The following is a 276,371-nucleotide window of genomic DNA, read 5'->3' on the forward strand; positions in this document are numbered from 1 at the left end:
TGGCCTTACTGGCCCTCTTGCACACCTCATGTCCAAATGCCATCCCAGCTCCAGGGGATCCAGCCGCCATCTTTGTTTTGGACCACTGCCTGTTATCACCACTCATTGGAATTCCAGGTGGAAGACTAGGGGTAGGCCAATGCTCTTTATCTACAGGAGCCTGAAAAATTACAGGATGAAGGGAGCTTCCTTCTCCCAAGACCCTGTTTTTTCAGCCTCTACAGCATATTTACTTTGTGCAAGGCAAGGGAAATCTCGGGGGGGAATTCCGATGAAGAATAGACAACGTTAAAGTTCTAGTCACCTTCAAATGTAAATTGGTGCAGCCACTATGGAGAACAGTATGAAAATACTTCAAAAAACAAAAAATAGAGTTGCCATATGATTCAACAATCCCACTCTTGGGCATATATCCAGACAAAACCATAATTCAAAAAGATACATGCACCCCTATGTTCATAGCAACACTATTCACAATAGCCAAGATATGGAAACAACCTACATGTCCATCAACAGATGAATGAGTAAAGCAGATGTGGCACATATAATTTATTTCACACATTTAAATAGTGAATGGAATATTACTCAGCCATAAGAAAGAATGAAATAATGCCGTTTGCAGCAACATAAATGCAACTAGAGATTATCATACTAAGTGAAGTAAGTCAGAAAGAGGAAGACCAATGCCATATGAAATCACTTATATGTGGAATCTAAAATATGACACAAATGAACTTATCTTCGAAAGAGAAACAGACTCACAGACATAGAGAATGGACTTGTGCTTGCCAAGAGGAAGGGGGGACAGGGGAGGGATGGTGTGGGAGTTTGGGGTTAGCAGATGCAAACTGTTCTATATTATATATAGAATAGATAAACGACAAGGTCCTACTGTATAGTACAGGGAATTATATTCAATATCCTTAATAAACCATCTTGGAAAAGAAAAAAACAGTTCTAGCCACCTTCAACAACCCCAAGGGTCTCTAACAGTAAGTCTGAAGAGCTTGAGGCCTGCGGGGGTTGGCGGGGGAGAGGGGGGCCCAGGTCACCACTCTCCCGTTCATGTCTGTGCACTGCCAAATCCATCCCTTTCTAGTCTCTGAGTCCAAATCCTGCTCACTCTTCCACCTGCAGTAAAACCCCACCCAGCACAAAGGAGGAGACCACACGCTCAGGACCCTTTTTGATTCTAGAGGGTAGAGGGTGATCCTTTTCATACTGGAGGTTTGTGTTTTACTGGCTGCTCTTTCTGTCTCTCCCCCAGCCCCTGACCCAGCTGGGGCTGTGCTCAATGAAGGTTGCTCTTATTTTAATTCAGAGTCTTTTAGAAATAAGGCTGTTTGGGGAAGGGTTGTCATTACCTCTGCCACACAGCCTAACACATTTATAATAATATGAACAAATTGCCCCCAAATAGTGATTAGTGCATTTTAGCTGAAATATTTTTAGTATATGAGAGCAAAATATATATATATATATATATTCACCTGCACTTTCATAATTTAAAGTTCTAAATTCCTAAAATTTGCCATCTTCAGAAACATTCTGTTTTCGAAAGATTGTACTATTGTAATGATTGCACTATTTTCCTTTTAGCTGGCACTATTTAAGTGTGTGAAATAAATTTTAGGTAAGAAAAGCAGATATCTTGGGGAACTATTTTCTGACAGGCTTTTCAGTTGGATGTCAAGAATTCAGGTCATTTGGGTAACTGAATTTCCTATTACTTGGCAGGAATTAAAAAAATATTTTTTCCTAAGAAAATGTAGTCGCTATTTTTGGAAAGTGCCTACTTTCTTTTGAAAACCCTGTCTTGGGAACATACATAAATTCACTGTTACCCTTCCTCCTTTTCTTGCTCCTGTGCCATTTCTCTTTTTCTTCTCACAGCAGGAGCTTAAAGATTTCATGATTTGGTGGGTCCTCTTTATCAAAAGGAATACAGAAAGATCTTACTTTTGCAAATTTTATAAACACATACGACCATGTAAACACCTTCGTAGGTCCTTGAAAGGGGACTGTATAAGCCAGGGGCCTTGAAACTTCCACTTAATAGCTTCAAGGTACTTTTACTTCTGCTTTATTTCTGAACTCTGCATCAGTGGACTTTAATACTTTATTTCTTCCATGTGAGAGCGTGATCGCATGTAGAACACTTACCCAGCTCCACAAAGTTACTGAGAGATAAACAAAAGGATTCCAATGTAAGGAACTTGCTTCCTGGGGTCCAGGCTGTAGATTTGACTCTCTCCATCTGCTTTTCCCTCCTAGCACAATCCACATCTAGGCAGTGATCCACTTAGTTTGCTGGAAACAAACTGGGTGGGGAGTTTCTTTATCTTTGAATATGATAAAGATATCAATATCTTTGAATATTCCAAGATATCAATATCTTTGAATATTCCAAAATATCTTTATCTTGGAATATGCTTTCAAGTCTCAGGTGGTTCAGTGCTAGATTCGACCCTAATATGCATTTGGCAAATATAAATGAAAACAGAATCATCTTTGAACCCAGGAACCCTTGGCACAAAATTAGTAGAGAAAGAAAACACTTTTATTCTTGCATAAGCAGTAATCCAGAATGTGGCATATATCACAGGCAATCTGCTAAGAGACTACAAAAACAAAAAAACTCATCCCCTGATATAGCCAGGTAGATATAATCCATTACATACATGTTTTTCAGATTCTAAATAAAGAATACCTAGTCCTTAATTAAGAGAACTTGACAGTCACACATAGTTCATCCTAACTTTACCATGGTAATTGGCATCACCATTGATGTTAGCTGATTGGCTTTATCCAGAGGAGAAACAAATGCCTAATATCTTTATGACAGGCGGTAATTTTGAACTTGGAGCAAGGTAACTGCTGACGTTGGGTTTCTAGCTTCCCATGGAAACTGGGAGACAGGGGTGCTAGCTCCCTTGAAGTTACATTTCAAAGTGAAGGCTCCCAGGTGCTTGGGAGAGACAGTCCTGGTCATAAAGCTGACAAAAAGTCTATCTTGTTTTCAAAATGATATGAACACACATTGGAAAGAGAGGAGAAAGTACTTAAAATTACAAATTTCCTAAGGTAAATGCTTTACGAAAAAGGAGCGGAGGGAAATCTTTTCCCTTACTTTCAACAGGCAGAATTAAATCTCTTATTTTTAATTTGTGTTTTCCCCTATAATGTCATAGATGAAAACCTCAGGTCACTGAGGGGACTTTATCATGATTGTCTTATGAATCGTCTTTGTGTGAGGACTTCTCCTATTTTTTTTTTTTTAAACTACCTGCCAGGTAAATTTAAAAAAATTTTCCCTTTCTTCCTTCCTTCCTTCCTTCCTTCCTTCCTTCCTTCCTTCCTTCCTTCCTTCCTTCCTTCCTTCTCTTTCTTTCTTTTTCTTTCTCTTTCTTTCTCTCTCTCTCTCTCTTTCTTTCTTTCTTTCTTTCTTTCTTTCTTCCTTTCTTTCTTCCTTCCTTCCACTGCATTGGGTCTTCGTTGCTGCCGGTGGGCTTTCTCTAGTTGCAGCGAGTGGGGGCTACTCTTCCTTGTGGTGCGTAGGCTCTAGGTGTGCGGGCTTCAGTAGTTGTGGTGTGTGGGGTCAGTAGTTGTGGCACATGGGCTTAGTTGCTCTGTGGCATGTGGCATCTTCCCAGACCAGGGCTCGAGCTCGTGTCGCCTGCGTTGGCAGGCAGATTCTTAACCACTGCACCACCAGGGAAAGGAGTTGTCCTATTGAACTTTGTCTTGTCTGGATAAAATGTTGTTTATCTCAGACCTTTTTTTTAAATATAAACTCTTTCCAGGTACTCTTTTGATGTTGAAAACCAAATTAATTAATTTACTTTTTTTGTTATTTGTGATGATCTTTCTTGATTGATCCCATCTTGTGTCTGTAGCTCTCTAGCTATGAAAAAGAGGACCCAGGAAACCAAGTGTCACTCTCAGGCTGACAAGGTCTGTAGTTCCTACCCCTGCTATGACTTTTCCCAGCTGTGCCAGGCTGTGCAAGACGTGTTTCTGCACAGAGAACCCCATCCACTTCAGAAATGCATAAAACCCATTGAATTTTAAAACTGTTGTCACTTGGCACCCACCTTCAGTAATACAATGGTTACTTGACTAAAAGTGCATTGCCTATTTCTTAAACTCTATATTTTTAACCTCTCTATAATAGTTGATATCATTGATCATCATTTCCTCTTTGAAACTCTGCTGTTAGAATGGAAAGGAACCTTGGGAATGGTTAGTCCATGCCTTTGTGTTACAGATGAGAAACAGTAGCCACGAAAGTGGAAAGACTCATACTTAGGAGGTAACTAGACACAACTCGTCTGGTTCTCGTCTCACTTCTCTGTCTCCTCCAGAAGCTTCTCTGTACTTAGCAAGAAGTATGCATTAGTCAAGTTTCCTTTGTTTTACTTTTGCTTTTCTATGTTCTCTTTCTTCTACCTGATGGCTTATATAATCAACCCTATGTGAGAAGGAAGACCATGGATTTAAGAGTAAAACAGCCTGGATTTGAATCTTTGCTCTTTTACCCCGTATCAACTTATAAACATGTCAAACTAATCTTAGACAAGTTAAGGACCATTTAAAGGATTTGTAAACACAAATGCTATTAGAGATGAAAGACGTAATATAAATGAGTAAAGCTTGTGGTATAAGACAATATTGGACGTTGAAAATCAAAGATCTAAGCCTCCATCTCAAGAAACTAGAAGTGGAATAGCAAATCAAACCGAAGTATTGATAACATACAAGAAAGGAGGAAATATGTATAAAAGCAAAAAACAGATAAATTAAATAGAAAATAAATATAGGTGAGAAAATTAACTAAACTTCCAAAATTGGTTCTTGGAAAAGATTAGTATATATTTAGCAAAACTCATCAAGAAAAAAGAGAAAAAAAGGTAAAATATTAACATCAGTAATTTAAAAAAATGGTATCACTACAGATCTTATGAACATTAAATTTTTTTCCAGTTTTATTGACATATAATTGACATATAACATTGTATTAGTTTAAGGTGTACAACATAAATATTTGAGATATATATATATATATACATATATAGTGAGATATATATATGTGTGTGCATATATATATAGTGAAATGATTACTACAATGAGTTTTGTTAACATACGTCACCTCACATAGTTACACATTTTTTCTTATGATGTAATTTTTAAGATCTATCCTAGTACATTTCAAATACACAATACAGTATTGTTAACTACAGTCACCATGTTGTATGCTACATCGCAGGACTTATTTACTTTATGACTAGAAGTTTGTACCTTTTGACTACTTTAACCCATTCTCCCACCCTCCACTTCCCCACCTCTGACAACCTCCAATCTCTTGTCTGTTTCTATGAATTCAGGATTTTTTTTCGATTCTACATATAAATAAGATCATATTTATCTTTTTCTATCTGGCTTATTTCACTTAGCATAATACCTTCAAGTTTCATCCATGTTGTTGCAAATGGCAGGATTTCCTTCCTATTTATGGCTATATAATACTCAATGTGATATGTATATATAGTATAATATATGTCACATTATCTTATCCATTTATCTACTGATGGATGCTTAGGTTTCCATGTCTTTGGTATTGTAAATAATGCTGCTTTGAACATGAAGGTACAGATATCTCTTAGGCATAGTGATTTTATTTCCTTCAGATATAAAACCAGAAGTGGAATTGCTGGATCATATGATAGTTCTATTTTTAATTTTCTGAGGAACCTCCATATTGTTTTTCATAGTGGCTGCACCAGTTAGATCTTATGAACTTTAAAACGATAGCAAAAGAATAGCAAGAGCAACTTTGTACCAAGAAAGTTGTCAATTTAGGCTAAATACACACATTTCTTGAAAACACACTTACCAAAACTTCCTCAACAAGAATTAGAAAAACTAAGTTTAGTTTACCTAAAAAATTGATTCTATTATTAAAATCATTGCTCTCTTCTCCTCTCAACCTTCCAGGCCCAGATAGTTTTTGTAAGAATTAATGCCTGTCTTGTATAAACTTTTCAAAAGAACAGAGAAAAGAAAATAGCTTCCATTTTATTTTTAAGACGGTAGCACAGTCTTTTTATCAAAAGTTTATACTGGCATTACAAGAAAGAAGAAGTACAAAAGAAAGCAAAAATGCTAAATAAAATATTAGCACATAGGCACTAAAGAAATATATAAAGAATAATATGCATCATGGCATTACGCCAAGAATGCAAGGAAAGTTAAGCATTCAAAAAACAATTCATGTATCTTACCATGTAATCGGGAGAGAAAGAGAGAGAGAGAGAGACAGAGACTGAGGCAGAGAGAAACAGAGCGACAGAGACAGAGAGACACAGAGAGAGAGACAGACAGACAGACAGACAGAGAGAAATCCCATAATCATCTGCTCAGATCCAGGAGGAAAAGAAATAAACTATGTCACAAAAAACTCACTGAACTGGGAAGAGAGAGGTACTTCCTTAATCTAAGTAAAGAGCTTCTATTAAAGAAAAAAAAAATCCTACAGCAGATACCATAGTTAATTGTATAATATTGAAAGCTTTCCCCCTGAGTTTGGGGTTGAGAAATTGTTGCCCAGTATCATCACTGCTTTTCAACGGGGTACTGGAGGTCCATCCTAGTACAGTAATGCTAGAAAAGAAATAAAAGGTATAAGGCTAAGAATGAAAAAAATATGGTCAAATGTATGGAAAATCCAAATGAATCTACAAATTACTAAAATTCACAAGTGAATTTAACAACATTGAAGCTACAGTTGCTGGATATGAGGTCATTATACAAAAACCAATTACATTTCTATGTATCAAGAGCAAACAAATAGAAAATGAAAGTAAAAACACAATGCAATTTACAGTAGTGTCAAATAACATCAAATTTTTAGAAATACATTCTAATAAAATTGTGCAAGACACCTACGGTTAAGATAACAGAACATCCCTGGGAAAAACTAAGATTATCTAAATAAATGGAGATATATACCATATTCATGGTTTAGAAAACAAATAATGTGTATAGCACAGGGAACTCCACTTCACTGTACAGTAGAAACTAACACAACAGCGTAGAACAACTATACCCCAATAAAAAAATTTTTTTTAAAAAGAAAACAAATAATGTAAAGATATAAATTATCTCAAAATCGATCTATCGAATGTAATCTCAACCCAAATCTCAGAAGATATTTTCAGAATATTGCCACACTCTTTTTAAGATTTATGTGGAAATGCAAAGTACCAAGACTAGTCAAGGCAATCTTGTAGAACAAAGCTGAAGGGCTCACATTTTTTATATCACTTTTTGGTAAAAGTATGGTAATTAAGACAGTATAAACTGTCTTAATTAGACATTATTATAAGATTATATTAAATTATTATAAGAATAAACTGCCCAGAGAGCTCAGTAGAGTCCAGAAAAACTCCCAAACATTAATTTTGTAACAATTTATGACAAAGGTGCCACTGTAGTTTCCTACAGAAAGGGATTTTTTTTTTTTTTCAATAAACGGTGCTGGGTCAGTTGGATACCTGTGTAGAAAAAAAATATTACAACCCATACCTCAACACCATGGACAAAGAACTATTTCAGATGGATTATAGAGCCGAATGTCAAAAGGTAATAATAAATATTCAAGAAGAAAACAGCAGAATATATTCATGAACTTCAGATGGGCAGCAATTGTGTAAACAGGACACAAAAATTCATAGAAGGAAACATACAAAATAAATGACATGAATGAATGAATGAATGAATAAATGAATAAAAAATGAATGAAATGAAAATTGAAAAAATGACCAATTGGATTACATTAAAAAGGAAAATTTTTGTTCACTAAAAAACACTGTTAAGGGATAAAAAGTTAAACCACTTAGTGGAAGAAAAGGATTTGTAATACATATGTCTCACAAAGTCTTATATCTACAATATGTAAAGAATTTCTACAAATTAACTAGGAAGGGAAGGACAACTAAAAAAAATGCGTAAAAGACTGACATGCACTTTGCAAAAGAGAATAGTAAATAGTCAACAGACTTATGAAAAGTACTCAATTTCATTCATCATGAGGGAAATGCAGATTAAAAGCATGACGTGATACTATTATACCCCCATTGGAATAAGTAAAATAGGAAGGAAAAGAAGGAAGAGGGAAGGTGAGAACTCGGTATAGTTAGAATACTCTTCTGATGGGGTTGTAAATTGGTACAGTCACTCTGGAAATATTTTTGACATTATCTAACTAAGCTGAATATATACATACCATATAACCCAGCAATTCTACTCCTCAGCTAATTCTCATAAGAAAATGCATGTACGTTCACCAAAAGATATACCCCAGAATATTACAGCAGCATTATTTGAAATAGCCAAAAACTAGAAAAAAACTGATGTCTATCAACAGTTGAATAGGTAAACAAAATTGATATATTTGTGAGTGGAATTCTGTACCACAACCAGAATGAACTGGCTACAAATAGTACAATGTGAATGAATCTCAAAAATACAATGACGGGTGATTGATAGAAGCCACACACACAAAATAAAGTGTATATTATTTATGTAAAATTCAGAAACAAGCAAAAATAATCTACATGCTCGAGTCAAGATAGCAATGACCTTGCGGGGGGGTGGGGGACATTACTGGGTTAGGGCACGGGGGCTTTGGAAGTGTTGCTAATGATCTGTTTCTTCATGTGGATGCTTCTTTGTGCAAATTAATTTCCTATTAACTTTGTGAAAATTCATCAAGCTGAACTTGAATTGTTTGCCTTTTTCTAAAAAATACATAAGTGGGCAGTTGATGGCTTGTTTAGAGCTGGCATCCATTGTGCAGCTTTATCATGTTACTGTTTTGTAAAAATGTAGGCCCTGGTGTAGCACACAATCTCCTAGTTTTTCAAGAGAAATTAAAAATGTGAACTTGTAAGTAAATCCTTCTTATTTTTAAATGGTAGCAACGAATGCAGATTAAAACAACCACAAAAGCAATATGGGACAAAAAAAAAAGTCACAATTTTTTAAGCTGGCTTTGAAATCCACGTCCCAGCTGTGTAACAGAGATACCTCACTACTCAATATTGGTTTCAACACTTAAATGAAGAAATGTACACAGAAGTTTTCAAAAAAAATGCCTGGTATACAGCAAGTGATTAATAAATGATGGCTATTGATCTGTTGCTATTGTTTTTATTATTGCTGTTTGGAATCATAACCTGTCTCTTAAAATTTATTTTATTCTTTATGTTGATGGCTATTTCTACTGAATCTCACACCATTACTATAATAGCATCACATCTAAACTAATATAAGGTGGATGTTCAATACGAATTTGTGGCTTAAATATATTTGATTAATTTGGTGGGTTAATAATGACCTATATTTACGTACTTAAAAATTTCAGAGTAGTTGACATTATTCAATGGCATGGCCTATATCATGGAATATTGTATTAATGTTAGGATTCTGGAAAGCATGGAAAATGTAGGGCTTAATTATAGATGATTTAGGCTAGTTATAGAGGATTTGTAGGCAACTGGAGTCAAATAAGTGAACCATTAAAATACATGTAAAATGTGTTTCCTAGGCAGATGCTAAGAATAGGTTCACAGTATCCCTTCTGCCGTTTGTGAACTCTGTCTGGTCTTCTTCACATTCCTTCCCAATAGTCCTGAACGTCCTCTATAGGTCAGGAGAGGGTAGTCTCACATGTTCTGCCACTGGCTCATCCTCTTGTGCCACCCCTCAGCATCTTTAGTCTTTATTCTTTTCAGCTCCGGTGACATCTCTCCTTCTCTAGTCCTGGCTGAAAGGTGCTACTGGTCCCTGCTGCAGCTGAAATCCATAGACACACCCACAAAGACGCTGACGTGCACTGATGAAGATGTTAATGTCTGTGTCAAGGGCATCTTACCACAGCAGAAACAATCACCATTGTATCCTGCTGCTGGAGGAGAAGCGATGCCCTGACACCTTGTACCAAGGCACTTTCAGATTTCAGTTGCACATTTACTTGTAACCCTTTGACCATTTACAGGAATCCCAAGGATTTGCACTGGAGCTAGGTCTAAGCACCAACACATGATACTATGCAGGGAATAGGGAAATGGCTGGAGAGAGATACGGAGGGAAAAACACAGGAGCCCCAGAGACAAAGAAAGAGGGGTTGACAAACCTCATTAGTTGCAGGGAGAAAAAGTGGCTTCAAAAGGGAATTAATGTCATTAATGTGCTGATTTCAACCAGGCTACATACTGCATCTGATGCAAACAAGCACAGACAAGAGATCATTGAGTTAGGGGCTCAGAACTCTTGTTTTGACCCAGATATGAGAGATCTGACAGCATCAGAGAAAACTGATGTAACCACCGGGGCCATTGCAGCTCTAGAACCTGGTTGTGCTGACACTGTACTTCTGTTTCATGTTCCTCCCTCCAGGGGAGATTGGTTCTTCCATGGAGACGATGTTTTCCCGATTTTAACTTCAGCACATTAGATCCTTAGAGACGCCCCCAGTCCAAATCATTTGTTTTCCCAGTTACAAAACTGACAGTCAGATCAGTTAAATAATTTGTAGAAATCACTCAGCTAATGAAGAGCAGAAATAAGTCTAGATTCTAGATCTTTGATGTTTAGTTGAAGGCTCCATCCACTATATCACTATTAAGGAATTTTTCTGATCCTTACTTGAGAATGGGTTTGCTCAGAAGGATGAACGAAATAAACCAGAAAGAAAAGCACTAGTAATTGTGTCATTTCACTATTTTTTTTTTTTCTGCACGAGCTACCCTGAGTACATTGGCATGAACAGTATTGAGCATGTTCTAATCCACTAAGGAAGAGGGTAAGAAAGTTAGCTCTGTTCTGTCCAAGCAACAGCTCTTGTCTTGTGCTGCTTGTTGCATGTTGCAAGTTTTTAAAATATTTAAATGAACCACTTTGTAAGTGGGGTCCAAGTCTAGCCATGGAGAACATCTAACAAATATGGCAGAAGATGTTAAAAATTAAGGATAAATGTCATCATTGTAATAAACATGATGAGGAAAAGTATACACTCTACAACAGTGTGACTTTGAGTTTATTCCACTTCATAATTATGTACACCAATATGAAAACGACACATGTGAGATTCATTTATAAGATATACCATGAGGTGAGAAATATACAGACCTGCTTTGATGCTGATTCTTTAAATGAGTAGAAAGAGACTCATTGAAAATGTAACAGTCAGTTTGACTTATTTCTCTCATGGTTTAGCCTGCCTAGGTCTATGAATAATTCTTTCCTTAGGTACAGAGGAAAATACAGTGTTGGAGAATGTTATTTATTTAGCATTTCAAATTCTTTGAAATAGAAACCACATACTCAAATGCTATCCTAAGTGGAAAAGAAAAAGAAATATGAGTGTAAGTACAACATAAAAATAGCTCCATGCCTTTGCATTTTTCTTGAGAAAGTCAACTTCATACCTGTGTACTGTGTACATAGACTATGTTTCTGGTTAACAAGTTCATGTATTTCTTAAATAGGACAGGATTAAAGTCAATGTGTTTATCTGCTTTTTTATACTTTTGTGTTTTAAGATGATAGAACACTCATTGTAAAAAACCAAGCAAGACTAACACATACAAAGAAGAGAATATCACCTGACCATCCAACACTCAGAGATAACCCCTATTTGTCTTCTGCCAAATAGTCATCTCTATGTATACATTTGTATACACACACACACACACACACAGACTTTTATGTCAATGGAATCTTACAAAATGTGCTCTACAGAACCTCCCTTTATATCTGTCAATAAACACACACATTTTATTGGAAGATGGATAAGTTTGTCCATGAATGTGTATGTGTGTTACATATATTCTTTTTCAAAATCTGTATTATGAAAATTTAAACAAAAATAAAGATAACTGTACAGTGATCACCCACATATCACGCCTAGACTCATCAATTTTTAGCATTTTGCTGCATTTTCTTTGTCTGTCTGCTTATCTATCCATCTCTCAATTTAATCTCTTTGATGTTTTTTTCCGGAGCATTATAAAAACATGACACTTTGCTCCTAAAGACTTCAACCAGAGTGTACAAAAATTATGAACATTCTCCTACATTCACATTTGTATCATCATAATGCCATTACCACATCCCTAATAAAATTACCATACAATCCTGAATAGCATTTCATATTGACAATTGACTTTTTCTAAAAGCCAACTTTGAAAAGCTAGAAAAAAATTTCCTTTTAATTACAGTTGGACACACAACTGTGTACAGTTTTGCACACAATCTCCTTTGCACGTGATTTGTTGTGGACATCTAGTATCTACAGTGTGTTGACATTTGCGAGCTTCAAACCAAAACAGCTGTTTCTACCATTGGCACGGAAACACTGCCAGTTTGTGGCATTCACCCTTTTATCCAGAAACCCAAAGTGCATTTACATCCTTAGGCAGATCATCGCTGTTTTCAAACACAGTACAACATGGACCTGGTTCTTGTCTTTCAAAGAAACAAAAATTAAAGTAAACAGCAAAAAAAAAAAAGAAACGAAAAAGCTGGCTTGCAGGGATCTTATTCCTCTGGATCTGTTGGGATCAGGAGGTTAAATCCTGTAGAATGAGTTGAGTTCCTTCATCAGTCTTTAATCAGGTGACTAAGATCAGAATATACATTTTCCTTCACCATATACTTGAGACTGTAAGTCATTTTGTCACTGTCATGGTCCTGTTCGATGTCCACTCCCCCCCCCCCCCTTTTCTTTGCAATCGTCACTTTTCCATTGAATGGACACTCAGTGCCATGGTAACAGAGGGGGCTCTCTTCTCACTCGTTTATTTCTAGGCGTAGTAGGCATTTCAACCCACTCTAGATGTCCTCAGATCATGCCTTCTTATTTAAATGAGGAAGGATCCTGTCCAGAGGTAGGATGTCTATGTCAGCTGGGGGCAGGGATGGGTGTGAGCCCTGGATGTGTGGCAGGGAAGCTGCAGTCCCCACCGTGCATGAAACACACACGTGAGGTAGATCTATTGCCACGTGAAGGGCTGAGCGTTTCTGCTTCCCGCCTCTGCCACGGCCTCAGGGTCTCTACCTGGCGCCGAACTCAGCTGCCCGGCTGTGATCCCGGTGCTGGGCCTCACCTGGGAAGCAGCCCGTGCTTCCTGCCCCAGCTCCGCCTCCACCGACGCTGGAAAGCAGCCCACAGGTGGGCAGGACAGGTCCAGCATCCAACCGGCTCCCGGTCCCACTCAGGCTTCACAGGGCAGCTAGAGAGGCCTGGCTGCGAGCCCGCAGGTATTGTGAACAAGGGGACCGTTGACTTCCTGTGAGTATCTCACCCCTGATCTCAGCAGAGGGGAGGCTGCCCGTTCATCGCAGAGGAAGTGCCCTCAGCGCCCTGGAGGTGCTCCTCCAAGGAGCTCTGACCGGTGGGTGGGGAAGGCATCCTGCAGGGAGACAAAGGGCCACATTCCCCCTGGTCAGGTCCCCCGGGGCCTCTGCTTCTCTCCGTTCCTAACTTAGCGCCAAAGTCATGGCTCTGTGGCTCCCAAGGTTCACAGCACACACTTTGCAGCTGCACCGCCCGGGGTGGGGAAGCGGCGGAGCATCGCAGGCTGGGCTCACTTCCGCGCCCACATCAGAAGCAGCGAGGTTTGTGGGGAGCTACACTTGAGCCCTCCATTAGCTGTTTTACATCTTCTAAACCGAGATGCAACTTCCTACACCATGTGCTGGCGGGGGCCACGTGTACACGATGTGGAGGGACCGCGCCCTGAAAGTGCTGAGGTTTCGAGACGTCTTCCTTACTCACCCTGGCTTCCCAGGGACCTTGTGCAGCTGAAAGGAACGCTGCTCCGCAATCCCTCCCGGAATCTTATGTCCCTAGACGCGTTCTGAGTGCTTGGAGGAAGAAACAAAAAAACAAAAACAAAAACACACGCGCACAAAGAAAGACAAAGAAAGGAAGAGAGAAAGGGAGAGAGAGAGAGCACATATCAACCAAAGGTTTATTAGGAAGGTCGTGGCATAAAGAAGATAAAATTTTTTTAAAAAGGGAAGTTACCAAATTGTACATTCTTGAGGGAAAATGGAAATGAGATGGTAGCAGAGAGGAAGAAAAAAGGAAGCATTTATAAGATACAAAACAGGAGCAGTTGGAATTAAGAACAGGTAGATCTTTACTTTTATCACCTTTTACGTTTGAATAGTCTGAGAGTTTTTCATTTCTCCCGCTCCTGTGGACAGTCTCAAATGTATTGATGAGGCACCTTTAGCAGCTTTGGCTTCTGGTTTCTACCCTCAGCCTCCTGGCCTTTCCTCAGCCCAGGCTCTCATCATGGTGTCATGAGGAGTGTCCCTTTACCTAAGCTATTGGCAGATCGATTTACCTCTTCCGCCCCTGCTTAGAATGCTTTGATGATCCTTCACTGCTCACAGGCTGAAATCCAAACCACTGGTGTCACATCCAAGGCCTTTCCTGACCTGAGAAGGGCCCATCTCTCCAAATTCCTCCTCTGCGCATGGCGATTCTGTGACTTGGAAATGCGTGCAGCTCTTCAAACAAAGAGCTTTGCTGAGAACCTGGCTGCAGAGCGTTTGTACCTGCCGCCCCTCCCCCACCCAGCTTGCTATCTCCTTGGGGTACCTTCTGCTGTCAACTCAGCCATGGTGGATCACTTCCTCCTTCAGGCCACAGTCTTGTCCCACTGTTATCACACTGCATCTGAATTACTTGTTTATACGTCTGTTTTCACTACTAGATGGTGAGCCGCTGGTGGCAGTGGACTTTGTGCCTACTTGTCTCTCTGTTCTTACGTCCCATCACTGATGCCTGGAATAGCCCCGATATCATTCCAAAAGTATTAGGTAAAGAGTAAAGAAATGAATATTCCACTGCAAGAAAGGCTTTTTCCATGTGGTGACTCAGGGCACTTTCTGTTGCAACTTTCACAAAATTGGACTTCATCTAATTTAAGCAAAGAGGTAATTTGGGGGCTAAGGTAAGATCAAACATTTAGGAATATTACTAAATTAGCTATAACTCAATGGAGCATACCAAAATGTCATGTGTTTCCACATCTCTTACTTCCTATCCCCACGGTTGCATTTAAGCTCTTTTTCTTTTTTTTAAAATTTTTACCGGAGTATGGTTGATGTACAATGTTGTGTTAGTTTCAGGTGTACAGCAAAGTGAATCAGTTATACGTATACATATATCCCCTCTTTTTTGGATTCTTTTCCCATATAGGTCATTACAGAGTATTGAGCAGAGTTCCCTGTGCTATATAGTAGGTTCTTATTAGTTATCTATTTTATGTATAGTAGTGTGTATATGTCAATCCCAGTCTCCCAATTTACCCCTCCCCCCCCAGTAACCATAAGTTTGTTTTCTACATCTGTGACTCTATTTCTGTTTTGTAAATAAGTTCATTTGTACCATTTTTTTAGATTCCACATATAAGTGATATTGTTATGATATTTGTCTTTCTCTGTTTGACTTACTTCACTTAGTGTGACAATCTCTAGGTCCATCCATGTTGCTGTAAATGGCATTATTTCATTCTTTTTTATGGCTGAGTAATATTCCATTGTATACATGTACCACATCTTCTTTATCTATTCCTCTGTCTTTAGACTTGTAGGTTGCTTCCATGTCCTGGCTACTGTAAATAGTGCTGCAGTGAACATTGGGGGTGCATGTATCTTTTCGAATGATGGTTTTCACCAGATATATGCTGAGGAACTTTAGGTTTAGAATGGGTATGCTAACAAAAGAGGGTCCAAACTCCAGCCTCTTTTATTTTTATAATTTTCAGTCTAGAAGAAAAAAAAGAGTGAGAGTTCTTTCTCAGAAATACCAAAGTCTCTTGAACCAAATTGTCTCTGACTGGTATATGTGGCAGTTGTGGAACCAATTTCTCTGGCCAGGAGAATGCTCTACTCAGATGGCCTCAGGCATGAGTTTTGTGCTATATCTGTCTGTCAGCTTCCCCAGAGCCCCGGGGGCTGAGAGTGGAGAGGTGGATACACTCAAAGGGTTACCAGAAGGGGAAAGAATTAAAGCTGGGTGACAAAAACAACAGGTCTGTGAAGATAGGGTAATAAAGGAAACACTTTGCTCTCTTAAACCTAGATTTGGGAAGTTGAGAACTTCATCTGTTGCCTCACTGCTAATGGCAAAATCAGAAAACTCACCTTCTATTGGATTTTCACGTAACACATACCTTTCAATGTGATTTTTAAATGGAAACTCTGCTCATTTTATTAATGGAGTTTTGTCTACGGCACCAAGAAAATTACTTATTTTGATCAGTACAGTCAAAATTGTTGACTCATGTGGCCCAAGGGAAAAGGGCATTTGTAAGGGATAAGACCAGTGAGATGGTCACCAAGTTTTCAAAAACATTAAATGTAGCTTTTCATTGTCGTCTTTGTTATAAGGGCTATCCCAGTTAGATTATCTACCGCTGCTTAACAAACTATGGCCAAAATTAGGGCTTAAAGCAAATTATTATTATCATATCTCATGCTCTGGGAACCAAGAACTTGGATGGGGCACAGGGCAGATGACTCATCTTGCCCTGATATCTGGGGTCTCAGCTGGGAAAGCAAATGTCTGAGGGCTGGAGCAATCGAGGGCTCATGAACATCTTTTTCTCTCTCTGTCAAATGCAGTCTGCAGCCTGTTGTACAGCCTGTGAGCTAAGAAAGGTTTTAAAATTTATTAATGTTTTAAAAAAAAATCTGAAGAAGAATAAAGCTCCATGAAGTCTGAAAGTTATATGAGATTCAAATTTGTATCCATACATAAAGCTTTATTGGCACACGGTCACACACAATTGTTTAAATGTTGTCTACTTTCTGTCTACTCTCTTTAAATGTTGTCTGTATCCTGCAAAACACTTACTATCTGACCCTTTACAGAAAATTTGCTGCCCTCTACTGTAAATGACCTCCACATGTGGCTATCATAGTAGGCTCAAGGCTTCAAGGGTGAGTATTCAAGAGACAGGACGTGGAAGCCGCCATTTTCTTAAGGCCTCGCCTATTGTTCAAATCTTGTCAAAGAGAGTGTGACCATCTTTCATCTCTCTCACTTGACCTACAGCCTTTTTCCAAAAGTGGAGATTTTTGGAGGGCAGAGGGCCTTTGTTGAATTATTTTTCCCTAAGTCAGTGAACATGTTCATGATTACAGTTCAGTTATTAAAGTGATAACATCTCTTTGCCTCGATGTCTAACTTGAGGAGAAAAAAAGCTAGTTCCATCTTACTTTCATCTTTAGTTTGGAAATGAGGATCCAATGGAGAACTGGAGATTTTAGAATTCTAATTGCTCTCCGTGTTCTGACCTCCTTCTAATAAACTTGAAAACTTTGGTAAGTTTTCTATGGTAAGTTTCTGATCTTACCATAGGGCGTATTCATAATTCATCCAGATGTTTCCAAATGAGGGTAACTGATTCCTTTTTAATGAAGTTACTGATTATTAAATAGGTCTCCTTGACTTTCTACTTCATGCCAAATCACGATGAGATGGGGTTTCATTAGCTGGTCAACCCTTCATGTGTTCAGAGTGGAGGATGGAGTCTCAGTGTGATTCTAGAAAGTGGGAGTGTAGCTTCTTTTGACAGTCTTCCCAAAACACAGTGCTTCTCCCAAAAGAAACAAAGGTCAAACCCCCTAACAGTCCATCTGAGCCAACTGATTACATATGAAAGTGAACTCCATTGACACAAACACAGGTGCTGCCCGTAGGTCTGGGGCAGATTCCTTCAGGTTTGTGATTCTCAAACATTTGTACGCAGTTATTAAATAGTTAACTAAGAGGTTGGAAAAGATGGGCTTGCAGAGTTTTGAAAGCCATGTTTAAAAGTGGTTACAAGTTACAGATTGACATATTTTGGAAATTGGACTAGAATATCATTTGGAAAAAGTTAGCATTTTAATTTTTGCTCCTCTTGCCACTATTAAGGTTCATTAAGAAACTACCTTAAACTTTTCCCAGATGAAACAATGATGGATTTAAACCCCCAAATTAGGACTTAAAGCAATTTATTATTATCCTATAACATTAGCTAAAGAAGCTAATATGTGAGAGAGAATTTTATACGTAGAAAAAGGTGGAGTATTTCCCTTAAGTAAAGAAATAAGAAAAAGACTGGCTAAGGGGTCAGAAAGCAAGTAAGTGGGAAACCCAAGAATAGAAATAAGTCCTTCTGGCTCCTGGATCAATGTCTAGATCACAGGCTGTGTTCTCTAAGGAACTAACATTTCATGTATAAGACATGGTGCTAGATGCTTGACATTCATTTCATTTAGTTCAGGTTCAAATTCAGTAAAGTAGTAGCTACCATTTTATATTGAGAAACTGTGCTAAGAAAAAGTGCCACTACATGTAGATAGCACAGTAACTTTTTATAAGATCTCAAAACTTAGTGGTAGCAGTTAAATTTTCAGGAAGGAAAGCTGACTCAAAAGAGTAAGCTGTCTATATATTATGCTGTATCTCTATCTAGCAAATTTATTTATGTTAAAGGTTCCTCACATGGGAAAAAGAAATGCACTTCTTTCACTTATTCATTTATGCATCTTCTTGTTCTTGTATACCATCACTCTCTCCTTCACTAACAGACATGTACTGGGCACCTTCCAGAAGACAGAAGCTGTTCCTGGCACCCATGATTCAGTGATGGACAAAGCAAGCAGATCCCCTGCCCTTATGGAGCTTACATCCAAGTGGGGAAGATGGATGAAAGGTTAGTAAATAAATGGACAAATAAAAATATCATAATTATTGGAAGATGTTACAAAGGGAAAGAGTAAGGGGTTGAAATAAAGGAGCGAATCAGAGTTGGGGATCTTTTTTAGGAAGGATGGTCAGGGAAGGCCTTTCTGATAGTCAAGCCATGATGTGAAAAAGAGAAGGATTTGGTGATGGGAAGTAGGAGGGAAGGAGCATAGTAAACAGCACACGTCATGGCCAATGTTGGGGGAGGACAAACGTGGGAGAAGCATGGAGTGAAAAGTCCACAGGATCAAGTGTGAGATCCAGGCTGGAACTTACAGGGCTCTATGGGGTTTGGATTTTATTTGAATTGCAAACATTTTGTCTCTTACAGTATAAATGAACTAGGGGAAGTTTCTTTACTAATCTGGGCCTGAAAACATGATGACATAATACTACCCAGCCTCATACTGGTGCTCTGATCCCATGAGAAAATTCAAACTAATGTTGAGAACAGTGCTTGATGAATATATTACAACCGCTACTACTACTATTACTACTCTTATCAGTGTTTGAGGAGATAACTAATTAAAGCCAAATCTTTCCTCTTGGTACTTTAAACATAATCTCATTCTATAGAAGTGTTCAGGTACATGATATTTTTCCATTTTCATACCAGATCCACTATTGTGGTGCCTTTGTGATCTTGCTTAGTTTACAAAGATTTTTTTTTTTTACCATGAAAATTTACTACCTTACATATTAAATATACCCTCAATTCACAGAAAACTAAAGTGTCAAGGTTATTTGACAGGTAATAAGGGGTCTCAAATGCCATGCTTCTCCTGTAAAACAAGTTACATTTGCAGGGTAATATTCCTTTGGCACCCAGAAAACCCAGTGCTTGACAATCATCTGAAGAAAATGAAGATAATTCTTCAGATCTAAGCATATCCTAAAGGTTTGAAAATTCTTATATTCATCAAAAAATTGAACACATACATACGCCTATGTACATATCTTATGTTATAGTTTGTGCATTTGTCCTTTTCCTCCCTGGCCTGAACTCCTAGAGGGTGTGGATAATATCCTACTCGTTTTCATTTGCACTGTACTCTGCACATAGCAGTTTTTAACACTCTCTTTTTTCTATGTCCAAGTTCTCCTGGTTTTTTCTTATCCAAACCCAGGGTATTTTGGGCAAAAATGTCTAGCTGTCCTCCCAAACTTATACTTATTCTCCTTTTCCATAGTATAGAGTTGCTGCAGGCACGTAGATGCCCACCTGGAGACATTGTCCCAGTCTACGTTTTCCCATTACCCCTCCCCCATTGTATCTGGATCTATGTCACAAGTCATTGTCATTAGAATGGGTGGCGAAGTGATATGTGTCACTTCCAGGCCAAGTCCTTAAGGATTGTGTGGGCCTTATCCATGCTTTCTTTGCCCTTCTCCCACTAAGTGCAGACAACGCCGAGGCCAGGGAATTGTGAAGCCTCAAGATAGAAAGGACCTGGTGCCTGAATCACCGTGTGGAGATCAGCTTCCAACCCTGGAACACCACCTTGGACTGTCTTTTGAGGCAGAAATAAGCTTTCACTGCATTTGAGCCTTTATACATTTGAGAGTCTCTTTGATCCAGCAGGAAGAATTAACCCTAACTAACGGAGTGCTTATTAGGAGGAAAGGGCCTTCCATCAAAACAGAGCTACATCTTTGGAAGATGGTTTTGGTGTTACATGCTCCTTTGTTTCTTCCTGCATACGGTGCAGAAAATGAACTTGTCTTTGAAAACAGGAAGAATAAGAGTGCCCTACTCAGCAAGTACAGATCTTCCTTCACTTACGATGGGCTTATGTCCCGATAAACTCATCTTAAGTTGAAAACATCATAAGTTAAAATGCATTTAATACATCAAACCTCCTGAATATCATCGCTTAGCCTAGCCTGCCTTTACTGTGCTCAGAACACTTACATTCTAGCCTACAGTTGGACAAGATCATTTAACACAAAGCCCAGTTTATAACGATGTGTTGAATATCTCATGTAATTGATTGAATGCTGTACTGAAAGTGAAAAACAGAATGGTTGTGAGTGTATTGGTTGTTTACCCTCGTGATCTCATGGCTGGAGCTCTGGCTACCCACGCCCAGCATCAGGAGAGAGTGTCGTATAGCATATCACTAGCCAGGGAAAAGATCAAAATTCAAAATTCGAAGTATGATTTCTAATGAATGCATATCATTGTTGCACCATCGTAAAGTCAAAAAAATCATTAAGTCAAACCACTGTAAGTTGGGGACTGTCTGTCTATATAGCAGATATGATTCTGTGACCTTAATTCAGGTGTCCCCAAATTGTCACACTTCTTTATTTTCTGTAACTCAAACTAAATCTAACCTTCTACCCATTTTATACCAGGAAGGGTGGAAAATTTAATCCTCATCTCCGGGTTGCAAAAAAGTCCTGAGAGTCTTAGGAAGCCCGGGGGCATCCGGAAGGATGCTGTGGTCATTCATTCATTTAACAACTAATGAGAGTACACCTCTGCCTGCGGGCTGAGGTAGCAGACCTCATGGGACATATGGTTTGGTGGTAGAGAAAGAAATTAATCAAATAATCACCCAAACAATGTGACTGGTGCCATGAAGAAGATGAAATAAATACTGGGAGAGCAATGGTAGGTTATTTGGTCTAATCAGAGAAGCAAAGGAATACTTCCCAAGACAGGGATGATTGGTCCTACCTGTAGGATTAAAAGAATGTTGCCAGATGGGGGAGAGTTTTTAAAGCAGAGAGGACACTATATGTAAAATCTTTTACCTGGATAAAGCTACGGTAAACAGGAAGGTCTGAGCCAATGTCTGTATGACTAGGGTGAAGGGGATGGTGAAAAATTGGGTTTGTAGAGGAGCAGAAATCTGGGCCATGCAAAGCCATTGAGGTTCTCTTAAGCATCTTTCTTTTAATCCTAAATTCTGTGGAAAAATATTGACAGGATCGGGGGCGGGTGCCCAAGATACAATTTCATTTAGAAAAGACCTCTTGAATACAGAGTGGAGAATGAATTGGCAAGTGAGAAATACTGTTAGAGCAGATATAGGCAGAGCTGTTAGGAGGTCATTTTTAAAAAATTAATTAATTAACTAATTAATTAATTTTTGGCTGCTTTGGGTCGTCCTGCTGTGAGCAGGCCCTCTATAGTTGCGGCGAGCGGGGGCCACTCGTCGCCGCGGTGTGCGGGCCTCTCATTGCGGTGGCCTGTCCTGTTGCAGAGCACGGGCTCTGGGTGCAGAAGCTTCAGCAGTTGCAGCATGCAGGCTCAGTAGTTGTGGCTCACAGGCTCAGTAGTTGTGGCTCGCGGGCTCCAGAGCGCAGGCCCAGCAACCGTGGCTCATGGGCCTAGCCACTCCGTGGCATGTGGGATCCTCCAGGACCAGGGATCAAACCCGTGTCCCCCACACTGGCAGGCAAATTCCCAACCACTGCGCCCCCAGGGAAGTCCCGGTATTTTAAATGTTTATTCAAGAGGTGGTAGTCACTTGGCTGGTGGCGTAAATGGAGAAAAATTGAGAAATTTAAGATCTACTTAGGAAGTCATATGGAGAGAAGTTAATGATGGATTGGAGGAAGTGAGTTTCGAGAATGACACCAAGGTTTCTATTTTCACAACAGAATGGCTGGTGGTGCCACAAACTGAGGTAGGAAACGCTAGAACAAAATTGTATTTGGGCGAGAAAGATTATGAGTTGAACTTGCATCTTCTGTTTCCCACAGGTTATTGTGGATGTGTCCACTGGGTCCATTTTCTAGGCCTGTCAGGTCCCTTGAATTCTAGCTATACTCCCAGAGTTCTAATTTTGCTAGGCTCCCTCAATGACATCTTGTGACACAGCCTATTATAACGACATGGGAGCGAGAAAAGGATACAAAGGTCAGGGTAAGAGATAAACCAAAGCCAGCCTGTAGGGAAAGCTGAGTGTGGGTCTCTTACACATGTGGCTCATAAAGTCACAGACCCCGTACCTCTCCTTACTCCTCTGAGAAAGCTGGCTTCTCAGAAATCACGTTTGCACTAGGAAGTACTTTGCACAACTCAGTGGCCCAAACGGCAGATCTTCTCACCCTTCTTATTCTCGGAAGCAGCATCTCTGATGCTTCAAGGTAGGAAGTCTTGCAGCTACCATAGCTTTCTGTTCATCAGTTGGCAAGAGACATGTGGAACTTGGATATCCATGGTATCGACCTAGTTCCTCCTGGGCAATGTACCCCAGAGGACGTTTGGCGTGAAGCACTCCATGGACACAGGTGTTCCATGACTGTCCTACTCCAACAGGGGCTACAGGGGGAGGGGCTGGAAGACAAGATTCCTTGGAGGAGGTGGCCTCAGGTGTCTCCACCAGTGGGCCTTATTCAAGCAGACAAAATGCTTTATGAAAAGCATTTATGTTTACCAAAATTTTAAAAATCATACAGGAGTCCACTGCCCTCAAAATAGCATGTTGGGTCTTCCCTGGCCATCCAGTGGTTAAGACTCTACACATCCACTGCAGAGGACACGGGTTCGATCCCTGGTCAGGGAACTAAGATCCCCTATGCCATGCGGCCAAAAAAAGAAAAAAAATAGCATGTTATATCTCACATTATCAACCTAAAGACGTCTTCAAGATCATGTCCAAGTGAAACCAGCATAATCAGAGCTCACATGTTAAATTTAACCCAGTCAGAGTAGAGAATGAGTCTTTTTTAATGAATTGTTTTTAATTGAACTGTAGTTGATTTATACTGTTGTGTTAGTTTCAGGTGTACAGTAAAGTGATTCAGTTATACACATGTATATCTATTCTTTTTCAGATTCTTTTCCATTATAGGTATTACAAGATATTAAACACAGTTTCCTGTACTCTACAGTAGGACCTTGTTGTCATCTTTTTTAATGTGTTTTACTAACTGGCCAAAGTGATATGCAATGACTTTAAGATGCCAAGAGTCTGGCTGTTGAGATTTGCAACAGATTGAATTTCTAGGAGGACATTACATCAGATCTACACATTTTCTCACATGCTTGGCCCTTGTTTTATTTAATTTAGTTTTGTGGGGTTCAGTCCATATCTCCTCTGACACTATTTCCTTTGTGACTCCGTGTGACAAACTTGAAATATCTGCATGTCCATATTCTTTGACATTTTGAAATCGGCTGTGAGCTTTTTGAAAAAACTTTTTTTTTTTTTGTTTATCATCCATTATTTATTTGGATTAATTTCAAGCTGGATTCAGAAATTTTAACTTCAACTCAGGTGAACAGCAAAGTGATTCAGTTATACCCATACAGGTATCCATTCTTTTTCAAATTCTTTTCCCATTTAGGTTATTACTGAATATTGAGCTGAGTTTCTTGTGCTATATAGTAGGTCCTTGTTGGTTCTCTATTTTAAATATAGTACAGACTTTTAGAAATTTTTTTATGGAAAAATAAGTAAAACGCAGACTACTATTTAACAGTATTTTCAAATAAGAGCTAGCAAGAAAGAAACCATTGCTTTTATACTAAGTTGATGTTGAAGAGTTTGAGCCTTGTGTGACATGGGATGGGAAACAGCACACAAAGGTAAACACGTGCATGCAGGTGGGCAGGATACCAGCTGCGTGGACGTGATATGAAGGAAGCAACAGTGACAGCTCAGATAGAGCCCAATGTGCAGCATCTTCTGTTTTTTATTTTCTCTCTTGTTGAAAAAGTCATAACACTTAGTGTTGTGAAAACTAAATGAATCAATTGAGCGAGCACCCAGTGCATGGCTTGGAGTGAACGTGTTAGGTTATAGTGAAGGCATATACAATGGACCATACGTAGAGTCCCTATTTTACACTATCATAGTTTCCAACATTATATCTCATCATAGCATTTGGAGGCTAATTCATCTCCTGTGCTCTACTTGCTATGTGTTATATTATGCATCCAGGTAGGTGATTGGAATAGCCCACAAAGGGAAGTCATCCATTGCCAGGAGCCAGTGCAGTAAGAGAGGGAGAGAGACAGAGAGAGAGAGAGAGAGAAAGAGAGAGAAAAGGATCCTGCAGGCTTCAAAGGAACCAACCAATGTTAAACGTGGCTTGTCCTCAGTCATGTTACTGAAGTAAAGCACACACACCTCGGTTCAGACCTTATGGAACAAGAACAAAGTGGAATCCACAGACGACCTGGCCAGAGTGGAATATTCTCTTAGTTTGTGAAAAGCTACAAGACTTTCTTATTGAGGCAGATTTGGAAATGGGTATCAGAACTCACTGCCCGTCTTGTAGTTTTTTACAAACATGACTGGTTTATTAAACGGTCTGAGCTCATTAAAATAATTGTATATTTCTCCTGCCACAGGTCAGCTATTTCAATGTATTTCATCGATTCTGAGACACATATTTTATAAAACATTTCGACATTGCTGAAATCAGAATGAGTCTTGCCATCCACAGTGTCTTTAAGCCAATTCAAGAAAACAGCATATTGAATTTGCCTTTTCCATCTCTTAACAGTATACAGGGAAGGTCCCCCAACTTCCTAATTACACTGGGGTAAAAAAAGAGGTTCATTCAGCTGAGTTGAGCACGGTCAGTGTAACCCTTTCACCTCCTCTCCTCCTGCGTCCACAGGACATCGCCTGGATGGGGTGCAGAATGTTCTGGTGAGGTCAGGTTCTCGGGGTGCTCCCCCCTCTCTCCTTTGGGTCTCTCCTCCTCTGTTTTTTGGGACTGGAAGAAGGGGCAGGACGTATGTTCTACTGTGTATGCTTCTAATTGTAACCTAGTGTATTTACACCATTAACTGAAAGCTTGTTTAATTAATTTACTTCTCACAGCAACACTAAGGTAGTATTACTAGCTCCACCTTAGGGAGATTCAGTCATTGCTAGAATTAGGATTTAACCCTGTATCTTGGCCACTAGGCAGAATCTTTTTTTTCCTTTTGCACATCAGTATTGAATTCTTTTTTTTTTAAATATATGTTTACCTACTTTTTTTTAAAAAATTAATTAATTAATTAATTTTTGGCTGTGTTGGGCCTTCGTTTCTGTGCGAGGGCTTTCTCTAGTTGCGGCGAGCGGGGGCCACTCTTCATCGCTGTGCGCGGGCCTCTCACTGTCGGGGCCTATCTTGTTGCGGAGCACAGGCTCCAGACGCGCAGGCTCAGTAGTTGTGGCTCACGGGCCCAGTTGCTCCGCGGCATGTGGGATCTTCCCAGACCAGGGCTCGAACCCGTGTCCCCTGCATCGGCAGGCAGATTCTCAACCACTGCGCCACCAGGGAAGCCCAGTATTGAATTTTTTGCATCAGTTGACAGTGATGTGTGGGGATCCATGGACGAGGGTTACAGAGAATCACCAGGAGAATTAAGGTTCCGATGCTCAGGAAGAGTGAAGCGGGGCCAGACCTGAACCTGTCATGTGTCACAGAACTTAGAAGTCAGGTAGAAGAAGGGCCCACATGGCAGCCGCTGAGGATAAGCCAGTGAGGGTCAGGGAAAATCAGTAGGTAATGGTGTTTTGGAAGTTGACCAAAGGCAAGGGTTGGAGGAGAGGCTGACAGTACTTAGTGCTGCTGTGTCACATGAGATGAACACAGAGAAGTGAGTGAAGGTATCAGATCTGGCGATGCGGGTGTCATTGGCAAGGAGACTTGGGAACAATGCTTCACATGCCTCAATACCTCCTGTATCTCTCAGGATAAAGGATAAAGAGATAAGTGTCCTAGAAACTACAAGGCCTGGCAGAGTTTGACTATCACCTCCCTCTGAGGCCAGATCTTTTTTTTTGTTTTTCATGTCTGACTTTTTTTTTTATTCAGATAGAACTGATATATAGCATTGTATAAGTTGAAGGCGTACCATGTGATGACTGTATACATTCATGTATTGTGACATAATATACATAATATATGTAAATATAAGGCTCTGCTTCTCTCTGTGGCAGGCTCACATGCCTCTTTCTGTTCCTTGAACACACCTCTTCCTTTAAATATAAAGTTCTTTCTGCCTGGAATACTCTTTCTTTCTCCCCATGTTCATTTAACTTCTATTATTTTTTTCAGGTCTAGCTTCATTGCTTTTGATTTCACGCAAACTTCCTTGACCTCACGACCAGACCAAATACCTTATTATGTACTTCAATCATAACATCAAGTATTTCCTGTGTGCTAATTAATTATTGTCTCTTCCACTAAAGTATATTCCATCAGGGCAGGGAGCACGTCTTTTTTTACTCACCATTTTTTCTTCATCATGGTAAAAATGACTGCCTTATATTGAGAGATGACTATATATTTGTGGATGAATAAATGGATACTATCTGCTTCTGCAGTTCATCTCATGTAATCAGTTTTCTATCTTTTTTTTTTTTTAACATCTTTATTGGAGTATAATTGCTTTACATCAGTTTCTATCTTGATGTAACTTTTACTTTATGTAACAAAAAATCTGGGAAATGATGATTAATTTAAAGAAAATATTTAAAATGTAAAAATATTATATCTTTAAAAAAATCTAGTATATGTCCATCAGCTATGACTATTTTGGCATTTATTGATCAAACTTTGAGATTGTTTTGGAGTGTTTCAACCACTCAGGAAGGACCCAGCTATTTACTCTTCTATGTATAAATTCTGACGTCACTTCCTGGTCCTTTCCCAGCGTCAGTGGTTCTTAAAAATGCCATTCATCAGCCTTATGCCCAGTCCCTGTTTCTCAGAATCAGTGGATCACACCAGTGTCACAAATGCTCCTTCTGTTTCTCTGAGAGTCTGTGGCTGTTGCTGCTTGTCTAGGGCCATGCTGGGCCTGCATGTGATAAAGCAGAGATTACCTCGGGTGCCCTGTGGAGCGGCCAGCTGCTTACCAGGCCCCCACCTCTCTGTCCAGTTGTCCACCACCAAAGGGAGCTGTGCTCTGTCCCCCAACGAGCTGCGAGGGCCTTCCTTCTTGCCTTCAGCCCCTGGGTGCCTTTGCCTCCATTCTGAGAGCACTTGAATTGTGTACCTATTCACCCAGTGCTGTCTCTACATCAGGCCCTATTTCTTTGTACATTTGGAGTATCCCATAAACATTCTGCTACCTCAAAGTCTAATATTTCTGGTTGACACTAAACTCAATTTTAACACCTTAAAACGCACAATCCAACTCATTTGTTGTTAGTTAATCTCAGTATTCCTTGGGTGGAATCTCTCTACCCGCCTGCCTGAAAAGAAGTTGAATCTCCTGATTTCTTATTATTTCTTCAAAGCTGTGATATGCAAGCCCTTTTGAAATGTTTCTTTGAGGCGTCTAACCCCCTCTCCTTAGCTTGTTCAAAAGTATATTTTCTTAACTTCCTTTTAAAAGATGGTGTGTCACGCAGTTTTTTCCTGGCCTCCAGTTTTACCAAATACCCTGCCATAGTAGCAAGCTAACAGAACACAAGTATTCACTTAAACATACTCAAAGCTAATCCCCAAATAGATTTCCATGCAAATGTATTTTAAGAAATAGGCTGAGGGGCTTCCCTGGTGGCACAGTGGTTGAGAATCTGACTGCCAATGCAGGGGACACGGGTTCGAGCCCTGGTCTGGGAAGATCCCACATGCCATGGAGCAACTAGGCCCGTGAGCCACAACTACTGAACCTGCGCGTCTGGAGCCTGTGCTCCGCAACAAGAGAGGCCGCGACAGTGAGAGGCCCACGCACCGCGATGAAGAGTGGTCCCCGCTCGCCGCAACTAGAGAAAGCCGTCGCACAGAAACGAAGACCCAACACAGCCAAAAATAAAAATTAATTAATTAATTAATTAATTAATTTTTTAAAAAAAGAAATAGGCTGAGGAGCCAAGAACTAAAATTCGTGGGGCTAAATTTTCTTAGACCTACCTCCTAAACAGTAGTGCAGACATGCCCAGCTCTTTTATTTAAAAACACATTTGCAAAAAGAGAACAATATCATTTTTATGACATCAAGTTCTATCTTTCTGAGATTAAGAATTATAAAAGTACAAAGTAAAAACGATTGGAGAAAGAGGTGAGAAAAATGAAAGAAGATAGTAAGGTAAATAAGGAAAGCAAGATGAAACTTGGGGATGGTTTCAAAACATAGCTTGTTAACTTCCCGGCTGTGAGACCTTGGACAAATCACCTAACCTCTCTGAACTTCATAGATAACATGAGGAATTATCTGTCTCGTTATCTATCTCAAGGGTTGGTGTACAAATTGGATTAGGCAATTAAAGGGTTAAGCATATTCATGGGCATGGTAAGAGCCCAGTAAGTTAGCTACTATAATAATAATCATATAAAATCAGAATCCTAATAAGAATCTCATTATAGTGTTACTATTCAGAAATTAAGATGTGGGATTATTTTCATTTGCACCAAGGGCGGTTGCAAATGTGGCTCTGTAGTTCCTAGCAGCTGAAGTAAGTATAAAACAAGTAAGGTTGTAAACATCAGAAGATGTATATACTTAAACGCAAAAGTTCTGCAACGCCGCTTCCTAACCAGCTTTCTGCAAGGGCTCTGTCTCTCTCGAAGTCCCCTCAACATTATCTGTAGTTCAAATTATAATGCCTGGTATGTCTGCGCATGAGGATTTTTAAATGCATTCAGAGACTGTGACCATGATACCAATTCACTTAACTGTATTGTTGAATTCACAGAGGCTTTCTGCCAGCATGAGTTTTCCTAATTAATGGACTTACTAAGAACACCATCAGAATCAAGAAGAACACTGTGTATTTGCTGTCTTTTAATCAGAAAGGTTGAGAGAGTATTACTGAGGGAGAAAAAATGGTTAACTTTTGTAAAAGACAGCTCTTGATTTAATGGTTCATCTTTCCCTCATCAGCAGCCCCAAGAATATCTCAAGTCACAGAAGTATTACTTTTTTGAAGCAGAATTTGCTGCAGTAGAAGTGGGTGTCCAATTCCATGGCTGGCTCCACAAGGATATCTATGAAAGATTTGGGGCAAACCTGTGAAGCTCCCTGAGAGTGCTTTGCATAGGAAATGGCTAGACGCTAACACTGTCATATTGCTGGGTTTTGAATGCCCTGATGGTAAATGATACCGGTTGTCGAAAATGACCAGATAGGTAGTAGTTTTCTCATTCATTTGGTCCTCTTAAAACCCATACAGGTATTTTTTACTAATTCAATTAGTGTATCATCTTGCCAACCCCTATTTTACTGTAACCATGCTGACTATCTTTCATCATCTTTTAGGTAAAAATGTTACGGATTTTTCAGGGGGGGTTATATTCGTTTTTGGTTGTAATGCATACTGTATGGGAGTGCTATTTGGATACTAAAAACACATCTTCCTTGTAGGGAACATCTTTTGAAAGGCCTGCTAACTCAGTCTAATCACTTGAGTTAAGGAAGTAAGATGCCTTTGTAGTGACTTGGAACAACTTTCTTGACTTCCTGCAAAGAGGACGCTTTACAGCATTTTTGGAGAAGTTAGTAAAACCGAATCTGACATCACTACCTAGCAGCAAGTGGTTTGTTCTTAGCGAAGGAGGAAATTGCTCCCTGTCCGATAAGACACCAGTGAAGAGTATGCATTCATTTCTTTTCTTTTTGATTCAGTTTTACAGAGAAACGTTTTTGCGGAGATAACCATTATTTTGCCTTTCAGAAGGACGCATGCTATTTCACAGGAATACGGCTGATTTCCAGATATGACCATGTATTTGTGGCTTAAACTCTTGGCATTTGGCTTTGCCTTTCTGGACACTGTAGTGTTGGTTACAGGTAAGTACGAGGAAATTCATATTTCCTTAGTTATTTTGTGTGTGTGTGTGTGTGTGTGTGTGTGTGTGTGTGGAAGGTCATTGGTTTGAAATAGACATAAAAATTAATTAAGCATTGGTGACTGGAGGTGAGGAAACCTGCTGTAAAACAGTCAAGGTTATTGTCTCTCAGAGAGACGTGGCTCGCTATGTGACAGAATACATTGTTTCTGTTTAAAAAAGGCATACATGTTTGGCCAAAAAAAAATATCACGATTTAAAAGGCAAACATTGTCTCTCTGTATCTTGGTTTACAAACTGTTCAAAGATATTACAAAAGCTATTACTTAACCCTCAGAATATACAAACACAAGTTTATGAAAGTCTAAGGAAATTTTAATGGCAAAAGAAGTAAATTTTTGTCTTTTCAACAAAAAATGAATTTTTAAAAATCATAATATGGCTTTGCTTGCATGCAAACCACTCCCTCTTTTCGGACCAGTAAGTTTGCTTCCTCAAATTTTGATTATGACTGAAATATTTTCTTGAATACTTAGTTGTATGGTAGTTTAAAATAATACAATTGGGTATTTAATTAAATATTAACTTTTTGCAAATTCTTATCACAGAATGTATTTTAAATCAAGGTTTTGGTCCCTTATAGTCGTTTTAATGATCATTTGCTTTGAAAATTCTTATGGGGCCGCCGCCCTTCCTGGGTGATGGGTAAATAGTAGAGCCTTGATGAGATAAAAATACTTAAACTCTTAAGAATCATGCAAATGCTGTATTCTGTAGGAAAATATAACTAATCGGACCTCTGGTACCTATTCATGTTTGAGATCTTTGTACACTTATGGTCCATTTAATGGGCATTTCTTGAACGGTTTCAGTTTGGGTCATGAGTACATTTTTGGTTGATATGTAATATTACTCCTTATGGTGTAGAATCTAAAAGGACTTTTTTATTATTGAAAAGATATTTAAATGGTATTTTTGTAGATTTCCAAATAAGTAAAAAAAAAAAAAAAAAAAAAAAGAAAAAAGAAAACAGGAAAAATATTTTTTAAAATCTTGCTGATTGTAATTCACTTTGAAATCTCTTTTTGACTTTCTACTGCTCTCCTTTTCTCCAAAGGGCAGGGAAGTAGCTACCTTCTGAGCATGCTACATTGTTAATTTACATTTTGTGTAACCAAGGACAGTAGAAAGCAGCGTGGATAGTGGGTTTTTTTGTCTGTTTTCTTTAACTGCAAAAACGGATTAAACATTTTTTTATATAGGTACAGCATTTTGTCTTAGTACAGAAAATGTTTACAAAGTTACCAGTCCTATAAAGTTGGTTATAATAATAAAAACCAAATTATAAAGAATAATAATTTTAATAAGGTAATAATATGTGTATTATCATAAGTCAGAGTAAATTTCCATTAAAAATTCCCACTCAGGAACTGTTGGAAAGCATTTCTAAATGAGCATCAAGAAATTCTGAAATATTTTGTAGGCCACAGAGCAAACCACCATAAAAATTTCAACACAGTCTATTAAGGATTTTTACCATAAGAAACATCTTTGAATTTATCATCAAAATGAGTATAAAATGATCTAGAAACCTTTAAACCGATTTTGCTGAATAGTTTATACTATAAATAAATAATGTATCGATATACATAGATTTATTTTGAAAACCAAGTTTCACTTCAACTGCTCACATAAATATGGAGAGCAGACATACTCATTTTTAGAAAAAATATATAGATATAATTATCTAGGTGTGCAAATCTTGTTTATCATACTTCGAAGTCCCCAGAGAGATTTTGGGATTCACTGTATAATTTTGGAAATTATTAATTCTTTAAATGATATATTTTTCTATATTAGCAACCTATGAGTTGCATTATATGTTTTACTTTAATGTGTTCAATTGAGTTTAGTGTTTATAGGAAATATTAGACATCAAATTTATATTGTGAACTCTAAAGGCATAAAGAAATAGAGCCAAATGGAGAGTGACTTCAGTGGATAAATTGTTGCACAACTCTGATGTGTTATTTAATCTCTAAAATACAAATATGGGCAAAGTTACACTTTGCCAGAGCAGAGTAACAATGCTGGTTGAGTTTTGTATAAATGTCTGATCTCTTTACTCTGTGCCTCTATGCCATGTTAACCGGAAACCAACACTTTGTTTAAAATTTCTAAATAATTCTGGGGGACAGTGATGGTTTCGAGCATGCAGGTAGGGATGAGTGATCTCTGTCTCTAACAAAGTAGTGCCAGAATCTAGCGCTTCACACCATAACAGCCATGAATACATGAGTTATGTGAGTTATGAGTCATAACGGTTAAGAGTCATTTCCTGGACATAATTTTTCATTTTTCCATCTACATAAAAAAGAAATAGCTCTAAGTTCCAAACATGTACCTTGCCTTGCACATTGCAGGTATTCAATAGTAATTATGAATTGAATTTGATCAGCAATCCTATTAAGTTCTAAATACAATGTAGAGTTTGGGGGTGGTGAGTATGATTATATATTGATTTTTTGGAAAACATTTTCCTAACACAAATCTGCCTGGGATTGTTACCATCGCTAGACTTTGAAATGCCTTTGGTTAGAGGGAAGGTGAGGTGAGGTTAGGGGTCTGGCTTCCTTTTCCTCCCTTCCTCTATGTGCCTGAGCACAAGGTCAGAGCCCTCAGCTTTGAGCTGGGTCTTTGCTCTGTTCTGGGCTACTTGGTGTCCTTCTACCAGTGACAATTAAGTACCGTAAGAACATAGATATCTCTACACTGTTTGTATGCATATACATACACACACACATAAATAGATGAGTTATATATGTGGGAGTTATAGAATATACACACAAACATTATATATTTATGTATATATATTGGTCTGTCTGTCTATCATCTCTCTACTGGTTCTCCACATTTGTCTACTTTTAAATATTGGAGTTCTGTGGGCCTCAGTCTTCGGCCTGTTTTATTCTTATTTCCTAAACTCAGAGTTCCTTATCATCACCTACTATGTACTGCTGGTGCTGATTCTCCATGTTCAGACTCACCCCTCAGAGGGTGGAACCTACCTCCTTTCCTTTTTTTTTTTTTGTTAGATTTTTGTGTTTAATATTTATTTAACGCAACATTTTCCAACTAAATCATGAAACACAGATATATTGTTTCATTCCTAACTCTCTCAGTCAAACAGACGGTGATGTAGAGCTATTCTAGAACTCTAACAGGATTGAGGCAAAGTCTCTAAGCAAAATTATTTTAGCCTGTGTGCTGAGGGCTTATGTCTTTTTTCTTTCATTTTACTTTATTTATTTATTTTTATACAGCACGTTCTTAGTAGTTATCTATTTTATATATATTAGTGTATATATGTCGATCCCAATCTCCCAATTCATCCCACCACCACCACCGCCCTACCACCTCCTTTCCTAAATTTAATCTTGTTTTACTGTGTTGTGTTTTTGCAAAAAAGAAAAAAAAAAGAGAGAGGGAGGGAGAAAGAAAATCTGAAATGTATATTTAAATGCTCCCCAAGTCCTATCATTTTACTTTGTAATGATCTCTAAAATCTTCGCCCCCCCCCACCTCTATTGACATCCCTTTAATTCACACCTTTATCCCTTTTCACCTGCAGTGTTGTAGTAGTATCCTAATCTGTCCATTTCTTTTCACACCCTACAGCTTAAAAATATAAAATGAAAGAGGAAAAAACCCTCCGACATCTTTTCGTTGCCTTGATTTCTATTCTAAACTTTTGCCAGAACAACTGAGTCTGCCGATGAGCTAGGAGCATGGCAGGAGCTGGGCAGGGATCTTTTTTTCTTTTTCTTTTATGATTGACTAAAATAGAACAAGCAGCAGGTAGTTTCAACACCCTGCTGCTCTACACTTCCTCAAGACCTCCAAGGCACTGCGCCAATCCTATTTCCCCTCTAAAATTCTCTTTCGTCACTCTTGCCACAAAACATCTCCACTGAAATTGGGTACTTTTTATCACCTTTCCTTGTCATTTTTCACATACTATTTCAGTTTGCTGTTGTTGACATTATTCTTTACCAATCAGAGCATTATGGCCATTGCAACCTACATGATAGCAGAAACCGTCTTATGCCTTTTTTGTATCATCTGTGCTTGATTTCTTCCCAGACACTGAAAAAGCAATGGGCGTTTTTTGATGAAACTGCAGATTATAATAATAGAGGAGAAGGAGGAGGGTAAGAACATTTTCAGAAAGAAAGGACAGAGAGGGGAAAAACATGAAATGAAACAACTAGTCAGAGGCGAAGTGGAAGGTGGAGGCCATTGGACAATTTTATCAAGATTAAGTAGAATCATTTTAGATCTAGATCTTTACAGGCTTTGCCCTTTCCCATCCCCCCCCCCCATTTCCTTCTTTCATCTCCTTATTTTACCTTTTCTTTGGAAAGAGCCTCCTGATTTTTAAAAAATCCATAGTTCATGCATGTTGTTTCTAAATTTTCCTGACCTACTCTTTGGACATTCTCGCTAGTGGCGTTTCATCTGATGGGTCTGGTTTGTTCTTCAGATCCAGACGTCCACGGGAAGAAAAGTAAGGAATAGGGAGGGAGGGACTCATGTAGCAGGGGAACGAGACACTGGAGTCAGGTCCAGCCCTTGCACATACTGGCGTGGGTAGCACTTGACCTATTGCCCTGGGACTGTTTCCAAAGGCAGATGGCAAACGGCTCACCCTGCCAGTTGCATTTTGTGTGCACAGAAAGCCTGTAGGAGTCTGAGCATCATTTCTTAATAGATAATGTGATAAATAATTTCAATCTGAGCAGGTAAAGAGCAGAGATCTGTAGTCAGGTTGATTAACTTTGTTGATGAAAGTGCATGCAGCATTAATGTTACAGGGTTTTGTGTTCAGACCATGTGTATATAAGAGTTACTGGTGCAGAGAAAGAAATTTGTCATCACTGCAGATCTTTGATCTTTTTCAGTCATCTTATAAGTCTATGGGAATTGTTAGACAGGAGAAAAGAATGGAAATTTAACTTAACCTCAGTTTAAACTTAATTTCAATCTTGTCTAAATAGTTTTGTCAGTACGAGATACCCAACCACTTACTAGTTGCTGATCACCAAAGAGTTAGTGCTGTGACTTTTGCATGCATAAAAATAGTAGTCTTATAAACAACAAGGTCCTACTGTATAGCACAGGGAACTACATTCAATATCTTGTAATAACTTACAATGGAAAAGAATCTGAAAAAAATATATATATATATACAACTGAGTCACTTTGCTGTACACCTGAAACTAACACAATAATGAAATCAACTATACTTCAATTAAAAAAAAGATAGTAGTCTTATGGAAGGATAAAGAAAAAAATACAATATTGCAGGCTATTCATTTAGCAATACCATGTGATATCTATTTCTACACAATTCTGAAATATACAGAAGTAAAAATTACAGTAATTAATAGATTTTGTGTACATGGCTCTAATCAATATTTAGATAAGAAAATATTTAATTATTGCCTAAAATCTTTAATGTGCATTCCTTTTATATGTCAATATGTTATTCCAATTTCAGTCTCTCAAGAGTCTAGGGAATGGCTATTGTAAGCAGAGTATTATGTGTTCAGGAAAACAACAGAAACAAGAAAAAATAAAGAAAGAAATGAAAACCTTCCTTCTCTTTTAGCTGGGGCAAGCATAAATATATATAAAGTCAGTGTTAGGGAAATAGTCAAGAATCTTTCACGTTTGTTCACTTTATCTTCAATTGATTCCCTTCTGAAAAGATAATCAGCAAGATTATCAATACTTTTTTAGGTTCTTTACTGAAGACCCAAACTCAAACAAACTTTAACATCTTTTATGGTACATACACAGTGTTGAAAGATTAAACATTCATTTCCTGTTAAAAATGAGACACAAGTATCTGAACTGAAAAAAGTGACTTTACTAAAATTTCTATTTCTCCTATAAATATATCGCAAGTGTGATAAAGTTGTAACTACATGTCATGATATTTAAATGAAAATGATTGCCATTCATATATTCAAAAATTTGCTTCCAACCAAAATGTGAGCAACTGGAGGAAATTCATCAACCATCTGAAAAAGTGATCTGCTGGAACAGAACTTGAGTCGAGGGCAACTCAGCATCACACTCAGACGTAGTGTTAGGACATGAATACCTGGTAAAGTGAACTGAACACAAATCACTGATAGATAAGAAGAAACTCTTTGCTTTGTAAATTAAAAAAAAAAAATTGTCCTGATAGTCATGAAAATAGATTAGAGACACCTATACAAATAATAATGCTGTATCGATAAAAGAGGTTATCAAAGGGACAAAATCAAGACAATAAAGTGTGGTCACCATATATTAAATATTTCCACTTAAAGAAAAAAACAATAATTTGTTTACTGATAAAAGAAATATTAAGCATCATAGGAAATGAGTCAGGAGCCATCCAAGTTGGAGAAGACCATGGCAGGTGGAACGAGAAATATTTTGGAAAGCAAATTCTATGAATAGTATGATCTGGATCCAAATCATTTTCCTTCTCTGATACACCATTTCCTTATCTACAAAGTGTTGTAAGCATTAAACATGATAATATTTGTGACACTGCTTTGAAAACGGTGAGGTACTCTGCAAAGTTGTAAATTTCATTTACGTAATCCCTCGAAATCACAGCACACAGCTCTTTCCCATTGAAACGTGATTCCAAATCACATCTCTTCCTTTGAGAGATTCTGAGAAGATAAGGTTTAAGGCTGTGGCGGAGGAATAAACTCTTATAGATCTTTGAATGTTTTTAACTTTGTATCCCCCATTTTAGGGATTTTCAGACTTCTCTGGATTCTACCTCTTAAATAGTTTATAGATCCATTCCGTTATCACAACTCTGCTACAGCGTCTTAACATTAATAGCCTGGAAACTTGTCTCCCTTCAGCTGTTACCAAGATAATCTTTGTAAAAGGCAAAACTCACCTTTGTACATTCCTCCTTCAATGGCTCCCAGTTGGGATAGAGAATATACTGATCCCATGATTGTGGTCTCAAGGTGTTTTGACTCAACATTTATGAACATAAACATTAATTAGAATATACCAACATTTATAAATTTTTCTTGAAAATACATTTCACAGAAAAATTCCCCTCCATTAAGCTAGTTTAATTCCTTGAGTATTTTTCATATAACCTGATTAAATCATTACCAATTTTTCCATTTTTATTTTACTGAACTAATGTTCAACAGCATCCATTTTCATTTAATTTTTACAATCGCTATTAAATTCATGAATTGATTTTTATCCACGGCACATTTTACTGATTATAGTTTATGCCTGTGGGAATTTTCCTTTATGGTTATTATTTTTCTAAGTGCAATTTTTCTTGTCAAACCACACAGATCTAAATTACCCAAAAAGGCTTCAATTTTTCTATTTAGCCAGAAATAACATTTCATGTGTGCAGTTTTAGCCACTGTTGGTTTCTTTCTTTCTTTTTTTTTTTTTTTTTGCATATCAATGTCACATAAAATATAAGTGATGTAATATAATTTTTCACTTTTGTCAAAGTTTAGATTGGGCAGTACTAGCCATACTCAAATCTATTTTGTGTTGATATTTCTATTAGTAACATCCATTTTGTGATTGAGAGCTCCTTCAGCAAGATTCCTTTTTGAGATTTTGAGAGTTTTGGGTTATTTCTCAGGTAGCCAATGGAAACATTAGTATCACTTATTAGACTGCTGTATAGTCTAGCATTGGTATGTTTTAATTCTCATTCATTTGTACCAACTTCTTACTAACTGGTGGAACAAAAAGCAAATAGAAGAATCAACACAATTTTAAAATGTTCTCAAGACACAATGGTGGGTGAGGTCAAAATAAGGTGTCAAATCACCCTCCTTTGGTCTCTGTGCACTTAGGAAAAATGAAAGCAAATAGCATGGCACACACCGTTCTAATTTAATCCCTCCAGATTTCTCCAGCTTTATCTGGGGCCACTTTGTGACATGTACTATGTACTCTTGTAACTTTCATTTTCCTAAAAATATAATGTTTTCCTGTCTCCAAACTGTTGCTCACCCCTCCATGTTTTCTTCCCTCCATAATTTTTTTAAACTGGGCAAATTATAATGCCCTTCAAAATTTAGTTCAAAGGTCACTTCCTCTGGGCAGCCCTTCTGCACATCCCCTGCTCTTTCACCCCTTTCACATCTGCACAGGTCCTCTTCTGACCTTCTGGGGATCTCTTTACCTGGCTCTTTCTCACAGTAGCTGGTGAGCTCATGTAGGTTTTCATTGGGTCTCTTCTTATTTACCAGTGAGATGAATGAATGGATGGTGTGTCAGTGCAGCCCAACCCTGTACGTAGAAAATACTTAACAACTCAGGCAAACAATTTTAATTGTCCTTTTGTTGTTGTTACTTAAGTGAACTATTCATGGCAAAATTTCTACATGATAGAAAATTTCAGGAAATAGAAGAAAGAAAAAAATTGCTTTAAAATCTTTGCCAACATTTTTTCTTTCTCTCTTTCCCAATCTTCCTCTCTTTCGATCACATGCTGTGTATAAAATTGCATATCCTATTTTTTTCCTAAGTAAACCATGATTATTCTAGGCAACTTGAGAAATACAGAAATGAATACATAGGAAAATAAAAATCAGATTACCAATACCATCACCTAAACACTTTATGAGTATTTCATTTTACCAGGCTAGCTAAACCTATTTATTTATTCATTTATTCATTTCATGAACAAATATTTTATAAGTGTTTTCATTGTTCCATGAATTGGGCATACCATATCCCATTCCTTTCCTTGTGAAGTCTATAATCTAAGTGAAGCAGTGGCTGCTTAGAGATGGGGTTTTAAATCTTCCAAATTCTTCATAAGCTTTCTCCTCGAAGTAATAGTATACCTCACAACAGATAATTATTTGTGTTCTCAATCTTCTATAAATTATTCTTTTAAAATCTGCATATAGTACACTATTTAAGTAAAAACTCTATTGTTGCCAAACTACATTTAGGCCTCCATTCCAACCAGATTCCTTTGGCAGGCTTTTGGTTATAGAAGTTTGGGAGCTGCAGAACTAGGCAATAGCCTCAATTTGTTTTTGGTTTGTTTTATGATTTAAACTGAAAATAAAAGATTTATTTGGAGAGAAATTTTAAACATACACTCATACACACCACACAAACAAATCCTCAACTGTTTTGGTGATCTTCCACAGTAATTTTCCAAGGTCACCAGTTCATAAGGAGTGGGAGTTGGGGGGAGAGGGTTGAGATTTCATGCTGAGTCTCGCTGATTCTAGGTCTATTTTTTTCAGCCTTCTGAAAGGTCAGCTTAATAACCAGGTAATTGAGGACATGATGATGGTGGGCAAATCACAGCAAGACTGAAGGGTAGTTGGAAGTTGCTTAGAGGTCATTTGTGTGAAACATGCATTAATCCCCATGCACCTGATTTAGCTGCATGAGTGAACCACTGTATACTGAGCCACTTCCATATCCCTAGCGAGATCTAAAACTATAAAAAGCAAAGAGGCATCTTTAATTAATTTGTCTTTACTGTGAATGCTGATGCCATGTTAATAATGCAGAAGTGATGTTGTCACCATTGTCTTGAAAGGTGGTTAACAAAGCATAGCACCCAGTCTGTCTCAAGGTGAGTGATAGGATGGAAATAATGGATTTTCCCCGTCCCTAATTTGTTTTTGATATTACATAAAATGAAAGCCATTGAATAATGTACCAAAGTATCTAGATTTTTTTTGTTGTTGTTTTTGAAGTGCAAGGGAAGTAACTTGACATTTGTTAAACACTTTGATCATGGAAAACACATGAGGTTTTCATATTATTCCAGGAAGTGTAGACACTAGATAATCTTTTCATACTCATCCAAGAGGCATATTAAATGAATCAGGTAGAGCTGTCTTACAGTTTGCTACTCCAGGAATAAGTTGACTATAACTTAAGGGAAAGTGAAGAAAAAAGTATGTGTATTATTTGGTTACTCTGATGAATGTGGGCTGCCAATCAGATAATTCAGGCCAAATATTGTACTTTGACTTCTTAAACTTGAGTTTCCAAATCCCCTTTTTGGTTTCTAATCTATGATTTTAACTTATGCCTAATAAACCCTGTCATTTTACTTTTCGGTCGTTTTATTTTCTTAATTTACTTACTGATACTTCAGGCATGATCAAGATATATAATATCTAAGAAAACATAAATGAAGTGGAAGACATCAGTTCAGAGCTTGACTGTAAGAGGAAGTGATGACATGAGGGAGGCAGATGAGGAAAAGAAGAGGGTCAGGGAGCTGATGGAAGTAATTTAAAGAGATAATTATAGAAATGTTGGATTCAGACATGCTCTACTTTTAAAGTGCTTAAGAAATTAGTGTTTGACATCTTGTCTGGAGTCCATTCCGAGCTTTCCAATTATGAAATGTGAGGAAAATTACCTTTTAAATTCTCAGCTTCATTATCTGTACAATGGGAATAATGGCAGTAGTTCTTAAGTGAGATGATTTACTCCTTGATTCAGTTGTTTTTAGAGCCCCTACTATGTGCCAAGAACTATTCTAAGTGCTGACACAGTGGCGCATACAACAGAAATAAAAATCGTAGTAAATAAAAATAGTGGTAAATAGTGGTAAATAAAGCTTTCATGAAGCTTATATCTTAGCAAGAGAGATAACAAAAAGCCAAAAAAATAATAGAGAAGTTTCAGATATTGATGAGTGTTGGGAAATGAAACAGTGTGATATGACAGAGACAGGCCAGACTTGGGGGTGAATGGCCCTTTAGACAGAGTGATCAAGGAAGGCTTCTTTGAGAAAATGTCGTGAAGCTACCTATTGGCTGATGAGAATGTAAAGATTCAGGTGAAGAGGAACTGGCAGGTGCGAGGCCCTTTGGAAAAAGCAAACAGTTGGTGGGTCCAAGCCACAGAAAGGAGGCCGGGTGCTTGCAGGATGGCAAGTAAAGGCTGAGTGGTGTGTGGTGAAGAGGGAGACAGAAACAGAAAGAGAGAATTTATATTCACCCTAAGTGTAATGAGAAGAAGCCATTTGGAATTTTTAAGCAGGGAATGGTCAAATCTCTTTTCCATATTAAGAAACCACCCTGGTTGCCATGTGGAGAGCAGGCTGGAGGTGAAACAAAGCCTGGGGATTAGTTAGAGCCCGCTGAGTTGGTGGAAGGGAGAAGGGTTGGGGATCTGGACCAAATGTTGACAGTAAAAGAAAAGGACAGATCCACATGGGATCTGGAGAAGTTGCTGTGCAGAAGGGGAGTAGGAAGTTGTTCAGAATGACTCTTTTTTTTTTTTTTTTTCTTTTTTTTTTTCCATGAGCAACTAAGATGGGAAAAATCCCAGTTGGGGGTAGACAATCCAGTGTCTGCTTTGTCCATGTGAATGCTTGAATTCTCATCAGGCATCCAACTACAGATGCCAAGAAGGCAGCTGAAGTTAAGAGTGAGGGGCTGGTCAGGTCTTGATTGGAGCCATAGCTTTGGGAGTCGTAGTGCAGATGGGATTTAGAGCTGAGGGACCCACTATGAGAGAGTCAGAAGAACATTCAGATGGAGAAGTACCGATGCCCCGACTCTGAGCCCTGGGACACTGCATGTTTGAAGGGGTTGGAAGGAGGGGTTAGGAGAGGAAAGTCAGAAGGGGCAGTCAGTGAGGAAAGGAGAAGAATGTTTTGCTTGGGATGTTGAAAGAAAGAAGTGATGATTGTGAAAGGCTTAACATGTTTGCTGGCATATAATGAGAATCCAGTAAATTCTACTGAAAATCCAAATTCATGTCTCCTCTTGAAAGGTTACTGAACAGTGATTGTGAACATACTAACTATTCTCAAATATCCCCTTTTAACTTTAATATTATCACAAAAGTAAGTATGAAGGAAGTTATAGCAATATTTGGAAGAATCAAATATCTTCAATGTATGTATTATATATGTCTCTATATATGTTTATATGTATCCTTTGTTAGCTTAGTTATTAAAAAAAGGTACAGCTTAAAATAATCTGTTTTAATAAAAACTATATAAAATGTATTGAGAGACTAATGAATTAGGAATATAACTGAGAATGTCTTGAAAAGACAATGCTCTGTTGAGTCCATTTTGGGGACCTTGTTTTGATGCATATTGATAAAAATATCTTTAAATATTATTTAAGCCAATATTTGGACAGGTTGGGGGTTTGTTGAGAGTTAATTTGTTACATAAAAGGCTTATTTCTTTTTTTATTGAAGTATAGTTGATTTACAATATTGTGTTAGTTTCAGATGTACAGCAAAGTGATTCAGTTTATCTATCTATCTATATTAGATTATTTTCCATTATAAGTTATTATAAGATATTGAATATTGTTTCCTGTGTTATATAGTAAACGCTTGTTGCTTCTCTATTTTATGTATAGTAATGTGTATCTGTTAATCCTATACTCCTAATTTATCCTTCCCCCCTCCCTTTCCCCTTTGGCAACCATAAGTTTGTTTCCTATGTCTGTGAGTCTGTTTCTGTTTTGTATATAGATTCATTTGTATTATTTTTTAGATTCCACATATAGGTACTATCATATAATATTCGTCTTTCTCTGTAAAAGGATTATTTCTAAATCAAATTTTAAATCTTTCATTTCTTTAAGAAAATTGAAAGCAATTGGTTACCACATAGGCTTATACTAGGTAGAACCTAATAGCCTTGATAATTGTACAGGATACAAATAAGGATTTGTCTTTATGAGATCATACATAAATAAGATTTTAATATCAGACTTGGCAGGTTTGCTTAGAGAAAATCTTTAGGGCAACTTATTTTTTGTAGTCACTGGTAGCTAGCTAGCAAGAAAAGTAGTGCTTACCAGGTACTGCTCTCAACGTTTTATAAATGTGATCTCGTTTAACTTAAGTACACAAACCATTATCAAATCTAGCTTATACTTGTCTTTGTTAATGTGTTTCCCAATATATATCATAAAATGTACTGATTTTCATGATCTAAGAGGAAATAGCTAAATTTCATTTTCCTTGTTCTAATTTTAAATACTAAGATTGATCAAGAAGGAAAGGGAAGCAGCCCAGGGCCCCTCCTCTGTGCCTGGCCCTCTGAACAATGCTTCGCCTGCACCATGCTGGTCTCACCTCTTTCTACATTTTCTGTATTCAGAATTCTTCAGAGTATCAAATAAATGTTCCAGCAATTCTTGTTCTCTAGTCTTAATAGCGGATAGCAGAATTAAGGTTAAACCAAAAGAGTAAGTAATCTAAATATTATTGACATTTATTTTTGTATGATGGTGTTTTGCTTACGTTGAAAAATGGGCACATTGAATGTTTTGGCAATTTACTGTGATCCCTATCATGAAATCGTATTGAAAAGGCTCAGCACAGGAGAAAGTTGTACAGCTTTCTCTTCCGGCCCTGCTGCATTTTCATACGGATGTAAAGCTTAGTTTAGGCACATCTGCTTCATCACACGTGCACAGAAGTCGGAAGAGAGGATGAGAGAAATAGGACCAATTTATTGCAGGCAGTATCTTAGTGCAGGGGAAATAGATAATCATGCATGTGACTGTAGCATCAGTGAATCAGAAAGCCTAGTTGCTGTAATGCAGAAAATCTACCTGTGTGTAAGTAGTAGGGAGATAAAAGCCTGGTAAACCTAAGTAATCCATTTTCAGATGTGTGAGCTCCATTATGGAGCAAATATGACTTTATTTGCCCATTGCTTCAAGGATAAAAGTTCGAATGAAGGAAATGACTTTCCATCTAAATAATAGAGGACTCAGCATCCTTTCAATGTGAACAGCTAAGATGCTGCCTTGCTCCCTGGTAACTTTAGAACAATGGAACCCGTGAGTCCATCTACAGGTTCAAGAAAGAGAGGTTCTTACGGGGGGAAGAACATTTGCAGGGTGACCTACAACAGAAACTCACCATAGCCTTTGAAACACAAGATTATCCCTGTTCTAAGAATAGAAGGTGGTGCTGTGTTGAGGGCAGCTAGAAGGCATGGATGAAAGAACCATTGGGATGACCAGTGAGAGACCAAAGGCAAGTAGAACCTCAAAAATCTGGACGTGGAACAAGTCAGATACAATATAAGGAGAACTTCAAAGATGGGGAAATAAGAATAATAAAAATACCTTTAGTTGTCAAATGTAAAATTTGTGCCAGTTTTGTCACTTTCTATTTTTCAGGAGCATTGTAAAACTAAAGATATTTTCTATTAACATCAATTTAGCTCTACGTGTTTTTCTCATCTAACTTCATTGGTCAATTTTTAAAACAACAAAAAAAGTATATTATGTTCAAAGAATCCAAAATGACTTTTTTGTTATCCTTAATAAAATGCCTTCTTTTAAACTAAATTTTAAAATTTACATTTCTAAGTAGGGGGTGGTTTCAGAAAATGGAGAAAGCACTTCATAAAGTATAATAAAATGAAAACATAAGGGATTCTTACTTTAAGCATTTGGAAAACTATGAAGGAGTACCAATTTCTGTTATTACTATTTTTATTTTTATAAATTTATTTACTTATCTATTTGGTGTTTTTTTTTGGCTGCGTTGGGTCTTCGTCACTGCACACGGGCTCTCTCTCTATTTGTGGCGAGCAGGGGCCACTCCCCGCTGTGGTGTGCGGGCCTCTCATTGCGGTGGCCTTGCAGAGCACGGGCTCCAGGCACATGGGTCTCAGTAGTTGTGGCACGCAGGCTCAGTAGTTGTGACTCGCAGGCTCTAGAATGCAGGCTCAGTAGTTGTGGCTCACGGGCCCAGCCGCTCCGCGGCATGTGGGAGCCTCCTGGACCAGGGCTTGAACCTGTGTCCCCTGCAGTGGCAGGTGGGCTCCCAACCACTGCACCACCAGGGAAGTCCCTGTTATTACTATTGTCACTAGCTTCTCTTTTGTTTTTTCACTCTAAGAATTGAAATAAAAGTTGAAATCTTTATTTAAAAAACAAGAAATGTTTGCATATTAATCTATAAATCAAAATACAGAAATATGGAATGTTCAGCCACTATCAATGTGGACTCCTATTTTGTAATTAAACTATTTTACAAACATCTGTATTTGCTTAAGAGCAATGGACTAAGAAAAGAAAAAAATCAATGCAACCCACAAAACCATGGTTCTGTGGAATCTTTGCTCTGGTATCTGTTTTGTCAATTTATGAAAGAAAATGCTTATCATGGTTCTATTTTTTGCTAAAAGAGTCATCTTTATATTTTAAATCAAATGTTAATCAAGTATTTACATAATGTCGTTTCTGAAAAAAATTCATGTGCCTTTTATTTTAATTCACTCTTTATTCCATTCCATATTGAATGTAGAAAATATTACTACAATTCTTTTAAAACAAAAGTAAAACATAATTCATTTAAAAATCTATTTTGGCTTGCCTTGACCATGAATCTTCTCAGAAGTAACACTTCTTAAGGATAACAGATACCATAACCTGCCTTTCTTTCTAGGCCTCCATTTTGTGGGCTGAACATCTGGATTTGATGGGCAGGAAAATATTTCCTTCTGCTGACTTTTCTAATAATCCTTTCTTATAGATACACATACTTCATGTTTGTTAATAAAATTGACATGATTTTCATATCTACTGTTTTTAACACACAGTGAATTATGGAATTTTCAGTGGCTTTTTAAAAATTAAATACTTTTAAAATTCCTTATAAAAACAATATTAAGAACCACTCTAAAAAGTATTAGGGCCACAGATGTTTTCCTTTCTAGTGTTAATTGATTTAAGATCCATCAAAATGTTGTTAAAACATCCAGAGGTTAATGTGCTATAATGATAGCACATGGGTCAGATTAAAATTCTTTTTATGGAAAAAAGAAAAAAGAAAAAGAAAAAAAGAAAAGAAATGATAGCTTATTTTCTTCTGATTAAAAAAAAATTAGCTAGTGGAATGAAACAGCAATCTGACATGTAAAATGTCTTTTGCTTTTTTTTATAACGAAAAGGGGTTTAAAATTAGGACTTAGGGATTACAGGGTACCCCCCCAAATTTATACATACAGGTTACAGGTACTAGTTTTGTTTTTAGTGAAGAGATGAGAACTATACATTTTTTCTTTTTTTTTTTTATCCCATGTCCTCTTTTACAATTTTAGCAACTAATCTACTGAACTTTTTAGTCTTCAAAATATAGCACATAACAAGTGACTTTGGTCCCTCTTTTGCACTAAATGTATGGGTATGCAAATTAAAATTTAAAGCACTGATTAATTTTTCTTGTCTACATCATTAAAATTACTGAGAACGAATTACAGATCCATGAAGACTTTGGGGAACTTTTTTCTCAGGAAATATATCAATGGATTATATTTGTCAAACAAATTCCATTAATTCAGTAACAACATCTTGCTGATTACATGGCTGCTTTTCTTTTCTTTTTATAAAAGTCTTTATGTGGCACGTATACAGTCAAAATAAGTTAATATGTACACAGGATATAAAAGGACCAGAAAAACTTGTCTTCCTATTAAAATCATAGACAATGTGGATACGTTTTATTCCTGAATTTTATTATACACTTCACTATTTACTGAGAGTCGAATATTGGTCAAGCACTGTTTTGTTTTGTTTAAATCAGCAGCAATATTTCCTGCTTCTTTCTGGGTTAGGATTCCTAGAGAAGTTTAAAAAGAAAGAGAAAAGGAATTTGGAGACTATTATAATGTAAGGTGTTATTATTTATACAATAATAGAATTTTAGAGGAATAAAATGACTTTAGAAATCATCTATTTTAACTCATCTATTTTTTAAAAATAATTTATTTATTTGTTTTTATTTTTGGCTGTGTTGGGTCTTAGTTGCTGCACGCGGGCTTTCTCTAGTTGCAGCAAGCCGGGGCTACTCTTTGTTGCGGTGCACGGGCTTCTCATTGCAGTAGCTTCCCTTGTTGCGGAGCACGGGCTCTAGGTGTGTGGGCTTCAGTAGTTGTGGCTCACGGGCTCTAGAGTGCAGCCTTAGTAGTTGTGGCACACGGGCTTAGCTGCTCCGCAACATGTGGGATCTTCCTGGACCAGGGCTCAAACCCGTGTCCCCTGCATTGGCAGGCGGGTTCTTAAGCACTGCGCCACCAGGAAAGCCCATTAACTCATCTATTTTACGAGACAAAAAGCTGAAAGTCAAGAGTGTTCAGTGGCTTGTCCTGTGTCACACCCAAAATGAGGGACCTTGGTCCAGAATTCTTCCTGTACATCACCAGGTACTTAGCCATTTGCCTGACAGAATGAAATGAGTATCAGATTAGATGTTTAGGGACAAGTTTTGAATCTTGACTCTGTCACCAATTCCTGTTGCCTAGACTCAGACTCTGATGTGTGGTGTTGGGTCAGTCACTTGATGTCCTCAGACCTCAGTTCCTTTTTTAGTGAAATGCACTTCTCCTGAGTGTGATTGACATTTCGGGCTGGATGACTGGGCTGTCTTGTGCATTGTACCATGTTTTGTAGCTTCCCTCGTCTTTACAAATCAGATGCAGTAGCACCCCCGACCCCCTTCTTCCCTTCCCCACCGTCATGACAACCAAAAATGTCTTTAGGCATTGCCAAATGTCCCTCAAGGGCAAAACCGCCAGCCCTCACCACTTTCCTTGGGAACTAGTGGTCTAGTTGAAATCATTTCTTTAGGACTCCCCCAGCGGTACCATTGTACAATTCTGGACTACAGAGTTAACCCTTGGATGCTTCCAGGAAGGACCCACGAGGCATCATTCACCAGGAAGTTTGTTGGGTACTGTTTACAGTGACCAAAAGGGACATAGATTTTTTAGAAACTTAAGAGATCAGAAATATTCACAGGTGAGAATTTTATCACACCCATGAGATAGTAAATATTAGAAAGGTTTAAGAAGGCTTAGCAAAACAATATAAAAATGTATTCACTGTAAGTGGCATCTTTTTTTTTAACATAAGAATCATCTCTGTATTTACCAGTTGTCCCAAAGGTACAACAACAATTCAGTCTTTATTTCATAGATTAATAGGGACCCACTGCAAATCATAGGTGTCCACAATGCATGTTCCTCTCTAAGACCATTTCAACTGTGTCGGACAGTTGTTTCTGATAAGATGTGCTAGAACAAACATTAAGTGTTTCATAGTGAAAAGGGTCACAGACATATTTGCATCCTTTGCACGCGGAAGAAATAGATACCCATTATCTTCAGGTTTTAAACTAAAAGATATTGTTTCTTTCCTTTCTCTCTCTCTCCTCCATCCTCAATTCTTTTTCCCACTGAATCCAGACACCTGCCAGTAGAATAGGAGAGCCTCATTCAGAGCAGAGCTACAGAAGGGCCTCGGAAACTTGTTTAGCAATTGATGCAGCTCTGCTGCATGCCACAGTTACTTTGTTTGTCATGCGTTGCTACCAGTTCCCTGAGGAAGTTTACTGACTTAAGGTTTTACAAGAAATGCACGTCATGGAGGTGGTGGAGGGCGGAGGTTGAGCTTGCAGGGAAAGTTTAGTTGCTATAAAGTGGGAGCTGAGAGCTCAAATACGTTGGTTATGCTCTAGCAGATGGAGATAAAAATGGAGGCAGGTGTGATGAATTGGGAGATTGGGATTGACATGTGTACACTGATGTGTATAAAATGGATGACTAATAAGAACCTGCTGTATAAAAAAATAAATAAAATAAAATTCAAAAATTCAAAAAAAAAATGGAGGCATGCATCCTGTGAATAAATTGTTAAAGTATGCAGACTTCTACCAGGGAGTAATAGCAGAGTACACTAGACAAGGGGATTCAATTAGAGAGGGAAAGCCAATTTTGTTTCAATTAGATCCATTTCTTGTGTTTATAGAACATTTAAAATGCAGCATAGGATGGAATTAAGATCATCTTACACCAATAGGTGTAAATAGTATACAATTGTATATACAGTAGTCTATATGTATATGAATATCTGGAATAAAGATTCTGATTTATCTTTTTCCAGTCAAGCAAAGTTTGGGCTGATATCCAAAACTTTTGGTTATTAGAGCAGAGAAAATTACCTGGGTCTTTTCCCTAATCATAGTGTTGATAACTCCTGGAGAAAAGAAGCTTTTCTGATACTGAATACTCTCACCAGATTACTGGTGCTCTAGCTTTTTTTTTTTTTTTCATTAAAGAAATTCAACTTTTATAAGTCATTCTGCTTTCTGTTTTTACTGGAGTCAAACAAGGAAGACTATTTCTCCCCAAACTAAGATAAAGGATGTCAAGAATAAACTACTTTTCATTTTAAATAAAAATAGATTTATTATAGATAGTCACATAGAATCCCAAACATACCTGAATGAGGTAGACTCAGTTTTATGGGTAAAAATCAATTGTCATTTAAAAAAGAATAAACAGTGTTTTCATTTTTAACTCTCTTGCTGCCTCTGGGTTCTGACTGAGTCCGGAAGCAGAAGTTGCAAAACATTGTGAGAAAAATTTTGCTCTATTTTTTTTTTCAATCTCCACCCAAATGGAAATACCAGAAGTCCATTTGGTACTTCTGGAGGAAAGTCCATTCTTACTAAATGCTCATTTCAGTGCTGCATCTTCACAGCAGGGCTTGGTCACCCCCCACCCATTCAAAATTGCTGCTTGTGTATCAACATCCCACTCTCATCCTGAATGAATTCTTGCAGGTTTCTTGTTGCCACTGGCTTCTTCCATGCCCCCTAAAAATACACATTGGTTAAAATCGCTTCCATAATTATAAGAAATGGTCTAATTATGTTTAGAGATACTCAATGAATCTGTTAAAGTAAACTGTAGCCAAGTAACCAGCTCTGTGGCATAGCCCAGTTTTTTTCACTTTTGTAAGGAAGAGGTTGGGTACATGTAGATTGCAGCCCTCTCACATCCCCACAGGGACATCCTTTTGATCCCTGTGTCATGGGAATGCCCTTCCTTATTTACTTTTAATTTCTCCCTACAATGCTATAAATCCCTCTCAGGAGGGACTTTTCCTTGTTTGCTTTGCATCCTCAGATGCAAATGCTTTTGCGTTAGAGAGCAGCCTTTCAACACGTCCTTGTTGAATTCACAGGAAACGAATGAATGAACCCTTAGAACTCTTCGAGGTACCTTGTTATCATAGGAATATTTTAGACTGTTTTGTATAGAGACACTGATACCGATGGCTGATATTCTGAGAGAAAAATGGCAAACCACTGAATTTGAGTCATATCTTATTGTGTTACTTCCTTGTATCAGGAGGTGATGAAACAAGGCAGCATGCATTGTGAATAACTGTACCCATGAAAGAAACGTGGTACATAAATGCTTTACGTCCTCGAGACAGAATGACAGGGAGAGCCTAGAATGTTCACCATGACTTACCAGTCTCTAGCATATGAGAAAAGTATTTATTCCATGTCAAGTGGTACGTGTTGTAGAGCCTTTTGCTTGGTCTTTTACAGACAAAGGTAATGAGTTTTCTGTGCCTCTTTCCCCCTTTCCTGTCCCTCTCACCCCCCCGAAAGGTGGTTAACACTTTGGTATTTATGACCTGGGACTCCTAAATGAAACACATCTGTCACACATACACACAAACACACACACGCACACACACACACACACACACACACAAGACAAGACGATGAAATGGCTCTTCTGTTCTGATGCTAGTTTCTGAAAAAAATCATGAGAATTCAGGTCCCCCACAACGACTTCAGAGAAAGTGGCACCGCTGTGTGGAAGCTTTTCATAATAATCAGAGAAGAAACCCAGTTCTTCCTTCCCTCTGGAGTAAACGCCTCCAGAAGAAAAGGCATTTTTGAATGAGGCTTGAGAATGTCAAGTTGAAAAAGTGGCATGGTCCTACCTTACAGGACCTCACAGGACCTTACAGGATGTGGCAAACATCTGCTCCAGCAAGCAACGTTCTGCCTTTGCAGTGGTAAATGAGAAACACCATTTCCCTCCCAGACAAGATTTTACAAAATGACATTTCTTAAAAGTCTTAATGGTGAACTTAAAATTAAAGACCAAGTTACTTCTGGTGAACTTAAAATTAAGGACCAAGTGATTTCAAGTAAAATAAACACTTTTAGAGAATTGAGATTATATTTCCTTAAGGTTGGAAACTTCAGATGGACCAGTGGAAGCACCTGGTCCTAAGGCGGTGTCCACACGAGTCCTGGGTCTCTGAGGAACAGGTACCAGCAACCTCACACTTTTTGATCTCTGCCTCGTTCTCTTGCCTGTGTTCACTAGACACATACTGTGTCATAGGAATCATTTGCTTATTTCCTACAAAGACTCAACAAAGGTACTTATCACTCAGCGCCAGGGGACAGAGGACACAGCAGTGGTGGGAGGTGGCCTCTCCCCACGTGGAACTTCCTGTGTGTCCCCCCTGGAGATACGGAAGTGACCAATGCTTACTCTGAGGCCACAACACGTGGGGGTCTGTCTCAGGAAAGGGACGGTGTGCGTTTAATGACCAAACCAATTTGGTCCTCAAGGATATTTGACTTACATTTTCTGTGGAAATAGTTTATTAGTTTGCAGTCAAAGAAGAACGTTTTGGCAGTTTTTCTTCAAAATGCATATCATTATGCAGAAACCCTTGTCCATAGATGTATGACCATTTCTTTAAGACAGAGTCCTTGACCTGGAATTTCTCTTTCAAAGACCAGGAATGGTTTAAGTCTCTCCATGTACATGAACACATGGCTTTTCAGAAAGATTTTCTTGTGGAGGCTCTTCCTGGCAACATATGTGAGTTTCCTCTCATATATATTTGCCAGGGTTTACTTGCATCATTTTCAAACGTGTTAATTGTATAGGTGCAACTGGTACTCCTTAGAATTTCTATTTTGCATTTAATTTGATTTTTACTGTGGTTTTTTTTTTCATTTGCTTATCATCATTTGCATTTCCTCTGTGAACTGCATTCTCCTGGTTTGCACACCTATCTTTGGTGCAGCTGTGTTTAAATTTTGATATCAAGTTGTATGGAAGAGGAGAGAACTATATATATATTCCCAGTTGATACAAATGTTAGAACCAGTACAGTGAGTCGAGATTACCAGGTTATCAGCTGTGACATACCCTAGAAGAGGAATCATATGTGCTTCGATCAATTTTCATCTTTGAAGGACTCTTGATGATTAGTTTCTGGAATGTTCCGGGGAGACTTGTGAGGCCATCAGGGAAACCAGCCTTCATCCTCCCAGGAAGAGGTCCCCTAGGAAATGTTGGTGACTTGGGCGGTGAGCCCAGAGGCTCATGACCCTCCTCTCAGAGAACCTATCAGGGGCACAGCAGTTCAAAGTGCACTGTTCCTTGCCCGGGGGGACTCTTCACTTTTTGCTTCACCCCAAACTTCTACCCATAACCACATGCCTATCTGCCCACTCTCCCAGCAGCTTCATGAGAACAATATCTCAGTAAACTCCCTTTCGTTTCCTTTTGCAAGGGAATTGCACAATCTGAGTTGAAAGAAATCTTAGAGGCCATTAATGTCAATGCCTGTATCTCTTTTACCACATACCCTCCATGTTTGAATAGTTTCTAAAGACTGTTATTGTAAAAGAAAAGCTTAGTTTAGTGGAGTTTAGTGGTGAACAGCTCAAATTATTTGAAATTGGTGGTTTCAAAGCCTCTGCATGATGACTGAAGCTCATGGACCTCAAACATTTTAGTCCCAGTATGCCTTCTTGAACGTTCTTTAAAATAAACTCCTTTCTTCAGCATCATTATGGACCCTGAAGAGTTTTTCTTTATGTGGGTCATATCTCTATTTACCATAGTGAAAATTAAAACTGAGACTTTAAATTTTTATTTATTATTAATTTACTAATAAGAATAAACCCAATATATGTTAATATAAATAGCATTTTTTCATGAAAAATAGCCACATATTACAAAACAAAGATTTAGTAAGAATAGTGCACTGTTTTACATTTTTACAAATCTCTTTAATGTCTGTCTTAGTAGAAATACTTGGATTCTCATATCTGCTTTTATGTTTTAACAGCTGCAGTATCATATGCTATGTAGCCTCTGGAAATATCTATTTTCTACTAATGATCGAGAAAAAAAAGGCAAAAAATAGCTTAGTATTATTGTGACAATAGTTCTGACCTTGAAGACACTTTGAAAGATTCTTGGTGACCCCTTGAGGTTCTAGAATACACTTGGAGAACCACTGACTAAACCAACTGGATAAAATTCTTTTTCTTATATCAGCATAAAATAGGGCTATACCTTCTTCCATATAATAGTATTTCAAGTATTTGAATGTGTTTCTTGTAGCCTCACCAACACTATTTAATCTTAGGAAAAAATATCCTACATTTTCTTAAGTTTTCTATATTTGGCATGCTATATTTCACCCCCCATCACCATACCATTGGGTTAATCTCTTCTGAATATTCCAGAATTTCAATTCCATTCTCAATGTGTGGTATCCTGGGCTGGACCCAGCTCTTCAGGGACCTAGTACCTTGACTCAGCAAATGTATGTCTTCCAAAGGATGGCTATTGAGAAGGGACCATGTCCAACTGATAGGCCAACTTTTCATATTAAACACCGGTAATCTCGGAGCCCACCTAACTGGGTTCAGGTGATACATTTCTTCCACGCTGAATTGGTTATTTGAATAATACTGTCAATAGGAATAATCCTTAAAATTACTGACAGTATTCAGCACTTGAAATGTGCTGGGTGCTATGTTTAATGCATATATTCATTCACTCCCCTAATTCTTAGGACAATCCTATGGTGTACATGCATTTCTTATCCTCATTTTATAGATAAAGAATGTGAGGCATAGAGAAATTGGGTAAGTTGTTTGAGGTTCCATGGCTAATAGGAAGCAGAGCCAAGATGTGATCCCAAACCATTTGATTCCAGGCTCATTTTGACTTGGAATTTTCTGGAAGCTGTGTGTTTCAATAAATGTATAAAAATGTAAACATAAGCCTGCATTTGTATAAGCGTACATATCAATATATATTTTAGACTGAAATGTCACAAGTAGGAGTGGCTTATTTGGTAGCAATGAGTGAAATGGAAAAGGATGGAGAGAGAGAGAGAAGAAAGGAAAAAATAATTATGAAGATTAAAGAATCTAAAGAATCGTCCTTTCCTTGTTCTGGAGACTTCTGCTTTAAATCCACTCAGTGACTTTCCACCACACTGACAAATGTCACTCTTTGCTTTTCTAGGACAGCCTTACCGAGGCTACAGATATTCAGCTACTTGCCAGTTACGTTTCTTTTAACGTGCCTGCCTGTGTTTTCACAGGAATTATGAACATTACTGTTTCTCCTTTAGCTCGGAGGACTTCATTGCAAGCCCTTGCTCTGGACTAAGCGTCCCCTTTATGCAGTTGCTGTAACAATGTCACGCGTCCCCTGCCCAGATGCGGGAGGGAGGGGCTGAACTGCCACGGTTCCCAGCCAGGGCGTGAACCACCTGCCACGGGAGAAAGGGAGCACCTGTGTCCTACTTGCCAGGTCTCCGCGCGGGGAAGGCCCCAGCCTCCTGAGTCTGTGATCACACTGCTGGGGAACAGAGACACTCTCCCAGCACAACTGCCCCACAGGCAGGCTGCCCCTGATCATGACTCCTTCCATGTAATTCTGCATTCCTCAGACCTGAGCCCTGCTGGGTACACCTGCTCCCCTCGACACCTTGCTGAATTTCATTCTTTTCAGTCCATTTACGGAGCCAAACCAAGCTGGTAGTGTTCACAATTTGAATAATAATGGTCTTGAACTTTTAATCTTTCTTTAAAAAACAGCATTCTGAAGAGTGCTTGAAGCTATATGGTTCCTTTATCTAATTAAATAAGCTGAAACCCCTTGTAAAGTGTAAAAGGGCCCAGGTGGGTTTGTAGAAGTAGAAGGAAAAAATCCTGAGTCTTAATAAGTGGAGACACTGGCGAGCTTCTGGAAGCAGTTAAAAGAGGCTTCAGTTAGAAGTTGGTCCAACGGACGATGCCCTGACCGGGCCACTGCAGACCTGCAGCCTCCCTCTGCATCCAGAGCTGACCTGGTGGCCTTGAAAAATACTATCAGTTACAAGGTAGCTTTGAGGTTGCTTAAGATTGCGGACTTGAATAACGTAGACTTCCTGGATTTAAATCGCCGCCCTTTCAGGTACTGAATTTTCTTTGGGAAAGTTGCTTAACGTCTCTGTGCCTCGGTTTCCTCGTCTGTAAATGGTGAGATTTTGAGCATCTACCTCCCAGGTACTAAAGAATAAATGATTGGCACAGAGAAATCATTGACAATATGTTAGTATTCATTATTATCATTGCTATGCTATTATTTGTATTATTATTCCTTTATGCCTGACATCACGTTACCTGCCTATGAGCAGAGTAGAACACAAACAAAAAAGCTTTTCTCTATTAATAATAGCAACAAACACTTTCAATGCTTCAGAACTATACATTTTTCTCCCACATGCCTTTAGGTCATCTAAGGAGTAGTACATCAAATAGCAAGAATATATGGGGGTGAATAGGAAGGGAAATAATATTATTTAAGGCAGTGTTACTCTAATTATTATCTATCCACATAAGCTTATGTGTTCTAAGAAAATTGGTCTGTGGATAATTGAGGTGAGAGTGGGTTTTCATTGTTTCCTTCAGTGTCTGTGTCTGCCTGTGAGAAATAAGGAACAGACCATCTTCCCACATCTGAAAGGGAACTGTACAAAAATGGGAAAATATTTGCTCAAAATGGCTTTTTGGTGTGAATTCTGCTGTAAGTGTGAAGGGCTTTAGTGACAAATTGAACTACTTGGTTGGCAAGAAGAAATTTAAAGATGCTTTGTGCATAGGAAAACCAAGTCCTGACCTATCTTTCTGAGAACAGGTTTCAAAGGACAGGATATTTTCCATACCCTTTCCATATCCTAGAAACTGTTCCCCTGTAGAAAACTAGAAAACAGAGGGGATTTTTTTGGTCAACTCATAATTTTTAATAGTCATGTTACTTGATGACAAGGTCAAGTAGAGGGGCCCTTAGTCATATTTAGTGAATGCTTTTTGGAAATTTGGAAAATTCCAATTTAGATATGCTAAGCGCTGCTCTGATGTTTATTTCCACTCATGTGTATGAAGCTGGCTGGAAAAGAAGACAAAATCTCCCTGAGGCTACTTAGGACCCCGGGAAGCACCAGGTTACAAGTTGAGGACTTGGGTTTCCACTGCCCTGGGCCGCCTCCTTTTAATCTCTATAGATTCTAACACCGGAAGAAGTGCTCGGACAGCTATTTTCTTTCGACTTTGTGATACTCAGTGTCGACAGTGGTCAAAGGTTAGAAGAGAAAGCAAAATGCTATTTTTATCCTTTGAAGGCTGATGTTCTGGGGGGTCTCTGAAGAAAAATTCAGGTCTTCCAATTTGGAGATTGTCTTGAATCTGAATGGGTTTGGAGCCAGTACAAGGGGAGCAATTTTGGAACCTTCCTGCTTTTATTATTTACTACAGTTTTGATGGGCGTGTTTTGACATCAAAATGGGCCCAAGAAATCAAGTTAGGCGCAAGCGCAGTGGAGCAAGCTGGAAGCAAAGCCAGTGAAGCAGCAGATGGGTCAGCCCCCAGGGCACGTGGTGCTTTCATCCTGCCCTCATCCTGCTCTCTCGAGACACACTTATGTGTTCCTCTTTCTTGGTTCCTTACCATCTAACTGGTGAACACAACAGAAACATTCAAGTGTGTTCCATATGGTGCACGACAAGAAATACCTCAGGGCAGACCAAGGAGCCTCTTTGGTAGAGTGTTGAAGTGTTGGCAAAAATATTCTGATTGGCGCATTCAGAATAAAAAGAGAATATGGAGAAATATGAGCGAATCTCTTCCTGGTCCTGGAAAGACAGCTCAGGGCATGCATGATTCATATTGTCATTAGTGTATCTTGACCTACAAAGGCAGCTCACTGTCTTTTAATTGGTTCAGATATTCACATTTACAGATATAGGGAGAATTGTTGACATCTACTCACAGAGTCTGAACGGTAGAAGTGGGCAAACGTGTGTCTGGAATAGTGTGTGTTTTTCACTCGTGGAAGAGGGAGAGATGGGAACAAGGGTGAGATTGCTTTGGTGATCATAGTGGCCCCTAAACAGATCCTTTGGATTTAATAGATTTTTTTTTTCCTGGGCCAAAAAGTTTTAGAAACTATTGGTGAGACTGATCTATCTTAGAAAGAAAAAGGAATAATTAAAGCATTTACTAACCATGACTAGATGTTGAAGTAAATGTAAAACTGAAAGTTCTGATAATCTATTAACTGAGTTGAAGAGATGGAATCAGAGCAGCCTTTAAAATGCAGAGGGCCGGAGCAGAGATGGTGTGAACAGCTTGTATCCAGCCTTGGTAAGACCAAGGCACAGAAGTCAAGGGCATAAAATACTCCACGAGAAAAGTGATCTTAACATAACACTATTTTCAAGGTAGACTATGAATACTTCCATCATAAATACACACTTTAAAAGAGTAGATTTATTTTCATTTGTCTTTAAAAATGAAATCTAATCTCGCTTGAATATGGATGACTGTAGGAAACCTCAGTAATGATCCTGCAGCTTACTGTATCGGTCAGCTTTGTATTCAGCTAGCAAACAAAATAAAATAATTCCTGGTGGTTCAAATATAGAAGAGCTATACAACTAGAGACCTAGAGTAATTTAATCCATGACCAGCACGGAGGCATCGGGATGGCTTAAGCAGCTAACCTCTTTTCTTGTGTCTAGTCTACCATTCTATTTTGTAGGCTTTTGTCCTCAAGCTTGCCATCTCACGTCTCCTGATGGCTGCTCTGCACCCACACTTTTCATCTGCATTCCAGGCAGTAAGAAAGGGAAGGACAAAGTGGCAGGAGGTTTTTGGTAGTGAGCTTTTGCCTTTTGTTTCAGAGATGGAAACCTTTCCCAGAGACTTTGTCTACACTTCTTGCCCAGAAAAACATCTCATGGCACCCACTGCAATATGGGATGGGGAGAGGGCACCAAGAAGTAAGATATTTTTGCTTTCCAGCCTCTATTGTAGCCTTACACAAGGAAGAACAGGGGCAGGAAGGGCTTCTGAGGACGTATTGTGTCTGCTCGTTGCCAGAGCTGGTACTCATTTCCTATGACTGAATCTATCAAATAAGGCCATTTTATCTGACGAGCTTCCCAAGGTGCAAAGATCAAAGAAAAATAGTGAGCTGGGCTTGGATGGGAATAATAATTCCCAGATGAGTCTGGGAAGCCAAGATTTTGGCTTAGTTGCTTTACTGATGGGCACCAAAGGGCGCTCATCCAGGTGTTGGGTCACTTGGGTCATTCTAGGTGTGGTATCGAGTCCTTATTATCGACAGAGCAGTGGACTCAACACTGGGCAGAGCACGGAAAAGAAAAAAGCAAAAGGCATGATCTTTGCCTCAAAAACATGTTTCCTCTATTTGTGGGACAGGACGCACACCAGCAGTTCACAAGGTGCCATAGAAATATGCAAAGTAGATATCACTACAAGCTAGGATGTCCGCAGAAAGATTCAAGTAGTTGATAGAATTTAAATCCTAAGATATGGACACGTAGTTTCTGTGTCACAGGCATTCTGGGCAGTACACAGCATGGGAAAATAAGGTCATAAAAATAAACACAGGCAGAGTGAGGGAGTGTTAGAAAATTACTCAGGGATTTAGCAGGTAGCTAACCCCGAATGCAGAAGCCAGAGTTAAAACGTGCGGTCATAACAGTGAAACAGTGACGGTAGGAGGGGTCAGTGTGGTCTCACAGAAAGAGACATAACACGGGGAGCAGAAATGGTGAGAATTAGCCATAGGTCTAGGTGGGGGAAGCACATTCCACATACTCAAATCAAAGGTGAGGATACGGTGTGATACGTTTTACATAAACAGAGGCACAGAGTGACATGGTAGCAACAAGTAATGTTAGCTAAGGTAGGGTTTTAAAGACCGGATAGGAGTCAGGGGAGGGCACGGTACACAAAGAAATAGGCACATTCAGACATCAGAAGTACGAACCTGCACACAAACGGAGGGCTTTAATTTTGCCAAGCACCTTCCATACTGCTACTAAGAATGGGCAGTGTTTAGGAGAAGGAAGCAAGACTCTTCCTTGTATTTGGCAAGTGAATGCCAAATGAGTATAGTCATTCCAATTGCGTGGTTTGGAGGAAAGACCGCTGATCGAGGTTAAGGTTAAGGTGAGAACGGGTGATAAGTCATTAGTAGGTTCTGTATCAGGAAAGATGATTTAAAAGAGAAGAGGGGAAATATGGCAGCAGCTAAAATGTATCCCAGGAAAAATCAAAGATCTTTTCAGATTAGGTGAGAAAGGCACATGAGAGCAAAGATAAAGGAGCAGAGAAGACTAAGAGTGTACATTCTAGAGATAAACATGGGGTCACAGAGATTTCAGACTCCGAAAGGTGTAAGGAGATGTTTTAGCCTTTCAGAATTGGGGAATCCACTTCTCCCTATGGAAGAATTAGAGCCCTTTGGTGAACAGATATATATATATAAGGGAGATTAAAAGAGTTTAATCTTTCAAAGACCTGCCATCCATCCCTATAGCAAGACCACTGAGGGCTATGATACTTTCAGCTAGAAGGTATTTTCATATGCACAGTAGGTGACATGGGACATATAGGCTGAAACGTGGAATTGAGGCTCTTTGGTTCCTGTTGGCCTACAGAAGAAACCATCTTATGTGATTCAGCCTCATGGCAATCTCTTCAAAGGAGTGACTTTTGTGCAAGTTAACATGGTTGAAATGGTACCCGCAGCTAACACACTGGGTCAGAATTACAAAGAAGTAGCTACATTGTTGCATAGTAACCACAAAAAATGAACACATTTTCAGAATTCAAATCGTGGTCGATGTGTGTTTGGAAATGACTCATTCTTAGCATTGTTTGCTCCTGCACACGCTTTTCCGGGACACGCAGCCCCCTACCCAGTCACCCAACATTCTCCTTGGATGCCCTCTGCCCTCCCTGCTCGCGCTGTGCAGGCCTCCCTCCTGCTTCAACCACAAAACAAGATCTATTTTTTTTTTTTTTTTTGCCAAACCACTCGGCTTGTGGGATCTTAGTTCCCTGACCAGGGATTGAACCCTGGCCCCTGGCAGTGAAAGCGCCGAGTCCTGACCACTGGACCGCCAGGGAATTCCCACAAGATTTTTTTTAAACCTTGAGAATCCCCATTCTTTACCTCCACTGGTCTTTAATATTACATTTAGCCACTTGTTAATGAATGGCTGTGTGTAGCAGATGAAGATTACGTTTGCTTGTGGGTTTGTGCGTGTTTATGGAGAAAAGGATAGCATATTTGTGTCTGACATTAACTAGAAGCTATTCTATGCTTAGAAAAATAATTAACTCATTTGTTTCACTAAGAAAGCATCTGATGGCTTAGAAAGTCTACCAATAAGCTTCATTTGTGCAGGGAGTTGAAAGATAATTGATTTATTTGATCAAGAGTTTTTCAAATTATAAAGCCTGAGATGTAAGTTGACTTGCTTCTTTGGAAAGAGATGATAGAATTAGATTTAAAAGTTAAGTATTTCTTTTAAAATATTTTCACTTATTTTTCAAGTTTTCACATTATTTCCATGCCATGTTTTAACCTTTGCTAAGCATCCCATTGCTGAATCCTTCAGATACGGATTACTTGGCTTATGTATTCTGTTAGAAGCAGAGCCAGGGTCTAATCCAGAACCTGTGCCACTCACACCAGCATCCCTCCCCTTCCCCCCCAAGCAAATGTAAAACCTGTTTCTCTTACAAAGAAACAACTGGGAAAGTTTTACAAATCAGGTTTCATTTTAACTGAATTAATAGCCTGGTCTTTGAGCTGTTAAATCTAGTGAATGACAGAGTCATCTTTTCCAAACTACACCCTCTTCTTCTCCACTTTTCTTCACACCCTCATCCTCCTGAAAGTTGCATTTGTAAAGGAATGGATTCGATGGGCTATTTCTTTGGCAACACTCAAAGGACCTAAGTAAAGAAAAACTAATATATGATCCCCTTTTATTTTTTCTATTGTGAGCATCTTAATTCAGAACTGTAAAGACACATGCTATTTTTTTTTCATGTTAAATGAAACCTAAAAGTATTATTAGCTTCTGCTTTGAATTCATTTTTATACTTATCTCAGGAGTTTTGTTAGTGATCTAGACATTTTGTAAATTAGGTCACAAGTGAAATACATCCCTGGCATAGCTTGGCGAGGGCCCGTATGACAGATTTAGCCTTAAATACTGAATATAAATGTTACTATTGTTGATTTGCCTTAGCATTTTTAAGGAAAGACACTGAAAGCCAAAATTCATGATAACTTTGTTATAATAACTGATTAATGTTATACAACCCTATTAAGTATAAAAATTGTATTCAACTTCCTAAATATGAAAACTGCTTAGTTTGGGGTTTAAAGACTGGTAATAAAAGGAAACACCATTGAAGAAATACACAGAAAAAAGAACACGAGATAGCTTTGGACACATTCACTACTTAAATTTATAAACAAAAGTTTAAAAGCTTAAAAAATTTCCTAATGGATTTAGTGCATAATATAATCCCAGAAATATTTATATTACATTTTTAAAATCTTTCTTTGATAGGCTCCAAAACAATTTGCAGCTGTGATCATCAAAACACAATTTTGGGAGAAGTACTGTAATTGTGATGTCAGTGCAATTAACAAAGAAATACCCTCTCTCCACTCTGCATCTCTAAGTCATTCTTCGGCTCTGTCTTCTCTTTCACAGACTTTGTAAAGATTTTTTCCAGCCTCACAGTTTACACCCTCACTTCGCATTCACCGACCCGCCTACGACTTTCTGGCTGCTTCTCCTCCTACGCCCCTGAAACTACTCGTACTCACACACCAGCATCACCGCCCATGTCCCAGTTTCTAAGAAATTAAATCCCATGGACCAAGCTTGAGCATTTATTTTACTCCACCTCTCCCAGACGTTTGACATTACTGACAACCTTCTTTTTGAAACTCTTTCCTCTCCTAGTTTCCATGGAACATGAAACCACCTTCTCTAGGCTTTCCTATCCATCTCAGTGCTCTGGCTTCTCTTTCTCTGCTGGCTCTTTTGATGCTGGTGTTGGTATCTTTCTGGGAGCGATCACTCACTCCCTTTGCTTAGTTTGTCTTCTGTAAGGTGGCGGGTTCTACGTCTGTATCTGCAGCTTTGCTCTCTCCTCTGCTTTAAAGACCCGCTTGTCCAACTCTGCACCAGATGCTTCCAACACATATCCCAGGTGTCTCAAACACAGCCTTACTGAAACTCAACTCAAAATCTTCTTCCATTAACCTACTCTGCTCTTGTATTCCCTAAACCAGTGAATTCTATCAGCTTTCACACAGTTCGTGTCCAAGGCAGAAACTTAGAACCTATTCTGAATTTCTCCATTTCCCTTACTCGGCATTCAGTTATAAAATATTCCTAAGTCTACAGTCTTTATATCTCTTGGAATATTCACTCCTGTCCACTTCCATTGCCACAGCTTTGATGCAGCCTACAGTAGAACCATCCAAGACTGTAATCCCCTACACCTCTGTGTTTTTCTTGCGAATGAGAGCTTCCTTTTTGACAAGAAATTAATTTTGTATTTATTTAATTATTCAGCTATTTATGCCTTTCCACGTGACTTAAAGTTCAGTTAGACCTTGCTGATTCCACGTGACCTAAACTTAGGGCCTGATTGGTCAGGGTGAATGATGGTGACCATTTTCCCTTTGACAGGGGTGCAATTTAGACCAATGAAACATAAAAAGGGTTTGGGGATACTTTGTTCTCAGTCTTAAAAAGAAACAAAGGGAAGACAAGGCCCCTTTCCTGTCTCTGGTTGATATTTTATGAGAAGGTGACACAGTCATTTTGAGACCTTGAGGGCAGTGAGGTCCAGACCCTGTGAGTGTCAGAGAAGAAATATGGAAGGAACCTGGGCTCTGATACCATTGCTAAACCACTGAATTAACCCTTTTCTGGAAACAAATAAATTCCTTAGTGTTTATTGTGTTTGAGGGTTTTTGTTGTTGTTGTTGTTAGTTGCAGCTGAAAGTATTTCCACAGCATTTTAAAGCATTTCGCAGGCTCCTAACCCATGTCCTCATTTTGCATCCCTAAACTCTACTCTGAATGCCACACAGGGATCACTCAGCAGCTGAAAGCTTGACAGTAGTTACTGTTGCCTGAAGAAAAGAGTATATAATAGGAGGTCCCTCCACCAGCAGAGCAGTTTCCCTTCCAGAAACATTTCTAGCCCTTTCTACCTTACCTCTTGCTTTCACTTTCTGAAATGTACTAGGTTCTCCACTCGGGGCCACACTGTTCTCTTTCTCTGAAAGACTTGTCTTCCCTTCCTGCCCATCTCCAACGTGTCCTTCTCAACTCAGACATTGCTTTTTCCTGGGCGTCTTCCATGATTACCCCAAGATTGGGTTAGGCACTCTCTGTTTCCATGGCCACCGTGCTTGGCTCCACTAAGGCACTTAGCACGTTGCCATGTGGTTATAGCTCAATGATTAAAAGAATTGACTTTGAGCCCTGACGTCTGCATCCAAATCCTGTCTCTGCCACTCACCAGCTGAACAGTCCTGGTCAAGTTATTTAATGTACCTTATTATGCTTTCTTTATCTCTAAAGTCAGGATAATAATTATACATACCCCATATGATTACAATGATCGAGGAAGCTAATATATATGGTACATTTTACACAGATATTGGAGATAGTCTATTATAGTGCTGGATACATGACAAGGGCTGTGCACATGTTAGTGTTATTAGGACTGTATTATTATGACTGCGTCTCTGTTAGGCTGGAAGTTGCCTGAGGTCAAGGGCTGTGTATACTGACCATGGCCTCTTATACACAATAGGGATTTGAAAATATTTATTGAGTGAATAAAGAGTGAATAAAAAGTGAAGTGTTTGTTTTTAATAAACAAAAAGACACCATTTGGGCTGTTTCCTTTACAGAGGCAAAGTCCCACTCTGTCACCCTCAGTTTGTTATTTTGAAAAATGAAAGAGTTAACTTTTATCACTCCTCCAGTGATATTAAGGAATACAATCTCTTGTGGAAAATTAACAAGGTATGATGGAAGACTACAGAAGAATATAAGAGTGAAATAGAATTTCTCCAGGAATAAGCCTTTTGTTTGTTGTATATTTGTATACATATATATACATATATATATGCACATATATATACGTATATATATGTTACTTTGCCGGTATTTTTTAAAAAGCAAAGCCAAATTTAAGAATTTTACAGTCAGGAGATGTTCATAATGTATTTTTCTCCAAACTTTGCTTTAATTAAATGATTAAAATCATTTAACTAAATTTCATACTATGGATGAATTATATAAACATATGGGGGCTAAAAACCCTAAAAAATAATCTTCTTTCATTGATTAGTAGACTTTCGTGTATTCATTTGGTATACCATAAAGTAGCAATCAAAAACTTTTATGAAAAAAATTATATTTACACATTTTCAACTAACTTCCGATTTATCTCCTTAAAACAAAGACATTTATTTCCCTGCATTTGCTTATTCCTTACATGCAGTAGAAATGACACTGCCTCTTTGGCCTAAAGACCATATCCTCTTTTTATTGGCCTCTGAAGCAGTAGCTCAAACTCAACATCACTTCCATTAGGTGATGGATACTGTGTCCACATCTACAAAAAGTTATGAGTATGTTTTCAGTAAAGACATTTAAGAATAAACTCACAAGTAGTGAGTAGGGGTTTTAGAAATCAGATTCATGTATTAAGTAGATGATTAGGTAAGCTTTATTGTATCTTTCAATCCTGAAATTTTATGATTCCTTAAACAGAGCACAGTGTCCAACGTGGTCTTTTTACTAGTGGCCGTTTACAGCATCTGTATTATAACTGCATGAAGACCGGGGCCATGATGGCAAACATTTACCAGGTGTGCTAGAAAAGTGCCTCCAATTTCAAAATAATTCTATTTAAGAGTGAAAAAAAGAGCTGCTTCATCTTTCTCAGAAGTATAAAAATAAAACTTAAAAAAAATAAACTTTAATTGGGGAATAGTTTTAGATTCACAGAAAAGTTGCAAAGAGAGTTCCCATTTACTTTTCACTCAGCTTCCTCTAATTTTAGCATGTTACATAAGCACGCTCCATTTGTCAAAACTGAGAAATAGTCATTCGGATTTCACCAATTTTTCCACCAATGTCCTTTTTCTGCTGCAGTGTCTAATCCAGAATACCACACTGATTATGCGTTATGCCTCTTTAATCTCCTTGGATCTGTGACAGTTCTTAAGTCTTTCCTTGTTTCTCATGATCTGGAAACTTTTGAAGAGTTACTGGTCAGATGTTTTGTAGATCGGCTTTGAATTGGGGTTTGTCTGTTGGACCAATTGAGCTGTGATGCTCTTTCTTGACCATAGATGCTAATCATAAGTAATTTTCAAGAGAATTTTATTATTAAGACTAACTTCATTTAGGACTAATTTACAATAGTGTCACTCAGAGTATGCGATTTCATTCTCACAGTGACGCTGAAGCCTGGGGTTCTGTGACTCCCAGTGACATATTTTCCCCTACGCAGCTAGACTGTTGACACAGGGATCTGTCCTCATCTACATGGCATTGACCTCCCCTCTGTGAAATTCATGCAGTACCTACATCACAGATCCCCTTGCACAAATATTAATGAATACAGATTTCCTTATAGAAACTTCCAACCTGTATTTGCTGTAGCCTTTCTGTAGCTGGTTGTTTCCTACCTCAAATTTGCATCCCTGGCAATGAAGACAGCTACCTATTATTTGGAATGTTTACTATGAATCTGAGGCTTTACATATCCCTAATCTTCACCACACCACTGCCAGATAAGTCTTACCCACCCAGTTTTTAGATAAGAGGGCAAAGCTCACTCCCAGGACCTAAATCAAAGGGTGCGAGGCAGAGCCTCTGAGTCCCCTGTCCTGTTTCCCTGGACCGCAGGAGCATGCATTTTGTCTGTGTGGCCGTCCGGTCTACGATAATTCTATTATGCCTCCTGCCTAGCCCCCCCACAGGACATATATTAAAGAAATAGTGATCTTGCAGAGATACTGCTTGGGAGAGATCTAGAGGAGCAGCGAGAGAGGGAAATGATCCACATCAGTCAGAGACTGAGTAGAGAGTGTCCGGATGTTACCTAAAGGGAGGAATAGGTAACTAAGCACCTCAGGGTCAGACTAGCAGGGGGAGGGCTTAACTGACATTAACTAATGTCATCGTCATCATCATTATTATTACTGCTGCCATTTCTACCATTGGAGGGAAGCTCCAAGTGATTTCAAGTATTTTCTCATTTTCCTAATTCTTCATTTCATATTCTTCATTTTTTTAAAGAAATGCACGTTCTTTTATTTATTTATTTATTTATTTATTTATTTATTTATTTATGGCTGTGTTGGGTCTTCGCCTCTGTGCGAGGGCTTTCTCTAGTTGCGGCAAGCGGGGGCCACTCTTCATCGCGGTGCGCGGGCCTCTCACCACCGCGGCCTCTCTTGTTGCGGAGCACAGGCTCCAGACGCGCAGGCTCAGCAATTGTGGCTCACGGGCCTAGTTGCTCCGCGGCATGTGGGATCCTCCCAGACCAGGGCTCGAACCCGTGTCCCCTGCATTGGCAGGCAGACTCTCAACCACTGCGCCACCAGGGAAGCCCCATATTCTTCATTTTTAAAAGACGTGGCTATGTGTTCTAAGATACTCAATGGGTCCACTGTTCTGATTTATTATAAATATATCAGCACATTATTTAAGCATCCACAAGTTTAGGGTATTGTACAATGTGATCCTTACCTTCTAAAACCATAGCTGCTGTGTTCCTGTTTATATTTTTTCAATCTTTGTCTCAAAACCAATTAGCAGAAAAGATAGAGATTAAATGTAGTTTTAAATAAATTTCTCTCAGACACACACGATTAATATTAATTTTCTAATTACAAATACAATAGATTCATGATAACAATATAGACACAGAAATGTGTGAGTTAGATGGATAATAGTGTACATAGTTGATAATACTTAATAGTTGACATAATGAGGCATACGCTTCTAGACTCCTTTCCCCATGCATACACCAAAGTGACTGTATTTAATTTACCCCAAATTTTAATTGTACCATATGCTGCAAAAACCACACTATCAGAATTCCCACTCCATTACTGGAGACTCTGCAGTACCCCATTAGTTTGCATAATTCTATAAAATAATGTATTAACAGTCATATAGCATGTGAATTTCACCTAACTGTTTCTCTAATCTGAACGCATGATTTCAGTTATAACAATTTTTTTCCAGTCATCCTTGGAAAACTTTAAATATTTCTCAATTCTACTCACTTTAAGAACAGTAGTTTTTTGACATGGAATTAATTTTTGTGAGAAACAGAAGTCTAAATTTTAAAGAAAATGTAGTTTTGTTGAGGTAGGCGAGAGGCTGTGAAAGAAGTATTTATTATAGGGGGAAAAAAAGCCCAGCACTTTCTCACTAAATGTGCCTCAAATTTACCTTTATCTCATTCACATTTAACTTTCATTCTTTAAAAAGGTCTATGACATTGATAATATCTCATTAACCATAAGAATCTACCTAATTTTGACTTCATCTTCCCCCTCACTAGGATCAACTGGAATAGATTCTCATAAAGAGACAAAATGATGTAAAAAAAAATGACAATAAATCTATGAGCTTCTCATGAGATTTCCCATAAGAATGGTCTCAGCCCAAGTATGCTTTTTGTTCCATGATATTAAATGACATACTGGGCCAAGATCTGGATTTCCTTTGTCATAGATCAGGCATAAAAATTATTTTTCTATCTCTGTAAATTAGGTATAAGCCATGAAAATATGTTAATGAATTGATAATTCAAAACTCACGTGGTCTGTTTTCCCTGGACGGTTTTATCACTACAAAAGGAAGGCAGGCATTCCTATCCTATTTTATTTTATTTTATATATATAAATATACATATACATATATGTATTTATACATGTATGTTTTTTGGCCGTGCAGCTTGCGGGATCTTACTTCCCTGACCAGGGATCGAACCCGTGCCCCCTGCAGTGGAAGTGTGGAGTGTTAACCACTGGACCGCCAGGGAAGTCCCCAAGCATCCCTACCCTTAATGCTCTCCCAGTGGCTACATTCCTGGTTCTAAAATGGGTGGGTTAATTTCTGTTGTCACTGCTGATTTCACTTAAAAGGGTCACTAAAGCGTATGAGAAGCATGATTCCAGAACTGTGCCACTGACGAGAATATCATTCCTGCCTCAAAATTGAGGACTACACCTCAAACTCGAGGTTATGGATGCTCTGTGAGATTAAAATTGCACCTCAGTGTGCAAAGTAAGTAAAAGACATGGTTACAACGAGAAATAGACCAGTAACAAGTCATTTTATTTAGGCCACTGCACATCCACCCTCCAATGTTGTAATCGTTGTGGTTGTGTTTTTTAACAACTTGATTCAGTCCAACCAGTTTCAGTTCAATACATGGAGAGTTGACGTGCTGTCTGGGCACCTAGGCTGGCACCGCACATGTCAAAGACTCAGGCCTAAGGAAGCCATGTCCTGAGGTTTTAAAAGGGTGACAATTTTATCATAGCTTGAACCTAAGCCTACGGTGTTCTTTTGACTTTGGGGAATGCCTCAGCCCGTCGGTAAGGAGAAACAGTGAGCTGAATGTGAGTCTGGAAAAAGGCCGTGCCTGTCCGTTCTTTTGTACAATTGTCAAACTTAAGATCTGTGTCAGTGCGTGAGGGGTTCTGGAGTCGTGTTCTGGGTGATGGCCAGGAAGCTGGGTCCCAGACAGCATGGCGCTGGTGTCTGAGCACCTTTGGGAAGGGGCACCTGGGATTCAGAACCCATGGGACCCAGCCGTTTCCACTGCTTGCCCCGAGATAGAAATCGCAGGTGATAGGTCATTGGGAAACCACGTGTTTTTGAGGTCTGGTATCTTCATGGTCACTCATAAGCCTTGCTTTGATAAAATTTTTTCAAAGCCCTCCAAGGGATGGGGGGCATGCAAAAGGAATATAGAAAACACAGCAATGGATATGAAAAGCACATCCAAGCTAAGGGAACACGGAATGCTATATCCTGGGTGTGTAACTCAGATTCTTTCCTTTCTTGCCCAGCGCAAGTTGCATTAACCATAGAAAAAGTCTGCAAACATTCATAATTCAAGACAGTAGGCACATATAGATTCTTACTCAACCCACAATGAAAAATAAAATGAGATTTTGTGTGCCAATTAAATAAACAGAAGGTTCAGCCCTGAGAGCCTCTTAAAATGGTAGTTTTAACTACCACTGGATTCCTGACTCTCCTCTGAAAATTATGACCACTGATGGCCACTAAGTGAAAAAGGCAGAGGGATAGATGGGTGTTACTGTAGTGAACATTTACTCAACATCACCTGTGTGCTTGCTGTCTATTTTGTGAGGCCCTTTGCAAGTATTACTCCATCTAACCCTCCTATGTACCTGTACATACACTAGGTGTGCTGATTCTGTCTCCACATACAAGGAGAACAAAGCTCACAAATATTATTTAGCCTGTACAAGGTCCTAACTGGCTGAGCTAGGATTCAAAACCAGGTCAGTGTGAATACAATGCAAAGCCCAGTTCGTTATGGGTATAGTTTTACATTCTGTTCTTCATTGCATGACATAAATAGAGATGTTATGTGAAAATTCGAAAGCACATGAAAATGACAAGGGGAACCATAATACCATTTCATCTTATGAAATGAGAAATTACACATACCATATCTTACAATGAGTTTCAAAATTATATTGCTCAAAGTTGTCTTACCAAGTACAAAATATACTAAGACTACAACCCAAGATATTTATTATTTACCTTCCATAAACTAGCCACTGTGTAAAATGCAAGGGATGAAGGTTCACCAGCCCCTTTAAGAAACACAAACAGAGTTAACAAGTCAAATGCCCAAAGGTGATAATCATGGTGATGATGATAAAAACAGTGATTAGTATCATTTTTTGAGTTCCTAAGTGAGGAAGGGCTCAATGATTACCTAAGGGTTCAGTGCACTTAAGGGCTTCACGGACATTGTCTTCCCTAATAGCCATGCAGCCCTATGAGCAGATATTATAGATTAACGGGAGAAGAACTGAGGTTCAGAGAGGGTATGTCACTTTTCCAAGGTCACACAGCTAGAGAGTGGCAATGGAGAGATTCAAGCCCTCCTGTGCTGGTTCCAAACATCTATGGTCTTAACTGGAACATTCCATGTAAAGAGATAACGAACTAGATAAGTCGATTTATGATATGCATCCCCAAGAGTGCTACACATTATTATTCTTCTAAATATTAGAAGACTTTGGTGGCCTGAGGGGACCAGGAAAATTGTCACGAAGTTGGATTTTGAATCAAGTCTTGGGGATGGCTATGAATCAGGGTCATTAAAAGAAGGAAAGATATCCCAGGCTAGGGTAAAATTAAACTGAAAGGGAGAGAGGCGGCGTGTGCTGAAACCCTACTGGGTGACAATAAATTGTATTTGAAGTGAATTTGAAATGAAATAAGTGATTTCATTTAAGAATATTGATAATGTTATTGAAAAGACAACTTGGAGATGGATTGGGAAGGACTTTCAATAATAATAGTAAAGATTCTGGAATCTTCTACTAAAATATTTTAGCAAGAACAAAGCATATCAGTACATTGTAAAAGTGGACTCGTGGCAGTATCTAAAATGCATGGGTGGGGGGAACTTCCCTGGTGGTCCAGAGGTTAAGACTCTATGCTCCCAGTGCAGGGGGCACAGTTTCGATCCTTGGTCCGGGAGCTAAGATCCCACATGCCACATGGCGTGGCCAAAAAAATAAAATGCATGGGGAAAGGGGGAATCACAGTTTAGAACTGAGTAGAAAGGTTGGTGAAATAGGATAGGATAAGTCGTCAGACTAGGGAAAAGGAAAGAAGCCCAGACCCCAGATACTAGATATTCACGGACTATGTACCAAAGTTGAGAATAAAGTCAAATAGATACTCTGTATCCTGCACTCCCAGGAGGTGGCCTTATGTGGTTAGTAAAAAAATGCAAGAGCTTTGGTGCCTGGTAGGCCTGGGCTTGAGTTTCTGCACTGTTACTTATCACTTTATGTATTCATTGAATTCAATTTATTCAAATTGTCAGCCTCCTCATTTCCTCGTTTCTAAAACAAGCGTAATAACACTTACCACACAGAGATATTCCGAGGAGAGTAGGTATTCCAAAAACATTCCTTTTTTTACTCGAGAGAGAGAAGTTTCCTGACATAAAAAGCCACGAGAAACCGACCCAATATGAATCTTTCTGAAAATGTTCACTAAAAATGATCTCATGACCTTTTCCAGGATAGATAATTTATGGATGTTTTCCAGGGTAGATAATTTATGGATGTTCATATATTATTTTAATATTTTCTATATCGTGAGCTAATTATCTTTAGCTAAGACCTAAGACCGTTGGTAGAAATACTCAGCATGGAAAATGATTACCAACCAGGGCTGAGGCGTGTCGGTTAACATGGCAAAGGTAGCAAAACTCACCTGTACGTTTCTGTGTTCTCAGGCGTGAACTTTCAGGAGACTTCAAGTGTGATATTAAGGAAGTCACTTAACTTATTTAGCTCAGAACATTTGCTTGCAAAGGGTGGTATGTGGTATGTCATAGTGGGAGAGTAACATTCGTACGTGATGATAAAGAGCTGTGTACTTTGTGAAATATCCTCACCTCCGCTCTGTTTGGTCATTTCCTAATCTTGAGGTTAAAGGAGTGTGGATTCTATTTACAAATAAGCACGTTTGTCTTACTTTTCTCTTTGGAACCTGTTTTCTCCAAGTTGCGTTATGTAATGAATGAATCCAATTTCATTGCGAGCCCAAGAGAGGGTGACTTTTTAACGTTACTGAAGAGACGATTGGATTTAACTTTTTTTTCTCATTAAAATATGATTTGCAAATGCCTTTCAAAACGCAGTGCTTCCAAGTGAAACAAATCATCCTCCTCATCTTCAGCCTTCTCTCTGAGACACCTTTTCATTGAAACAAAAACAAATCACCCTGAACTTCAGGTTTGCTGCAGGAGCTCATTGTCTTATCAGCCGGCTTCACCGTAAACTAGAGAAGTTGTGGTTTAACTCCGAGATGGGTCTGGTGCGGCCGCTGCCATGGCAACCCGCTGCACCATTTGCAAAGGCTTGTGCGCTTAACCGCACCAGCTACACCTCTTCCTTTCCTATAAAGACTCAGAAAGAGAAAAACAGAAGTACCCCGAGGAGGAGAAACCGCAAGAGCAGAAAAGCCACCAAGGCTGCTCGGAGCTGTGCAAACAGCCGTCTGGCGAGGAGAGCGTGTTGAAAACCTATTCTATTTGAAAGGGGAGCTTTTCCCATTAGGCCCGGTTCCTTTAATGATTTTGAAAGTCAGTCGAGTGTTTCTGTTCGGAGATTGCAGCAAGGGGAAATGAGAAGAAGTTAGTAGCGCGTGTATCGGACTCTGCTTTTATTTCCCTTCCCTTCTGGGTAGGCTCGGCCGACCTTGGGCTGCCGCTGGCGAGACGGAAGGCCAGTTGGTTAGGCGGATTCCCTACGGTCTAGCGTGGATCTTCTGTTTATCTCTTGTTATCTTGTATTTAGTTCACCAAAAAAGGAGGATGATTTAGATTTCACTCCTGATTCGTCTAAAAAAAAAATCTGTGGATGGTGCTGCCGGGCGCTGACCTTGACGCAGAACTGAGTCAACGCGCAGCCCCGCCCCCAGCTTTCAATTACCCGCCGGCAGGGAACCTGCCCACCGTCTCTCTCCCTCACCCCACTTGCTTTAGGAATTGTAGGTTTGATCAGCACAGTCTTTTCTGTTTGTTTGTTTGTTTAGTTTTAAAGCATGCCCGTAATAACAGTAAACCATTTTCAGGCGTGCTCTATTTTTCCTTCCTTGAGGATTTGGGTAAAAATACTGAAGGATAAGGTCCCAGCTCGGTTTTAGTTTGTCCGAGGTCTGTTCACATCCCCTGCCCGCCTTCCCAGCTCCTCCGCCCTCCAACTTTTCTCTAAATAAGAATCTACCTCTTTTAATTTGCACTTTTTAAAAACGCATCTCAATGTGGGACTTACTCTGAATCCCATTTTGATGGTCCACACGTGATATTTTACTCATTTTGGGTCTGTTTAGAGTAACTGCTGGATTTAGCGTTACATACGTTTCCCTCATGGCAGTGTGCAGCTGAACAAGTGTGGCGCTTTTTAAAGTCCGATCTGCATTTAAAACCAAACTCCTCTTGCAATGAGCTCTTTAGCCTTGCATAGATTTATTTATCGAGCCTTCCTCTGTAAAAAGAGGACAATGCCATCTACTTTGTGGGGTTTCTGATTAAATGAAGTAATACGTACATTTATTTATCATAGTGCCATTCACACAGGATTCAGTTATTAAATAGTAAAAACTATTAATAGTACTAAAGACACTTGTAAAACAATTTCATGACTTGTGCAAGCATCCTTCGATGACTCTTTGAATTTCTTTGACTACGATCTTACCCTATCCTAGAGAAAGCAAAGAGCTACAAAAGCATGCTTACTAAGAGATTCATACAATTAAAAAGTTTTTGCTATCTGGAGTATATTTGATATATGTGGTATTTATCCCTGGATTTCAATAAAGGAAAATAGACTTTTTCATAAGAAATAAAAAGACATTTAATACATAAATAAACCTACTCAGAGAAATGTTTTTACGGAGTCAATGCGTGAAGAAGTATTTTCACCAATCATTCTTAACCCTGGTTCCCCACCATCACCACCATCAGAGCTTTAAGAAAATACCAGCCCACAGATCCCTGCACACCTCAGATGTACTAAATCAGAATTTGCAGAGATGGAGCCCAGGACTTTTAATCTGATTTAATCTGTATTTTGGGTATATGTGTACAGTTGCACGTCACTGGTACAACCCAGCATCACTGGGGTTCCTGGCCCTCATATCCATCACATCGTCTACAGAATGTCCGTGGAAAAAAAATGCGTTTGTGTCAAATGCTTTTGAGAGATTCTGGGTTAAACAAAGCTGCATAAATCTTCTCTTTGCCTTTACTATATTAACACACTTTATATATCTCTCCAGGGGACATGTAGCATGAAATACTTCTGAAAAAAAATTGACTATGGGCCATTTTAAGACATTTCAAGTGTGAATCAAAGACTCCAGGTTGGCCTTCAATACCCAAGAAGTGATAATCTCGTTTTCTTTCCCCCCGTGACTTACAGACACATATTTTAAGATAGAAAGTAAGGCAAAATAACCAATCTTTTGTAGATGGTCATCTTGCATTTATTATTATTTTTTGTTATTTGTTAGTTAATTACAATGGCTAAAATTGATAGCATGTTTTAAGCCAAATATGAAGGACATATAAATGCACGCCTAGTTTTAGAGGTGGATGTGTGTATACTCACATGTGCTCACGTGTGAACAAGAATATTTGTGATGTGGCATATGACAGTTATTTGGGAGACAGCTAGATATGATTGGTTTATTTATTTATTTATTTTTAATTAATTTTTATTGGAGTAGAGTTGATGTACAATGTTGTGTTAGTTTCTGCTGTACAGCAAAGTGGATCAGTTATACATATACATATATCCACTCTTTTTAAGATTCTTTTCCCATATAGGTCATTACAGAGTGTTGAGCAGAGTTCCCTGTGCTCTACAGTAGGTCCTTATTAATTATCTATTTTATATATAGTAACGTGTATGTGTCAATTCCAATCTCCCAATTTATCCCTCCCCCACCCCCTTTCCCCCTTGGTAACCATAAGTTTGTTTTCTACATCTGTGACTCTATTTCTGTTTTGTAAATAAGTTCATTTGTACCACTTTTTAGGATTCCACATATAAGCGATATCATATGATATTTGTCTTTCTCTGTCTGACTTACTTCAGTATGACCTCTAGATAGCTAGATATGATTGCTGTATTGAAAAAATTAAGAATTTTAAAATTTTATTCCACTCCAAGGCCATGTGCATTTGCCCTATTTATCCTTAACTGAATTTTACAAATTGATACCTTTCTTTCTTATTTGTGTTTTTATTCAAGTGTGTGTGTGTGTGTGTGTGTGGAAAGTTTACACGGGACTGTAAGTTCTATAGTAAGGCAATCCTTTGCCCCCATCCTACTCCTCATCCCCCATCTTTCCAGAAGCAAACACAAACACAAAGATATGTCACCATTTCTAAATGGTATTGTCTGTTGTTCTGCAGTTTCTTTTTCTTTTTTCCAAAGATTTTAGCCGGTATCCATTGACTTCCTTTCTTCTTCTTGGAATGTTGCTTTTTAATACCCCTTGTTTTGCTCATGGATGCAATGTTGTCTCATTTCTGAGAAGATGAATTATAGTTGGTTTTAGTGGTTTGTGTTCTCCTTGAACTGTCTTGTTTCTCCCAGGTCTGTCTTCTGTTTATCTTGGTCTCTGTCCTTCTTCTTAGAGCCTTCAGTCTAAGTTTCTTGGAAGCCCATTGTATTTAAGAGTGAGGTTCCCCAATAGGTTTGTTGAAATTCTGTCGTAATTGATGGAGCTTATAAGTCATGGGTCTTACTAAATTGCGTGAAATCAGAAAGGCATTTAAACTCAATGAGCCTTAGTTTCCTTATCCATCAAAGGAGCTACATGTCAATAGATATTAAAATCCTATGTTTCTATACCAGTTGAAATGTCTAAAATTATTTTCTGGTGGTCAGCAGCAACTATTTTATCTACAGGACTCCCGGCACTTATAACAATATAAGCAATGTTTTAACACAAATCCTGCATGAAGCATAAGAAAACTAGTATTGGATAGACTCCTTCACACCTACCACTTCCTAGGTGTGTGACTGATCAAGCTCCTTGAATTATCAGTTTTGTTCCCTATAATATAGGAAAAATAATTTCTAACTCATTGACTTGCTGGGATGATTACGGGCAAAAACATGTAAAGAGGTTTGCATAGTATCTGATACATAACATTTCAGAAAACTCTTGCTATAATTATTATATTTACTGGTGGAGGGAAGGAAAGACTACTTCCTATGATTCTCTGAAATCCAGCTAATGCTTTGTTTGTCATTTGCACAAAGGGCTTACTCCACAGATACTTGGTAATTTGATGCATTTATTAGATTTGCTGTTTGTGGACCATATATCACATTTACAGAATAAGTAAAGGTAGAATCCTTTTATTTTTATTTATCTGCTTTATTATTATCCTGCCTTAGTAAGCAAGGAAAACCATACATATCTGTTTTAGTTGACCTGTGTTTTTTGTCTTGATTTGCTTTTTCCATTTTTGTATTGCCTTTATGTTTATGGAGGTCAGGTGTGCATTCTCAACCTTCAAAACATGAGACCATTCATTTTAGGCTGGATGCTGAAAATCAGCATTTATTTCATCTCTTCTGTTTCACCCTTCTGTCCTTGTACTTTTCTTAGATTTGCTGAACTAGACAGATTTAATTCCCTTTGGAAATGGTGTTCCATTCCTTTTGAGGAAGTGGGGGGTCGGGGTGGTGGTGGTGATGGGAACAGTTGGTATTCAAAGCCTAAGCATGTCTTTTGAAATGTCATTTTCACTCAATTGATTCCTAGTTTTTGCTGAAATCTCTGATGGGGGACTTAGGGGTGCAACTTCAAGGTAGCTTTGATTTACAATCACTTGAACATTTTGAGTTGTAAAAGAAACATATTGGGAAAGGTAAATTCAATAACAAGACACATGTTAGAATAACACAGCTCTGAAGATCAAGTGGTCTGTTAACTACATTTTCATTTGTTTAATGTACCTAGTCAATTCCACGGGTGATTCACAACAGCAGGATTATAACGCTGGGAAATGATTTGCAGATTTTTGGTGCTATGGTGCCACCTACTGGAAGGTTTCTAAATAGTCCTTTGTCTAAATAATGAAAACAGGCACTTAACGTATGTTTAAAAATGGTGTAGAAAATATTATCCCCAGAGGAGTAAAAGTCAAGGGATAATATATAGAAACACAAGATATATAACAGTGCTCTTTTTATTATATTTATTGGACGTGACGTGTGTGTAGAATCTAAGAGACCATTCAATGCAGTTCACACTTTGAGAAATCCTGACACCTTCTATTTACTGTCACACCCTAAGCCTGTGACCTCCTAATTCCTGCTGCTATTTCACGTATTTTTCATTACCTGTTTTCCACACCCTCCCAGTATTGTTCGCATATAATGTCTACACATATTGTAATGCTATTTATATTAATACAATCTCCTAATTTTAAATAGGTATTTATTGTACATTAGTTATTAAGTGCTTTAGGCAGATGTTTTGTTTGCTTTTCCAGGTCTATTTGACTCCACTATCGGTAGATGATTGCTTTCTAGTCATACATAAACTTGGGTATAAAGACAGCAGGGCTGCCCACCTACATCAGACAACAGAGGTAACCACATTAACTCCGCTGGCCGAGCAGATCCCTCTGTGACCAAACCCAGCAGCCAAATGGGTAGATCGTGACATAGTTAAATACCTCATACAACCCGTCTCATCAGGTCTTCCTGTTTGGTGATGAGAATTCAGCACAGTCCCTTCTGTCTATGATTTTGCTAACGTTCTGATAATGTCTGAAATGCAACGGACACTTGAAATCACTTGAAGAACTACAAAATGTGATGAGACATCGACAAATTATGCAGACATATGGTAATATTGTCTCCTCTAAATATTTAAGTAACTTCACCCATCCTCTACTTTACCATGTTTTTGTTTGTTTGTTTTTTGTTTTTGTTTATTTTTCACCGGACCTTGGGGCTTGTGGGATCTTAGTTCCCCGATCAGGGATTGAACCTGGGTCCTCGGCAGTGAGAGCGGGGAGTCCTAACCACTGGACCACCAGGGAATCCCCATCCGCTACTTTATCTTGTGTGGAGAGACAGTCTCTGCAGAAGTATTTGTCAGTGTACATTTTTTTTTTTTTTTAAACATCTTTATTGAAGTATAATTGCCTTACAATAGTGTGTTAGCTTCTGCTTTATAACAAAGTGAATCAGTTATACATATACAATATGTTCCCATTTCTCTTCCCTCTTGCATCTCCCTCCCTCCCACCCTCCCCATCCCACCCCTCTAGGTGGTCACAAAGCACCGAGCTGATCTCCCTGTGCTATGCGGCTGCTTCCCACTAGCTATCTATTTTACATTTGGTAGTGTATATATGTCCATGACACTCTCTTACCCTGTCACATCTCACCCCACCCCCTCCCCATATCCTCAAGTCCATTCTCTAGTAGGTCTGTGTCTTTATTCCCGTCTTGCCACTAGGTTCTTCATGGCCTTTTTTTTTTTTTTTCCTTAGATTCCGTATATATGTGTTAGCATACTGTATTTGTTTTTCTCTTTCTGACTTACTTCACTCTGTATGACAGACTCTAACTCCATCCACCTCATTACAAATACCTCCATTTCATTTCTTTTTACGGCTGAGTAATATTCCATTGTATATATGTGCCACATCTTCTTTATCCATTCGTCTGTCGATGGACATTTAGGTTGCTTCCATGTCCTGGCTATTGTAAATAGAGCTGCAATGAACATTGTGGTACATGACACTTTTTGACCTATGGTTTTCTCAGGGTATATGCCCAGTAGTGGGATTGCTGGGTCGTATGGTAGTTCTATTTGTAGTTTTTTAAGGAACCTCCATACTGTTCTCCATAGTGGCTGTATCAATTTACATTCCCACCAACAGTGCAAGAGTGTTCCCTTTCCTCCACACCCTCTCCAGCATTTATTGTTTCTAGATTTTTTGATGATGGCCATTCTGACCGGTGTGAGATGATATCTCATTGTAGTTTTGATTTGCATTTCTCTAATGATTAATGATGTTGAGCATTCTTTCATGTGTCTGTAGGCCATCTGTATATCTTCTTTGGAGAAATGTCTATTTAGGTCTTCTGCCCATTTTTGGATTGGGTTGTTCGCTTTTTTGTTATTGAGCTGCATGAGCTGCTTGTAAATCTTGGAGATTAATCCTTTGTCAGTTGCTTCATTTGCAAATATTTTCTCCCATTCTAAGGGTTGTCTTTTGGTCTTGTTTATGGTTTCCTTTGCTGTGCAAAAGCTTTGAAGTTTCATTAGGTCCCATTTGTTTATTTGTGTTCTTATTTCCATTTCTCTGGGAGCTGGGTCAAAAAGAATCTTGCTGTGATGTATGTCATAGAGTGTTCTGCCTATGTTTTCCTCTAAGAGTTTGATAGTGTCTGGCCTTACACTTAGGTCTTTAATCCATTTGGAGTTTATTTTTGTGCATGGTGTCAGGGAGTGTTCTAATTTCATACTTTTACATGTACCTGTCCAATTTTCCCAGCACCACTTATTGAAGAGGCTGTCTTTTCTCCACTGTATATGCTTGCCTCCTTTATCAAAGATAAGGTGACCATATGTGTGTGGGTTTGTCTCTGGGCTTTCTATCCTGTTCCATTGATCTATATTTCTGTTTTTGTGCCAGTACCAAACTGTCTTGATTACTGAAGCTTTGTAATATAGTCTGAAGTCAGGGAGCCTGATTCCCCCAGCTCCATTTTTCGTTCTCAAGATTGCTTTGGCTATTCGGGGTCTTTTGTGTTTCCATACAAATTGTGAACTTTTTTGTTCTAGTTCTGTGAAAAATGCCAGTGGTAGTTTGATAGGGATTGCATTGAATCTGTAGATTGCTTTGGGTAGTAGAGTCATTTTCACAATGTTGATTCTTCCAATCCAGGAACATGGTATATCTCTCCATCTATTTGTATCATCTTTAATTTCTTTCATCAGTGTCTTATAATTTTCTGCATACAGGTCTTTTGTCTCCTTAGGTAGGTTTATTCCTAGATATCTTATTCTTTTTGTTGCAATGGTAAACGGGAGTGTTTTCTTAATTTCACTTTCAGATTTTTCGTCATTAGTGTATAGAAATGCAAGCGATTTCTGTGCATTAATTTTGTATCCTGCTACTTTACCAAATTCATTGATTAGCTCTAGGAGTTTTCTGGTAGCCTCTTTAGGATTTTCTATGTATAGTATCATGTCATCTGCAAATAGTGACAGCTTTACTTCTTCTTTTCCGATTTGGATTCCTTTTATTTCTTTGTCTTCTCTGATTGCTGTGGCTAACACTTCCAAAACTATGTTGAATAATAGTGGTGAGAGTGGGCAACCTTGTCTTGTTCCTGATCTTAGTGGAAATGGTTTCAGTTTTTCACCATTGAGGACAATGTTGGCTGTGGGTTTGTCATATATGGCCTTTATTATGTTGAGGAAGTGTACATTAATATAAAAGTCAGCAGATTATTTGGGAGGTGGATATGTCCTTTAGATATTACTTAGATTTATAACTAGTCTATTTCATGTAGATTGTCTTTATATGTGTTCCTACTTTCCGAATTGTAGTTAATTTTCTGATGTTTTAAAAACTAATTGAAATATTGTTTTAAAATGTATGTAGTCTAGTGGATATAGCTTATGGAAATGAAAGTGTCATTTCCAGTTACATTGCTGTAGTGCCTGAATATTTTCTTTAAAATGTTGGCTTAAATTTGGGAATGGCTCACATTTGTAAAATTTTATTTTCAAGTGCTTCTATCCTATTTTTTGAGTGCCTAAATAATTTTCACGTGATTTATCATGTTGACTAAAAGTGTTACAGAGACTGCAAATCTGCTTACAGGGATTTTGTGACCATGAGAACAAGCGGTTTTAGTCTTACACTGAGTATAAACTGTGTTGCCGAGGGCTTGGAATTTTCTTTCAAAAAGATAGAAGGCTCTGTGTGTGTGTGTGTGTGTGTGTGTGTGTGTAATACTCTATAAAGAAAATGAAATAAAACATAAGCATCTGTGTTTTAATACACTAAAAATCACTCAGTGGATGAATTTAGAATCAGATTCTGAGATAAATGGATAGAAAAGAAAATGCATATTCAATCTGAGAAGCTTTTATGGGAAGTAAACAGGAACAGAGAAGAAAGGAAGTGTGACCAATGTTTAGATATTATGTTGTTTTCCATGGATGCTGAGTTTTGTTGCATTGAAGGTTAAAGGATTTGGGGAAATGTTGGATATGAGACCATGATTAGACCAGAAATATGTAGATATAGGTACAGATAACTTATAGATATATAGATATACAGATATGTTATTATTCTATTCCCAAGCTCCAGAAGCCTCGTCACAGCTAAACAAGAGATGTGTGAGTTGTAATTCTTTTGTTGGTGTTACTGTTGTTTGGTTGCCTTTCCTGTCAAACTAATATCCCGTAGTAAGCTAAATTGACACACCACTGAATTTTCTGATATTGGTCTGTACCATACAGAGAGCATTCACTCAGCAAACTGTAATTTAGTCTGAATGTCTATATTTAGGGTCAAGTTTATTTTAGCCTTTGTAACACTATGAGTCATTTACTCTGAGGTTCGATCCTGATTAAGATGCTTTTTTACTCAGCTTCTGAGCTTTTCATAAACACTGATCTCTATGGAACCTAAAACACTGGCTAAAAGAATTTCCTGGCTGAAAGGTCAAATGGAGAGAAAGGCTAGAGGGCCAAGTTGATGGGGAAAGCAGGATGCCGGAGGGTGGAGAGATGGCCTGCGGAGTCGGACGGGCTCAGGGTCAAGCCCTGGCTAGCCTGGACCAGCCCTGAGAGCTCGGTCAAGGCATTCATCTTCTCTGAGCTCCTGTGGGTTGCTGTGATGCTTCAGAAAGAAAATACAAGCAAAAGGCTTCGCGTACTGCCTGGTACCCAGTAAACACTCAATACACATTAGCAATTAGTAATAAAATATTATTTCTGAAATGTTCTTTAAAAAAGACAAATCTCTAGTAACTGTCTTCTTCATTTTGGTAACTTACCTTGCTCTCCTTTTCCAAACTTAGACTAAAATACTGGACATCGTCTATTTCCTTTAAAGAAATGCATTGCTTTCGAACGAGCTGGAATTAAATGAGTATCGCTGGGACCTTTGACACGAATGTGGCCTGATAAGTAGTCTACTGGTTGGAAACATTTCTAGCATATTTATTCTAGTATTCATAGTTCTTAGATGAAAAAGAAATAGCTTCCCCATTGTCCCATCATTTCTTTTCTCATATCCACAATAAATATGTGATAAATTATAATTCCTTATTATAAAATGCTCCATGTCATTTGTGTTACCTATTTTAGTGGCAAAATATTAATAGATCAGAACAATAGATTATAGTGGTCTGTGGAATTAGTGATGGAGCTAGTATGGGTACCATTAAGATTTCTCTTTTCTCTGATCATCAAATCTACTATTTGATTTTTCCTCTATATTAATTGATTCCGTCACTCAGGAAAAAATTCAGTCTCCTTACCTAGTCTCTAATGTTCACTCTTGGCTTTTGTCCCAAAGCTGTTGTTTTCAGGTCTGATTTCTCCCTTGCATTTACTCATGCTCAGAATCATTCAGTAATGACTTGTGGACCACATATTATATGCAAGACTCTTTGCTATGTAGCCAAAGCTTCTTCTCTTCCTTCCCATCCTCATCTTGTGTGATTCTTGCTGACCTCAGGTGGACGGGATTTTATTTATTAGTCATAATAAAGTACATCTATGACTTAAATGTCTTTGCAGACCCCTGAAGATTAAATCTCTATCTATATGTCTTATGGGTTATGAGCTTTTCCAGGGAAAAGGACCATGCCTTCATCATGTTCAAAAGTAGCCACTAATAGCATGCCAGCAAAACAATACATCTTTCTTGGACCTGACTGAATCAAATGAAATTGTCTGAAGTTCCAAGGATTTAAGTGTTTATACCGAGAAGGGGCACATCAAAATAGTTTTAGATAACTTAAAACCTTATATATTTCTCAGATAAAGAAGAGGGGTGTATTCTATGAAATGTGTTCATACACTTAAACTAACTTGAATATTTTGAATGTGGCAATATGCTAAATTCTTTATGAACAATTACCGCGAGGTCTATTTTTTCTTCATCTTAAAACACAAGATGTTAGTTACTGATATGCTGATATTTTATTTCTCTTATTACTTTTTTTACAAATCAACACAATTCTAAGAACTTTATTTAGAAGGAAATAAGAATAAATGAGACAAAAGGGAAGACTATTAACAGGAAGATAAAAACTTTAAAAAAGTCATTTTATATGGGATAGAAAGATAAAAAGCTGGCTAAAGAGGAGGGACAAAAACGCAGGTCATGAAGTCTCAGGCGTATCAGATGCTCCTCTCCCACCTGCTTTTCTTTCTTCTTTCACTCAGTGAAAGCGTCCACAGTCTACCTACTGCAGTTCACCAGGATGTTCAGTTACCAACCTGAACGTCTTTCCAATTACCCCTCCTCCTCCTCCTTCCTCGCATTCAAAGATTTACAAAACCTTGATGACTACTTCCTAAGCGTTTCATGAATCCCATTTTTTTTTGAGTTGTGGGTACAATTTTCCTCACGTAGGACATCATCCTTCCCATATGCTTTTCTTTAAGTCTCCTCATTTTCCTGTTCCCAGCTTTGCCTTCTGATAATCTGTCTTCCATTTCATAACAAGACTGGTCGAAAATTGAGATGTTTCTCCATTAGACCTCCCCTTAACACCTCTTGCCGGTGGCTAAAGCCTGCAAGATAAATCCCAACTTCTTCTTATTCTAGGACTAAGGTAGCTGTCCATAATCCTTTAAGTCACAGACTAAATGTACCCACGAAACCCTCTCTAACACCTCCTCCACCAGCCAGTCACCAGCCCGGGGAGTCTGAATTAGGTGATCCTCATATTTGTTTCTGTATCACATTTCCGCTCGTCTGTCATCACACTGTATGGCTTTCTTTCTTTTCCTTTCTTTCTTTCTTTCCTTCTTTCTCTTTCTTTCTTTTTCTCTTTCTTTCCTTCTTTCTTTCTTTCTTCCTTCCTTCCTTCCTTTCTTCTTTCTTTCTCTCTTTTCTTTTTTTTGTTCTATATCTCACATTGAACTAAGCTCACTGGGGGCAGAGAATTTCTATAACTCGATCATATTCTATCCTAGAATGTGGCATAATGTCTAGAATATAGTAAGTACTCAATCAATAATCATCATCTCAATAAAGGAATGCATTTGGGAAAATTTTTGCAGAAGTCTTTTCAAAGTCTTTTGCAGACTTGAAATTAATTCCAAAGCTCTCCTTTTTTTTTCTATTATTTTTATTTTACCTGAGAATTCAAAAACTAATAGCATAGTTTTGATATACTTGGGCTTTGTAAGCATGATATTAAGAGAAGGACTATGGTTTCACCGGGGTAAAATGTACTGAAAATTGTCACTTTGTGAATGTGAATTAACATAGGGATGCTGTTTGTATATACATATGTATATACACAGAAATCTAACTTATATTTACATATGTATGTATGAAGTTTGAAACTTTCTAAGAGATGTTTGTTTTCCTTTTTGCAGGAAAAGACACCATTTCTTCCACTCAAGGTATTTACATTTTACTTATTCTTGCCAAGTTTATATATTTAACATTGATAGAATTTTCTTTTTCTTTTTTTTTTTTTTAAATGTTAGCCACTATTGATTAGCTTTTTCCTCCTAACGACATTTATTCTTTTTAAATTAATTTTATTTTATGTATGGCTGTGTTGGGTCTTCGTTTCTGTGCGAGGGCTTTCTCTAGTTGTGGCAAGCGGGGGCCACTCTTCATCGTGGAGAATTTTCTATTATTTTCTAGTGAAATCGTTTTCTAAGGACAACTTTATAATCATGAGTAGTCCTTGACATTCTCTTGTTCTTAACATTCCTGCTTGTAAGATATAAAGTTTGATAACTACCTGAACATATTTTTATTTGTAGATGTATTATTGTGTATAAATTATAGCTTTTCTTACACCTGACAGTTAATCACATAGCAGGTTTCCAATCTCTTTTTAAATTTTACCACTATAATTAAATCAATTTATTTTAGTTAGATTGCAAAACTTCATAGTTACGGAACTATATGAGAAATTAGAATTCTAAATGTAACTTTATATATCTATAAATTCCTGCAAGAGAAAAGTTTTGACAATATTGAGATATTTTGTAATAATCATTTCCAAATTCGATTGTACAACTGAATTGTCTTAACAAGTGTCCTAATCCTGAGATAAATTTAAGCAATGAAGATGCTGACAATAAATTCATATATATCAAGTGTCAAAGAAGAGAGAAAAATCAGATCTGGTTAAAAATAAATTACACCACTGAAATGATATTGTTATTGAAAGTATATTATTGATGTCCTGATTAATCATATGGTTGACATTATGCATTAAGAAGATAAGTAAAGCCCTTAAGATAACCCTGATTTAACAATTATAATGCACAGTTCTAATGAGGCACATTCAAAATATTCTGAGAAGTGGATTATTAGAGAAACTCTACCATGGCAGAGAGGTTTTATAAATATATTGAAGTCATTGATGCATAGCAGATTGTGATTGGTTTATGCCACCTAATGACATGCAACTCAGCATCTCCACCTTTTACAGAAGAGTAAATTCATCTCAACCATAGAAACAGGTTACTTTTGCAGAAGGGGAATGGGAGGGAGTAGAAAGGGGACTGAAGGTTTGAAACAGTAGGTGACCCTCACCTTATAGAGAGAGTGTCCTGATCTCTGCCCAGACTCGATCACAATAAGCCCCCAAATGGTGAAACCAGGTAAGTTAAAATAGTGGCCCCCAATGCAAATCAGAACGTTCTCTCCCAAATACTGCTAAGGAGAATGTGATCAGTGGAAACCAGTATCTCTCCAAAGCGGGAGCACAGGGGCAATGTGGAATTGGCAACTGAAGCATGCTTTCTCATCCTAAATTCAGTTCTTATTCATGAAGTGAGGGAACGTGCATGGAGCTTTAGAATGTCTGCAAGGATGTTAAGGCTTCTAGGTGGAGGGTGGTTCTCCAAACACCCTTTCTTCATACACCATGAATTGAATTTGCTCTTGACTAGAAGTAATCCTTAGGAATGCTAGTCTTCAAAACAGTAAAGCACTGTTATATGAGATATTTGCAGTGATTTTCCCTCTTTGGAATTCAAGTCTAGCAAAAGCATGGAGGGGGTGATAAAGGGAGAAAGTTGCAACAGTTTCCTCAAAGCAAATGAGATCATTGGAACTTTGCCGACACCGAAATTAGTTTAACCTGAAAACAGTAAACGAATAATTGGTCGTCTATAATGTTGAATGTGAATGAATGTTATTGGACAGAATTTTAAGCTCCTTCCACCCTTCCGTCTTCTCTCTCTCCCATCCCTGTTTCCCTCCAGTCTCTCCCCCACCAACCCACCTCCCCTCCTTTTGCTCAGTATATACCGTAACGATGAGAGAACACTACAGTTAGATTTAGGATTTGACACTGAAGACAGGAAGACACCACTTGCTTGTTACTTAGTTGAACATGTTGGCATGTAATTATGGGTGAAAGTTTGTTAATAAAAACATTTATTTGTGAGTTATTAGGCTATGAAATTTCAGGGATTGGAATTTTTCTTTGGAAAAGAACACATGTAACAGCTGTCCTATCTCTTTGGATTTCTGTAATCACAGAATAGTTCTGTGATCTTTCGTGTACACTGACGTCGAGGCAATTCCATGCAGCTCAGACGGGTTTTACAGGTACTTAGTAAAAATGGATTTCACATCACCTTCAACATTAATGAATAAAGCTGGGACTTCCTTGTGTCGTTTCTGTTTCCATTTCTTAATTCTCTACTCAGTGATCTTCCATTTCCGTTCTTAGTTCTGCCCTTCTTAGCACTTCTGCTCCTTTTCTGGTTCGCCCCCCATTCTCTCCCTTTTCCCATATATTGAACTGAGTTAATTAAAATGCTTGTGATATAACTTATTGAACTGAGCTAATTAAAATGCTTGTGATATAACTCAATTTGAACTGAGTTAATTAAAATGCTTGTGATATAACTCAATTTTTTATTAATTAGATATTGCCGAACAAAATTTGCTATTCATAGAAGTAAACACATGTTAAACAGAAAATTCAGAAAAAAATGAACCTCTATAATCCTAATATTCAGAGAGCACAGCATGTTTTTTCTTTAAACTGGTGTGCTTCCCCATTCTTCGAGATAAAGAAATCCACTTTCTGAATAAGAGAGCACACAGATGTAAAGGTCTTTAGTACACGGTTCTCATTTGCTGTGCAGGCAGGTCTTTCCATGTGTGTGCTCACCTCAGCTGTGCACAGACCTACTTCACCACCCCCTTGCTACAGTTTTCTTTTCCCTTGCCACAGTTTTCTTTTTCCTGAAGTGAGCTGAAACTGGGGAAAAAGTTATATCAGTATCGCAAGTTGTGTTTCTTCGCTTATCATGAAAAAAACATTTTTGTAGACTTGCGTCATCTGTATATTTGTTTGTGCATTTTGTTTTCCAGTCTCTTGCTTGGTCTTTGCTTTGTTTGAATTTGATTGATAAAGAAAAAAAATCAGTGTGTGCGTCTAGAACTCTTGTCTTTCATTTTCTTCTCCTGGAATGCTAGCCTTCCTAATAATCCCCTTCCAACTTTATCTTTCTTTATTCTTTTCTTCGTTGATCAATCTTTCACAATTTCTTTTAATCATCTTTACGCCTGGTGTTTCATCCTTCTGAACCCAATTGCTTTGGACAGTTGAGAATCCACCAGTGAAGTGAGAAGAGGGCAGGGAATAGCTGCTTTCACCTCATATCCCCATTTTCACCTTTAGCCCCTGTTCTGCAGCTTGCTTTCTGACTAAGTCCATATAGTCCATCTATCCCTCTGGATGCATCTATATTTGTGTATATATGCATGTGCATACATGTGTACACATTGTCAAATACACACAAACCCCATATGCACACACACACCATAACTCATATCTGTATGGTGTGTGTGTATAGGCACACGTATAGGTAGGTATATTTATGTACGTGCAGTCATGGGCCGGGGAGCTAGCCGGCTCAGATGATACGATTCAGGGTATGACTCACATGTCTATTTTCTCCCCCCTCCATCTCCCATGAATGTGACAGGACTGAACACAGCAGAAGAGTCCTCTACTCTGCCTCCAGGTGATACCTTACCCGCTCACACCACTGCATTCTCACTCGCAAGCATCTCTGAACGAGGAAATGACTCCTCAGAGACCACGCCTCCTCCTGGTCCAGAAAGTAGCACCACCGAAGTATCCCTGAACTCTTGGGATAATGATAGTATTCCTGCTGTGACAGGTTGGCAGTGATCTTAACTGAGACGGGATTAGGGAAAAACTTGTCTCTCTTTGTTTTTTCTTTTTAAATTTTAAAGTTATCAGAACAGTTTAAATTATGTTCAGTTTCTACGTGTGAGATTTTACTAAAGTGTGTAAAACGTAGAGCATCTAGGTGTTAATGAAATATTGGCCGGCTAAAGTAATGAAAACTGTTGTTAGGGAGAGGGGGTGGGAGGGAAGTCCCCTTAAGTAAAATCAGGGTGTGTTGACGGGGGACAGCGGCGGTTCTCGGGGTCCTCTGATCCCCACGTGCTGCATCATTTTCCTGGTTCCCGCTCACCTAAGTTTTCTGTAGCCCCGGGGAGGTCAGAATGTCCTCTTTCAGGTCTTTGTTGGTCTCGCACTCCCCGGCTTTTACCCCAAAGTAGAATTTTTCTTGGTTCAATCCCAGATACTCAATATCAGAAAATTATTGGAGACAGACAATTTATTATTTTTTTAAAAAACCACACTGAGGATTAATAATTCAGCTTTGCTATTTGGATTTCTTCCAGGGATATTTGCACTGTTTTTTTAAAAAAAATATTTAATTAGGGTTGTGAGTCCCAACGGTAGAATTTAAGATGATGTGGTCCTGTTCGTAGCAAAATATCAGAGTGACATGGGAGGTATTTCTCCTGGGGAAAACCTCTGATGATCCTAGAATCCAGGGACACCATAGATCCACTCGTTTTCTGTTTAATGTTAGGTCCACAAGCGTATCTGGTACACAAACTGACCATCCTGAGATTTGTTCCCGCCTTTTCCTAAATAATGTGCTGTGTGCCACTTTCTGAGGCAAACTAGTTAATAGACATGTTCTGTTTAAAAAGACTGAGATATTTGTTCAATAAGGTCATCAATCTTAGCTTGAAATGCAAGCACGGGTAACACCATCACATTCCTGGGTGATGGGTACACGCAGTGTTTTGAGTACCATCCGGATGAACTTTATTGGCTGTGGTAAGTGGTTGAATAAATGTTCAGTGCCTTTTATATCAATGACAGTAATGTATATTTAATCTTTATCCCATTTTCCCTGCTACCATAGGGCAGCGGAGGTGGCTGGGACCTATCTAAACATTGCAAGTGTTTGAATTCCTTTTAACAAAAGGAATGTGTGTATGAGGGAACTGATGGCTAGGTAGAACTTTTCATGCTAAACTTTTTTATTGACTGAATAACATCACACAGAGTTTTCTATTTCAAAGCTTCCACATTTCACCTCACATGCATAAATACACCCATACAACATTCCTACCTTTTTATTTCCCCAATTTTTCCCCCTGAAAATGTTAAAGCCAGACATTTACATATGAAGCAAAGTGCAAGAAAAAAAGGTTTAAAATGAAATAGATTGGACATATGGATGAATTATTTAAAAATACTAACTTGCTCTGGCTCAATAATACTAGTGATAAAATTAGCTTGGAAAATTTCTTGTGCTTTCAAACAATACAACACATTTTCTTTTCTGGAAAATAATCTTGGTGATATTTCAATTCTCTACTGGGATAAAACCTATATGTGTTATTTATTTTATGTTTATGATTGATTTTTATTGTGGAATGGAATGTAATCAAATTTTTCTTGCTTACTAATATATGAAGGGGGAAAATATGCCTCAATCCATTTTTGTAACAGTATAATATACACCATTTCAAAAATTAAAAAAATTATTACAGTAAGCATTCACATACATAACACTAAATTTGATTTTGTAATATTATCTTTATAAAATTAATGTATGCGTGTTGCAAAACAGCATTATAGAAGCATTACACACACACACACACACACACAACGAAAATACACTCTCCCCAAACACTGCTCCTTAAAAAGTTGTCTATCTTCCAGACTCTCAGCATATAATTCTGTGTGTGTGTTTCCTCATATCACTTCTGACACTAGCTATTATCAATCTTTTAAAACTCTGCCAGTATGATAAACATTTTTCATTTTGATTTATGCTTTGATTTACGTTAAACTCTTTTTCATAATAATGAGCATCCTTGCATATACTATTTGGCCATTGTCTCTTACATCTCTCGCACATTTTTCTGGTCTTTTCCTTGTGATGTGTAAGAGATTCTTGTATATTGGGGGATTCTTTGCTTATTCTGCCTACAAAGGAATGTCCTCACTTTCAGTTGTGGAGTTGATGGAGAATTCCAAAAGCTCATAGTGACCCGGAAGTCACAAAAGCCATCTGGAAACATGAGCCACCTATGGCTGCATCAACCCAGATAGGCTCCGAGATGTGTAAACGAGCACGCAGGTGCTACCCTTCTGTCAGGTGAACTTAAAGACGAGCAGACTTGCACTTGAACAGACTGGGCCGTTTCACAGTTTGGTAAACTATAATAACAGTTTGCTCCTTATGACTTCCTGGCATTTAAAATTTTCGCCTGCAATGGGGAGATATTGATGAAATGATCTCGCTTTCCTACCTTAGAGGTTAATCAGCATAGAAGCCTCACCTGCCGGCTCCCGCAGACCTGCAGTTGCCTCTCTGCACTCACCCCTGCTCTGGGCAGGAATGTCAAGTCCAGTTTGTGGCTCCTTCAGACTTGTGCAAATACAAAGAGCGCATGAACACCGTCTAAGTACGGAGTGAGGGAATCCAACCACTGTTCCACGTGTAGCATTTGCTAGTGGATGGATTTGGAATTTCAAACTTTCATAGTTACCCCTATTCCAAGAGGGCACCTAACAAAGGTCCTTGTAATAGTGATGAATTGATAAAGAATGAGAATTATGAGAATACAGGAAAGACCTGTTCAGGGGGTTAGTGAGGGCTTTATATGTTTGCTTATATTTTAGGCAAGTATAATTCTGCAGTGAAAACTTCTTGCTAGTAATAAAGAGTATATGCACAGATTCTTTCCTTAAAGACCTCCTACCTAAACAAAACAGTGAAGAGTAGATGGTGTACATTATCAATAAAGGGCACTGAGAAGTTATAACCACAAATACATCGGTTTTAAAAGAATGAAAAAAAATAGATGCTCATATCCTCCATTCAAACATCAAGATTCTTTCAGTTCAGCATCTCTATTTATAAAAACTGCAAAATAACCCCTCCCTGGTCTTTCCAAAATCCGTGTCTAATCAGTTCACGGTGCCCCTTTTTATCCTAAAAAACAAGCACGTTTCTCAGGTTACAAATGCACACAGCCACAGGTATACACTTAATGACCTGAGTGTCTGAAAATTAAAGATATGAATGGGGAACCTGGCAGTGAAGTGACCTTGCTTTAAGTGTGGCTCCAACGAGGAAGCCAAGTGTATCAGATAGAATAATTATTATTTTGAAGTATTAAAACTGCTCCTTTGGCATAAAAATCATGACAGGCAATCCCGGAACCTTAAACAGCCTGGAAAAGAGCTGCCCGCTTCTCCCTGCCCCATTTCACTCTCTCTGGCTGCCATGGGAACAGCAGTAAAAAGATCTGGAGCTTTTAGCAAATCCACAGAAGTTGTGGATGGGAAGGATCTGGGGAAAAGCTAAGGAGGGTTGACCTGGGAGGCTGGTCGTCACACCAATTTAGTCTGCTTTGCCCCATCAAGGACTTCTTCCTCTCCCAGTGGCTAATTCCACTAATTAAAAATCTATTAGGATTAATTAACGTCGTTCAAATTGTAATTGCCACTCCTAAGCCATCGCTGAGATGACTAAACCAGGGAAAGTAGTTTTCCTATGAAGAGGGAAGGTCGGGGATGTGCAGAGGGTGAGGGTGGGAGACCTCAGAATGGCATGAGGACCAGGGACCTTGGGGAGGGGCAGAGGGAATGAGCTAGTGAAGCGAGGAGTAGAAAAAAGTGTGGGGAAAAAAAAAAGCAAATACCCCTAGGAGAGAGAAGACCGCTAAGAGCTCAAGGTCTTAGTAAAAAAGAAAAAAAAAGTGTGGAGAAAGGCTAAAGTCAAGCCTAGCTGATTTCAAAATTTGCAGAGGGCCAGTTGTGTGCCTACCATTTTTTTTTTTTAAAGGATTAAAAAAAATGCATCTTCTCTTCTGGTTCTGTGGGAGGCTTCTGCTGAGGAAGCTGAGGACGTTTAAGTTATTCATCCTGTTCTGCGGTTTAGTTAAATTTGGGGTTCAGTGGTTTTTGAAGACTGAGCTGAGAACCCAAACTCAAAATTTAGTGGATGCGTGCTCAGTCCTAGTGGCATGGATGTGTGTGATTGGAGGGCGCCTGAGGGCTCGCGGCAGAACCATTTGGGGACGCGCATGCGTGTGTCACTCGGCTGAAACACTGAGCATCTGACTGCAGATGCAGGACCCACCTCACACCGTTGAACCGGTGACCCCAGGGATCGTGACAGTGAAATAACCGCACAAAGCTCAACTAGGAGCTAGCCCTATTTCTTTTGCTTCTGCCAGGACCACCAGCATAGTGCTAGGCGTCTAGTTGGCACCCAGTGAATACACGTTGCTCCCTTGTGCTGTGATTCTGGGTGTGGTGTGTGTGCGTGGGGGGAAAGATGTGACACGCGGTGGGTGCTTTGAACCTTGACAATAAAAAAGTCCTAACCAAATACAGCGTGGGCTTTTATGGGCGACAACCCTTGATTCTATAACCCAGTAGCTCATCTGTAACTGGAAACAAAGGGGATGCTGTCAATATAATGGGAAGTTCCTGGGCTCTAAACCAGTTTGCTTTTTCCTGGCAAGGGGACCCTCCATAGTGAAGGTAGCATTGTGACCTTCAGCTGGAAGGAAGAAAATCCCCCAGTTCAGCAACTGCACAGGCGGGATCCTCTTCAGCTCTCTTTTCAGAAAATCGGAAGGAAGCACCTGCACCCAGGGGTCCCTCCCCAGAGAGGTGCACCTCACCCACGGCGCTTGGCAGGGGCGGGCGGCAGTTCCTCTAGTGGTAACCTCACCGCAGCAGCCTTTTGCCCTCAGAGCTCACGTCCATCTCTGTGGTCCCTGCGCCAGCCAGCGGCACCCACTCTGTGCATTTTCAGTGTTGCCTAAGGCAGCCCCCCGCCAGGAGGCTTGGCCTCCCTGGGCAGTCCAGGCTTTCTCCCGAGGTCCCAGATACTTGTAACATGTGTGCTCTGATGCCAACGCTGCATAGGTTCTGAGGTGGCTGCCTTTAAACTCATCTCTCCCATAAGCCATGTTATCTTCCATCCCGTTTTGTAGACGCACAGGTTGTGATGTAGCAGGAGTGCTTCAGTGTTTACTGCCCGGCCTTAGCTTCTAAAGTGATTTTTTTTTTTAATTTATTTTTGGCTGCCTTGGGTCTTCGTTGCTGCGCGTGGGCTTTCTCTAGTTGCCAGCGAGTGGGGGTCTACACTTCGTTGCGGTGCGCGGGCTTCTCATTGCCGTGGCTTCTCTTCTTACGGAGCTCGGGCTCTAGGCGCGCGGGCTTCAGTAGTTGTGGCACGTGGGCTCAGCAGTTGTGGCTCGCGGGCTCTAGAGCACAGGCTCAGAAGTTGTGGAGCACGGGCACAGTAGTTGTGGTGCGTGGGCTTCAGTAGTTGTGGCATGTGGGCTCAGTAGTTGTGGCTCGTGGGCTCTAGAGTGCAGGCTCAGTAACTGTGGCACGCAGGTTCAGTAGTTGTGGCGCATGGGCTTCGTTGCTCCGTGGCATGTGGGATCTTCCTGGACCAGCGTTCAAACCCGTGCCCGCTGTCTTGGCAGGCAGGTTCTTAACCACTGCGCCACTAGGGAAGCCCTGGCCTTAGTTTCTATTAATAAACATGCCTCTGTGGGCTGTGTGGCCCCTGCCCTTGTGGGGCAGGAATGCTGACGGCCTTTGTGATTGCAGGGGCTCCAAGAGAGAGGACTGCACCCAGCGCCTTGCCCGCAGACACAGTGTTCCCCCCAGTAACCACGCTCAGCCCCGTACACAGCAGTCGCGCTGCCTCACCTGCACGCATCTCCAACTCGACCACCCAAGACAATGCCTCAGGTTTGACCGTGATGCTCTAGGTGTTTTAGGTTCTGGATAATGAAATGGAAACTTGAAAACTGTCATGCAGCTCTTTTATTTCACACCAAATATGACTGTGGGTTTCCTGTTTTACAAATTTTCACACAGTGTTACTAAATTAGGAAAAAAAAAAAAAAAACCTTACCAGTAAGCTTTCTATGGGCATATTTTATTTTATTATTTGTATTATAAAAGTTCATGGCGAAGAAGAAAGATAACAAATTTTAGTGTCCTGTAGCCCTGAGATCAAATCCAGCCTCTTCAACTTTCTAAGTTGACTTTAGGACAAGTTACTTGGACTTTCTGTGTGTCAGTTTTTCTTTCTGTAAAAATGGGTATAATAATACTCATTTCATAGGATTGATAGGAAGATGGACTATGTAAAAAGCCTGGTATGAACTGAATAGTACAAAAGGGTAACGGGTATCCTTGTTAGTAATTAAAATAAGGATAGTTGTAACGGGATGAGAGGTAGTTTGGGGGAGACTGCACATGTCAGAATTATTCTAAGGAATGAATAGTTTCTTCTCAACGTATACAATGTCTAGTTCCAGTTGTTTGCACTCTTAGTCATCTTAAAGGGCCACGTGTAGATAAATCTTTGACTCACTTTCTTATTTTAGAAACAAGCAAGTGTCAATTCAAACGAGGAGGAAGTCTCTGGCAAAGATTCAGTTAAGAAATCATCTTTGCTAAAGAGTTTTCCCCTCGACCCTCGATATGACAAACTCATTAACTGTGACCCTCTGTTCATTTCCTTGCAGATGTGCTCAACGCGTCCACTACACCATCCTCTCTGACCACTGCAGAAAACATTATCTCTACAACTAATCTCACAACAATAGGTGACAACCTGACCCTCAGTCATGCAGTCACGCCACCACCACGTGCTTTGGACATGCTCATTGAAGGGTCTTCCGTTGGCTCCACCCTGGGCTCTTTCTTCGAGAAGTTCAATTGAGTGTTCTAATCCTGAGGGCTGTGGAAGGGCAGTTAGTCCAAAACACTGATCAGTTTTCGCAGTGCAACAGCCGATGAGATCAGGGCCGGTGTTACTGTGATAACCTCTTACATCATGGTCGTAGCATCCCCCAAGAGTTGTGTACTCTATGAAAACTCGTAGAAATGACCAGCTATACTAGGACTTCTAAGAGTGGGTTTTGGTGTTGGTATGAAAAAGAACAATTCTCTCAGTGGGACTCTCTGTTCCAAGAGGTCAGTGACAGAGGAGTGATCGCAGAGCCCCAGACACACACGTGGGATGTGGAGACAGAGGTGGGGGGCACCATGCAGGGAATGAATGTCCAGGAGGTGGTGGAGTCTGCAATGGGTCAGCCATTCAGAGCCTGCCAGGGCACTATTCTCCCTGCAAGTTCTCCATCTCAAAGACCAGATTAGCAGAGATCTCTTAGCTTCCACAAACCACATTTCCATCCAATTCTTCAGTTAAATACATATGCTCACACAAGATAGGTCTCAGTTGGTGGACAGAACAATTTGTTACCCTGGATGTATTATATGGGCAAAGAGCTTACAAAAGTTAAACCAGATAATGAAGCAGCCCTTGCCTATTTTCTGATTTTTTTTTTTTTTGTAAACAAAGGAGTAAACTGAACTTTCTAGGGGTTATAATTATATAAACCTATTTTGAGATTAATCAAGGGGAGGAAGACTTTTAAAATACTTCTGGCTGTGTAAATAGTCAACCACGTCACCATTCCATAATCAGATGTGCGCCCAAAAGTCTTAATATTGTATTATCACAGTTGTGTTTATTGGGTAAATTCATGAAAACGTTTTATAGAACTAGCTCATTGGTTTACAACGTTCGAAGTTTTGAGATCCAAATGTGGGAACAGGCACTGCAAACTCGGCATTATCTGTTAAAGCTAACTCGGTAGATTCTATAATTTATGAAGATGAAACATTGTAAACCACCCTTCCTCAGAATGACTAGAGCAGAGATATTCTAGAATGCAATTTTAATAATTTGCATTTTCTTTTTTTTCTATTACAGCTCCTCCTACTACACGTAAGCCTACATGTGGTAAGTCTGTCTACCTAGAGGCAACATATATCACTTTTTTATTTCCTTTTTTATTACAAGCTTTCAAGACCCCCCAGCAGGCTAAGCTCACTGGCTTTAATTTCTCACCAACGATTAGCTCCACCTCTTAAGAGCCAGGGTCCTTCAGGGCAAGAAGCTTTGATGTCACATTCAGACCTAGTTTTGAGGATCAGGATTGATAATTACTAGCTAAACAACTTTGGTGGAGCCACTTAACTTCAGTTTGGGTATTTGTAAAGTGGGATGATAGCAAGTTTGTTTAGGGGTTGGGAGAGGATTCTGTGTAATGATAAATATGAAATGTGAATAATACCTTCAAGGCTCATCAAGAAGAAAAAGTCTCTCTGTCTCTCCAGGGTTCGGCTCAAAGCAGATGCTTGAGAACAGTTTGTATCCATCCTTTTCCCATTTTCTTCCTCTGTTCTCAGTGGAAGCAGGGTCCTTCTTCGTGGCCAGGGCTCATCCTTCCACGTGTTTCTAAATCTCACCGCTGGAGTCCCGACCTTCAGTAGCTCTCCGTATATTTAGTGCAGACATCAGCCTTTGTATGTTTGATTAATTAATATGATCTTGATGATCAGGTTCCTCTTGCACTATTGCCTCCTTACACTTTTCACTTAAGTAACATGGAAGTGCTCTGTTTCTTAAAACATGTTTCCTCCTGCCCCTGTGTTCACCCCTGTTCTTCTTCCTCTACACTTGGAATGCACCCTCATCCGCCACCTCCCACCCCCATCAATTTTTCTATGTCCTGCTCATATTTTAAATGCAAACTGACTCACCTCTCTGGAGGGCCCCTCCTGGTCCTGCAATCTGAACAGACTTCTCTGCCTCTTTACCCCTGTATTATTTTCTGCATCATCTTATTTCGGTGTTTTCTGTAGTTCACGCCTGTGCCTGTCTGCACGTTAGATTCTATAGTTCCAAAAGCAGATCATTTGTATTCCTAGTGCTTGGGACAGTGTCTTAAGAAAAATGAAGGCTTCATAATTTTTTTGTACTAAAAATGAGAGAATAAGTGAATGTGTGTTGAAAGATATTTTTACGAGTCAATGGAGTCTTTAAATAAAGGGAAGAGTGTGAGATGACACTCAGAGAAAGTGCTTAGGAGGAGTTGCTATCAATAATTTTACACAAATAGAGGAATAAAGTGGCCTCTGCTCCCTAAGTAATTAATGTTCCCCGTATCGGGAGAAAGAGATAATCAAATACTACACTTTAGGAAGCAAGCGAAATGATAGAGCAAGAAGAAGAAATTTGTCAGATGCGTTGTTCATTTCTGCGTAATTCAACCATTTTTGAGCCGTTTCCGATGACAGGTTTTACACAAGGATCTGGATTTATGGCGATGGTCAAAATTGATGGGATTTTTCTCTCATGGAATTTACAGTCCAGTTAGGAAGACAGACATTAATCCGATTATCATCCAAATACAAACTCACAAGCTGAGGTCTTTGATGGGACAGTGATGAAAAGGGAATCACGAAAGAATAACATGGAGGCATTGATGTGTCCCTTCTCTTTTTTATGTTCCTGGGGTTATTTTGTTGGTGATTGGATATTTTTAAAAATATACATTAAGGAGTTTGTATTTAATATAGGTTTATTCGTTCTGAAAAATAAAAGATAAGCTTCACTATTTTATTTTCTTTCAGAAGACAAATATGCAAGTATCTCTGTGCACTTCATTTATAACAAGGAAAGTGACACATATAATGCAACATTTAGTGAAGTGAAATGTGAACCTCTTGGGTGTGAAAAGCAGCTCCATGGCCTACAGGAATGTGAAAAGAAGAAGATCAATATATCAGATCTTTCATGTCACCCTCCATTTGAATATTTATTAGAGGTACCACCAGGTAAATATCAGTTGATTTCTGTTCGCTCATTTACGGCAACACTGCAGTTTTGTGTGTGACATGTCCTACTGGTCACAGGAGTTAGTAGGCAGGGGGACAGGGCTGAGGGAAAGATGGCGGCAGGAGGTCAGTGTGTGGACTTCTGCCCTCCCGACCCAGTGAAAACGGTAACCTCAGAGAAGCCTTCTCTGTTTATCCCTTACCTGCCTCCTTACACCTCTTTTACAGAGTGCTTCATGTCGATTGGATCTAATTTATCCCACTGAGTGGTTATTCACAAGCTTTCTTTTCTCTCCGCTACTGAATTCAAGTCATTATATATGTGTGTGTGTGTGTATATATATATATATATATATATATATATATATATATATATATATATATATATTAATCCTTTGAAATACAAGTGTGTCTAGAATATCTTGGGGGAATAACACAAAGTCAAAGATTTGATGTTTGTGGAAAGAACAAAAGTACTTTCACCAAAAAAAAAAAAAAAAAAAAGGGGGAGCATTATAGTCATGTTAAGGCTATCAAGCTGGTTTTAGTACCTAAGCTACTGCTGGGAAAGAGGAAACTAAGGTACCAAGCTGACTTCAGAGAAGCTACCTTCACAAAGCGCATTTTCCAAAAGGGATTCAGGGACTGAATAAGCTTGTTGTATAAGTTTGTTGAATCTCTCACATCTTTTAATAATTCAAGATCATTGATTGACTTATTAACATTTAAATAGGTTAAATATCTGATGTTTTTGAAAAAATGTCATTTAACTTATTCATTTTTCTCTAAATGTTACTGGAACAAATGATCAATTAAAAACAGAAAATGACAATTTAAAGCAATGCATTCCCCAGAGTGAAGCCCCCATGCTCTGTGTAATGATCATGCAATGAAAAACAATCAAAGAGTAAATGAAAAATTGAAGATACAAATAAGAAAACAAAATGGAGTGAGTCTTTTAAAATGTGCAAAAAATGCAATTTTATCTAGACGCTTCCTTGGGTTCCATTTTTTTTTAAAGTAGCATAAATTCTAAGTGAAATGCTACCAATATGTGTGACGTTAAAAAAAGAATAAACTCAAGAATCAAGAAATGCAAAACACTGAGAGTTATTAGACTTTTTTCAACAGTAATCTAAATTCTTGCCAGATTCTGTATCATGAATGTAATTTCAATGACTGTAATTGACCATAAGGCACACATTATGAAATATTAATCATCTATTTTTGTATCTTTTTCTTGACAGATCCTAAACATTTTCAGCTGAATGAGTGTGTAGAACCTGAAAAGGCAAATACTTCTCTTTGTTTACATTGGGAAATCACTAAAAATTTTACTTGTGATAAAAAGAAAATAACATATAAATTTGAATGTGGTAAGAATTTAACATTGATCAGAGGAGTTTTTTTCCTATAGTGGGAAGTTTTTCTAGATATTATCTAATCCTTCCTTCCTTTCTTCTTCCTTCCTTCCTTCATACTTTCCTTCCTTCTTCCATTCTCTCTTTTTCACTCTCTCTCTTTCTCTCTCTCTCTCTCTCTCACACACACACACACATAGTCCATGATATGTTTGGAATCAAATCATTGTATTCTCTATACAACTCAAATTCACAAAATAGACAAATATTCCACCTGAAAAATAATTTTTGAAATAGCAATATCAGTTAATTCATAAGCATTTTCTTGGCAACCGCTATACACCAGGTATTGTTGAAAATATTATCAGAGGAGAGAGTTATAAAAAATTATGGTACACATACTCTTAGAATGAAAGGGAAAACAACCATAATTTCGCGTGATTCCAAGAGTTTACTTTGTCAGCCCTCCATCAACAACATTTATAAACAACTACAAGAAGACTTAGATAAAATGAAAGTAGAAAAAGAATAGTAAGTGCTTCTAGGAATATGAATTTGGGTTCATGGAAAGGGGAATAATTGAGATAGCATTTCTTTTTAATGATTTAATAACTTTTAATTTATTTTCATTTGAATTTATTGGGATGAAATCTCCCCCCCTTGGCATAAAGCTATCTGCTAGGCCATATTTGGCAAGACAGACAGACAAACAAAAACACACAGACTCTCACACAAAGGATGGAGTATGATACTGCTTATAATCATCTTGTTACGGGGAAGATGCACGGCTCGGACACGAGCAGGGTGAGGAAAGCAAGGACAAACGTATGACAGACTGATGATAAAACAATGATCTAAGATATCTGCGAGGTAAAGGCTATGTCAAGTGCAATCTCAATTTCTGAACAGAGAACAATGAACTAATGCCTCATTTCATCAGCTAAATTAGAGACACTCTCAAATTCAGTTCTACCTCTTAATGTTTTCTTTAAAATTGAGTGTAGCAAAATCATGCAGTATTATAGCTGATATCAGGTCCTTTTACTTATTGTTTTGACCATTTGCATAGGTTTTCAATCTAATAGATATTAATTATAGATATAAAACCGAAATGAAATTTAAGTGTGATATATTGTATTCATATACTCATATGCAATATTTATTTCTTTTAGGTGGCCTTAGTCCATATAATAAAAGTGGCAGATTTGAAAAGGGCCAACTTCAACCCCAAAGTAATTATACTTGTAGTTCACAAGTATCCTATAATCACAAGCTTCTTACTAGCCAAAATAAAACTATTCAAACAGATTTTAGAGGTGAGTATATCACTTACATTTATATGTTAAATTTGTTTCCTTTTTATAGTCTTATGAATCATTGAGAATCACAGAAAAAGATGTTATGGATTTGGAGAAAGGGTTTCAGAAAATGGCTTTGTGTCCATTTTAAAGTAAGAATTTAGAAATAAATGACAGCGAATCCAAACCTTCATCAAGGTTTTTGCAAACTGTAGGCTGTTGTGAGGTCGGGGTGGAAACAAAACTGTGAGGTAAGTGAAATGCTTGTTCACATGTTTCCCATTTTATTTCCTCTTTCTTGCTCTAGCAGAGTTCTTTTCTTGGTGTGTCCTGCATCTTTTGCCCTCTCTATCAAATCCTGACTCTGATAGGAGTAAAATGAGCACAGAAGCTCACTTTAAGAAGCTAATAAAACGCAATGGTAAAGCTAAGTGCTGACGGCAAAATAACAGTTATTATTACTAAAATGTCAGCAATATAAATAATAACAAGACTATCATAACTAATAACAAGTGGAAAATAAAATTCTGGAAAATAATAGCATTTGGAAGATGGAGGGGAGAAGGAAGTGAAAAGTGCTAAAATTTCAGTTGTATTTAATAGAACAGGGGTCCCCAACCCCCAGGGAACTGGTCCTCGGACTGTTAGGAACCAGGCTGCACAACAGGAGGTGAGCATCGGGTGAGCAAGTGAAGTTGCATCTGCTGCTCTCCATCTCTCGCATCACCGCCTGAACCATCCCCCCCACCCCCAGCCCCAGTCCGTGGAAAAATTGTCTCCCAGGAAACTTGTCTCTGGTTCCAAAAGTCTGGGGACCGCTGTAGTAGAAGTAAAGAGATTCCAGTTAAATTTAGAATCTGCTAGGAAAATATGTTAATCGTGCATAAGACAACTTATGAGGAACCACTAAAAACATGAAAGACAGATAAATAGATGGCATTGCCTATCAGCAGTAGAAGAAAGTTATGGAATAAAAAAAAAATTCTTCATGTTAAAGGAGGAAAAGGAGAAAGAAGGGAAAAGAGGGAGGAAGACGATGGAAAGAGAGTGTGAGAGAGAGAGGGAGAGAGGAAGAAGGAGGAGAAGGAGAAGAAGAAAGAGGGGGAGGGGGAAGGGAAGGAAGAAGAAAAACGTGGCAGGAAGAGAGGGAGAGAGAGACTACTAAGTAGGAAACAATAGGTAATATAGCAGAAACATGTCAAAGTATAACAAAAGTCACTATAAATATAGATGGCTTAAATTTACCTTTTGGAACAAAGATATTCAGACTTGAGTAAAGTAAAGACATATTTGGGGGGAGGAATTTGCAGCCTTAAGTAAGACCAAGTGACATTTTATGGGAACTTTTATCACTTTGCTCTCTGTTGAATGAAAATCATTGGAAAGTGCTTGGAAAAGAACCAGAAAGCAAAAGCAAAGAAAGCAGAAAATAACAAAGTTTAGAGTACAGATTATTGAAAGAAGGAACGAACAAAAATTGCAGGAATTTACTAACCAATTTAAAGGCTTGGTTTTGAAAAGAATAATAAAATAGTTAGATCTCTAGCAAAACAACCTTCCCCCATGCATTATAAAAAGGAAATTAAAAATACAGTAGAAATTTTACAGATTATAAAGAAACTTGCATCCAATATGAAAAGTTAGATAAAATGGATAATTTTCTAGAACATATGAAGTATGGACATTTGCCTAGGAAGAATTAGAAAATTGGAGTTATATATAAAATAATAGTCTAATACCTCTCCAATCTCTTCACACTCCCTGTCTGCTTACCTCACCTGCCCTTTAAAAAAGAAAAACCAGAAAGGTAAGTTTACAGTTAGTTCCTATCCTATCCAAACTGTTCCACAGTATAGAAATCATGGAAATCTATCAACTAATTTTGATTATTGTTAGGGTGGGGAATAGGCTAGGGTTACTGTTATGTGGATACCAAACTTGGGCAGAGCTGAGGCAACTATAGGCCAGTCTCTGCTATGAACATAGATACTAAATAGTAAATGAACTGTTAGCAAAGTGGATCCTTTAGTACATTATAAAATATATAATTACCAAAGAAGTTATATGGATGGCAAATAAGCATATGAGAAGATGCTCCACATCACATGTAATTGGGGAAATTAAAATAACAATGAGATATCACTGCACACCTTCAGAATGGGCAGAATCTAGAACACTGACAATAGCAAATGTCAGCAAGGATGGGGAGAAACAGGAATTTTCATTCATTGCTGGTAGGAACGCAAAATGGTACAGTCACTTTGGAAGACATTTTGAGGGTTTCTATAAAACTAAACATCATCTTACAATGCAATCCAGCCGTCACACTCCTTGGTATTTACTCAAAGGAGATGAAAACTCATGTCCACATAAAAAGCTGCACATGGATGTTTATAGCAGCTTTATTTATCATTGCCAAAACTTGGAAGCAACCAAGATGTACTTCAGTAGGTGAATGGTAAATAAACTGTGGTCCATCCAGACAGTGGAATACTATTTAGCACTAAAAAGAAATGAGCTATAAAGCCACGAAAAGACATAGAGGAACCTTAAATGCACATCACTAAGTGAACAAAGCCAGTCTGAAAAGGCTACATACCATATGGTTTCACTATATGATATTCTGGAAAAGGCAAAACTGTGGAGGCAATAAAGAGATCAGTGGTTGCCAGGAGTTGGAAGGGAAGGAGGGATGAATAGGCAGAACACAGAGAATTTTAGGTCAGTGAAAGTACTCTGTATGATACCGTAATAATGGATACATGTCATGTAATATATTAGTCCAAATCCATTGAATGTACAACATCGAGTGAACCCTAATGTAAACTATGGACTCAGGTGATAATGACGTGTCAGTGTAGGTTCATAAATTGTAACATAAGTACCACTCAAGTGGAGGATGTTGATAACAGGGGATGTTGTGCATATCTCTGTGCCTTCTCCTCAATTTTGCTGTGAATTCAAAAATGCTCTAAAAAAGTAAGGTCTTAAAAAAAACCCACCATTATTGAGTAAGATTTCTTCCAGTAATGCAGGAATCCTGCAGCCTTTGGAAATAGCGATTTAACCATTTTACATGTCATTTTATTCAGGCAACAGGGGAAATTTTTCAAGACCGTTGCAAAAGAAGCCACATTCTTAAAAAAAACAAACGCACAAACTTTTGTTAGTTCACCTACTGTATGATTCACCCATGTAAAGTATAGAAGTCAGTGGTTTTTAATATATTTAGAGTTGTAAATCATCACCTGAATCAACTCTAAAACATTTTCATCACACCAAAAAATAAATAAAAATAAAAAATAAAACCCACAAAAAAACAAGCAACAGCAAAAAAAACTGGTATCTTTTAGCAGTCACTCCCCATTTCCCTCCCACTCCCATATCTAGGCAATTACCAATTTACTTTCTGCTTTGATGGATTTGCCTAATATGGACATTTCATATAATATGTTGTCTTTTGTGTCTGGCTTCTTTCACTTAGTGTACTGTTTTCAGGGTACATCCATGTTGTAACATATCGATACTTCCGTTTTTTTATTGTGTAATAATATTCCATTGTATGAATGTACCTTGTTTTGTTTGTCCCTTTATCAGTTGAGTGACATTGAAGTTGTTTCCACTTTTTGACTATTATGGATAATGCTGCTATGAACATTTGTGTACAAGTTTTGTGTAGATATAGGTCTTCATTTCTCTTGTGTTTATACCTAGGATTGGAATTTGGGGGCTATATGGCAACTTTATGTTTTGCATTTTGAAGAACTGCCAATCAGTTTTCCAAAGTAGCTGCATCATTTTACATTCCCACCAGCAATGTATGTGTTCTCATTTCTTCACATATTCACCAACACTTATTGTCTTTTCTATTTTAGCCATTCCAATGGGTGTGAAGTGGTATCTCATTGTGATTTAAATTAATGACTAATGATCTTGAGCATAGCTTCAGCTGTTTATTTGCCATTTGTATATCTTTCATCACTATTTGCACATTTTTAGAAGTTGGGTTATTTTTCACTGAGTTGTAACAGTTCTGTATATATTCTAGACACAATTCAGATATATGACTTGCAAATATCTTCTAGAATTCTCTGGGTTGTCTTTTTACTTTGTTAATAGCTTTTGAAGCTTATAAGTTTTTAATTTTGATGAGGTCCAATTTATTAATTTTTACCTTTGTTACTCATGCTTTTGATGTCACAACTAAAAATTCATTGCCAAATCCAAGGTTATGCAGAGCTATCCCTATGTTTTCTTCTTTTTTAGTTTTAAGTCTTAAAATTAGCTCTATTAATCCATTGAGTTAATATTCGTTTATGATTTGAGGTAAGGGTCCAATTTCATTCTTTTGATGTCCTAGCACAATTTAGTGAAAAAACTACTCTTTTCCCATTGAATGTTCTTTTCATCCTTGTCAAAATTAATTAACAATAAGGATGGGCTTATTTCTAGACTCTTGCATTCCATTAATCTATACATCTAATGCCAGTACTACACTGTCCGTTACTGTTGCTTTGTGTAAGTTTTGAAATCAGAAAGTGTGAGTCCTTCAACTTTGTTCCACTTCAAGATTGTTTTGGATATTTGAGGTCCCTTGAAATTCCATATGAATTTTGAGATCAACTTGTCAATTTCTACAAAGAAGCCAGCCAGGATTCCGACAGAAGTTGAGTTAAATCTGTAGATCTATTTGAAGAGTGTTGCCATCCTAACAATGTTAGTTTTCTGGTCCATGAAAATGGGGTGTCTTTCCATTAATTTAGGTATTCTTTAATTTTCTTGGAGAATGTTTTGTAGTTCTCAGTGTGCAAGTCTTATAGTTCTTTTGTTAAATTCATTCCTAGGTTTAAATTTATTCCTGCTTATGATGGTGGTGTTTTCTTAATTCCATTTTCAGATTGTTCATTGCCCGTGTGTGGACATACAATGGACTTTTCTGTATTGATCCTGAAATCTGTCTCATTGCTGAAGTTGTTTATTAATTATAATATTACAGGACTTTTGACAGAACATACTAAAGTGATTCTGAGTTTCATATGGAAGGGATAGCCAGTTGAGAGTAAGGCAGCTTCCTAAATCCATGTCTCCAGTAGCCCCCAAAACAACTCAAAACCATGAGAAAAAAAATAAACCTGCAGAAATACTATGTCCTCATGTAACTAGGAAAAATTTAATGCTTTTTGGATATTAAATACTAAAATTAGTACAGTCTTTATAAATCACTGTGACAAAATAGAAATCCCAGGAAAAAAATATTTTATTGTTTATAAAAGTGCAAAGGCAATTCAGTGAGGGGAAGGATTTTTTTTTTTTTTTTGGTTATTTATTTATTTGGATATTTATTTCATTATTAGATTGTTTTTTAGTTATCCCCATAGAAAAAATAAATACATCAGCCTTTATCTCTCAACAAACACAAAGATTAACTCAAAATGGATTGCAGAGCTAAACACTAAAGCTAAAACTATAAAATGTCTAGACAAAGACGTTAGAAAAATCTTTGCTACCTTAGCTTAAGCAATGGTTCCTTAGATGGACACAAGAAGCAAGAATCAAAAGAAAAACATTTAGAAATCAAACTTCATAAACATTAAACATTCTTGCTCTTTGAATAAAGCCACTAAGGAAATAAAAATTTTTCACAATTCATACATTGTGAAAAAATATCCACAATTAATTTTTTCAACAGAGAGTTTTGCAAGAATATATAGAGAATTCTTCCAAATACAAAATAAGACATCAAGTAACCCAATTAAAAATGGGCAAGCATTTTGAGCATATGCTTCACAGAAAAAGATACACAAATGGTCAATAAGCACATAAAATTTTTCCCAATATCATTAGTCAACTGGGAAATGCAACTTAAAACAACAACCAGATGCTGATGACATCACACACCAACTAAAATGGCTAAAATGAAAAAGACTGACAATACTATTGGTGAGAATGCAAAGTAATAGCTCAGAACTTTCACTCCAGGTATTTACCAAAGAAGAAAGGACATGTCCTTTCCACAGAAAGACTTCTGCACAAATATCCATAGTAGATTCACTCACAGTAGCCAAAAGCCTGGAAACAACCCAGATGTCCATCAACAGTTGAATGAATAGGTGAAATGTGGTCTATCCTTACAATGGAATACTACTCACGAATAAAAAGGACTAACTACTGACACATACAGCAGTATGAATGAATCTCCAGAACATTATGTTAAGTGCAATATGCTGGATGTAAAAATGTACTCACCGTTTGATTTTATCTATATGAAATGAAAGAAAAGACTAATTTAATCTATAGTAATAGAAGGCAGTTCAGAGGGTGTTTGGGGGTGGGCAAGGGAGCTGGCTGGACTGGGAGGGGGCACAGAAGAACTTCCTTGGTTGGATAGAAATGTTTTATATCTGATTGCGATGGTGGTTATATCGATGCATATATTTGTCAAAACCCATCCAACTGTACCCCAAACGGGTGGGTTTTCATGTAAATTATACCTTGTAGTTTTGAGTTAAGCATTTATTACATTCTTCACCTCAAGTTCTGATGACTAGTTACTGGAAGTGATGACAAGTGCTACTCCAGTACTGACTGTTAACTTTATCAGCCCTACCAGTGACAGATTTCCAGCATAGGGAAATCTAGGCATCCCAAGATAGCTGGACAATAAAATAAATGAGAGGAAGAGGGGTTTTCAGATCTCTTCAAGTCAGTGGAACATTTAGGCTCCACAATGTCACCCTGGAGTGACACTCTGTTACATGACCTTATCAAACTTAATAAGACCAGATATCTGTCTTTTACTTTCATCATCAATTCATAATTAATCAAAATATGGCTATTAATAATGCATACTAATAATATGAAGAACGTTTTCTCCATGTCTTGTTTTTTATATTTTATATTCTTATTCTTTCAACAGATCCAGGAATCCCTCAGAATATGAGTTGTTCTAACTTCAGTGCACATACAGTATGGGTTACCTGGGGACCACCGCAAAATTTTTTTCATACGTTCTCTCTTTGTTATCAGAATACTTCAGGTAACTTTTATAGAATTTAATTCCATATCAGTAAAGATAAATCAAAAATTGGAAAGCACTCCACATATGGATGGAGCTAGTGAGCCACGGAGCTCTCTACACAGCAACCGCGACGGGCATCCCGTATGCCTTGGTTTTAGAACTACCTCCACTCACTACAGGCTCCCCAGCCTCTGAAATGACTAAATCTCAGAATATCCCCAATACTCATTTCTCGTTCTTGATCTTCTTAGTTCTAATCATTACACTCCAAACCTTAGAGAAGGAAAATCTCTGGAAGATAATACTCATATCTGTCTTCCAAAAATTATGTAAGGGAGCTGCACTAGTTTGAACTCATCATTCTGGACTGCAAACAACTTCCAAAGTGTGCCCCAGCTGATATACACAAAAAATTGGGTGAACAAAAGTGAACATATGCCCATTTAACCACAGAGTTTGATGGCAGGTGGAATCTTGGAACATAGTTCTAATTAGCATTAACTACCTTCTGCAGAACTTCTGCAGAAATAAAGACAGCCCAAAAAATGTGCTATGACTAGTTCAATCTTTGGCCTAGTCCCTCCAAACAAGACACTATTTAAGAGAACAGACATCTCCTGGACTACGTGAAGTATCTAAAATACTTGTAGAAAACAGTGGGGACCGTGGACCACCTCAGAAGAGACTCAGCACATGGAATAGCCCACTTGTCAATCCTTAACCTGTAGCTTAAAGTAGTATTGAGTTGGACATCTCACAGAATTCCATCTCTTTGTTTGGTGGGTAGGAACCAGACATAAATTTTCAAATTTCGAAAAGTAGAAAGCCACTTATCTCTAGTGTGTTATTTTATATTTTGATAACATATTGTTTTTGCTTGTTGTTTGAATCTTAATAATCAAACTACTAAAGCAAAGTTCAATACACATGTAGTTTTCAAATTAGCATAAGAGGACTCAAATTCTATGGAGAAGAAATACAGGCAATGTATTTGAGGTTATGGTAATTCGAAAAGTTTTGTCTATGAGAAAGGAAAAATGGAACTTACGGGAAGATGAAAAATGGAAATTACAGGAAGACAATCTGTAATCTGTCAGATTAAAGGAGTACAGTCTGCCTCACTGGACACCTCTCCTACAAACTTTCTTTGCTTGGTTTCTGTGTGAGCACATTGTTTGGTTTTCTCTTCTCTTTTCTGAAATTTCTTCTCACTATCCCTTTCTGTATTCCTTACTTTCTATATTCTCTCTCTACTATGGAGTATTTTGTATGCCAGAATATATGGTGGAAATTTATGGGGCAATATTTATTGCTTCTTTGTATTCTATACCATTTAAAAAACCTGTATTTGAATAATTAGGCTTAGAAGGACGTAATGTGTTAGTTATTGCAGTCAGACGAGTTTTTATTTGTTATTTTTGCAATGAGTACAGCTCCTTCTTATTCAGTGCTACCCAAATTTATGACTCTCCAAATAAAACACTTGAACAGAATGGGTGGGGAGGGAAGGGGCAGGTAGGCAACATCTGGCTCTGTGTGCCCTTTTCTCCAAAACTTGGTTGGTAACTAACTGAACCCAGTCTCCACTGTGGCTCATGCACTGACTCTGCTCAAAGGGCCCTTTGGAAACAGGTCATCCCCAGTCCTCTGTCTCTCGTTGCCATCATCCACCACTGCTGGGGAGGGGAGCGTGCTCTGTCTTGTCTTCTGGTTCATCGCGAGCACAAGTCCTGAGATCCTCTTCTGTATTATCTAAGTCAAAGAGAGATGATCAGAGTATAGCATGTTAGAACAATTCTTTTAACTACTCTCATTATTTCAAATAAAACCACTATTAAAAATCCACAGGAAGAAAGTCAGTGAACTCTTATGGCAATTTATATAACTTTTAATTAGGTATTAAATTCATTTTGTTATTTCCTCATTTAACCATCGCAGCGACTCTGAAAGCTGTAGACTAAAAGAGGTAGACAAATGTAACTGACGTTTATTTAGTTTCCTCTGCTTGTGGGGTGTTTTTATAGTATTTTAAGATTTTGTTAAACGTTTCAACAATGACTCTGAGAGAAGAGATGCATGGATATGTTCAGAGTTCATACGATGCCCTGAGGATCACAGAACTTAAAATCAATGCTCAAATTCAACAGCTTGGACTGTGCTTTTCTCGCTACTGTAAGTTCATTTTTGAGCATGAGACACCTTGTGCATCTCCAGTATTATGTATTAACTTAAAGTGCCAAGTGACAATGAAGTTTCCTCAGTAATAGGGAAGAGGCCCTGAGTCATTGTTGCATTCAGAGGACTATTTCTCAAAAGTTATTGAAACCAGTGTGCACCCTTCCACATCGCAGCGATGTTATTGGAAATGATTTTGTTTATTGCCTTTTTGCTTAAACAACATAAGAGAAAAAATATCTCTTATTTTGGGAGGTGGCAGTGCAAAACTCTCTGGGGATCAACGGGTTTATACTACTTGGCATGGTGTTCAGGAAGATACTTTAGAGCAGTTTCAACTGGGAAGTTGTTAATGGATTTCCTGAGGTATTTGCTAAAAAGCAAAGAGGTGACAAGTGATGAAGCCAGTATCTATCTAGCCATTTCCAGTGCAACAGGCATGACTTGAAACTAGACATGTCCCTGTTGCCCTAAGGAAAACCAAATTTCATCCCTAAGTCTAATAAAGTCTTTACCTGTGCCATTTGACTAGTGCTTCTGGCCTCAGGGTCCTGAGGAAAGGTATCCCACATGGAGGCAGAGAGGCTCGTGTAAAATATGTTGACCTTTCAACCAAAGCTTGAAACCCTTGGCAACTGGAAATGAACATTCCAAACCATCTTTCTAAGCACTGAACACTTTGATTCCCCAAACAGCAATGTCTTTTGGAAAAAAATGTGTTGTTCAAAATTAAATCAACAACTTGATTTTGTCAAGCTGACTAAGATGAAAGCATCACAGAACAACATAAATGAAACTTATTTTGATGCAGAATGGTTGTGAGATTACATCTACAATCATACAAAATTAGGTCACCGAATGGAAGCCAGATGGACCTGGAGAACGACATCTTGACATTTGGGTTGGAGCTGAGTTAGAAGATGATCCTTGTCCCGACATGCAGACACCATATAAGGAGTTATGGGTCAGGGGGTGCCACCTGCCCCTCTCTAGAACTCACACCTTTCCTGTCCTCAAAGACAGTTCTCACTAGGGACAGCGTGGCTGAGCTTGCAGGTATAAATCAACTAACTCAGCTTTGGGGATTTCTGAGAAAATAGACACTTAACCAGGCTAGAAGAGGCACTTTATCTCACTTACTGTTTAGCATCCCATGGTGAGGTAGAGATATTACTATAATCTCCATGTCGTGGATAAGTAACTGAGACAAGAAATTAGCACGTGCTAAATCTTCCCTTACACTGTTTCTGCAAGTCCATTGGCATGTCCACCTAGACCAGAGAATTAAAGTGTCCAAGAGGAGGAAAAAGCTTGGCCCCATTGCAGACCCTTGTCCCCTCTTCTACCCCAGACAATATGCATGACGGTGAAGGGTAAAGCATGGCCTCTGGGACCTCAGTGTCCGGGTTTCATCCTGACTCTGTTGTTCGTTTCCTGTGAGATCATGGAGAGATTGCTAATGTCTCTGTGGCTCAGTTTTCTCATCTGTAAAATCGGATGACATCAAGAGTGCCAACCTATAGGGTTGTGGTGATGGTGAATTAATTCACATAGAACACTTCAAGATGTGCTTGGAACACAGCATAGTCTGTTCATTGTTTTTATCACTACTGGTATTATTATTGTTATCACAGTAACATGCTTCCTCTCTAACCTTCTTTTAACCTTTCTTGGTGGCACTTGGCCACTCAAAAATAGTCAGCGGCTAGTGATTTTTCAACTTAACAAGTGCTAACTCATCTGCGTAAGCAAGGTCCCACCTCCCATGTTCCTACCCAGCCAGAGTCTGCTATCCTAGTCGAGCTAGTGCCTAAACAAAAAAATGCTCCTTCTTTCCTTTGTAAAATTTTCTTTCCTTCCTTACACCTACTCAGCCTCATTCATCTTTCAATGAACAGCTCAGATTCTACTGCCAGCATGAAGCTTTCCTTCACTGTTTCAGCTCCCATGAATTACTGTAGTGCTCAGACGAATAGGGCAGAAGATACCTAGTTACTGGTGATCAAATGGATTTTGTATCTGAAGTCTATAACAGTGGCTCATACCAAAGTTCAAAGTTTGGAGGTTAAGTATCAGAAAAAGGGTTGCCAAAGTATTGGAAAAAAGACTTTCATAATATCCACCATGAGCTGTGTTTTCTCAGAAAGAAAAGAGACCATAGGTAAACAATATGTCTGAACTTATTAAATATGTTTTGTACCAAATTAATTATATGAAACCATCATTTTTGAATATTTGAGTTTATAGTAATCACATTTGTTCAATGCATTTGCTGATAATTGTATGTATTTCTAAGCACCAAGGATGTTTTCATTTCTCAATCGCTCAGTTTGGAGTTGGCTTGGAATGATTTACTGTAGACACTAAATTAAATATGTGGTAATCCTAAGTTTTGATGACTTACTAAAAGTTTCCATTTTTTCCCCTAAGCAAAAAGATGCCACACTCTGAATAAAACTACAAACACAATCAATTTGGAATATTTGAAACCTTTTACAACGTATGAGATAACATTACATGCCTCTGTCCATGGAAGTGTGGAACGTAATGGAACTGATGTGAAATGTGCAGTTAAAACAGAAGCAACATGTAAGTTATAAGCTTTAATGCTTTTTTCTATGAACAGCAAAGTCTAAACCGTTAAAACAGCATGTCCACCTTTATGCTTCATTTGAGAAACACACTGACCTGGCACATTTGTTAACATCTAGGGTTTATAATAATTTAAAACACAACAATTTAAAAACTCTCATCCTGGGTTTTCTCTGTATCCTTCAGGTATAATCATAGAATTGTAAGAATGAAGCTTGAGGGCATATGAACAGGTACAATTTATAAGATTTCAGGCAATTAAGTATCTAACCAACTTAGATAAAAATCTAACCAACTTAGATTAAAAAAAATCTATTGTTTTTTTTATTCTCTAGAAATGTCGACTGCCATCAGAACGCCTCACTCACAAAGCGTTCACTGCTTGCATGACCTCATGAAACAATATTTTGTCAGCATTTTCTTCTCCGTTACAATGAACTACATACTATTTTATTTTATGTCACATTTTACATTCATTTGACTCTTGCTCTCCCATGGGATGGCTCTATAGATGCCAGGTCCAAAGCTAGGTCTGTCTCTGGGGTGAATGTAAACTCCATGAGGTCAGGGCAGAAGAAATACCCCCTGTGTAAGGCAACAGCTATGGCTCCAGAGACCCTACCTGGCACCAGGCTCACAAAGAAAAATTGTCCTCTTCAGGGCCGTACGTAAAATACTCTTAATGTCATTTAAGTTCTGGTTTCAAAAGTCCAGGTCCTCGAGCATCATGCTTTTGTTATTTTCCTGAATGTCTGTGCTATCACAGAAACAAAGATGATTCACTGCTGCTGAAGAATCCAGCCAGGTATCACCAGGGTCATGTAAACATTTCCAAAAGGAGGACCTGGACTGTTTGTAGGCCTTCGGAGATTCCCCTTCCTGCCCCTCCACTCCTTTCTTCTCTATTTTCTATTTCTACACACTTTCTTTGGGGGAATTGCAAAACATCTCATGGTTTCAAGTACAACTTACATGCTAATATTCATCAAATGAATGTATAATTTATTTTCAGATGTTTTGTTATAGCTTTTTATGTATGTTCTATCCTAACTTCCCCATCTGTTACACCCAAATAAGCACTTAAAACATTTTATACTGTACACATATATTGTCCAGTAATTTAAATACGCATTTACCAAATGATTAAAAACAACAAATATTTCTTCATTTTGATAGGTCCAAGCGAGGTCATGGACTTACATGTTTCAAGGAAGACAGATAATAGTATGGCTGTGAGCTGTAAGCCTCCTAAAGACTTTAATGGCCCCGAGACAGGGCAGTACCATTTGAAAGTCAGTATTGGAAATAACTCGGCTGAAAGAGAATTAAAACGACGAGACTGCACATTCTTGGTAGAAGGTCTTCAATATTCAACACAATATACATTTCAGGTAAGATTACAATTTCCATAATCATACATTACTGATATACATTATAGTGATTATTCTGCAGTATTTAAGTAATACTAACACCAGTGCTCACTCAAGCTTGAGAAGCTCTGATGTCTAATGGAATCACACTTTAAAAGTGTAAAAGTTTGACTCCAAACTTTTCATCTCTAGTACATAATACAGTTGTTTACAACACATATTCTGTTGGATCTTTTTTGACCTTTAACATGATTTACTTATAGCTAAATTATTGCTCCCGTGTCAAGAAGCACAACAGTTTATGCACAGTAGATTATTCCTTTGCCACATCTTTTATTCATCTGGGCTATTTACCTTTACTAATGTGACTTTTAAAAAATTTTTAATATTTTATTTTTATTTTTTATTTATTTTATTTTTGGCTGCATTGGGTCTTCTTTGCTGTGTGCGGGCTTTCTCTAGTTGTGGCGAGCGGGGGCTACTCTTTGCTGCGGTGCGCGGGCCTCTCATTGTGGTAGCTTCTCTTGCTGTGGAGAACGGGCTCTGGGCACGTGGGCTTCAGTAGTCGTGGCACACGGGCTCAGTAGTTGTGGATCTCAGGCTCTTGAGCACAGGCTCAGTAGTTGTGGCTCACAGGCCTAGTTGCTCCGCGGCATGTGGGATCTTCCCAGACCAGGGCTCGAACCCGTGTCCCCTGCACCGGCAGGCAGATTCTTAACCACTGCGCCACCAGGGAAGCCCACTAATGTGACTTTTTAAATTACAAACGTTTTTTACAGGTACATTGAGATTAGAAAATAGCAGAAATAAATGTAAGGAAGTAGCAGTGTACACAGAGAGTTAAAAAGCTCACCCATAAGCTCGCTGTCTACTGATCATATTTTGTGTGTATACTTCTAAAATGGGAAAACTCAGTCTTTTCCTCCTGCTGTAGGGAAAAACCTCAGTTCATTCCATCTCCTGTGTGTTTCTTCCCTATAAGAAACACAGGGAAGCATTTCCAAAGAAAACCGGACACCTGAAACACTTCACTTCTGACACTTCTGGTCACCAAATGTGTGAAGTTTTTTCCCCCACATCAAGCAAGTATCTGTGACACCAGCTGGGTGTCCATTCAATTTCGACACCATCTACCCAGAGGTAGCGTCAGATTCCACAGGTGAGGGGCTCAGTCCCACAAGATTGGTCCCACCCTACGTCAGAAGACAATGAGAAGTAGGAGGTCCCCACCACTTTGTAGCTCGATTTGGCTACAAATCAGGGGTTCCCATGACCCACTTCCTTGGGTTTGATTAATTTACTAAAGCAGCTCACAGGACTCAGGCAAACACTTACATCGTTTACCAGTTTATTAAAGGTTGTGAGAAAGGATATAGGCGAACAGCCAGATGAAGAGATACGTAGGGTGAGGTCTGGGAGGGTCCCAAGTGCAGGACCCTCTGTCCCCGTGGAGTTGGGAGTGTGTCACCCTCTTGGCGTGAGTGTGGTCTGCAGCCTGGAAGTTCTCTGACCCCAATACTTCTGGGATTTTATGGAGGCTTCATCACATAGGCATGATAAATCCTTCACTCCATTTTCAGCCCTTCTCCCTTCTCAGGAGAATGGGGGAGGGGAGGGCTGAAACTTCCGAGACTAATCATGGCTTGGTCTTTCCAGGGACCAGCCCTCGTGTGGGAGCCATCCAGGAACCCACCCAGAATCACCTCAGTAGAGTAAAAGACTGTCGCCCTGGAAGTTACAAGGTTTTCTGCAGCTCTGTGTCAGGAATCAGGGTCAAAGACCAAAGACAAAAATGTTCCTGGCGCTCTTATCGGTTAGGAGACACCAGGGTTTCGGGAGTTCTGTGCCAGGAACTAGAGCGAGAGACAGACGTAGATTTTCCATGATCTCACAAATTCCGTAATATGAGCACACCGTTTGATAAACTGCATGTTTCATAAGTCACTGTATCGCGAACGTTTTTCCATGTTAATAATCCGCTACTAGGTTTTCATGTTTGCAGAAGATTCTATCTTACGGCTTTATCACATTCTACTAACTATACCTGTTTTGACAACAGTCAGCAAACACTCTTCCAGGGAAATAACAACATCTTTGAATATGTCTTTTATCATTTCTGTCTGAATAAATTCCCGGAAATGAATGTATTGGGTCAAAAGCAATTTACATGTATTTTGAGATTTTTTATGATGCTTTTTCTTTTCCCTGTGGAAGTTACCAAATTGCCGTTCCCATGGCAGTGTGTGAAATAACTGCTCTGGAGAATCTCACCAACACTGCGCATCCCCTTTTCCTTTGATATTTACTGGGTGGAATACGGTATTGGCAACTCTTTTTGTTTTTATGGGTTTTCTTTACTTACTGTTGAGGAGAAATATCGTTTTTGTTATTCGTCTTGTAGTAACATCCTTCCTGCTCCTTTGTCTAGTTTTCTTTGGGAATGCTTCTCGGCTCTTAACAATATTAAACTCTTTGTCCTATGACTTGCAAATTTGTTTTCAGTGTATAGTTTGCCTTTTAATTTTCTTTATAGCACTTTAACTCATACACAATTTCGCCTTTTATTTTTATTCAGTCCAATCTCTCACTTTTATTTCTGGTTTAATGGGAATTTCCACAGTTGACTGTTTAACGCCATGTTGACAATCTGCTTCACATTCTTATCACTTAAAGTAGTGTTTAGGTATACATAAGCTTTCTTGTTTAGTTTTTGTTTTTAACCAGAAACGTAGGTTGGACTTTATCAAATGTTTTTTATGATACTATGTTGGGTCTGCCATGGTTGTGATGCTTTGGTGTGATTTGTGTATATGCTGAATTATAGTGATAGGTTTTCTAATGTTGAAGCAGTGTCACATTCCAAGAAAACAACCCTGCTCTCTCATTGTGTATTATTCCTTTAAAGTATTATTGAGCTCAACAGCTTAGTATTTTATTAAGCTTTTATGAATACACATTCATAAATGAGGTCATTTAATTAGTGGGTAAAGGCGACGCTGGCATAGGTGGGGACACACATCATTCTTTTCACATTTTTGTATGAAGGTTATGCTAACCTGATAAAACAGGTTGGAGGCATTTTCCTGTTCTTCTGTGTTTTATAACTTTAAATAATACAGGAATTATTCGTTCACCAAAAAATGTGTTTTAGTCCCTTTAACACAGAAGGATTCTTTGAGAATCATTTACCTTATCTTTCGATATTACTGTTCTTTTCAGGTATGTTACCCTTTTTGAGTGAGTGTGCCGCTTATATTTTCCCAAAGAAGAGTCGCAATAAAAGAAATACTTTGTTATTACCTATCATTGTACATTTCACTTCCCCTCCCTCAGTGCCCAGGAAGCTCCAGGCACACTGGTTTCCTTTTCTTTTCTCCAAACACTCAGGTTTTACTCTCTTTTAGGCACTTTACTCAACATTCCTCTCTTTCTAGAATTTTCTTCTCCCATTTGTCAATCATGATAAGCGATTCTGGAAAAATATAGGTAAACACCGTATTAAAATGCAATCTCCAAATTCAAATTAGGAGACAATTATTCAGTTATCCTTTCTCTTCCTCACTCTTCAAAAGGCTGCCTCTTGTTTTCTTCACTGCAGTTCCCATAACTTGTTTTTATGTTTATTTCAGAATCCACTGCTACATTTATACCTTCATGAGGGAGCAATCATTTTAGCTTTATTCATCATTGTGATCTCTGGTTAATAAATTAATACAGTTGTTTTCATAATTGTTAATGTATTACTTTCTTTTATTGTAGGTTTATTTTGATATTCTGCTAGTTTGGGCATTGAAAGTGATTTTTGACCATTTATTTCTTTCTCCTTTTCTTTTTTATTAACCAAAAAAAGAAAGTAAAGCTACGGATGGTTCTTTGGTAAAATTCTGACTCTATCCCATCTCTATATTACTTATTACTAATTTCTCAATGACTGACATAAAAGTTAATGAGTGGATTTTTAAAGTAGATTGTTCTTATTATTGATAATTTCTAAAGAGTATATAATTGTAATTTGGAAGAATTTTTCATTTATCTTTTTTTTTTTTAAAGAGACTTTTCTACATTTCTGGTTCCTGAATTTTTTTATTGCAATTAATTATTAGTTTAAAAGGGTAATTGGCCTTTACAATTTCTGCCCTTTGGAATCTACAGTATTTTTTACAGCTCAGTGTGTGATAAATATTTATGAATACTCTGTGAGTACTGAGGATATTATATACCCTCCATCGGGTAAAAGCTTAGATATATATTTTCCAGATTTATTATTAATCTCTTCTATTAGTACTATTCAGATCTGTTTTTGCTTCAGCTGTTTTTTTGCTGAAGATTCTTAATGCTTTCTTGCTCCATTCAGTTTCCCTTGTATATCTAAATTATTTTGCTTTATTGTGTTCAATATTTTGAACTACTTATGTCTATACTGTAGAGTTTACCCTGTATCATCAATCTTTATTGTTTTAACCCTTGTGAACTAAATATCACTTGAATATCAATACTGTGATTCTTACATTATATTGTTTCCACTTAGCCTTAAAAACCTTTTTGTACATTTTATGTATAACTCTTCTAAATAGTATACAGCAGAATTTCCGTTTTAAAGAAATGTGAAGATGTTAGTTAGCCTATTAATAGGGAATCAGCTTTAAATGATGAACATTTTGATGTGTTGGATTTTATTCCTTAATTTTCACTTATTCTTGCTGATTATAACTATTAGTATTATTATTATTGCTAAATGGGCTAAGATTTCTTTATATCTTTTTCACTGGTAAATATTTTCTTTAAAACATTTTGATAATAAAGTATTGACATAATCTTGAAGTTTCAACTTTAAATTAAAGTTAACCAGTATATTTTTTATGAAAATAAACAACAATGTATGACAAATATGTATGTGTTATATTGTGATTCATAAATTTACACTAGAAAACTATTTTCTCTTTTATTGCTGAAATTCAGGTCTATTATCACAATGGGAACTATTCTGGTCATCCAAAAATTGTTTCACAATCAACATCTTGTAAGTCATCTCTTAGCTATTTATTATATTTATATTAAATATATAGTAGCACTTAGCATTATTATTTTACATTCCTACTCATGTTTAATTATTAAATGTTTATATTATGTATTTTCCATAAACATTATATTTTAAGTTGGTGTGTGCAAACAGATGTACAGGTGAACACCAGATTAAAATAGAATATCTTAAATTCAAATTAAGAGATTAAATTATTAAAAGAGTTCATAAAATAATTCATAAAGGATTTATCTGCACAGACTAATATTATGATTATGCTTACGGCGTTTCTTCATGTTAGTAACAAGCATGTTTGTTTTGTGTATGTGTTAGAAATTGTCACCTTATTTTATTCTGTCCCTCAAGCATTTGCTTAGCAGAAGCAGGCGTTACATACAAATCTGTGCTGATTTACCCGACTGAGCTAGGATACACATTCCCTAATAACAGTATGGCTTTTTAATGTTTTGTCACTAATATTTTAAAATATTTTAATCAAAATAAAGGTCATTCTAGAAAAAAATCACTGAAATGAAGACAGCCGTGTGTCACCTTCCCCCACCCGTTGTTCTGCTCTCCAAAATGACCACTTTTCACCATTTTTGTTTTCAATTCTCCTTATAGTTTCCTCCATATATAAAAACGATATTGTCTGCTGCTCTTTCTAGAGTTTTAATATTGCTTATTGATCTGAGCCTGTGGAGGAGGAAGACTTAGCACACTGCTTTAAGTTTTCTCTACTTGTTAGCTTTGTAAACTCAATTCAATTCAATTCAAAGCTCCCGGTGCAGTGTTCCGAAGCACAGGCTGTTTCTGATGTCACCTTGCCACTTCTCCGTCTTTGTCAACTACCCGCACGTGCACAATCACTAATGCTTCATTTTCCCAAGTCTTTCCAAAGAGGGAAGATATAAAAACAGCTTATTTTCCAAACTGCTTTACTAAGTCCCATACAAAGTTTTAGTTCTTTCTGCTCAGATTTATAAAATAGAAGCTCCTAATGTGAAATGCCAAACAAATTCAGCCAAGTATCTTTGACTTTATTTCCATATACTTTTCTTTTATAAGCCCTTACCATAACAACAGCTTCATTGAGTTTTTCTGATTATGTAAATAATTTATAGTGGCAGCATTTATTCTTGGGGTCATAGACTCCACTGGACATTTCATACTCCTATCTTAATAAGCCAGGCCTGGCACCATTTCCCTCAGAGAAACACAGAGTGGGAAACACAGCCGGCAAAGGGGTCTGGCCAAGAACATCCTGGTAGCATTGCCCACTGTAGTCCGGGGACTATGAACTCTTTGACCCTCTAGAGGCAACTGAGCTATAAGACTGAGGCCATATGTGTGGGAGCGACCCCGGCTTAGAAGCCCCATGTTTCTCTTATAATAGTTCCACAGGCATAGCTACCAGATGTGCCAACAGGGATGCGCCCAGTAACCAGATGTGCCAGGGGTTAGTGCATTCAGGGAAATCAAGGCCAGGGCTTCCCACCAGGACACCATCATTCATACATAACCCTCTTGTCCAGATGCCCTTTGGAAATCAGGGATTGTGTTTACATTAGCAGTGTTGCCTGGTAACACAGCTACTATTCCATCTTTATCAGATTTCCACTTCAGTGGAGCTAGAGGGTTCTCCCATGCTCCTTTTTCCCCATAAAGCAGAAAAAGTATTAACTCTTTGCTAACAATAGCATTTTCATAAGAGATAAATAATGTCGTCACACTTTAATACTGACATCTACTCCAGGGGAGGTCTTGGGTTTCGAATTGCAAAAGCACAGCTGCTAGAAATGTATTACTGAGTTTCTCTGGTATCACATTCCATCATCTGCATTTTGACAACATTTCCACTTGAACTCCTGGGGTCGTTTTCTTCTGGAACTCTCTGAGGGTACCATCATAAAACTTTCCTTTATCAGTTTCCCATTTTAGAATTGCTGTATTTGAATCTCATGTATTTTTTTTAAAATTTTACTGGTTTATATCATCTAGTGTAAGAAGAAAATATTTTAATTTTTGCAGGCATGAAAATATCTGTATTCTATTCTAACACAATCAATATTTTGCTCTGGCATAGATTCTAAGTTTAAAACTCTAGAATTTAAAGTATTCCAGTTTTGTTCCCCTGCCTCCAGTATTACTTTCTCATGCCATCCTGCTTCTCACTCTTTTCATATGTTCCCTCATTTTATTTTCTCTCTAGAACTTTTAGGCTTTCCTCTTTATTCTTGGTCTTACATGGGTCTTTTCCACTTATTTTCCTGGATGCTATTGGCCTTCGTGACCTGGAGACTTGTATCTCTGGGAAGTTTTCTTTGTTCCACTTTCTTTCTGCAGTCTCTTTGGAGCTCGTCTTAGTCACATTTTGGAATCATTCGTTGATGTATTATTTTGGCATCTGCCTTTTGTGTTAAGGGTTTCCTTGAGAGTTCCGTTCTCATGGACAGCCTGGTCATAGTTACAGTGACACAGGGGAGAAGGTAATTAGAAGTTCTGTGGTCCTTAAGGGGCCGTATTGACTGAGGAGATTCTCTGTGCTGTTACCGATTTATTTTCTCCGGCATCATTCATAATCTCCAGAAATGAGTCCACAACTAGTCCTTGTCGTAGGGTGGAGGGTGTGGGATGGTCCCTCAGGGGAGGGCACGGGGCCAGTGTCCAGCCATTCCACGTGCAGACACTTGCTTTTCCCGCTTCACTTCTGTGCTGGGCCTCCTCCCTGCTCTACCCGGAGCCTGATTTTACCTCTAGACTCTTACCTCTTCCATTCAGTTTTTCCAAAGAGTAACCTTGTGTCTCCTCCCCGGTGTGTCTTTCAAGAGATCCCTGGTTTTTCTGTAAATAGACACTCGATTGTGCCATTTTGGTCTTTTGATTGGTTTCCATGTCCATGGCGCCTGGGAGCTTGAGGCCCAGGTGTTCTCGGGAAGGTGTGTGTCCCTTGTCACCACGTGCTTCTCTGGTTGTGACTTCCTTTCCTTTGTTTCCTACCTTCCAAAACTTGTCGAATCTCTCAACCTCTGGCTCCCTGTCTCCCATCCTGTCTGCCATCATGGATCTTCGCCTCGGTCAGTGTTACAGGGGCTCCTAGAGAGAAGTGAGAAGAGCAAGTCTTAGGCCACGAGACGTATCTGAAGCCTTGGTTGTTCTATTATTAATACGTTTATGGAGGCACATCTGATGCTACATCATGTTTCTATAGAACCAACAACCCTAATTAATTGCTGTGGATTGCAATGCTCACTCAACACCATTTGGTGCATTTTTTTGCAAAATGTCTAGTATGTGCTGCTGGCCTTCTCTTTCCCACTCGATAGATAGACGTACATATAGACATAAATATAGGTATAGATATAGACACACACATGGCACATATATAGGCATCCTCACAACACCTTTCTGAAGAAGATCAAATCATTCCCATTTTATAGATGAGAAAATTTAAACTCGGATAATTTAATCAGTTTGCCCCATGTTAAGAGTCAAAGAAATGCCAGAGCCAGGATGCAGACTCAGCTCTGACATCTGACAATCTCCATCTGAAATTAATTTTCTATGTTCCTGTTTTTATGAATTTCCAGTTAGAGACATCTGGAGCATGAGACACGCTGTTTGGGCAGCCGTTGGCCTGGCTGAGTCACTCCATCTTTCTGGTTGTAGGAGAAATGTCTCATGCTCAGGAAGTCTTCCATGGACCATATAGAAAATAGGTTCCCCTTACTTTCTTACCACTCTATTTTTTTCCTTTAAATATAAGGAAAATATATAATTATTTTATTTACCTGTCTAGCCTTTGTTTTCCCCCAAAGATAGGGAAAATTCCCTCAGAACTGGTACCTTTTTATGCCCTATTTTCTGTCATATCCCTAGAGACCGTCACAGTTTTAGGACACATAGCATTTGCTCAGTCAGTATGGGATGAAGACGGGTACCAATCGATTAAGGCAACGATGGATGCTATAACAGATAAACCAATCAATTAAGGCAACGATGGATGCTATAACAGATAAACCAATCAATTAAGGCAACGATGGGTGCTATAACAGATAAACCAATCAATTAAGGCAACGGTGGATGCTATAACAGATAAACCAATCAATTAAGGCAACAATAGATGCTATAACAGATAAACCCCTAAATCCCAGTGAAGTAACAGAACAGACATTTATTTCTTACTCCACACCAATTGGGGATGTTTGTGGGCAGGTAGAGGGTGGGATTCTGCTCCACACACTCATTGGAAACTCCAGGCTGACACAGGGGCTGACCTCTGCCACACGTGGCTTCTGAATTTGTGATGACACCCACCAGCCAGCCAGCAGTTTGGAGAAGAGAGGAGGTGAAGGGTCTCTCCAGAGGGGGTAAGCACCAGACCCAGAAGAGGCTTATATGCCTTCTACCCTTATCTCAGTTACCTGGACACACTTAACAGCAAGGAAAGCTGGTCCAGAAGGAAGAGAAAAGAGGTGTGCTTAAGAGGCAGCCAGTGTCAGCCATGGGCAGGAAGGAAGGAAGCCAGGGAGGGGAGGAGGTGGTTGCTTCAGCCACACTAAACTATACGGACTGTCTCCAGGCAAAATCACAGGGAGGTAATGCTTTGTATTAGTTTTCTCTTGCTGTCCAACAAATTACTGCACGCTCAGTGGCTTTACACCACACCCGTTCATTAGCTCACAATTCCGTAGGTCAGAATTCCGGCTCCATGTGACCAGGTCTTCCGCTCAAAGCTGAAATCTAGATGTTGGCCAGAATGAGTTTTTATCTGGAGAATATGCAGAAAAACGCTTCCGAGGTCATTCCAGGTTGACGGAGTCCTGTTTCTTGCTGTTGTGGGACCGATGACCCGATTTCCTTGGGGGCTGCAGGCCAGGGCTTGCACTCAGCTCCCAGAGGCCCCTCACGTTCTTTCCACCTGGCTTCCTCCATCTTCAGGCCAGAGCAGTGTGTGGGATCCTGGCGCTTCAGATCTCTGACTTCTGCTTTTAAAGAACTCATGATTAGTTTGGGCTCACCCAGAACAATTTCCATATCTTCCAGTCGCAACGGACTCGAAGCTTGAATTCTCTCTGCACAATTGCTTTGCAGCAGTACCTAGATTAGTATTTTCTGAGATAACGAGGACCTGGAAATCTTGGGCACCATATCTTGGAATTCTGCTCACCATATAGTTCCTTCAAAACACCCAGTCTTCTCAGCCTACCCGTGCCTAAAACGTACCATTTCTGTATTGCCTTAGAAACATGATTGAAGAGGGTTGAATTTGTTTCCTCATTGAAAATAGTAAGAGCACTAAGGCTCTCCCTATCTTCGTGAACCATAGCCATGGTAGTGAACCCCGATGGACTGCCCCTTGGGTCCTCCACTCACTCTGTGCACAATGTCAATTCATAATCCATCATTATGGATTAACTATGAATCCATAATCCATAACCACTCTCTTGCAATTACTCTTGAATCCCTTGATCCTGTCAACCAAAACCCCTGATGTAACAGTTTTCTTCTTTCTCTCCTGCGTCCTGATTTCCCCTCTGTGCTGGATGGGTCTCATCAAGATGCAGTTGTTAAAAACCAACAAAAAACAGCAACAATCACAATATTTCTTTTGACCCTATTTCCTCTTCGGCTGCCACCCTATTTCTCTACCCCCCGCGCCTCCCAACAGTAAAGCTCATTTCATCCTATTTCGCTGGTGAGTCCCTTTGCAGTTTCCATCTTTCTCCTCCAACCTTTGAATACTGGAGTGTCTCAGGACTCAGTCTTGGGATTTCTTTCCTCTCTATCCAATTTTAATTTCCTGGTGAATTAGTCAATCTCATAGCTTGAAGTAACAGCTCTGTGTTGAAGACTCTCAAATTAATGTCCAGTCCCAGCCGCTTTCTCGCGAGATTTATGGTAGGAGAGTCTCAGATCTGCATATCCAGTTTCCTACTTGGCGCCTCCACTTGGGCATCTAATTGTTCTTTCAGACTCTCAAATGCAAAACTGAGCTTCTGTTCCCCTCAGAAGGCTGCTCCGCCCACAGCCTTCCTGATCTCCGTTCACTGTAGCACTGGATGACTACTTCCCCTAACTCCAGAGCCATCAACCTCATCTGAACCACTGTCATATTTTGCCTGGGTTATGGCATTTTCAACAAGGGGTCGTAAGGATCTGTATAATGCACATGTCAGAGTTTATTACTCCTCTACTCAAAATCCTGCAAGTGCTACACATTTAGCTCCAAAACCCGTGTAACTAGGAATTCCCTGGTGGTCCAGTGGTGAAGACTCTGTGCTATCACTGCTGCGGGCCTGGGTTCGAACCCTGGTTGGGGAACTAAGATCCTACAAGATACGCAGTGAAGCAAAAAACCAAACCAAAACAAAACAAAAAACAACAACAAAAGACCAATGTAACCTTAAAATGATTTACAAGGCCCTCCAACCTGACCCTCGCCCTCCGCCGACTCCTGGCCATATTCTCAAATGGCATCTCCTGTTGCCCATCCCTCTCTCCCTCCACTTCAGCCTCTCCGGATTCTGGATTCTTGCTGCTCCTTGGACACGGAGCATGTTACTGTCTCCAGGCTCTCTCACCTGTGCCTAGAACAAGCATCCGCCAGTACCTCCTTAGCTAACTCCTTACCTTCCCAGTCTTTACCATCTTCCAACTTACTTTACCATTCACTTACTTATTGTGTATATTCTTAACTGTCTGTCTTACATCCCAGAACATCAGTCCCATGAGGACAGGGGTCTTTGTCTGTTTTGTTCTCTGAGACATCTTAAGTACCTAAATCAGTGTTTGACACACACTAAAGACTCAAAATACTTTGTGTGAATTGTGAATAATTAGTACTGACTATGCTCCAGGCTTGATGCTAAATGTTTACAGTGACTCAAACTTGTTTAGCCTCATTTTAGGAATTAGGGATGGAGACACAAAGATAATAAGGATTTGGGCCAATGTCCCAACTAGGAAGTGGTGGAGCTAAGTCTGGCTCCCTAATGCCTCTGTGGTACTTTACTGTACTTTCACTGTAGACGAACAGTATGACCTACTTATTCAGGGCAAAGGGTATTTCCAATACACTCTCTTTTCTCTGCCCTTCCTCCAAGAAAGGGTGTGATTTCACATTAAACCTTAGTGAAAATACATGTCAAGGTAAGTCTAATCCCAACTGTAGAATTAAATAATTTTGTCCCTTGGTTAACTGATTGTATACCTCAATGAGCAGGTTTATCTCTGTGGGGCAGAGACCTTTCGGATCCCCGTAAGAGGCTACCTACTTCTGCATGTAAAGTTAAACTATAGGAGGTTCTCTCTGAGAATTGTAACTAGATTACCTCTTCGATCCCTTCAAGATGGAGCGACTGAAAGAAAGAGAATTAAATCTAAATGATAGTATCTCATAAAAGGACATTATTTGATAGGAAGGAAGAGAATTGCTCCTCTATGCTCTATCGCTCTTAAAATATGAAATGTTTTATTGGTTCTGAACAATATAGGCAAAATTTACAAAATCAGGAATGTATTGTCTTCGATCTCATTCTAAAAATTGTATTTTTTGAAAACTTCAAAAGAAATGAAAATGTTAAAATGTAAGGTGATTTTTTCAAAGAATCCAGCAAAATATTTGACATAATCAGCTCTCTTTATGTGTTCTTTTTCATTTCTAGATAATTCTAATGCACTGATCATATTTCTGGTATTTCTGATTATTGTGACATCAATAGCCCTGCTTATTGTTCTCTATAAAATCTATGATCTGCAAAAGAAAAGATCCAGGTAAGAGTTGATTTTAAGATGAAAAAATAATAATAGTAGTAATAATGATGAAAACCCATCTATGAGGCCAGTTTGGAACCAATTAAGTGAAAAATGTGAATTCAGAGATGACAGCACGAAGTCCAGGATATCACTGACCTTTTGATGAAAGACTTTCACATGGTCTTATTGTTTTATATTAAATATTAATATTTTCTACATTCACTAATAATTGGACGCATTTCTTTTAATAATAACCAATGAAAAGAATGTGTCTTTTCTTTTAGTACAAAGTGGTCAGAGAGATCTAGAAATGACAAAGGAGAGAAGTATCTAGGGAAGGATATGCATTCCTCTGTCCAGGAACAACTACATTTTATGAAAACCAAGAGGTTCCAAATAAAATAATGTGGTCAGTTATCCGAGTTTGACTGACCACCCGTGATTGGTTTCTTCCTCCCCACTTTTTCTCCCCCCCATCATCCCCTCCCATCCCCTGCCCTTTTCCTTTTTGTCTTCCCCACCTCCACTCCCTCCTTCCTTCAAGACATTCATTAAACATAAATTTATTGCCAACTGAATTCTATGTTTCTTAAGAGTATGCAAACTTACATTTCTTATTTTCACAGCAATTTAGATGAACAGCAGGAACTTGTTGAAAGGGGTAAGTATGCACATTTTTTACTGGTGATTATCCCCTTCCCATTTGAATCTACTCATTTGAAATAAGAATTCAATATTTAAAAAAAATCTAACCTGGACTTCCTCTGTGGATACAATGATGAAACTTAAGTTATATATTTATTCAACCAGCAAGGATCTATGCATTTCCCAGAGTATGCCAAATATTGTGCCAGCACTGAAAATACATCAGTGACAGGCCACAGACTCTGCTTTTAAAGGTTTAGAATCAACAGAGGAAGAGAGACATGTGGACAAATATGACAGATTTGATAGATACCATCGTTGTGGACTGTGTGTGGTTCTATAGAAAGATGGAAGATGGAAAACTGCTTGTGGAGAAGGCAGGAATCTGGGTCTTCTAAGACTGTGGGGAAACATTAGACCAACAAATGAGGAAGGAGCAGGTGGAAAGCCACACAAATGAGGAGTGCAAGTGTATTCACGTCCCTGCAAGGGTGGGACACTGGCTGTCCCCACTAAAGGCACACTGATGGACGTGACAAAAGATTGCAATTTGACTTAGGAAATGAAAACATATTCCACTGTTTCTCTCTTTTTAAAAACTTTTACAATACTTCTTTCATTTCTCTTTAAAAATGTGATTTTTGATCCATTTAAAGGGCAGGAGATAAAGAAGTTGAAAACATATTTATAATATAGGAAATGGTTTGTTTTTTTCATACTCAAGACAGGAAACATTTCAGAACTCCTCTATGCGGTTTTAATTTGTCTCGGAAGGGTTTCCCTCTGCCAGGGCAGGTCCCAAATCCATAAGCAGAAGCTTTTGGGCAGGTTCCTTGGAGCTCCCCAATAGGCTTTATTTTCCATTGCAGAGTCTTCCTGCCACTGTATTTTATATTCCGCTTGTTTGTTAATCTTCCTCCCTTGTCTAGAATGTGGGCTCTGGGACGGCAGAGAGGCTTTACTTTCCCATTTAGTGCTTTATCCCCAGTACCTGGGTGGGCATGTGGATTCAATACGTGTCAATGAATAAATTAAAGTGGAAGATAAAGTGTCCCAAGGGTTAGTTTTTATAGGTGGGCTGAGGGATGGATGAAGATCACAAGAGTGACAGGCACCTAAGACAGGAGGCGGACCATTGCCAGGGGTCAAGGAGCATTTATCTCAAAGTTGACACTGATTGCTCCTTGGAGTGGTCAGAACTTACCCAAACTCCATAAAACCCCAAAGGTGGCCCTAGGTCAGAATGAATGCCGGAAATCTCCAACCACCCAAAGAAGCAACCGTACATGGACGGTTTGATTGTTATGTTTGGATAGAAAATTTCCACGGACAAAAAGATAAATGTACAACCCTAATGGACATCTTCTTTCTTCATCTAATAAATAGGGGAAATTAACATGAATACTGAAAAAATACTGTCAGATATACCTGGGATAGTAGGAGTTGTTTCAGTATTCATATACACTTACAGCTATTTACATTAGTATGTATTTTGTTCTTTAGTAAGTTATTTCACAAGCCTAGCATATAAAGAGTTTCTCTCTGGTGGCATAAAATATTAATGCAATCTGTTCACAGTCAACTGTAGAGATTATCACATTAAGATGAGTCCTGGGTATAGAGTATTCATCATATTCTCTTATTTATATGTTTACAGTATTTCACAAGTTAAAGTAGATACAATAAAAAGAAAAAATTACAATATAGATGAGTATTGTAATTGTCATAAAATGCTTTAAATCCAACAAAAAATGTAGATATCCTCACAGTGGCAATATTTGGTCTGGAATCTGTTCGTAGATAGAAAATGAGGAAGGACATTCTATCTAGAGAGAACAGTGTGTGCAGAAACATGAGGACAAGAAAGTGTGTGATGCACTTGGAGAACATTCACGCCTAAGATGTAAAGCAAGTGTAGGAAACAGTGTGGTTGAGATGGGTCAAGAGAGATGATAAAAAGGCATCATATATCACATTAGACATTGAAACTTTAGCCTTTAGGCTATGGGGCACAAACAATAGTGTGAGATTTTTTTTTCAACAAGCAGAGCTGCATGCTTGTATTTATATTTCAGGATGAATTTGTGGCAGTTTAAAAGATAAATCAGGGTGGGGACAGGCTGGAGTCAGGGAGAGGAGTCGGGAAGATGTCCTTACGTGGATGAGGAGGAGTCCTGAGCGTGACCACAGGCAGAAAGGATGGAAAGTATGCGGTGACCTGTTGGATACGGGGACAGAGGGAGAAATCGTGGGTCACCTGAAAGTTTCCATCTTGAATGACTTTGTGAATGGTGGTCCTGTTTGCCAAGATTTGAGATGCTAGAATAAAGGGAAAATTACTTTGAATATCTTGACTTTGAGGTCCCTATGGAATAACTGGATGGAAAATGTGAGAATAAGAGGGAAAGATTAATACAAAGTCCAGAAGGGGGCTGGAGCCCAAGATTTAGACGTCATAGGTTTACAGGTGAATCTTTATTATGTGTGAGTGAGAATTTCCAGGTGGAATGTGTGTGAGAAGGAAAGACGCTAAGGACTGAATCCAAGGTATATATTTAACGAAATTTGCATGAACAAGGGAAAGAGAGACATTAACACTAGTCGTGAATCTTTACTACGTTTAAAGATGATGAGAGGCAACTGATGAATGTGGAGCCCATCCATGCAGATGTTTTGTTGGAAACTTACAAGAGGAAGATCGCTGATGAAGGGAGGCTCTTCCTGGCTGAATTCCAGGTGTGTGCTCTTCTCGATACGTGATGAGAAAGTTTACTCTGTTATCAACGTAATTCACCTTAAATGTCTTGTATAACCATTTGCCTTGATAGTTTATCCCACGTAATAGTGCAACGGAGTCAAAGCAGCTATTTATTAGCAGATATTTGCAGACCAGAAGAGTGACTCATTGTCATAAAACTAGTCAACATTTCAAGATAATGCTGCCTCATTGTATGAATACTAGTTATGAAGCTGTATCTCGAAACGCGTTTGGCTGATTTTGTCCTTATGCTCTAGGTAATCATCCAAGTGTGTTTTTCAGTGAATTTTAAAGTGGCAGAGCAATAACTGCTAAGTTTGCTCTCCCTCATGGGATTTATTCTCCAAGTAGCCTATCATTCATTTTTCTTAAAGAGTGTTTTTTGCATAATTCCTAATAATGTTCATTTCAATTACCATATGCAACTTGTTCATTGGTGTAAAGGAAATACGTTCCAGGAGGTGTCATTTGCTCAAAAGGATAAGCGGCAAGGGGAAATGGTTTTTCTTGAATCTGCTGTGACCCAAAGGATCTTTGTGCCTTTCAGAGCATTCCGAGGGTATTCGGCAAGTTTTCTATCAAGGATGCTCGAAAACCCTTTAACCAGAATAAAAACCGCTACGTTGACATCCTTCCTTGTAAGTGCTCATCGAGAACTGGATTTCCATACATTTAGGCTACTTGATTATTCATGATTTCACTTATTTAATAGTTCTTTTCTTTGAACAGATGATTATAACCGTGTTGAACTCTCTGACATAAACGGAGATGCAGGGTCCAACTATATCAATGCCAGCTATATTGATGTGAGTAAAAAATGCATAACAGCCAGATGGTTTTATATCTTCATCATTTTGTCACTGACCATTTTCATTTTTCTGGTATCTATGCATTCTGTTCAACTCCTTCTTTGTCATGGCAAATTTTTATTTGTTTAAAATTTTATTGGAGTATAGTTGATTTACACTGTTGTGTTAGTTTCAGGTGTACAGCAAAGTGAATCAGTTACACACGTACATATATCCTCTCATGGAAAATTTTTAGAAATATTATTTGAAATGATTTGAAGGAAGCTCATAAATGCCATTGATATAAACAACAAAATCACTAATATTTGCAAGAATAGTTATTTATTATTTGTTATTGGTGCTAGGTAATATAGGATTTTTCTTTCCAAACAGAATGATAACTAAGAATTAAAATACTCTTGTACCTGTTATACGCTGGATATTATCTATGTGTGTATTTCTCATAAGAGCCCCGTCTTTGCCCCTCACCATAGAGATGAGGACTGGGAGGCCCTGGTTAATTTGTTACTTTTGCCCTTTTTCTTTTTTATTTATTTATTAATTTTTGTTTTTAGTAAATTTATTTATTTATTATTTTTGGCTGTGTTGGGTCTTCGTTGCTGCACACGGGCTTTCTCTAGTTGCGGCGAGCGGGGGCTACTCTTCGTTGTGTTGCTCGGGCTTCTCATTGCAGTGGCTTCTCCTGCTGCGGAGCACGGGCTCTAGGCTCGTGGGCTTCAGTAGTTGTGGCTCACGGGCTCAGTAGTTGTGGCTCATAGGTTCTAGAGCACAGGCTCAGTAGTTGTGGTGCACGGGCTTATTTGCTCTGCAGCATGTGGGATCTTCCCAGACCAGGGCTCGAACCCGTGCGCCCTGAACTGGCAGGCGGATTCTTAACCACTGCGCCACCAGGGAAGTCCCTGCCCTTTTTCAATTAGTAACAGTCTGAGGATATAGTGCATGGTTAATTTATCTAAAATGTTTTAAAATGTTATTTATTAAACAATTGTTCAGTAAGTAATGCATCACACGAATTAAAAAAAAAATTAAGCAGTATAAAAACACAGAGAGACTTAAAAAAAATTCCTCCCACCCAATCCACCATCTACCCAGTGCCTCCACCTACCTTAAAAGGTAACCTCTATGTTATTTCCTATCTATCCAGCGGGAGTTTTTTAATACACAAACAAGAAAACACCAACATTTGTTACCCCCTCCTTTATCCAAAAATGTTAATGTAATATTCACACTGTTCTGTATAATGCTTCATTTACTTAAAACATATATCTTGGATACATAAAATATCACTGTAAAAAGCAGGGACTGGCAAGCTTTCTCTGTAAGGGGCCAGATAACAAATATTTGGGGTTTTGCAGGACATACCATCTCTGCCACAGCTACTCAGCTTTGAAGCCCAGTGACTACACTTCTATAAACAATACATAATGCAGCTCTTCCGAAAAACAAACTGCATTTACAAAATCAGGCCATGCTGATTTGACCCACAGGCTGTAGGTTGCTGAACACAGAACATTTCTACATCTTTCTTTAATATTTTTAGAGTAATTCTTGGCATAGCTGCATTGTGATGTATCTAATCAGTTCCTATAGTAACAGGCGTTAAATATGGTTTCTAACCTACTATTGCAAACAATGGTTTAATGAATAATCTTGACTCATATTATTTCTCAATGAGTTTCAGCATATCTGTAGGATAAATTCCTCAAAGAAGAACTGCCGGCTCAAAGAGAATAAGCGTTTGTAATTTTAAAAGACATTTCCAAATTGTCCTCCACTGGGGTTGTACCCATATATGTTCCACCAGCAAAGTATGAGTGTTTATTTCCACACAGACTGCCAAAACAGTGACTATCGAAAATTGTTTTTGACAATCAAACAGTTGACAAAGTGTCTCATACTATCATCCATGCTGGTTTATAAGGTAATTTCAAATTTTTCTCAAAGAAAAAACAATTGAAATTGAGGTTTGGTTTGTTTGTTTTGATCTACATGATTATATAAGCTTTCACAAACTTTCAGTGAAGAAAGTAAAATGTTCCAATTCTATCTATCTATTCATTTACTTATTTAGACAGTGTATTAATTCCCCAGAGTGGACATAACAAAACATCACAAACTGAGTGACTTAAAACAACAAAGATGTGTTATCTCACAGTTCTGGAGGCTGGAGGTCTGAAATTAAGGTGTGAGCAGAGCCATGCTTCCTCTGAAGGGTCTGGGGAAAAATCCTTCCTTGCCTCTTCCAGCTTATAGTGGCTCCTGGCCATCCTTGGTGTTTCTTGGCTGGTAGCTGTATCACCCTGTTCTGTGCCTCTGTCATAACGTGGTCTTATTCCCTGTGCGTCTCTGTGTCACTGTGTCTCCTTTCTCTTATAAAAGACATGAGTCGTTGGATTTAGAGCCTATCTTCACCCAGTACGACCTCATCTTCCACAAAGACCCTATTTCCAAATAAGGTGACATTCTGAGATTCTGAGTGGACATGAGTTTTTTGGGGAACATTATTCAGTCCACTACACACAATTTATGTAAAATTATAGAATAATGAAAAAAATCTTTTTTACTTGGATCATTCATGAAACAATCAACTTCAACTTCTGTGTCCTTTTGTGAGATAGCTGATGATTTTCCAGAGCAAAATTCTTGACATTAATGATTATGATGACACAATGATAAGATATATATATGTATATATATATATAAAATGATACAATTTATTATACATTTGCTATTTATCAATCATGAATTTAAGTGCTTTACATATATTGATTCAATGAACTCTCACAACAACTCTGAAGCAAAGCTAGGATGTTTTTTCTCAAGCATTCTGTCTGGAGACAGCCCTGTAAACTGTACAATGTCCTACTTCCCATCAACTTTGTTTGATGCATAAGAGTTTTTGTAGGGAGATTGGGACTGACATATATACACTAATATGTATAAAATAGATAACTAATAAGAACCTGCTGTATTAAAAAATAAAAAGAACACACCCTCTCACCATACACAAAAATAAACTCAAAGTGCCTTAAAGACTTAAACATAAGACGTGACATCAAAAACTCCTTTAAGGGGCTTCCCTGGTGGCGCAGTGGTTAAGAATCCACCTGCCAATGCAGAGGACACGGGTTTGAGCCCTGGTCTGGGAAGATCCCACATGCCGCGGAGCAACTAAGCCCGTGAGCCACAACTACTGAGCCTGCGCGTCTGGAGCCTGTGCTCCGCAATGGGAGAGGCCGCGACAGTGAGAGGCCCGCGCACCGCGATGAAGAGTGGTCCCCACTCACCGCAGCTGGAGAAAGCCCTCGCACAGAAACGAAGACGCAACACAGCCAAAAAAACACAAATAAATTAAAAAAAAAAAAAACTCCTTTAAGGGAGCATAGGCAAAACATTCTCTGACAGAAATCATACCAATGTTTTCTTAGGTCAGTCTCCCAAGGCAGTAGTAGAAAAATAAAGATAAAAAGTAGAAATAAACAAAAAAACACCAAAAAAAGAGTTTTTATATCTTTGTTTCATGTTGTCCCTGTAAATCCTATCCCAAGCAACACATACCTCTTGCCCTGACATGTGCTCTTGGTATCCACAATGCAATTTCTTGTTCATATGATATTCAAAAGGCTTGTTTACAGTGGCAACTAACACTTTCAAATGTGAGGTCATAGTCCAAAAATAATTACTAGGACTGTGTCATAATTTTGGCCTCTATTTTAACTGATTCTGTAGGTGACCACTGCAGGCCTTCACAATTAGCGTTCAACAACTTTTTGTGTATAGTGTCTTTTCCAAACAATAACTTGTTCTTCAAAATAAAGTCATTGAGAGCAGATTTTATAAGGATTTAGATAGTCTCTAGGAAAAAAAAACCTTATATTTTCTGTTCAAATAAATATGGTAATTATAGTATCGAGTTACACTTACTTTTCTCCAGCAGACCTGGGAGCTCATGGAAAGAATATGTCTCCAGATTTTAAACACTATTTTATTTATTTTATTTATTTATGGCTGTGTTGGGTCTTCGTCTCTGTGCGAGGGCCCTCCCCAGTTGTGGCAAGTGGGGGCCACTCTTCATCGCGGTGCGCGGGGCCTCCCATTATCGCGGCCTCTCCCGTTGCGGAGCACAGGCTCCAGACGCGCAGGCTCAGCAATTGTGGCTCACGGGCCCAGCTGCTCCGTGGCACGTGGGATCCTCCCAGACCAGGGCTCGAACCCGTGTCCCCCGCATCGGCAGGCAGGCAGACTCCCAACCACTGCGCCACCAGGGAAGCCCCGTCTCCAGATTTCAGATAGGTACTTGACAGACTGTAGCCACTCAATGAATATTTGTTGAATAAATGAATGTATGAATAATACTATATCATGAGATAGAAGTTTCAAGAAGTTACTAAAATTAATCATGAATTATTGTGGCCCACGTGACTGAATTTCAACTAAGGGCAAAGGTTATCTCTCTGAAAGGCTTTTCTGATCACTGAGGTAAGTTTGAGGAGTAGGAGATAATTTGGAAGAAACTAGCACAGTGTCTCACCTGTCTCTATTCCTTCTTTGCCTTGGTAACTGGAGTGGAGAAAGCAGACATTGTAGGTAATAAAATGAAAGTTATTGTATCTCTTATCTAGAGTGGCAGAAAAGGATTCTAGGGAATCAGCGGTATATCCCAGCACTCGTTAAGAGGTAGAAGTATGGGGCTGACCTCAGGATGATTTATTGAAAGAAAGTGAGTAAAAATCCCCAAAGTATCTCTATGGCTGGTAAGGAGGTTCGAATTGTGGCAGATGGTGCTATAAAGGTTGGCAGGATCTAAAATATAGGAGTGCCTGTATTATGCTTATAAATTGCCGCACCTTCCCACGTGAAGATAAAGTCTATCTAGTTTTAAAAATTGTTTAGGGTATATAGCAAAAACCCATGAAGGTCATGAATATTGTTTTTAAATGTTGACTAACATATTTGACACGGTTAACTGCCATTGAGTTAATAAAACCCCACTTTTAATTTGAAACTGCCCAGGGAAATACACAATCAAGAAATGGCAGATCTAAGGCCTATCTCACACTTTTGCATGTAAATGGATAACTGAGCACTCAGTAAATGATATACCTCTGTGTGTGTTTTGAACAGGGTTTCAAAGAACCCAGGAAATACATTGCTGCACAAGGTAATTTCTCTGAGAGTCCAACATTCTTTTTGACAAATTGTTTTATAGCACTTTTAAGAAGATATTTCTTACCAGTTTTTATTTGTTTACCGCCTAGGTCCCAGGGATGAAACTGTTGATGATTTCTGGAGGATGATCTGGGAACAGAAAGCCACGGTTATTGTCATGGTCACTCGATGTGAAGAAGGGAACAAGGTAAGGACCCAGAAGGTTCAGAGGGTGAAGGTCCAGGACTCACAGGGTGGAGGCGGGATGTTAGGAAAAGACAGTGTTGAATTGCATTTTGAAAAGGCACATATGTATGTGCTTGATGACAAAACAGACCATTCTCTGTTTGAATCAGTATAACACTTGATTTAAAATTTCATGCTTGTAGAAAAATTAAATATGCACATATATAAATATTTGTATATAAGTATAAAATTTAAATGTTTCTGCTTCATTGCTGGACTCCTATGTGATTCCTAGTTTGTTGCAGTATTATTTTAAGTTCAGTACACTTCTGTGGGCTGATTTCACAAGTACTTGTGAACGCTTGAAACACACAGACCTTGGGCAGATAGATGAAAATTCATGTAATGTGACTTTAGGAAGCGTGAAAGCCTCCCCATCCCCCAGCCTGAAATGAACCACACGCAACCTCATCATTTCTGCTGACCACCAAGCACGTCCCCATTTAATATGCAGCTAAGCCTGGGAAGATCATCCTTCTTCCGCTGGGTTGTATGAAGGAAATACTTCAGGGCACTTAATGGGAAATGGAATACTTTCCAAGCATCGCAGTTTACAGGAGACTATAAAAATGTCTTGAGACTTTCAAAGAATACATTTTTGTTTCTTTTGTTTTACAATGAATGTTTAACAAATCCATTTACATGAAAAACTGGAATCATTAATGATTTTTTAAAATATAGAACAAGTGTGCATTATACTGGCCGTCGATGGAAGAGGGCAGCCGGGTTTTTGGAGATGTGATTGTAGAGATCAATGAGCACAAAAGATGCCCGGATTACATCATTCAGAAGTTGACCATTGCAAATGTGAGTTTGCTTTATGACATAATTTTAATTTTCATACTGTTTGTCTAAAAATGTAATTATGGAATATTAAATGTGAGACATTGAAATATATCTGGAAAATTATTTTTTAATGAAGTGCAGGAGGAAGAGTTGGGTTAGAACAATAATACAAGCCAACAGGGTCAAGTTAAGTCACTAGTGAAAATAGTGTTTGTCCACATCACATCAAAAGTGTTCATAATGCTGTGACCCTTGAGGTATAAAGAGCTCATCAATTGTGTTAAATGGATGACTGAATTATTGAATGAATGATAAAATAGTCCCTCGTCTCAATGGGTTTATTACCATTATGGAAAATATATACAAATGGCACAAAGACTACTGTAAGAAGTCTAAAGTTCTAACTCTGTAGGTGAGATAAAATGTTTAGTTCAGAAAAGAAAATTGTCAGTGTGACCTTAAATAATAGTTAAAATGGCGGTCTTCTCATATATTATATGATTCTGCTCATATGAAAAGTCTAGAATAGTCAAATTTATAGAGACAGAAAGTTCGTTAGTGATTGCTTGGGACTGAGGTGGGCAGAGTAGGAATAGAGGTGACTGCTAATCTGTATGGGTTTCTTTTTGGGGGTCATGAAAATGCCCTATAATTAGACAGTGGTGATGATTTCACAACTCTGTGAATATAAAGAAAACATTTACACTTTAAAGAAATGTGAAAATATCTTAATAAAGATGTTAAAAAATGGAAGTCTTTATAGATAAGGTTGAAATTTTCTCTGAATTCCATTTATTGGAGGTTTTCTCAGTAATCTAAATTGTATTTCCATATGATCCAGATACATTTTGTGAAAGAAAAAAAATACCAGTTGCCTATTTCTCCCAAGGCCTTCTAAGGCCCTGTGGCATCACTAACAACTATGCCCTTGGAAGGCTGTGGGACAATCCCACCAGTGGTTCATGGCCAAAGACATGATGCACTAAAGCCAGGAATGTAGAGGCCAGTACCATTCTGGTTATGTTGATTAGTCTGACATTACTATTCTTCATTAACTCAGTTATTTCCTATCTGAAAATTAAAACCAACCAAGTTTGTTTGTTTGTTTGTTTGTTTCTTCTATTATCTAAATGTAGGTAGTTCTTCTTCATACTTGGTCAGAGAATTATGAATTATGCATCTTCTAGTGCTTACCTTGAAACTGGGAGAGACATGAGCTCTAATCTGGAGCTGACTTCCCTCAGTTCTCTCTCTACAGTCGAGCTGACACTTCTAATATGAGAAATAGAGCATTAATCAAATAATTAATCAGACTTTCTTCATATGACAATAGTCCTGTTTGTCTTCCTACCAAGCAGAAGTATTTCAAACAGCTGTGAGAATGGCTTTTACTTTGTATCTTTTCACACCCACCCACCAATCCCCTTGTTTTGTGTGTTTTTATTTTGTTTATTTGTTTGTTTTTGGCTTGGCAGCATGAAAGTTCCTAGTGGTTTCAGCTACACTTAACTATATGTTACTTACCTTCCTGGTAAGTAATTGCTTACTGGTTGGTGCATGCCAGTCCTGTGTGATGTCTCAATTCCTAGTTATTCATTGGAAAGGAAAATGTAATCATGAATGAAAAAGAACTTGCACGAGGAGTTTTTTGTACTGTTCCTCCCTTCCATCTACTTATGTCCCATAGTTTGCTTTGAGAAAAAAATCATCTAAAAAAAAATATTATCCCCTGGCTAGAGAAAAGAAAAAGCAACTGGGAGAGCAGTGACCCACATTCAGTTCACCAGCTGGCCAGACCATGGGGTCCCCGAAGACCCTCATCTGCTCCTCAAGCTGCGCAGGAGAGTGAACGCTTTCAGCAACTTCTTCAGTGGCCCCGTCGTGGTGCACTGCAGGTAAATAAAGACCTCCACCAAAAGCACCAGGGCTGTTCAAAGTTTCACTCCTTGTGGTGTTAGGGCCACCCTCCTCTTTGGCAATTGCTACTTTGAGAAACAGTCTACGAGGAGAAAATGACATTGTTTTCTCTGCTTCACCCTTGCTGGCTTTTCCATTCATTTTCCTGCCATGATCGATCATACCTTCAACCTTTTCATTTGTTTTGTCAGTGCTGGTGTTGGACGCACAGGCACCTATATTGGAATTGACGCCATGTTAGAAGGCCTGGAGGCGGAGAGCAAGGTGGATGTCTATGGCTATGTCGTCAAGCTAAGGCGACAGAGGTGCCTGATGGTTCAGGTGGAGGTATGTTTCAGGCTGCAGTCACTATCCTCACTTTTGCCTTTTGGCTTAAATCTTTTTGTGGTGGGAGTAGTGATCTTAAAGGAAATCCAAATTCTTCTCAACCTCGAACAATGGGTGAAAATTGTTTTCTTTTAATTTCCTGAAAACTAAAGCACCAATTGCAGTTAGAAGCATTTTGCATTAGTGGCTGAGAGTACTGTGGAAGGAGGATGACTATAAAATGTATTTAAAAAAATAATGAAATAGCACTTACACATATCAGATTGGGGAAATTTTTTAAATGCCAAAACCAAGTTTGGCAGCATCTCATAAAATTAAAACTGGGGAGACAAGAATAGGACAGTACAGTGGTTAAGAGCCTGGTTTTGGGAACTAGATGTAGTAGTTTCAAATCGTGCTTGTTATTCTTAATACTGTGCACCATTTTACCAGTGTTTAATGTCCCTGTGCCTCAGTTAAGTCATATGTAAAATGGAGATAATGATAGTATTTACCTTACAAAGTTAAGACACAAAGGGTAACCCAAGTAAGCACTTAGAAAGTCCCTGGAAGATGCATGTAGTCAGTAATTGTAAGTGATGGTTATTATCAAAATTGTCTGCATTTGACCCAGCAATTCTACATGTATGTATATAACAGAGAGAAGCATTTGCAAATGTGTGCAACTAGAAACATGTTCAAGAATGTTCATTGTGTTCAGCACTGTTAGAATAACAAAAAAATGGAAAACCTTAAATATATATCAATATGGGAATGAGCAAACAGAATGTGGACATATGGACCCTTTGTAAACCCATGCTCTGCTGCGATTGACAGGAATAATCTAGGTCTGTAGCTCTCTGTGTAGGTAGATGCTCAGATGAAAACAATGAGTGAATATAGTCACCAGATGAAACGTATGCAATTCAATTTATGTCATTGTTAAGAAAGGACACAGAAATGTACAATGTTATAAATACATAGATATTAGTGTAGAAGTATTAAAAGAGATCATACACGAGAAAAAAAAAAGAAATTATTTCCTGTGGAAAAACACAATAGAGTGGAAGGATACTACAGCCGAACTCAGGGGACTAGAGGTGGTGTTAAAGAGGCTTGAATTTTATCAGAAATATGTCATTTATTTAAAAATGGTGGATTCAAATATGATAAAAGGTTAGGAGTTGTTAAATATGGATTTGGCCTATTGTGCTTTTTAGAATAATTTTCTCTATTAAAAGGTTCTAGGAAACTCTTTTAAAAAATGTGTTCTATGGAATATCAACCCGCTTTTTTCTTTCTCAGATATAGTGTGAAACTTATTATAGTTTTATATATTAGTAATTTAACTTACTGACTCAATACTAGTCACAGAAGGAAGTAACAGATAATGTTTTTTAACTGTTAGGAATGAGATATAAGTTATGCCCTACCTTGTGGATGCCTCATCTATTTACCAAGCTATTTTTTTTTTTTTCTGGAAAAAAAATCTGAGATGGAATTTGCTTATATCCCAGAGAACCATGAGAGCTAACTTCCAGATTGTTTAAATGTTACAGATATCAGTTTTCTTTTCCATACCTTGTCTCCATATGAGCAAAATTATGGGAATGTAGAATTTATTTAAATGTGATTTATAGGACTTTAAGTTATCAATTAATTATCTATATTCTTCCTTGAAACTGTAGGCACAGTACATCTTGATCCATCAGGCCTTGGTGGAATACAATCAGTTTGGAGAAACAGAAGTGAGCTTGTCTGAGTTACATCCATATCTGTCTAACATGAAGAAAAGAGATCCACCCAGTGAGCCTTCCCCACTGGAGGCTGAATTCCAGGTAACAATAGTGATGACAAGAGCACCATTACCGATAACTTGAACCTCTATCTCTTTTCCAGTGCTGTCCTATGCACTTGACATAGTTCTTGTATTTGGGCTTTGCCATGAAATGGAGCACAGATGAGAGAACTAAGACACGCAGAGTTTAAGAGAAATGCCTGAAAACACACAGCTATTCCACAGGAAACTTGTTGAAACCAAGAAATCTGATTCTATAGCCAACATTTCAACCGTTCTTCATTAAGCTGGTATAAAATAAAGTGTCAAAATAATAGTATATGGCCACAAAATTGGCCCGCCAAAGGCAATGTAGCATCTCACCTTCAAAAACTACATCTGGTTTTGGTTTGTAAAGGAAATAGTTAGAGGAGTTTATGACTACTTAGGAACATGAACTGGCTGGAGCTGGTAGACAGAAACTAAAGGATAAATATGTGTGTCCTAAGCTATTTATCAGGCAGTTACTCTGAACACTAACCTAGGATGTAGCTCACTGTGATTTCAGAGAGTTGGCATAGCTATCTCCAAATTGCTCAGTTGTCAAAAAAATGTTTTGTAACTTTTCTCTTTCACCTATGATTTTCAGTTTATTGAATCTTTCCGTAAACTACCAAACAGGTCAATTCAGAGAGTTTCACAACAAGACCACGAATGTGCTTTTAATCAGATGCAGAATCGTTTAACGTTTTGGATCAGAGTGGGACTGGGGTGGGAGTGGAGCTTGAGATAATCACCAAGTACCACGATCCACCAGAAGACTGTACTGTGGTGGAAGAGCTAGTAGGCTACTGGCATGGTCTTCAATAGAGGGGTGTTTTCTTATTCTTGCTCTTTCAGCTGATAAATTGACCGCCTTTAATACACTAACCCCACTATACTGCATATAGACAGACACTGTTTAAAACACTTATACATTTAATTTAAACATTCATATGTAAGGTCACTTAAAAAAAGGGTAAATTCTTTGGCTGAACAAATATGATTAAGTCTGTGCTCTGTACTGAGTACAATTCTAGGCACAAGAATCAAAGTGATTTGTATGTGGACATGGGGATTGAGTGTGATCCAGAGAGGTAGTGACCACAGCTCTCATAGAAACAGTGAAATTATTCCATCTAAGCAGAAAGGGAGACAGAAAATGAGGACAGAGATGGAGGTTGGTTGGTAGATTAGTGACGGGAAGTCGAGGCAGTTCTTGTCTAATTGCCTTATTTTTCTCAAGAGAATACGAAGTAAGATCATTGGTTGGGAGTCTGGGGGGACAGAAGTGAGTAGGGCAAAGAAGGCCTTGTGCTTGAGAAAGAGAAAAGCATGTGAAATAGTTCTATCAAAGTAAGAAAGCAATCTCCCAGGAAAAGGTGGTAGGGGTGCCAGAATTACTGTTGGATCTTTTGAAATTTATGGTCATGAAATTAAAGAGAGCCAGTCGGTTTTTTGTTTTGTTTTGTTTTTGTATCCTACAGTAACATTGGGGTTAGAGCTGTGTATAGTTGGGTTAAATCCATCTAGAATTTTTTAAAGTGAATAATTGAAAGTTGGGAGGCAAAGCCTCTAAGGGTGTTTGCAAGTGAATGATATAGTGTGGACGATAAAGAGCGTATTGGCCACAGAAAGACATGAGGGAAAAAGAGAAAGGAGTAAAAACAATATGACAAAGGTTTTCATAGGATTGCAAATTGCTGGATTGGAGGTACTAGAATAAATGACTAGGAAGAATAGAGGTAATTTTCCATAGGAAGGATGGTTGAAGTCATAATTTTTAAAGTGATGCAATCTTTGGAATGAAATCTACCTACAAAAGTGGAGTGGGGAATGTGGATGTCTGAAGAGAGGAGGAATATTATAGGAGGTGAAGAGGCTAAGAAATGAAGAGGCTGGAGTGCGATTTGAAACAAGGTTCCATATTTAGTTTGAAAGAAGTCACCATAGTTTTCGAAACATTTATATACAACACATATTCACACACATATATGTGTATAATGTGTGTGTATAATCTTCCTGAACTTTGTACGATGAGCTCTCTCAGTTTAGGTTATTCATCCACTTGAAAAATATTTATTTAAGTTATTTATTGGGAAGAGAAGACTGCAGGCAGGGAGATCTTCCAGTAGAGATTGACCAGTAAACAGATATCTAAAGGGTGAGTAGAGGTTAGCAGAGTGAGAAAAAGGGACAAGGATAGTCCAGGCAGAAAACACACCTGAGAATCTGCCAAGAGTTAAAGGACAGCTTAGTGCCTTCCAAGGCTGGGGGAGTAGGTTTGGCTGCAGTGTAGAGGGTCCCAGCAGGAGGTGAGGCTGCAGAGACAGTCAAGGGCATCTCCCGACAGGCTTTCCGTGGGATGCTGGATCCTTCCTAACAAAGATGGGGAGCTGCCAAGAACCTGAGGGGGGGACCTGCTCTGTTTTGTGTTTTAGAAGGATTAGAGAAAGTGAGATTGAAGATAAAGAGGCCAGTGAAAAAACTGCTGATGTTTTCAAGTGAGAAATGAAAGCAGATTGGACTAAGTAGGAAGAGAGAAAAGCAGAAGGATCTGAGAGCTCCACCCGGAGAAATGATAGGTCTTGTCGACTGATTAGCTACGGCGAGGGAGAGGGAGAGAGTCTGGAGGGCTTAAAGAAATGAGGTATTGATTATTTGAAGCGTGAGCCTAGTCTTCGGCAAATGCTTCATCTGGAGAATTTACTTTGGATCATTTAAAATAATTTACCATTGCTTTTGCAATATGGAGAATAATCAACGTCTATGCGGTGCTTTCAACTTATACAAGAATAAACCATACTATTTTGTTATCCAGCACCTCTTAACTGGGAAACACATTCTGTTACATAATTGTATATGTTCAAATTCGCCATGTCAAAGTACTTAATACCTGAGCAATTATAAAGAAAAATTCAGAGGCAAACTTAAAAATTGTGCCCTTAGGGAAGGTATGCAAATTTCACAAAACCTGGTGAAATTCTTTTCTTTAGGGAGCATCAATAATAAACTACAATAATAAACTAAGCCAATACATAAATTTTTAAAGGAGTTTTCCTTTCTGTTTTTTTTTTTTTCCCCCTCAGAGACTTCCTTCATATAGGAGCTGGAGGATACAGCACATTGGGAATCAAGAAGAAAATAAGAGTAAAAACAGGAATTCTAACATCATTCCATGTATGCAGCTTATTTTATTTTTTGTATCAGATAAAGTGAAGCTCTCTTTTGAATTTGTTTAATGTGAGACACACACACAAACCATTTGGAAGCAAGTTTTCAACATTTGCTTGACAGTAGAGAATAGTTATAGGCTATTTGAATTTTAGTTGTAGCAAATACATTGAACCCCAGACATTTACAATGGGCTTTGGAGGACAGACAATATTCTGTGTTTTCTTTGTACCAATTAGTTCAGAAATGGGTTTTCAGAAAGATGTAACCTCTGAATCTGGGGGGAAAAAAGCCAAGTCCTCTTTACCGGTTTTCTCTCATCTTCAGTTTATTGCAGTTATTTACTCCAGGGTAATTGTTAAATAGCAAAATTACATCCTTTTATTCCCTTTATGTTTTCTGTTTATCCCTTCCTTACACCAAGGAGGTTAAAAGTAGATGGGAAATATACTATAAATCATCAAATTTAACAGATCAAAATAAGCATCATTTTCAAGACTTGGATTTTGTTACTTAAGTATATTGATAGGACCACACCTGGTACAACTATAATTTTATTCAGTTGCCTACACTAAAACTAGCATGGAGAAAATATAACCCAAGGTAATAAGCTGGACAACCAAATAAATCGAATCAATGCATGGCTGACCTAGTTAATTACTGAAGAGGTCCTTATGAATATAAACTATGGAATTGATGGTGATGTAGCTAATCAGATCATTTGATCAGGTTATTATAAATGAAAGAAATGGAGAAACAGTGAGAAATTATGGACTAAATACTTTTCTTGTTGAAATAATTATCTGAGATACCCATTTAATTAAGATTGTTAATTGAATGTTAATATGATATAATTGAGAAATTAGGTTTTTACTTAAGCTATGTATTTTATTAACATATATGTATTTTTAAAATTTTTATCCATCAGAATGATGATATTCCATGGAAATCTAAAGTATATGTATCAAAGATTGCATAATCGTATGGAACATTATGACATAGAGTTATGGCCTATATTTTTTCCTGGAACTTTCTTGGGATCTTCTTTCTATTAGGCTTTTAAAAAATAATTTGTTAATCAATAAAAATGGAGCAGGATCTCATTCCTTGTAGATCAATACATGTACATCATGTAATCTGTCACTTCTAAGTGACTTTCTAATTTCCACGTGACGATCAAGCATGGATTAGGCCTTTAAAGGAAGACTGACTGCTACTTTGTTTTGCGTAGATGACTTTAACAGAGTAACACTTAAACATGAACTGGAGATGAGCAAGGAGAGTGAGCACGACTCAGATGAGTCCTCTGACGATGAGAGTGACTCGGAGGAGACGAGCAAATACATCAATGCCTCCTTTGTAATGGTAGGTCCTTATGCTTCCAAAACCCAAGGTCCGACTCTAAAAAATATATGTATGTTATTATGGCCATGCATTAAGTGATTCTATAAAAGAATGATGAGCTTGACCATAACTATGTATTGATTGACATGAGAGTTTCCACTTTTATGTTATATCTTAACTTATTGCAACACTCAGACGTTAAAACCTAATGAGTCGATACAAAACAAAACAATGCTATTAGTTACAGTTTATGGCAAATATGACTATAATATAATTTGAAAAATAATGAACTTTCAGCAAAAGCAAGTATTTGAAAATGTTTATACTTACTCATATACACAAATTGTAAGCAAACCCACATTTGCATATTTGTATAGTTAAAGACTTTTCATTCAGATTTTCTGAATATTTAAATGAGTCTGTGTCACATAACCTTTTTTTTGATACACTGAGAATTCAAACAAGGAACTTTTAGTAATTCAGTAAATACTTTTTGCATGTACACTAAGTTGAATTTATTTCTTTTCCCAGTTTTCTTAAAATATTGATATGTATTCATAGAATATTAATTATAAGATAGCAGAAGAATATATAAACAAATTAGAGACATGATGAAGATAACTTGAAATGCTTATGCTTTTTTTTCTTTTTACCATCACATTAAGCTTTCCAGTGGAAAAAATGATATTTTTGGAAGGAAAAATTGTTAGTTTTCTAAAATAATATCTTCTAAACTTGATTTCATACTATTAGCCAGGTATTATCATTAACTAAGTAAATATCTTATATATACATATCACATTGTTTTTTGGACCTAAGAATCTTTTTTTTTTTTCACTTTTAAAAAGTTAAAGTATAGTTGCTTTACCATGTCATGTTAATTTCTGCTGTACAGCAAAATGATTCAGATATATATATATAAAATCTTTTTTTATATGCTTTTCCACTATGGTTTATCACAGGATTGGACCTAAGCATCTTAATATTAGGTAACAGCATTGATATCAAATTAAGTGACTGTAATTTCAAACGGTTATTTTAAGCATCCACTGTTCTCTCTCCAGCACAAGTAACTAAGTCTCACCTTTATTTTTTTTTAAAGGGTTATTGGAAACCTGAAGTGATGATTGCAGCTCAGGGACCACTGAAAGAGACCATTGGTGACTTTTGGCAAATGATATTCCAAAGAAAAGTCAAGGTGATTGTTATGCTGACAGAGCTAAAGAATGGAGACCAGGTTTGTACTTTTAAGAAGCTTTTAAGTCTTTCTGTTCTAAAATCTGATTCTTCATTCTTGGATTACTTACTTGATTGTTATGCCTGAGTCCTTTTGATCCCTCTGTCACACAATTCCATTTGTTCGTTCTCCCCGTTTTCCATCCAAGCGCTGGCCTCCAAAGTTTTGCATCCGGGTTCCGACCCTCTCTCCTGTTTGCCCCTCACCAGCCCTGCCTAATGCTCACGGATCATATAATGCACAGCAATCTCAGTGCCACCCTCTGCTAAAAACAACAAACAGTCACATTTTCCTTTTTTTTTTCAGGATAGAAACCAAACTCCTCAGTCTGATATTTATGACCCTCAATAATCGGGCTCTATGTATCTTTCCATTTTCCTCATATTATTATGTTTTCCATACTTTCCATCCTGGACAAGTAGATTTACTGACTGAATCTTGACACATCATTTGCGTTCTCCTCACTGACTTGATTTTCTGACATTCCATGTATCTAAATGTGCCCTCTCTTCCCATTTTGATCCCGTTCTTCTAGAACGATAAAACTCCGGAAAATTTATCTCAATCCTGTCTTCTTTATATCCACGTAATATTTATTGTCATAAAATTCTATAGTTGGAGGCGAACCTGAGATCTAACTTGATCTTCTGCGTAATGCCTGTTACATGTATTTGAGCCTTTCCGAATACCTCAAGTTATCAAAATTTACCTGGCAGTACATCTTAGTTTTAGCACCTAACACATTATCTGACATATGTTCAAGCTTATTTAATAAATATTCTCATAAGTATGCATTATACTATATGCCTTCTTTTTCTCTCTCTCTTTTCCCTATGTACCCTTGTACATAGAAAATAGTATTTTTTTTTTAATCTTTCTGTTTTGTCTTTTTTAAAAAAGAAATCTATGTTCAGATTTTCAACGTGGAATTCTAGCAATCTTTTCCTTCATCTAAATTGGGAAAGTCAGGAAATGGAACGGGAGTGTGGGCAGGAATGCCTATCATGGTCAGCAACTGTGGGACTGTATTTGGTGGAAAACCATTTGAGGAAGGAGGAAATACCTTTGTGATCCACCTGTTCTTCAATTTGACCCTTTCCTTGTATATTCAATCAACTGATATAGACAAGATAGAGACAAAGCTCCAAGAGGTGTAACCTCCTTCCCCAAGGATCCCTGGAGGAACAGAGAGACTTAAGTTATTGCAGGGGTCATGACCAACATCAGGTCAATCCATCCATTTTGAAAAGGTGATGGTGAGGGTATGGAAGGAAGGGAAAAACGAATCTGAGATCTACACCAGGGATGGCAGAGCCGTACCTGTGGTGTCCTGGCCACCTCGGCTATTCCTAGGTTCCCTTGATTTGCACAAGGCAACACCATGTATTTGTTGAATGGATGTCCAACATACTTCAAATAGATTTTAGATCTTTATGATTAAGATTCAATTTTAGAGCACAAGTTGTAATTTCAAATGTAATAGAACAGAGGGAAGAAAAGAGAAAGAGGACAGGGATAGAGCAAAGACAGAGAGAGGTACTCTGAGTGCATTTAAAAACAAACAGAACCCTTGGGCAGATGATGTTGAATCATGTTCTTTCTTCTCTAGGAAGCCTGTTCTCAGTACTGGGAGGAAGGAAAGCAAACATATGGAGACGTAGAAGTTCATATGAAGGACACCAATAAATCTTCAGCCTATACCATCCGTGCATTTGAACTGAGACATTCCAAGGTATACAAACAATTTCAGGAGTATGTATCTTTGGGGTAATTGATCTGGTTGAAAAACTAATATAAACCATTCTATGAACACAAAGCAACTCTCTCTATAATGTTCTCAGAATAAAAATTTTAAATGATTTAAATGAAAGTAACTGTGAGGAAAACATGACTATCAACTTATCAGATGGGCTGAGCTTCACTCGAGTTCATGTTCCCTTCCCTTCTGGTTTTAGAGGAAAGATCCACGAACTGTGTACCAGTACCAATTTAATAATTGGAATGGGGAAGAACTGCCCGTGGAGCCCAAAGAATTAATCTCAATGATTCAGAATCTCAAACAGAAACTTCCCAAGAAGAATTCCACCGAAGGGAATAAGTTTCACAGGAATGTGCCTCTCCTCATTCACTGCAGGTGGGTGGGATTCGATGGGATGTGCGCTAAAAATCAGCATCCTTCTTGACCTCTTGGTTTGCACCTTCTGTTAAATTCTATTCCTCCTAACAGATAAAAATGTATGACCGCAGTGGAAGCCTCTTAGGGAGTCGGTCACTCTCTGCCATGTGGTCCCACAGCATAACTATTATAGAAATACAGTAGAAATAATTATATTTTAGTACAATGTTGTTAGGCTGTGAACCTGGAATGTCACATGTCCTGAATGAACGAATGAATGAGTGAAATGAAGGATGCAAGGACAGACGGATGGACGGATGTTGCATTTTATTTCTGCCTAGTGCATTGAGCCATGCTATTAGGCGTCAGTAAAATCCAGAAGACTGAATGCTTTGCCTCCAATAAACATATCTTAAGCTATTTATTAAACTGAAATCTCAATGTTTAGCAGCTTCGATTTGAAACCCATCACCTGACTCTCTAAACGGACCCCAAAGGCAAAGATTTTAATAATATACATAATAATACTTGATTTGATTAACTTCTGTTATGCAGACACTTACTTTCATCTGTGATAGACATCCACCTTAAATAAGAGATATTGAAAGAAGGGTGTGTGATATAAAATGTTTGCATAAAAAATGGTAAGGTAAATTAGAAATGAAAAATAGTAAAGTAAAATGAGAAATGTAAATCTAGCAAAGGGCTTTTAGAATTTTTGAGAAACCTTCATTATTATTATTAGAATTGTATACGCTATGATCAAGACCTTAGACAGATATTACTTTTTGGCATTTATTTGAGTTTTCAAAGGTAAAACTTACATGGAAAGAAAAATAAGGGAAGCTTAGGTTTTAAAACTGTATGAGTTTCTTAGGGAATGGCTGAATACCTACTATATGTTCCTTGTTATGTACAATAAATAAAGTTCTGCTATTAACATATTCTTTAAATTGAATTTTTATTATAATCTAACATACCTTTCACAGTTTGGTAAGTAATTTGGTTGCCCTCTTTTTAATTAGTAACTTCACTAGGTATCATTTTTCTATTGGTGCAGAAGTGTTAACATTTGCAAAAAGCACTGGAGAGGCAGAAGAGAGGAGAAAAAGCATGTGGTTTAGTAATTTACAAAATATCAGGTCCAGTGTTTCTGGTTTCATCAGTTTCTAACCATGCCTTTATCTTCCCTAAATCTCAGTATCCTCATCTATCTGGCGGATATTATCATATTTGTCTTAACAACTTCAGATGTAAATTAAAGTGCATTATAATTGGTAAAGTACTAATAGAAGAAAGTATATTTTTAAAGCTTACGACAAATATTTCTTAAACTAAAGGATTATTATATTCCCAAATTGAAAAAGTTTGCATAAAACATGCACTTAGCAGAAATGCTTTGCTCTTAAGAGACTGGAATAAAATTAATTACAGTAAACATAAAGTGAAGCATGTATTCTTGTCTCGCTCTTTCAATTTTTATTCCAATGTCACTTTCTCCATGTAATGTAGAATTTTTTTTAATCTATTCTTTCTTTTTTAGAGATGGATCTCAGCAAACAGGAATATTTTGTGCTTTGTTAAATCTCTTGGAAAGCGCAGAAACAGAAGAGGTGATAGATGTTTTTCAAGCAGTAAAATCTCTACGCAAAGCCAGGCCGGGAATGGTTCCCACATTTGTAAGTATACCTCATCATTGCTTTTAACATGTTTTGCATTTTTATTTTGATGATTTCTTCTCGCTCCTTCCCTCCCCTCCCCCACTTCTGATCCTCTCCTTTCCATTACTTCTTTTCTATTTACTTTTCTAGTCTTCTCTTTTAAATTCCATTTTACATGATAATTCACATTGAATTATTATTAGTATACATCAGAGACCTAATTGGAGTTTGCCAACACTTTGTGGTGGTGGCTCTTGAAGAACATTTTTTTAAAAGCTCATGGATTCCCTCAGTTCCCCCACCTTTAATCCTGTATCAATTTGTGTTGCTGTGTAGCAAGCCACCCCAAAATTTAGAGACTGAAAATAAATAACGTTTATTATAATTCAATGATATGTTTGATCAGCTGAATAGTTCTGCTGATCACATTAGGCTTAGCCAACCTGGACCAGGCTCACTGATATGTGTGCTGTCGCTGTTGTGTCCACTGGGATTTGGCTTGTCCAAAAGGACCTTGATTGCCACTAGGCTGGCAGTTGGCTGGCATTTAGCTGTGGCAATGGGGATGAGTGGATCCCACGTCTCTCCTCATCCAGAAGCCTAGCCCGACACATTCCCATAAAGGCAGCAGGGTTCGTAGGGGCAGAGTGAGACCCCTTGGAGCCAAGGCTTGGGACTGGAGCATGCCTTCCTCTGCATTTTATTATCTGAACAAGTCACAAGGCCAGCTCAGGTGTAGGGCATGGGGTCGTAGACTCAACCTTTGTCCAAAGGGCCTGCAAAGTCACCTTGCAAAGAGGTGTGGATACAGAGAGAATAACGAGTGAGCATTGTCGTAATCAATCCAAGCTGTGTCCCCTGTAAGTGGTAGTGACCACAGATGATGGTCTGGGAATTAGTAACAAAGTAAACTTAACTACTCACTCAAATATAGGCAGCTTTTACTTATGTATGACCTTGAGCTTGCATGTACTGATGTTAAAAGTATATTGAGTGCCTGCTATGTGTTTTGCCATTAAGAGACTCATTGTTTAGTGTGAGGAAAAGGCAGACATTTATTAAACAATGTAGTAAGTGAAATGACAGAGAAATTATTAGAAGAATATGAATGAGGGCGCTGAATTTAACCCAAGGGGATCAGATTGGCTTCCTGAAGCCGGTGACTCCTGATCTGATGCTAAATGATACGTAGGCATGAACCAAGACGGCGGGCACCAAAAATGGCTTCCTTCCCAAAAGCTTAGGAATGAGACACCCCACACGGCCTGCGAGGGGGCCGAGCACCAGTTTGGTGTGGCTACAAGGTAAATTCTGAAGATTGCCTTGCAATCAGTCCTTTAGAACTGTAAGGAGGGTGAACCATTTAAAATGTTCTTTTTATGAAAACACATGAGAATTGTTTTCTGATACCCAGGTCTTCCCCAAGTAAAGGATTAAGTCTTGCTAAATTTCATCTGATGTAAAAATAATGACATAAACCTCTTTTATTTAATTCCTTCCTTCTTCCCTTTATTAGGAGCAATACCAATTCCTGTATGACGTCATTGCTAGCACCTGCCCTGCCCAGAATGGGCAGGTGAAGACAAACAACCAACAAGAAGATAAAATTGAATTTGATAATGAAGTGGACAAAGCAAAGCAGGATACCAACTGTGTGAGCCCACCTGGTGCCCTGGATATGACCCCTGAAGGAAATAAAGAGGATGAAAGTTCCAAACCCGCAAGTGGCCCTGAGGGGCCAGAACATTCCGCCAATGGTCCAGCGAGCCCAGTTTTAACTCAAAGTGCATAGGAGAAGGCAAACATGGGGCAACTCAAAACCTCACATTAAACATGTTATTTCTATTTTTCTAGAACTAGAAAGGCAAAATAGATATACAATGGATTAATGAAGTGTTTCATAAAACATGTTATTTCTATTTTTCTAGAACTAGAAAGGCAAAATAGATATACAATGGATTAATGAAGTGCATGGACCAATATTTGTGGGAAGCTTCTATTTTACAACTGTAGAAAAATATTTAAGACAGTTTTGCTGAAGCATTTTGTACAGTCTTATACTTAGTTTAAATTTTATCCATCATTCAGCAAAAAACAACTTCTTTGTAGTCTTTGTGTGTGTGTGCATGTGTGTGTGTGTGTGAGGCAGACAGACAGACAGAAACAGAGGCAGAGAGAGAGAGAGAGAGAGAGAGAGAGGATGCTTTCAAGTAAATCTAAATGCTCTTGAGAAACTTTGCCTTTTGGGTTTTTTTTTTTTTTTAAGAAACATAACATTTTATACGGGAAATATTAACTGCTCAAAGGTTGTATTTTTTTAAATCATAAACTGTGTGTGGGCTCTGTGTAAGAATAACATGTACATTTCTAGAATGACCTCAAGATGGCCTCCTTGTTCTACTGAAATATATCTTATAGTTTACTATGTTACTTCTAGAAATAGACATAAAATAGTAGGTGTGTATAGTTACTATAAGAAAGTTAACTAAATTAACATTTGGAAATCTTATATTCCATATGTTAGCATTTAGTACAATCTTTCAAGCTTATTTAATCTAATTTAAAATTTCAAGAAAGCCTATCTTGTTATCTTCATATGGTGTTTATGATTTTGCAACATGGATTATTCTCTGTATAATATGTGAAATTCATTGCTTGATACTTTTCACCCAAAATTATATGTTTGTTAAAATTGAACTTAAATAAACATCTTTAAACAAATGCAATTTGTATTCAATCCTTAGGACAAAAATGGAGTCATGCAAATGTATTTGTTCTAAATATTTACATACAAAGCCTAACGTAGCTATTTTTATGGAATAAGACATTGATATGAGATATATAATATTGCATATGAATAATTTTCATGGTAAAATTTGTCCTTGCCTTTCACTGAAGTGCATTTACTTTGAATTTCTCAAATGTTTATACTGCTTTTACCAGGAATTGATAACAACAATGAAATTCAATCATTATCTTTTCTTGTACGTAAGTGTTCACATGTTCATGTATGAATTATGTAAGCAGATATTGAAATATAGGCTTATGAAATTAACATTTGTAGAACAACTCTATAGGTTTTATTTTTTTAAAGATCTATAGTCTAATAATTGTTTGGGATCTAGAAAAAATTCAAGAAAAGGTAATAAACAAAACTTTTATTGAATTTGCTTCAGTTTATTACATTAGTCACACACTGCCTCTAAGTTGGCTTGGTTCTCTAGATCTTCACTATCCTGATTGAGTTTAAATATCTCAACAATACATCATCAATTGTTTTCCATTCAACTCATATTCGTCTTGTGTTCATCCTTCTAATTCTTTTATTATACACACAAAATTAGCAATAAGTCTTTACATTATTGTATAGTACCTTGCCATTAACATATTAAAATAAGTGAATTTTAGAATGAAGCAATAGTTTCTAATTTACATTGTTTACTTATATCTCTTTACTTACTAATGATAAAAAGGGGGATTGGGAGTCATGAGCTACGAGCTCCAGAAAGAAAGAAAACTCGCTTTCATTTCTCTCATTACTCATTCAAACAATGTGCATCAGTTTCTCCAACGGAAACTTGATCAGTCGCCATTTACTAGACAATGTAGTTAAAATTTAGAGTTCTCAAATTCAGTAGACTAGCGTCATATGTGTCTATTTTTTCCTGTGAACTGCTTCAAAATGCAAAGAGCAAAAGTTCTAAAGTTTTAAAAAATTTTTATTTAAATATAGTGGATTTACAATGTTGTGTTAGTTTCAGGTGTGTACAGCAAATATATATATATATATATATATAATATATATATATATATCTTTTTCAGATTCTTTTCCCTTATAGGTTATTACAAGATATCGAGTATAGTTCCCTGTACTATACAGTAAGTCCTTGTTTATCTATTTTATATAGAGTAGTGTGTATATGTTAATCCCCAACTCCTAATTTATCTCTCTCCCCACCTTTAAAAGTTCTAAATTTTAAATAATCTACAAGTAAAGTTTTTATTTAGAGGTTTCAGCTGCAAATGACATCTTCAAATGTGGATGTTGTGTGATTTAAATGTGTATTTGCCACTGGAGTTTATCCTTTTGAGAAGACACAAAATAAATACTTAGACAATAGAGCAATGGTAATTTTATCTGTTTAACAGGAGCAAGCTAGAAACATTTTTTTCTTCTGCACGTGAGAAGTTGTAGTAAAGGAAGTGCTGGAGGAGAGGCCAGTCAGAAGGTCCATTACTCTGTGAGAATATGTATCACTCAGAAGTTGGGGCCCATTGCGTTAGAAAGTGGAATCATATGTCTATGATTTTTATCTTAAAAAATAAAATAATATGTGAATTATAGACCCATGTCTATGACTACAGTTTGCATTCCTAGGGAATCTGTCATGTTATATAAAAAATTCAATTTATAAAGCTTGGCACTGCCATTAGTAATGCCAAGACCTAGTCAGAAAAATTACGCAAAAAGTTCCAACTTAATAAAGCTTGGTCCATTTTAGGGATAAGGCTTGGATTCCATTATATATTTATTAGACTGAAAGAGACTATGTTATGTTTCTTTTAGAGTTTGTTTACTTTATTTCTGGTACCAGAATTTATTGGGAATAAAAGATATAAATACTTAGTATTCTCAAAATTCAGCTCCCAATACATTAATATTTTACTTACGACAAATGAATATTTGCAGAAAAAAATATACATTTGAATATCTCTCTGCAATGGTAAAACTGTATGAAGTGATTAGCAAAATGTCTTTGCAATGATAATTTTTAAAATGCAAGCTTTTAGCTTTTACTCAGAACTCTAATACTTATACAGTGATATTTCCATATCTATTTTTGCTCTTTTCCTGCTAAAACACTGAATATGAAGTTTATTATTTCTTATAACTAACTAGGACTGATCTTAATTTTTAATTTACACTGGAGATTTGTTATAAAATGTTCTCATAGCACTATATTAGGTCTAAGTAAGTGGGTGGTAATTGCCTTGGCTAATTGCAACATGTTTCTTGATATGAAGACCTTCAAAATGCACAACTTAAAAGAATATCTGTTCAAATGAGTAGAAAAGGCTGTGCTTTCGTTCTCTCATACAGATTTTACAATTGGAAGGATCTGAAGTTTCTTCAAAGAGACAAGTTCAAAATTGGGATTTTTTCATTTCCTATTTCGGGTGAAAAGATTTATTCTGCTAAAGGTCCATTTTCTGTAATCGTTCTTTTGTAAACCTCTTTACATTTCTCTTTACATTTTCTTGGATCGATACTAACCCAATCAAAGGGTATATATACAACCTGTATCATTTCTTTATTTTCTTTTTTTTTTTAAATAAATTTATTTATTTATTTTTGGCTGCATTGGGTCTTCGTTGCTGCGCGGGGGCTTTCTCTAGTTGCGGCGACCGGGGTCTACTCTTCATTGCAGTGCGCGGGCTTCTCACTGTGGTGGCTTCTCTTGTTGTGGAGCACGGGCTCTAGGCATGTGGGCTTCGGGAGTTGTGGCTCGCGGGCTCTAGAGCACAGGCTCAGTAGTTGTGGCGCACGGGCTAAGTTGCTCCGCGGCATGTGGGATCTTCCTGGACAGGGGCTCAAACCCATGTCAGCGGATTCTTAACCACTTGAGCCACCAGGGAAGTCCCTGTATCATTTCTTAATAAATAAAAATACTATTACTATAATAACTAACATTTATTGAGGCATAATTCATGCCAGGCATTTTATTTATTTTATCTGCATTTGTTTCTCAAGACAAATTTTTTACTCTTATATCTCTATTTTATAGATGAGGAAGTGAGTCTTGGAAAAGTTTGGTGCCTGGCATCTTCCAACACATCTGGTAAGTGACAGACTCAGGATTTGAACCAGCTCTTCCTGGCACCATAGGCTGTGTTTATAACCTTCTGCTTTTCTGCCTTCCTGAGTATAAATTTTGTTCATGTGTTTTGAAAAATTAGTGGAAAAAACAGTCTAAACTTATTTTCTGTCTTTTCTTTATCCCGTGATTAAAACAAAAGCAAAAACAAAAACAAAACCACTTGTAATATACACTCTCAACAACGCTGTATGATGCAGTAAGCTTAGCTGAACTCACAACACTGAAGTTATTATACAAAAATAAACACACTCTTAAACATCCCTGGGGAAGGATTGTTCCCATAATGCATATAAACAAAGATCACCTCATCACCAAAGTGAGTGCCAGGAAATAAAACCCAACAATAAATCACAAATGTCATTGTTCCATTGTCTCTCAGTTTGGTAATCAGAACATGTTCTTACTGTTTAGATCCCATTTCAGTATGTTTGTCCGAGTACCCATCAATCAGATTTTGAAACACGTTAACAGGGCACCATAAAATGCAAACCACATTTATGGAGAGCATGACTCATTCTCTCTCTCTAGTGAGTGAGTCCAAGGGAGCTCAGTTCTGATTTAGCTGTCCCCAAACTTAGGATGCCAGGGACCTGGAAGTGGACTTCCTATGTAAAAGAACACAGTTATTTCTCTCTAGAAAAGCCAGGGCTTTCTTGACTCATATGCACCTTTTTACCTTAGTAAAAGTGGGACCTCTGGGATATTATATTTAATTTTCCAGGAAAGGAGAACTTGTTGGACTCAATGGTAACTCTTAGGTATAACAGGCAAATCCCACCAGTAGAGGCTGATGACCTGTCAAAGAATAAAAAGATGCTCTTGAATTTTTATGTATTGTGTAATCTTACCATGCACACTCTGTGAGGTGGGGATGAAAGTTGTCAATATTTGGGATGAAAGATGGGATGGAGTTGAGTTACCCACAGAACTTGTCCGCCGTTGGTTAACACAGGCTCGATGAAGGGGTTTCCTCAAGATGTTAGATAACCGTGCACTGAGAATTTTTCCTGGTAATCCATAATTGAGATTTTTCCTTAGTTCAGACTAAATTATCCCTCATGAATTACATTGCATGACTTTTGTCATATGTTATGTTATAGAATACAAAGGGGAGAATTGAATTATTACATTTATAAGAAATTGACATGTAGTAAATCCCTTTATAAAGGGGTTTCCATTTATATTTAATAATTATTTTCTTTCATTGCATTGACAGCCTAAAGACAGGGATGGAAAACAAAGACTATGCAGAAGATTTAAAACTAAAAGTTTGGATAATTTCATCATAATTAACAGAAATAAAAGCTAAACTTGCTCATTGGCCATCTAGTATCTGCTTTGAGTTACTTTGAATTGACTTGGAATATAAATCTCCCATTGTTTCTCATACATTGCTGTGGGTCTTCATAGATAATAGCAAAGAACAGTTAGCTAGCTATTTAAGGTAACGCTCTGTGGAACATTTTAGCAATGGTTATTTTACATCATCTTTTAAAAACATGTGTTTTTCTCTCCCTTACACTATTCTTTTCCAGCGGACGCACTCTGATTAGGTTACAAGTCTTAATAATCCATCAGATCTTTGTCCTAGGACCTAGAATCTTCATCTTGACGTTTCTCCCACACTATCTTGCAATGTCTAATAATCCTAAAGAACTCTGCATCCATCTTGGAGGACACAAGTACACCATAAGGGAAAACAGTTAGTTCAAACTCCAAGGAGCACTTTTTTTCAATAGCTAGAGTCGTGAATTATGAGAGAAAATACATATCAGTGATATAAATGCAGTATACTTTAGTTTAGGATTTTTCAGTGTGTGTGCAAGTATGTGGGTTTCCCCTCAGACAAACTAATGTTTCTCATCTGAGCTCACAGTCAGTTTTACTTTTATAAAGTGACTTCTTAAACAAAGCAAGTTATTTTTGTAAATAAAACAGGCTTTGGCAGTTTTCTCTTTGTTTAAAATAGCATTAAATCATGGAAGTCAAATTTCTCTTTGATGAGAGTCAGTGGTAAATAAACTCTATTTGTTCTTGTAAGAGGTAGCAAAATATTTATTCACAATTTAAATGCAGGAAGTTAAAAAAAGTCAAAATCAGTCAAATCGATGACAAGTTTAGTCAAATTACTAAAATCCACTGTTTCTCCCTACAGATTTTATAGTATGGTTTCATTCAATGCCCTGCAGTCTTTCAGAGAACACGTGAATTTGAGAAATAAAATCAACACTACATTTATACAATGTTAAAGGAAGAGATTAATTTTATTTATCATTGCAAGATGATGCACTTTGGAGGCAATTCATTATTTAACGTGATTCTAAATTTACATATTTACATATGGAGATTTACATATAAGATATCTTTCTGGGAATATTATCTGAGACTTGTGTTTTATGTAGCAGCTGAAATTATTACAAGTGAAAGACATGCTTTGATATGAATTTTTACAAAAGGAAACAAAAAGAAAAGATAACTGAGTATGGTCTGGAATTTCTAGTTACCCCATGGAGAACTCTAGTTCTCCTTCCCGTCTTGATTCTTTTCTCCTTTTTGGGCACTCACTTCACATACTTGTCTGTAGCATCCCCAGTTCCTGTCACCACCTTGGCCACCAGCCCTCCTGACCTACCGACAATTAAGTCTGCATTGGTCAGATTCCTCTTATCTCTGTTCCCACTTCCACACCTGTAGCTTCTCTGCTTGGAACTAATATTATTTTTAAAAACTTACCACCAACAGCATAGGAGGGTTCCTTTTTCTCCACACCCTCTCCAGTATTTATTATCTGTAGACTTTGTGATTATGGCTATTCTGACTGGTGTGAGGTGGTGCCTCATTGTAGTTCTGATTTGCATTTCTCTAATAATTAGCGATGCAAATTGGTACAGCCACTATGGAGAGCAGTATGGATGTTTCTTAAAAGTTAAAAATAGAGTTACCGTATGATCCTGCAATCTCACTTCTGGGCATGTCCAGAGAAAACCATAATCCGAAAAGATACATACACCCCAATGTTCATTGCAGCACTATTTACAATAGCCAAGACATGGAAGCAACAACCTAAATGTCCATTGACATGGGAATGAATAAAGAAGATGTGGTACATATATACAATGGAATATTACTCAGCCATAAAAAAGCGTGAAATAATGCCATTTGCAGTAACATGGATGGATCTAGAGATTATCATACTAAGTGAAGTAAGCCAGACAGAGAAAGACAAATACATATGATATCACTTAAATATGGAACCTAAAAAATGATACAAATGAACTTACATACAAAACAGAAATAGACCCACAGACATAGAAAACAAACACGGTTACCAAAGAGGAAAGGGGGGGGGTGATAAATTAGGAGTTTGGGATTAACATATACACACTAATATATATCAAATAGATAACCAGCAAGGACCTACTGTATAGCACATGGAACTATACTCAATATTTTGTAATAGTCTATAATGGAAAAGAATCTGAAAAGGAATATATATATACCTATATCTCACCAAATCACTTTGCTGTGCACCTGAAACTAACACAACATTGTAAATCAACTATACTTCAATTTAAAAAAAAAAACAAAACTTACCTATTGGCATCATTAAATATGTGTGATTCCAAACTTGATTCAGGACCACAATATGGTGAGTGGATTATTTTCCTTTACCAGCCTCCTTGGTGCTCTTCCCAACTTGGACATCTCCATGGCTACTACTTCCATCAAATGCCATTGACTCATTTACTAAAAAAAGAAACAAAAATAGAAGCCACTCACCTAAATTTCTTCTTATGCATTTAAAAATTATTTCTATCCTTACCTTACTCACTCTCCCGCTCCTATCCTATCTCAGAAAGGGTTTTTCTACACTTTATTAAGCCAAACTCTTCCTCTGTGGTCTTATGCTTTTTTACAGTAAGTTTTGTTTTATAAAATTGACACATTCTTATTATAGAAAAGCAAGCAATACAGAAAAGCACCAATAAAAATTAAAATCACCCCAAATCCAATCGAAAATTGGTCAAAGGAGAATGACAGTTCACAGAACAAGAACTACGAAAGGCCTAAACACAGGAGATGCACAATCTCACTCATATGAGAAAGATGCAAATCAAGACAACATTGACATAACCGTTCTTAATGGGAGATACACAGGAGGTCTGGGGACTGAGGACCCTCACGATTTCACCAGCCCTACTGTGGGCAACGTGGCAACATCTACCAAATTTACAGATGCATTTCCATTTCTGCCTAGAAACCCCACATCTCCAGATTTCCTTTCAGAAATAGCTATACAGTTACAAGTTGTCACGTGTACAAATTATTGCATTTTCCTATGAAACTGGAAATTATTAGAAACAACCCAAGTGTCTATCTATAGGCTTCTGGAATAACCTAAGGTGCTCCCTTTCAATGGAATGTTATGTACTTACCTGTTGGGGCTGGTGGTGGATGGTAACACAGGTAGGATCTTGTATGTCTTAGCATAACTGTTTGAATTTTAAACTGTGGATCCGTTACCTAGTTGAAAAACAGTTAAATTTTTAAAAGTCTCCAAAAGTACTTTCAAAGTGAACATTATATTTTGGTGAATATTATGCTAGTCATTTCTCTCTATATATAGAAGTTACCAAGAGAAGGAAGGAGAAAGGGAAGGAGGGAAGGAGGCCAAAATAAATAAGGATTTTCTTTACATTAGAAAAAATGTGGAACAATTTAGAAAAACATAAAGATTTGAAAATACAAATCAAAATATAGATTTTTTATTTTTTAAACAAAGGATTATGTTTAATCCAGTTAAATTTACTGAAAAAATGGAATTTTAATGAGTTGAAAAAATTTTTAACCTATACCTAAATTATCTTTTTTTTATGGCATATATTAATTTAAATGACTTCATGTTAACTTAAGGCAAAGAAGGATCATAAAACCTTCAAAATGTTTTAACACCGCTTACTGTTCTTTGTCTTCCTGCTTTTCAAGATAATGAGTTCTCATATCCACACTTTCTTCAACTTTGTCTCTCCACTTCTCAGTGCTTTTCCTATTTGTATTGCTAATTTCACAATATCAAGCCAGCAAGAACTGCATTAGGCCTGCATCTAAATTGAGTAAGGGTCTAGAGTCCTTTTGAGGGCTTTCCCACTCCTGAATTTCTTACTTTGATTAATCTTTAACTGGCTTGATTTCATTGTCAGGTGGGTCTTATCAGATATTCTTTATGATGCTATTTCCCTCTGACCTGATCCTTGAGACTGTCCAAAGTTAGCTGTATACTAGAAAGACAGCAAGCAGGAGGTGGAAAATTTAGGAGTCACATTTTTGATCCCAAATAATTTTATAGACTCTGTTTCACTGAATTTTGCCATTGATTGTTGCTGTGGAATGTTGGAGCCAACCAAAACCTATTTTTTCTTTTTAGTATCCAATTGTATTTTCTTCCTGGATGATTTCACGATTCTTTCTTGAACTTTGAAATTCAAAAACTCATCCCACCTAATCATGGTGTTAATCTTTCTGTATGAAGTCTTCCTGGGACACAGTGTGTACCATTTTATTTTCTTTTTTTTTTAATTGAGAAATAAGTGTCATATAGCAATATGCTAGTCTCAGGTGTACAATATAATCTTTTTTCTTGTGATGAGAACTTTTAAGTTCTACTCTCTAAGCAACTTTCAAATACAATATAGTATTGTTAACTATAGTCACCATGCTGTACATTACATCCCAGGACTTATTTATCTTATATCTGGAAGTTTGTGCTTTTTGATCCCCTTCACCCACTTCACCCTTCTCACCCCCAACCACCTCTAGAAACTACCAATCTGTTCTCTGTATCTATGACTTAGGGTTTTGTTTTGTTTTGTTGTTGTTGTTGCTTGTTTGTTTCAGATTCCACATATGAGATCATATGGCATTTGTCTTTCTCCATTTGGCTTATTTCACTTAGCGTAATATCCTATAGATCAATCCATGTTGTCACAGTGGCAGAATTCCTTTTTTATGGCTGAATAATATCCCATTGTATCCATATACCATATTTTCTTTATCCATTCATCCATTGGAGGACACTTAGGTTGTTTCCATATCTTGGCTGTTGTAATTAATGCTGCAATAAACATGGGGGGTGCATATATCTTTTTGAGTTAGTTTTCATTTCCTTTGGATAAATATCCAGAGGTGGAATTGCTAGGTCATATTTTAGTTCTATTTTTAATTTTATGAGGAACCTGTATACTGTTTCCCATAGTGGCTACACCAGTTTGCTTTACCACCAGCAATGCATGAGGGTTCCCTTTTCTTCACATCCTCACCAACCCTTGGTATTTCTGGGTTTTTTTGGTAATAGCCATTATAATAGGTATGAGGTCATATCTCATTGTGGGTTTGATTTGCATTTCCCTGATGATTAGTGATGTTGAGCATCTTTTCATGTACCTGTTGGCCACCTGTATGTCTTCTTCGGAAAATGTCTATTCAGGTCCTCTGCCCATTCTTTAGTCTGACTGATATTTTGCTATTGAGTTTCATGAGTTCTTTATATATTTTGGATATTACCGTCTTATCATATATATGATCTGCAAATATTTTCCCTTTTTCAGTAGGTTGCCTTTTCATTTTGTTGAATGGTTTTCTTTGCTGTGCAGAAGCTTTTAGTTTGGTGTAGTCTCACTTGTTTATTTTTGCTTTTGTTGCCTTTGCTTTTTGTGTCAAATTAAAAAAATAATCATCGCTAAGACAGATCAGACATCAATTCAAGTCTCTAATCCATTTTGAGTTAATTTTTGTGTATGGCATACAACAGTCATCCAGTTTCACTCTTTTGCATGTGGCTGTCCAGTTCTCCCAACACCATTTATTGAAGGGACTGTTCTTTCCACATTGCATATTCTTGGTTCCTTTGTCATATATTAATTGACCATATATGTGTGGGCTTATTTCTGGGCTCTCTGCACTTTCAACTTTTATATTTAGATTTTACTTTTTCATGATTTTTTTCATTTATTGTGTCTTTGAATTTCTCTTCCATATATTTGGTTTCTTTTAGGGATGCTTGTTCAAACCTCTAAATCCATTAGATTCCTTCAGCTTTTTAAAGGCATTGCCCTTTTGTTTCCCAGCATTGGCTGTTGCTTCTGGGAAGTCTGATGCCACTTGGTTCCTGATAACCTGGTTTCAGAGGTTTCTTGTTTTCCTTCCTGAGATATTTTAGGATCAATTATTCACAATAAGGTGCCATGATGTGGGCAGGTTTTATTTTGTTTGTTTGCTTTTTAATGTCACTGTTTTAGTCACTTGAGAGGCCCATTCATATGGAAACTAATATTTTTCTGTCTGGGGACATTTCCCTAAATTATGTCTTTGTTGATTTCCTCCCTTCCGCCTTTTCATTCTCTCTTTAATTCTCAGTTTCTCTCTGTCTCTCTCTTCCCCATCCTCCCTCATCTTATTCTTCTTTGTTTGTGGAGGGGCGGGGGGAAGGCAGGGGTGACAATTACCTTCTTTTTGTATTGAATTTGCAAATTCTCTAATTTTCTTTTATTTACTTTGCTATTAAAAAAAAATCTCATTGTCTTTTTAGTCTCTTCTCTGAGAGTCTTCATTTTCTATCTTACATTGATTATTCCCCTAAAATATAATTTTATTCACAAGAATTCTTATGAATTAATTTATTCTCAGGATCTTCATTTCTAATCACCTCATGTTGATACTTTATGATGGGAAAAATTCTCCGAGCGTATTAATTACCATTTTGTCCTATTCCTAATATCGTCTGTTTTTATCTATGTTTCCTTTGCCCAACTCTAGCCTTTTGTCCTTTCTTGGTGACCTAATAAGTTCTTTTCACTGATTGGTGAACTTCTATGCTTTTAAGACACATCCCAAATATCACTAAATCTGTAAGTATCTTCTTATTACTTCAGCTAGAGTTTATCACCCCCTCATCTTACTCTCACTGCACAGTTTTTATGTGTCATTTCCCATCATAACTTTTATACAAGTGTCTCTTTCAGGAAACCTAACTCCTCAAAATGAAGAACTATGTCTGAATCTATTTATGTACCTTTTCTGTAGAAACTTGCAGTAGCGAGAACATTGGAGTGCTCACTAAGTGTTTTAAATGCTGTCAGTCATCTTTTACTTTTCTTATGTACAGATGTACTTTGTTTTATTGTGCTTTGCTTTATTACACTTTACAAATACCACATTGTTTACAAATGGAAGGTTTGTGGCAACAGTGGGTTGTCAGATGATAGCATTTTTTATCAGTGTATTTTTAAATTAAGAAATGTACATGTTTTCAGACATAACGCTGTTGCACCCTTAATAGACTACAGTATAGTGTAAACAAATTTTATATGCACTGGGAAACCAAAAACATTCATGTGACTCCCTTTATTGGCATATTTGCTTTATGGCAGTGGTTTGGAACTGAAGCCACAATATCTCAGAGGTCTGCCTGTATAAATTTATATCAACCTCAAGTAAAATATTGACTTGATGGTGAAATAGATAATCCTTAACTTCATTACCATGTTTTCTCCTCCAAGTCACCCACCTTGAAGAACAAAAGTTGTGCTATTCCCCCCAGCTTCGGGAACTCTCCTCCCCCATGGGTGATGTCGGCCATCCCCTCCACGGTGTCCTTTCACCCCTGTGCGTTGCTTTCATCAGGGCCCACCTTGACAGAGCTCATGCCCCAGTGAGCTTGTCTCTTGTATTTCAAGCACCTGACACATGGTAGTCTCTGGGGACATTTTAATGAAAGTGTTATGAACTGGAAGGAAGCAGATTTGTGGCGGGGGGTCTCTGTGGTCTGCCACAAACCCAGGCAGAGAGCAGAGCTAGCTGCTCATGCGGCACTGAGCCTGCAGCCTGGGGAGGTCTTCCCGCCATTGGGCAGGAAGGGGAGGGCTCAGTGAGGGGAATTCAGAGACGAACTCAGAGGAGGGACTGCAGGAATCTAAATATACTATATAGTATATACTATATACTATATCTAAATATACTCAGCATGGCCCTTTCTGGGGCCTCTCGGTTGGACACTGTTGTATTGGAGGGAAACATCCGGTTCTAGACCCTCTCTCCCTGATTTTCTTACTTCACCTAAAATGAATTTCACCCTGTACCTACCAAGTTTGAAGATAAGAAATGGGGATTGCTTTGAAGCAGCTAATGAAAAACAATGCCCCAGAAGTCATAATTGGAGGGTTCTGGGTTTTTTTTTTCATCAGACATGTGCAAAAATAAACATGTGATTAACTTTCATTGGGGTGCATGTTTAGCAATTCCACTTTAACAAAACAGCTATTGTCCTTGCAGTGAAATATATAGTACAGATAATGCAACGTGTCATACATTTTACAGGGTCTCGGTGAAGTGATTTTATTACTGAATAGGCGTTTAAAACATTGGTGAATTTTTTTCATGAGAATCTGTATTTTTAATAAATGAAGCATTTATACACATGAATGTGTATAAATTATACAAATGCAAATAACCTCCCAAATAACTAAGTTTTACCAATGGAAAGTATATATTTTTTGTAGTATTAAAAAAGCTTTTACATTTTTTTCCATTGTGTGTAGCTCTTCATCACTGGGCCTATTACAGAGAGCTAAGTAAATATTCCATTCCAGTTTCAGTAAAATAGTCATATTTCAATTATCAAAATAGTCATATTTCAATAATAATTCTTAACAGATCACTGACTCAAAAAGTAATACTAATTCCTTAATTTAGAAATAAACGTGGTATTTAACCCTTTAAAAATCATACCATCATTAAGGAAAATGTAAAGATCACCAGAGACATACGGCTATGGGTTCATAATAAATGGAATATGGAAATTCTTTGCTTTGTTTATATATTCGCTTGATAAAAACTTTCTTCAAAAACTATAAAAAAATCTTAATGAAGATTTAAAATTCTTAGACTTAAACAGTTCTGACCCCAATAACTTATAATCTAAAGTCTCAGAGGAAATAAGTCCCTAAATGCTCCCTGGAAAATAAATCTTCTTTGAGCTGGTAGCCCGATCTGTATCTCAGTCAAATCAGCCCTTCTAGCCCTTGCTTTATGCGAACTAGAAAATGTTTTGATAAAGCTTATTTAAAATAGATAACCAACAAGGACCTACTGTATAGCACAGGGAATTCTGCTCAATACAACCTAACTGGGAAAAGAGTTTGAAAAACAATAGATACATGAATATGTATAACTGAATCACTTTGCTGTACACCTGAAACTAACACAACATTGTTAACTATACTCCAATATAAAATGAAAATTTAAAAAAACCCAAATGTCAATATACAAAATTTTGCCAGATCAACATGTAAAAATAAAGACATCATGTAACGCGCCAAAAAAAAAACAACTTATACACATATACAATGTAAATGATGGGCTTTCTATGCTAGGGTGAGAAAACCAGGCCAATAAGTTATACAATTACTTTATCCTTTTTTTAATCACTCTAAGAGGAATGTTCATTTATTAGTGAAACACAATATCAATATTCAGTGTTTAAATTTGGACTTCCTAAGACATTCTCTCTATTAAAAAAATCATTAACTTATTTTTAAACTCCAACTTCTTATTTTTTTGATGAAGACCAAATTATTAACTTTAAAAATATTTTTTAAAATTAATTCTATGGAAATAACTCTCTGAGTAAAAGAAAAAAAAGTCTGTGAAGAATCCATTTTCAATTCAGGACACTTTTTCATCCAAAACCTATATTTCCTTTCTGAATGAGCACTGAATAAAAACAAATTTGAGAAATTGTATGTTTTATTTTACTGATGTAGACTCACATTTTATTATTAGGTAATGCCGAACAGTAAATTTCATGGGAATGATTTGTATTTTCTCTGGGATAATTTTTGTCACACTGAGGTGTTTTTACATGGATGTACTTGAATTATTTTCCTCATCTCATTTTACACGGTAGAATGACCACCAGGTTGTGCTAAAACCTTTGCAATGGTTTTATTCTGCTCGAGGCTGGGGTGGAGAGGGGTGGATGGCTTCTAAATGCTAAAATTTATATGCGTGTTATGTCAGTAAACTCGATGGTGCATTCAGACACGCCTGCTTTACAAGTTTCCATGTGCGTGCTGATATTTTACATCATTGAGTTCACCCACATTTACTTAAGAATGGCACTACTAGGTAAGTCAATCATATTATTTCTGTGGAGAATGATTTTTTTCTAGACTGTCTTCCATACAATCTCCCCAAAGTGGTCCAGCCTGTCATCTCCACTCACCGATTACAGAAATCCACTTCTATCTCACTGCTCTGACAGCAGGAACCCCTGGGAATGGAGTTCTCTTTGGGGGTCAGAGCTTCCAATGGTAGATCCCAAACCTTTAATCTTTCCAAGCATATCCTTTCATCTATCCCACATCAACACCAGCTCCTTCTAGGCAAAAAGCAGAAAAGGAGCTCCAGGTTGGTCATATTTTTCTTTGCCCCAAATCAGAACAATGTTGCAAAAGGCTTAGTATCTCACAAATACAGAAACATGTACACAGAAGCCCTTCTGTGCAATGCATTTTGGCTACTTGGAAGACTCAGTCAAGGGTCTTTTCTGCCTACTTTGGCTATGACTTTGTTAGACCTTTATCAGGTGGTAGGTTAAGTTCATGTAAGTTAGGTATTTCAACTTGAACATCCTCTTTGGACACCTTTTGAAACAAAAGAATTTGTCATTGAGGAGAACAAAATAACATGGTAAACGAGCAACATGTCCAATAAAGATAATTTAGAAAGTATAGTTTTTAGAAAATACGTATGCATAAATCTGTGTGTGTTTTAATCCTAAAAAATTTGAAACTGTATGGTAGCTCTTAGTAACAGTATTTCTTTCCCAGGAATTGTTTCTGTCTCCATGCTAGTTGCGGTCTTGATTTTGTACATTCCTTCCCTTGGGCCCAAGCTTATCGCGGCTGGGCTGATCATCTTAGGAGGTTATGCCTCTAAAAATGCTGGCCTCAAGATCTTCCCAGCACTCCTCAAGAGCTGGAGTTTGCAAACTCTAATACCTTCAGAGGTTAGGAAAATAACAAGAAGGAATGAAAAAGGTTGATAAAATATTAAGGGTGGCAGTTTCAAAAACATGGAAAATGCATACCCCTAAAAGCACTCAAATTTAATTATTTTTAAAACATGGCTCTGGCCTGAGAAAACACCCCAGCAGCCTGAGCTTTACACCATCTCTGTGCTACAGTTACCGGTCCTGCTTCTGTCCCAGGAAACTGTTGCTGCTGGTCTGCTAGGTTGCTCTTTGCTTCATCTGCCTCTGTTTCTTTACATTTATACACTGTAACTTCCACCGCTGAAGAGGATGAGGGGGAGGGGGAAGGAGAGGGGGAGGGGAGGAGGGGGAGGGGAGGGGGAGGGTGGGGAGGGGGAGGAGTGGGAGGAGGGGCAGGAGGAAGGTCTTTGTACTACTCAGGGAAACAATGACTTCTTTCCCTCTGTTATACTTTTCACTTGAAACATCACCTTACTCTGTGCTGGTCTCAGTCTCTATACAGTAGTTTCCAGGGCTCTTTCCTTAATTTTGACATGTGTTTAGATCCATTGCTTTCACTGTGTGGTCATCTGCCTCTGAGGGTAATTATCTCAGGAGATCTCAAACCATCCCCTAAGGTAAAGCTTCCCAACCAGGTGAGGTGGACACCTTGGCATGCCTTGACATTGACCCCCATTATCCTCACAGGGTCCTGAGGCCACAGAACCTTGAGGCTGGTGACCCGCAGGGATAGGAAGCCTGTGCAGACTACAACTTCTTCGGTTTACTATTCCTCACAGTTGCCTTTTAATACTTCGATTCACTCTGAGCTCATGAGATGAACACGCTGGGAAGCTCGACCTGACCAGAGATGGGGCTCCTTGGCCACGTGGTCGCTTGTCATGTGGGTCAAGCGTCGGTGGTCTGCAGAGCAGGATCCGTCCATCTGTCCTAATGACCTGTATTGACTTCAGACTCACTATTGCATATCTGTGGCCTCTGATTTATAGATCCCAACGATGCAGATCCTCTGTTTTAGAGCCTCTGGCTTCTCCACTCTGTGTGCTGAGGACTGTTTATTTCGCCCAGGACTGGCGAGAGGAGGTTGCCACCAGGAAAAACGTGCCCCAGAGAGGGAGACCGTTGTCTTGAACGGTCTCTTTCCTTCTTTCTTTTTTTCTTTCACAAGCATTCTCCCTTTTTCTGCAGCTTTGTGCCAAGAGGCAAAATGACCTTGCTTTTTATACAGATGCATTTTCTCTGTTTTAAACTTCTGCTGTCCCAGGAGAAGGGGATTCGTTTTATCAGCTGTAAGTACTGTAAGTTTCCTTGATGCATTATTCGTGACTGGCACTTGAGACCTACTGGTTTCACAGCTTGGATTTTGGACCTTTCACTGCTTCTGTGTTTGTAACTTTTCTGCCGCTTAATTTAGGGTTTTATTTGCCCTCCTGAATCTTTCCTGCTTTCCACTCAGATAACTGTCCACTGCTTTTGTCTTGAGTACATATACTAACATCTCACTCTTTAGATATCCAACCGTCTACTTCTTTTGTGTTTGCCTCTTTCTTTAAATGTTTACTGTTGCCTTGTCTTCTTGGGGCATCTCCTTTTGGTCTATCTGACCCTTCCTTACAGAATGATCTCTTACTACTTTCTGGTTTTCCAGAAAATCTCAACATCTGCCTTGAACTCGACCCAGGTTCTTCCAAAAATTATTCCAGGAGTATTTCAATAAACGTGTAGAGAGGAGGTCTGCTCTCTCTCTAGTGTGCACTGTATTCTGAGAAAAGAAATTTTGTATAAAGGTAAGGTGTCCAACCCCGCTCTCCTCTACTTCCCGGCCAACTCTCCCCTATCTAAGCTGTGAGGAACCAGGGCTGACCTGAGTCCCGCCCATCCTCTTATCTTTAAGGGGGCACTTTGCAGGGCGAGAAGTGTCAGCCTGCTTAGTGAGAGTCATTTATATTAACGCACCCTGTGGTGGGGCATCAGTCAAGTGGCATGAAATTCATTGTCATGTAAAACATAAGGGGATTCTACCTTATTATATGTATATATTTTAAAAGAGGGTAAAACAATTCAGTTTCCTTCTGAAAGTATTGTAGAGACACAATAGACTTTTTTAAAAAAAAAAAAAGATGGAGGCAAAGCATCTTACATGTTTCATTATGGTTTTTAACTGTATTGACTTTTTCCTCTTACATGCTCAAGTCTTCCTTTCTATCCATACTACTGCTGGGTATAGCCACTGATCATAGAGAAATTGTTGACTTTACCTCTCACCTTTGGCTAAAAGTATAAATAAAGAGTTGCTTAACTCTTCAGAGAGATTTTTCTTTTATCCTCAGTAATGTATTGACTCGCTTCTTTGCCCAAAAGAAACCCACAAAGAGAATCAGAAGTGGGAAGAAAAAAAGCCCACCGTTTTCCTCTGCTTTTAGATCCCAAACTAATTAATTAGATGAAATCAAGTCCTACATATTAATCTAACAAACAAAATATACCGCGTACAGAATGGGTTTAGACGTCTTCCCTCCACCAAGTTTATTTAAGGTTCTTGGCAGGAACTTCCACTGGAATAGGCAGCTTCTTGGATGCTTTCTACTTGCAACTAGACACCTAATGGTTTTTCTCTTGGCTGAGAAACTCCATAAACAGAAGTGAGTGAGAGACCATGTGGCTCCAGCAGTCCCTGGAAAGGAGGGGCAGGCAAGAGGCTGCTCTTGGCTGCTGTTTTAAGATGCATCCAACAAAGAAAACATCCTCTCTGGGAAGCATGAGGCCATGTTCTTAAGAACCGGGGCATCCTCTTGACCTCTGAGAGCTGGGTGAACTTTCCACTCCATCCTGGGTGACCAGGCTGCTTTCAAACAGCCCTTTTGGTGCCAAGGCAGATGCAGGGGTAGAAAATCCTTTAGGGCTGAAAGTCTGAGCCCAGTTCTACCAACACGGTGTACGATTTGGCGAGAGTTACTATGCCATTCTTAGCTTCAATTTTTTCATCTCTAAAATTGGGATAATATTTAAAAATTACCATTTATTCAAGGCAATAACCCAGGCACTACGCTAGCAGGTTAGGTTTTCTCATTTAATTCTAAGTGGCAAAGCAACCCAGCAGTAGAGTTTGAAGGTGGGTCCATTTTCTGACCTCTTCAAGCCCCAGTTTTCTCATCTGTAACCTGGAAATCACGAGAGTTCTTACCTCCCAAGGGTTGTTGGGAAGATTACCCAAATAACGTGCAAAAAATAGTTACAAGAGTGACTGACACATAATTGGAACTCAGTCGATGATGGCTATTAACAGTCCTCAACAGGTAGCTATTATCCCCTTTAAGGATGTGGAAATTGGTACCAATAAACTAGCAGACCTGGGATTCACGCTTGGGTCCATTGGCTTTTAAAACTTAGCTCAAACCACCAGGCTAATAAAAATCGCTGTTGCCAGAATCCTCCCTTTGCCTTTGCCTCACTCCCACCCACCCTGCCTTCGCTGGGCCCACTGATGTCTATGAATCATCCCAACACTCGGCTTTATTATTGTAGTTCCCAGACCAATCCCGACTTAAGGGAGGAAGTTCCAAACCAGACTCAGCCTCTCCATCCTTTGAGGCTGGAGACTGAGTCACTCTTCCTGTTACTGTGAATTCAGGACAAAGAGTTCCAGCACTAACCACAGGGTCCTGTCTGTTCACTAAGGAAACCCCCGCAGTGGTCTCACAAAGGAGAGGAAAACCTTGCGATGATGCCGACCACGGTCTCTGAATCCCACCCCCTCCCTCACTAGCTTCTCCACCTTCCACATCCAGTTCTTCCCCCTCTGCAGCCCCCAAAACCAGGCTCAGCTTGCTGTTGACGATAACAATGACACCATGATGGGCACTTTATACACTGCCCCTCTAATCGGCGTTATATTCCTCAAAGCAACTATTTGTCTCTCAAATTTAAATTGAGGAAACAAACTTCAAATGCTTACATAATGTACCCAAGGTCACACAATCATTAACATTTATAAAAATCACAATCTTTTGCGTTTATTCTTTACTGATTTATCTGAATCACCTAGAACAAGGTTTCTCTACCTCAATAGTAGTCTAGGTATATTCTCGTGGGAAGTGGAAAGGGAGAAAGGGTTTGCCATGGCCGTTTTTTTAAATTAATTTTTGTTGGAGTGTAGTTACTTTACTGCCATTGCCTTTCCATGGCATAACATAGAAGTAGCACACATTGTCTGCCTGCATTTTATTACCTCCCCTCTCATCCCATTGGCCAGAACTTAGCTATAGGGCCACAGCTAGCGGCAAGGAAGGCTGGGATGTGTGGCCTTTCTTTTGTATCTGCATAAAAATCAGGGATTGTGTTGGTTCATTTTATGTGTCAACTTGACTAGGCTAAGGGATACCAGATAGCCAATAAAACATTATTTCTGGGGGTGTCTGTGAGGGTGTTTCTGGAAGAGATTAGCGTTTGATTCAGTAGACTGAGTAAAGAGATCTTCCCTCACCAGTGTGGGTGGCTTTGCCCAGTATATGGAGGGCCCAGATGGAACAAAAGGTAAGGGAAGGGTGAATTCTTTCCCTCTCTCTTCTTGAGCTGGGAGGTCCATCTTTTCCTGCCCTCAGATATCAGAACTCCTGGTTCTCATGCCTTCGGACTTGGCCTGAATTACACCAGCAGCTCTCCTGGGTCTCCAGCCCACAGACAGCAGACCGTGGGGCGTCTTGGCCTCCATAACCTTGTGAAGCAATTCCTATAATAAATCTCTTCTTATATGTCTTTCTCTATATCCGATGGGTTCTGTTTCTCTGGAGGACCCTGACTAATTAACACAGGAATTCTACTGTTGTAGAAAAAAGAAAATAGATTTTGGGAACCACTAGCAATTTCCACCACATCACTTTACAGTATTGTCATGAGTCTCAAGGGCTTTGTAAATGTGAGAGTGCTTTGTGAGCCCTAAGGAAAAAACAAAAAACAAAAAACCAAAAACAACATTGAACTAACCCTAGCTGCAGACTTCTTCTAAAGAAACTCTTACACCACAAATCCTGAGATTTTTTTACCAACTCATAAAAGTAAGTAAGATGCAGCAACAATCACATAAAGTTTCCCCAAGATTAGGGTTAAGGTTAAGGATAGGGTTAGGGTTGGGGTAGCTTCGTTTCAGCTGGGAGTTGCAGCTGAGGCCTGGGTGAAGGGCTCAACGATGACACGGATTCTGAATGTACAGAGGTTTACCATTAGCTGGGCTACAAGTCATTTGATTTTCACGTATGTCATATTTTCTAGATCCGGGCTCGAAGAACCCCTCCCGTCCTCACGTGGCCGACCACACAAAGAAGGCTGCTGATGGCACAGTTTACGTCAAAGAGCCTTGGACTTGGGAACTGAGTCTGTCTCGAGTTGCACGGATCTGCTTTGATCATGACAAACTACAGGTCTCATCTTGACTTTTCTTACCTGCAAAATGAAGGGAAAGGACTCCAGGATCTCCAGATTCTATCGTGCAACATCATTCCCTAAATCTGGGTTTCCACAGCCACTACGTAAGACGGATGGGGGACAGGGGCCGTGCCAGGGGCTCCCTTTGGTGGCCTGAATAATCCAGTGTGGCCCCCACCACAGTCATTGCCTGGCTGGCTCTCTCGGTTCAGCCGAGGTCCAGGCATAACAGGCACGCCCTGCTGCCTCTGACCGAGGTATATTTAGGGAGATGCATGTGGCTGTTTACACAGGCCTGGGAGCTGGGGCCTGGCTCACCCTGGCCCGAGCCTCTCACTTTCTCTGAGAACTGGAATTCCCCAAATTTTCCCCCAAATTAAAAGAACTAACAAACTGTATTACAAAAACAAACAGAGTTTGTTTTTCTTTTAACAAATAAAAACTAATTTATGCTCAAGCTTTGTTGCCTCGAATCAACCCGACCGCACGATTTCACTGCCAACACTTCTCTGTATTAACTTCTCAAGTTCGTCAAGCTTACCCCTTGCTGGAAAAAGTATAGGGTTTGCAAGCCACTAATTGGCCTAAAATGCTCCTCTATTTTATATAAACACACAGCATAGTATCAAAAATAGAGTTGCATTCATTAGCTTAAAAATCCAGCTTCCCATGTGAAACCTTTTTTTATACCCCTTAAGATTTAGGTCTGCGTCTGGAGTTAAAGGAAAACTTGTTTTTTAAACATGTACTCTGTAATTTCACATAAAAAAAAAAAAAAAAAAAGATGGCTTTGATTTCTATCTTTGCCTATTAATGTATTTTATAAGCAGTGAGGCCGAAAATGAAAATCTTTCCCTCAGCTATCCAGTACTAATATTATTAGGAAAGTAAATCTGAAACTATGCAAAAACAAAGCAATAACAGGACAACGATAACGACAGGAAGAAAGGAGAAATAAGCAGGTTCTTGTGGGTTCAGCCCCAGGAGGGTGACTAAATCTCCGTCACATTTTGCAAACTATTGTTTGCCATCCTCTGTGATTCTCAGTGGTCAAGCCCACTCCTCCCCTCACTATTTCTGCAGATGACTCTTCTTTCTGCTTCACTGAGAGCAAGATAATTCCATGTGTCTCCTTGGCCAGCTTCTCCCGAACTCGGGGTCCATCTGTGTCTTCCTCCTTCAGGACTTCCTCCGCTGGGTCTCCTTCTCCCCGCCTCCTTTGTTACATGAGGCCCCCCCTGTGTTCTTGGTTCCACGACCTCACACCTCCTCCTCAACTTTACCAGCCTCTGCTTCAAATTCGTTTCGTCTGCTGATCATCTGACCTACAAACACGTTTCCCCCCCATTCTCAAAACGATGATCTATATTGCCATTCCCCCAGCTCGTCCCATCCTAGCTGCCTCTGTATCGACTTCAAACTCTCAAAAGAGTCATGTACATCAGATGCTACATTGCCTCATTCCATACTCACTTTTCAAACCTTTTGAAATCTTCACCTTTGAAATCTAACGTTTATCCCCAAAGAGACGCCTGACACTAGTCTTTCCATGTTTAATGATAAACTCTGGATTATCAAATTTAGTGATTCTTTTTAGTCCTCCTGTGAATTGACTTCTGTAATAGGTGACACTAGACACACTGATCCTCCCAATTTCCCGTTAACCCAGGACTAGAGACATGGGCAGCCCCCTACCCCTTCCTCGATGCCCTGCCCTGGCATCGAGCCTTGGATCTAGAAGGACACTAGTTTCCCCAAGGACAAAAGGCTCTGCAGGCTTGTTCCTAATTGTAGGATGATGACTCCAATTTTGACTGCATTCAATGATGCGGTAAATTTCTCCTTAGCTTCCTCTACAATATAGTTTTACTCTTAGCATCATACATATATTTCGATGAACAGAAGTTCTTACATGTGGAAACTTAGCTCCCCGACAACCAGGGATCAAACCCATGCCCCCTGCAGTGGAAGCACGGCGTCTTAACCACTGGACCAGTGGGGAAGTCCCAGAAGTTCTTACTTTTAATATAAAGAAATGTATGCATTTTTTCTTTTGTGGATGGTGCTATTTGTATCTTGTTTATATAGATAGCTTCCAGACCAAAAAGTATGGCATCAGCTCCTCCTTTGAGGGACCAGACACACATTTTCATTCACTTCTTGGAAACTCCCATCTAGTCCTGGTAAACGGAATTGATAACTGCCCAGTGTCCTGGGATCAAGGCTTCAGTGTTGTCTTTCATCCCTTCCAGGGCCCATGATCACAAAAACTGATTGATTCCATTTTTCAAAGGGTCTGGCAGGTGTCCATTATTTTGATACCTGCAGCCAAGGCCCTAGTATAAGCCCTTCCTACCTTTTGATTAGACTATTTTAATACAAGCTCAGGGTCTCCCGGACTGGACTCCGAATGCTCTCATCTTTGGTTTATCCAACACATTGCTGTCAGATAACTTTCTTATAATGCGTCTCTGATCATAACATTATCTCTCTGTGATTTTCCCATGGCTCACAAGGAAAGGTCACTCTCCCTTGCTGACCTGAGACCCACCCCCTCCACGATCTGCACCTTACCCTATGCACGAGCTGACCTGCTCTACTCACTGCATGCTCACTACCATCTACTCTTTATGTTCCTGGAACTTATTTTAGTGTGTTCCACCTACTTGGAAGGACTTGACCCCAGAGACAGCACTGTAAAAGGTCACTGTCACATTAAGTCTCAACTCAAATGCTATCTACTCTAAGAATCATTCCTGGACCCCTGTTTACATCCTCCTTTTGGATTTATTCCTCTTGGAAGTAATTTCTCCCTCAATTTAAATCCCACTCATGTTTTTATCTCCCATCCTCAGTTCTTTGAGAGGCAAGTTTCTTTGGGAGGCAGATGAGTTCTTCTTTATTTCAAGAATAAATTAATGGAACGAGAAGATGGGAATAAAGAGGACAGAGGCTGGGGAAAGAGGGAGGGGGAGAAATAAGGAGAAAGAACTTTGGGGAGGAAAGAGAAGGGAAAAGAAGATGTGGTGGGAGGGGGAGAAGAGGGAGACAGATGAGAGGCATGAGTTGAGGAGAAAAGGGAGAAGGACCACAGCAAGGGAGGTGGATACTCAGGAGACACCAAGACAACCTCTACCACCAGATATAAAAATACTCAATTTAACAGAGTGTGGCCACACCAGGAATAGACCAATAGAACAGACCTGTGAACATATAGGGAATGTAATTCAAGGTGGACCCGGCAATCAGAACAGGGGACAAACTACAGAGACATCTGATTAGCGATACGAAAAAGAATGAAATTGCATTCCCATCCCATATCTCCCACACATGCTAATTCCATTTAGTTTAGAGATTTAAAAACAAAAGGAAAAAAACTTAAACGTTTAAATAAACAAATACGAGAATAATTTGCATACAGAGGAAAGAGAAGGATTTTTTAACAAGATACAAACAGCACCATCCACATAGGATGGTGTAGGAAATGTAGGAAAAAATTCGTACATTTCATTACTTTCAAAGTAAGATCTTCTGTTCATTGAAATGTACCATGTTAAGAGTGAAAAGACAAGTCACAAGCTTGAAGTATATACATGTAACGTATATGAACAACGTAGAATGAATATGCGAATACACACTCATACAAACTTGTGTATTTATACATTCTATAAAAAATAAAAAATAATTAAAAAGTTGGGCAGGTTTTATTCAGTAGTGAACAGAAAATAGATGGCTTCTAAACATGGGAGATGATACTTAGCCTTTTTGTTAATAAGGAAAACAAAAAGGGTATGAATGAAATGCTGGTGGGCAGGGAGACCTCTGATTGGGGTACACCTTGCTACGCCCACTTTGACAAACACTTGGCTTTAAATATGTTACACGGGCATAAAGCCTTGAATTAGAGAACATTCTACTAAGAGCAGAGTCAATTTCCTGATGCCTTGACTCCTCTCTCACAACTTTCTTCCAAAAATTGATGGTTCAGGATTGGCTCTGTAGTTACATAAATATAAAGCAAGTCCCCACCCATCGTCCTTGGCCATTGCAGTGAAGTCACCATAAATCTGAATGCTGATGCTGCAGATTAAGATGCCAAGTATTCTGTCCAGTGATGTAAGTGGGTGTCTTCAGCCAGAACCATGCCCTTGAAGAGGGTGAGAAATGTTTTGCCTAAATGTGTATCTAGAGCTGGTAATTTTCCAAAAACAAAAGGAATCGGTTCCAGAAATTCTGAGAGCTTTCTCAGCCTCTCCAAACTAAAAGCTGCCAGCAACCTCCTAATGGCAGTTCCAGCAAAGAAAAAAGAGATTCTGTCTTTCCTAGGTACCAGCATCATGCCTGCTTCACAGATAGTTTGTATTCTGAACACATACCCTAAACCAGATGTTTTCCTTTATATCAAATAAATTGAAAAGAATGGTTGAAGCTTTAAAAAAAAAAATTGATGGTTCATTCAAATACTCAAAGAGGAAACTACACAGAATGTGCACATAAACATTACCCCCAAAAGAGAAAAAAGGCATGGCAAAAGAAAGTGGTCGTTGACGAACACAGATGTGAAAAGTATCTCCACTAAGAAATAGGTGGATTCTATGTTCCAAGATATTCCCCAATAACCCAAAAGGATATATGAAAAGTTTATTAGAACTACTGTTTAAAGTAAGTTAAAGTAGGGCTTAAAGAAGAAAATGACATTTAAAATGTTTAATTGGCAGATGTCAGAAAGTAAGTAAAGGAGGGAAATAAAGCCATGAAAAAGCAAAATAGAAAAGAAGTTGACAATCTAATTAGGAACAGAGAGGAAGATTGCAAGAAAGAAAAACAAAAGTTAAAAAATCTATACTTTAAAATAATTTAAGTAATAGGAAAAAATAATAGTTATAGAAAGTAGACAATGGGATCCAATAGACACAAGAACATGGTTAATAAAGAGGGTAATGGAGGAGAATGAATATTCAAGCACATTTTTCTGAAATACCGGGAGATAAATTTCTGGATTTCTAGGGTATGCTGTCTGCGGTAAATAGTTGGTGATGATGGGGCACTACCCACCCTCTGCACCGTGCACACGCCACTGCTCACACCGAGAGGTGGAGGGTATTTGCCCTTTGCTGACCTTGTGACTGGCTTCTACCAATACCTTGTGGTGGAGGTGAGGTTCAGGCACTTCTAAGCCCAGCTCTTAAGAGTCCTAAAGGCTTTCACTTCAGGTAAAATCATTCCACTTCAGGGAAGATTTCCTTTCCTGACCTCTCCAGGAAGAGTAAGGATTTTTCTGAATGCTTGGCATCTACAGGGAACTGTGAATATTTTTACCCTAATTTTCATCACATTGCAGCAATCCCCTGCCCAGATCTGAATAATCATGTTAAGATTTCTGTCCAACGAATAAATGGGTTGATTGATACATGAATGAACATCACAGAGGTAGTAGTGACCACCATCAGAGAGAATAACGCCACTAAAGATAAAGAAAAAAAAAAGTGATGAGAATGAATAATCTATATTTAGAGGGTCAAAAATAACCTGAAGAGTAAGATATTGTGGAGGTCCTTCCTGCTACAGTTAACCAGATCTTGGATAAGCCTGCATATGCATGAAAAGATTACTGGGCTCAGAAGTGAGTAATAGAGGACAATTGAAAAATGAACTAAATCTAAATAAAAATGGAAGGAAGCTGAATGAAGGAAATTGGCATTGTTTTGGTGGCATGTGATAATGCCCAAATGTGGCCCTAGGTTAGGGAGTGTAAGACAAGGTCCAAGGTCCCGCTGACAAGCTGGGAAGGTAAATACAGAACTCAGGGTGAAGCCAAGAGCCTCAGATAGGGCAAAGGAAACCCAGATTATCTACAGAAGAAAGGAACCTCATTGTTTACTCTCAAGATTTGCAGATTGAGCTTACTCAAATACGAGTTTACATATTAAAAAGAAAAAGATAACGAAACATTAAAACTTCAGCAACTTGCTAAACCCTGTGTTTTGCTCCCACTTTGGACCTATACATTTCAATTATTCCCACTTACCTCTCAACATTTAAATAATCAACTGATATCCTCTAGGGAAAATTATACATATAGGTACATATAAGTTATATCTATATATCTGTATCTATCTATACATCTGTATCTCTATGTGTATATTTAATTTCCAGGTTATATGTCTGTCTTTTCAGGAAATAACCAAACTTAATCATTATTTCTTGGTTCAGACATCACCACGTTATTGGCCATTCCCCAGCCTGAATCATCATACCACTTCTTTTGGTAATACCAAATTACTCATTCATTTATTCAATAAATAATTATTAAGTGCCTACTATATGCCAGATCCAGTGAAACAGCTGGGGATATAAAATAAACTATATAAGTATGAACTCTGCTGTACTACTAGGGTACAGGCTAAGCTTCTATAACAAAGAGACCCTGAAGTATAGAAAAACAAATAACAAAATGTTTATTTCTTTCCTGTACCAGTCTATCGACCGATCAGGCTATCCTTAACACTTACAGACCCAACATGTCTGTTCCAGTGTTTGCCATATTCCAGCCAATGTAAAGGAGAACTCATGGGGAAAGAACAGGAAAGTTCATGGACAATCGTATATGAGGAAAAGGCCTGAAAAGATCATACATCTATCTGCTCAAATGCCTTAGATGAGAGGGGAGACACATACCTCAACTGGTTGTAAGAGGAATGGGAAATATAGTCTTTAACCTGGCAGCTCTGGGTGAGCTAAAAGTCTGCCATGCATAAGTGGAGAAGAATGGATATTGGGCGACCAGAAGTCATCTGCTACATCTCTTGTCGGCCATCCTAGAATCTCCATGATGTTTCGGTGATAAGTGATGAATAGTGACTATGACTTTAACACAGACTTTGGGGGTCACGGAAGTTGACCTGGATGAAACTCATTTAAGCTGGGACTTTTAGGATGTTTAGGGATTAGGAAGATAAAAGGTAGAGTGAAGGAGTGCTCAGGCAGAAGGTGGAGTGTGCAAAGATAAATAAGGACAATTACGGCAACTCATGGAAAGTATCACTAAGTCCTAGATTGGTGTCTGGCACCTAATGGTCCCTGGTACATAACAGACACTCAATACATATGTACTGGGTGAATAAATGAATAATCCATTGAGTTCAAATACCAACACCTCTATTCTCAACAAGCAGTTTTCCAGTCTCCAAATTCTTCTCGTGATAGAGAATTTCTATCAAAAATATTGGATATTTATTTATTCAGCCACCCAGCCAGCCGGTCAGTCAACTAGCGTTTACTGAGTATCTGCTATTGTAAATCTTGGGACATAAAACAATGAACCAAAAGAGAGCCGCTATTCAAATGGCAGTCTATGAGGGAGGGCAGAAAATAAAAATTAGTCAATCATAAAATAAAAAATCAATACTACGACAAAAAATAGTAAAGGTTGCCATGAGAGCTTGACCCAGGATTTGATCTAGCTAAGGATGCCCAAGAAGGCTTTTCTGAAGATATGATTAAAGGACACTCTGAAGGATACAGAGGGATTAGCTACTTAAAAAGGGGAAGGAAAACTGTGTGTGGTAAGTCCCTTTGTAGAGTGGAATCCTGGGGTCATAAACGAGAGTCAGAGAAGCCCAGTTTGGCTGAATTGAGACTGGAGGAAATGGTAGAAAATAAATCAAATGCTGGGTGACAACCCACTAGTGAGTTTGTTAAAGACTGTTGGGTCTTGCCAAATTTTGATGTGTTCTTCTCCCCCTCACATACGAATGAGGGTCATGTGAACAATTCTTACCAATAGCCTGTGAGCAGAGCATCCCTGCCAACTTAATTAACAGCGGTTGTGTCTTCTCCATACTCTTCCTCTCTTTCACCCATGCACCTGGAGGCAAAGGGCTCTGGCTTTGTGGGTAGCACGCCTGACGTAGGGGCCCTAAACCCCTGCTTGTAGGAAGCACGGATTTCACTGCCACCCACAGGGATTAGAAGATCCTCCGGTCCCTTGTTGACTCGTCCTCCTCTTGCTCCATCCACGTCTCTCCCTTTGGGGACGTTGCCCCAACAGGGATTCCATTGCTTTGCAGTATCTTTGGCTCTGGTCCTTGCTCCTAGCATCTCCTCTACCCAGGGTACCAATGATGGCAAATGGTATTATAGACGATCCTATGAAAGTCCTCAGGACAGAGTGTGATGGTGCTTCCCAGGTTTCAAGCTTAGCCCTCATCACCAACCTCACTCGGTCACTTTCAGCCAGTAACTTACCTATCCAGGTCTCAGTCACACCATCTGTAAAATATCGATAATAAACATACTTAGTTTTATGTGTGATGTGAGGATTAAATGAGTTAATATATATATAAAGCCCCCGAGCACAGTATCTGGCACATCGTAAGCTTTCAATAAACATCAGCTATTAATCTTATTTTCCTTATTAGACATTGAAGAAGAACTAAAACAATAGTAACAAAACTGAAACAAACAAGAAAACAAACAAAAAAAAACACTTGCACTGGTGGCTAAAGAGACTGTTCATTTTCTGGTCCAGTCAAGAGTTTTCTTTTTCTTTGACATGCAAGATCCTAACCTTTTCTGGACCCATGTGAATCTGGATTGAAATGCCAGTTCCTTATTTTAGGAACCTTGTGGTTCTCTGCAGAGACTTGCCTGTTCAGTTTATTTACTCATTGTATGTAACTGAGTTACCTTCTTCCATTTAATCTTCTAAAGGCCTGCCCCTGGTTAATTATCAACCCTGGAATGGCCTTTCTATTTGCATGGCCCTGCCTCTCTGCTTTGTATCTTTTGCCCCCTCACATTCGTATGGCCCGCACTTTCATTGGAATGGGTTTTATACTGCCCTGGCTTTTTTGGGGAAGAACAGATGCCCATTTGAGTTAGAGACACAAAGATGTGGTGACACTAAATTTACAACACTATGAAGCCATGCTTTCTCCCACTGTAGCTCAAGGTGGTTATTTTCATGCTTGCAAATTGGAGTAACACCCAATAGGAACAGTGAGTTGGAAGCCCTTTTTCTGCCGTGGAGGGCATGGGAGAAGGAGCAGGGCTAACTTCAGGAAAGAAGCAACAACATTGGAGATATGCTTAGAATTTTCTCTGCAAGGGAGGGAAGTGCATTCTAGACCAAAGGTCGCTGGGGTGCCCTATGCCTCTCAGTAGCTGTGGCCTCCCTCTGGTTGCCTGGGTAATGTATTGAAGGCACACACAAGTCTGGCCCTGCACCATCTAAGGAAACCTGATTGACCTCATGATATCCACTGGCGACACGAAAGTAAGCCGTGTAATATTTCAAGCTGTCACAAAGGAAACCACTTTCACAAAAGTTTATAGGGGTTAAAGGCCCCTCCACATGGCAACAGCTGTCACTGCTCCCTCTCAGTTCAGCAGCCCCCTCCTCCTCTGAAGATAACCATAGCGGCCCTACCCCCAGCTGGCTGTGTGTTCTGTCTGCATAGTAGAGGGCAGGGTAAACCCCCAATCAGCCTCCCTCTTCTGGGCATTTCACCTCGTGATGTCCTGAGAGACAAAACATAATACAATAGTAGTAATTTTTGGTCTCTATTGAGTTCTTGTACCTCAGGCAGTTGTTATGTCTTTCATCTCTTACAACACACATCTGAATGTAATATTATTATCCCCTGTAGGGGAGAGGGCTTCAAGTGAAGTGATCTTCAAATACAACAAATATAATATAGTCAGATAGACACATTCAACATGTACGTGGAATAAACCACTCTGGACACCTGGCTTACGAGGAAAAGTTATGGAGAAACATTTCAAACATATTTCCCAAGTCCAGCCTGCGAGTCTCATCTCTGCCTGTTTTCCTGTCTGGATCCGTCCTTTTCAAATGTGCTCTCTGCAGAGCTCTCTGAGTTCCTTGAAGCCTCCCACTCCGACTCAAATCCTGACGGGGCCGAGGGAGACGGGTGGGAGAATGCCAGGGAAAAACCAGTGGTCCAGCAATTACAAAAGTGAGTAAGTCTGCAAAGACAGATGAATATTAAAAGGCCAAACGCTCTGCGTACCATGTAAAGGAATTATTTTAGATCCTTTAGCGCCCTGCTCACCACAAAGCCCTTATTCTATCACCTTTCAAACCATCTACCGTCCTAGCTACCAGGTAGGATAAGCACTTGTAGGAGAGCCAAAACATAAATAATACGATGAAAATGCATATCTCAAAGAAATATATCTATTCAAAGTAGTATGTACTTATTTTACAATATTCTCTTTTTAGGATAAGAATGGAATATCTTAAAGACTAGATGTACTTCCTTCAATTTCAAGAAACTGTGACCAATCTCTAGCTAAACAAGCTGTCTTCCTTAATACAAAACAAAGCTGTCAACCTAAATATCACTAGTTAGTTTATTTTCCTAGCTTTCTCCATTTGTTTCTTTTGTTTTTCAGGTAGGTGAAATTTTATTCATTTTTTAAAAGTTTCCAATTTAGTTTTAAAAATTTTTATTTTATATTGGAGTACAGTTGATTTTACAGTGTTGTGTTAGTTTCAGATATACACAAAGTGATTCAGTTATACATATACATATACGTATTCTTTTTCAGATTCTTTTCCCATTTAGGTTATTACAGAATACTGAGTAGAGCTCCCTGTGCTATACATTAGGTCCTTGTTGATTATCTATGTTATATATAATAGTGTGTATCTGTTAATCTCAAACTCCTGATTAATCTCTCCCCCCCCTTTCCCCTTTGGGAACCATAAATTTGTTTTCTAAGTCTGTGAGTCTGTTTCTGTTTTGTAAATAAGTTCATTTGTATCATTTTTTTAGATTCCACCTATAAGTGGTATCATGTGATATTTGCCTTTGTCTGACTTTCTTCACTTAGTATGATCATCTCTAGGTCCATCCATGTTGCTACAAATGGCATTATTTCCTTCTTTTTATGGCTGAGGAATATTCCACTGTATATATGTGTACATTTGTTTCTGAAAGTGTTGTGAACTTATTTTTCATAATTAGGCAGTACGTCTCATCAGCTGACCAGCATATCAATATGTCTTACTGTGTTATTTATGACCCTTATCAGCAAAATACATGTTACCTGAGCAATCCTGTCCCCTTCCGTGTCTAAGAGAACACTTCATGTACCTCTGATCTCCAAATTGCTATCTTTAGGAGTGGCCAAGACAGACCCATTTCCCATCGAACCTGCCTCCTGTCATCCCAGCTAGACTCCCTTATATGTACACATGTATCTCTTTGCCTCCCTTGTAAGTAAAATGTGACCAAAAGATTGCATTCTCCCATCTGAACAGGAGTGCAGGCGACAGCACATCTTCCCAGCCGGCCATGCATGGTCCTCCATGCCCTTCCTCTTCTGCAGCCTGAGGCTGATGAAGCCACCTGTCAGAGAGAGAAGCTTTCAACAACCTATTGATCAAGAACCTATTTTATAATAACATTATATGGAGTGTAATCTGTAAAAATATCAAATCACTCTGTTGTACACCTGAAACTAATACAATACTGTCAATAAACTATACTTCAATAAAAAAAAAATACCTGTTTGGGAGTTTACATGAACAAAAAATAAATGCCTGCAGGTTAAGACATTGACATATAGGAGTTGATGGTCTTAGAATAGTATGTACTACATTAACCAATAACCCGGCCAACTCCTGCCTTGAGCTCCAGACCTGGATTTCTAAATATCTCTTGTCTACTTATATCAAGCACAACATATCCAGAACTGAAACAATTATCTTGGACTCCAAACTTATCTTTCTCATTTTTAATCACCACCCACTCTACTTACCAACCTAGGGATTTTGGCTCATCCTCTCTACCAGGGCTTCCACAGCTTTGGCACGAGTACAGATCATCCGGCAGACTTCTGATAACACTGAAGTTTGGCTCCTCCCTTCTCCCCCCCCCTTCCTCCATCCCAGTGATTCTGATTGGGGGAGTCTGGGGTGGGGAGGGACTCCAGGTGACGCTGATGCTGTCACTGACCACACTTTGAGCAGCCCTGTGGTACACCACCCCCTCCAAACCATCTCCCCTTCCCCTTCCAGTTTGCTCTGAGTGCTCAGTAGCCTGCCCCCAATTTACCTCCAAAACCTGTCCTCTTTTCTTCCTTTTTCTCTTGGTCTATTTTTATCTTCTGTTATGTCTTATTGACTTGGTAAGTGGTCTGCCTCCTTCAAACCCATTCTTCGGACAACTGTCAGAGTGGCTTTAAAAACCAACCCACCAACCAGCCGCCCACCCAACCCACCAACCAGCCAACCAACCAACCAACTGAGACATTGTGTATCTTGGTTTTCCCATTTCAAAATACTTAATATATTGATTTGTAAACTTCTTCCTTCTTTAATTAGTGTAGTTTTCCTTACGCAGGAGAACCCTTTCCTTAATAACATTTTGTGGATGATTGAGGCTCATCTCTGGCTGAACTCTGAGTGAGCACTGGGATCCTGGTACTCAGTCCCCTTCTTTCACCCACGTGGCAGTGTCTGATGGATCTGCTGGTAAAACCTATGGCTTCTCAGAGTTTGAAGATGACTTAATCAGATGGAGTCTCAATGTTCATTAAAAAAGAGGTACAAATCTGACAGCATGGCACTGATGACTCGTCATCTTCCAGCTCCAATTTAGGTGTTCAGTTTCATGTCTTGACTCTTTCTTTCCTTCTGTGGATGTGAGTTCATACTGGAGCCACCTGGCTGCTCTTATGCTACCAAGTGTATACTTTCCTCTCCTTAGGATGCCCTGGGCACACACCACTGAGCCCAGCACTTGTACCCCATCACCAGGAAAGCTCTCTCAGCTTCTCATCCCAGGACCCCCATCACCCCCAAGATGGAGGTCTTCATTTTATCTTAATCTCTGTTTGAATCCCAGTCAAAATTGCCATATGTTTATTCTAGGACTGAACTCTATGAAAGCAAGCCCATGTCCTTGTATACGTTTGTATATTATCATTTTTTAATATGGAATATGGACACATGTGTCGGTAATAAATGTTTGCTGTGCTCTAGAGCAAGATAGGATGGTTAGCCATCATGATTATCCTCATAAATCTTGTAGGATATAATTTAGAATCATTACAAGAAATAATTTCCTACTATGACAAAGAAATTAAGTACTGTGCAATAGTCACACCTGTAATTATTCTATGCCTTTTATTTATAATACAGTAAGTCCCCTACGTATGAACGAGTTCCATTCCAACAGCGCATTCTTAAGTCCCACAAAGTTAGCCTAGGTACCCAACTAACACAATCAGCTATGTAATTACTGTACTGTAATAGGTTTATAATACTTTTCACACAAATAATACATAAAAACAAACACAAAAAATAAAGAAAACATTCTTAATCTTACAGTACAGTACCTTGAAAAGTACAGTAGTACAGTACAACAGCTGGCATACTGGGGCTGGTAGCAGTACCAGCTCCATCACTGCTGCTTTTACGCTTGCTTCTGGACATCCTGGGCTTGGAATAAAGATACTATACTACTGTACTCTATACAGTACCGTGCAGTAAAGTACACAAAAGCACAACCACTTGTAGAGGATGCATGCATGTGACAACATACGCCAGACACGTGAACTAACTTACGTGATTGGACATGCAAATGTGCGTTTGCATCTTTGAAAGTTTGCAACTTGAAGGTTTGTATGTAGGGGACTTACTGTAAATCAGAGGAAAGATAAATTCATTGTATTGGTCATTTAAGGTCATTTGGCCATCCAACCCTTCTGATTGGAAATCTATGTCTTCAGAAGGAACTCAGCTGCAATTTATTTTAGCCGTCATAAGTGAGACATTATCTCCATCACAGTCTCAATGAATATGACTCCCATTCTACATATTTCTGGGGTGTAACAGAGTTATTATGCCAGAGTCACATGTAAATTTAATTCCCTTTCAATCTCATTGGACACCCCTGATTCCTCTGTGACCACCTCTAGCAGCAAATGGTTGATGAACTAAGAAATATTCTGTGCTGGAAGTAAGTATATTTTCCCCCTTAATTTGAAAAAACATGCCCTACTTCAATGCAAGAATTTTTAGCGTGTTGCCATTCTATCTTAGCATGAATGGTAAATGACACAGACCTGCTGAGTCGTCTCCAAGAAAGCTGGAAGTTAATTCAAAACAGGAGTAACCTCTTCCCCAATATATGTAAAATTGCTGCCATCCTGAAGTTCTCACTCCCACATGGATTATTAATTTCCAATAGCATGAGTGAGAGTTGCACAAACCTACGAAGGAATAGGCTCCCCGAATACGGTTCTGTATTTATTGTGATTAAAATGTATCATGCTTTTATGTTTTTTTTGCCTTGTTATGAATGCAAAAGCTGTTTTTAAATTATTTTCATACACTTCATATCACATTAAATGTATCATTTTAAACACATGGCATGACTTGCATTGTTTTCTTCAGGCTTCCAGATTTGTGGGAGCATTTATGCTGGTCATAACAAAGCACTTTGTACTCGAATAGTGTTTACGGTGCTTGGTAGTTTTGTCTCTTTAAATTTAGAATTGGTTGCCAGTCCCAAGCTGGTGCATTCTAAGCTATAACTTTCCATCAACTGATCCAAAGGCATTCTTTCTCCCTTTTGAAAATCATGGCTGATTAAAAGTCTAATGCAACAGCTGTTACTGATCATGTGATTGATATGTTTTTAAAGACAGATGTTGAGTATTAAAAGCAGAGCCCTGCAGATTTCTCCGCAGTCAATGAATATTTCTGAGTCGCTGCTGCTCTTTTCCCCACTTTTCCACGTGGCTTTTTCTTATTTTTTTTCTTCTCTTGCCTTTTCCTTTTTTTATTTGTTGAACTGAAATAGTTTTAATCTAACAAGTTATTTAGAAGTATATCCAACACCCTCCATTCTCCAAAGCAAGTACTGGAATAAAATCCATCTTTGATGGTGAAGAGTTCTCTAAACTCTCAAGAAATCATGAAAATATCTTTAGATTCTGAGTAAGAACACAGATACAGTGAAATTCAGTCACCATGTACTCCTCCAGTCGGGGAGTTTCTAAATGGTCTAAATTGCCCTAGGACAGAGCATATGTTCATTAGAAAGCATATTTCTAAATAACTTCAGTTTTCATGGTTATGGTTTCTTAACGTGTTCTTTCACAAATTAACTCTCACGTTAGGAAAATTTTAAAAAGACATCACAAAAAAATATAGGTATCTATGTAATTATAATTGAATCACTTTGCTGTACACCTGAAACTACACAACATTGTAAATCAACCATACTTCAGTAAAAAATAAACTCAAGTAGACTAAGACATCACAAATGCATTATCTTAACTCTTTTTGAACATTTAAAATCATGTGATCTCCTGGTTTTTACACACCCCTTTGATAACTCCATCCCATGGAGTCTATCCTGAAGGTTTTGTGCCTGAATTTATGACATGCAGGTGAATTTATATCATGATAGGGATGGTATGCTAGAAAGTGATTTATCTGGCAGCATCTCCTAGAAGAAAGCAACTGTGCTATGAAAAAGAGAGACAATATTATTTATAGAGAATCACAGCATTTTAGAACTGCAAAGAGCTTTGGAAATCACTTCAGAAAGAGAGTATTTAAAACACTTGATCTTGAATGTAAAAGCTTAGGAGTGAAAGGTGATGCATCAACACAAGCCAGAAGGCCCACAGAAGGATTCTAGGCCAGCACATTTACCGTGGTGGTTGGAACCTTCTAGGTTATTCCACTTTGGGTGGTCTTATAGGATCCTGCCCACCTCTACTGGTTACCAGCAAGAATGGAAAAGCCATTAGCAAAGCCCAAATGGAATCACCACACAAGTTATAGGACTCAGTTTTGTGATAAATAGTATGCATTCATGTAATACCTTTCAGCCCTGAATTATCTGGGGAAAGTCGCAATATTATTCCCACTCCATGTATAAAGAGCAAAACAGTAATTTATCAAAGCGACTGAGTAACTTAAGCTTTCTGTGAATAAAAAATATCTTATTAAAAAGCAAGTTATCAATTTATCTCGGTCCTTAAAAAACAACTTCTCAAAGGAAAAGCAAGGGTGGATCCATTCAGCCCAGGGGAGAGAAATCAGTACATCTTGCTTTTTCCTCATCAGCATTCCTGAGCTGTGTGTCATTTACATGGATTTCACATCTCTACTCGTCATTACTATTATCCTCAGCATCAAAATCAGTTTTCGTTCAGTCTGCATGAATTTAGAGCAGTTTTCAAAAACTCTCACAACCTTTTTGAGTCCCCTGGTTTTGTCTTGACGTGTGCAATATTTGGTCTGGGCCTAATAACTTAGTGTGGCTTTCAAGTTATAAGCAGCCGTAATCGTCAACACCATTTTCACCCACAAATGTGGATTGAGTAGGATATTGCACCAGGCACGTTATCAAAGAATGTGCTCAGAGTGGCATCTACCCAGGGCCCAAACTTTGCAAGAAACCATTTCCAACCTGATCAATGAGTATACTTTATTTTGAGCGTTGGTTAATCCACATCAATTTCCTGGCACTTTCTAATGAGGTTGTGGCCCCTGAAAGCATATTAGCTGGGAAATCAAGGGCATAAAAAGGCAATTTATATTTAAAAATCATACTAAAGTGCACAAACATTTGATTTTTCTGAAATTTTAAGTGAATTTAGTTAAGTACAGTCCTAAGCTGTGTAATACACTATGTTATTGTTCCTATTCAAAGGCTCCTTTGATTTTCTAAAAAAAAAAAAAAAAATGAATAAACAGAAGCCCCAGGAGACCAGAAAGGGGAGGGTTCAGTCCCTGTGACCATAGCAGAGCCCAATAGGCAGGAGAAATACTGTTCTTTCCTGCAAGGACTCAGCCAATGAAAAGCCACGGCCTCTTTGTTTACATAGCCCTCCTGACTTCCTTTCTCCTCCGTAAAATGTTCTCCTTCCCTTGCCATGTGGGACTTGTACGTGGCTCACCATGCTTGCAGACCCTGAGTGCAATTCTCTGCTGATCCCAAACACACCCATCTTTGCTGAAGAAATATATGGCAGTCTATTGATTTTATGTGAACCATTTCAATCGAGGAAGATTCCAAAATACCTCACGTCTGTATTGTATCTGATAATATTTTCAATCACCAGCAGAGAAGCCATAGAAATCTCCTCTTTCTAAGAAACAACTTTATTTACCTGTGAATAGGTTTATCTCAATGCTTTAAAGAAAGCTTTCTGATTACTATTAAAACTAGTTTAATTCAGAATTTCTCAACGTCTGCTATATTGACATTTTGGGCTGGATACTTCTGTGCTGTAGGGAGTTTACCTGCACATAGTAGGACATTTAGCAACATCCCTGGCCTCTATCCACTAGATGCCAGGTACACTCCGTCAAGAGATAAACTGAAGCATATTAAAAAGAATTTCAGTTTATTTGAGCAAAAATTGATTTGCATCAAGCAGCATCCAATCTAGTAGAGAGGAAGGAGCTCCAAGTTGCTGTGTAAAATGAAATACTTTTATAAGCCAAAGGGACTGAGAACAAGGAAGTTCTACTAGGCAAAAAATGAGGCTGGTTATTGCAAGTTTCCTTTCCTTTAGGGGATGCCAGAGGTTTATCAGGTGGATGAGCTCCCTAGTGCTGATCAGGTGATTCCTGATTGACAGGTTTAAGGTTCTATTGCCAGGAGAACCAAAACTGTAATGAAGTCTCGGTTTGGTGACATGGGGCTTGACATAAATGACACCATTTTGGGCCTGTCGTATTGTTTTTTAATAATTTCCCAGTTGTGACATCAAAAATGTCTCCACACATTGCTAAATGTCCCCGGTTACAGGTTCACCCCCTGGCTGAGAACTTCTAGTCTAACATGTAAATTTCTGTTTTCAGGGCTCATTGCTGGAATTGTCCCTTAAGATACTGCATTTTCATTGTCAGGGTCCTTCAAGATCGCTGGTCCAACTGCTGCATGGATTTCCACGGTGAAAGATACGACTTTAATTTCAGTCCATATATCACTAATTCCAGGAAGCAATTGTTCCTGAGTTTCTCCACAGGCAGATTGTTTCTGAAAGAGTCACTGGCTGATCTTAGGTTATCAGACTTCAGCCTCAGAAATTTTTTTTGTTGGTTAAATTTTAGGGCTGAATCCTACTGTAATATACAATAGTTTCTGGAAGTTAAGTTTTTTGTGTGTTTTTTTTTGTTTGTTTTTTGAGCAGAGAAAGTTTTATTGCAGGGCCAAGCAAGGAGAACAGGCAGTTCATGCTCAAAAGAGCTGAACTCTGATTTTTTGTGATTTAATGTATGCATATACTAAAAACCTTATAATCTGCAAATCTCAGTAAAGAACACCAAATTACAAAAGCTTGATAAACTTAAGGAAGTGTCATAAGAAGTAGACAGACTAATTTTTTCTAATAATAAATATTTATAATGTATTTGATTTTTATGTGGTTTTAGTTTTATTATTTTTTCTTGAAATATATCATACCCAAAATCTTATCATTGCCTTAAATAAAAAATTAATAAAGTCCAACTTTTTTCACGTTTCATCTCACTTTATGGCAAAATCCATAGTATGCTGGAATGAAGCTTGTACACAAAAAACATTTTGCCTTATTGAAATTCTCCAACAGCAGATGCATGTAAGCCTCCAATAAAAAATAGCTCTTCTGAAAATTTAAATTCAAGCAGCTACTTCGCTGGAAGCCAGTGAATTCTGGACAAGATCTGAGAAATCTGGATGTTATTACTTAATGCAAAATTAATCTTATTTTTTCCATCTGTAAAATGGTAAAAATATATGCTTTGAAAATGTTTACAGAGAATAATGTGATTGTTGTGATATGTGAGGTATGCTTCCAGCTCTTCCAAAGAAAAGCACTAGTCACTGTGTTCCTTTTCTGTTTGTACACATCAAGAGAGTATACCAAATAACTCTATAAACTGTTGAACTTACCTACTTAATAAATGCCCTTTGACGGCTGTAAGAATTTTAATCAGTTCAAAATGTCAACACGCTTGTGTTACCCTAAAGCTGGCATAGTGTTAAAACATAGCCTTATATTTCTCATTTCATAACTTTAGACTGGGTGAAAAAGGCTTTCTTTCTTACTGTCTAGAACAACAATACTGAACCCAGGTATGGTTCTATTCACAAAACAAACAATGCTTGATCTACTCACTTATGATTTTTGGCTGTTGCCCTGCTGCATTTCTGATAGCTGCATTCATTCCCAGTTTTGGAACAGTACTCTCAGACTAATCATGTTCAAGTTGGAATATAGAAAGGTAGCTCAAAAAAAAAAAAAAAAAAAGGTGGCTTTGAGACACTTTGGGTTTTGTGAGCAGATAGTGAAAAAATGGAAGCAAGAAAGGCAAATACCAGGAAGATATGTTAAAATTTTATAATATATATAATATATATATAAATATATATTTTACAAATTTATAAACTATATAAATTGTTTGATTGATCTCACTCTTTTTTTATTGAAATGTAGTTGATTTACAATATTGTGTGAGTTTCAGGTGTACAGCATTGTGATTTGGGTCCTTTTTGTAGATTATATTCTATTGTAGATTATTACAAGATATTGGGTATAATTCCCTGTGCTATACAGTAAATTCTTGTTGCTTTTCTATTTTATGTACAGTAGTTTGTATCTGTTAATCCCATACTCCTAAATTGTCCCTCCCCCTCTCTTTCTCCCCTTTGGTAACCATAAATTTCTTCTCTATATCTGTGAGCCTGTTTTGTACATACACTCATTTGTTTCATTTTTCAGATTTCACTAAGCATTATATTCTCTCGGTCCATCCATGTTGCTGCAAATTGCAATATTTCATTCTTTTTTAATGAATTAAGTAATATTCCATTGTATCTATATCCATATCTATATCTATATACAGATATATATATACAGATATATATATATATATATATATATATATATATGCCACATCTTCTTAAGCTAATCTTCTGTTGATGGGCACTTGGTTTCCTTCCATGTCTTGGCTATTGTAAATAGTGCTGCATGTATATTAATGTTTTATTAATTAAATATATATACTTATACATTTTATATGTTGTGTTTAAAACCACACTCATGCTTACCATGGTGCCCTGATGCATACAATAGGAGCTTAGTGAATACTTGCACAACATCTGATATCTCTATGTAGCTCTCTGCCTCTCTCACCACCCTACACTGTGGAGTCCTGCCTTGTGTGTGTACAAACCAGCTCTCAGCCAAGTTCCCTGCTTTCTGATATCTAGGCCCATGAATTCCACCTGCCTCATCAGCCCTGCTTTGAGCTCAGCCTCTGTCAGCAGAATGGACCACTGTTCTCCACTTGGTTTCTACCTCTTCACACTGGAGTATGGAAAGTCCTGGGGCTTATTTTTTGTGTTTCCTGCTCTCAAGGATCATACCATCTGCCTTCTGTTGTCTGGTACCTTAAAGTGTTGTCTTGCATATTTTATTCAGTTTTAAGATTATTTTCTGTGGCAAAAGTGAATGGGTGTTTGTGTCCAATAGTGGTACTCCATCGTGAATGGAAGAGGAAGTTGAAACACACATGTTGTTGGATGTTATGTCTGATATCATGGGTCAGTACAATTCCTGTTTACTAGAAAATGTCAATGAGGATTTATCTAAAGAATCTACTTCCCTTTTTTTTTGGTAAGAACCTTACTCTCATCTCTTTTAAAAATCAGAGCCAAGTTGATGCTACGATAGCTTGGCAAGTGGCTAAGCGCTGTGTGTGTGCATATCTTTTCTTTGTTCCAGTTCATTCAAGTTGATCTGTTCTTGTTTATTTAAAATGATAACTGAGCATGTCCTTTGAGCATAAAAATAACAAGGACAAGGCACACAGATAATTTCAAATTCAAGAAAAGAAAGCTCTCATGAGAGGCCTGACTCTTCAGAAACAAAATACATAAACTCTGCACAAGGAATGGAAGCAGAATACACAGTTCCAATAAAACACTTCAAAGAGAATTCTAGTTTCTTCTTAAATTAACCTTCAGTCTGACATGTTCATAATGCCTGCAAAAGGCAACAGATGGTATTAGAATGGTAAATTACATCAAAAGATGTGTTTCAACATGGGTATTATATTTATTTATTAATTTGTTTAGTCACAAGTTCAGTTTAAAAATAAACTCACTTATCAGGGCAGGTGTAGCTTAAGGATAAATTCAGAAAGTTGCAGGTCTATTTCAGATTTTAGGAAAGTAGATCCCACATTCAGACTGATGCAACTGAAAGGACCTCCCATGAAATATAGCTCTTTGGGCAGTGAGTTGTTCTACCCAAGGATTAATAGTAGCCTTTGGAAAAAGATATAGGAAGGCTAACAAGTTGCCTTTAGTAGCGCATATATCTTCGTCTGTTTCCCAGAATTTGAGGTGGATTGAGTGAATTCATCCATACTTGTATTTCAGGGAATCTCGATGAGTTTAAGGACTTAATCCAGGGTCTTAGAACACAAAACTCACTGGTTCACAGTGTAATAAATGTATTGTTTTGGACTCAATAATTTAGTGTAGTTAGAAGCACGAAATAACTAAGTTAACTAAGTTCACCAGCTACAGAGAGACGCTATAACGACTGGTTACATGAAACAGAAATCTTCCAGAAAGTCAGAGCCATGGATGGCCAGATCTTAGGTGATCATGTAGTCAAGAATCTCAGGTTCAGAAGAGACTATTGCAAATCTCCTTTTTCAACAAAATGCTACTTCCTTGCTCGATGGTCTTCAGCCCACATATGAACCTCCTCATTGGAGAGAACTTTTATCACCTAACAATCCACTGAAGTTTTCAGAAATTTAGAAAAAGTGCCTTATGGTAGGCTACGTGGTTTAGGAGAAAAAGCATGGCCTTCAGAAATTACTGAATTTATTTTAAACTTTGTTACTTCCTACTTTTCTCACCTGTCAAATGGATTTAACAAGGTGTGCCTCTTAATGTTATTTGTCCTATTTTTGAGAAGATGAAATGAGAAAGTCTTATGACTTCTTCAAATGTAGGAGATAAATATTGTGATAAATAAATACTATTGTTATCTTCAATAAAATGTGAAGAAACTGAAGCCCAGAGAGGTTAAAAGAATTGCTCGGTGTCCCACAGGTAGAGAGAGGCAGGGCTTGTATTGCATTCAACCCCTGGCCCCCACCCCTTACTCTTGGTTGATGTTTAGAAGGTGCTTGGAGCATTCACAGAGGAAGTTCCCCACGTGGAGCAAGTCCTCTTGTTAATTCTTCTTTGAAAGAAGTTGGCCTCTGTCCTACTCAGACCCCTTCACATGTGGCTTACTGTGTGTGCAAAGTGGGACAAGCAGGACATTTCAGCATTTCCTCTCTGAGACCAAGGTCCTCATTAGCCAGAAGTTCATGCCCCCAATTGCTATACAGCATAGTGCTTAGTCTCAATGCTCTGGTGTTAAATGCCTGAGTTCAAGTCCAGGATGTCCTACTCACTGCGGATGGCCCCTTTGGAAAGTTACTTAAGCTCCTTTTTTTTCTGGTTTTAAGTGGGGATGATGCGAATTCTCAACTCACAGCGTGGTTATATAGTTCGTGTGATTGGGAGCGGTTGGAACAGAGTAAGTATTTGATAGATGCTGGACATCCTTTCTATTTCCCTGCACCAAGAATAAAACAGGGAAGGGTTTTGTGAGGTGCTGTCCAAATGGTTAAACAGGAAGAAGACCTGCTGATAAGGTGTTCTTTATAACGAACGGTTCTTCCCACTTTTGTGCGACATTATATGACAACAGTGCCCATTTGCCTGGTGCCAAGAAGGTGCAAGCAGCTAAGGATGCAGCTCATGAAACGATCCAGTTTTGTCCCCAAACACCTCTGGGATCAAGCCCCCCTGGTTAGCATCAATATAGTTTCCTGACTTCTGAGACTTAAATTAGCAGAGCTAAGAAACTTTCAGATACAAGCATAATTAATACATTAAACACACTTACATACATTGACAGATTCATGACTCTCATGATTAACCATTTTCCCTAGAAAATGTGTTTTCTGACTGATACTGAAGATGCTGACGATGTCATCCTATAGATGACCGTGGTGATTACAGCACATAGTCATTCATTAGCCACATTCGTTTTTAATATGTTATATTCATATTTTCATGTTCCTCCAGAAAGGCGAAGGAACGAATTCTGATCCCAACCTGGACCACATGTCTCTAATAACAGCTCTTGCTGTGCCAATTTTCTTTCCTTTTTCGTTTTTTGGTTTTTTTTACATAAAGATACATGGGTTGTTGAGTAGCTTCGATGTTCTAAGATTAAACTGATGAGATCAGGCAAGCCTGACTGGTTTGTTTTCTAGAAGTCAAACAGACTGCAAATTTACAGGGTATAAGTAGTTCAGTTAGACACGGAGGCACCACCAGGGAGACAGATGCTTATTAAGTTCATGGATTAATGCAGAGGCAGCATGTAGAACATGCCTTCAAGGTCTGAAGCTTCCAGCTGTATGATTTGGACACCGCAGTTGTGGTTGTTAGGACAGGCTGCTGGCCGACACAAATAGAGCCAGTTCTAGGGCAGTTAATAAAAACCCTCCTAATTACCTTTGGTTTTGTTTGCTTCTTGATGGTTTGCTGTATATAAATTAAAAAAAAAAAATGTTCATCAGCGCTTTCAGACTAAGATCTGCATAATGAAAAAAATGATTTAAATGTGATTCAAAAGTAACAAGTGAGGTTTTGAAAGAATCACGGAAAAAGATGGTGAAAAGGTTATGGCCAGAGTTAGCTTTTCCCTTGATTCTTAGATTGCTGATTGTAATAACCTTCTCTTTTATGTTGCATGGAGTTAGCCTTAACAAAACACTCAAGACACAGGATAAATTACTTTTCTAGGCAGTCTTTTCTTCCTTTCTCCTTTCTTCTCTTACTTCGTTTATAATTTTTCTATTATTTTTTCCTCCTCTATTTCTTTATTTTGACTTAGATTTTTTCATCTTTATCCCCATGCCTTGTTTTGCTGAATATTTGCCCACCCAGGCCCCCTGCTACAAGGATAAAGCACATTCGGCTGGAAGAGAAATGAAGAGAAACTAAAGAGGTCTGGTTCTATGTGTGACTCTAACATGGGAGACTGGTATTAGGGGCTGAATAGTGATCCCCAAATTCATATGCTGAAGTCCTCATCCCCCAGTACCTCAAAATGTGACTGTGTTTGGATATAGAGCCTTTTAAGAGGTGAGACTATTTAAAATGAGGTTTTTGTAGGGTGGACCCTACTCCAATATAACTGGTGTCCTTTTTTTTTTTTTTTTTAAGTCTTTATTGAATTTGTTACACTATTGCTTCTGCCTTGTTTTGGTTTTTTGACTGTGAGGCATGTGGGATCTTAGCTCCCCGACCTGGAATTGAACCCACACCCCCTGCAATGCAAGGCAAAATCTTAACCACTGGACCACCAGGGAAGTCCCTGGTGTCCTTATAAGAAGAGGAGATGAGGACACAGGCACACACAGAAGAAAGACCACGTGAAGACAGAGGGAAAAGGCAGCCGTGCACAAGCTAGCAAGAGAGGATCAGAAGAAACCACCCCTGCCGACACCTTGATCTTGGATGTTTAGCCTTCAGAATTGAGAGAAAATAAATTTCTGTTGTTTAAGCCACCCGTCTGTGTACTTTGTTAAACAACCTTACCAAACTAATACAACTGGTTGAATATATTCCCATCCCTTCACAAGACTCAGACTATATCCCCATTCCTGCCAGGATAAATTAATATCATTCTATTCTTCAGTCAGTCAATAATTAGTTACCAAGATACATCTCATCACAATGACCGAGACAGGAAGAGATTTCTACCCTTGTGGAACTTACCAAAATGTCACAAGCAAAAGTGCTTGGTAAATAAACTTGTTAAATACATTTACTGGATTATTGGAAATATTTTTATTTTCAAAAGCAATGATGGAAAGGCCTGCATTAACAGAGGTGTCAAATTCCAAAGCTCGAGATTTTTTACATGTATTCATCTCCATGGTAATAGTTAACGTTTATCAAGCACTTACTGTGTCGAGTGCTTTATTAGCAAGAGTTTATTTTATTTTCATAATGACACAAATAGGTAGACGCTTGTATTTTCCTCATTATACAACTAGGAGAGCTGGGACTCAGGCATTTAAATAACTGGCCCAAGATCATGCAGCTGAAAATAGCAGCAAGTGACAAATCAGTATGTGGAAGTTGAAAGTAAAATCACAACACAATAAAGTCGGCATGTAATAGCGTTGTTAGAAGTAACAGTTGAAAATGTTTGACTGGAAGAAGTCTTCCAATGAGTCAGTCTCTGACCTTGGCCTCATGCACAGCCTACTTCAAACACCAAAAACATGGTAAATGGAAAGAAGATGAGCAAATTAGGAAAAGGGTGAGATATATTTTGTCTGCTGATAATTTTTTTAAAATATATCTGCAGGAGGGGCTGATGTGTAAAGAGGATGAAAAATGAAGCAGGAAAGAAAAGATAGTGATATAATCATATAATCAGCAGAAAGTTTGGTGCAATGGGGCATGTACACCCCAAGAAGTCTTCTTAATTGGGCTTTTTAAATATCAGGTGACAGAAAGGAAGGAGCAAAACTATCTAATGGTGGTCTCCAATCCTGCCTTGTCTAGAGAATTGCTCTGTAGAAATGGTTACTTTCTGATTGGTCCCAATTTTTATTTGCCTAATTAAAGGGTATTATAGTTTAATATGGATTAAATAGATTTATACTTTGTATATATAAATAAAACAATATTAAAGAGCCCTACTAAGAATGTTTTCTGGCATGCATGTGAGTGTGTTTATGTAAAAGTTTCTTCCTGCTTATAAAACAAAACAAAACAACAAACATTGAAAGGCCATTATTGGTTGGATTTTAATATGTAGAAAAACTAAGTTTATTTTCCTTTAGGCCAATTTTTTTCTTGTTATTCAACTAAATAACGTAAGTCTTAGAAGGCCCTAAATTATTTTAATCTTTTAAGTATTATAGGTGTGATATTCATGCCCAAGAAACTTAAATGTTGAAAAACAATAAAATAATGACATGCAAAAAAAGTTACACATTCTCCCATTTGCAGAAGTGTTAGCCTTCCTATGGCAGCTGATTTATTATTGCTTTATAGGAAGGCAAAGCACATTTCATGCACATTTATTGAACAAATATAGAGCTTTATAAACATTTTAAAAGCTATGAATGGGCATCATCAGAAAATCTACAAGCAACAAATGCTGGAGAGGGTGTGGAGAAATGGGAACCCTCTTGCACTGTTGGTGGGAATGTAAATTGATACAGCCACTATGGAGAACAGTATAGAGGTTCCTTAAAAAACTAAAAATAGAATTACCATATGACCCAGCAATCCCACTACTGGGCATCTACCCAGAGAAAACCATAATTCAAAAAGACACATGCACCCCATTGTTCATTGCAGGGCTATTTACAATAGCCAGGTCATGGAAGCAACCTAAATGCCCATCAACAGATGAATGGGTAAAGAAGATGTGGTACATCTATACAATGGAATATTACTCAGACATAAAAAGGAATGAAACTGAGTCATTTGTAGAGACATGGATGGATATAGAGACTGTCATACAGAGTGAAGTAAGTCAGAAAGAGAAAAACAAATATCATATATTAAGGCGTATATGTGGAACCTAGAAAAATGGTACAGATGAACCGGTTTGCAGGGCAGAAATAGAGACACAGATGTAGAGAACAAACATATGGATACCAAGGGGGGAAAGTGGGGAGGGGTGGTGGTGGTGTGATGAATTGGGAGATTGGGATTGACATATATACACTAATATGTTTAAAATGGATGACCAATAAGAACCTGCTGTATAAAAAAATAAATAAAATAAAATTCAAAAATTCAATAAAAAAAAAAAGCTATGAAACTCTGACTTTTAAAAATTGTAGACATAATCTAAATAGGAAACATAGATAAGACTGAATGAAATGAGGATCAGGCTTGGCAGGGTGTTGAACACTTAAGGACAATCCAGTGAACAGAATGTGGTTGTTTTGCTGCTTTGATTAGTGTATAAATAAGCCAGAGTTTGTAAGATAGCTGTACTAGAAAGACATTTAATACTACATTCTTTACTCTGTATAAAGAAACTCAATCTGTAATGATGGTTACATAGGCCATGATTCAACTTTTATCTAGTATGTCAGCAGTCAGAGGTTCTTACTCTCCTGTAGGACCACCACATTTTGTTCAGTTTTCATACAAACGTGCCTGCAGTTGATTGCATTTTTGTCCCTAATTGTTTGTTTCTCTCCTTGTAAGATGGTCATACTGCTTTCTCCATTGAATTCAGACTTGGCTGTGTACTTTGCTTTGGCCAATAAAATGGGAGTGGCAGGGAAGTGTGATGCTTCTCAGTAGCAGTTTTAAGGGCCCTTGTGTGGTTTTACCATTGTTCTTTGCTTTTGACTTAAGAATGGCCCATCGTTGGGAGATGCTGTTCCTTAAACCTGGGCCCAGGAATGAAGAAAATTGGAAACAGAGCCAAAACCAATCCATGCTGGAGATGTAATTTAAATTTAAAACAACTTTTGTTGTTGTCTTGTATGCCACTGATACTTTGGGGGACACTTATTACTGCAGCATAATCTAGCTTAAGCTGATTGATACAGCATCCTAAATAAAGTTTCTTATTTGGCCAAAATACAGTTGAGATACTAAAATGAGTCACGTGGTCTAAAGTCTAGTGTCTGCCCTGTTTCTCCTTTTTCCCTTCTCTCTGTGCCTCTCAATTTCTTTCTGTGAACAGCTCAGGAGTGATAACCACTGTGTTGCTACCTTTATAAACCCCGAGCATATCTAAATTAAACAGGTGTCCCCACACACATACAAAATAAATCATGAAAACATGATTAGAGGTAATCTAATCCAATGTTCTCATTGCACATAGGCCTGTAATTTGAAGTCCAGAGACACACATTGTCTTGTCCAAATTCATGCAGTGAGAGAGTGACAAAGTGAACTAGAAAGCTAATATCAAGGCTCCTGGTCCAGGGTCATTTCCATGAGAAGCTTCAGAATCCCCAAGGAATTTCAAGATGCTACTAGGAGATCTGACACAATATTCTTCTCTTTTAAACATTCAGAAAATGACTCATATATATAACAGACAGCAGGAAAACAAGAATGAAGCATTTGGGGAACAAAATGATAACTTCTCAGTCTGTTTCTAAGAACTGAGAGGAAACACAGAAAAGGCAGGAATGCGTGCACTATTGGCCACTTACCCTTGTTGGATCAAACAGTAGGGTTTCATCAGAACAAGCCAAGTGGAGCCCATGAACATATGAATCTCCCCATACAGTTATTTTTCTTCCACAAAAGAAAAAGAAGCAGCACAAATGCACAGCAAAGGATCATATTCTAGTTTCACTGCAGTTGGGAAAACTAAACCTCTCCCTTTGATTGTTACAATAAATGTGTTGGTACCATTATTTTTCAACCCTTCTCCTCTCCCTCATTCCTCATAAAATAACATGGAACTGCCCTTAAATTTTGTGTCTTCTTCCAGAGAATCAAAACATGAGATCAAAAACCTCCCAACAAACAAAAGTCCAGGATCAAATGGCTTCACTGATGGATTCTACCAAAAATTCAAAAAAATTAATACCAAATCCTTCTCAAATTCTTCCAAAAGGTAGAAGGAGGGGGAACTAGTCCAAACACATTTTACATGGTTAGCATTACCCTGATACCAAAACCAGATGAGGATGCCATAAAAAGAAAATTATAGGCTAACATCCCTTATGAACATAGATGTAAAAATTCTCAACAAAATATTAGCAAGACAAATTCAACAATACATTAAAAGGATCATACATCATGATTAACTGGGATTTATTCCAGGGATGCAAGGATGGTTCAATCTCCACAAATCAATCAATGTGATACACTGCATTCACAAACTGAAGAATTAAATATATATGATCATCACAATAGATGCAGAAAAAGTATCTAACAAAATTCCACACCCATTAATGATACAAACTTTCAGCAAAGAGAGTGTAGAGGGAATGTATGTCTACATAATAAATACCATATATAACAAGCCCACAGCTAGTATCATACTCAGTGAAAGTTTTTCCTCTAAGATCAGGAACAAGACAAGAATGTCCACTCACCACTTTACTTCAACATAGTTTTGGAAGTCCTAGCTACAGCAATTAAGCAAGAAAAAGAAATAAAATCATCCAAAATGGAAAGAAAGAAGTAAAACTGTCATTATTTGCAGAAGCTACTACATATAGAAAACCCCAAAGACTCTATCAAAAAACTGTTAGAACTAATAAATGAATTCAGTAAAGTTACAGGATACAAAATCAATACACAAAAATCTGTTGTATTTTTTTAATACTAGTAATGGACTATTAGAAAGAAAAAATGAAAAAAAAAAGGAAAGAAAAATGAAGAGAACAAATTCATTCATAATTGCATCAAAAGAATAAGATAGTTAGAAATAAATTTGACCAAGGTGGTGGAAAAACCCGTATATTGAAAACCATAGATATTAATGAAAGACATTGAATAATAAACAAATAAATGTAAAAATGTTCCATGCTCATGGATTGGAAGAATTAATATTGTTAAAATGTCCACACTATGCAAAGCAGTCTACAGATTCAATGAAATACCTATCAGGGTTCCAATGGTACTTTTCACAGAAACAGAACAAACAACCCTAAAATCTGTATGGAACCGCAAAAGACCCTGAATAGTCAAAACAGTCTTGAGAAAAAGAAAAACGATGCTAGAGGTATCAAACGCTGTGATTTTAGACTATACCACAAAGCTACAGGAATCAAAACAGTATGGTATTGGTATGAAAATGGACACACAAACTAATGGAACAGAATAGAGAACCCAGAAATAACCCAAGCATATATGTCAGTTAACTTACCACAAAGGAGCCAAGACTATACAGTGGGGAAATGACAGTCTATTTAATAAATGGTATTGGGAAATTGAACAGCCACATTCAAAAGAATAAAGCTGAACTACTATCTTACACCATACAAAAAAGTTAATTCAAAATGAATTAAAGACTCGGATGTAAGACCTGAAGCCATAAAACCCCTGGAAGAAAACATAGGCAGTAAGCCCCTTGACATAGATCTTAGCAATGATTTTTAAAATCTGACATCCAAAGCAAAAGCAACAAAAGCAAAAATAAACAAATGGGACTATATCAAGCTAAAAAGCTTCTGCACAGCAAATAAAACCATCAACAAAATGAAAAGGCAAGCCACTGAATGGGAAAAAATTATTATAAATTATATATCTGATAAGGGGTTAATATCCAAAATTTATGAAGAACTTGAATAACTCCATAGCAAAAAACCCCCAAACAATTCAATTATAAAAATGGCAGAAGAGCTGAACAGGCATTTTTACAAAGAAGATGTAGAGATGGACAAAGGTACATAAAGGATGTCCAACATCATGAATCATCAAAAAATGCAAATCAAAACCACAATGAGACATCACCTCACACCTTTTAGAATGGCTATTATCAAAAAGACTACAAATAACAAGTGTTGGTGAGGATGTGGAGAAAAGGAAACCCTTGTGCACTGCTGGTGGGAAAGTAAATTGGTGCAGTCGCTGTGGAAAACAGTATGGAGGCGCCTCAAAAAATTAAAAATAGAACTACCGTATGGTCTAGCAATTCTTCTTCTGGATGTTTATCCAAAGGAAATGAAAACACTAATTCAAAAAGATATATGCACTCCTACGTTCATTGCAGCTTTATTTACAATAGCCAAGACATGGAAACAGCCTAAGTATCCATCAACGGATGAATGGCTAAAGATACAGTACATATATATATATATATATATATATATATATATATATATATATATGTATAATGGAATATTACCCAGCCATAAAAAGAATGAAATCTTGTAATTTGTGACAATATAGATGGACCTTGAGAGTAAGTGAAATAAGTCAGAGAAAGACAAATACCATATGGTCTCCCTTATATATGGAAACTGAAAAAGAAAAAAGAAAAGAAAAGAAGGGGAAGATTAGATGTGGAAGGGGAGGAGAGAAGCTGGGCCATAGTGGTACCATTAACTGAGAGGTAAGGAGATTGCAAGAAGAGAAGCTGCAGAATTTGAGGGAGGAAATCTAGAGTTCAGACAGGAGCATGTTAAGTTAAGCTCTCCCTTAGACGTAGAAGTGGGTCAAGTAGGCAGTTGGATAGATGAGACTGAAGCTCAGAGGAGAGGTTTGGGCTGGAATTAAAAAAAAAATTTTTATAAGCATCACCGTGACAGGTTTATTGAGTCCATGGCCAGGACTTTCAAACTCTGTCAGAGAAAAGAACTGATCTGTCTCATCCTGGGTCCCATTGCCTTCTCTTTCAAGGTCCCAATGGAGGTAAAAATTGGAATTAACGTATTTTTCAGAGGCTGCCTCAGTCACCAACCTTCTGATTCTCTGCAAGGACACGGGCTCACACCATCTCCTTGCTTGGTCTGTGCCTTGTGAGGATACATGTTCAAATTTTACAAGAAACGCAGGCTGAGTTTTATTGCCCAAATGAAAAATCCGTTTTATTGAAGTCCAGTATAAGATGAGGCAAGGCAGATAAAAATATTTCAAAGTTAGCTAAAGCTAAAACGCAACAGATTTTAATATTTAGGAATGTTATAAAGTGCGTGCTTTCCTTTGTAAAGTATTATTCCAGTCGTGGCATCTCACAAACCCCAAGCTGTTTATGACCCCGCCCGCCTTTGATAATGAGCATACCCTCTGGCATTCTGGAATCTCCACAGCAAGGCGTATCTAAATTTTATATATCTCTCCTTTCTCAGGTTAGAATCATGTGTTTTTCTCTCACAACCCCGACACTTTCTCCTCCGACAACCCCGATATTTGTAATTTCTATCTCTGAGGGAGCTAAACAATCTACTCCTTTTTCTTTATCCTCACTTGCATGACACGGATACATCACCACAATTTCTCCTCTAGACTCAGGAAATAACCTCCTCACCACACCACATCTTTTTATTTTGTTTTGTTTTTGTTGGGGTAAAATTGCTTTACAATGTTGCGTTAGTTTCTGCTGTATAGCGAAGTGAATGGGTCTCCCTCCCAGTCCTTCCCCATCCCACCCATCTAGGTCATCACAGAGCACCTAGCTGAGCTCCCTGTGCTATACAGCAGGTTCCCACCAGCTATCTATTTTACAGATGGTGGTGCACATACCACATTTTGACCCCTTCCAATACATTCCCAACCCACAGACTCATCTTTTGCAAATACAGCTCCTGTTAAGTCGGCCTTCTATTAAACCATCAATCTTCCTCTAGACATTGGGGCCAAGTCCTACAAGCAGTCTCCAGGTACCTCTTTCTCTACGCACATCTTTATCTTCCTTTCTCTCCTAAGCTCCAGCTGTACTGGATTCCTTTAGGATCTTAAAACAGGCTCTGCCACTCCTGGGCTTCCAAACATTATTTTCTTTGCCTGGGACATTTCTTCCTTTGACCTCCCCTTATTTGTCCTTCAGGTCTCAATTTCCTCTAGGTATCTCTGGCCAAATGCTTCACCCAATAGAACCGTATGCTCTTCCATAGCATTTATTACACACCCATAAGCATTTGTTTAACCGTGTGGAAAGGGAGGTATCCATCCTTTCCACGAATGGGTCTCCAGCAGCTCACAGAGTGCCTGGAAGGTAATAAGCCACTTAAAATTGTATTTGGTGTGTTACGATTGTCCGAAATTGTCACCATCTTCCTCGGGTTTCATTATAAATATCTCTTTTCAGGAAGGCTTTGTAAAAAGATGATTAGATGAGGGTATGGCAAGGGTGGGAAGGAAAAATAGAGGGCCAGGGGATTTGTGGTAATAAGGGTCTAGAGAAAGAACATGACAAAGTCCAGTGAAAGATGCACTCAGGATAAGTAAACCTCAAAGAAAGAGGAGAAAATGCAAGAAAGGGATATTGACCCAGCAAGAGGAGGGTGACAGGAGGAATCTAAAGAACAAGAAAAACCCTTGACAGACAGAGTTAATTGATTTGAGTGGCTGTTGCTTTCTCTAAGAAATCTGACCAATATTCAGAAACGAGTCTACAATGAAATTCAGTGTTTCAGGCCACTCAGTAGAGTTTCCAGGGGTTTATGTGTCTGTTATTTCCCCACATCCCAGGCTGGGAAAACACAGTCAGAGAAGTACAGGCTGCTCTACAGTTCACCGGGCACAAAATGCCTCACAGCTCTTTCGGGAGCTCCATATCGACAAGGAAAGCAAGCCAGCTTGTCAGATATGATCATCTCTTGCTCGTTCGGCACCGTGGCTATCTGGCCCTGGGATATCCCGTGGGGTACCACGCATCTAGACCGAGGATTTAAGTCTCCACCATGTTGTGACAAGATTCCCACGTTTTAACTTTGTGATCTCAAATCTTTCATTAGAGGGGATGTCTCTAGACCACATTGGAAGATAGAAAATCCTGCTATCATGTTTTAACTTTGTGATCTCGAATCTTTCATTAGAGGGGATGTCTCTAGAACGCATTGGAAGATAGAAAATCCTGCCATCTGTAATCTGTACACAGAAAATGTCTAAGAGCTGCCAAAATCTATCTTAGGCTATAGAATATTATCTTGTGTGTGAAAAGAAAGTATACTTAAATGGGAATGCACATTTATTATACACATGTTATATAATTGGTCATGTGCTGAGCACTTTCCTATTTACAGGGAAAGTACCAAACACTACTTTTGTCCAATGCTAAGGACATACCTTTGACTAGATTCTGATTCCATTTTTAACTCAATACTGGATATTTAAAACAATCTTGAAAAAGAACAAAATGGGTAGATTCACACTCCCGATTTCAAAACTTACTACAAAGCAACAGCAATCAAGATGGTGTAGCACTGACATAAAGTTAGACATGTAGATCGATGGAAGTTACAAGGCCATCCCGGATTCACATGGCTTTTGGTGGGAGTTACTGCAAAATTGCATTGCAGAGGGCCTGAATAGAGGGCAGGGTGAAGAAATGTGGGCATTTCAACACCAATATGCAATAGTCTATATCTTCTGCCATAGCCATTCATATTCCTTCCACCTGCAAAATTTCTTCACCTCCTTACATATCCTCAAAGTGTTATCCAATTACAGCCCGAGGATCAAAATTCAGTATCTTGGGTTCTACATCAGGTCCTGATGTGGCTCCTCTCGATTCAGAGATTTAAGGACCAAAAAGACAAGATATCTGTTTCACATCCCCCAAACATACAAGGGTGGAAAAGGAGTATGGTTCGCTTAATAATCATTCTCATTTGAAAAGGTAAGAAATGAGACATAGCAGTCATTGTTCCATAGCATTTCAAAATCCTGTTGAACAAATATTCCCAGATTCCCTGTTCTGACAGTGGGGAGTATTTCCACTGGAAAATATGGCCTTCGAGGAACTTTCCCAGTTCTTTATCGCCTTTTTGATTTTCGAATAATTTCATTTTTAGTCTTGCAGCACTTTTGCTTACATAACTCCTTTAAGAACTTTTTAGGTTTTCTGTGAATCTGATTCCATTCCGTTCTAACGGTGAAGACTATACCTACAATTCAAGAGACAAGCCTTTCTCTAGATTTAATTACAACTATTTAGGGCATATCGAGTTCTTGTGGGATTTCTAGAATCCCTTAAGATTTCGAGAAGTTCTTTTTTTCTAGCGGTTAGAAGGCCCTCTGTGAATGGGAATGCATCATAGCACAGAGCATAGAAACATCATAAGAGATTGTATAAGCACCCACTTTACTTGATCTCCTCCTCAAGCTGTATTTTACGAATGTTTTGCTGGCTAGAGAGGCTAGGGATAAAAAAAAATAGTTTTATTTTCTAACCCAACAAGGCTTTTCTCTTTGATATTTCCTCTAAATTCTTCTTACAAATTGCTCAGTTCTTTCTTTAGCCCATCTATTTCTATATCTTATCACGCACAGCTAGAAGCAACTTGGTGACACTTTCAATATTCTAACTGAAGGTCTTCTTAACCAAATCCAAAAGTTCACTAGTCCTTCGTTTTCAATTTCCAAGTGAACACAGTATTTTTCTGCTACTACGTAGCCTGAGTCTCCTCTTTTCCAACTTTAATACTTTTTTTTAAAATCATTTTTTTCAGCCTTTGCTAACAATTTTCTTGCCATTCTGTCAGCTTCTTCCTGCCACCTGGTTCTAAAGCCAATGCCATATGTTTTAAGTTTTTTTTATGATATTATTCTTTCTAGGTATCAATTTCTGTATAAATTATTTATTGACACAATAAGCTACAATAATATCCCAAGCTTAATGGCTTAAGTAGCAAGCATGTATTTAATTCAGAAGTCATTTCTCTGGGCTGGTCTTGTCTGATAACCCACTCATAGGTCTACAATCAACGGGCTGGTCACCACCTCCCCAGAGGTGGTGTTTATGCCAGATGCACGGATGCCATTCTGCTCCTGTCCCTTCCACATCCAACCTCTAAATCCTCTAACCTGTCAACCTCTCTTGCTCTCTAGAGCCTTAATCCCACCTTTCACCATTTCTTTTATATTCTCTATATTCTGTTATGTTTCCATAAAAGATTATGTATCATAGATGTGATACAATTTTGTAACTTTCTCCTCTTTATAAAATATTTTTAAAAGCAAAGCACACATTATGCTTTTAATTCATCCTTGCAAGATATACACAGGCTCCTGTACATGACCTCTAGCACGGATTATAGTAATACCTACCCGTTAACAGTTCTCATACTGAGTTTTGATTTCTACAAATTCATTCTCCCTTAGGTAGTCGTTTTTGGTTGATTGTTTAAATGCAAATCTAATTTCACCACTTCTCTATATAATAGCTTCTGACTGCTTCTGGGATGAAACCTAAAATGCTCTCACTCCCCAACTCTGCTCCGCATGTTTTCAGGGATAATCTCTCAAACACTGCCCACATTCAAATCCTTGCTTTAGGGACTTTCTCTGGGCAAACTTAACTGTGACATGTTCTGAATAGGCTTTGAAGGCAAATGATGAATGGATAAGTGTGAAAATGAATCATTAACCACAGCTGAGTAAAGTAAATATCAGCTTATGAGGGAGTCAAAAAATAAATATAGATTTTTTTCCAAAAAATAGTATTTTATTAAGAAATTTAAGGATTCAGTTTTTGAAGTTTGATATTATTGGGGAAGATAATTTCTCAACAGTATGCTAATAGATTGTTCCTCTTGTTCGTGAAACTAAAAAGATGCTCATTTCAACTGAACTTGGTAAAAGAGCAACATATTGGGAAGTACCTAATTTATCTTTAATGCTTTTACTATTACTTCATATTCTCTATATCCTGTATTACATTTCAGTAAAGATTATTTATCATAGATGTTATGTCATTTTGGAAATTTTTTTTCTCCTTATGAAGTTTTGTAATAGCAAAACATGCATTCTGCTTTTACTTCATCCTTATGAGATGTATACAATTCCCAAATAGTATTTTCTTTCTTTAAAAGAGTCAGGGCCTGAATTGATTTTTTTAAAAAATTAAACAGGGTTCTTGAAAGCTTTTTGCTTTATTTTGCTTTATATTGTGAATGCTATTACACCTAGCAATTCTACCATATTTAGAATCGAGTATAATCTGCTTTCTATAATTCTGCTTTGCATCATTATTTTTAATTTTTTATATTTTTGGCTTAAAGGATATAATTCTTTTTTAAAAGTTACTTACTATCAAATGTCCTAAGATTTGTATTAACCGTCTCTATTTATTAAATCGACCAAAAGTTCTTAAATGCTTTTGTACATAAAATTAATAAGTTTAACCATCATTATTAATGTTTAGATCATTTTACTAATCATAATAAGTACATATTTACAGTTTTGTTGATCAATAGAATTTCAATATATAAAATGCATAAAAATATTTTTTCATTCAAAATTCTTTATAGGTCTATATTTGAAGGAGAGTATCTGGGTATTAATAACACATCTTAAGGCGTGCCTCACGGTGTGACTAAGGTGGAGATGCCTGTCAGGTGTGGGGCAGCCTCTGTGTTCTCACGACCCCTGACCACAGGCAAGCACAGCCCTGCCTCAAATAACAGTCCTCTGATTAAGTCCTTCGAAAGCCCAGGCCGAAGCTGAATGGGGGATTTGAGCCCAAATCTCTCTTTTTAACATGTTCTCTAATTTTGCCTCACAGCGACCCTTGAGAAGGGTATTATTCCTGTTTCACAGGTGAGAAAACTAAAATTGAAAGATACTGGATCATCTAGTGAAAGCTGCTGACCTGACAAGAGGTGAGGCCAGGACTCAGATGTAGATATGTTAGATTTTAAAACAGAACTTCTTATATATTATCTTAAGAGATCATCGTCTTGTGAGAAGGAAAAATAGAAGATGACAAAGAGTAATAATACAGACCGGAGAGTAATGTGAGCCATAATAGTTTCAAGGTTGTATCTCTCTTCACAGTGAAGTGGGTGGCCTCAGCCTTCCCTCATTCTTTCTTCCAAAATTCCTTCTGGGTTCTCCTGTCCTTATTCACTCAGAGCACATACTCTGCCTTGGCAGATTCTCTATCTATCTATCTATCTATCTATTTATCTATCTATCTATTTATCTATCTATCTATCATCTATCTATCTATCTATTATCTATCATCTGTCTATCTCTGTCTATCATCTATCATTTATTATCTATCTATCATGTCATTTATCATCCATCTATCTACTTATCTATCTCTGTCATTTTTCATCTATCTATTTATCTATTATCTATCATCTATCTATCTGTTACCTATCATCTGTCTATCTCTGTCTATCATCTATCATTTATTATCTATCTATCATCTGTCATTTATCATCCATCTATTTATCTTCTATTTATCTATCTCTGTCATTTTTCATCTCTCTATTTATCTATTATCTATCATTTATCACCTATCATTTATCTATCTATCTCTATCATCTATCTGTTATCTATCTCTATCATCTATCATTCATCATCTATCGATCAATCTATCGATCTATCATCTATGTATCCACATCATACACAGACTTAATTCAGTGCCTACTCCAGCTGTTCCCGTACATGAAAACCACACAGAAAGCTCTTCTATGTCAAATCCAAGCATATCTCTGCTCTTTTCAGGTCTAGGTATCCTCTAAGTGGAGGACTGAACCAAACCTGGTCTTGCTGCCTGGGGGAATGTGTTTGTTTATCTTAACACATCTAATAGGAGTCTAATAGGAGTATAGAAAGTAGGGCAACCAGCTGATTAATACTCCTAGAACATTTGAAATTAATCCAGAGACCAGAAGGATGGTCTCCACATGTTTTCAATTTCAATTTTCTGTTCTGCCTAATCATTTTATCATGAGGTTAAAATCATCATAATAAGTCTTAATTCATTTTATTATAGTTCTGGCATTATGCCTATGCAAAATGGTGACTTCTTTCAGTAAATAACATATGCTGAGAGGAGTAACTTTATTAATGGTTCACAGAGATCTGTAGTAGAAAAATATGTATTTTTTCAGATATATTAAACACTGTTTCCACTGATACCTTCTTCATAAGTCTGATAGGCATGTCAGAACTAATAAATTGCTTCTCTTCACTTCCATTAAGAGTGAAAAGAAAGGTTAATGAGTTAAATAGACAAGAGAGAAGGTTGGAATATTTAGATAATATGTTACATTTGATAAGTAATTTTCAAAATGCTGGTAAAGGATTCATCCAGATTGTCACAAATACGTTGACACATGGGCTGAGTCCTGAGAGGAGACTTGAACATGTGTTTACTCTAATGCCAGAACATTTTGGGAAATCAGAAAAAGGCTGAAAATAAGGGTTTGGGTTTCAGGTGAAGAAAAAGCAAAAGGTGGGTAAGATATTTGGAAATTCCTTTTTTTTAACAAAGAATGACTAAAAGGCATGTGTTAGTGTCTCGTGTTCTTGTGAATTTCTTCAACAAAAGGGAATCTGTTGAAGATTCAAACTCTCTTACATAGTGAGAATAAATGACTTCCGGTTATTATGCATAGGGGCATACATAAAACAGAAAGCTTTCCTGGGGAGGTTTGGGGTGGTGGTGGGTGTTGTCTAATCAGCACTTAAAAACTTGTGAAAATGATGTCTTGCTTATTTATTTTTTTCTTTATAATTGACCTCACATTATTTGAGAAGGCCCCATATTTTAGCTGTTTATTTATTTTGTCTTTTTAAAAATTGAAGTATAGTTGATTTACAATGTTGTGTTAGTTTCAGGTGTACAGCAAAGTGATGTATATATACATATATTTTCAGATTCTTTTCCCTTATAGGTTATCACAAAATATTGAGTAGAGCTCCCTGTGCTATACAGTAGGCCGTTGTTGGTTATCTATTTTATATATAGTAGTGTGTTTGTGTTCATCCCAAGCTCCTAATTTATCTCTCCCCCCAATTTATACATGTTAGTGTAAAAATGGAGAGAATTAACCTCCTATGCAAGTCAAAAAGTTAAAAGTTTAAGATAAATAGAAAATTAAAATTTCGCCTGCAGATGTTCATGAATTCTAATCACAAATAGTACAGTTTTCCAGAACCGTAGTAGTTAATGGTACTTTTAGGACCGATTTTGCAAAGTGAAGTCTCCAGTTTATGGAATACTTTACTGTGGGTCCTCTTTGGAAGAGGGGAGTGGGGTGGGACCCCTTGGACCAGAGTTGTTCCTCTGATCCTGCTGGGTCTTCTCAGTTGCTATAGATGCAAATCAGAACTAGAAGATATCTTTGGTGCTTAACCATCACCCTTGTCCATCAAGGTGTTCCTGAACAGATTGCCCACATTATATACTCTTCCTATTAGGTATTACGTTTCTTGGTTTTTAACTGGTATCATTGCTTTTCAATCCCACTCTGCTTCTTGTGAGGGCAATTTTTTAAATCTTCCCAAATGCAAATCCAGTTAAGTCATTCCCCATGGTTCCTTATTGTTCAAATTCCTTAAAAAGGTAGATAAATTTATTTGGAGACATGGGCACCTGTATCACCTAACCTCCCCTCCTGCACACATGCATCTCTTTCTCACATGTATCTTCATTTCATCCAGGTCAACTCATCATTCTCCTTTCAGCCTTCATGCTTTAGTGTTTATTGTTCCCTTAAATGGGAATACATATCCTCCCCGATCTTTCCACTGAACTCAAAATTCAAATCAAACATAAACCCTATATTACTGAAAAGTTTCCTACTGTTGTAACAAATTTCTCCCAAAACTATATCATAAAACAACACAAATGTATTACTTTATAATTCTGGAGGTCAGAAGGCCACAGTACATCTTACTGGGCTAAAATCAAGGTGTCAACAGGCTCCACTTCTTCTGAAGGCCCCGGGGGACAATCTGTTTCCTTGATTTTCCCAGCTTCTAGAGGTCACCTGCATTCTTTGGCTCATTGAATGAATTCCTTTCTCCATGTTCAAAGTCAGTAGCAAGGCATCTGCAGTGCTGGTGACCTCCTCCTTCTTCTTATAGCGACCCATGGGATTCCATTGGGCCCACCTGGTTAATCGTCTCATGTCAACATCCTTAATATAATCACATCTGCAAAGACTCTTTTGCCATGTAAAGTAAGGTATTCATGGGCTGAAGGAATTAAGATGTAGACATCTTTGGGAAGGGACATTATTCTGTTTACCTTAACCCCTCAAGCAAGTCCTCCTCTACCTCTCACACTTCTGACTCCATTTATTTTAATTAAAAAGTTAGCATATTGCACTGGGTATAGAGGCAAAACAAAAATACCTGCTGCAATTCCATGAAGGTGACAATCAATAATGATGAACAGTGTTTTCAACTTCATCGTATTTGTGTTCTCAGTCTTCATGATCAAATACCCGCCAGAAGAAACCTCTAGTTTTATAATTTGATGCATCTTGAGCTATGCCCCACATCCATTGTATATGCAAAATAAGTCTTTTGTAAGATCATTTTAATTGAAATGATGACCAGAGACTTAATCTGTTGTCATTTGTCATAGTGTTCTATGATTTATCCATGATAAAGTTTAGTTTTATTTCAAAACTTTGAGGGTAAGAGCTATTTGTTACTAAGGTGAGATTTCAAAAGAGATGGGAAAATATTTATGGCTTACCATGATAAAATTAAGGCATCCTTTGAAGTTTTTCTGTCTCAGGAAAGTGAGGTGTACCTCTGATTAAAGGATGGGTTCTGGAGTAGCACATTGAACAAGGGCTGAACTGAGGGATGGCAGAGTTCAGAGGGATGGCTGGGTCCCCCAACAAAGTCTCCACAGCCAAAGGCTCAGCCAGTCTTTGCTCTTACCAAACATCGGATGTGAATCCAGGCTCTTGGACTGACTTTCTCAAACAAACTCTCTTCATTTCACTTCAATATAATAAAAAGGACTTTTTTTTTTTTTTTTTTTTTACCATTTCTCTACCTTATCCTATTTAAAATCAATAAAAACAAATATAAATTGCTATGCTTTAATCCAAATACCCATTATAGAGGTAGTTTTGTGTGTGTGTGTGTTTTTAAGAATAGAAGGCATTTTTAAAAGGTATTTCTTTTGTAATGGGAAACCACATTTGTGAATGTCTTTGGGAATTGCTCACAGATGACAGGGCTTACTTTGTGTTGTGTTTTTGCACAGATGGTGGGTCTGTGCATGGGGGAAAGACTCACTTACTGTTTGGGTTCACTTTTGTCTACAGATGTTATTTCACCGAAAAATTGGGTATGGCCTTATATAACAGAAATCCAAATATTGAATTTAATAAAAATTGAAATTCATTCATTTCCTTACTTATATATTAATTATTTTATTTATTTATTCATTCATTTTGTGATAAGAAGAAATTGAAAGGCGATTCAAGGCTGGTGCAGGGGCTCAACTGTATTCTGGCTGAAGACCCCTGGATTTCCTGAACCATTCCCTCATTTCTGTTACACCTCGTCATCCTGTCAGCATTTCAGACAGATAGAAGGAGAAAGCACAGGTGCAAGTTGGTTCTCTTTTAAAAGGTTTCTTGATAATTTCCACCCGATTTCTTCTGCTTACATCTTATTGGGGAGAATACAATGGTTTCCAAGCTCAAAGGGAAGTGAGGACAGTTGAACAGTTGTGGGTTTTTTGTTTTTCTTATTGTTTGTGGTTGGTCGTGTGTTTGTATACATACATAAATATTTTTTTTAAGCTAAGTATATTGACCTACAACATCTAGGCTCTACAGGAGAATGTAGCAGTCTCTCAAACTAGCCATCTGCCAAAATTGTTCTCCTCTCAAGTATTTTAACTTTTAATTTTGACACTGAATCTTAATGCAAAGGTAAAATATGCAATTGAAGATAACTGTGGAATGATATTGCTTGTGAAGATTCGTTCTAGGCTTCATTGGTAGGCTTGGTTTCTCTTATGATCTTTAGTCAGTAAGAGAAGGAATTATGAATGATGATTTTGAGGAGAAAAGAACTCTTCTGTAGTTAGTAAATTAGGGTCTTGCTTTTATAATCTACTTTGTGTTTGCTTGAGAGGCTTCTAGAAGCCTTTAACAACAAAGAGAAAAGTTCCAGCACTTTTTTTTTTTCCTGGTACTGTTTTAAAGGTGACTCAGTCCTTTCTTCCTGTGTGCTCTTGCCCTCATTAGGGACAATGTTTCACTGGGATGGGTGAAGAGGCGAAAATCCAGTTTTCCAGCAAACAGAATGTGTTACCTTTCCTCTCTTCTCAGACTGGTCCAGAAAAAGACACAAGAGACTAAGAGCTAGAAGATAGAGCCTCTATACTTCCTTCTGTCCAAACTTCACTTTTAAACTCACTTTCTGCTTTTGTAAATAACGGTGGTAATATTTCCCTTCCCACATTACTGGGTTGTTGTAAATATAAGGTCAGCTATGTAAAAACACATCAAGAAATTTAAAAGTGCTGTATGAATTATAGGAAATGATAGACTTCTCAGAAGAGTTTACAAAATACTCCTTAGAGATAAGCAGAGTGCTCTACATTAACTTACCCATAAATGTTTTATTGTGAGAAACACAAAGTGAGGAGTAATTCTATCTCCTAGGCGATGTAAATTGCAGGGGAAAAGTAGTGGATTGCTCAGTTCCAATCACGTGTCTTGAAATATAATAATAACTATTAGAAAAGCTTTTTGATCTAATTTATAGTTTCAAGGTTTTAAGGAAATGCTAAGAACAATCAAAATAATAACTCTCAAGGAGGATTCAGTTAATCATTGTACTGTTCTATGGTGTAAACGCTGTTATTAGTTCCACAGTACACAAGAGGAAATTGAGACACAGAGTTGTTAAGAAACTTGAATAAAGTCACAAAGCTAAAAAGTATTAAAGGCAGGATGACCTGCTAAACTTCTGGCTCTAGAGTTTGAGCTATTGATCAGCGAGAGCTGTTAAAAGTTTTTAGGAATAAAGACGCAGACCTACTAGAGAATGGACTTGAGGACACGGGGAGGGGGAAGGGTAAGCTGGGACGAAGTGAGAGAGTGGCATGGACATATATACACTACCAAAGGTAAAACAGATAGCTAGTGGGAAGCAGCCGCATAGCACAGGGAGATCAGCTCGGTGCTTTGTGACCACCTAGAGGGGTGGGATAGGGAGGGTGCGAGGGAGGGAGACGCAAGAGGGAAGAGATATGGGGACATATGTACATGTATAGCTGATTCACTTTGTTATAAAGCAGAAACTAACACACCATTGTAAAGCAATTATACTCCAATCAAGATGTTAAAAAAAAAAAAAAGATCTGAAATTAAAAAAAAAAAGTTTTCTTTCACAGCATCGGAAAATAAGGCTTAGTGTTTATCATTGATTGAGGAAGCATATTAAATATGTTTTGTGTTTCTTCGAAGTTTTCTGAATCAGTACTCACAACGTTAGGCTCACTCAAATCTCAGGTCTATTTAGCTGGCTAGGGATCTGGCTTAATTGAATTCCCAAAGTGTCCTGGATATCATGGTCTTTATACTTCAGAGACCACAAGGAACTGCTAACATAGATATGTAAAGACAAATAGGCTTTGAGACTTGGGGAAACAATCTGTACAATTCTATTCAGTTCTCAGGAGCCCAGGGTAGAATCCATTTGTTACTAAATGCCTGACCTTCTGGGTCTCAGCTTCCTTATCCATCAAATAGAGATAATGGTACCCAACTCACAGGATTATTGGCAGTCAGATAAGTTAAAAACATATAGCACAGGTCATGATATATGGAAAACTCTTAACAGGTGTTGGATGAATTATAGCAAACTTTTCTGTGGAAATGGGGTAATTCTTATAACTTGTGTTGTCAAATTGATTGGGTTGGAATTGTTTCTTGTTAGCCAACGAAGTAGAAAAAGAACCACTAATGCACAACAGGAGGATGTCTATAAAATGAAACTCTATTTTCAAAATAAATCCCAACAGAGCAAATGTAAGTCAGCCATTAACACTTTTCCAAAACATGTGATACAAAGTAACATAATCAAATCCTCTTCAGGCATATGTCATTCATGAGTGTTTATGAGTTGATTCTGAAAAGAATTCCCAGTCTGAGTAAGAATCTTAACTTGTCACTCAACATTTACACGTCTGACTAGATACAAGGAAGCTATTTTAAATAATCTGGAATATAATCATGTAATCAACATTAGGTACCAGTTTAATAGATTATGTCAAGTGTAGAAAGGATATATAGCATTCTCAAAATACAATAAACAAATTGCACTAGGTTATAGCTATCCTCATATAGTACCGAGTTTTCTCTGTCAGGGGACTTTTCAGTTAAATCAGTTGAAGGCGTCCAAACGTTGGGTCTCTAAACATTAAAACACACACACACACACACACACACACACACACACTTATGCACATCCAAACTAAAAATAGCAGCTCTACAATCAGAAAGTAATTTTACGTGCAGGTATGTAAGTATGTAGTAGGAGTCTACCGCTGCACTCTCTTTTATTGTTCATTCAAATGTAATTCTCATAATGAAAAATGAGCTCTGATACTGAACCTGAATGAATCTATGGACAGATTGGGAAACTGGGCAAAAGGTTAAGGCAGGCAAAGCTTCTCATTAAAACTTCCCTAATTTGGGGCTTCCCTGGTGGCTCAGTGGCTAAGAATCTGCCTGCCAGTGCAGGGGACATGGGTTCGAGCCCTGGTCTGGGAAGAACCCACATGCCGCAGAGCAGCTAAGCCCCGTGCACCACAACTATTGAGTCTGTGCTCTAGAGCCCACGAGCCACAACTACTGAGCCCACGAGCCACAACTACTGAGCCCGCGTGCCACAGCTACTGAAGTCTGTGTGCCTAGAGCCCGTGTTCCGCAACAAGAGAAGCCACGGCCATGAGAAGCCTGTGCACCGCAACGAAGAGTAGCCCCCGCTCGCCACAACTAGAGAAAGCTTGTGTGCAGCAACGAAGATCCAACGCAACCAAAAATAAAATAAATAAATAAATTTAAAAACTTCCCTAATTTTTGTTTACAGCGCTTCTTCATTTTATAGCACTTGTCTCTAGGTATATAAAGGTTCTGGAATCAGATGGATCTAGGTACTTACATAACCTCTTTGAGTCTTTATTCAGTAAACCTGGAAATTATGACTAGTAATAGCTGCCTCTAAAGGTTGTGAGAATGATCTTACAAAATGTGTCTCAATTACCTGGCTCAATGTAGGCATTCAAAGAATAGTACTTATTATCATTCATGCTGTCACCTGGCTTGCAGGGACTCACAACTTGGTCCTATTCTCATGACGCTGGATTTTATTGAATGACACACATGCACATGCACATACATGCATATCCACAAAAATACACAGAAACACAAACATATATGTTACTGAAAGTGGGGTCTGCCTTCTTGCCACTTGAAAGCCAATACTTGAGAGGCAAGGTTGGTGGAAAGGAAAGTGCTTTGTTTTGGATGCCAGCAGCTGTGGGGAGGGCGGACTCCTGTCCAAAGGCCGACTCCCTCCCTCCCACCCCTATGACAACCAGTGGGCAAGAGCTTTTATAGGCTGAGGAAGGGGGCTGCATGCAGAAACAACACAGTCAGCTCTGACACTCATCTTGAAATTGGTCATGCAGTGGTCCAAAAAGCATCATCTTGATTGTTTTTTTAAGAACAGTTAATCTTCAGTTCCAGGGTCTGTTTGTTCCCATTTCTTTGAGGCCAGTTCCTTGGAATTGCGGCAGCTTATGACATGGCTATGGTCTGGTCATCATGTAGTTAATGTCTTCCATCTGGCGGGGGTTTCAGTATCTATAAAACAGTTCACAGGACATGACTCCTAATATTATCTATAGCCCTTGAGGAGGAGCTAAAGGCCTTTGTTTAATGACTAAACTATTATTACTTGGTCTTATTTGACTGTTTTCCTTTGCTTCTGCATTTTCTCACTTCTCTGATGAAATTTATTCTTTTACTAAAGTTTTTCTACAGACAAAAGGCAGGCTGAGGACATGGGGGGTGGGTCTATCCTGGGAAGGCCCCAGAGGGTCCTGCTTCATTTCATACATACAGATGCTGGGCAGTGGGTTTCATCAGACATTGCAGAGCCATGACTAAAACATGGTTTCTACCACTGAACCAATTCACAACTAATAGAGAAGATGGCAGATAAACAAATTAATTAATCTGGACGCAGGTAACTCCATGAGTAGATTAATGCATTTCTACATGAGCAACGATTAGTCCTGAACCAAGGCGTATGGCCAGAGAGGGGCTAGGAAAGGAGGGGTGGGATGTCAGAACCAGTGACCAAATGCCCGTGAGGAGTGAAATGAAACATTAGCTAGATGTTTCCCAGCCCTGTCGTGTTGAGCCTCTGATGTGACATGATGTAGGGTATTCGCTGCCTCAAGAGATATGGTGCACGTCAACACGTGTCAGACATGAAATAAATGATTGGTTAGTCAGTCCTGTGTGACTCACAGTCTATTGGCTCCTTGGCAGTGTCACATGACTTTGCGTATGTTTTGGAAGCCCAACGAGACCAAGTGGAGGAGAAAAATGTGGATAAGTCAGTGCATGTGTAACTCACTCCCTACCAAGTTGGCAAGTCAGCAACGGCAGTAGCTGTATGATAGTTGGACTCACCTACAATAAGCTGTGGGAGGGAGATCTCTCACTATTCCTTTAGAAATGAAGTCTTTTTTTTTTTTTTGGACTTAAAAAAACATTTATTATCTCACTCAGTTTCTGAAGGTCAGGAAGCAGCTTAGCTTGATGGTGATGACTTGGGATCTAATGAAGCTGGCCATCAAGATGTCAGCTGGAGCTGCTTTCATTTGAGGCTGGAGTGTCCTCTTCCACACCCGCCCACATGACTGTTGACTGGACATCTCACCTCTTCACCATGCGGGTCTTTCCACAAGGCTGACCAAGTGCCCAAGTCTTAACTTCAGATTGACCCCAAATCTATTTTTAATTCTGTATATGAATCAAATAAAAGATCACCTAGAACCACGTTTATGCTGCAAAGCTTATCCTAATCTCAGAACTGCATGATGTCTCCATCATTGATTGGAAGTTCCAATTGCCACTGATTGGTAGTGGTTTGCTAGCACTCTATTTTAAGAAAGATCCTTAATGCTCTTTTGAGGTCACCCAAGATCAAGTGTTGGGTTCAATTACCAGGCTTCCCACAGTTGCTAGAGGGAGAAACGCAGCTCAGAGATTCTCTGTAAAGAGAGTCTCTCCTTTGGGCTTAGATTTATGCCTATATAGACTCAGCTCAGATCAGAAGCAGCCTTGGGTGGGCTCCATCTAATCACCCCCCATAACCCCCTCCTGTGCATCATTTCCACACAAAATCTGCGAGCTCAACCATCTCCTCCCCATTTCTACTGATCTTTTTGAGGACTTGCTATTATATTACAATAGGCAGGTCCTTTTATGAGTATCAGAGCAGGGTATCCATCCACACGGACCACAACAGCAAAGACTTCCTGGAAAATTACACAACTTCACAATCACCCTGAAAATTGTGTCCAATTGTGACAAAAGATCTGTCAATACCATGAACCACAGGTGAGTAGTTCCTGGAATTGTTCAAACAGTAAATAAAAACATTTAAAAATACCTGAAACTAACACAACATTGTTAGTCAACCATACTTCAACATAAAATAAAAATTTTTTAAATTTTAAAAATTAAAATCTCAAAACCTTCCAAAATACCTGAAAGGAAGGGACAGAAACCTTTTTAATAACTCTATTACAAGACTGTAAAATGCAAACACACTCAACTCAAAGTCGATGTCTTTCAGGCTGAGGAAAGAAGTGAAAAGAAAAAGGGCTTAAACATGACAGTTTCCTGTACAAGAGAAACTACAACACCTGCTCATTGCTACTGAATACACTGGCTTTTATGCACACACAACAATGAACCTCATGAAACGATTTTCTCTGTTTTACAATTAAACAATTCTACCCCATGTCTAAGACTATAGAGGGATACTCTTCAGTTGAATTATCGCTCTTGGCTCACTGCAAAAATTGTTAAAATGTGTAGAACTTGCTTTACATTAGGGAACCCCCTTTAGACTTCTGGTGGCTCTGAGTCATATAAATGTGCTCAACTCTCAAATGTCCAGTGTTGATAATCAGTCTGTGAATTATACAGACTCTGGTGGTTTTTCCCCTTCATCTCATCCTTGTCTTTTAGGGTTTTTTTTTGTGGTTTTGTTTCTGTTTCTGTTTGCTGGCTTGACTGTGCTTTGGTGTCTCTACGAGAGAATGGAAAATGGAGTGAAAGCAAACAAAACACAAAACAGTCATTTCTTTTAAAGCTTGGGTTAAAACAGTGTCTAGAGCATCTTGACATTTCAAAGGATGTCAGGTATTCAGGTTTTCCTGGCCTCCAAAACTGACCCAGTTGCCAAGAATTAAGGGTTTCCTGAAGAACTGGCTGAATGCATCAGAAAAACTAGCATTCCCTAAAACACGTGGACTAGAGACCCTTCATCTCATGTATACGGTACCCCACACTTTTTCATGTGTATCCCCTCTCTTATGTTTCAAAGCGAGGTGCAGCGGTACTGAGCTCCAGAGGATAAGATGAGGGTAAGAGGCAGAGCCGAGGTTTGGACCCAGTTACAAAGGCAACGCTCTTTCTTCACCTCCAAGTCAACTCTTTTTAGTGGTAAATATGAAACCAGGTTTAACAATTTGTTTGAAAGTCTCTGTTTATATAACATGTTGTTTGTTGATCTCACAAACCCTGAAGGCTTAGCTTAGCCTCAGGATCAAAGTTTACTTTTCCCCATAGTTATGATGGTGTTTTCATACATTATTTAAAATATATGATGGTGAAGGCACACTACAAAACAATCTTGATAGTGAACTTTTGTTCTCCAGATACTGTACTTCCCCTCAGTGGGCTCAGTCAAGTAATATGAAAAAGAGATTTTGCAAGATGAGGTGTCTTCCAGCTTGAGTTTAAGGGGTGCATCTGAGTCTCTCACAAAAGTGTGTTTTGAGTAGGTCTTTGACTGATTTATAATTCACTAGCTTTGCCAACTGAAGCATATGAAAATCCCCTATTTTGCCTACCATGAATAAAGCTGCTATGAACATTCTTCTAGAAATGTTTTTGTAAACATACATTTTCATTTCTCTTGGGTAAAAATACCTAGGAGTGGAATCTCTGGGTCATAGGTAGGTTTACTTCTAAGTAAATAAAAAACTTGAAATCATAATTTAAAAACATCTTCTCGACATCAGTGTTATTTTCACTTCTCTTTCCTCAGGAAGAGGTCATTATAACAAAGTTCTGTGGGAATTCCTTCCCACGTGGCAACTTTTCTCTGTCTCCTGCCCTTTCCTTACTTCCAAGGTGAGATAATCACAACATACTTTACGTACTGGGAGTTTGGGACGGACATGTACACACTGCTCTATGTAAAATAGATAACCAACAAGGACCTCCTGTATGGCACAGGGAACTCTACTAGATATTCTGTAGTAACCTATATGTGAAAAGAATTTGAAGAATAGATACTTGTATATGTATAACTGAATCACTTTGCCATACAGCTGAAACTAACACAACTTTGTTAATCTACTCTACTCCAATATAAAATAAAAATTTTAAAAATGACTTGGTAGATTTAATAAAGATTTAAATTTAAAAATAAAATAAGATAGTCAAACTCAAAAGCAGAGAGTAGAGTGGTGGTTATCAGAGGCTTGTGGGAGGGGGACTTGTTACCTGATGGTTATAAAGTTTCGGTTATACAGATGAGTACATTCTAGAGTTCTTCTGTACAATCTATGATTAACAATACTGTGTTGTACACTTAAATATTTTCCAAAGGGTAAATCTCATGTTAAGTGTTTTACCACAATAAAAAAAGTAAAATAAAAATTAAAAAGAAATTAAAAACAAATAAAAACACACTTGACACACCTCCTTCTACTAACTAGCTGCTTCTCTCTTCTTCCTGGCTCATGCTGCCAAGTAGGAGACCCTGACCCTGCACACACCCTAATCGTGTCAGCAACCGCACCCTTGAACTATTGCTATAAAACTCCTCATCAAATCCTCCTGGGTTGGGACACACAATTTTGAGGGGCAGGAGCCAGCTGTGTCCCCCTTTGCCTGGCAAAGCAATAAAGCTATTCTTTTCTACTTCACCCAGAACTCTGAGATTTGCTTTGGCACCCGTGCACAGAGACTGAGATTTCAGCATCATTTCCATCCAACCAGACTAGAGGCTGAGGAAGTCCAGGCAAAGGGTCAGTCAGTCACTCTCCCTCCCCTGGGATGTTGTCTTTTTTTATCTATTTGGTGTCTAGACCAGAATTACAGCCAGCTGCACTCTAGGCAGGTGAGTCAGCACTCAGTCTCACTCTTTCTCTCTGACCCCTCTTCTGGCGCTGGTGGGGATGCTTGATTCAACCTGTCCTCCCATTGTACTGGTAGACTCTGCTGCTTATTAAAGAAATCAGCACTTTCTCAGCTCAGTCTTCCCAGGTGTGTGGTTTCTACTGTTGTGTAACAAATACCACAACCTTAGCCCCTTAAAGCAACACCCATTCATTATTTCATAGTTTTGTAGGTCAAGTTTGCACTGAAAGGCTCCTCTGGTCTTTGGACATTCAGGCCAACATTGGCCCAAGTTAGATCCGGTAAAGGAGCACTTGATGAGCTAATTGATGAGTTTACAACAGCCCTGCCTTAGAACTCAGGACCCAAGCTCTAGTTAGTGACATAGTATTACTTTGTGTAACTAGCATCGATCTTATGCTCATATTGCAACCAGGGATTTCACAGGAGGAAAGATAATTCTTCTGTGTTAGTCCAGGTCCTCCAAACGACAAATGCTAAGACAGGGTTAAGCTTTCAAGAATTGTCTTAGGGGAAAATCCTGTGTGAAGGAAAATGGGGTTGGTTGGGAGGTGGGAAAGGCTGGGAGAGCAGTCAGACCCAGAGAAGAGAGAGGGAAGGAAAGTTAGATAGATGTGCCTAGACTTCTGTATCATCTAAGGAAGGCTCAGCAAGGCTGTCAAGAACTTTAAAATTTTTTTTATTTTTATTTTTAAATTTTTTATTGAAGTATAGTTGACTTACAACGTTTCAGGGGTACAGCAAAATGATTCCGTTATGTATATCGGGTTGGCCCAGAAGATTTTCCATTTTCTAATGAAAAACCTGAATGAAATTTTTGGCTAACCCAATACGTATATCTATTCTTTTTCAGATACTTTTCCATTATAGGTTATTACAAGATATTGAATATAGTTCCCTGTGGTATACAGTAGATCCTTGTTGGTTGTCTATTTTATGTATAGTAATGTGTATATGTTAATCCCAAACTCCTAATTTATCCCTCCCCTCCCCTTTCCCCTTTGGTAACCATAAATTTGTCTTCTATGTCTTTGAGTCTGTTTCTGTTTTGTAAATAAGTTCATTTGTGTCATTTTTTTTTTTTTTTAGATTCCACATAGAAGTGATATCATATAATATTTGTCCTTCTCTGATTTACTTCACTTAGTATGATAATCTACATGGATAGACCTAGATACTGTCATACAGAGTGAAGTAAGTCAGAAAGAGAAAAACAAATATTGTATAATATGGCTTACATGTAGAATCTAGAAAAATGATACAGATGAACTTATTTTCAAAGCAGAAATAGAGACACAGACTTAGAGAACTGACATATGGATATCGGTGGGGGGATGAATTGGGAGAATGGGACTGACATATATACACTACTATGTATAAAATAGATAACTAATGAGAACCTACTGTACAGCACGGGGAACTCTACTCAGTGCTCTGTGGTGACCTAAATGGGAAGGAAATCCAAAAAAGGGGGGATATATGTATACTTATAGCTGATTCACTTTGCTGTATAGCAGAAACTAACACAACATTGTAAAACAACTATACTCCAATAAAAATTAATTAAAAAAAAAAAAAGACTCTTCAAGCTAAAGTTTGGAGTCCCCTGTCACTCAGGAACTGGTTAATGTGTCTAAGGCAGGGCTTGGTCAACCTTAGGCCCCAGCCTGTGCTCAAATGTTGGCAAGGAGCAGTTCTGCAAAAGATGTAGCCTCAGGGAAAATGCAGCTGGGCCTTTGGTCAACTAAGCTCCCTCTATTTGAAGGTTGAGAGGCACACACCCATGACTACCAGACCAGCTGACATGGATTTTGGTATTCCTTGGTCACCTAATCAAAATACCTAATAAATGCTGACCTGAAAACACTCCAGTTTATTGCCTGACACCTGGATAGCCCTGCATCCTCCAGGCCTTAGGCTGCAGTCATGTGTCCATGCCCTTTATTAAAGGAAGCCAGCACTTTCTCACCCCAGTTGTGGCAAGTGTGTTAGTTTTCTACTGCTGTGTAACAAACACCACAACGTTAGCACTTTAAAGCAACACCCATTGATCACCTCACCGTTACGTAGGTCAGAAGCCTAGGAGGCCTCAACTGGGCTCTCTGTTTGGGTCTCATAAGGCTGAAGTCAAAGTGTTGGCCAGATCAGACTCTTATTTGGAAGCTCTGGGGATGAATTCACTTCTAAGCTCTTTCAAGTTGTTGGTAGAATTTAGTTCCTTGTGGTTGTAGGACTGAGACTCTGGTCTTCTTTCCAACTGTCAGCCAAGGCCACTTTCAGCTCCTGGAAGTCTACCTTCAGGTCTTTCCACCTGTCCCCTCCAGCTCTGCAAGGATCCTCATGTCAAATTCCTGCCCAAACACTTTCTGCTTTTAAAAGGCTCATGTCACTAGTTTGGGAACCTGGAGAATCATCTATCTCTAGGTCAACTATTAATAACCTTACATACATCTGCAAAACTACTTTGTCATGTAGTATAACGTAATCACACCAGTGGGATCTCATTATATCCATAGGGAGTGATCTTAAAATGCTGCCTACCATGCAAGATACTCCAAGAAGTCTTCTTCCAGCTCACGTTGCTTGTTTGTTTCTCCTGAGTCCCTCTCCTCCACCATCCTTTTCCTCACATGACTTTATCCTGTACTGAATGCAACACCTTTTCCATAATCCATCAATAGTATAGCAAATAAAAAACTAATATAATGCGCTTTTACTATCTGTTGGAGTACTAGTAGGAGATTATATCAGAGCATAATAAATACAAAATATTGAAATAAACATGAGAAAATTTGAAACTTTCTTCCTGGCCAACTCCTAATACTTGTTCATGACTGTCTTGTCAGGGTCAATTTTTCTTTTTAAAGACCTCTTCCTCCTTCTCCTGTGTGCTAATCACCAATGACTTCTTTAGGAGACAATTCACAGTTCACCACCTACCCCCACATTATCCAAAGCTACTCAAGCACACATTCTGGAGTTTTCTTGAGCAAAAGAATCATCAGCCAGGTCTTTATTCTCAGCCATAGTCTCCATCCATGCCCTCACCTCCATTGGGATATAGAAAGGGGTTTTAGAAAAGATTTATTCTATCCCTGGATACAGCAAATCACTAGGGGTATAGATTTTTTGTTTTGTTTTGTTTTGTTTTGCTTTCTTCCGGGTAAAGAAACTCACCATCAGCCCCACCAGCTCCCAAGGAGAGCAGCACAGCCTGAAGTCCTTGTGTGTTTGTTGGAGGCTAAAAGATTATTTTCTATATCCTAGTGCTCTAGTCATGCATTCCAAAGTAGCGTGGCCTTGTGTCCCGCTTAGTATAAAATAGTCCTGTCATCTCTACTCGGAGGACTCTCTCTTCCTAGAACACGTGTGGGTCTTTCAGGCTTTACATGGAAGGAAACCGACAGACATGAGATGCCACCTTCTCCTTACAACAGAGAGACCCTTCCTTACCATGTCTTTCTACCCAAGAAGTTTCCCCCAGTCCCTCGTGCAAACCAGGTCTTGATGAAGAGTCTGCCCATCATTCACCAACGTGTCTGAAACGCTACAAAGAATATGGACTCTACCGGTTCTGGAATCACCTACACAGAAGAATTTGCAAATTGTTCTTTTCCCCATGTACCTAGACAGAGAGTCTTCTAATCCCAGCATGGAAGTGCTTTACCAGTCTTATTGGTCAGATTTGCAATTGCCCCTTTCACTTCTGCTTTATATGGTTGAGGTCAGAGTGTTAAGTTTTATGGGTTAAATAGAAAAGACTCACTGTTCCTTCTTGTTTTTCTTGTCATAAAGAGTACAGTACCAGAGTGGCAGAACTTAATGAATCAAGTCTTTAGACTGACACTCCAAGCAGCACCTACTGGCAGCTGGAAGTGACCTTGCTATAAACCTTCTCCCCCAAGGTCAGGCCACATTCACACTAGGGCCTTGTGAACTCACTACCCTTTAAACTGATGATAAATGTTCTTGTTTAAAAATGAGGTCAAAATTTTGTTTTCCATGTGTTGATTCCTTCCATGCTATCAGTGCTAAATATCTGTAAAAATAGAAAAGCGATGGTGAGCTGCATTTTTGTGTGTGTGTCTTTTTACTGTAGCTCCAAGATTGTACATCTTTTATATGTTCTGACTACATTATGTTAATACCTAAAATAAACAGGGGAATTCGATTCACGCTTAAAAGTCTTGCATATGCCAGGGATAGTAGCCATGTTTCCAGCTGGGAAACCAAAGTTCTGTAGTTATGATGGGCATGACAATTTCTGTGATTTTTTAAAAATTTTATTTATTTTATTTTTGGCTGTGTTGGGTCTTCGTTGCTGCGCGCGGGCTTTCTCGAGTTGTGGCTAGCGGGTGCTACTCTTCATTGCGGTGCACGGGTTTCTCATTTTGGTGGCTTCTCTTTGTTGCAGAACATGGGCTCTAGGCCTGCGAGCTTCAGTAGTTGTGGTTCGCGGGCTCTAGAGCACAGGCTGGGTAGTTGTGGCACATCGGCTTAGTTGCTCTGCGGCACGTGGGATCTTCCCGGAGCAGGGTTCGAACCCGTGTCCCCTGCATTGGCAGGTGGATTCTTAATCACTGTGCCACCAAGGAAGTCCCAATTTCTGTGATTTGAGAAGCAAGCAAATCAAGGAAGGGGTAGTTATGATAATTCCTATGATTTGACAAGCATTGCCCATCACAAGCATTGAGGAACTGAATAGTCAGCTTGACTTTGAAAAGTCTTCTTTTAGCTGCAAAATGTAAAATTATTTTCTCTGTTAGTTCCCTAACGAAATACTGGTAAGAAATGTGTGACAGTTACTTTTTTAAATTTTTCAAAATAAATGTGGTGATTTTTCTAGAGACACTCTTTTAAATAAGTTCGGATAAAGACAGCCTGCAAGACAGCTAAGAAGATGCTCTACTTATCTCCGGGCAGAAAAATTACAGTACAACCAATCTTGCTTTGAGAAAATGCTCATGAAAAACATATTACAACAAAAATTTTATTGTCATGCAAACAAGCATGGGATTTGATAAACAAAAAAATGCCTCAAATTAAGTTTTCTTGTTGCTATCCAATCATTTTCAGGATTTGTATAGAACTTTACATAGGAAACTCCATCTGCATGCTAAAAAGAGTGGATTCAGTGATCCAATAACCTCAGAATTTACTCTGAGCAAATTGCCTAAGAACAGCAATATTTGGTTAATGTTTTCTCTGTGTCAGGCGCCGTGAGATAGATTATTCTATTGAAGCCTTACAAAACCATTTCAAAATATGTATTTATTTATTCATTCATTTGTTCAGTTAGTCAATCAAAACTTTATTCATCTCCTGCTCTGTACTAAGCACTATTCTGGGTAGTTAGTAGGTATCAGTGAAGAAGCAAACCCCTTTGCAGTCAAGGAGCTTACATTCCAGTGGCGGAAGAGCGAAAATAGGCAATAAATATATGTAAATTATGTCACCTATTAGAAGGGACTAATTTCATTTTATATTGCAAAAGGATGTCTCTCTTTGCCTTATGAAGTCTATAGGTAGGTAGCCAAAGGAAGCAGGGAGACAGGGAGATGAAGTAAGAGGCTTTCACAACAATTCACACAGAAATGAGGGTGTCCCTGACCCTCATTTCTGGTAGGCTTTTTAAAAAATTTATTTTATTAAAGTATAGTTGAATTAACATGAACAACATTAACAATGTTGGGTTAATTTCTGCTGTACAGCACAGTGATTCAGATATATATATATACACACACACACATATATTCTTTTTCAGATTCTTTTCCATTATGGCTTATCACAGGATATTGAATATAGTTCCCTGTGCTCTACAGTAGGACCTTGTTGTTTATCCATTGTACATATGTAGTTTGCATCTGCTAATCCCAAACTCCCGATTCTTCCCCCCACCCACCCACCCTTCCCCTTTGGCAACCAGAAGTCTGTTCTCTTTTTCTGTGAGTCTGTTTCTGTTCAAAGAGTTTATTTCTGTTCATTTGTGTCATATTTTAGATTCCACATGTAAGTGATATCATATGGTATTTGTCTTTCTCTGACTTACTTCACTTAGTATGATAATCTCTAGGTCCATCCAAGTTGCTGCAAATGGTATTATTCCATTCTTTTCATGGCTGAGTAGTATTCCATTGTATATATGTACCACATCTTCTTTATCCATTCATCTCCTGATGGACATTTAGGTTGTTTTCATGTCTTGGCTGTTGTAAGTATTGCTGCTATAAACATTGGGGTGCATGTATCTTTTTGAATTATAGTTTTGTCCAGATATACGCCCAGGAGGGGGATTGCTGGATCATATGGTAGTTCTATTTTTAGTTTTTTTGAGGAACCTCCACACTCTTTTCCACAGTGGCTGCACCAATTTACATTCCCACCAACAGTGTAGGAGGGTTCCCTTTTCTCCACACCCTCTTCAGCATTTGTTATGTGTAGACTTATTAATGATGGCTATCTTGACTGGTGTGAGGTAATACCTCATTGCAGTTTTGATTTGAGTTTCTTTTATAATTAGCAATGTTGAGCATCTTTCCATGTGCCTGTTGGCCCAAAGCGATAGCCTTTATAAGAAGCAGCCAATAGAGTGGCCTGGCTGAGTTGATTTCAGGGCTGACTCTATTGTTTTGGCCTAAACCACTATTAGGATGTAGTTGTATTAATTGAGATGGGAAGGGTTGCATGGGGAGCAGGTTTGGGGTGAAGATCAAGAACTTTGGTTTGGGACGTGTGGAAAGTATGATATCTCTTGGACATTCCACTGGCAATGTCATGTATGCAGTTGGATATAGAAGTCTGCATTGAGGAATGAGGGCTAGGCTAGAGATTAACTTTCAGAATCACTAGGATACAGATATTATTCAAATACATTGGGCTGGTTGAGATCAACAAGACAATCCTACAAATAGATAAGATAACCAAGATCTGGGCCTCGTAGGGGAAGGTGTAAGGATAAGAGGTGAGGAGGAAGAAGAAGCACCATCAAAAAGGGCTGGAAGGAAGGACAAAGGAGGTAGAGGATAAACCAGAGGATGATCAAGAAAGTATGGTGGTTGGAAAGTCAATTGAATACCATGAAGAATATTATTTATCTATACACGTGGCTCAAAAAGTTTAACAATTTGATTAAATTTCATAGAACTAGCAGGTGGTAGAAATTGGACTTAAAACCAGCTCTTTTGACCTCAAATCCAGGTTGTTTTCTCCAAACATTGAAAGCTTAGAATAAGAGATATAGTTGTCATAACTGTAATAAGGATGACAAACATGAATACAAGAGAGTAGTGCTTTCTTGTCTGCAACAAGAAATGTAGACCAAGTTTAACCCAGAAAAGTGAGTGCAATCCATTGATTTTTGAGTGACCCATAGATGGTTGCTTGATATGAACATATTTGTGCTCTTATTTTACTTTAAAATGGTTTCTTGATAGTGGTTTACTGGAGATTCTATGCCCATTTAATTAAGATATTTTTAAGAGTATATTTTAAGAAGACTTAATGTAAAGAAGGCAAAATATACAGAAGAGAACAGAAGAGGCAAAAAGGTGTAGAAAACACTTTCTATGGTACATTGATTGTGCTCAGCTTTGGGGAAGTAGGTACTCAGCTGAAATATGTGTCTAAAAACAGAAAGGGCCTAGAGAGTACTTCTGTCCAGAAGTTACGTAACTGCCCTGGGGAACCACTCAGCTACCAAAGAGAGGAGATCTGAATTTTCAGGATTCCACAATCTTTTCTCCATTTTAATCAAAGAAGCATCCCTCATGTCTGTTTTATACACAAGGCTTCCTAGTAAGATTTTCTTTGACTAAATGGTCTCACAAACAATTGATGCTAATCCAATTTTTATTTTATCTGTAAGAAAACTGAGGACCCAAGAGGTCTGTGACTGGTACAGGATCACAGCTATCAAGGCTTTAGCTAAACTCAGATCTTAAACGTACGATCCCAAATCTAATGTGTGTGCGTGTCTGTATTTTGCTGCACAATAGTCCCATCCTATGATGGAGGAGTGAGGGAATCCCACATTTTTTTTTTCTTTTAAAAGATGAATATGAAATTCTCACAGATTGGCTAAGTAACAGCTATGTTTAGAGTTTAGTTCAAAGTAGTTATTGAGTAAACTCAGGGGAGAAAGTATCCAAATTATGCAAGGCTGACTTCTGCTCTGTGCAGTCTAATAAGGCATCACACCTGTAGCAGGACAAAACCCTCAAAATTCCATCTCAAAAACTATATGTGAAGCTTTGGACATTGTAAGACCTAAACAAACCCCATCACCAGGGTCGCCACAGTGATGGAATACCATGCTTAAACATGCCAATTGTTGCCTCTCAGACTCTTGAACGACCTCACCTCCCTTTACGTTTCTCCATTGCGTCTAGAAACTCACTGTTTCTGAGTGCCTAAGATTCCTGCTAATTGTAATCGCTAATACTTTTCAAGTCTTATATGCTCGGCACCGCTCTGTGTTTTATATAATTCTTTATTTAAATTCACCACAACTTCATGAGGTTTCTAAAACCACTTGCAGCTTAGAAATGAAGAAAGTTGGAGCAGTGAAGTAACTTGCCCAAACTCACTAGAATTCAAATCTGATACTCTGACTTGAAAGCTTGACATCGAACCACCAGGTGTGTGTGGGAACATAAGCAGGTTTGTTCCTCCAGGGTCTTACCATATGCATCATGTTTCCTGAGTCATTCTTTCTAAGGATAATGGTTTTATTTTTTCATAGGACTGTACACTTTATTTTGTATTTTCCCTAAGCATTGCATCATGAAAATAGGCATCCAAAATCTCTTGCTGTATAACTCATTCCATCCAAGCCTTTCCTACACAGCAAATCTAAGAAACTAATACGAGGGACGTTATTAATAGTTCATGGCGCGATAACTTGAGTCCCCTACTTCGCACTCATCCTATATTACATTTGAAAAGAGAATTCTTTGAACCAAACACTAAATAGCTGTGGAAAGTTTAGGTTCCATAATAGGATTGAGAATGAATGCAGTTCTGACATTGCTGATCTCAAATTACACCATCTGAACAAATATCGCTGCCATCTATGAAGTTGGGCACATCCTAAAAGCACTCGATTTGTAAACCACTCAGCTTATATCCACTAAGAGTCTATTCCACGACCTTGCAACTGGGATGTTTTCTGTGCTTAGATGTTCTTCTGTGCTGAGTACTAACACCACACCTTCCCCCAACATTCTGGAAAATGATCCTTCCTACACTCTTTTTTTGTTTGTTTGTTTTAATTTACTGGAGTATAGCTGATCCACAACGTTGTGTTTAATTTCTGCCGTACAGCAAAGTGACTCAGTGATATACTTTCTTTTTCATCCTTCCTACACTCCTAATTACAGGATTTCAGTTGGAGCAGTCGTGGGTTTACAGCACTCAGCCTCCTTAGCCAATCAGATGGTGATTGTTGATGGGTCGACGTTGCCTGAATCAACCAGAATCCTGTCCTAAGGTTTTGGAATGTGAGTATATTATGAATCCCTCTTGATCCCCTTCTGTTTGCTGAGCTGGGGTGGGGGGGGGGGTGTGTTTTGGTAGCTGTGAGGTCATAATACCTACTGTGCAGGAACTCGTGTCTCAAAATATAAAGCAAATCTGAAAAGAGGATCCAAAACGAGGGAACTGGTAGATTCTGGCAGCTTTCAAATGCCTGAGTCCAGGGGTGCCCTTGTCACCCTGCAAATTGGAAGCAAGATGTAGGTCTGCCAGAGCAATGCCTGCTCAGAAGAGTTCCCTGCTAGACCCCTTAGATTTCTCCCTGAGCTTTGTAAGAGAAAAGGCAGCAGGCAGAAGCTGAAGGAATTTTCTTTTTACAAGAAAACATCTGAAACCTTGAGTTATGACTGTGACAGTGTGGGAAAGAGGAGCAGCCATCCCACTAACTCCTGAGAACCATGTGGCTTCCGCTTAGCACCAATTCGTCAAGTCACAGTCAAGTCATGTGTATTTGGCAATAGATCTATTGGAAAGGACACCAGAACTTCCAAGGTGGTTATTGACACCAAGGGACAGAGGAAATGTCATTGTCATTGGAATTGTGTAAAATACCTCAGAGACTCCCAGAAATCCTTTTGTGGACTTTTGGGACAAAGGGGAGTTGGGGCTGGAAAAGCTGTTCTAGTTAACGTGAAAAATGTCATAAAAACATGAGTTATTAAAACTGTTACACATTAGTTTCCATTGAGAATCAGTAAAATATAGAATATACTAGTGCCATTTTACTTTATATTTTTAAAATATTTCATCTTAAAATTACATGAATCGTAGTTTTAAAAGATTGAATTGTATAGTGGTGTTCATAAATAAAAGAGTAATCTCCTCCTCCAGTTTTACTTAGAAATAATTACTTAAATTTTTTGTCTTATCTATATTCTTAAAAGTACATTTAGGCAGCTACTTATTGATTTATCCACTGTACATAATTTAATGATTTTTTGCTATGATTCTCCCTACCTCCTCTACACCCTTTTAGTATATGGCTCTTCTGTTGGTAATGTTTTAGCATTAAATAATATATTGACTCTACTGTTTCTTCTTCCATCATTATTGGCAGTTTATTATCACTCTCCACTTCTTCAAATGAGGGTACAAAAACTTCTAACCTTCTACTCTCTAACTTCTCTTCCACTTCCCATATTCTGGCAGATTTATTGCTGCTTTCAAATCAAGAATGGCAACATAGACCTTTTGTCTGGAAACCCAAGTGAATCTTACATGCATTGCCCCAAAAGTGAAAATAATTTTGCATTACTATGACTCTATTACTGTTATTTGTGTCGTAACCCAACAGTGTAATATAATAGGCTGCAATGCTCCTGTGTCCTTCCTTCTTGCTCCAATGTGTTCTCTAAGGAAAACAATCATATGGATTCTCCTTTTTTACATTCTACCAGTTGCTCAAAATCATGACAAGTGTGTAACTTTTTAACATATCTCTCTTTTATGGGTCTTGTAATATCTACAAAATCTGATGACTATCCTTTTTCATCCTTGTTCTTCTTTGTTCTTAGGCTGGAAGCCTTGTGTGTGTAAACATATACATTTAACCACATCCATATTATTTTCTAGTATCATTAATTCTGTCTACTTAATGGAGTGATTTCCATTTTTATTCTGAAGACTTCAGAATGTTTGTTTTATTCTAAACTGGTTAGATCACATTTTTTTTTCATGGAAATTTAGATTTTACTCTGTTTTTTATTAATTTTTATTGGAGTATAATTGCTTTACAGTGTTGTGTTAGCTTCTACTGCACAGCAAAATGAATCAACCATACATAAACATATATCCCCTCCCTTGTGGATTTCCCTCCCTTTTAGGACACCACAGTGCATTAATTAGAGTTCCCTGTGCAGAGCATTAAAAAAAAAACTCATTAGAGTTTTTCCTTTATATTTCTTTCTTTACCATATTTTGTGCCTCCATAAATTCAGAATTTCAATCAAAGATTATATATATATACAATCAAAAATTATATATATAAACACATATATGTATATTCAGAATTCTCTCCCACGACAGTTTTTATTGTTGTTATTCAGACCTTCCTTCTCCAAGAGTCTCTGTCTTCTCTATCTAGAGTAACTGTTTCTGTGCTGAATTCAGTGATTCCTATAACAAACTGAAATAGCATCATTTTAAAAAAGTATGTGTGATGAGCCCTCCCCCTTCCTGGGCAGCTACTACAGCCCCATCAAACCTGGTGGCACACACAGCCCATGAGAGGGACACTCACAGAGTGACAGGCTCTGGTGGCCAGGGGAGATGGCACTTCTGGGCCACACAGAACAGCTCCTACACAAGACCACTCCTGCAGGACTGAGGGAAGTCTCCGTTTCCCCTAATACATATAGACAAACACAGAGAAAGAGAAAAAATGCAGACACAGAGGAATATGTTCCCTGGCAAAGAACAAGGCAAATCCCCAGAAAAAGACCTTAGTGAAACAGAGGTAAGCGACACACTTGATAAAGAGTTCAAGGTAATGGTCATAAAGATACTCACTGGTGTCAGGAGACACATGGATGAACACAGCCACAACCTCAACAGAGAGATAGAAAAGTACCAAACAGAAGTTATAATTGAACTTGAAAATACACTGGAGGGGTCCAACAGCAGATTGGATGAGGTAGAAGCATGAATTAGCGAGCTGGAAGACAAAGCAAAGGAAAACACCCAGACGGAGCAGCAAAATAATAACAGAATTAAAGGAAATGATGATACCTTAAGGGACCTTGGGGACAACAACAAACAAAATAACATTCACATTATAGGGGTCCTAGAAGGAGAAGAGAAATAAAGGGCCAGAAAAATTATTTAAAGAAATAATGACTGAAAACTTTCCTAACCCAGGCAGGGAAACAGACATCCAGGTGCAGGAATCCCAGAGAGTTCCAAATAAGATGAACACAAGAGAAACACACTGAGACACGTTATAATGAAAGTGGTAAAAGTTAAGGATAAAAAGAGAATCTTAAAAACAAGAGAAGAGTGACTCATTACATACAAGGGAAACCCCATAAAGCTATCAGCAAATTTTCCAGCAAAATCTTTACAGGCCAGAAAAGAGTGGCATGACATATTCAAAATGCTGAAAGAAAAAAAACTGCCAACCAAGAATTCTCTACCTAGCAAGGTTATCATTCAGAATTGAAGAAGAGGTTAAGAGTTTTACAGAGAAGCAAAAGCTAAAGGAGTTTATTACCACTAAAACAGCCTTACAAGAAATGGTAAAGGAATTTCTCTAAGCTATAAAGAAAAGGCACTGACTAATAATAAGAAAACTTATGAAAGTAATAATCTCACTGGAAAAGTAAATAATTAAGAAAAGTAGGGGATCAATCATTTACAAAGCAAGTACAAAAGGGGAAAAAAGAGAAGTAAAACTAATTAAAAATGTAATGATTAGTCAAAAGATACCCAAAATAAAAAGATGTAAAATGTGTCATCAAAAATATAAAATGTGGTGGGGGTTAAAAATATAAAACTCTGGGCTCTTTATTCTGTGTTCTGATGACTCTTTAGATGACTTATTTTTTTTTATTTTCTGGAATTATTTAAGGTCTCTTTATCCTTGGTGCACAGAAACTTCCTTTTTCTTTTATGTGCTTTTCTGGCACCTTAAATATTAGAACTTCAGAGATGATCCACTTTCTTCAAGCTTTCTTTCAAAGTCTTACTTACTTGGGATTTTACCTACTAGGAGATGACTTAATTTTACATTTTAAAATTCCTATTAATTTTTTTGGCAATCACACATTCAATTACCAAGATAACCATTGTGTTCTCTGTTAATTCCTTTTCATTATCATCTGTTGCTATTTTATAAATATATTTCTTACCAATTGTCTCTTAGTTACAAATTAAAATTTAAGCAAAGTTCTCTTTTTTCTGAATTACCTCTATTTTCTTTGGAGTCAGCTTTTCTTTTTATGTTGGTCGTGATCAGTCATGATAACTTACCTGAGTAGTTAGTGATTCCTGCTGTCTCCTAATATTCGTGAGTGAAGAAATAGAGTGACTGAGCTCTTCAGGTGAACATGTGCAGTAGGAACGATACTCTAGGGCCCCCAACGCCAAATTCAGAGGGATTGGTTCTAGTTAATTCACAATATTTAGCCAATGTTATTCCAGAAGAAACCTGTTTTTTTTGTTTGATTTTTCTGGTCAGTCAACACTTGGCCATCAGGTGATACTTAATGTTGTGGTAGAGGAGCTGACTGAAGCTCAATTGCTCTGTATAGACATTTAGGGTCCACTCCCTGCTTAGCCCCTTCCCTTCCTTCTGCCTGCCCTCTCCAGTGTGCGTACCCCTCTGGACTCTGGAGACCCCATCAGTCCTCAGCTAGGACAGATCTTGACTGGAGTCTCCCCCAATCCGCTTCTCCAGTTATACCCTGTTCTACCCACATATGTGCTTCCTGACATGTTTTAAAATGTCTCACCCACAATGGTTCTTCTTTCATTTTGTGTTTCTGTGGAATTACACCCTTTAATTCCCTTCCTGTTATTGTAGTGTTGTCTCAGCAGGGAAAGGAGATAAAGCCTGTACTCAGTCTATTATCTTGAAATCCTATCCTAAGTAAAATATTAAATGCTTTAAGATAATTTAAGAATAATTACCAAGTAGGCCCTGTCTTCCTTCAAGGCTTTACTATAATCCTTTTTTAGATTGAAAATTGTGAAGTTTAAAATATGACACGTGTGAAGGTGTCAGGCTGGCATCTGGTGGGACCCAGAGTCCACCTGAGAAAGGAGACAGTGCATTAGAGACACTTCCCAAACTTGACTCACAGAACATGTGTCCTAGGATTTTAACGTGCTGTGTGAAAATATATAATGTGATGTTTAAAAATAAATTACATTATTCTAGTAGATAGTTACATTTTAGTCACTTTTTAAAAGTTTATATATTTAAGGTAGTCCAAACACATTTTGAGGAATGTTCCATTGACTAAAAAGGGGCTCAGGATCAACTTATATCGGGGATGCATTTCTGACTTCAGCAAAGTAACTAAATCTCTGATTACATTAATTTATCTTTTTTATAGCCAAGAAATGAAAGTACGACAATATGTGCAAAATCATCTTCTCTCTCACTAATTTATTCTTTTTATCCTCCATCCTCATCAAAGGGATCTCACGTCAAGTGCCCATGTGAATTTTAGTTTCTTCTTTACCAGATGCATCTACACTTACCTTCCACCAGGATAGACGTTCTTCCTTCTGTGTCTTCAGGACTCTCAGGAATCCCTTGAGCCTCAGTAGAGCACAGGGAACCCGTTCCACCTGTCCAACATTTAGACAGCACAGTCAAATCCATGGAACCAAGAAGACATGGCAGCGATTTAAAATTTAACTACCAATTCACTCAGTCGTATTTATCAATCAAAAATGATATTCCCAGAGCCCAGTACACAATACCCAGTATATAATTTAAAACAACCTAAATTTAGCCATAGTCCCAGCAGAGAATTAGTGTTGTGTGCTACTATATATAAGATAGATAACCAACGAGGACCTACTGTATAGCACAGGGAACTCTACTCAATACTCTGTAATAACCTATATGGAAAAAGAATCTGAAAAAAAAATGGATATATGTATATGTATAACTGAAACACTTTGCTGTACACCTGAAACTAACACAACATTGTAAATCAACTATACTCCAATATAAAATAAAAAATTTAAAAAAGAAATGGAAGAGAAGAAGAATTCAAAAGAGAGACAGTGTCATTTAATGAGAGTTTGCCAACTGTGATTGTAAAGCTCAACTGCGAGAACCCTCAGCAAGGGTTAATGATGGCGCCATCTTTCCTGCACCCTGAGAGCAAACCCTCCCTATCCACACACTCCGTCCTCAAATGATAACTGGAAATAGATCATTTTTTCCTTGCAAAATTTAAAACTGTCTTTCCCAGTTCTTCTTCTCTCCTCCTTTGTGTATTTGGACCTCAAACTATCCCTTCACGTTTAAATTAGGCCCCTGAATTGTTGGGCAGTCTACTGACATGGTCTCCTCCCTTTGAGCTGAATACCTTGCACGTTACACAGGCATTTCTCCAAGCTGTGAGCCTGCTCTTCCTCCGGTGTAGGAAGTGGCACTTGAGAGGGAAATGGGTCCAGGAGAAAGGGACAGAGAATGGTTTGAACAAATAATGCAATTTACCAAGACTGTCATTGCTTCTAGGCTTTTGCTGTGGACAAAATTTGGACATCCATAATTGTTTTTTAAAGATGTGTTTATACTATTTCCAATTAAACTATAGCATTACATGGTTTTTAATTAAATTATTTGATTTCATATTTGTCTCTTTTCACTTATACTGAAATCTTGGCTTTTATAATATTAACATTATTATGTATTGCTGTAAATTATTTATATTATCCTATAATTTATATAAAATAATTTCATAATACCAGAATTACTGAAGAATTAAACCATTAAATGAAATTTAAGACTTATTTATAGCTTTATGTATCCCTAATATATATTCTGCAAAGTTGGCACTGTCATAATAATATTATATATCATATAAACTCACTTAAAATAATTATTTTTTTTACCAACTGGATAGGCAGTTAGCTTCATCTATTTCAGTTCATTTTTAATTTTATGAATGTCAATATTTTTAATTTAATTTAATTTTTTGAATATGTAAAACATATGCAACATATATATTTACAAGCTTGCACGTATATATAAAAGACCTATTCAGAGAAGTCTAACTTCCATCCCTACTGCCTTCCACCTATAGGTAGCCATTCTAGCTTTTGGTTTATCTTTCTAGTGCTTCTTTTTGCAAATACGTTTTAATACATAACCTGCCTAACATTTTCTAACACAAAAGGTAGCATAAAATATATAATGTTCTTCACCTAGCTTTTTTCATTGAACAAAACATCCAGGAGATTTCACCTTTTCAGTGGCTACTGACTTTCCCTCTTTCTTTTTACACATCCTGCTATTTCATTATGAGGAGCTGGCATCATTTATTCATTGTGTCCCCCTTGTTGAGGGTCATTTTATTGTAAATATTTTAGTATTCAATGATCTTACAACAAATAACTTTACATAAGTCATTTCATTTTTTTCAGTAGATCTTTGGAATAGATTCCCAGAAATGAGGTTACTAAATCAAAGAGCTAATGGATATATCATTCTGTTAGATGTTGTCAAACTCCCTTTCATTGGGGTGGTACTAGCTGCATTCCCATCTGCAATATCTGAGGGTACCAGTCCTTCCCTCAATCTAGGCTCACCTGCCTATATTTAGTGAAGGAATTCTTCAAAGTTTTCGGAATGTGAATAGCACCATTCCTTACATTCTCAATTTTTCTCTACTGTTGCTTTCTTTTGTAATTTCAGTGAAGATTTGCAAAGGGAAGCAGGTTCTTCTTGTGGAATCAGATTGCCATTTTGTTCTCGATGGCTGACATTCCCTTCTGACAGCACTGAGTCAAATAAAATAGAAGACACATAATATTTCTATTACCCAGGGGCAGCTTGTGTATCCGAGCAGATATTATACAAGGTCAAATAAATCTAGCAATGAAATCGGACTTCTTTATAGTTTACATGTATACTTATTTGACATGTTTTATTTGTGTTGGGGCACTCTTGGTACAAGATAAGTTGGTAACACAAACATTGAGTCCAGCTTGGTGCCAGGGTTCAGAGTCAGGTGTCTGAGTCAGTCCCCTTTCTTTTTTGATCGACTCATGATGTGATTTCCACCTCATTGAGAATTGCTAGTGTGAAGGAAAACAGCAAAAACTATAACCTGCTGCTGACTTCCTCAGAGTGGAAATGAGATGAAACCAAAAATGGAAACATCAGGATGACCCTTCTTCTCATTCCCCGTATTGTCATTCCTTTCACACCTCCTTGTACTTGGCCTGGTTTAATATGTATTTTCTGTTTAATTGTCTTTCAAGTTTTCTTTTCTCATCTCATCTACATATTTTTAATTGGTCAATCTGATTATTAACACAAACTAACATATGCTTTTCCCTCTATTTATATTTCAGTTGAATAAATGGAAAAAGTGAGTAAAAATTGATAAAAAACCAATTATCAATAAATACATGTGTAAAACAAAGTTTCTAACTAAGTCGTATAATACTTTTGCTAAATACTTTGGCCAAATTTCCTTTTTCTTCTTAATTCAATTGTAGAGATTTAAAGTTGCAAAAGACTTTAGGAGATCAACTATTCCAGAAACTTTATTTAGAGATGAGGAAATCATTCCGTCTGGAAAACTCTGGGAGAATATTCAGTCTGACTTGCATCAGAGAAGCAGTGTGTGTTAGAGCTAGCCTGAAACACAGATCTCCCAATTTTAAAAATCAGTGTTTTTACCATGAAATCTTGAGACATTTATTCATTTTTTGTTTTTGCCATTGTTGCTGTTGCTGTTAACAGAAGGACATGAAAGGGGTAGAGGATGACTTTCCTTTGATGGAGGGTGGAATTAGTTTGAGGTCAAGTAGTTTCCTTTGCTGTGATTCAGATGATTCTGGCCATGCCTTCCCTAGAATCTACTGTATGAAAAATTGAGAAGCTTTCTTACAGACAGCTTCATTCTAAGAAGAAGAAGAAAGAAGGATTTTAATTTGAGCCCAATCTTAAAACCTTAGCCTTAACACGCGGGGCAGTTCGGAATTTAGCAAGGTGCTTGACATGGACATGAGTCTGCTGGCTCCACTTACGGATTTATGCTTCGTTCTCTGAATAAACAGGAAGAACTGCTCCATTAAGGCTTTATATGATATTGGAAAAAATGTAGTTCTTCAGTACCATTTTACCAGAGCGTTACACCGAAAGATGAAAGAAGGTCCCTTCGAGTCCCCCATACTGGCAGCTCTGGAAGTTTGAGTCAGCGCTACAGGGGGGGTCGTGCTTCCCAGAAGCAACAGAGCTTGGCGGCCAGATTGCTGTTACCCAATGAGATTGTCAGCAGGGGGAAGGAGTCCCTGCTGAGGGTGACTGCAAACAGCCAAGAGAACAGTGGTGTTAATGGGAGTGGTTATAATTCAATGGAAAGCAGAAGTAGGGAAAAGGAGGCTGGTGCAGTGTCAAGTCTGATTGGGTTTGTAAAATCTCCTGGAACCTCTCAGAAATACTTCGAGATTGGAGGAAAGATAGGAAGGGAATTACTGAAGACTAAAGCCCTGTAGTATCCAGTGGACAAGATTTTCATGGAAATAAGTTAATTTCATAATCTATATATACCCAAAGTTCATTTTATTTTGTAGTAGCCAAAAATCATCAATGAGATACCAAGAGGTATTTCTTTAATTATTACTTAATTACATCAAAAATCTGAAGAGTGTTACTTTTACTTAATAAGTACAACCGTAGTTTTCACCAAAATTATTAAAATTAACAAAGCAGAGAAGATAAAAGTACTTTAGTACTTTGAGCTCATCTATTCTTTGAAAGTGTGAAATTTACCAAAGCAAAATACCTCCTAACTTTATAATAGAGTTGGATTTATAAAAAGTCATACCACTATTCATTTTGCTTTTATCAACCTCTGAACTATTAAAACTTAAAAAGCCATTTAAACTTTCTATTATGTCTATCTGTCGCTGACTGCTGTAAAACATAACATTTTAAGAAAAGATTTAGTAAGAAAAGTGACAAGGCATAAAATAGTGAAGAAGTATAAAGAAGTGCATCAGGAGACTTAAAAAAAAATTCAGTAAAAGTGACAGAGGAAGGACAAACTGCTTGCTTAACCAGCAAGCTTTCTACGTTATTTATCCATTGCTGTGTAAAAAATCACCTCAATACTTAGCAGCTTAAAAGAATGAAGACTTGTTATCTCACAGTTTCTGGGGTCAGGAATCTGTTGCAGTTTGGTTGGGTTCCTCTTGGCTCAGCATCTCCATAGGCTGCAATCAAGGTGTTGGTCCAGTTTCAGTCACATCTAGATTGGACTACAGTGGGATCCACCTGCCAGCTCACTCAAGCAGCTGTGGCCTCAGTCCCTCATCACAAGTCACTTTCCACCAAGACTGTCTCAGGATACAGCAGGTGGTTCTCCCCGTAGAGAGTGAACTGGGAGAAAGCAAAAGAGAACCACCAAACGAGAAAACACATTTGTTGGTACCCTAATCTTGGAGCTGATTCCCTCACCTCCACCACATTCAACTGGGTAGAATTAAGTTTCTAGGTCCAGCCCACACTCAAGAGATTGTGGCTATACAAGAGTATAAATATCTGTCAAAGAGGATCATTGGGGCCCATTTTAGGGACTGCCAACCACACAGTCTAAGATGGAAAACGCTGGATAAACGGTTAAGCGCTATATTCATGAATTATTGGGCAGTTTGCATTTCGGGTGCCCTAATTCAGGGGTCCCCAACTCCCGGGCCACAGACCGGGACCGGTCCCCCCAAGCCCCCTGCCGTCTGTGGAAAAATTGCCTTCCATTAAACTGGTCCCTGGTGCCAGAAATGTTGGGGACCGCTGCCCCTAATTATTTCTTCTCACACTATCACTCTTTTTCGTTGTGAAAATCATCCAGATTTATTGGAAACTTCTCTGTTTAGAATTCCTTCATCTTTCTTCTGGATAATGATCATTTCCTCCTAAATGGTGTATCAGCAGCTCCACTAGCAAACCCATCAGGTCATCCTTCACACGATAACCAGAGTGATTTTTGTTTTCTTTTGTTTTGAAACTCAATTGGATCATTCACTACCCTCCAACTCCCACCTTTACCCTTTGTTTTAAAATTCTTCGGTGCATTCTTATTGCACTTTGGACAGTAGACCAACGTGTTTCACGTGGCTTATATATTCTTATATGGCCTGGCCACAGGCCACCTTCTCAGCCTCAAGTGACAACAGTTCTGCAGGCTTTGTTTCATCCATACCATGCTGGCCTCTATCCTATCCTTAAACTGCCTTTCCAACCCCACTGCTGGTGTCCACATTTGTTATTCTCTCTGCCTGAGGTGCTTTGTCTCCTTCCCTTGATCCCTTATCCTCAACTCCTTTACCACTTACCTCTACATCTGCAAATGGAAATTTTTTCCACTTCAGCAGAACTTGCCTGGAAGATATCAAAACTAAATTTCATGACAACTCTAACTGGATGTTAATTTCAGCTCTAACCGGATGAAACTTGTAGAAGACCATGAACTTGGAGTGACCTTGGTATACCAAACCATTACTGGATCTAACTGAAGACCCTTCACTGGTCAATAAACTATGAGGTTTTTTTTACCCAACCCTAGATAGACCTTGAATTCATTCATCATCTTATTCAGAGAGCTAGTTTTTAATCCTGACTTATCATATGTTCAAGAATACCCTTGTCTAGCACTCAAAAACCGTAACTTTCCCCTGTCCCTGAATGACCTAGTGAAGTTCTTCATTGGTTTGCATTCCCTTGCTTTGCAAGTTAGAAAGACACAGCCTTGACCTTTTTTCTCTTTTTTATAAGTGCTGGTGGTCTACCTTTCACTCTCTAGGCCTTGACTTTAGGGCTCTCTATTAGCAAACTTTGTGATGAGTATCTTTCTGTGCCACTCTACTTCAAGTACCCAGGAGGTGGGACCGCGTCCCATGATACCACTCAGCACTCAACAAAATGCCAGGAAATAAATAGGCTCCCAACACATACCTGTTGAATGGAAGAGTACACAACTTTGCATTTTATGACCTTGTATTCTAAACCAAGAAACTACATACCGTGAACTTATTCATTTCCTTTTCCACTGGTTTAGGTCTTCATTTTCAGGCAAGAGCTGTCATTTTTCTATTTAATCAAGATTCATCTATCTTAACTGCTGTGTTACTTTGTGTTTACCAGTTGCAAAAGGCATTTAATGGTTTGGAGACGGTGGTCCCTCCTCCCCTTCCTCTGACATGCCCAGTAATGTGCTCGGCCAGCTGTGCAGTGCTGTCTGTGTACACAGAAATTCTTTTCTGAAAAGCACAGGTGATCACCCTGAAGCCTGAGATCTGATTACTCTTATTATAGTAGCTTGAAAAGTAACACATGTCATCAGGAGTCCTTAAATTACACTCTTTGGCTCTCTAAAAGGAGCTCTGGTATTTGACTCAGCGATCTCACATGGCTGTAAATTCCACATTTTAAACACGCATTTTCATGGGACTTCATATTCTGTGACAGATTCTATGTGTTATTGCTTTGAAAGTGACTCTCAGTAATGAAAGTAGAACCTGAGCCCAAGTATTCTAATGGAAATTTATGGAAATCCAAGTCTTGGAATTAAGTGTGTGTGAGTGCTGGCCTGACCAAATTGTCTTCTCCACCCTTTCGACTACCCTCTTCTCTTTTGCTGTGTTCAAGCAATTTAATTCTGCGTCTAATTTTTATCTGTAAACCATATCCTCTCCTGCAGTTGTAAAGCATGTCTTAGCACTTAACCAGCAGGAGGGGTTTGTCTAAGGTAAGAGGACTGATAGCACAGAACAGGCATCTAGAAATGGCTTTGTGTGATTTGGCCCTACTAGCGAAGGCTTATGTGCCTGGGTCCAAGCTGTCTGTCCAGGGCTTAGAGAGATTTAGGCAGGGAATATAGTGGAATCTTTTATTCTTATTATTTGGTGTTGATTTTCCAGAAAACTTTGCATGGTGAGGAGTGGTTTAAAGGACTCTGAAGGTATTCACAGAGGGAGCAGGAAGAATGAGTGAATTTGTCTGAAGAGGAAGGGGGACTGACTTGGAAAATGTGATTAAGACCTGTTAAAATTATATTGAATTGTGATGGTGTCGTGGAAGGTAAAAGAAAGGATTTGTAAAAATACAAATTTAGCTGCTAGATAAATGCTAGCTCTTCTTACTACCTATAATTTATAGTCTTAGAAATTAGGAAATATCTGTTTATATCTAGGAGTTATTCTTACCTTAAGGTCAAGGGGAAAGTTAGATTTTTAAGTCAGCATCTAGGATAAACATCATGTAGAGCTCAAACAACCCTTGGAAATTCTTAAAAACACTTGTAAACTTCAAACCGTGCATTTCATTTGTGGTCAATGGTGGGGGAAAATTAAACCCATTCCCAAAATCTTTCCATCATTTGTTTCTTACTTGCATTACCTTTTCAGGTTTAATTGTGTCTATTGTTTAATAGAAGGAATGCAACCGGGTGGATTTCTGGGAATAAATATTCTATTTCATTGATTCTAGATGCATCTGTTTTATATTTTAACATCTCTTAAATTGAGATGTGTCTTATAATTGATGGCATTTTAAAATCATAATGGTCAGAGTTCTTTTTCTTTCTTTCTTCCTTTCTTTCTTTCTTTTTCTTTCTTTCTTTCTACTTTCTCTTACTACTTTATACAGTGATGGTTTGTCTTGCCATTATTGGTCTATTAGTTGGAAGAAATATTGTAGTTAAATTCATATATGGTAAATATATAAGAGAATGTTAGGAATCCACTCTGGAGGCTAGAAATAAATGCCACTGTTGTACATGTAGTTTTCTGGAAAAATTACAGTCTTTTAGCCAAGTCTCAACTTTGACTCATAGTATCTGGCGCAAAGCATCGCATCACATGAGTCAGTCATTGAGGGCTTGGCTTGCTATGTAGCTATACTTATGACTCATTCATTCACATAATGTTTGTTGAGCTCTTATCATGTCTTTGACGTTGCTCTTGGTGCCAGTTTGAAGCAGCAACCAGAACAAGTAATTTTCACTGATGAACAAGAAAAACCAGGTCTCAAATCACTTAACTTATAGTGCCATCCTTCCAAATATGGAGTCTGAGAGGACACATCTTGTTCTCAGACTATATCTTTATATTTCACTTAAATCCCAGGGATACTTAATTTGGGCTGAATTATTGCCTTGAAAGGAATATACTATTCTTTCTTTTCTTAGAAATTGTTATTCATTAACGGCTAGATTCTCAAAATTTGAATATAAACGAAATGGTAGCGTTTAGTACTATCACTCCACCAGTTATGACAACAGGTATATGACTTATTGTCTTGTCCCCATCTTCAAAATTGTATTTCCTTCCTCAAATGGTTCCTATGAGGATTAAAGGAGATAGTATACCTAGATCATTGTGTGAATTTAGTAAAGTAAATGATAATTCTATTTAATTTTATTTCTTTTTGCAGTTGACTAAAAGTTGAGCATAATTTGTGGTGTGACTTTTTTTGAAACAAGACCTAGAGTCTTTTAGGATAGTAAAGAGATAAATGTTGTCAGCTTGAACAAATCAAAGAAAAACAAAGCAAAAAAAGAAAAATAAAAAAAAAGATGTCATGCATATGAGAAGTAAAAGGACCACAATTTCAGCACTAAGAGTTAAATAAAAAGAATAAATTTTACATAATGGGATCCTATCATACATAGGATAGAGTTTACTACCACTACTACTACTGAATATTTATTGTGTCAGGTATTGAGCTAAAGTCATTACATAAATTATTTCATTTATCCTCAGAAAGCATTATCAGATAGAAAATATACCAATTATATAGTTAAGAAAATCGAGTCTTAAGAAGCTTAATTAATTTTGCCAAAGCTGCTTCTTTAGTAAGTTGGGATTTAATCCTCAGTTTGACTTTTACTTAATTATAAGCAGGCTCTTCAGTTATGAAAACATTCTTGGGTTATTATTATTTCCTATCATATTCCTGTTATAATGAATTGCCCCATTCCCCATTGTTGGACATGTAGCTTGCTGCCATCATTAAATTTTTGAAAATAATGTTGCTTTGAACGTCTTCATACATACATACATTAAAGAGAATCCTAGAATAAGAATGAAAGATTCAAAGTTTACAAACATTTAAAATTTTTAGTAAATAGTGCCAAATTGTTTCCATAAAGTTTACATGAGTTCATATTCTCATGAACACTGTATGGTTTTGAAGGCAAAGAATAGATACCAGTGTTAGCTAACAAATAAACTAGGGTTAATTTCAAGGCTTCAATCAACTTGTAGATATCTAAAAGCCATCCAAAAGCATAGCAAAGACAGCTGGGAAAATGACTGTTGGACTTGGAATTTTGTGGACGAAAGCTGCCCTGTCCATCTTTCAGGGAACTGCTGTTCTTCACTAATCACCCTCTGCTTCTGACTTACTGACAGATAAGTAAAGTAAAATGAAATCTACCCCACATCTTCACGACATTATAGATCTCTTACACACCTACTACCTCCTGACTGATTTAATGGATTTTAGCTCAAGTTCCCAAGGGAAAAATTATGAAAGTCTCTGCCAAGTTTATGGATTAGCTCCCCTTGGGACAGGTGTGTGCCCTTGGTCCGATCAGCCATCACTGAGGAGGTCACATTTTCAAAAAAGGCAGATCAAGCATAAAAGTGAGTATTAGCAAAAACCAAAGATAATCATACATTGTACAGTACGAGTACATTTCTTTCAGCGTTAGTAGCTTCTGTGTTCTTTTGTTCATCAATTAACTTTACTAAAGATAAATTACATCTCATTGTTTTAAACTTGAATTTTCATGAGTGAAGCAGAATTTTACGTCATATATGTAAAATTTACCTCTCTCATTTGCATTTCTTTTGTGACTTCTCTGTTCAGATCCACTGTTCATTTCTCTCTTGAGGGGTTAATTTCTCCTTATTGAATTTTCTATATTAAGAACATATATTTTAAAATTTTACATATTAAACATATTAATAATTTGTCTTATTTATTTCTCATATTCTTTTTCATTTGGCAACTGCCTTTTCATTGTATGTTTTTTTGACATGCTAAAGATCGAAGTTCAAGTAGTCAAATCTTCTCATTATTTTGTTTTCCTTTTTCTTCCTTCTTTGTCGTTAGTATTTTAAAAGTTCTTCACCATTTTAAGATTAGTAACTCTTCAACCTCAATTACTTTAGAAAAAATTTTTAAATTGCAATTAGCTCCTTAATGTACTGAAATAAAACTTGAGAGCTTCTGTGAAGTTTCAGGTAAAATTTCATTTTTTCCCACTTAGCTAATTTTCACATTTCCCACTAGAACAATCCATCTATTAAACATATTAGGACATTTTATTCAGAGTGCATTAAAGGATTCTGTAAAACAATTAAGTTTTTTAAAAGATTTTTTTTTTTCAAATGCTATGGGGAAAGTATATTGACCGGATGGCTGATTGTAGACAGAAAGTTAGTTAGGTGACTATTGGAATAGTCCAAGTAAGAAGTGTGAGTTTCTCAATGACACAGGAGAAGTACATAGAAAAATTGGACTCTTAGCAGGATAGCGAGAAGTGGACATCTTTAGAACTTCGTGATTATATGTGCAGGAAAAAACAGAAAGGAAGAGTCAGGAGCATGTGATGGTGTCCAGATTTCTGGCTTTGGTTGCTCAGGAGATGAAGGTCGTTACCCCTTGGGGAAAAGATGATGAGTTTGCTGTGGTCATGGATGGACAAGGGTCTATGGGAAGGGCAAAAGACAGAGCTGCAGATTTGGGATATCTTGACTGGAGATAAACACTAGAGTATCAGCAACATCTAAGCAGATATAAACATCGTACAGGTGACTGAGATCCCTTGAGAGACTGTAAAGCATGGGAAGAGAAGCAGCTTTGAAAACCAATGATGTGTCTCACAAAGAAACTAGTCATGCTAGGTTAGGCAGATTAAGATGGGCCTCTAAACAGTAAGACTTCACTGTAATAAAGACAGAAAGAAATTCCAGTGAGAATAGGCTCACGTCAATGGAGACTAGAGATTAAAAAAGGAACGAATGTCAGTAGTGACAGACAAGAAGGGGTGTTCAAGTGGGATCCCTGACAGAAAAGTGTGGTTTGTAGTATTCGGCTCTATGGAGCTTGCTGGTGATTTGGTCAAGAGCAGCTTCAATAGAATAATGTTATCCATGAGTGAGAGTAATGTTAGACGCAGCCAAATTACAGACAATTAAGGTGAAATAGAAAGTCATCAAGTACAGAAAGTGCTGTAGCTCCCACATCCTATGTCCAAAGACCTAGCTTGAAACAGCAGGAAAGAAATGGGATGATTATTTGGAGGATGCAGCAGTACAGAGATTTTTCTTAACTTTCTTTGTTTCTGTTTGAAAAAGGAGAAAACTGAACTTTGTTACACGTTAAATGAAAAGAACCAATATGGTGACAAAGGAGAGAGATATTAGGGAGGAAGACCTGCCCTGAGCAAGGAGAAGGCAGTAAGAAAACCACAGGGCAGAAGCCTGGGCATTCAGAGACCATGAATGAGGAAGTGGGGGAACAGTCAGATGAACTAAAGCTTCTCGGTGAAAACCAGAGGTCACTACCTCTGCTGCAAACACGATGGTGGAGAGGAGTAGTTGAGGAACAAAGAGAAGGTTTAGGCTAATTCCTGGGGAACGGGCTGGGAGAACGCAAGGTTGGAGTTGAGGGACCAAGGGATTTGGAAGCCCATAAATACATCCAAACACAAAATCATAGGATTGTGTGATTGTTTTCAGCAACGCTGCAGCTGAAAGGACAAGGACAGTTGTTTTGGGGATAAGAGAATGAGAAACTAGAATAGTAGGAGGTGATAGGCTGAGCTTGGACTACCACAGTTTAGGTACTGGATGTGGTGAAATATTTGATGGTCATGACGAGATCTAGAGCAGAGTCTCAGAAATGGGTTTCTGCAGTGGGAGTTGAAGGTAAATGGAACTGAAAAGGGCAAGAAATGGGAAGAATAATGTATGTGACAGATTTTTAAAAATATCTGGTTATTATCATTTAAAAATATAATGGTTTTATCATTTAAAAATATAATGGTTTTATCATTTAAAAATATAATGGTTATTATCATTACAAATGATAAGCTTAAAACCGCTGTGATCAAATTCAAAGACAGTTGTACTATATAAAAACATAGAGCCAAACTAGTTAAGAGAACCAAACCAGGCTGTATTATAAGCCCCACAGACTTATGAAGCTGTGGTCCTAAGTCTAATGATATAGATAAGGTTCTTGGAAGGGAAAAACACAAAGAAGGTGGATAAAATTTCATCTTCAAGTTGGATTTAATTATGGAAATTAATCTGCTCTCTGACTCTTAGAAGTGTTCTGACAGATATATAGTTATATATATTTTCTTCCCTCCTTAGCAAATTCCATGACAAGAGGAAGTATTCTTTGAGTCAGTCCCCACCCAGAGCAGCAGAAATAAAATTACCTGGTGATTATGTCCCAATTTATCAGGAAATCTAACAAAAGATGCAGAGAATGGATACTGTTAAGTGTTGTTGCTGTTTTAAGGGCATCGGTACCAATGACAAAGATGCTGATGGACTTCTCATGCTTTCATTTTCAGCCCCGTAGGAAGATGTGCAAACTTAGATGGTTATGTTATAGATTCCATGAGCCAAATAGTTTACCTTTTTAAAAAAGTGCTCTATTTATAACTTACAGAAGTGTAGAAAAGTGTTATTCTTGTTTAAACTAGTGCCTTTTTCATCGAAATCTGATCGTATGGTATACATTGAATAAATAAACCTGAAGACTGTGCAGATTGGAAAAGTTGAAGTAAACCGTATTACTACTTTCAATGCATCTTTCAAGGACGGACTAGCTCTTGACTGTAAAATGCGGGGCCACAGTTGCATTCATCGTTCAGTGAGCTTGTCCACACAGCTCAGCCCACCGACAGCAATGAATGTTGATTGTGACCTTTTAAGAAATAACCTCTGCCAGGGGAAGAGAAGGTCGTGGTGTGTCCTGCTTTGGTTTCCTGTCTTCAGCAAATTCTGAAGCCACGGTGGAGATGGTGGTTGGCCATAGGGTACAATCAACGGTCGATGGTTTTGATTTTAATTCCAAACTCACCGACAGCGTTGAATGTTCACTGAAGCAACCTCTAAACTCAGAATTCTGCTGACTTTACAGGATCTGTGAGTATCTGGAGGGGGTAGGAGGGGAGACAGAAACAACAGAGTAGCTGTAGTCATACATTTGATGCATTTTAAGTCATTTCTAAAGAATCAGAAAGAAGCAGCGTGATTTCTCCAACGGAGACTTTGGCAGGTCTCCACGTCACACTGTGTGTGAGAGAAGGATCTGTTTTATTGAGCTAAAAAAATGCCTATCTTGGATTAGTTCCAGGGATGAAATTATCTCACTATTGATGACACGGGGAATTTGTTATTCAAAGTAGCTTGAGGTATCAAATCAAAACAATATCTTCTAATTTAAATATGGTTATTCTTATAGTAAGTAAACATGATGTATTTAGATTATACAAATTAAACAGAATTTCTTACATTTCCTAAAATCATATTAATGTTAGTCAGTGTTATCCTTTTATATTTAATGTATTTTTTTCTAAAATAGGGTTGTAAAATTAGTATCATTTAGAAACTACTGAACAAATAATAAATGAAACCAACTCAACACATTTTTCTTAGCTTATGACACAAAGATTTCACTAATACTATGAAAGGTACAATCTAGGTATGCTACAAAACCATTCATTTCCAAGGTTTTGGGTATGAAAATCCTGTTTTTGTTTATTTTTGTTCTTTTCATATCTCCTTTCTCCAAGAGTGCTTTGTGATTTATACTTATTTTTAAAATATTGTGAACTCCACTGAATGTATTTTTAGGACCGCTTTCAATAATTTTCTATCATCAATTCAAAAAAAGTCACTTTGCATGTATCAAAACCAGGGTAGAAAGTCACTATTTCATGCATTAAACTGGCATCCAATGTGGTTATAATTATCTGTGGGTGAGACCACCCACAACAATTTGGGCTACTACTTTGAAGGTGACCATAGTCTATTCAATTAAGACAATTGTTCTTGAAATATAAGTGAAACAGGTCCTCTAAACTTTTATACATTCCAATATTCACTTGGTTAAAATATTTTAAAGCCACTAATTGCTTAATACCTTCTAGACAAGTTTTTTTAGGGGCAGAGGGTTTAGTGATCTATTGGGAGTTCATACTGAGGTGACAAAATCTTAGAATATAAAAACAGTGACTAATCTGAATTTTGTGGTGTTTATTTCTTTTGAAATAAGCAAATTTTTCTTATGGAATAACACTCCTTAGGAAGATGTGCTTTATCAGTAGGTATTTCTGTATTTGCTGGAAAGAATATTATCATGGGACTTTGGACTCATTTGTTTGCATTATCAATTACAAATGAAAGCCTATCACTCCTGCTCTGTTGCCTGTCCATTGCAATATTAGTGTCAGGTCAACATACAACCATTTTCAATCATGCCTATTCATCTCTTGGTACATCTGCTAACATTTGTATAATAGGGGTGCTATGAAAAAAAGCTCTAAATTGTGTATTTCGCATTAACACAAAATATGCATTGGCCTACTAATAAGCAAATTTCTAGGGCAGTTGGAATGAATTGCAACACATAAACTTGTTTTTCTTTGTATTCCAACATATTTTCCTAGAAGTCCTTAGCAGAATATAATTAACTTAAAATTCTTAAATATAAAAATGATTCACTTATAGCAATAAGAAATTCCATTAAATGTCATATACACATAAAATAACAGTAGTAAATTCAGTAATGAATTCTTTCTTCTTTCCTTGGACTAAACCAGATGTTTCACATAGTTATAGTTTGTTGAAGATAATACCTCATCTCTGAGTAGTTTAAATTTTCCACAACTGGAAAGTAGGATCTTGTTCTTGCTTGCAGGTACCTAGTGCCAGAAAAGAGAGTGAACTTTAGGGCCCTATATTCTCCAATATCTTTGTTCTGTCCTTGGCTTTACTTGCTGGTTCAACTTAGTCTTTCACTGGTTCAAGCGTGGCTTGCAATCACTACTTTACATCTTCCTATGGCTTCCACATCTTTATTTTCAAGACTTAATCCTTGGTTGTCAAATATTTATATTTAAAACATGGAGATTCAACAGTACCGAGGTTTTACATTTTCTGTAAGGAACTGTGTAGTGTCATTTTGGGGAGAACACACCGTCATAATTCCAGAATTCTAAGTGGATGGCAGCAATCTGAATTCTTGCATAGTTTTCCTTGAATGAAAAGAGCCACAAGCAATAGGTCACTTATGGACAAATATCTTCCTTTCCACTTTCCCATAACTTTGGAGGGTCGTGTGGGCAGAATAAGACCAACTTGTATCAAGGCCAGATTTATTTTAGCTTTTATTTCTCCATCCCTAAGCTTGTGAGAACATTAAGTATTTCAGTTTTCCTTAAGGTTAGTAGGTCATAAATAAACAAAAGCAATTTCTTTGCTTTGAGCAAGAGGGTCACAGAATACATGAAATACCACTTTTAAACACAGCCAGCCCTAATGTGAATTGACAGAGGAACACCAGGAGGTAGTGTGATGTGCCCCGGTAAAAGGCCATAGGGATTTGGGATGCTCGAGTTGTCTGTTTTAGGAATAGATTATATATCTTGCCTGATGACCTGTGTTTAATTTAAGTGACTGCTTCTGCCAGCCCTTCCAGAGGGCAAGTGTGTGAAATAGAGCATCTCAATGTCAGTCTGCAGTCCTTCCCTCTGCCTGACGCCTTGACCTACATTGAGCACCCGGGCTCTGAGCTGGACAAACGAAAGGGAAGGAGACTTTCCTACCGCACGAGTCTTATCCTTCATTCTACTTTGTTTGAACGCTTTAGGGGCAGCTCATATTCATGAATATTTATAGTTTAATCAGCTTTACTTTCTGTTCATGGAAATGAATATTTTCAAAATAGAAAGAGTGAGAAATGTTGCTTCAGAAAAACAGCCATCGCTGTTCCCCCTCCCCTCCCCTTCCCCTCAAAGGTCATAACGCTCTCTCTGAAACCTATAAGACATTGAGAGGCCGCTTAACTGTTACTTGGGGGCCCCCCACCCCTTTCTTAAGTCGATTTCCACTTTCTTAGAGGATTTCTTCCTCTTTTTCGGATATGAAATCTTATGAGATGTTTCAGCACTGGCGTTTCCACCTTACCAATTATACAGTTAAAGTGAAATATAGATCAATGGAACAGTATAGAAAGCCCAGAGATAAACCCATGCACATATGGTCACCTTATCTTTGATAAAGGAGGCAAGAATATACAATGGAGAAAAGACAGCCTCTTCAATAAGTGGTGCTGGGAAAACTGGACAGCTACATGTAAAAGAATGAAATTAGAACACTTCCTAACACCGTACACAAAAATAAACTCAAAATGGATTAAAGATCTAAGTGTAAGGCCAGACACTATAAAACTCTTAGAGGAAAAAATAGGCAGAACACTCTATGACATAAATCACAGCAAGATCCTTTTTGACCCACCTCCTAGAGAAATGGAAATCAAAACAAAAATAAACAAATGGGACCTAATGAAACTTAAAAGCTTTTGCACTGCAAAGGAAACCATAAACAAGAGGAAAAGACAACCCTCAGAATGGGAGAAAATATTTGCAAACGAAGCAACTGACAAAGGATTAATCTCCAAAATTTACGAGCAGCTCATGCAGCTCAATATCAAAAAAACAAACAACCCAATCCAAAAATGGCCAGAAGACCTAAATAGACATTTCTCCAAAGAAGATATACAGATTGCCAACAAACACATGAAAGGATGCTCAACATCACTAATCATTAGAGAAATGCAAATCAAAACTACAATGAGGTATCACCTCACACTGGTCAAAATGGCCATGATCAAAAAATTTACAAACAATAAATGCTGGAGAGGGTGTGGAGAAAAGGGAACCCTCTTGCACTGTTGGTGGGAATGTAAATTGATACAGCCACTATGGAGAACAGTATCGAGGTTCCTTAAAAAACTAAAAATAGAACTACCATATGACCCAGCACTCCCACTACTGGACATATACCCTGAGAAAACCATAATTCAAAAATTGTCATGTATCACAATGTTCACTGCAGCTCTATTTACAATAGCCAGGACATGGAAGCAACCTAAGTGTCCATTGACAGATTAATGGATAAAGAAGATGTGGCACATACACACAATGGAATATTACTCAGCCATAAAAAGAAACGAAATTGTGTTATTTGTAGTGAGGTGAATGGACCTAGAGACTGTCATACAGAGTGAAGTAAGTCAGAAAGAGAAAAACAAATACCGTATGCTAACACATATATATGGAATCTAAAAAAAAAAAATATATAGTTCTGAAGAACCTAAGGGCAGGACAGGAATAAAGACGCAGACGTAGAGAATGGACTTGAGGACACGGGGAGGGGGAACGGTAAGCTGGGATGAAGTGAGAGAGTGGCGTGGACATATATACACTACCAAATGTAAAATCAATAGCTAGTGGGAAGCAGCTGCATAGCACAGGTAGATCAGCTCGGTGCTTTGTGACCACCTAGAGGGGTGGAATAGGGAGGGTGGAAGGGAGACGCAAATGGGAGGGGATATGTGGATATATGTTTATGTATAGTTGATTCACTGTGTTATACAGCAGAAAATAACACAACATTGCAAAGCAATTATACTCCAATAAAGATGTTAAAAAAATAAAAAAAATAAAAAAATAAAGTGCCTATTACAGATGCTCATTCTGGGTAATTATCATTGAAATTATTGGACTTCTGGCTACTTCAATAGAAAAAGTGGAAGCATTAAAGCGTCAGAGTCTGAGTCAATGCAGAGAGAGCCAAGTTGAATACTTGGACATGGTTCTTTACCGAGAAAGCAGAAAAAGCAGGGCAAGTCATGCCAAAGCTTGGTTTGGATTAGACAGCTTTTACTACTGAAACACTGACACCCCAGAGGGGCTATAATTTTGTTTTCCAACAGACTCATAATTACTGATAGCCCTTACTCCTGTTGACGGCAAAGGGCCTGAAATGTTTCTCGTTTTCTTTCCCCTATAAACTGTGGAAATAATTCCACACTACTCACTTTGTAAAATGTCTTTATGAATTTTTTTTGGAGAAGAGATGCATTTCTAGCACAACCTTTGTACTATTTGGCAAAGTTACTAGTAATGAGGAAAAAAATGTTTGATGTTTAATATATATATTAACTGGATATATACATACGAAACCCATACTGTATTTATGTTCCAAAATACACTGTAAGTCATTGAAAAATATTTTTTCACAGGTAAATCAGTCTAATTGACATTTATGGAGCCCTTATAATTTTTTTTAAAAATTGTATTTTCTGGAAAGATTTGGAAATCTACTGATGTGATGTTTGTTTTTGGAAGTATTCACCAACATATTTATGTCTTTTGTATAAAAACCATATACTACCTCAAATATTTACAGTTTCATTTAGTAGAGATGGTTAACAAAGAAAGAGTGAAATTGAATGTTTTAATAAAAGCCTAGAATTATTGATATTTTGTGCTGATCTTACTTTCCTTATATTAACCATTTATTATTACAAGTTGGATTAAAACTGTGTTTTTATACAAACTATGTGTATATGTCTAAAGGTTTTCTCTGCATGCGAATTGCAGCAATTTAAAAGATGTACCTTACTGGGAAACACAATACAATAATTAAAAAAAAAGAGCAAAAGAATTGGGTCATTGTTCTGGGGTCTGCCACTCACCGGCGTGGTTACCTAACCTTCCCGAGCTTTCATTTCCTAGATCAAACCTGGATAATGAAATCATCCTCATGTACACTAGTTCACTTTATTTCTAAACAATCCTTTATGATAGATATTCTGCAGGGGATAGTGTGATACTCATTATATAAGGGAAAAGATTTAAACTAGGTCTCGTAAGATTTTAATGCTTCTTCCCTTCACAAACTGCTGCTTTCCCACTTCTAAGATTTAAAAAAAAGAGAAATATTAGATTTATTTTCTAAATAGCTTCCTAATATGTCATTTTTTAAAGACCAGCACAGTAACATTCCCAGTAAGATCAGCTCTTTGCTCTGTCGCCCTCTTACCTGGTAGGTGGTACTGCCTGACAGGTAGGGAGAGCCCTTCCAGGACATGTGGTTCTCAAGAGAATCGATGTTGACCTAAAAGTTATAATACATCTCAAACTCTCCTAAAATACCCTTGATTAACCTAATGTGTCTTTGTCTTCATCGCCAATGTTAACAGAGAGAGTGGGGACCAGAGCACAGTCAAGATGGCTTTTCCTGATCACCTTTCAAATAGTTTCTTGTCCTTGAGCTTCTGTCATAAATCATTTTCAATCGAATAAGTATGTCATGGGCTCTACATAGAATTAGACCAGTGTTTCCATATTATTGTATATTTAAACAGTCATCAAATCTTCATGTTTTTTAATGTTTCAAAGTTTGTCTACTGGAAAAATATGTCAGTGTTTCTTTGCTCTGAAATTTAGACTTCTTCCGAAGCAGAAAAAGGAAAGAAATATATACATTACTACATTTTTCCAAAAACCGTGAGCTTATTTTGTAGTTATACTGAGCTATCAAAACTATTCCTTTATGAACAATTAATCATTTAAAGAACCAATTAACAAGAACATTTTTAAAAATAGAATAAACCTTCTTTATAGAAAAAGGAACAAGGATGGTGTTCAGTTTGGAGTGAACTGAATATAGTGAAAAATTCAAATCACAGTTGAAGCTAGATTGTTGTTTGTTTGTTTTTTTCAGAGTGAAGAACCATTATGTCAATAGTACAGCCATCATGACTTCAACAAATGTGCCAATGTCATGTGCAGCATGTTTATTTTTAGCAAGGAAATATAATGTCTGTGATCTCAGACTTTGCAGGAATGTTTGATGCATCCTTCAGTTTGGAAAGGAGATATATGTTGACTGGTATTCAAAATAATTAAAAAATTAACTCCCAAGGAACACTATCATGGTAGTAACTCAACTTGTCTTATCCTGGTTTATTATTAATCATGTGAATTAATCTTGGAAAATTAAGAGCAATATGTGTGTTACAGAAATTAAGTACTTTTCTAGGAAACATGCTAGTTTTTGAAAAGAGGTAGACCTCTTGCTTACACAGATTGTTTAAAATTTGTCAGTGGAAGAGATCAGATATGCATAATCAAAAAAAATACATGCTAGATTTTTATTTTTCATGTAAAACAATCAAATACTACTTTATGAGTATATCGTTACATTATAAACTGAGTGATTACAACCATAGATTATTGATAACATCTTTTGAATTGTCTATGCTCCATTCAAAATAAGGTCTATGACCTTGAGTCTCCCAAGATTTTTGACTTCATTCCCCATGAACTGTGTTATTAGAATATCTTACTATTTTTGGAAGATATTGTGAATGTATTTCTGGCTTCATAAATTATACAAGCATCTGTTCTGTTCTTTCAATCAACAGGATACCAAATGTTTTTTACATCAACCTGTGTGAAACAATGTATATAATACAATTTTATTTCCCATGAGTTTTTAGTAAGCACTGACTTTGTAGCAAAAAAGAAGAAAATCTTTGAATGATTAGGAAGGTGAAAGGGAGATGAAAAACAGTAAACAAAATATGTATTATAAAGTAGGATCCGTGGGAATTATAAAAAAGAATTTATGATATACAAGTGGTTTATAATAATTTTCTAGGGGTCCATTCTACATAGAAATTTTAAAATAAATGAGATCAGCAGAACTCGATAATTTTTAAGTACAAGCTGTATCTCTATCAAAAGATTACATCTTGTGGCTTTACTATTATATAAAACTCTATATTTGGAAGATATGGGAGTTTATAAAGATTTTTTTATATCAAGTTCTGATATGCAGAACTTGATATAAAAAGTTTGGTTACTCCATCAAAATCACTTTTTATTTTTTCTTTTTGGCCACACCTCGTGGCTTGAGGGATCTTAGTTCCCCTACCAGGGATCTAACCCAGGCCCTGGCAATGAAAGCGCCAAGTACTAACCACTGGACAACCAGGGAATTCTCCAAAATCACTTTTATTAGAATTTACCCTTAAGAATGAATAATCTAAAGGAGACTTGGACATGCAAGAACATTACCTAACTTGTGGCTGAGAAAGGATTCCAACCAAAAGTCAAGAGTCCATTAAAGTTAACTAACACATTGCTCAATAAATCTTATGAAAATGAAATACCTTAGCACACTTATTCATCAGATATATGCCGTATGATATGTTTGGATTAATTGTCTAAGGAATTTATGCACAGATTTTGAATGCTGATTAATGACCTCTTCTAGACTTGAGATTCTATTCTAAAATTCCACATTTTAAAAGAACAGCAGGCAAAAACACAGTATTTAGTTAACAACTCACAGTACTTTTTTTTTAAGAAATATTAATATTAATCAGCTTGTTCCTTGAACAATAGGACCATGTGGCAACTCAGTTTGTTGAAATCATAATTGAAGAGAGAAAAGACAAAAGACTTCATTCAGAGATTACTTTATGTTTGTACCATTGTAAGAATGTTCCTTGTTAAATGTGTAGCAATAATCCAGATATTTTAACAATTTTTAAACTACTCATTGTATTCTTTATAACTGTTTCTCCTCCAAAAATAAGTTACACAGACATTACTGTCTATTAAAGTACGTCTCCAGAAAGAGAGACAGAGACAGAGAGAGAAAGGGAGAGAGAGATAAGAAAGTAAGAAAGAAAGTTTCCTTCTATCCAAATTTTCAAATCTTCACTGTTGGGTTGCTTTCCTTTCATATTAACATATTTACAGAAAATCAAATGGCTTAAATTTTCAAAAAGGACCATATGATAAATGAAAGCCTATGAGAGATGGAGTTAAACCATCTTTGATGTTACTAGGTAATAGTGGAAAATTATGATTTGATTTAAGCAATCTTTATGAAATTACTATTCACAACCCTGTAAGGACACCTCACCACCACTAATCCAGGGAGAAACACCTAGTTTCTGGCAAAGATATGTGATAACTGTACCATATTTTTCAGAATTATTCCTTTTGGACTTAATTCACAAGCAGCCTCTCTCCTGTATTAATCATAAATGGTTATTGGAGACTAATGCAGAGGGAAACTGACACAATGACACATTTGTAGAACTGTTTTTAACAACCTTTATTTACCATGTATAATAGAGTGGCTCTAGAGCTTACAATTTTTTAATCAGTGAGGGTATTAAACAGATAATCTCTGAGCAAAGTCAATGTAGGTGCTTTTTTAAATGTCCTCTCTGAAACTCCAATTAAATACACTACTCTTCCCAGTTTCCTATCTTAAAACTAGTTTTTAGTGCTGCCTGGAGGCTGGTGAACAGCTGCAACATTCCAGCCATGAAGCTAACGCTTTTTAGTGATGAGAGAATTACACAAATGCAAATACTGTTACGTATCTTCTGGAAAAGGATTTACAAATACATAGATTTGGGGGAAAAAAAAACTTAGGTATCAAAGGATTTCAGGCATAAGAGTATACATATGCCCATATGTACCTTAACTGCTTTATGGAAAAGATGGTGATCATTATACAAATAAACACATCATATAGCCATAGGATGGAGACAAGGTTATTCTTTAAAAACATGAAATGTTATACTCAATTGACATAGAAACTCAGATACAATGAATAATTGGGGACAAGCTATCGGACAGTGACAGAATTCTACTCCCTACCCCATCCCTTTTTCATCATCCTATGTATACAACGTATTAGCTTCTATTTTTAACACCTTTTCATTACCCAATTATTAGCTACAGATTTTTTAAATCAAAATTGTACAAGAAGACAATATAAATGATTCTGTTTATATACTTTGAGACTTAAAGGCCATTTGCTATTTCCCACTGAACTTGAAAATGAGAGGAGAATAAGGAAGGGTAGTAAGTTAAGGACAAGTACACCAAGAGATGTAGAAGTCTAGTTTTCAATACTGAATCTTTTTCTATGCGACATGACTTTCAAAAATAAAAAATAGATACACCCATCATTGCATGAAGGTACGTTGATAATGCTTCTCTTCCTTTGTCTGTTCTCCCACTAGACGGTGAGACCCTTGAGGTCAGAAACTGTTTCTCAATCATCCATGGACTCTGGGGACCTAACGCATCTCCTTGAATACAGTAGGTGTTCAATGTTTGCTTGTGTCTTCTTTAATTTTAGAGCACAGGTCTATGTCCAGTTGCTCCACCAGACACAGTCTACACCCCATCCACCCCTCATTTACCTGACGATGAAAAACGGGTGTGAGCAGCTAACTTCCACGTTGGGGCCCCATGCATCTGGATGATCTAGAACCTAAAGTCGGTCACGGACGCTAATCATCCTCCAAAATTTTAACACGGAAACATTCAAACAGGTTAGTGCCCATCAGAGATCTTGGCCACCACCAGAATCACTGATATCAAGCGATGCCAAGGGCCAAATTTCAGACAAATAATTCTTTCTGGTTCTTAAATAAGGCGTTTCATTAAGTTAGGAATTCTACTCTTCTATGCAACAGACCATATACTTTCTTCTAACAATATAAAAAAGATGACACTTTTTAAAAACTTATAGTCATGAACATGTTTCTAAACCTTAATATACTTTTTGAGCAACTGTATACTTCTTCCAGTAATATTCTCATTTTACAAAACGTTTCTCTATTGATCCAGACTAGGGTACTATGGAAAGTATACTAATTTGGGGCCTATTCTTTAACTTTTCCAAGTTTTATTTAGTGAAAGCCTACATAATGTGCTCTGGGTAGCCCAAAGTCCTCCGTAGAAATGAGCTTTTCTACTTCTGTTCTTACCAAAACATACCTCTGGTTGTGAGTTTTGTGCTCCGCCCCCTCTTGTATCTAAATATTTTAACTACATACTGTTTCCCCATTGAGGAAAGGTCCAGTAAAAAAAAAAAAAAATCTGATTCTGTCCATCAAAATGACCTTCAGAGTTACTTCATAAACACAGGTGAAAATTAGTCTTAGTTTTTTCATTCCAGTCCTTGTGAATCAATCTGATCAACTATTATAGGCACCAAACTTTGTAACGTTAAGGATATTTCGGCTCTTCTGAAAATTGAATCATTAGAGGAAAGTTGTCATCTTTCAGAATCTTTAAAAAGTGGGGTTAAAAAATAAGTGGGGCTGGATTTAAAGACAATTCCAAAAAGTGATTGGGGGCAGATTTCCTGGCTTAGGTTTCCACCATCTAAGGCGATTAATTCTGAAGGCCCAATGGAGTTTGGATTATATACTGGGATACGTTTATCCAAAAATCAGTCACATTAACATAAACTTGACATTTATAAAAAGTCTCAGCAAATGGAAAATTTGCTCCACAGTCAATTTAAAGAAACACAAAGGTTTACTTACTAATGGTTAAGATACTATCAATAACAATGTTCTTAAGGGAAAATGTTCCACCCTTCTCGGATTTTTTTTTTCTTTGTTAAAATCATGTTAACTATAACAAGTTTTGCCCAAAAGATACCATTAGAAAGACCTTTAAAAATATCATAATTTATTCTAGAGTCTTCTTTTTCCATCACTTCTTTTGCTGTTATTAAATTCAGCTTCTATCAGTGTCTAAAAAGTTGATAATCACTCCATTGTCATGTTATCACTCTTATTTTATTTTTCAGGACAACTTTCTCAGTGAGATGCCTGTTTACATTGTGATCATCATAGTATACCTGAAGTTGCATTTCTTCATGTAACTTTGGATTTCTGCTTATTGCTCAAAAGAAGAAATTCTGAACAGAAATCAACAAATTATATTACATAGTTACCTAAAAGGCTAAGGATTCCCCAAGTTGTTTCAAACATGTTGACTAATTTGAGTATTCCAATTAGTTTCTCCCCATACCTCATACTTTTCCACAGGGAAGGCATATTTTACATAATGATATTTACAGAGAAAAATCTGTCATTTGGAAAGAGAGCTATAAAATATAGTATGTTTCAATCTACTTTCAGCTTTTATTTTATGGTGAAAAAGAAAAATAATTTTGGCAATTACTTGTCAAAAAATCCCCTCAATGATTTTCGCTGTTTTAGGGTAACAAAAATAGTTTACCAAATGGGGTCTTTGACCTAAATGTTAATTTAAAAATAGTTTCTTTCACATTTTCAATTCTACACTCTCCCCAGTTATGTTAAGATCACCTGAATGACACAAAATGTTGCTAACTTATGCTGACTTAAAGGAAACCATAAAAGCACAGTTCTATGGACCGAAACTACACGACTGTAATTCTAATTAACAAGATTAAGTCCATGAGATATCTTTCAATGAGCACCTTTAAGTTACCACAGTTTTCCCACACTTTACTGAAAACATCTGAGGGCACTGTAGAGAAATATTATCGTTTCTTTGGGATAAAAAATCAGTATCAAAAAGCTAAAAATGCCCTTTGGAGGCAAAAGATACGAACAAGCTTTCCTTTCTATTATGGGAAATAGCTTGACGTATATGGCAGAAGGAATGGCAAAGGGCTCAGTTTTCCTAATGCCTTTAAATATAACTTTTTACTTTAGCTAAATCCAATCTTACATTGAAAGTACAATTTTTGTAAACCTCTGTGGTTACTAAACATACATTACTGAAATGGACAGTAAAATTTCAAAATGAGCTGTACATCCATTATCACAAATCTGGAATACTTTGGGAGAAATAGTGGAATAAAAATATACACAGCACACTGAGAAATCCAAAACAGATGTCTCCTAAAATTCAGTATATTTACATACTTGTAAATAGCATATCTTTCCAAAACATGACATTTCTTCTTTAGGATAGTTTGTGTGTGTCCATGGGATAGTGGGGGTGGGAGAGGGAGAATATATTTAATTCAAACTTATACGCTTGATGGAACTAAGATTGAGTCCTTAGAGTTATTCCAAGAGCAACAGAACATTTCTATTTGAAGAAACATCTGAGTGAATAAAGATTGGTGATTTGATTTAAGTTGATTTATTTTCACACTTTTGCATGCATCCTGTGGAATAGTTGCTCAATACTCACTCCATGGTTTTTATATTTGTAAAGATTTCAGAGATTGATACATAAAAATACAAGCCAGGGCTGTTTTCAAATATCTTTCTGCAGGAAGATGGCTGAATTTGGAGGCTGCATCCCTTCTCTTATTTTATGGCTTCCTAGCTTGCTTTGGAATTCTCAGCAGAGTATCGTCAGGTAGTAGTTACAAAACCTTGGAAACATAGGGAAAGTCTTCAGGAATCTGAAGTTAATATTACCAAACAGGATCAACCCATTTTTTTTTTTTCCTTAGATTTAGAAGCTGACATGAAAACCAAATGATAACTTCTATTGCTATTTTAGCAACTGCACATCGAAACCCCAAATACAAATTGATAAAATATTTTTCCATCTAAAGCTACCCTTGCATAAATTGTTTTCTTAGTAAAATAACATAATAAAGAAAGGAAAGAAGGGATGGAGGGAGGGAGGGAGGGAAAGGGGAAGATTTCTAAATGGGCATGTTACCATCCTAACAGCAATTTCATCTTAAAAAAAAGGGAAAACAAACCAACAAACAAACTAAAAAAACTCTTTAACATTGCTTCATCTTTGTTTTTCTTTGTGAAATTTAAAGTTATGAAAGCCTATGTTTAGTTACAGGAAATATCAATGTGAGAGGTTGATACCAAATAGAGCACATATTATACTTTAAGTAAATTGTTCTGCAATACTTCTTTGATTACAGATTATTAACTGAAAGTGATCATAAATTTGGATTATTTCCAGTTTAGCTAAAACACAAGCACACGCTCTCTCATAAGAAGAAATCTTAAAAAGTAACTCTAAAATTAATGATGATTTCATGAAGTAGCATTGACAAATGATTCGAGCTCATTCTATTGATATTTCTTTTATTATAAATAATATTCTAGGATTATGTTTCCTATCAAAATAAATCAGTACTTAAACTCCAATTCTTTTGATTTTTTTCTTCACCTAGTCTAATCAAATCACATTATCTCATAAAAGAGGAAATGGATGCTTAGAAACTTTAAGTGACTTTGCCTGAAACCCAATAAAAATATAGAGTTAGAGCCCGGAGTCAATTCACAGTCACAGTCGGGGACCAGTTTCAATCATCATTTCCTCTTCTTTCAGGTGCTCCGAGAAGCTCATGAGCCTACAATTCTTTCTTCCAACTTTCAGGACTGTCATTATTGCTCCAGCCCTTTTTCTATTTTTTGGTTCATCATATGAATTTATTTTTATTTTGTTTTAGCCAAAAGATAACACCTAGAGTTTTATAATCTTTAATTATAACATCATGTATCTCCTAATTGTTTTTAATCTCCTTTACCTTTTGTTTTTAAAAAATGCATTTAAGGGACTTCCCTGGTGGTCTAGCGGTTAAGACTCCATACTTCCACTGCCGGGGGCGCGGGTTCAATCCCCACCCCCCAAAATGCATTTAAGAACCTAGAACTTCCCAGTTCCTTCGGATCAATGTCAACACACTGGTGCCACAGGGACAGTAAATCTCCTGTCCAGCCCTCCCTGCCCATCCACCCCAAAGCCACTGGCAAGTACATTTGATCTCAAAATGTCATAAAACATCAACCACCATTCATTTGTATTTGGAAGGGCAAGGATGCTTAATGAATTTTTTTCTTTCCTATTTTTTTCTGGGACTAGGAGTGGAATGCTTTCTGTTTTGTAATAAATAAAAACCTTTAATCCTTAAACCCCTGGATACATTTTCTTCCTTCCTTCTCCCCCTCCCTTGACCCTCCCCCTCCCCCTCCTCCTTCTTTTTCTCCAAAAATAGCTACCTTATCTTTCATTATTTGGAAGGAAGAAGGGGAAATATAACTTGGAAATGGAAGAAAGTATTACCTGCAGAACTATACACTGGACCTTAAAATTGTGTTTTCTCAATATATCTTCCCATTATTGAACTGATATTCAAAAAAATCAAAAGCTCAAGTTCCATTTGATCCACGTGAGAGATACGTAACAATATATTGTGCGAGATGTTTACCAACATGTGTTATTAATATAGACATTTAGGTTATGGGGTAACTATGACACAAGTTCGGATTTTGCTATTTATGGCTTTCCCTCTTGCCTTTCACCTCCAACCAAATCTGTATACACCAACGTATAGATCATTGGATTCTTAAAATATAAAACTATTCTAAATATCTAGAAGAGTGGAATATGAGAAGTCCATAAAAATGAAAAAACAAATTTTCTGAAGTCTTTTCAGACCAGCAACAAAGCTCATCACAGAGGTCTGCGACTCTCAATAGAGTCTGTGCTTCGTCAGACATCAGAAGCCGTCCTTGGCCCCTGTCCTCTCCTGTGACAGACTTGTGGCCCCATTTTTGCCTCTACAACTACAAGAATCCATAAACAAAACGGTGTGTTCGTTTTTTTTATCTGTGATCCTTGATAAGAAGATTGAGGGAGTAGATTTCCCAGAAATAAAAGAAGTACTAGGTGACAGTTAAGTTGGGTTGTTTGAACGCACCACTCATTGAAAGCGATTTTCCTGCATCATTTTATTAAGTGAAAGGAAGATACTTAGAAAAGGTCAGATAGAATACTTTTTTTTTTATTCTAAATGAGGAATAACCAAATTAAAAATCATTTTCCGTCCATTTGAAACAGAGCAGTCACGTAGTAAGGCGACTCTGAGAGCCAATTGCAAGGTGACAGCTGCTGACCCTTTGTGCTGTCAAGGCCGGAGCTGGCTGTGCTCACCTAACGATGTCCCTTCACTTCAGGCTCCTGTGAGGAAGCAGAATCAGGACCCCGATGCTTGGTTTGAAAGAGCAGATGTAACCTAAAGGGGATGATTTTGGGGTGGGTTCATTTCTGTTTCTTTTTTCCCTTATGTATTTATTTTTTTTAATTGAAGTATAGTTGATTCACAATGTTGTGTTAGTTTCAGGTGTACAGCACAGTGTTTCAGATATATATGTATATATAAAGTTTTTCAGATTCTTTTCCATTGTAGGTATTACAAGCTACTGGATATAGTTCATCTCTTCTAAGGAATATTCCAAGGGACCTCTTAGCTCTCTTCCAGGGCTCAAGTGACAGCTTTCAGGTATAGGGCCAAGGGCCAGAGCAAGTCCTCTGACCTAGGGAGGTTCCTGGTCCCTGGCCAGACATTCGTCTCAAGGAGAACTCAGCACATCCATTAGAAACAGAAAGTCTGTCTCCAAGGAAGCCGAGGGGCAGCTGAGCACGCGAAGGAGGCCTTGTCTGCAGCTCCTGGCTGTCTGCTGAGGGTATAATTACAGGCTGGAAAAATGCAGCCCCACAGAGGTACACGGGCCTGAGTTACAACATAGCAACTAATTAGAGCAGCCCATATTCAAAGTCCTGAAATATGAACACGTTTTCAGGACAAATGGAATTAATTTATAATGTACAGTAGGCAGTGTGCCCATTGCCGTGCCTTTTGGACAAGCAAAATAGTTAAAAGCCTACATATTCTACCACCTCTATGTGAATTTTTGGACCAATTTCTAGAACTCTGTTTGGAATTAAATATAGCACATGCTTTTTAAACTTGACAAGTAAAATCTGTATAGTACAGGGAAATATGCTAGATATCTTGTAATAACCTATAATGGAAAAGAATCTGAAAAAGAATGTATCTATCTATCTATATATATGTATACATATATATGTATGTATGTATAACTGAATCACTTTGCTGTACACTTGAAACTAACACAACATTGTAAATTAATTTTACTTCAGTTTTTAAAAATCTGCTAAATAGATTAGATTCTTGCTATCTTACATAGAATTAGACTAAATAATGAAGTATAAGAAAGGCCCAAGACTCCTATTTGGAGTCTTTTGAAAAAGCAGCTTCCTTTCTCTGGTGAGGCTGAAAGAGCATGCTCTGGTGTTACATTGAATCTGTGGCCACCTTGACAATGAATTATTAGGTGATTTGAAAATGTTCTTTTCAGAAATGCCATCATATTTATTGAAAATTCCAGGGAATATCCTGAATGTAGAAAATTATTAATAGAAAATATTGATCAATAAGGTATATAATAAAGCACAGTCTTTAATGCTACCATGCACCCTCTTGCTGAGGATGATTATAAACATACCCAGAATTTGGGTTGAGATTATCAATAGTGATAAATCATTTCCTCCAAAGGTGGATAGTTTACAGAGGTTACATGATCTGCCTGGTAATGTTTTGGTGTGTTTGTGAGACCAAACAGTAGTTTGGAGCAAACAAATTCTGTGACAGGAAACTATTGTCATTTCATTGATTGATTATTTGATAAAATACTGCTATATATTATGGGCATAAGTGCAGAAAAATCCATAACACAGACTAGGACTAAAATGTTTCCGGTTCTGTTATCTACAAAAGAGAAACAGACTCACAGACAAAGAGAAGAGACTGTGGTTGCCAAGGGGGAGGGGTGGTTGGGAGGGATGGAGTGGGAGTTTGGGATTAGCAGAGGCAAAGTATTACACATAGAGTGGATAAACAACTAGGTCCTACTGTAGAGCACAGGGAACTATAGTCAATATCCTGTGATAAGCCATAATGGAAAAGAATATGAAAAAGAATGTGTATATGTGTGTGTGTGTGTGTGTGTGTGTGTGTGTATAACTGAATCACTGTGCTGTACAGCAGAAATTAACACAACATTTTAAATCAACTATACTTCAATAAAATAAATTCCAAAAAATGTTTCAGGTTCTATGAGTGGGACGGCTATGCATGATATGCCTTTTAAAAAATAAGACTAGGACTTCTCTTTTTATTATTCTTTATGTATTTTCTTATGTAAAACTTTCCTCGTGTCCCTTTCTATCCTCAGTTGCCTTCTGGGTGTTGAGTTGTTGTTGTCATGAGGGCTATAGATTGGGAAGAAAATTGAGCATTCATTCATTTTGTTGTTTTTCTTTACTTTGACCTATAACCACGAATCTATCCATGGCATACAGTAAGTAACTTGTACTGAATACTGTGTATACGTCAGATATTCAGCTATGTGTGTTAATTCTCTCAACATCTCTCAACACCTGAATTTGGCAGGCTCCCTTATTATCAAATCCACATCCTCATCAGGGTTTACATCAACAGTCTGGATAATTCCTCTCACTTTGTCCCCTAGCTCTCTTCTCCTAATTCACTCTGCTCCAGTCACACGCGTCTTCCTGCTGTTAATAGAATGTGCCAAATACGAATGACCTCATGGCCTTTGCACATGTGGTTTCTTCTGTCTAGAATATTTAGCCATCAGTTACCCTATGGCTCATTTTTCTCACTTCATTCATGTCTCTTGTCAAAGATGGCCTTCTGAGAGAGGCCTTCCCTCACCACTCTATCAAAATTAGTACCCAAGTTTGCAGGACTAGTCAGGAGCTAAGCTGGGATTCAGTCTTGGCCAGTCTAATGCCACAATCTGTGCTAAACAGGGGTCAGGAAACTACAGCCCACTGGCCAAGCCCAGCCCAATGTTTGCTTTTGTAAATAAAGTTTTATTGGAACACACACATACAAAAAATAAAATAAAATAGTACCCTGGTTACTCTCTCTATCCACTTACTCTATTTTGCTTAATTGCAAATATCACCATAGGACATTATATTAGATTTGAATGCAGTCATTTAATAAATAGATCACAAACCCCTGATAGATACCAGCTGCATTCTAGGGCCTTGGGACAGAGTAGAGGATAAAACAGACACATGCCCCTCCCCTCCTGAAGTTTATCCTTTAGTGAGGAAGATGTAATATAAACAAGACAAGTAAAGATAGGGTATGTTAGTACTAAGGACCAAAGATTTTTAAAAAATAAGGCAGAGAGCTTCCCTGGTGGCGCAGTGGTTGAGAGTCTGCCTGCCAATGCAGGGGACACGGGTTCGAGCCCTGGTCTGGGAAGATCCCACATGCCGCGGAGCAACTGGGCCCGTGAGCCACAACTACTGAGCCTGCGCGTCTGGAGCCTGTGCTCCGCAACGGGAGAGGCCGCGACAGTGAGAGGCCCGCGCACCGCGATGAAGAGTGGCCCTCACTCGCCGCAACTGGAGAAAGCCCTCGCACAGAAACGAAGACCCAACACAGCCAAAAATAAATATAAATTAATTAATTAATTAAAGAAACGTTTTAAAAAAAAAGGCAGAAAAGGGAATAAAGATGTGACAATGGTGGAATTGAAATTTAAAGTTGGTATCCAGTAAAGGTGACTTTTAAATAAGAATCTTAAATTCTGGGAAAGGGCTAGCCCTTTGCCCATCTATAGGAAGAAAATTCCAGGAAGAAGGAAGACCTCACTATGGGTGGAGGAAGCAGAGGGCCCATGTCACTTATCAGCTGATTGTCTGTCCCCTAGCACGAGAATTCACCACCAAGAGAGCAGGATTTTTCGTTGTCTGGTTCACTGATAAATCCCCAGAGCCTAGAACTGAAAGCTCCCACCAAGCATGTTTGAATGAATTAAATATGGTAATTATGCACAGTTTACAAATGAAGAAGTTGAGGCACAGCAGTTGAGTAACCTGCCCAAAGTACCCAGCTGGACATAAGTACCCAGTTGGACATAAGTGGTGAAATACACTTTGAACAACACCAAAAATCTAAGCCACAGCCTGAGTTCTCACTACTGTCTTCAGATGTTCTAGGAGCCCTCAGTTCTCTCTGAAGGTAAGAACACAAGGTATGGAGACTAAATGCTGAACTGGGAATCAGAAAAGATGACAAAAAGAAGAAAAGAAAGGAACTATCCTGGATTATCCATTTCATTCCCAATTTTTAATTTAGACTCAGAAAGGCTAACACATGTCCAAAGTTTAATTCGAGACTTATCTGAATTGAAGACTGATGTGAGCACCACTGGAGAGACTGGCAAGAGATGGGTAATTGGTTTTGGGCCCTCCATATCACTGTGTGACTCTGGGCAATATTTTCTCTCCGTGCCTCAGTTTCTTTGGCTGCAAAATGAAAAGACTGGACTGGATAATCCCTACATCTTTTTCCATTTTAATAGTCTCTTTTCTCTAAATATTAAGTCCCTGAAAATACTCTGGAAAGTTTTGAACAATTCTTGTCCATTAAAGAGATAAACAACCCGAGTAAAAAATGGGCAGTAGAATTGAATAGACATTTTTCCAAAGAGGAAATGCAGATGGTCAACAGACACATGAAAAGATGCTCAACGTCATAAATCATCAGGGAAATGCAAATCAAAACCACAATGAGATATCATAACACACCTGCCAGAATGGCTATCATCAAAAAGAACACAAACAACAAATGTTAGCAAAGATGTGGATAAAAGGGAACACCTGTACACTGCTGGTGGGAATGTAAATTGGTGCAGCCACTATGGAAAACAGTGTGGAAGTTTCTCAAAAAACTAAAAATAAAACTACCACGTGACCCAACTCCTACACTGCTGGGTAAATATCCAAAAAAAAAAAACAACCCAAAACACTAATTTGTAAAGACACATGCACCTCAATGTTCATTGCAACACTGTTTACAATAGCCAAGACATGGAAACAACGTAAGTGTCCATCAACAGAGGAATGGATAAAGAAGATGTGGTACATATATACAATGGAATACTACTCAGCCATAAAAAAAAAGAATGAAATTCTCCCATTTGCCTCAACATAGATGGACTTGAAGGGCATTATGCTAAGTGAAATAGGTCAGACAGAGAAAGACAAATACAGTATATTACTCATATGTGGAATCTAAAAAATACAACAAGCTAGTGAATATAACAAAAGACAAGCAGACTCACAGATAAAGAGAACAAACTAGTGGTTATCAGTGGGGAGAAGGAAGGGAGGAGGGACAATACAGGGGTAGGGGATTATACATACAAACTATTAGGTATAAAATAAGCTACAAGGATATATTGTAGAAGACAAGGAATATAGCAAATATTTTATAATAACTATAAATGAAATATAACCTTTAAAAATTTGGAATCATTATACTGTACACCTGTAAGTTATATAATATTGTACATCAACTATACTTCACTTAAAAATAAAGAAAATAAAAATGAATAAATAAATAAAGAGATGAGTAGAAATTATCCATAAACAGAAATGGATAGAGGCGCTCCAAGGAGAAAGGGTTTTTTTTTTTAAATACATTTTATTTTTATTTTTAAATTTTATATTGGAGTATAGTTGATTAACAATGTTGTGTTAGTTTCAGGTGTACAGCAAGGTGATTCAGTTATACATATACATGTATCTATTGTTTTTCAAATTCTTTTCCCATTTAGGTTATTATAGAATTTTGAGCAGAGTTCCCTGTGCTATACAGTAGGTCCTTGTTGGTTATCTATTTTAAATACAGTAGTGTGTACATGTGCATCCCAAACTCCCAATCTATCCCTCCCCCCAAGAAAGGGATTTTAAGAGAAGCCAACAGGGCATAACAATTCACGTGTTAGGGAAATGGTACCCAAGTATTAGATGGGTAGGGCTGGAATATAAGGTGGGGAGAGAGGCAAAGAGGATGTTTGAAGATGCTAAGTTCTTGAGCTCAGAAAATAAAGAGTTTTCCACACCATGGTAGGAAGTTTGGACCCTATTTGCTGGGTAGCAGAAGTATGGACACTTTCTACAAAGAGTTCACGGGGGGGTTGTTGTATATATTTCATGTGGTCTGTGCGCTACAGCAACAATTGATCGGTTTCTTGTCCTAAAATGCTTTCTTTGACATGAATTGTTTCAATGAGAAAGAAGAAAGAAGAGACAGAGCTTTAAAGACTGATTGGAAGAATTATACAGATGTAAAAAATAACATCAGAAGACCACTGTATCTCCCTTCCACTCTCTGTCCCACGCAAGGTCCTTGTAGACTGTGAGTCACGTGGTCCACACTCACACAGCTCATAGCCAAGTGGAAGACAGTGTTAAACAAACACAGAAACTTGCTCTCCAAGTCACCTAACAGTATATAATGTCTAAGACTTAAGAGAGCAATTCTAAATTGAATATGAAATTCTAGAATGTTCAAAAGGCCACTGGTACATGAGAAAGGTAATTGTTAAAAAGAGCTGCATTTATATGTGGAATCTAAAATAAAACACACAAGAACCTATCTACGAAGCAGAAACAGACTCGAAGAACAGACTTGTGGTTGCCAAGGGGAGGTGGGGGGAGGGATGGAGTAGGAGTTTGGGGTTAGTAGATGCAGACTATTACATTTAGGATGGATAAACAACAAGGTCCTACTGTATAGCGCAGGGAACTATATTCAATGTCCTGGGATAAACCATAATGGAAGAATATGGAGAAGAATGTATATATATGTATAACTGTGTTGCTTTGCTGTACAGCAGAAATTAAAACAATATTGTAAATCAACTATACTTCAATAAAAAAAAATATTGTAAAAAAAAGAGTTGCAGGTCTCCTTTAAATGGTTGGTCCAGTGGTCAAGAAATTAAGGAACAAGAAAAGCTGCTTATAGAGAG

General features: G+C 38.0%; 1 protein-coding gene across 1 annotated transcript; it reads left to right on the plus strand.

Annotated features, from left to right (window-relative positions):
• The first annotated feature begins 30,445 nt into the window (after nt 1-30,445).
• PTPRC (protein tyrosine phosphatase receptor type C) lies at nt 30,446-153,835 on the plus strand. Its single transcript, XM_059906094.1, has 31 exons — nt 30,446-30,518; nt 85,060-85,086; nt 88,654-88,851; nt 94,653-94,796; nt 95,582-95,630; nt 96,836-96,864; nt 98,541-98,744; nt 99,992-100,120; nt 101,278-101,421; nt 108,320-108,439; nt 113,027-113,185; nt 114,365-114,579; nt 119,518-119,578; nt 127,246-127,354; nt 127,963-127,997; nt 130,608-130,717; nt 131,287-131,377; nt 131,469-131,545; nt 136,673-136,709; nt 136,807-136,904; nt 137,624-137,749; nt 139,466-139,623; nt 139,837-139,972; nt 141,640-141,789; nt 144,857-144,947; nt 146,173-146,306; nt 147,388-147,522; nt 149,132-149,254; nt 149,478-149,656; nt 151,182-151,317; nt 152,816-153,835. The coding sequence occupies exons 1-31, from the start codon at nt 30,446-30,448 to the stop codon at nt 153,089-153,091; spliced, it is 3,753 nt and encodes a 1,250-aa protein (XP_059762077.1). The 3' UTR covers nt 153,092-153,835.
• Nucleotides 153,836-276,371: the final 122,536 nt, after the last annotated feature.

The sequence above is a fragment of the Balaenoptera ricei genome, chromosome 1, assembly GCF_028023285.1.
Source record: "Balaenoptera ricei isolate mBalRic1 chromosome 1, mBalRic1.hap2, whole genome shotgun sequence".
Lineage (NCBI taxonomy): Eukaryota > Metazoa > Chordata > Mammalia > Artiodactyla > Balaenopteridae > Balaenoptera > Balaenoptera ricei.

Excerpts from the sequence above, each read along its gene's own strand:
- PTPRC (XM_059906094.1), top strand. The coding sequence starts at position 30,446 with ATGACCATGTATTTGTGGCTTAAACTCTTGGCATTTGGCTTTGCCTTT. Across the intron at positions 139,624-139,836 it reads CCCGTCGTGGTGCACTGCAG|TGCTGGTGTTGGACGCACAG; the intron begins GTAAATAAAGAC and ends TTGTTTTGTCAG. Across the intron at positions 139,973-141,639 it reads GCCTGATGGTTCAGGTGGAG|GCACAGTACATCTTGATCCA; the intron begins GTATGTTTCAGG and ends TTGAAACTGTAG.